The sequence below is a fragment of the Schistosoma haematobium genome, chromosome 1, assembly GCF_000699445.3.
Source record: "Schistosoma haematobium chromosome 1, whole genome shotgun sequence".
Lineage (NCBI taxonomy): Eukaryota > Metazoa > Platyhelminthes > Trematoda > Strigeidida > Schistosomatidae > Schistosoma > Schistosoma haematobium.
Window position 1 is genome coordinate 53952640 of NC_067196.1, and position 288358 is coordinate 54240997.

General features: G+C 33.3%; 6 protein-coding genes across 8 annotated transcripts; 3 read left to right on the top strand and 3 right to left on the bottom strand.

Annotated features, from left to right (window-relative positions):
- Positions 1–16692: 16692 nt before the first annotated feature.
- Positions 16693–62863, top strand: MS3_00001610 (uncharacterized protein). Its single transcript, XM_051209078.1, has 15 exons — positions 16693–17880; positions 28107–28241; positions 30436–30567; positions 31784–31873; positions 33333–33392; positions 35092–35221; positions 37807–37922; positions 39094–39351; positions 41593–41913; positions 44915–45194; positions 46819–46952; positions 52543–52656; positions 55401–55766; positions 59818–60191; positions 61698–62863. Exons 1-15 carry the CDS (start codon positions 16747–16749, stop codon positions 61987–61989), a joined length of 3936 nt encoding a protein of 1311 aa, XP_051074500.1. The 5' UTR covers positions 16693–16746; the 3' UTR covers positions 61990–62863.
- A 2865-nt stretch (positions 62864–65728) lies between these two features.
- MS3_00001611 (uncharacterized protein) lies at positions 65729–110565 on the bottom strand. Of its 3 annotated transcripts, XM_051209079.1 has the most exons (26): positions 110377–110565; positions 107022–107078; positions 103909–104043; positions 102052–102309; positions 100114–100362; positions 99349–99632; positions 98323–98590; positions 95952–96170; positions 94405–94546; positions 93722–94049; positions 92523–92728; positions 92242–92422; positions 91824–92153; positions 91113–91271; positions 90073–90205; positions 89572–89831; positions 88892–89148; positions 88039–88165; positions 87318–87598; positions 83896–84146; positions 77027–77412; positions 75672–76420; positions 70086–70404; positions 68426–68816; positions 67926–68130; positions 65729–67600 (listed from the first exon to the last, which is right to left on the bottom strand). In XM_051209079.1, exons 1-26 carry the CDS (start codon positions 110393–110395, stop codon positions 67234–67236), a joined length of 6561 nt encoding a protein of 2186 aa, XP_051074501.1. In that variant the 5' UTR covers positions 110396–110565; the 3' UTR covers positions 65729–67233. The 3 variants fall into 3 exon arrangements, with proteins under 3 accessions (XP_051074501.1, XP_051074502.1, XP_051074503.1); XM_051209080.1 differs by lacking the exons at positions 75672–76420; positions 77027–77412; positions 83896–84146; ... (17 more) ...; positions 107022–107078; positions 110377–110565 and adding an exon at positions 73655–73930 and having other exon boundaries at positions 66050–67600; XM_051209081.1 differs by lacking the exons at positions 75672–76420; positions 77027–77412; positions 83896–84146; ... (17 more) ...; positions 107022–107078; positions 110377–110565 and adding an exon at positions 73655–73930 and having other exon boundaries at positions 66050–67600; positions 70086–71518.
- A 17991-nt stretch (positions 110566–128556) lies between these two features.
- On the top strand, positions 128557–154772 carry MS3_00001612 (uncharacterized protein). The gene is made up of 10 exons (XM_051209082.1): positions 128557–130133; positions 130173–130523; positions 134593–134880; positions 136835–137300; positions 138010–138166; positions 140025–140446; positions 142027–142345; positions 147234–147524; positions 150685–150946; positions 154155–154772. The coding sequence occupies exons 1-10, from the start codon at positions 130002–130004 to the stop codon at positions 154416–154418; spliced, it is 2952 nt and encodes a 983-aa protein (XP_051074504.1). The 5' UTR covers positions 128557–130001; the 3' UTR covers positions 154419–154772.
- A 14803-nt stretch (positions 154773–169575) lies between these two features.
- MS3_00001613 (uncharacterized protein) lies at positions 169576–238848 on the bottom strand. The gene is made up of 12 exons (XM_051209083.1): positions 238664–238848; positions 226642–227526; positions 224610–224655; positions 206175–206608; positions 195705–195744; positions 193422–193519; positions 189118–189331; positions 184051–184745; positions 179525–179701; positions 175695–175763; positions 174658–174762; positions 169576–171615 (listed from the first exon to the last, which is right to left on the bottom strand). The coding sequence occupies exons 2-12, from the start codon at positions 227521–227523 to the stop codon at positions 170938–170940; spliced, it is 3438 nt and encodes a 1145-aa protein (XP_051074505.1). The 5' UTR covers positions 227524–227526; positions 238664–238848; the 3' UTR covers positions 169576–170937.
- A 33208-nt stretch (positions 238849–272056) lies between these two features.
- On the bottom strand, positions 272057–276888 carry MS3_00001614 (uncharacterized protein). Its single transcript, XM_012942983.2, has 2 exons — positions 276085–276888; positions 272057–273894 (listed from the first exon to the last, which is right to left on the bottom strand). Exons 1-2 carry the CDS (start codon positions 276691–276693, stop codon positions 273889–273891), a joined length of 615 nt encoding a protein of 204 aa, XP_012798437.2. The 5' UTR covers positions 276694–276888; the 3' UTR covers positions 272057–273888.
- Positions 276889–276966: 78 nt separating this feature from the next.
- Positions 276967–281297, top strand: MS3_00000849 (uncharacterized protein). Its single transcript, XM_051208454.1, has one exon. The coding sequence runs from the start codon at positions 277541–277543 to the stop codon at positions 277943–277945; it is 405 nt and encodes a 134-aa protein (XP_051074506.1). The 5' UTR covers positions 276967–277540; the 3' UTR covers positions 277946–281297.
- The last annotated feature ends 7061 nt before the right edge of the window (positions 281298–288358 follow it).

The following is a 288358-nucleotide window of genomic DNA, read 5'->3' on the forward strand; positions in this document are numbered from 1 at the left end:
AAAGGATCTTTACATGTCAAGTTATTGGTAATAAAATTAAAAGACATTTTTCTTCTAAAATCATGATTCATTCGATCCACTGTTTGAAAATTTTTGTTTAATTGATATTTTATCTGTATGTAATATGGAATCAAATAGAATTTAATCAAACTTTCTCTTACTCTTGAACTCCTCTAAAATGTGAACGTATACTCTTTCCAATAGATAAAATTATATAACTCTCAAGTTGCTTAATAAACATGATACCATTCAGCTATTGAGTCAAAGCTTAGTTAATTGATTTAAAAATTTATATAATCATATTAAAATACCATTTGTAGATGTAGAGTTCTATTGTTATGTAATTGGTAATACAATAATTTTAAAAAAATATCTGTTTTATTATTAGTTAAATTGAGTTAATCACATGGTAAAAATGAGAACTAAAAAAAACTTGCATGATTATATATACATAGTTGCTATCGATTAGTTACAAGAATGAGTAAATGAATGAATGGATATATATATATATATATATATATATATATATATATATAAGCCTATTATACCACTCACTATATGTTTAAAGACAAAAGCTAACTGAATATAATTAAAGTGTAAATTATTATTATTAATATGAATAAATAGTTTATATTAATTAACCAAATTTGTCAATGTATATTTCCACAATAAAAAGTATGACATAAATCAATAATAATAGTAACAGCAGGTATGATGATATAATGGTATTTCATATTGACGGAATGTTGAAGGTTATCAGAAAATAAGTAAAATTTTAGAATTTCTTTCTTATTTTATTAAGTCGAAATTTCTTCAGATTAGATAACTTTTTTTTATATTGATTGAAAGGTGACTAACTATTTTGTAATTAAATAGTTACTATGTGTAACTGTTATTTATTACCGAAGGAAAAACACAAACAAATTTCAATTATATAATTAATTTTTGACACGGAATAATGCAGATTTAATAAGAAATATTTTAAATACTTAAAACTATAAATATTTTTATTAGCATATTTGCATACTGTGTGTATTGCCTTGATATTGTTTCAATTCACAAGTAATATAAACAAAGATAGATAGTAGCTAAAAGAGGAATCCATGACGTGCAGACCTAAACATCAATGGGAAAATTCAAGTAAACAATAATATCAAATGAATTTATACTTCATCCTATTCCACAAGCGAATGGCTATCGAGATTTAGTAGTTAAGTGAATAAAAAGATAGCGTTTGTAGAGAACGGTACTGGGTTCGAGTTGAAAAAAGAATATCAACTCTGAGCTGTAGGTACATTCGACTGATGAGTCCTAACTAGGACGAAACGCGTGTCTTGGATTCCACTTCTAGCCACTATCCATCTTTGCTGATAAATATCTTTATTTTTTAAACAATATATCATTAACTTTAAATCTTATCATCGTTACTATATTTTGGTGCAATTCAATTGATTTTTTTTAATTTCAGAGAGTCTCGTTTTTATTAAGGAGATGATGTTTGTGTTAAACAAGCAATGAAAAGGTTTTCAAAAAAAATTCATTTTTTCCACAAGATTTAAAGAAATATGGGTGTTATGTAATTGCTGTATTTTTTTACTTTAAATTTACCAAAACACGAGTAAATACGTTTGATAAGTCGGAAATTAATCAGCTATCAAAAGACAGTACGTCGTTTATAAGACGAAACTATGATGGAGTTTAAATTAAATTTCTCACTGGGATGACTCTAGCAACGGGTGAGTAATAGCTGAATGCAGTGAAGATATGAAGATCACTTTATCATTTGCACAGTCGGTACTTTAACTTATGCTTAGTAAAATGAATATTTTCTGTCTTTTTGTCTTTCTGACCCCATTGTTTTTGAACGTACAAGATAAGTCGTATAAGAAGTTATAAGTGACAGCTGATGAGATGAAATTCAATCACGAAGGAATTAAATGTTTTAGACTGACAGAATTGAGACATAAAAATTCTTTGCTTTTACCTTTTCTACTAAATTTTATACAAATCACATATATGGTTTATTTGTTTGTTATCGTGAGGACGTCACCATAGTGAACTCAAGAGAGCTTTATAAGCTGAAGAAGGACTGAAGACGTCTCATCTAATCATATTTTGGAAGAACATTCCAGAACCTCGATGTGTAGCTTACTTATTGGACAAATGGTAAAACCACTGTATGCGGATTGGATGACTGTAATGATGATTTCGTTTTTACTAAAAATTATAAGTACTTGAGAGTTGTGTATTATATTTGACACTATTGGAAATAACATTCACTCTCAGTAGTTTTTTGTCTCCTTATTTGCAGCTTGGAGGATCCTAGCGTTCAAATGCTGAAGTAGTACGCGGTATACCAAGTATCTAAACTCTGGATATGACAGTTATATTAAAATCTTATGAGTGTGATGAAGACTGATCAACATTTATTCGTTTTTAAACCAAATTCGTAACTGAACATGAACATAATTAGTTAGTATTTAACAATTTTTCAGTTGAAAGGAATCACAGCGAGGAATTCTGTCTTTTAATCTTTTGTAAATTCACATATTCAGATGTATATTTAACTTACGGCTGAAAATATTCACTTGATGTTTTTGCTCTTTATTTCAACAAATGTTGACGGTTGACTAGATTTGCTCAGCTGCAAATGAGAATACAATACATATCTTTTATAACAATTGATATTCAGAAGGGGTTTCGTGGATATTATAGTAATTTTAATAGTTGACATCACAAGTCAATTGAAGCTAGATCACCATGAAAAACCTGAAGCACTGGACGACCGTTTTGTCCTATCGTGGGACTCCTCAGCAGTACACAGTTTGAATCTCGCGAGGCGGGATCATTTCTCATATCCATTCAAATTATACATCATTCAATTAGTTAATATTATAAGTGATAAAAACAACATATTTAACTAGTTTGTTCATGCTTACTTAAAATATAATCTAATGTCATTCTTCTACTGTAAAAAAATATATATCACATTCGTTTGATATCCGTTAGCAGTTGTACCATACTCAAGACTATAAACATTTCCGAGTTACGCTAAAAAACATAGAAAACACTAACCACTACATTAACTATATGTACAGCATGAGTTTATACTGAATCCAATAGGATTTCATTCTGTTTCATTCATACATTCGGTTATGTTTTTTCACATAGTTTTATGTATATATAGTTAAAGCAAAGTAATAAGTATTATGATTCATTATCTATTTGGCTTTAAAAAGTAGATTGATTGGAAGAAACTGATGAAAATCATTGAATCTGTTGATTAGAACTTAAATGTAGTTTCGTTCAACGTGAGACAGTCAAACATTGATAATAACTGAAGATTTATTTCTCCATCCAAAATACAAGGTTGATTTTTAACTGATTACAATCATTTATGCACAGATTTTAGTTATATTGATCGATAGATAGTGTATGCAATACATTGCTGAAGCGGTGAAAAAAACAAATAGTTGTTACACTGATTGAATATCCTACCGAATAAATACATAATCTGACTTATGATCACTTTCTGACACTATCAATTAGCAAACAATAGTGAATTCGATTTGAAATATGAGTAAAACTGTTACTGCTTAGATAATTTAAGGTACTGTAGCTTATTCCTTTGTGCTGCTTAGGGGTTCCATACCACTGTCGAGTGTACTATGTCTGAATAAATTGAAATCGATAAGTGATTTCTTTATAGTGTGACTTTTAAATGTTAGAACAAGAAAATAAATAGAGAGTAATGTGCATAAATTTTTACATTCTACGTATTTTATGATTTCTTATGGTTATTAAACATGTAAAATGTTTTTATTTTGGCACTAATGTTGAATTCTTAATTTTTGTAGACTTTCCTTATCACTCACTTATTGTTCATTTCTGTCTGATTTTAACAATACATAAAAGGATATGCTTAATTTTTGTTTAGATGACCTTCTTTTTACAATCATGAGAGTTTTCAGTAAGCGGTTTTGCTTCAGATAATGTGACTCTTTAGAAGAAAGTTATTTTGATTTATGTGCTTGTGTGTATATTTTTAGATGAATAACATTCATATAAACATATAAGGTTATATTATTAACAGACAAACAGGTCATAGAAAAAACATAATGTATAATATGATGGGTGTTACTATCAAATTAAATTTTGTGATAAAAAGTGTATGTTTTAAAAAAAGACACTCCATCAACAACTGACATCAGATAGAAATTCTTTAAAAAAAGCCCAGAGAATATTATAAAAATATTTCGTCCTAGTTCGAGGTTTCTCATCAGTTGGCAGTCGCATAATCTAATTTAAATTTGATCACTGATATTTTGACTTTATTATAAAGAAAAATTATTTTCATGTTCAAATGAACGATTTATGGTGTTTGTTTCGTGATTAACAACTGGTTAGAAGAGATTAATATTTGGTAGATCAAACATTTAAAGATCTTGCGCTAACGAATAACTTGAGAACTAAGATCCTAATGAACAGTTACAGTAAGACTTGCTCAAAGTAATCAAATTTTCAGCGAACTATTGAGCAACTTTGATGTTTCTTCTACTGTCGTGAGAAATAGCGTTCAGGACTAGCGAAAACAGCAGGTCTGATATTATATTTAATTCTATAACCTTTCTATTGAAATTGAGTAAATGTGAATACGGACAAAGTAAAATTCTTACTCACTATTGTCATTACTAGTAGTTACCGTTTATTCCCATCTAAATCTAATATCAATAAAATATGATGAATTATCTAAGAAATGAAGTAATAAATGGGTATTAGGAAAACAATTTTACGTCAGAACATTTTGCTAATTATACATTGAAAATTCTACAATGAACAATTTGTAATTGAATTCACTATTTAAAACAATCAACATTATTAAAATAACACAGTGACATGTAATTTTGCTGACAATCGTTTGATAAAACATTAATATTATTTAGTTACCTATACTTTTGAAATATGAACATATCATACCATGATTCACCATGCATATCCATCAAACATCCTATTATATATAAGTGGATTAGGTGAAGTTAGACATAAATACCATTAGATGCTGACTCAGTGGTTTGAAGGTTGTGCTTCTGAGCTAGACCAGAGGTAGTGAATTCGAGTTCCGCGTGTGAGATTGTGGATGCACACTGCTGATCTTTCGAACGAAAGATAGATTTGAACTACTTAGTTTTTTTTAATGGAATGTTATTTTTATATTGCATTCCGTCGTAAATTAAAATGAACCCAAAATCCAACTGTCACTGTAGAACAGTTTTAATGTTCATATTCTACTTATCAACCTCATGATCAACTTAGCTGTTACAGAAATGCCTCTTTTTTCATGAGATAATCTATGACATGAGGTAAAGACCATGGTGAAAATAATTTCTGATATATGTAACACATCCCTGTCCAAATTTTTAAAAAAAAATGACAAAGTGGTTAAAAATTGGCAAGTCAACAAAGAACTAGTAACTGACTGTGATTCACTTGTTATTTGGGAAACAATTTGTTGAAAAATTTGGAAAATTTAACATTCTACTATGACTTCTATCTACAATAACATAATCTGGTTGAATGTTCTAATTATTGGATATTTCATTTCATTATTATAGTTTTTCTTATTATTATTACATTTGAATACAAAGTTTGTAAATCATTGATGAATAAAAAGAAATAACTGATACAAATAATTGTTGATGAAGACTTTTTATTGACATCTAACTATAAGGTCAGATCGATCGATTATTTGCATCTTTTATATTAAAGGACTCTAAAGTGTGAGGAGGTTTACGTTGTTCAACTATGAAAGCTTAAAAATGGTCTTATTAGTTGAAGTGTCTTAAATATATTCATATACATAATATCACCTATTCATAACCTTTTGAATATATATTTAATCAATATAACTTGAGAATATCTGCATTTGTTATAGTTCTGATAAGAACTTTTCTAAGTTCACCATTTTAGAGATGAGGTTCCGAGTGCCAGACACTTCATATTGTGAAATTAAACTACAGATTTTGGCAGCCGGATGGTTAAATTATCTGTTAGACAACTACTATGTGCACTATGATATGTTGCGTGGTTATTCAAAGTTTGTTTCCCAGGTTTGGACTGAAATGTATGTCTGATGAAATCGATCGTAAATAATGGTTTATTTTTAGCAATGTATGCAAATAATTCATTGAGCTAAATATTTTAACAATCATGTCATTATTATTGGCTTTGAAAATCTCATAAACGTTTATTACAAACAGATTTGACAATTATTAAAGCATTATTCCAATTATTGTAAATGGGTTTCATCTAATGACCCTGTCTGTTATTGCTTGTTCATATTAACTTTATATTATCATGTCTGTTTCTAGTTTCATCCATTGTATTTTCAGATTAAAAGCTATACTTCGTCGAAACAGTATGGTCCAAGTTGGAGATCATAATGTTAATGAACATATGTTTTATAAGTGTTTCACAGTTCAAACTACCATGAAACTGAAGAGTATCTACTGCTAACAAAGTTAATAAAACTCTTATCATTCAATAGTCATGAAATCAAATAAGGAAACCACGTCTTTTAATAGAATAGTATCGGTTAACCTAAACAACATGATATAAATGAAAACGTTTACAAGGAATTTATCACTGATTATTGCATGTTACATTTTATATGATACAATCAAATAGGACTGACTGCCTAAATTTACCTTCTAGGATAAGTCACAAAAGTTCAATCAATTAACGTAATTTGCACCGTAAGTTGCGTAATTACAAGTGTTTAATGACTTCTCCTGATTGTTTTATGTTATATAATACTCGTGTAATACTCGAACTCATTTTGACATCGTCATTGACAAGCAACGATTTCTTTATAAAATACTGAGTATTTAAACAATGGCTTTAATTTTTCAATAAACTCATACTTAGTTACCTAGCTAACAGTTATGTATGTCGAAGTCAATTCATTTAGTACAGTTAATTTGTCAGCTAATTGAGTTGTCATGACAGTGAATGCTAATCTAATTACTCCAAAATGTATATTCAGTAACTTATCACAGTTTGCATATTTATTCTCTATACCAGCATAACAAACATTCACATGTTTCCCTAAATGAAGTGAATTTTTCTTCTATTTAATTATTTAAAGAATCGATGTTCAACTAGTACTAAAAGCTAAATCCACGCTATGAATTCCGATAATATCGATTAAGAAGTTCGAGTACGTCACTTTATATTTTTCAATGTTTAATAACTCAAGCAGTTACCATTTATTTCAACCTAATTAAACAAATTCTGAGCTTGATATTATTAGATTAAATTAAAGTACCAGAATATCAATATTGGATTCTATATAATAACAATCGATCTGCTATTGAGGTTTTCGCTTTCTGATATTTTAGGATACAAGCACTATTAAAATATTGATTTAAACAATTATTATTCATCAAAGTTATTTGATCAGCTGATTTGTTTAAATTGTGTAAGTTTAAACGATTCTCAATCTACAAATCTTTACTAAATGATGTTAAGACATTGGATATCAGAAAATTATCATTTGTTGATGAGGCTACTTCATACATCAGTTGTTAACAGATTCACTAATAATTCATGAGTTATTTCGTAAGCGACTTCATCGTTAATTTGGTTGTTTAGTCTAGTTTGTTATAAAATATTAATATCTAGTTCTTTAAATATGCATAGAGGAACATTCAGTGTTTACAAATTTATTCAACGATTTATGCTTAGTTAAATGATTTAATTTGCATCAAAACATTGGAAGGCATCCTGTAAATCACTTAAAGTGTCGTGTCAATTAACCTTTTGACTGAGAATCAATACCATAGTTAAACACTGCTTCTACCGATTATTGGTTTACTTCAATCAACTCAGATATCAGTTTTCTTAGTTCAGTTATGACTGATGTTCAACTGATTATTCTGTTTAACTCTATATTGCCTGAATTCGTGTTATTGTTTTCTTCTTGAGTTTTTTCTACTAATACTTTAAACTAAATAATCTTCATGTATTGCTTTTCCTTTCACTCTCATGTCTAAATAGATACACTCCTGTTCCGGAGTCCCAGTCATAAGCCGTTGCCAGCCGAGTTCAAGCATGTCAGATCTAAAATAAATATGATTGAAGGCAATGGATGATGGCATTAAAAATGCATACCACTAAATGTCAACTCAGCAGGCTGAAGGCTACAAGTCAACATTGAGACCTGAAAGTCTTGGGTAGAATGCCTGATCAGTTTTTGAATGACAATTCATGAATTGTCTCACACAAGAACAAGACAGCCTTTCATTGAATCCTAGTTAGTTTTTAACAATTGTCTGACCAAAGCCAACTCATAAATTGGAACTTTAAATTTGGCAATATTCACGCTACTTGAACAAAAACAAATTTGCATATGTATATGTATATGAAATGAATTTTGTAGGCGATTTTATTCACATGATCATTTTCTGAACATTAATTTATCTAGAAGTACATTTTCTTTCAGATGACTCTGCCAGTCACATGAGTTGGCTGACAATCAATAGTTTTATGCTGTATTCTCCCCACCTATAGAAAAGCTAAAAATGAACTAATAAATATGAGAGTAGTAGTAACAAATCTAGGAATCATTTTAATGAAATAGACGTAACATATTATAAGTTTATACGTTGTTCACTAAAATGTCATGCTCTTCATCATGAAGTCTTTTAAAACGATAAGTTTCATATACATGATCGATGTTTAAAAAAGGTAATACAACGAACAATCAGATTAAGATGTATAAAATAAAATGACAAATGTCATAATCAACATTATCTCTTAATTGCTTTGTTTTTTTCAGTAGGATGAAGCAATGAAATTTACAAACTGTCTTAAAACTTTTAAAAGTTTTATCATTGAAATCTAAGGAAAAACAAATTGAACTGCCATCTTCAAGGTATATAATCTTGATGTTTTGATTTTAGTGAAAAATTCAGTACTAATTTTCTAATTCTGTATTTTTGACAACGTCGTTCACGTCGAATTCAGACATTTTTAAAAATTATTTCAAAACGGATTGGAATATCACTTGTTATTGTTTGGCTTGTATCTTCCGATTAAGGTTTAAGACTGCAATTGATCAGTCTGTTATTGGCATATGTGCATACTGTGCGTATGCCTCGATATTGCCTCAATGGGAAGATACAAGCCAAACAATACCAAGTGAATTTGAATTCACCCCATTGCACAAGCAAGTGGCTATCAGGACTCAGTAGCTAAGTGGATAACGCGATGGCGTTTGAAGCGAATGGTACTGGGTACGAGTCCCAGAGTGAACATCAACTCTGAGATGCAGGTACATCCAGCTGACGACTCCCAAATAGGACGAAACGCGCGTCATGGATTCCACTGCTAGCCACTATCCATCATTGCTTACAAAAAAAGGATTGGAATATCATCATTATTATGCTGTTTAGGCCCATCTATAGCAGAATTTTGAAATATTGACCTTAATCGTTAAGTTTATTTGCTATTATCTTCACAGCCATAAATAAATCCTTAATTGGGATCATTTTTATAATCAAGAAACTTAAACTAATTAGATGGTGGATCATATAATATTCATTTAATAACCCTATGATGTTAAAAACCCCAGATAAGAATCAGTGAGATATCTAACCTTTTTTAATAAATATCCATAGTATATGTAACTATTTGCTTTGTTCTTGACATAGTTGCACAATTCTATTTGTCATTCTAGATGTTAAGAATTCATCCTAGTCATTACTAGATTTTGTTAAATTAAGTCAAACTGGATGTCTTGTTTAAATCTGGATCCTCAGACGTTATGTATAGATTACCTCTATCGGGCACAGTAAAGCCAATAAAACATATTCATCTTCAATTTGTTTAAATGCTAGGTCATCGATAGACAGGATGGTTAAACATGGATCCCTTTATTTGAGACTGTTTTATATACATGTTATTATAACCAGAGGAAAAACAGATTAAATTAACTTTTCTAGGGTTAAATAAATTTTCCAATATTTAAAACAAAGTATTACTAATGACAAAAAGGGTCCAAACGTCAATACATTAACATTTAACCTAGGAAGTGCGAAAAAAAATAATGCATGTGTTTGATAGTTAATCAGCACCTAAACTTCGTAGAGTGAAGAACAAAATGAAAATTGGGTCAATAGCCAAAGGAATTGATATTATGCAATTAATAATGAAATCGTTCCACAACAACTATCAAAATTTAATCGTATATCTTTGACAAAGAGAACACTACACTCAGACCCAATGGTTTACCTTGCGATCCTTGGATAGAAATATATATTAGTTGACTATTGAATAGACATAAATTAAAAAGAAATAACTTTGATATTCTTTGACTCTCGGTGAATTTATAATACGAAAAATTGGAATGATCTCGACATACCATCCAACAAAACTCCTGATATATGGGTTGGTTCGACAAAACTTACCATATATTTTTACTATATACCATGTGATTGATTATGCACGTAAATTTCAAACTACGTATGATAACTTATCATTACTTTACTTTCATAGAAATTAGAAACGTTATGAATTGATGATATAACTGGTTTATGTTATCTGGAAATAAGATATCTTCTGAAACTATTTTGTTGTTAATACTACATAATATCAACAAAGTTATCCTGAATTAGTAAGACCGTATAATATTAAGTATAGAATTTCAACACTAAGGGAATTAATGGTTGTTTAGAAAGTTAATAATACATTTATGTCATTTTATTGAGTTTTAATAAACACCACAGGATATTGTGTGATTCTTACCTGATTATGTTAGATTATGTAACTGTTGCTAACATTGATTATTGGATTGCAGTTTCAACTTGAAAAATAAATGCGCTATTTTAATATATAAACTAATAAATATATTCATTATCTCAAGACGTTTGTAAAGTTATTCCGAATTGTTCATTTGTCAAATATTTGGTTTATTGTAGTCAAGCTTATGAGATCAAACTGCACATATTTTATTGATTAGATTGTCTTTTACAAAATATGTGTACTGTTTACCAGTATAAATTTTAGTTAACTGTACCAAATTAAAGTTCAACATAAATATTTTAAGAAACATGTTTTTATCCCATTTTTAACGGTTTATTGAATGAGATCAGTTTCTGTTGACATACTATATCCCTGAAAAGATTGTTCGATATTACTTTCATTTACAAACTGGTTGAATTTCAGAAATCAGCTGACAGTTAACTTCAAGATGCTTAAATGATTTTACTGGTTAAATGGATATGCCTGGATTTTATTGATGAAATTTACAATGTAATACAGATTTAGTATCGATTGGTCTCAGTGTCGCCAACCCAGTTTAATGGACTTCACGGTTTTGACTGTTATCGTCTATTCAAAGTTTATTAATGTTTCTTTAACTATTTACCACACACATAGTTCATACAAAAATGTTAAGAATGCATTTTTAAAATCAAATATCCTACCAAAATCATCAAACGTTTTAATGGCTAAGTCTATGTGTACACCAATAGTGTAGATTATTCATACTATTTAAGAAGGAATTATAAAAATGATTCACACTTGAACATCTATCAATCAGATATAAAACTAATACAAATTACATGGAAACAATCTACTTTAATTATTAATTCGATATATGTATATACATAACTTATTTTAAACCCATCAAAACTAAGTTGTACATTGTCATTAATGGCGTCGACAATTGAATATTTAATTTTTACAGATCAAAAAAACATTTACTCATCATTAAACTATTCTAATGTATAAATAATACTTACAAACGAAACTAAAGTAGTGAATATGATTAAGTAAACTTCTAAATAGTTTAATAATTAGCGATGAACATTTCTTAATAGATTACAAACAAAAAAACAACAATAAAATGTCAAGTGAAGCTAGACCACCATGGAAAACCTGGTAACACCCGACAGACATTCCCTCCTATTGTGAGACTCCTCAGCAGTGCGCATCCACAACCTCACCTCTCGGGATTCGAACCCAGGACCTATCAGTCTCGCGCGATTGCGCTTAACCACTAAACCACTGAGTCGGTTTTTACATGGTGGTCTAGCTTCAATTGATTCATGATCTGAACTATTGAAATTACTACAATCTTCACAAAACCCCTTCGGATAACAATAAAATGTGCTTTTTTTCCGTTGATTTATTATTTTACTAAAATTAATTTTTAGTTAACTTAAAAAGTTATCATTATCAAAAGTGGAATAGGTTAAAAAATATATCTGCATAGTGCTAATATGTTTTGTTACAAAGAAATTAAATCTACTATCTAAATGAAAACAATAAGATTCTTTGAAACAAGGTTATGTATTTATTGATTTGTCTTAAAGATTATCACATGCAAATAATAACTCTTTTTTCTCAAACTATATACATGTTGGCAGCTTACTATCCGTTTACATATGACTTATATTACATAAATTATACAGACACTGAATACACTTATCCTAAATTTAATTGCCTGCTAATTGAATTTATTGTTTTCCGAATTCTGATTCGCAGTTTTCAGTTCAAGTGTTAAAGTCACCACTACACTGATGAATACTCATTTTATATAAAAAGAAAGGACCTATCATTTATGTACATAAAATTCGAACTTTCAGTACACCATTTATGTCTCTTCAGTCACTGAATTCTTATGCAAAAAATTGTCTAAGATGAATGAGATAAGTGAAATTAATCCCAATTCACCGAATGCCTTCAACTCAATGTAAACGGAATACTGTTAAATTAAGTATCTGACGTAACATTTTTTGGCAGAGTGAATTTAATCTTACATACCTATATTCTTGTGAACTAATTTAAGCGTCATGGAGTATATACATTATGTCAGTTTTGTTTCGCTTTCTCATGTGATGTTTACAACAGATACGTTCATAAATTAATGTGAATAAAATAAATTATACTACAAAATAATTAGAAAATTTTAAAATCATCATCACTCCTCATGAACATAGTATTACAAGATTAACCAAACGATATGTATGAACAATTAAGCGGTAGAAATTCTAATCATTCTGTAAATACACTTAGTGTCATATAACTCCGCTTGGAGTCCCTCTGGGGGGCCACTGCCGGTCCCAAGCCCGGAAAAAGGAGAAGAGTTGGGCATAGGGTTAGCGACTTCACCCCGTAGAACACTAACTCGCTAAGATAACGCTAATCAGAAAAAAATTATTCAAACCTTTTAAACTCTGCCCTGGGAGTCAGAAGGTCTTCATTTGGAAAAGTTATGACGTCTCATGATGAAAGCCGAGTTCCTTCGGAATTCACGAAACCGATGCCCCTTCTGACAACTAGAGCAACCATTTGTTTAGGTACATGGAATACTCGTACAATGTGGGACACCGCGAGAGCCTTCCCGATTGCTGCAGAAATGAGAAGATACAACCTAGAGGTACTTGGGATCAGTGAAACACATTGGACACAAGTTGGACAACAACGACTAACTACAGGTGAGCTTCTGTTATACCCCGGCCATGAAGAAGAAAATGCCCCACATACACGAGGAGTTGCATTGATGCTGTCCAAACAAGCACAAAAGGCAATTATAGGATGGGAATCTCATGGACTAAGGATCATCAAAGCCTCCTTCAAAACAAAGAAATAGGGCATTTCAATGAACATCATCCAATGCCAGGCGCCCACCAACGACTACAATGAAGACGCTAAAGATCAATTCTACGATAGGCTGCAGTCAATCATCGAGAAGTGCCCAACAAAGGACCTGACCATTCTGATGGGACATTTCAATGCCAAGGTTGGAACGGACAACATTGGATATGAAGACATCATGGGACGACACGGACTGGGAGAAAGGAACGAAAATGGTGAGATATTTGAAAACCTATGTGCCTTCAATAAACTGTTCCTAGGCGGCACCATATTCCCACATAAACTCATACACAAAACCACATGGACTTCACCGGATCACACCACACAAAACCAAATCGACGACAGCTGCATCAACAAAACGTTCAGGAGGACGATGGAGGACGTGAGAAGCAAGAGAGGAACTGATATAGCATCAGATCATCACATGCTGGTCGCCAAGATGAAATTGAAACTCAAGAAGCACTGGACAACGGAGCGGACAACATCCCAAAAGTTCAATGCAGAATTTCTTCGGGATACTGACAAACTCAACAAATTCAAGATAGTCCTCAGCAACATGTTCCAGGCCTTTCATGATCTACTCAATGGAAAAGGAACTACTGTGGAGAGCAACTGGAAGGTGATCAAAGAGGTTATCACTCCAACATGTCATGAGGTTCTGGGCCACAAGAAGCACCATCACAAGGAATGGATTACTGTTGATACACTGGATAAGATTCAAGAAAGAAGGAACAAGAAAGCAGCAATCAATATCAGCCGAGCAAGAGCAGAGAAAGCCAAGGTGCAAGCTGAATACACAGATGTAAACAAGCAAGTGAAGAAGAGCATTAGAACTGACAAACGTAAATATATGGAAGATTTAGCAATGACGGCGGAAAAGGTTGCAAGAGAAGGAAACATGAGAATTGTATGATACAACAAAGGAGCTCGCTGGAAATTATCATAAGCCAGAACGACCAGTGAAAATCAAGGAAGGCAAAGTAATCACCAGCATTGAAGAACGGCAAAACAAGTGGGTAGAGGACTTTAGGGAACTCTTAAATTGACCAACCCCACTGAGCCCATACAATATCTAAGCAGCACCCACGGACCTCCCATTCGATGTTGGCCCACCAACAGTTGAAGAAATCAGAATGGCCATCAGACAAAGCAAGAGCGGTAAAGCAGCGGGATCAGACAACATTCCAGCAGAGGCACTGAAAGCAGACGTAGCAGTAACTGCAAGGATACTCCACATTCTTTTCAATAAGATTTGGGATGAGGAACATGTATCAACAGACTGGAAAAAGGACTTTTGGTCATCATTGTGGAACAATCAATTGAATGGAATTCATCACCCTACATCAACTTCATTGACCACGAGAAAGCATTTGATAGCGTAGACAGAACAACACTATGGAAGCTTCTTCAATACTACGGCGTGCCTCAGAAGATAGTCAATACCATACGGAATTCCTATGATGGATTAAACTGCAAAATCGTGCATGGAGGACAGTTGACAAAATCGTTCGAAGTAAAGACCGGTGTCAAGCAAGGTTGCTTACTCTTACCCTTTTCTTTCTCCTGGTGATCGACTGGATCATGAAAACGTCAACACATGAAGGGAAGCACGGAATACAGTGGACAGCTAAGGTGCAGCTGGGTGATGTAGACTTCGTAGATGATCTGGCTCTCCTATCGCACGCGCAATAACAAATGCAGGAGAAGACAACCAGTGTAGCAGCAGTAGGTCTTAATATACACAAAGGGAAAAGCAGGATTCTCCGATACAACACAAAATGCACCAATCCAATCACAATTGACGGAGAAGATTTGGAAGATGTAAAAATCTTTACATATTCGGGCAGCATCATTGATGAACAGGGTGGATCTGATGCAGATGTGAAGGCGCGGATCGGCAAAGCAAGAGCAGCATATTTACAACTGAGGAACATCTGGAACTCGAAGCAACTGTCAACCAACACCAAGGTCAGGATTTTTAATACAAATATCAAGACAGTTCTACTGTATGGGGCGGAAACCTGGAGAACAACGAAAGCCATCATCCAGAAAATACAGGTGTTTATTAACAATTGTCTACGCAAAATACTTCGGATCCGTTGGCCGGACACTATTAGCAACAACCAAGTGTGGGAAAGAACAAACCAGATCCCAGTGGAGGAAGAAGCGCTGGAAGTGGATAGGACACACATTGAGGAAATCACTGAACTGTGTCACAAGACAAGCCGTTACATGGGATCCTCAGGGCGAAAGGAGGAGAGGAAGATGAAAGAACACATTACGCCGGAAAACGGAGATAGAAATGAGAAAGATGAACAAGAATTGGATGGAACTAGAAAAGAAGGTCCAGGACAGAGTGGAATGGAGAATGCTGGTCGGTGGCTTATGCCCCATTGTGAGTAACAGGCGTAAGTAAGTAAGTATTTCTTTTTTATTACTCTAAACTTCATATAAAAGATTCTTCTCTATTGCTCAATCCAATTCATTTTTTATAGTATACTTAATCACTATTATTTTAGTACATATAAATGCTTGCATATATTACTTGTTTATGAATGTAATTATGATAATACATATGCATAAATAAATAAAAATTCAACACAACTTAAAACAATAATATAGTACTACACTAAAATATTCTTGATTCATAAATATGTGTAAGATATTATTGGAAATTAACCAATCAAATACGATTTCACTTACTTGACAAGGTCTGACAATTTTGATTGGTTATTTAAATGTGCTAATAATATTAATGATGAATTATTATTTTGTTTAGAATAGTTTTAATAAAGCCTACGCAAAAGTTCAAGTAAATACGTTCTTATAAAAGTGATTATTTAATAAAGAATAATAATAGATTTTTTTTCTATTTTTTTTTATCATTCACTACTGAAAAGAAATAGTGATGACACATTTTATCATTTAAGATTCTTTAATTATTGGTGTTATTGTCATTATTATCATATTTACTAATATTTCAAATAAAATGTTTAATGTATTAAAATTCTATTAGAATCATTGTTTATAAAAGAAATAAAAGAATCACGCTACTTTTGTTTACTGGTCAATTAATTAGTAATTAATATGAATGAAAATGAACCAACTATGTTATTGAATGAAGCTACATTTTTAATTGGAAAAAATTCTTTCAAAACTGAACGATCCAATGAAGATGATTATGTTAATGAGATGAATCTTATAGGCCATAAAATTTGTCAAAATGGTAATCATATTATTGACAATCATATTAATGGTAATGATAATTATGAAGTAGATGATAATGATGATGTTGATGATTATACAGAATTACATCATGATTTAAGTACAGTACATGAATTAGATTCACATAGTATAGAATCTGAACAAACAATGAATACAACAAGAGTGTTAACAAAAAAAATTACAACAACACCTAATGGTATAATACATATATATCATACTGATAATTCACATAACAATAATTCTAATAATACAACAAGACATCAAAAACATATAAATAATTATGTTGACAATGATGAAGTGATTGATGATATGGATGATGATATTAATTGTGAAGATCAATCAATTAATGAACTTGATATAACGGATGAATCAATATATTATGAACCTTATTCTAAATCACAAATTAATGTAACCTTAGGAAAACGTAATCAACTTAATGATACATTAAATAAAAGATCTAGTAAAAGTCATACAACATTGAACAATGCCAATTGGAAAGTGTTAAAGCCAAATAAATCAAAAGACTATGTACTAGCTGTCTCACCGCGTCCTCCATTACCAAGAAATATACAAACATATAATCATGGTTATTATCCAAGTAGACGTGAGCATTCACATGCAAATGAATTCCATAGTAATGTTAATGGTAGCCGTGAAGGAATAGGAGGTGGTAACAATGGTCCTTTTGATTATTGGACTATTCCAAGAAATTCTCAACCGCATTACAAGATACGAAGTTCAGAGAATAAAGAATTTTATATGCCTGGGAATTTATTTCTAAATGAAAAATCTCTACCACGTTCAAGACGTAAAGGTCATAGAAATGTTAGAGAAAAAAGTGAAGCTATACTCAGTGGGTCAAGTAACACTGGAAAGCATCATAATCGTCGAAATTCTGCCAAACCTTCTGACAAGGTGGAAAGTACTGGTTTAACACAAAATAAAAATGATATACCGAATGTAACTGATCCAGAGAAATGTCGAAGTGAATTAAAAGTAAGTTTACATTGAATTATACATAATTATTTTTAGTCTAATAATCAATTTCTATTTAATTTTGAACTTGCTCAGGCATTTTGAACTTGCTCTTTTCTAGACGCTTCATCAGACACAAAGTAAACGTAAACTAGAGTCATCTTTAAAAAACTATTAGTGATGTTCACAAAAAAAACAGTTCATGTATGAAATTTAATCACTACTCTTAGACACTACTGTCACCTGAAATACATAAGGCATATTTTGAAAGAATATTTTGATTTCAACTTGGTTTCAAACTTTAAAAATCTTCAATTTTACTTTCATAAGTCAAATTAACACACATAGAAGTTTACTTATATATAATATTTCATCAGGGTACTTAACAATATTTGATAAAATATAATGTTACACTAGATGAAAATATAAATTTACAGCTTCTTATCGATTACCTTAGGAGGTTTTTATGTCACAACTACTCTGAATAATGTTGAGTTTATTTCCTTAATACAACACTAACGGTGAATTTGGTAAATGCTATGATTTTGAAATCTTTTAGAAAATGTTTTTAATTATGAAATAACTTGGACATATCAGACCACGTTTCAGTTCAAGTAAGTTTAATGACTGTAAGGAAATTATATTGTAAGTAAACAAGTACCTAGTTTCTTATTTTCCTAGTGATGACAGATATACTTCCATTATTGTTAAGTAAATATAATATATTTGCAGAAGGCTATTGTAGTAATATATACATAAGACAACCTAACGTTAAAAAGGGTGCTGACACATTTTGGTTTGTATAAGCGGAGGAAATCAACTTTTCAATTATCAATGTAGTGTATTTTAAAACCAAGACGTGTCAGCACTTTGTTTAACGTTAGGTTGTCTTATTTAAGAAATCACAATAGTATGATACAAACATCTAAATATACAGATTAGATTATGTAAATATAAATTGTTCGGTCATTTCTGAAAGCATTCGACTTAGTACTTCTCAGTCCAACAATTTTCATGGGTATTACGAGCACCATAAAACTTCAGTTTAAATTTGTAAAAGTAAATATCAATTTTGGTTCCAAACGTTCAAAATATTTTTCTGCAAATAGCAACTGATTTTGTACTAGATGGCACACCATCTATAACTCAGTATTATTAAGTGTGTACATATTCATTGATGTATTCATAATAAAACATCAAATAATTTCAAATACATAAAATATGAGGATCAAACTTCATTATAGAATAATTGAATTTTGAATTTTGAACTTCTCTTTTAACCACTACAGTCTAACGGTTAACAACTTAGTAAATGATTTATTTTATACGTTCTTTCATTACCAGTCACTTTTTACATCTTTATTTTACTATCAATATGGCTTTAATACTGCGACTGACATGTTATCTATGACATAGTAGTTTTAAGTTTCACTATGAATAAATCAGCGTTATACACATCGGATTACATATAGATATATTCATCCGCAGCGACCAAATTAAAATATGTCAGTATAGTATAATTGTATTGAGTCTTGTTTCAAATTGAGTTGACTAGTGAAATCACCCAACTTTTTGATTTGAAAAAAATAGGTGAAATAGTGCAGAAGGGATTGGGGTAGTGTAATTATCGTTTATCGCTAAAGAGTTTTCCATATCTTTTATTTATCACTTTCGTCTGTTTTTGTTTTAAATATCATTAATTCTCGTATTCATTTCCTCCCGTTCATATTTTATTCTGTCATATTCATATATTTCTGATCAGATAAACACATATCACATTTCGAAACCGTTTTTCTCATTTGAACATTCTATTCATTATTAAATCCTAAGTATTTAGTTAGCTATCCATGAATATTTTGTAAATCATCTATTGTTAAAATACTTCAAAGAGTTTAGTTAACTAAATGAATTACATTGATTGAAATCATGAGTCAATTGAAGGTAGACCACCATGGAAAACATGGAAACACTGGACAGCCGTTTCAGCCTAGTATGGGACTCCTCAGCAGCGCTCATCCACGATCTCGCCTCACAAGAATCGAAACCAGGACCTATCAGTCTCGCACGCTAGCGCTTGACCAACTAGACCACTGAGCCGGCATCCAACGGTGTTAGAGCGTAACTTCAACCAATCCACGAGATTGTGCCACCATACACCGTTGTCTTCAGTGAGTTGATATTTCACAACAGACTTGGTTGAACTACACTGGTAACGGCCTCTCACTAGAACTCCAGGAGATTCTCTTGAAGTCAGTCACTAGTGAGCAGATGATTATTATCAGAAGAGGTTTTGTGGAGATTTTAGAAATTTCACTGATTAATATCATGAGTCGATTGAAACAAATAAAAATAAATACCAAACGAACATCCCCATTTATAATCTCATAACTTCAATGATAATTATTTATGATGATGTATTTATTGATTATTCTTTACAAATTGAAAAAAAGTCTATTCATCGTTAGAACATTCTTGATAAATTTCATTGAGTTAAAGTCATATAGTAACAAACAAGTTAGTTAGTTAGTTATTATTTACATGTACATTTTTCTCAGTTTGATTAAAAAATCAATACTGATAGAAATCAATAATTAATAGTGAACTGTGTACATTACTATTAGTTTATAAATAAAGATACTTGAGAAAAGTGTTTATATTTGTTGTTTGTTATGTTTGTAAATAGTTTTATATTGATTTATTCAGTATAATTTGTATGGATAATCAAAACAATTTTTTTGATTTTAAACAATGATGTAATACTATGTGTAATGAGATAAACATAGGCAAACAATGTATTTAATATTTAAATAAAGTAGTGATAAGAAATGTGTGAATGCAACACATTTCATTTAGTGTACTGTATTCTAAGCTACAAGAGTAAGTCATTTGATTACTATTTAGTGATTCATATTTTATAATTATAAGGTTATAACTATGATGACAACCTATTCAGATATGTGTGAGAAGCCCTTGTTGTTCGTGGTCTTTAAAAAAAATTTGTGATGTGAATTTCTGTTGCTTTTAAATATCCCATAATAGTCAGTTCAACCTATGGCTTGTCGTTCAGATATCTAAGGGAGTTACATTTGTGAACTTTGATTTCGTTCGGGTTATGATTATTTATGTGATATAAATTCAATAACAGTAATTACACAAGCAAGTGGCTATCAGAACCAAGTGGCTAAGTGAATAAGGCGATGGCGTTTGGTGCGAACGGTTCAGGGTTTGAGTCTTGGAATCAACATCAACTCTGAGATGCGGGCACATCCAGTTGACGAGTCTCAGATAGGACGAAACGCGCGTCTTAGATTCCTCTGCTAGCCACCATACATCTTTGTTTATCATTTTTTCCTCATCAAAATGTTTCTCGATACACTGGTAGATCATATCATAGTGAATAATGAATATTAGTAGATAAACAGAACTACAAATATTTAACGCCTTTATACATCACGTATTGGTTACATTCTTAGTTAACTACATAGTTCAGTAAGAACGGAATTGAGATTTTAAATTGTAAACTGTCTCCTTACACAGAAATCAACTAGTTACACACAAACCAACTAGGTATATATATATATATATATATATTGCGTAACAAAAATGCTTGAAATGAAAAATTATTTTCAACAACTATCACAATGTTAATGTTTAAAGTATGTCGACCATTGAATGTTTATGCACAGTTTAATTGAAGCGTGTTAAGGTGTTTCGATATTACTATTTTCAAAGTTGATGTTTAAGTTATTGTTATTATTATTGTTATTATTATCAGCTTTATTCAATATTATATTTTTTGTACAATATAGAATTCTCAGCGTAAAGTATTTCAACAAGTTTCCGTTTCTTTCTTTTTAGTCGGTCCTGGCGATAAATATTGTGTGATCGCCAGTTAGATATTAGCAGTTCAGTAAATAAACATCTGAATAATGTGCATCCTTTTCGTTGTATATTGCCAGCAACCACATTGTCTCTTATTGAGTTTTTTGTAACTTTGACAACAAAAGGTTGTACATTTTTCAGAAACTCAGCAGAATAGGTCATGTGATTAATAAACATAATGATGTATTAAAACAAACAAAAATAAATAACTTGTTGAAATATCTAGATTGCAGGAACAGGTAGCCCAGATGCTCAAGCAGGCCGCCCTTTATATGTTTATTTGGTACACTGTCCAAGTACTTTGATAATAATAACAAAATGACATGAAATTTCTCGTTCTGAAAATTAAAGATTCAAACTGATCTAATACGAATAGCTGTTTTTTTATAAATATTTTCATTTGGTTTGAAAATTACTTTACTGCATAAGAGATATTGATTAGATGTTTATATTCATCATCAAATCTTTCGTTACTTTGATTATATTCAGATGACTTTTTTGAGTAATATATACATTTATAGTGTGAGTCCATTATAACTGTATGTTTCTTTGTCTGTCTATTCAAAATTGAATTTCATATTATAAAGTAGTTTAACAAACATTCAACAAAAATTCCCTAGCCTAGTTCATTCTTGATAGTGCTGAAATGAATCAACTGACTACTCACAGAAACCATGGTGATACTGCTTATTATATGTTAACTAACTAGTGCAATGCGTTCAGTAGTATAAGATGTTGTTCTTAAGTACAATAACTTAATGAAGATTTTTATTTCGATATAATGACAAACTATTTTATGATTCTTTCATTTAAAACTGAGAGTCTAAAATTTCATTTAAAACCGTATTCTTGATCATTGCACAGATTTCTTATGTTTATTTCAAAATATGGACTAATATAAATTTTATTGTTGATAAGCTTGAACCAAGGATTAATTTTAGCCCATTAGAATAACACCGATTCACTTCAAGTTACACTATGAGACATTAGTTGGATTTCAAAGTATGGAATGTACCCATTTTATCATTTTGTAAAAAATAAACTTTTTACTAAACTTAGTCTTCAAGTGGAGGATCCATACCTGAAAAGAATATAAAGCTCATGTAAAAAATAATTAATAATAATCCATTATTTTTTAAAATAGCTACTGAAATTTATCTAATAAAAAGCAGTTGTTTCGCAAGCTTGTAAATAGTTTCACTATCAGAACTAATTCAGGACGTGCGTTTCGCAAGTATTAGGACACATCAGCTGCATGAGTAAGTATTCGAGTTTATATTGACCCCGGAGTTCGAACCCAGTACAGTCCACTTTAAATGCAACCCCGTTACTGATTTAGCTACTGAATTCAGTTGGATACTCACTTGTGTAAGAGGTATGGAATTTAATCCAGTTTGAAATCGTCTGGATTATGCCGTTGTCGATATTATGACTGCAATTCGATCAGTCTTCGTTTGCATACGTGGACCCTGTAAGAATAGACTTGGTATTAGCCATGATGACACATTCCATTTATTCTATATTTAATTGTGTCGTAATGTCCATATCGAGCCAATCCTCACAAAATATTCATGTTCAAACGAAGACTGATGGAATTTCAGTCAATATATCAACAACGGCATAATTCAGATCATTTCAAACTGAATTAAATTTGATTTCAAATCAAGTATAATTTTATGTTTGATCATTTTTGTTAGTCGTCGATAATGTAGATATATGATATCAGAGAAACTAACATTTTATTAGAAACATCTTCTGTTGTCATCAGGGGGATTTTTTATTTGAATGTATAAATACAAATATTTATAATTACAATATATAACATGACCCAACGACTACTTTGTCTTCAGTAAATTGGCTTCATCTGCCATAATGAACAGCAGTACTATTGGACTGGTGATAAGATATTATCACATCCACTTAAATTTCTCGATCCAATCCAGAAAATATGAGTAAGATTATATACCATAGGGCTAAATACTGTACTTTAAGCTCAAGAATGAGAATTTGTTTAATCATTTTTGAGAAAGTGCTATGAATTTTTTAAATAAATCAAAAGTATAATACATAGATGTATATTGTACTTTTACACATAGTATTAACTGAATAGATAAAACGATACTATTTTAAACTTATTTACACACGCCTGTTACCTATTGTGAAGAGGAATAGGGCTCCCACTAGCATCCTCCAACGAACTTTGTTCTGAGAAGTCCTTTCCAATTGTTTCCAGTTGCTATTCATCCTTTTGATGTCTGCTTACAATTCTTGAATCATTGTATTATTTGGTCTGCCTCTTTTCCGTTTTCCTTTCGGATTCCAAATTAGCGCTTGCCTCGTCATGCAGTTTGATGGTTTCCTTATTGTATATCCTATCCGCCGATACTATATTAAAACATACTAATATCTGATTCAAGCTGATAGTAAACAACTGATATTTTAAAAATCATGCCGAAACGGGAGAACGTTTTGTGGTAGTGTTGACATATGATCGATCACTTTCATTTATTTTGATAGAGATGACCACTTATGGATATTAGATTGATAACTCGAAGGCCCCAGTGAATATTTTTCAAAAGAGATAATGGATGAGCAAAGAAGCTTAAAATGACAGTGTTAACTTTTATATAAAATATTTGATAAAAAATAATCCTAATTAATAGTTTTTGTATATACCAGTAGTAATTCATTTAAATAACTCCTTAAAAAACTAGGCATCATCACTAATCAGATTATTGAAGTTATTTTGAAACGAATTGTGAAGCATTAAAATCATCATCTAATAAAAAATGAATAATTTAAAGAGGTTTAACACTCGTTTTGCTTATTTTTAAGAATAATGAGTTTTCTCATTAAACGTTCACTGCTAAATTTCATTTTTGACAGTCTACGAAAAATTGTTACTTTCATTCATTATTTGAAACAGTAAACTAGTGAAATCTATATGCTAAAGTCATAAATAGGCTAATTGCTACTGAATGTTTACTGAAGTCACATTCATTAGATCATCATTTCATGGTACGGACAAAACAAACTAACAATAAGTCAACACGTTTCATTATGATATATTTCATATCTACACAACGTTATTTAAACTGTGAAAAAAAAGAAAGAGTAAACAAAAGTAGACCAAAAACAATGTGAAACATATACGGCAGATTGGCAACAGAAAGTCAAATCTGAACTAAAAAATAGACTAACCGTCACTCCATACAAAAGTTTGAAAGTATATGTGTACTATAAATTACTTACAACAAATGGATTGTGGCTGTTATTGGAATCAATAATTTGTGTTTTGTCTTGCTTAGGGTTAGTCAGCTCGACATATCTGAGTTTCCATGTTGATGTGCACATTAAAATTATTACTCCATAACTCGCACTTTCAAACCCCAACCCATTACTTGTTGAGCCAATGAATTTAACTAATAAATAGTTCGATGGGTAGGATGTTTATGTTATAATCAAAAAGGATTTCAGTTATTCAGTTGTTAAATTTTGATCAATCTCTGTTAACACACTTTCAACTTATATGAATTTTCTCGATATTACTCTATTCTACAAGGTTTTTTATGCATATTTGTACATAGTTATCAATTTTCAACTACAAAAGGAAGCTTTTAACTAGATATTATGGATAGAACAATGTGTGTGTGCTTTTTTATATGATAAACTGTTTACTTTTTACACTAAATCAGCTTGATCAGTGATAGAAAATTGAATACTTTGGATTTGTAAAGATATAATTATTTAGTATTTAGTTAACGAATTTTCACATTTATTATACCATCCTAGTAATTAATGAATAGTCAGATGGTTATCGTTTCGATATAAAATATAATTAAATTACAAGTTTTAAATATGATGAAATCAATATCGATGATGTTGTTACTATAAAATAAGGCTTGACAACTACCTATCTATTCACCTCATTGATTAGTACTTTATGAAAAACGTTAAGATGAATAGATAGTTTGAATAAGTGAATAATAAAGAACTAAATCGACTTTTTTCTATTATTATTAGTATCTTTTCTTAAAATGAGAATTTCAAACCCTCCTTATTTGTTTTGTATGGACCAAAAACTATTGATTTTATTATTGTACTAGTTCATTAAAGAGATTTTTTATGCATAAATCATTCTTTGTTTTTTTTAATTATCAGTTAAGATTAAATTTGTTTTTAATAAAAAAGTGCAAACAGTTAGTTAACTGTTCAATTTTAAGCAGTTTTAATTACTATGCAGATAATAATCAATGCATAGAATACTGTAGATTTGTAATTTGATGTTGATCTTTAATAATTTTGCATTCATACGATTCTACAAAATCTAAAATAATAATTATAGTTTAATAGTTGAGACTATGAGTTATTTGAAGTTAGACAACAGTGGAAAACCTGATAGCACTGAACGGCCCTTTCCGCAGAAATCTGCATCCACGATCCCGCTTGCGGGATTCAAACCCTAGGTATATCAGTCTTGCGAGCGAACGTTTACACTCTTGACCACTGAGCATTGCTGAGGGGCCCCATAATGGGACGAAACGGCTGTCCAGTGCTTCGAGATTTTCCTTGGTGGTCTAGCTTCAAATAACTCATGATCGCAACTATCAAAATTACTATAATATCCACGAAACCCCTTCTGATAATAAATATAATTTAGTTCATTACGATTTCCTCTTAACTGCGCACGAAATCAACAATTTATACTGTTTAAAAAAACAGTAGTCTAGACTGCGTGAAATCAATCACCCGAAGCCTTAATAGAACAGTTTCTAAACTGTCATAGTAAGCCAACATTTATTTCATTGAAAAATAATTATTATTAGCTTAGGTCAGCTTCATATATATTGTAAAACTGTTGAATAAAATCAATGGGAAATATGAATCCAGTAATTCAATTGGTTAGCTACATGTATACACTGCTCACTTCACTTACACATGATTATATGGTTTTTCAAATAATTGCAAATAAATGAACTAGGTGCATATCATGATTGGATTATTTCAGAAATAATAAAATAAATCATGAATAAATCTCGTTTGTTACCATAATTTCATTGAACTTAAAACTCAATTAATTACTAATAAAGATTATTCAACTTGGAAAATATGTTACTTACTATATTTATGCTATGTGAATAATATTTTTCAATCATAAATACAACTGTTTGTTTACAGAGACTAAAAAACCAAATTAAGATTGAATCTGTAAAGTGTTTGTGAAATAGTGTATTGATTTATGTAAATCAATATTGTTTTATTACAAGTAAAGTTTACCATCTATTTACCAACCTTACTTCAAAACTCATCTTTTATTTTTTCAAAAAAAGAGAACAACTTATTTACTGAATTCTTCTTTGAATAATTCGAGTATCTTTCACTTACTTACGCTTGTGACTTCTCGTAGAGGAGCATGGGCCGCTCACCAGCACACGCCATCCAACTCTGTCTAGAGCAATCCATTCTAGCTCTTTTCATTTGTTATTCATCCTTTTCATATCTGTTTCTATTTCCCGAAGTAATGTGTTCTTTGACCTTCATCTTCTCCGCTTCCCTTTGGGATTCCAAGTTAGGGCTTGCCTCATGATGTAGTTTGATGATTTGCGTAATGTATGTCCTATCCATTTCCATCGTCTTTTCCTAATTTCTTCTTCATCTGGAAGCTGATTTGTTCTCTCCTACAGAAAGCTGTTGCTGATGGTATCCGGCCAATGAACGTTGAGTATTTTGGGTAGACAACCATTTATAAATACTTGTACCTTCTTGTATCTGTTGTTTTCATAAAATTCAAGTTTATTAGAAACAGTTAAAAAATAATGGTAAATAATAAAATCTTCATTCATTAAAATTTATCATAACTTGTAAGTTTATTGTATAATTCATTGAATTAATGTCAGTAAATGTTTGATCTGAGATTTTATGGAAATATGAAACAAGGAAATTCAACTTAGACGACATAGAATAATTCATATTCATTTTTTATTTAATATTAGTAACCTGGAGTTTTATTTCATAGTAAAGGTAGGCAAATTATATTTTAGGTTAAATAAGAATGAATGAACTATCATGATTTCATCGAAAGTCAGTGACTAATGAAGAAACGTTTTGAAAATAATTTAGTTAATTAAATACTGTTTAGTCGGATCAGTTAAATTCTTGATCCGTAGTAAGTTTCTTGTAATATTATTCTGTGATAAATAGCCATTGAAAGTATGATATAATACCAAGTTTTCTTCTACCATTATATAAATCACAAGCTATAAGCTTTTAAAATTATGTATAATATATAATTCAGTATTTGTTATTGTGATTTATTATCTTAGAAACTTTCAATCTTATATTTCTTTAAATTACTTTTTAAACAGGTCTATTTTCGATTTTCTCGTGGAACTCTAAGTGATCCTTTCACATTTGATTATTTGAAAAATAAAGAATTATTAATACAACTTCAAGCACGTTGTCGTGGATGGATTACACGAAGTAAATCCTCTAATCAAAGGGTATGTATACTTCTAAACAATAATAAATATCGCTATTTTAATAGTTGAATTCATGAGTCGGTTAAAGCTAGACCACTTTGGGCAACCTGGTAGCACTAAATGGCCATTTCGTCCTAGTATGGGACTTCTCAGCAGTGCGCATCCACGATCCCCCTCGTGAGATTCAAACCAAAGATCTTCGGTCTCGTGCGCGAACGCTTAACATCTAGACCACTGAGCCGTCATCCATCAGTGTTAATGTCTAACTTCAACCAATCCACGAAATTGCGCCATCATCCACCATTGTCTTCAGTGAGTCACTGCCTCACAACAGACACGATATTTTAATTTAGAGCTAAAAATTACTTAAGTTTAATGATACACAGACTTTGAAATAGTTTTGACGATAAAATTGAGTGGAGAATTGAGAAAAGTTGTAGTTTTCAAACAAAGAATTAAGATTTCTTAATTTCTCAAGAAAATAAAAAAACCATTTAGATGTCTGACTCAATACGAAATTAACAAAATACAATAGCAGAATTTCAAAAGCTTTTTCACAAACGCTGACTTTGCTATATAGTAGTTGTACTGTAGCTTAATTATGAATATGACTAGTCCAAAGCATGTAACTCATTATCAGTAGACTGGAAATTATCTCATACAGTTAGAATAATTCGGTGAATATCTCAAATCTTGTTTGATCACTTTAAAATGGACCATCAGTATCATGAATTGGTTAGAGTTAGACATTAACGCCGATGGATGGCGGCTCAGTGGTCTGGAGGTTAAGCACTCGAGCGCGAGACCGAAGGCCATTGATATATCCAGACGAGAGTAGTGAACGCTAACTGTTGGTATCCATTTATGAACTAATACTATACATACATCTTTATTAGTGTTCTAGACTTAATAGGCAGGGCTGGACAGAAGAAGGACCGATCAGAACTCTAGACTGCTCATACGGCTTTACTTGTCATTGGATCGGTCGATAAATCACTGTTTTCTAATTGGCGGTATCACAACGTTATAGATTACTAAGGCAAAAGGCCACAAGTTTTAACAGTCCTTGGCTCGAATACCGCGTGCAATGGTTGTGGATTACCACCGCTGGCGTCCTAGAAGTGCCATACTAGGACGACACGACCATCTAGTGCTTCCATGGTTTTAATGGTGATCTAACATTGATCAGTTCATGACCTCAATGAAGACTGTAGTGTTGTTATTCAGCACACTGTAGATCCAGTCATGATTTCAACATATTCTTTGCTGTTAGTAAATGGATAGCTACCTGTAGCTATCATATTAGTTCCCCGGAATCCTTTAACCATCTACATGACTTCAAAAGCAATATAGAACTAATCAACAGACTGAAAATAATTGGAAGCGACATGTAATCATGAATTTAGTCGATAATGATGTTATAAAATAAGTAATATATAAATATACCAGTGATGATTTTAAAATATTCGCATTTAAAAAACAAATAATCACTAAGTTAATTTGAAAGTGGTAAATGATATCAGGGAAATGTAACTGCAAATGACGTACATTGTTCAATTGAGATAGGAAATATTGAAGTTTCGATCAGTTTTTTAGATTTTAGTTTTGATCATTTATTCTAACATTTAAATGATGTACTAAACAATGTTTCAGAATTACAGAGTAATAAGTACATTCGTTAATTTGGATTAGTTTTAGGGCATAATGATCTAGATTTTTATTTGATGTTAGCCATTTGGAGTACACTGTTAATCAACCCTGGTTGAGCGGCGCATTATATATTTTGTACTGATGTCTAATAGAGGGTGTTCATTCGTTTGTGGTAGGCGTTTGAAAGAGCTTTCATTTCAGGTCTATTACTATTCACGATAAAAGACAATTTACGAATTCTTTAGTAAAGTAATTTTATTCCTTTTTTGTATCATCTTCCATGAAAATGAGCCTAGAAATTTACCCTATTCTCCTGTTTACATTCGAAATCTTATGAAAAAACTTAAGCTTAATCAGTGCCTTATACTTTGTCATTTTTATTTGAAGCGTATGAAATAAAATTTACCTTGAATTAGACCAAAACACTGGATGACGAATTGAAATAAATTTATCTTTTTAAAAGGTATAAAAAGGGATCAAGATTTACATAAAATTCTAAAGAATTTTTTTCGATTCTCTTTTTTTCAACTATCACGATCTACATAAATAATTGAACGAATTCAAGACTGAAGAAAAAGCAGTGAGATGTATTCAGAAAAATGCAAGTATTATGCTTGATCCTTGGTTTCGTCTAATGTTGGCCTTAAAACCATTAATTCGTACACATCGTACAGAAGAGGAATTGTTATTCCTTAGAGTTAGTTTAATTGTTTTGTTTTTTTTCATTTTAAAAATTATTATCCATTATTAGTTGTTATGCACAAGATTTATTGCAAACCATAGTTTCTCATCAAAATACATTGACGTTTGTTTTATTGATATAATGTACAATCACAAAGTAGACTATTTTCAAGTGATGTTGAAAAGTATTTATTCTATTACTTTTGTATAAATGAGTTGTAAATTACAATTTCAATGCTTTTAATAACTTTGAATGTGATATGGTAGAACAGGCTTTGTGAAAAATCGAAAATATATTTTCTTGTTTATTTCTTCTTATCAATAATAACAAGTCATAGGGAGTAACCAAATTACCTTCGATTGCCCACATAAGTTTCTAAAATTTAATTCACCATCCCTATTTTAAATGGTATAACGTTATGAAACTCTTTAACTGAAATAAATAAATCAAAATGATCTTCATTTTCTGACCTTAATTTAAAATGATTCGCTTCATTGATATAAATTCTGTCATTATTATGTTTATTGAAGTAATAACCTATCAAAACCCAAGTGCTTTATTATGATCGAATCCAATCGATCGTTTTTACAACTTTCTTTCAAGCGTATCGCGTATCGCCTCCATAAATACGAATATTTACGCACTATCCTTATTTACTAGCAGATCCTGATAGACAAACACTGGACTATCCATCAAAATCACTTTCATTTTATCACTGAAACTAAAATTAACTGAAGATGTTCAGATACATTTCAAAAAGCCACAAGCAAAATCATTTATTAATAAAAAAACCAAAGAAAAATATCCAAATGACACTTCTCTACCGTCTCAAACCTTTCCTGCTAATTACATATTAAAATATAAACATCATACAAGAACAACCAGATAGTTGTATATCCACTAGAAATAGGGCATTATAACACGCACTACTTTCAGATTATTATATGACCGTATCTGAGATCTTTCTTATGAACATATAACTCATTATAAATGTCTGTTTAAAGAACCATATAAAATGTAAATTAACAGTAAAGTGGGTAGTAGGAATTATCGAATGTTACTAAGATCACATGGATTGGAACTTCTGTGGATCTCTAAATCAGGAGAAAATAGCTTTTCAGAGCTGCATTATTTTCACTTGTTATCAATCCTATCGTAAATAATATTTATCTTACTACCTTACTAGTAAACTAGTAAACATCTTTATTGCTTACTCCAATCTTATTTGTAGAGTGAATTAGAAAGATACAAAGCACTAGTTCGTATGTTACGCTTCGAAAATGCGGAATATCAAGCAAGAGTAGCAAATTTAGTACAGTTGGTGAGTTTGGTCATTTCATAAACATTTTTTCTCTCCGTCATTTAATTTTATTCAGCCTAGTTGTAATGTTTATTTATTATTAGAGCATAACTAATGAAATGGTATCACTTTTGATCTATTTTTTCTCTCTTGATTTATATATATATATATATATATATATATATATATATATATATATATCGCCTTACTAAAACCACCTCATCGCAAAACCGCGGACTATTTTTAAAAGGACTGATTAGATTCAAAAAGTTATTCTGAATAAGTTAACAATCGTCAGACTACATGTGATCGTCAGATTTTACTGTATAGGTGATTTATTGGTGGAATAATACACAGACCATTGTTCAGACAGCATACAGTATATTCAGATTACTTAGAACAACAAAGTATCGTATTTCTACCGAATATCTGAAGTCGCCAAACTTTAAGTTATAGTCATTAATTGTTATTAATATGACATGAATTTGGGCTTACACTAATGAGATGCTATTCATGCTATAATGAGAATCAACTATGAACGTTACGTAAGACTCCATAGTAGACAGGTTGTTGAAAGTAATGATTATGTCTTGAAAATCCGGGCTTTCGGTTTATGAGCTTAGATTTGATGGTTTAATTAGCTTATTTTCTAACAACTCATTATTGTCTCATTGTCATATAGTTTTTGACTGATTTGTAGATTACTCAGATATCTGTTCTGTGGGAAAATTTTTTATATTCACCCCAGATAAAAATTATTCGTACTTTATGTGTTTTATGTATTGATACAAACATGTGTCCATATATTCTTTCGGTTCCATATATAAAATTGGTTTCTTTGGCTAGAAAAACAATTCTTATACCCAGATCTGGAAATGAGTTTGCTTTATGATACTATAGATTTTCAGGAACTTAGTAACAGTTAGGATGAAGACTTTAAGTTTACACTTTAGCTTCTCTAGTTCTTTTATTTAATGTTCCTTTAGATCATGGTTTTATTTCTAAAAGCCTATGATATTATTTCTGGTGTTTTGATTAAATAACTCCCTTAAAGAATGAAGGTCGTATTTGTTTATCAGAGAAAGCTGTCCAAGAAAAGGTTTCTTTGTTAAATGATATATTATAACCCGAATTTTTAAAATTAGAACAGCTTGGTTTAATTCTTTTAAAATTTGGACACACTTCTCCGACTACCTGGCATAAATGTTGTTGCTAACCCTCTGATTAAGTGAAATATAATGAGTATTTCTCAACTTTATCTAATCCTTTTCTATGGTTTTTATTCCACGGTTTTCCATTTTTTGTCATTGTTAAAAAATTCATTTCTACAGAGAATCGGTTTGTAGTAGTTGAAGAATTCTTTACTGGCATTATTATTCAGTTATTATTTAGATAGGCGGTTTAATAGAAATCACCAATATGACAGAATAATTTTTCTCATTGTTAACACTTTTGTTTTTCTGGCATGAATTCCTTTCAGTTGGAACAAATGAGTACAAATGTGTCAAATGCATCTACAGTGCAAAGTTTAGTACAACAGGTAAATCTATTCATATATACATAATGAATGACATTATATAAAGTATTTTTGATATTTAATATAATTCATTCTGTGGATTTAATTCACTTTTGAATGACTACTTATTCAAGTTATTCTTGCAATAAAATGTTAAAAAAGCGATAAATCCAAGCACCTCGACCAATTGTCTAAAGAATCTATGAATCACTATAGTCGCTTATAGATAAGACAGTAAATGAAATCTTGATTTGCTATGGTACCCATACAAACTTTGTAGCTGAATACTTTTGGTATCTGAAAATTCACAAATACTGAACATATAATTCATTTTTACAACGACTCGTTATAAAAAACCCTTTTGTTGGCCCATGGTCTGGCTCCAGTTAGATCGTATGGTCGTTATCGAATGACTGCTGTCGAAATATACATCCTGGCTATCCTCGTACATAAGTGACTTAACTCGCGTTTGTGTATAACGGAATCAAATAAGTCAAATATAAGAATGAATTTTGAATACGTATATTTCATACTATCATTGATCCAGACAAATGATCAAAGAAACGGGGCGAAGAAACCGAAGAGAGCGAAGCAAAATGATGTGCAGTGGAGAAAGCGTGTGTTCCAACTCAATTAAATCAAGCGTAAATCAATATTTATAGTCAGACAAAAATCAGTCACAGGTATGTGATGAGTAAGATATGAACTGCACACACATACACATAAAAACAGTCAAGGTTGATAAGCGATTAAGTAGCGGTGTAAAAATATGGCTTGTAAAGAATGAACAAACTAGCTTTTAGGGAAGCCGGAATAAGCTATGTAGGCTTAACATAGCAACTTACACTACATCCTTATATTATGCCATAAAATACAATGGTAGTCTTCAACAGATGATTGGTTGATTTGGAAGTGGATATCAATGATCATTCTAAAGAGGTGTCGAGACGTCATGGTGAAAGCCCTCTTATTTTAGAATATGTCCGCCTGAGATTTCGAGATTCGAGATATTCGAAAGATGTTAAATGGATTAAATACTCTCCAATATCAGATTTTACCATTTGGATGGAAATCAAATGCAGCCAAATATAACCAAGGTTACAAATCATAATTTTAAACATCATCAGAGTAAATTTCAAATGTACTAATACGTTAAGTGAAGTCTTCAATGATTTAAACATATTGGGTGATCCAATAACGCAGGAACATAAATCACAACGATTTACTTGCTGGGAGCTAAACACTTCTTATTTTCGAACATGATGCCTCGCGATTTGACATAAATAATCTTTATTAAACAACTTAGTAAAAAAGTATCCAGTCATTTCAACGGAATCGAGAATTGTAAACTAATATGATGAATGTCATTTCAGGTAAAGTACATGCTGACATGTGCACAAAAATGCATGTGGAGTAGGGTAATAACACGTATACACTGATAAGCACCGCAACTACACTAACAAAAATGTTTCTTAAAGTACGATAGTCAGATGGAATACGACTCTTCACCATAAAATTTCATTTAGGAAATTAATTATGTATTCTGATCAATGGTCTATTGTATGATACTGAATGGTGCTATTGATTCTACTAACAGCGTCAATGAAGGGTCATTTGATCCGAATGTAAATCATTTATGATAACATATATTAATTATTCTATTACTTAATTATTCTATTACTTTCCTCTACTTTCTCCCTTCAATCTAATTGCTTCTTCATAGATATCAGAAGCGCTGAGTAAAAACCAAGAGTTCTGGCAGACGTTAGCTGCTGATAACAAGGCTTTAAATGCATTAGCTCCTCAGAAGCCTAGTAATTTGCTTGAAGTTGAGCCGTCTCCCCTAAATCCCGGTAATTAGTTATTGATCTATGTAATATAAAAATATTTCGCTACTTATTTTATTCGTTTCTTATGATACATATAAGCAGCAACCAAACAACTTTTATGATGATCTTAATAATTTAATTTAGACATTTTTATAGCCTGATTATCAGATATCATAACTCGTTACTCATAATGAAACTTTGAAGATCATTTTTAAACCTGGAGTTGACACCTAGTCTTACTAAAAAGCCTACGTTCAATTCCAATGTTTAGGTGTTTAATAGTTGTAAGTGTAGGGGAGTAAAATGAAAAGTTAACATCAGTCTAAACTACCATATTCATAAATGATACATTTTTATAAGCATAATATGGAATTTGTGATTTAATTATAAAGAGAGCTGACTGCAATAACTTTAAAATCCTCAACAAATTAAATGTAATACAATTGTTATTAGTTGCAGTTCAGCTAATGAACACACTTTAATTTCATTCATTACAAGCGTGAATCTAATAAAGTTTTGTATTGTCATACCAGTTAATGGGAATCAACGAATTTCCGCCTACACAACCTAATTACCATAATTTACTAATTTCATTATAATACATCAATTATTTGAAGCGAGTGACTGCTTCTTATATACAACATTTCTACGTCCTAAGAATGACAACTTCATTGATTCAAAACAGGTACATCTTAAATTTATTTCAAGTTAAAAATAATATCATAAAAAATTTCCTATTGAACTTAAACATTACAAATTGTTAAAAAATCACTAGTATAGGGGTTGTGGAGATTATTAAGTTTTTGATTGAGATCATGAACCGATTGATGTTAGACCACCTTTGGAAACCTGGAAGCACTGGGACTCCTCAGCAGTGCGCATCCACAATCCCGCTCGCGGGATTCGAACACAGGGCCTTCGGTCTCGCGCGCGAACGCTTAACCTACTGGATCACTGAGCCGGCATCCAATGGTGATAGTGTCTAACATTGTCTAACATTGTCTATTCTACTTCATTCAGTCATTCTAACATAATCCTACTCATACATGTCATCATTCCATCCAATAAGATATATATATATATATTGATGTACGGTATCAACACTTGTTAGTAATATACTTATATTCTATTCACAAAAAACATTTTGTCTCAATCGATAATCAATCACATTTATTAGACAATTGAATTGGAACAATGTATGAATTGATTTTAGACAGATTTTTTTATGTGAATCTAAAAATAATCACACGCAAAAAAATGTAACATCAAAAAATGTGACCAACACTATACCCTATGTACTTTGTTACATTTTCAAACCTGTTTTACTATAATCTTGAGTAATAGAAACCTAAAATATTTTGGCATTTTTCAATAGCAAACAAATAATAGGTCATTAGATTGATGTTTAACAGAATATTGTCTGTTATTTGTTAAATATTTTCTTCCTAGTGTTCTGGATGATAAGGCTTAGTTGTGTGCTTGTGTATTACATATTACTTTTTTTTCAATAATTCAACTGTTATGATAATAATCAATTTCAAGTTTGTCATATATTTCTTCTATAAAACAACACCAGTAACTTGATGGTAAACGTTTATAATAACATTAATAACCAAGCAAATTAAATGATGTAATTAATCCATTACATTCAGGTGATAGAACAGTTAAGAGTACATAGTGGAGGTAATTAACCTATGAAATCAAATTCATCTACAATGTAGATAAATACTCTCTAAAAATATTGTGAGTTAATTCATTTAGAATGATGGAGAAATTCAATGAATGTATCAAAACTGGCTTACATCGTAACCTAGTGATATTTTCTTTTATGATGGATATTATTTTTAAGGCATACTATTAAACAATTCTGAACAATTATCAGAATGGGATTTTGTGGATATTGTAGTAATTTTTATTAGTTGAATTCATGAAATCGTGGATGCGCACTGCTGAGGAACCCCATAGTAGGACGAAACGGCCATACAGTGCTTCCAGGTTTTCCATAGTTGTTTACCTTTAATCGACTCATGAACTCAACTATTAAAAATTCTGAAATAGTTAGTAATAGATATTCAATGTTACTTAGTCTCAATAAAAATGATGGTTGTTTGTTCTAATTTACTTTGATTAAGGTTAACAAGAAAATTCACTGTGATTAATACAAGTTTAAGAAAAGTAAACTTGTAGTCTATTTTCAACTTACTCATTGTTTTTTAATTACCTACATCAAAAACTTTTTAAGATGTTATTAGACTACACGAAATGAATCGAGTATTGGTATAAAAACGTTCAGTTCATGATATGTTAGAAATCACTTCAATTTGTCAAAACAATCTGCTAAAACTGATATAACGTCTGAAGTAATAGATATTTGTTGCTTAGCCCCTTTGACTATCATGTTTTTGAACAGGTTTCAGAAGCAAAATTCAATAGTATAGTTTTGTTTATTATTCATCTTGAAAACATCACAATATCAGAGATTTTGCTTTCAATAAATGATGCTAAAATTCTAGCTTAATTATTCATTCAATGAAAAGATATTTTAATGAATCAATTACTTTATTCATTTATTTAACATAAATTTGAAAATAAAATTTATTATCTCAAAGGATCTCCAATGACTAGACTGAAAAATGATGCGGAATTTTATCGTGATCAAGTTGAACTATTACGTGAGGAGGCAGATGAACAACAATCACGTTCTGCTGAACATTATAAAAATCAAGTTAGTTTATTTCTTTTCTTATATTTCACAAAGGCGCTTTTTGTAATTTTAATGAATTTTAATTTTTAACCTTGGAGTAAAATATTACACAAAATGAAGAATTGAACCCAATTATTATCAACTGGGAAGTACTGAAGGGATGCGTTGACCTACTTTATAACTGTTCAGTAATGACACCACGTGACCTAGAATGTAGAACTTTAACGTCTCGTGAGAAGTACAATAATAATTAGACAAGTATGCCAACATTATTGTCCTAAGTTCTTTTTTACTTCAAACAACTTAAAATAAAACATGATCTACAACCGTAAGCTTTTATATCACTTTTTGATTTCACTCACTGTACAATTCGTGGTTTACGTCAATAACTGTATTTAAACTAATTAGATCTCTCCTCGAAGTGTCGGAAATATATTTATAAGCTTTAAACCAGTTTAATAATTTTCCATGACTTGTTGAGATTGAACTGAGGACATTTGCTTTCCGTAATTTATGTATTCCATACTTTGTAAGTGTATCACAGCGTTTCATACAATAGAACTTTCCTAACGTGTAGCATAAATCAGCTCTCTGTTCAATACAATCTCGTTACGAACAAACATTCCTTAAAAACTAATTAATTAGTATAGTAATCACATTTGTACAATATCTAACAAGTTGAGATTTTACCTTATAATTGTGGCATGTCATGTATTTTCTTCACTAAGTTCTAACTTTACAGGAAAGTGTTGCATCAGGTTGAATAATACTGTGTTGTTAGTATGATTGATGCGTTTTCCATAAACAAAAGTTCAAATACCTCAATAGCAAGTGTATTCAACACAAGAGCATGTACCACATTTTAGTTATTTAATTATTAAAGAAACGAGATAAATTAATATAACTTTGGTTTTAACCTTGAATTTACGCCAGTCCAAAGCATAAACAAATACTGATTATTTGACTGATCCACGTTTAGAACTCTTCAGAGTGAACGTTAGGACATTCACCTTTTTAAATTAGTCTGAGGACCGTAATATTGAATTATTTACCATGATTATTCAAATATCCAGTCTTCATGAAATTATAGACATAAACTCATCGTATTTTAACCTTCAGTATTTGTTCATTTAGTCATAAAACTACTAATAACTACCACGAATAACACTATTATTCATCTTATCTTTTTCAGGTTCGTGTTCTTGGTGAACGTGTAGAACAATTACAACATATTTTAGCCTTAGAATCTAGTAAAGTTGAACGTTTGAGCTCAGAACTAGAAGAGAAAAATTCTACAGAAGCTGAAGGTAAAGCATATGTGCGTAATCTTGAACTTATGGTGAATCAATTAAGTAAACAATTAGAACAAAGAAGTAAATTATTAGCGAATGGAGTTGGTAATGATGAAAATGAACAAAGCCAAAATGATGAAAAAGACGTGAAGACAAAAGTGAGCTAAACATTTTTTTAATGGATATTTTTCGTTATAACGTTCGGTTTTTCACGTTTACACGAATGAGACGTTAATTTACATTAAACGAATATCTACACTAGATTCCCTCCCAGTGTATATTCTGCAGGACTCCAACACAACTCACATCAAGAACACGTGATTAGCTTGATTAGAATGCAAATATATTTCCACACCAAGAACCGAAAACAATCCAACAGCAATCAACAATCAGTCAATAATAATCGTAATAAGGATAGGGAAATATATAACTCATGTAACGCCTGTCAGACAATCTGCATATCTAACTAAGCAAACAACCAATCATTATCATTATTATTCACACATATTTTTAATTTACATCATCACAAATGAAATTCCTTGAAAAATAAACTGAATACGTAACCATAGTTTTTAATTCATCTTGTGTAATCTTAATCCTTCTTTTGATATTTTCCAAAACTATTCTTTAGTTTTAGTAAATTAAGAGTATGAGGAAATTACCACCATAAAAGATATCTAGTGATTTGTGGAGTTTTGACGAGATGAAATCCACTTTCTGATCATCTTCATTGAGTACTTATTACTGAACACTGCTTTTATTTATATCCAATTAACAAGAATCTAATTAATTAGTGTGATAATGCTTTATTCTTATTGGAATAATAATAAAATACCATTGAGTTACCTAATGACTAAAGAATATCAATTTATTCTTTAACAAAGGTCCTCTATTATTTTAATTAATCATTCTATTGGAGCTACTTTGCTATAAGTATTCATTCATTTTAATTGTTATATGAATAATGACGAATGTGCATATCAACTATTATCAGCTGTCAGAATTTAAATCCTTTAGAAACTATTATGTCATCGGTCTATTCAATTGTGATAAACATGTAAGTGACAAACATGGCATATTTTTCAGATAAAATACAAACTAATGGTTACTAAAGCTATTGGACTCGAATGATAATTTACATTCTGAAATGGTATCAGCTGAAATGTTGACAGAATATTGAGGCTGTAAACGTCATGGTTTTTAAGTTCTTGATGTGCTTAGACTCATTGATTACTAGGTTCAAAGCTAACAGTTAGTAATTCCAATAGTTGTTAATGAAATTACTGCATCATTTTCTAGTTTCTTCATTTGGGAGGGATTTTCAACCATATGTTGCTACATTTTGTCAAAATAACCTAATTTATACATGGCTCTCTCAACTGTTCACTGGTCATTATAGTTCTGGATTAAGATAAATAGTTCAATTTCTGACCTAAATAAATTAGAAATCTACTTTTAAAATCACCAATATGAGAGTCTACTGAGTTATTGTAACAAGTTTCTATCTGAATGAGACCAAGAACTTAATGTTTATCACACTAATAAAATGGTTAATTTTACTTCAAATGTGTTCTAATGTAAGTTACATAAATTGGTTTATTATCAAACCTATTGTTTATTCACTGAATTACAAACATTATGAAATTCGCACTGTAACTTTAAAGTTGATTTAGCTTTGCTATTAGCAATTAATAAGTATTATATATTTCACTAGACTAAATTCACATTTTATACACTGACACACATGAAGTACAATTATCGTTTAGTTAAAAACCGTATTTTGTTTGTTTTATTTTGACAATAAAAAGTTGTCAACATTTCATTCATTTACATTTGAAAGTGATATACATGCAAATTGACTGTTTAAAATTCACTCTAAGTACAAAATTAAATCAACCCAAAATATTGTTTAAACCGAGATATCCGTGTCTTTGATCTATGAATGAGCTTATAACTTCTGTTTTCATCAAAATAATCAATAAAATTATCGGAGGGGGTTTATGTAGATATTATAGTAATTTTAATAGTTGAGATCATGAGTCTGGATGCTCACTGCTGAGGAGTCTCACAATAGGACGAAACGGCCGTCCAGTGCTTCCAGACTTTCTATGGTGGTCTAGCTTCAATTGACTCATGATCTCAATTAAATTATGTCCAATTATTATTAATTTTAAAACTGTGATGTTCACACCGTTATACATGAATTTGATAGGCCGAATAACTATGATAAGCCTTGTTTTCACTAGAAATATCTTTTAATGTAATTACTTGTCAAAGTATCTTACAGCATAAATGGTCCCATAACTATGTCTTATGTAATAAAACAAATTCTATGTAAACAATACTCGTAATTTAAACATATACATAATAATTATTTTATTTCCCCAATATTCTTATAGGAGTTAATTACTGAACTGCAAAATGAACTGGCTACACATCGTGATTTAGTTGTTAAACTCAGAGAATATTTATCATCACATTCTGATGTGTCTTCACAACTTGATAGTAATACTCAATGTGCATTAGACTTATTGAACTCACCAATTCTAATTGGTAAAATAAATTTAAATCACCAGCAAGCCCAACATTTCTTTGGATCATCTAGAACACAATCTAGAGAGGAAGTGAATGATTTAACTCCAAGAAGCAATACATCACATCAATTAGCTGAAATGAAAAAACAATTAGTACTTATGCATAAACAGTTGATTGAATCAGAAGTACGTTTTTTAATTGTTAAAAACCATGTTATTCATAGACTGTTTATTTGTATCTTCCACTTAATCTGAATGTTAGCAGGTATACAGATAATATAGCAGTACACTAAAATCTTAATGTCACCACAGTTCAAAAGGTCTATTTTCCCAGAACTGCCTGGGTGTGACCTCAGTTGTTCCTGGAATCTACATTTGGTTTTCTCGTCACTGAGTTCAACTCTAATGGATCGTCTTAATGTGGTTTTTATGTGTCCAGTGAGGCCCAAGCAGATGTGTGCTTGTGCTGGTGCATGATCAGAATCTAGACGTGTATTCCAGAACGAGTGAAAGTCTTCTATCGAGCCTCTCCGATATGGTCTACTTGAGTCCACCGTTGGTTTGGTACAGGGAGTCGTCATGCTAGACGATGTCTATTCCTATGCTTAAAACTAATGCTTGTTAGAAGTAAACTAATGTCGGAGCACAGTTGCAACAGACGATCACTATTATCTGTTCGCTGAGCCGGAATACTATATACCCAAACAAATGTCTTTCTCGTTGGTTTAAGCTACTCACTTGGACATTAAAGTTGCCTGCTACGACTACTGTGTCTCAGTGTTTAGCTTTATCAAGAAGTTCAGGAAGCTTTCTGTAAAAGTCATCTTTCACCTCGTCCAGGGTTGCAGTCTGTTGGAGAGTAGGCAGAAACGATGAAAAGGCAACTACGTGTGTCTCTATCCTTCCGAGTTCTTACGGAGCTGTTTAGCCGAACAGCACATAAGAGACTAAGAAGAGCCGTACAAAAAACATTTAATGCTGCCAGATTAAATGCAATCTTTTACAACTATCCTAAGATAAGAACAGCCAACAAAGACAGACTGCCTGAATTCGCCAAATCTATGTGTATCTATCGTTTCAACTGCTCCTGTGGAGCCAGTTATATTGGGCGTACAATTCGGCAAGTCCGTCATCGCATTACTGAACATCATCCGTCGTGGTTAAACAAGGGACAGGTAAAAGTGACTAAAAGTTCTATTCTCTCTCACTTGGTTGACACAGGTCATCAAGTTGAATTGAATAAAGCTTTTAAGGTTATCTACAATATCCCATCTAATTTGCCACATGGTTTACGAGTGCGCCTCTTGCACATTGCGGAAGCCATCGCAATCCATGTTCACAAACCTGACCTTTGCATTCAAAAGAGATTCGTACAACCACTTTCCCTGCCCTGGCCATCAGTTTAAGATTTCCTTCAAAAGAACTATTTTTCATACTTCTATTTTTTTTATTTTATTTCTGTTGCTTCTGAACTTAATAACTTCTCAACATTCATCTCTTGATTCTTACGTAACTACCATCCTATTGACCATCCGTTAAAATTCTGTTCCTTCTTTGTTTCTTACATTACGCAACTTAGCAACTCCTTGATCACTTTGAATATTAATAATCCTCTTTCTTCTAATTAATCAATGTTAATTTAAATGTCATTATGTAATTATTACGTAACGTATCCACTCGATGAGTATTATATTATTAGTGTAAAACGTATATATATTAGTGTAGAGCCATGATGAAAAACTAATTGAAAAGAAATTTCTTTGCTCAATTCGTTCCTTCTTTATTTACCAAATGGCAAAATGGGAATTTTCACATAAGAGACAGTTAACGGGGATCTATTCTAATGGTAGCCGTTTTTCCTTCGTACATAGTTCTAAGTCTACAGGTGCCAGTCCACGAGAACTAGCCATCGGATCGCCAGATACACGAAGGGTGTATCTCGTCGGCTTTCCGTTTTGGCTAGGGATTAGTTTGACTAATATAGCTTCTAAAATATTAACTTCAATAAATACTGGACGCCTAACAAAGACTCGTGAACTACGAATACGAGAAAATCAGGCTGACTTAAGATATGAGCGAGGCTGCATCGACCATATATTCACCATTCATCAGGTTCAAGAATACAGGCATACTTATCGATGTCCGACAATGACGATTTTCCTTGACTTCAGAGTAGCATTTGACTCTGTAGACCGAGAGGTTCTGTGTGCGTGTCTGTCACTGAATTGTACACCTCAGAAGTACATAAACCTTGTGAGGGCTTTTTACTTGAACACTACTAGTCGGACCAGAGCTTATGGGAAATTGTCATCTGATTTTTCAACCTCAAGTGCTATCCGAAAAGGCTGTTCACTAACTCCATTTCTGCTCATCATAGACCTACTGCTGGAAATAACGTTCTCGTCGACTGAATTTTCAGGGTTTGATCTCCTACCACGAGTTCCACTTATCGACTTACAATACGCAGATGATATAGACCTGTTTGGTGAAGACGCTGATGAAATGCAGAGTGCTTTGGTGGCACTGAGCGACAATTCCAGGATGTTTCGAATGAGTTTCTCATTATCTAAATGCAAGTTGTTGCTTCAGGACTGGCCTGCGTCAACACCTGAACTAAGGATAGGGAGTGAAGCAGTCGAACGTGTTGACAACTTCACTCATCTTGGAAGTGTTATCAACCATAATAGATTGGTGTTTGACGAAATCTCCGTACAGATTCAAGAAGCTCGTTCGCCTTTTGCCAACTTACGTCACCACCTATGGCGAAGGCGAGATATCCGTCTATCGATTAAGGGACGAGTATACTGCTAAGCAGTTAATTCTTTTTCACTTTATGGCTGAGAAACGTAAGCTACAGGTATTTGGCCACAGATATCTTAGAAATATTACCAGCATCTGCTGGGAACACCTGGAGGTTAGAACAATCTCCCCACTCATCCCTTCCCGATGATCATCTGTAGATCTTCTATACATACCACAAAAGTATATTTCAACTTACCTTTGTTACAGTAAAGTTTCTCACAGCTGAAAAGCATCAAATAGTCGCCACAAAAGCATGATTCTTTAAATCATTAACAAGATAATTCATCAGTACATAGGTTCGGATACTTTTGAAACCAACTGTTAATCCATGGTTAAAAGGATTTATGTCATAGTTAACTGATTTTACTTTTCTATACGATATCAGGATACCGTTAAACAAGAAGCGGAAAATCGGGAAGAACTAGAAGCTGAAAACTTTAGTTTATATGATAAAATATCTATACTGGATAGACAATTACGTCATATACAAGATGAATACGATGAACTTGTTAAGAAAGAAATGATTAATCAACGTACATTAAAAGATGTTCAAGAACTTTTAGATGATGAATCAAGAAAGCGTACAAAACTTGAACAACAAAATAAAGAATTGGAACAACAATTAGCTGAATTACGTGATTACAATGAACCAGAAGATGATTTAGGTAAGTCTACTTATGCCTAGCAAAATGAAACAAATTTATTTCCTTTATCACAAAATCTGACTTGTTTCTCTCATGTAAAGTAAGATAAAATTGTTATTTGTGCAATTATTATGAATATATTTAGTTTCCTGCTTTTGAGTTAATTAAGTGCCGTTTGATACTCTCCTATTTCAAATTGTTTTAGCTTATTGAAGAACAAGTACTCACTTATTTGATAAATGAATGTTATAATAAATTCTTAAATCATTAACATAGCATCTGTGATAATCGCTTTCTTACTTATTATTCTGATAAAACCGAAGTCAGTAACATATTATATTAGTTAGATAGCATTATTATAAATTTCTATTGGGCAATGATCAGTTGAACTGGTTTACTGAAATAGATGATCTAATTAATTGCTCGGTTTTTATGAAACAAACATACTTTATTAATTTTTAGTTCGTAAAGGTATAATTACTTTTCTATCGTAAAATACGATCTGTCACTTAGTGGAGATTATCAGTTGAGTTAAATGAGCCACTTGACTTGGAACCGGTCCCATCAGATTAAATATATCTGACCGGATAAACTTGATAATGTATTCCTGTATTCCTTTAGACTACCTGCCTTACCTTATCGTATTTTTTCGCAGTTCAACCACTTCATTCTAAAAACATTTAATACTCACCCTTTTAATAACAGAAACCACAAGCGTTCATGTGGTACGCCACAAGAAAAGAAAATAGACGTTTTAGTGTTTTTCCTTCTCTAAAGGTTCTATCATGTCATATAATGTAAACTTCGTAACTACGATCTCTCAAGTTAAACTTCAAGGAAATTCATTCTCGTATAGCATTCTTGTATAGCATTTTCATCATCATATCTTGGGAAAACTAATTTGTGTCATATGTTTTTGTTCGTGGTATTATTGTAAATCTACCAGTAACGTCTTATACGTAACCACTTAACTGAGTAACTCGAAGTAACTTATCATAATATCGACTATTGAATTCGTGAGTTCAGTAGGTTAAATCTAATGATTGAGGCATAGTTGTAACCTTTAGAAAGTTGATGTTAAATATACTAAGATATGTTGCCTACCAACGGAATCAGTGATGATAATATGATAATGGGATATACAAAATATTATATTAACATATTTATCACCTACTTATTTTCGTCTGAATCATTTACAAACAAGGCTAGTGAAATGTGGACGGTTGATTAGTTTAAGTCAAGATCCTCAACCTGTGACCTGGTAATTATCAATAATAGACTTTTGTGTTTGACATCAAATATAATAGGTTAATCTCATGGAACGATTTATCAAAAACCGGATGCAATCACCAATCAACTTGTAAAATCCAAAGGAACTCTTTCATTTAAAATCCGCTACTTTGTAATTACGCATAAACATAAGTAACCTTGAGGTAAGAGCTTAGACTCTGAAACCCAGAAATACATGTTCACACTCTTAATAAAAGATATATTTCCCTCACGCTACATATTAAATTATGGGAATATTGGAGTGAACTAAAATCCAAGACTTCTGTAGACTTAAACAATCTTTAATGTTTGTTTATCTAATGATGAGTAGTTGCTCAATAAATTAACTGTTGTCATTAACTTCATTCTTGAATAGTAACGAGAGAGTGGGAATCAATCAAATCAAAATTACGTGCTGATGCTATGTTTTATAAGAGGAGTTTAGATCAATTACGGGAAGAATATGACCAATATCGTATTGACAACGATCCTGTATCCATGCAAAGACAAGTAGGTGATATTTTCTCTTTACTTGAAATAAGACTACTAAATCAATCATCTGCATAAAACCTTCATTAAAAATTAAATATACACTTTTTATTAACAAGCAAGAAAATAATATAACTGTAAAACTTGCTTTATTCATAGGTAGTGTTGATCGAATACAGAGTCATTACTCAGAAGTCACAAGCCAAAATGAAACAACTCTTCAGTTCCCCGTGATTTACAAAGATTCTACTACTAATGTAAATCGTAGACAAAATAATCCTTAAGTGTCTATGACCCATATAATTAAAACAATTTCAATCCCTCTATTATAAATTATATAGGCTCAAATATAGTTTTAGTTAATTCAATAAGCAGATTTTTAATATGTTCTCTGGTTAGATTAAACAAACATCCTAATCCAGAATTCTTTCTGTTTTCAATTAATTGTATAATTAATATTAATATTTCATACATATAGTTCCCTTTATTATTTTAAAGAGAACAAGAACGAAGATTCGTGCAGAATAATATGGATTCATTTTATTTCGTTAGGTTCTCATCAGCTGCTTACAATCTAAAATATTTGAAAATCAACGTTATTACAGATATTGACATATTTATACATAAGAGTGTGATTAAAGATGAAAATGAGTATCATGATGTAACGAAGATTTCAATAAAGTTAAGGTCATAAGATAATTTGTTTCGGATAATTAATGTTTGGGAGGGAGTGTTCCAGAACATTGGAATAGTGATTAAAACTCATGAAGTTAACAAACAGACGATTGCTTAATTACACAATCATTTAACGTTTGTTAACTCCATGAGTTCTAATCACTATTTCAGTGTTCTGGAACTTTTCCTCCCAAACATTATTTATCCGAAACAATTTTTTACGGCCTTATTAACTCTTGAACGCCGATTGTAGCTCTTCTAGAGTTACTGCCGGTCCCAAGCCCGAGTAAAGGAGGAGGGTTGGGCATGGGATTAGCGACCCCATTCCGTACAAAACTAACTCGCTAAAAAAAAGCTTATCAGAAAAAATAATTCAAACCATTTAGACTCTGCCCTGGGAGTTAGAAGGTCTTCATTTAGAAGAACTATGACTCCTCATGGTGAAAGCCGAGCTCCTTCGGAAACCACGAGGTCAATGCCCCTTCTAACAACCACAGCAACAATTTTCATAGGTATATGGGACGTCCAAACAATGTGGGAGACCGGGAAGACCAGTCAAATAGCAACGGAAATGAGGAGATACAACTTGGCAGTACTGAGAATCAGCGAAACCCATTGGACACAAGCTGGACAACAAAGGCTAAATACGGGAGAGATGCTACTATACTCCGGTCACGAAGAGGAAAATGCTCCACACACTCAGGGACTTGCTGTAATGCTGTCCAATGTAGCACGAAATGCACTTGTAGGATGGGAATCTCACGGATCCAGAATCATCAAAGCATCACTCAAAACAAAGAAGGAGGGGATCACAATGAATATTATCCAATGTTATCCACCCTCCAATGATAGCAACGACGACATTAAAGATCAATTCTATGAGAGGCTGGAATTAATCATAGAGAAGTGCCCAAGAAACGACCTCACCATTCTGATGGGAGATCTAAACACCAAAGTCGGAATAGACAACACCGGATATCAGTCCTACGGATTTACAAACGAGACTAAAATAGCAAAGTTTAACAGACACTTTATGGTGTCGTTTCTAATAATATTTACCCGTAATAATTCAAATACACTATTCTGACTAATAGCAAATACCCCAAACCGTTAACTTGGGCTTTCTTGTAGGTATTCACCTACGAACTAATACTAAATATGTGGTTTATGTTACTCATGTTGAGAGATATAAGTAGAATGTAATACCAATCAGAAGTAGGATGTATACCAGCAGAAGATCCGATTGAAGAGAACGTGAAAGGAAACATAAAGCAATTGTAATAACAACAAAAACGAAAGAATCATAGAGTATGTAAAGGGCAACTGAAGGAAGATGTACAAATAATGTCTTTAATGTGTGATTATGATATTTTACGAAATTAATTGTAATTTTAGATTAAACAGTAAATTGGTTACCCACCCCACCCCGACGTATATTAAACTGTTTATCAGAATTTAGTTTACTTTCACAAATATAAATATCCTTCAAGATAAATGATTCTCGAAGCATCTCTCTGCACATGAAAACCTAAATTTTATCATAGTCAATAGATCATATTTAATTTCAATAGTTGAGATCATGAGTCAATTGAAGCTAGACCATCATGAAAAACTTGGAAGAACTGGACGGCTGTTTCGTCCTATTGTGAGACTCCTCAGCAGTGCGCATCCGCGGGGTTCGCTCGCGCGGAGGACTGGCAGGTCCTGTGTTCGAATATCGGGAGGTGGGATCATGGATGAGCACATTTGAGTAATCCCACATTAGAATTAAACAGCTGTCTAGTGCTTCCAGGTTTTCCATGGTGGTCTAGCTTCAATTGACTCATGATCTCAACTATTGAAATTACTACAATCTCCACAAAACCCCTTCTGAGATTATATTTACTAGTTAAATCTGACTTTCAAAAAGAGATATAAAATGAACTTACCTTTTATCTTTATGACAATCAGTTTGTGTTTTTTTTGGTATCATCCTTGTTTTATTGAAATTAAATATATAAATATTGTGTGTTGTTGGAAGATTGTAATCGCGTAAATAATGTAATTTATCAATCACTAGTCATACGTTTACTTTTTTTTTTCTAAACCAAAATAAGATTTTTTTCTAAGAATTTAACATAAAACTAACATTTTTCTTACACACGGATACCATATTTTTCAAAAAGGGAATGATTCATACCTTGTTACTTGAACATTAGACAAATAAATCATAGTCATCACAAATAATATTTGCATAATTTTTCACTTAATTGAGTTAAATTGAATAAGATATGCAGCCAAGAATAATATAAAAATAAAGTGGGGAGGTTTTGTGAAGATTGTAGTAATTTAATAGTTGAGTTCATAAGTCAATTAAAACTATACCACCATGGAAAACATGGGAGCACTGAATGTTCGTTTCATCCTAGTATGTGAGATGGTAACTCAACGAAGACAATTATAGATGGTGGAGAAATTTCGTGGATTAATTGCAGTTAGGTATTGACACCGTCGCATGACAACCCAATGGGCTAGAGGCTAGGCATTCGCGCGGACTTAAGGTCCTGAGTTCGAATCCCGCAAGCGGGGTCGTGAGTACGCACTGCTGAGGAGTCCCATACTAGGATGGGGCAGCCATCCAGTGCTTACAGGTTTTCCATGGTGGTCTAGGTTTAATTAATTCACGAACTCAACTATGAAAAATAAAATGTTTAATTTTATTTGGCAGTGATATATAGTGGTGTTAGGGATTTTATAAAATTTCCGGAAATCAAGTTAATTTGTTTACTGTCGATTTTTTCTTTACGTTACAGTAATTCTTTTATTGTAAAATACAATTATAGCAGTTTCTAAACAGTATTAGGTAACAAGTAATGATATACTTTCAATCAAAATACTATATTTAAAAGGAATTGAATGAATTAAACTACTAGTCTACTCACTGAATCAACCAATTCAAATGAGCTACATAATCGTTTCATTAAAACATCATCATCATATAAGAGAAGTCGACCAAATGTCAATCCTCCTATTTTTTTATTTTATTTTTTCCTTCTTTTTTCTCTTTCTTCATACACTCCTTCCTTTACAGCCATATGCTTCCCCTTCCATCTTCCCCTCAAATTTTCTAACCCAAACTGGTTCATTTTGTTTCCACGATCATCCTCATTACATTTAATCTTAGCTTCAACATTTATCATATCATGAAGAGCTATCCTTTTCCCAATGATAAGTTCCCTATCTATCTTTTGATGAATACATAAGCCATTAACAATCAAACGATCATTAAACTTTCCTTGTTTAAAAAAAAGTCTTTTTTTAATAACTTTGTTTATTTAACGTCACTGTCAACATGCCTAACAGAAGTTTAATATCAGTATTATTATCATCCTGTTCAAATATCAATTAATGTATTAGGAATGATGATAGTTTTCTTTCAATTTACATTTTCGATAATTAGACAAACAGATATTTTCCGGACCTGAACAAATAAATCTTACATTTGTTGGTATATACTCATCGATTTATTTATGAATTTCGAGATGATTAGTTGATAAATAAAGCTTTCATTGACAGTCACAACACCTTAACTAATTAAGAATCATTAAAATCTTGTCTGTCAATTGTATGTTTAACCCAATCACTTCAAGAAACGATAATATCAGGTCAACCTAAAAGAGCTATACATTTTAGTTAAGTTTGAATCTAGAACTAGGTACCTTCTGCTTTAAACTAAGTGACCTGTTTTTTGCAATCGATCTATGAAGAAACGTTTCTATAATAGAATAATCATTTTGTACGCTTCAAAAACTATCTATGGAAAAAAATAACATGAAACAATTAGGTATCATTACAATGAAACGTAACACTAAAATGATTATCATTATGCTAATTTTTAAAACATATAGAATTAACAACGGAGAGAATACCTTTCCTCAGAACTATGTGGATCCCAAATGTTATACATAACTTGTTTCACTGAAATATTTCTTATTTTGCAAAGCATTTTACAGGATGAAGCTCATTGCCATTCCCATATAGTAAAATACTCTTTGTTTATTCTATATCGGTCTTTCAGAATGTCAGTTTTATATTAGTACTTGTCTATTAGCTGAAAATCCTCAAAATTCTATTCAATACGATGTTAGTTTAAGTGGTGGTGTATGATAACCTGTGCTGATAATAAGAAAGAATTATCAGTCAAATGGAATGTAAAGTTTTCAGAATACCTAAAGTATATTTAGTTAAAACAGTTGCAAGATTAGTCCTTTGGAATCATTACCATAGCTTATTTTTATTATAGAAATTAACATGGAAAGAATTTATTGCACTGTTCTAAAAACAGAGGTATATACGTGACGTCATGGCTAAGCGCCTGGTGCGAGACTGATAGGTGCTGGGTTCGAATCTTGCGGGGTGCGGGATCGTGGATGCGCGCTGTTGAGGAGTCCCATACTGGGACGAAACGGCCGTCCAGTTTTTCCCGGTTTTCCATGATGGTCTAGCTTCAATTGACTCATGATTTCAAGCAGAGGTATATATTGATATTGTATTATAGAATATATTATCAACAAAGTTTCACTCGATAATTGTGGTCTTTTTTAATTTCACAATTTTTAAGTCTAATAGAACGGTTGAAACAAATAAAAACTTGCATAAGGGAAACAAAACCTTGTTTAATTGAAAACACAACAACAGTAATATTGATTGCACTTATTACCTTCACGATGCTAACCTCATTTCGCATTGGATTCTATCATATGTAATTTTGAGCTTAGCCCCAGTAAAAAAAAAACAAATTAGGATAAACTAGTTGCAAAATGCATCCTAGTTACCAAACTATATCACTCCTTACTACTCAAAATACTATTATAAGTAATAAAGAAAAACTTTATACAGAATGGTATGTTAACAATTTACTTCTTAATTGTCTTTTCTCTTCAAAAAACAAACGAAGTTGACAGAAAAAGAAGAAAAAGTAAATTTGTTAGAAAAGGAAAAACAACAATGGCGTATGGAATTGGATATACAAAACGTAAAGCTACAAAATGCTACTTCATTATTAGAGGATGTAAGTATGTTTTTCTGTGTGTGTGTGTGTGCTAATTTGTCTTTTCTTAATTGAATAGTTGATATGAAATATTTTAATAAATATATAATGTGATAATACTAATATTAGAAATTAATTAAAACCGATCGACATGGATTACTAAAAATGTGAAGTTGTAGAATGCAATTTACAACAACTTCCCGTTACAATGAAACACATTATACTCAAACTGTCCCGATAACAATATGATTAGGTTATATAGACTAACATGTTTCCTTAACATCTTCATTGTTAACTTATAAAACTCATTTACTGTAAAGTCTCTTCATTAGGTACTCGAAAATTCAACATAACAACAAAAATGTTATTTTATCGATGTCAAAAAATATCAAGTTACTGAGTATCAACGAGCAATAGATATATTTTCATTATAGAGTTGTAAAGATTGTTTTTGATTGAGATCATGAACCGATTGATGTTAGACCACCATTGAAAACCTGGAAGCACTGAACGACCTTTTCGTCCTATTATAGGAGTCCTCAGCAGTGCGCATCCACGATATCGCTCGCGAGATTCGAACTCAGGGCCTTCAGCTAATCTGTGTTGGGTAGAGACAGGTATCTACGTCAGTACAATGGAAGATGGTCGCGCGATTTCGTGGATTGGTTGAGGTTAGACATTAACACCGACGGGTGCCGGTTCAGTGGTCCAGAGGTTAAGCGTTCGCGTGCAACTGGAGGTCCTTGGTTAGAATTCTGCAAGCGGTATCGTGGATGTGCACTAATGAAGACACCCACAATAGGATGAAAAGGCCGTCTAGTGCTTTCGGGTTTTCAATAGTGGTGTAACATTAACCGGTTCATTATCTCAATCGAAAATAGATATATTTATTTGAATCATTTATGTTTGGACGTGTATACAAAACACAGTTAAATGTTAAAATAATCAATTAAGTAAGATAGGAAGTGTATGGAATTGAATGTCTAGAGTCCTTGAAAGTGTTATACATCAACATTATGTTTATAGATTTTACCACTCAGTGTTTTTTCTTATTTGATATCGATTCTTGTAGTTCTACTATATGATAAAATTTGTTACCAACTACCTATTTGTACAGAATACCATTTAGATTCAATTCTAATCTCGTCGTTCAATATTACTGATTGAATGACTTCAATTTATACGTTCAATAAAACACGTAAATACTTTTATATATTAAAACAATAAAACAAAACATATTAAACATCAACTTCAATGTTACATAATATTGAGCGGTGGTAATGAAATGAATCTTAAATCGTAATTCTATCATTGTTAACAAACACAAACAGAGATATACCTAAATATATAAATGATGTTTTATTAAATAATAAGATCATTTGTAATATTTAGTAATAAGTAGTAGTTGTACAAATTCATATTATTATTTTCATCTTAAAATTATATATTCGTTCTAAACTCTAAAAGGTCACTGATATCAATCACTAGTTATGAATAAAAATGACAAAGATTATCATAGTTATACATGCATTTACATTAGAAATTAACCTTTAATGAAGATAATGATAATTGCAAAGACATTTAATTAGAATTTTTGCAGTTTGAGCATGTATAGTTTAACCAATTAATAAATGAATATATAATAAAATAAAGATATATTTGTAATATTTTAATGAGTAGAAAACTGAATTTCTGACATTTCTCAACTCTGTGTAAGTTTCTTCTTCAGAGAACGAAGAAATAGCCAGATCAAATTAATAGGAGTTTAAACAGTACAGATGGACAAAGCAGAATATAAAGTACAAATGAATGATAGGTCTGATTACGTCTGTTTCATGTTGTTTTGGTCAAGATGGTATGAGACTTGTTTGTATATTTATGTGTAGAAATATAAAATATGAAGGGATCGCGTTGAATTTTCATGTGCGTTCATGCAACAAGCTCTGAACACAATAAGATGCCGTTATTAGAATATACGATCCAAGGTCGACGGATATTTAGGTTTATTATTCTATTGAGCGCAGTAGGATTTAGTATAATATGAAAAGCTTCTGTTACTCATCTCTCTTTATAGTCAAAACAACATTTCTATATTATTTTGTCATTGCTAATGTCGATTTGATAGTTATTGAAAATAGCACATACTGTTGCCAAATATTTAAAAATTCCTGATTTCCATAAGAATATTTTCTCTTTTTGCGTAGCTCGGGTGTTACTTTGCACGAGTCGAAATTCCACAAGTTGACATGCAAATATAGAGAGTATCACAGTCGAGACTATCTTTGTCCAAGTAAAAAGCTTTTTATCTTTTATCTGAAATAAAACAGTTCGCAGCGTTGGTTAGTTTATAGAAAGCTCTAATTCTATGTAACTTTAAGATTCTTCGTAATTCTTCTATTATACCAGGTTGATATGATAGAACTACAGTAGCTATTGCTTTATATTGTTTCTTCTAATTTGAAAATAAATTAATGCATTTGAAATTGATTTTGTTAAGGTGTACAATAAAATAAAATTAGTTCACCTGGTAACTGTGATAAAATTTGTTTTCATTAATTTATTTAGCACTTAAGAAGTAGTCAGCTCATTGATTACCACTTGATAACTGATGCATATCAATCAATTTTGTATTAAAATCAATCTGAATACATGTTTAATTTCTATTAAGAAATGACCTTTACATTTAAATATTATTTATATGATATGGAACATTTCTTTATTTGAAACTTTAACTAATCAAATTGGCTAATTTCTTCTTTAATTAGACCGAATTGCGCCTAAAAATGCTGAATAGAGAACGTACAGCTCAAATGCATCGTATGTCCCAACTTGAAACGGAAAGAGATGAATTAATTAGACAAGCAGCTACAATAACAGGTAGAGCTGCAGCTGATAGGGAGATGGCTATTGCTAAATTACGTGAAATGGATGAATTACGTTCAGAAAGAGATATTTTAAGAAAAGAATTGACAGAAGTAAAACAAGAACTTGCTGGAAGTACAGCTGAAAATGCAGCTGAACGACGTCAATTACAAGCACGTTTACGTGAAACAGAAGCTCACAATGAAGCCCGTATTTCAGATATTAAATCTGAATTGGAAAGAGTTCGTGAGGAACTAGAACAACTGCAAGTACGTTTGATGAAATATTATTGATTCCTCTGGATAAGTGTAATAAAACGTATTTTTAGATATTGAATTTACATGAATTTCATGTTATTAATGTACTTGAACATTATTACAAAACTCATACAGAAAAATATCCGTGGTATGTATAGATGAAACTGTGAAATAATAACGTTCAATTGATTCTGTTTAGACTTTATCATCAATTAAGATTATCAGACACTCAGCAACGAAATCACTCTATTAGTTCTGAATGCCGTGAATAGTATATGAACAGAAATACAAATTTTATATTATGAATAACGTAACAGTGATTGGTGGTTAAAGTTTTTAATTTTTTATTCTTGTTATCATTGGATTTATATGATCATAAATCAAACTAATATAGGAAAATAAAAGAACATTCCCATAAAAACAAACAGTCATAACTAGAGTAGAATTGTCGTATTCACTAGCATGAGTGATTCAATTTAAGGAGCTTAGAGAATATCATACCACCAAGAAATATTCACTTACACCACAAATTTTCTCTGATGAGATAAATTACTTGTTACAAGAAAATATGGCATTATGTATTTATCAGTTTTTTTTCAATTTAAAATGAAACAAATTGCACCTTTGATTTTCTAGATTTATCCACAATACCATACTGCAACGAATAGCATATTATTAAGTGATTCTCAATGAAACTTGGTAAGTCTTGCGGATTGAACGCTAAATTCGTCTCGAAAGCTATTCTGTAACACCCAAGCTAGAACTATACAGCAACCTGAACACGAGAGAGAAAACACAAAGTATGCGAGAAGTAGTTTACTCCAAGGTCCATTTTAACACAGAAAACACAGGGTTTTTTAAAATATTTTAAATGTTTTTGGGTTGCTACAAGATTCTGGAATGCTACTGAACATAGTAACAGTGTAACAATCAGCCAATCAGGACCTCTGCATCTGAGGTTTCGCTTCCTTGATATTTTTGGCTAAAACTTCAAGTGAACCCTGATTAGATGAAACGCTTCTTAGTGTTTCCTGATACTTGCTTGTCTTTTGCAAGCAATTTTCTGGATCACTCCAACAAAACTGAAGACTATTAGTCTAAAAAAATACCTCTAACTGCATTTACAACTAGAATATTCATTTCATAATATTTGTTAACCATCTTATTACATTACTGATATTGGTTTTCTAACCTTTTCTATCAAAGAACTTTGTAGTCAACCAAGTTAGAAATGAATTCAGATGTTTACGTACAGAATTGAAATATAATCGTAATATATCTCAACCGGCAGATTCTAAACCGGTGATCCTAAATATAAGTTCCAATGATAGGTCTAAATGTCTGGAATGTGATCACATCAGATAATTACAGATTCACACTTTTTAGAACTTTTACACAGAAAAGATAACTTGCACTGCTTCATCATTCGATGTTAGTTGGTTGGTCATGATCAATTCCGTACCGTACACGCTACATCAGCACACTCAGCCAAAATTGGAAGCATGGATGGTAAACATTGGATTATCTATAATACCGATGATACTGAGAAAACTAAATAAGAAAAATATAGTTAGGTGGAATCAAAACTATGAGGTGATATTTAAACCAAAGATATAGAAAATGATAATTAATGAATACACTAGCACTACCGTGATCAGTCCTGAATCTTAACATCTAATGTCTTCAGCCCTTGATCAGGTTTATCACGTGAGTTTTATTCAAGTAGTAGGTGGCTAGCAACGCGACTTAGATTGCTAACAACTTTATGGAACGATGGAACGTTTTTGTGTGGCCTCTACTGGATTTATTCTAGCCTACTATTAAACCAACTAACACTGTCCATCGAATAAGAATATGGATGTCCGTGTTTACAATATGACTGCTCTTCACTACCTAATATCATGCGTTAGGCCTCAACACTGACCACTCGGTTGTCAAACCGTACACAAACTATTTTTTAATGATATTTATGGCATAATTTACAACAAAATAAATTGTCGTACGGTATATACACACCCTGCTACTTTGTTCCCTATGGTCAGTGCTGGTAATTATTCGACCTACTAGTGGATCAAACTTTTGCAGTGAGAGGAAGAGAAATTCACTTAAGTCATATAGAAAACAATCTATTTCATCATTATCTTGATAAAACTGGAATATTTGATCTGCGTACTCTAGGTGGATCCATGAATATCTTTAGAGAGAATCAATATCTGGTATGACAAACAAAGGAATTTGAAGTTAGCGTTTCGTGTTGCTTATCCATAGAAAGCATTTATTAAATGCTCAAAATGTCTCATGAAAATATGGCTCAACTGAATTACTTGATAGTCAACCTAAATGATACTTCATATTTAGTTTAAACATTATCGCCGTTGTGTTATGTAAGAAAGCGGTTAGTAAAAATAGATGCTGATTTATTATTTCAATACAAAGTCAGTAAATCATGGATAAGGGAAACTTTTTTAAAATAAAACGATTATCGAAGCAGATAAATTGGTGAGTAGAGTTCAGCAGTGCTGTTTTCTCTATAAACAATGCTTTGGAATGATATATTTTGACTGGCTATGTTTTCCTGCGCCAATGGTACGAAACACAACTTCGACAGCATCTAAACTGTCATTGACAAAGTTCACAATCTAAATCTGTTATCATACAAACAAACATTTTTGCCTTATTGATTCATTAACATATCACAATAAAATACCACAGAGGCAAAATTATATCATCTTACTATCTTGGTACGTGAGTATGGTAAAATACTTCTTTTTAACTCAAAGAAGAATGGATTGTTCAGTCTGCTAGGCTACAGCTTATAAACGACCTTCGAACGAAACTTAAATAACGTTGAGAAATTTCAGCCAATCAGGAAGCAGTCGGTATAGAGTAAGGATAGATTATACAAGACCAAAAAATACGAGTGGATGCTCTTCCTCAACATGGTTTGAAAACTTTTCAAGGTTGGAAAGACTGCAGTTCTGAAATCGAAATGCATACGGTACAGGAACTCGCCCATGTGACTGCATAATGGTCGATAAGATCGTAAAAATTCTTTTAGCCTCGACCACACTGTTTCTATATTATTTGTGCGTACTCCCGTAGTGGGGTGGGGCGATAGGATTCACGTAACAAAGTCTAGATAGTGATCGATATGTTTTCCAGTCATCCATGTATATTGTGGTGCCCGACTGTGCATACTCTAATATAACTGGTATCACCGTTGCAACCTGTCAGTCTCTCATACGCTGAAAGTGTACCGTTTGAGATGACATATCATGTAAACCAATGACCTTCTAAGTACAATTAAGGAAGTCCTACTTGCCCAGCCTTTTTTAACACTTGTTCCTCTATTGAATTTGCGTTCCCTAACGACCGTTCCGTCGATTTCTAAGATTCTCCTGATTCCTCTAGACGACTGATGCATGCTTGTTATTTTCATTGTACATATATTTTGAAAGTACTGATACCACTGAACTATCAAAGCTTGAGTAACATCTGCAATGGTTGCCACAAGTGTTACTGATGCTTTTATTATCCAGTATGCAACAATTATCATAATCTGTCTTAATCTCAATTGGCATAGAGAGAAAAAAAGTTCCCATTCTAGCAGACGTTTTCCTCCAATACATATAACATCGGACTACAGCATCATCACGATAGTTTGCACAGTAACCTGCAGTTATCTGAACAACGTAATCACAAATAAAGGGACTTGTTAGTAATCCCATCTATTGTAGTCGCTCACCTGTAACGTCCTCTTTGAAATCCGCTGTAAACCAATAGAACATGAGCAGGTGCCGTGGCTGTGAAATCTCTCCTTCGCTTCTGATTGACTTGTTCATAAATTATACTCTCGCCGTAAATTTTAATTTTTCCTGACATTTGCACTAACAGTCAATGATTTAATGTATCAATGCCAAGCACCAATATGATTATTGCAAAAATTGTTTTCAACACTTTGTCATTTCACTTTTTTAGAGTAAAAACATATCCATTTTTAAATAAGATAGTAACACATATTGTAATGTTTTTTTAATGCTAAATTTTTTTAAAAAATAATTAGGTTGAATTGCAAACGACACAAGCATCAGAAATGGAATTACGAAGTGTTAATCAACATCAAAAATGGAAAATTCATGAATTAGAGGATCAAGTTATTCATTACACTAGTCGTATTTCCGGTTTGGAACGTCGCAGCATCGATTTAGATGCTGAATTAGTACGTGCAAAAGCCGATTTAAGCGCTTCACGTGAAACAGCTTCATTAAGACGTGCAACAAAAACTCGTATGGCAGATGAATGGTTAAATATATTAGATATTCCAACCGAAACTGAAGACTATGATGATGACGATGGTTATCAAAGAGAAGTCATTTTGTTTAAAAGAAGAAGTAGACAAAATATTAATGACACAAGTGATGATTTGGTAAGACAAAGGTAAGTTCTGTAAATACTTTATGTTGTATTCATCAGTATATATATCTGTTGTGTCGCATTTTCTGAGTGAACCGAGCTGACACCATTTCAATCAGATTATTTTCGCTATAATTGTAGTTGCAGTTGTGATATAATTGTATTTGATCAAATAGTAATCCATAAAACCAGGAATATAAACGAGGCAATCGATTACCTCTAAATAAAATATGATAGTCTACTGATCATCGTCTCACTAAGTACAAAAGTAATTTATAAGATTAGGATGGCTTATTTATCTCGTATCATATGAAGCGAGGTACCAATTCATGTTTGCATAAGAAATTCATTATAAATATCAATAGTTGTCTTCATTTTCATATTATAACAACCAATAGGTATGCAAGTAACGAATTTAAAATGGGGACTCGGAATAGGTTTTATAATGTGTATTGGCTACTTCATAAAGTAGCTAATGAATTGTTTATATTTTAACATCAAGTATTTACACGTTAAATATGGTTCTCTATTTCTCAATGAAATATTTGGCATTTCATACTTCCTTGTTATGATGATTTTGAAAGCAGAAACCGATTACTTTGTATACATACAAACATATACTGATTAAGTATTTTCCGAAACGTGTAACATGATTTCTAGAATTTCAATCTCAATCAATGAGGTGTTTATTGAATTGACTGATAATTGCTTAGCTGCATACCTTTACAAACCTGACTTGATGTCTATATAGACTTTAATGAATGAACCCTGAGTTTCATATGGTAATGTCTAAACGTACATATTGTGTTTATTTTATAAATTATTTACAATTTATTCGATCATGAGGGTCTGACAAAAAAAGGACATTTGTCTAAACCTTCACATTCTTCATCAGCAGAGGAAATAAGCATCAAAAAAATTAGTTAAAAGAATGGTGATATTATCGAAATTGAAGTTAAACATGAAAGATATGTGGTGGTGTGTAAAAATTATTGAATTTTGTGTTTTTATATCACAGACTGACTTCAGTTATACAACCAGTGAGAACAAAGTTACACTAGACAGATATATTTTCTGATATAGCATTATTCCAAACCTGACAGTGATCATACAGAGAAACTTCTGGTTGCACAGTGAGCATTTGATATTCAGATGATTACTGTGCTATCCAACTGGTTATATTTTTAGCTTCAGTCAATTCGCAATATCGTATGGCTACCATCCGTTCCGTACTGTTATGGATTCTCATACATGGACAAAATATTTCTCTAGTGTTTCCGTGTATTCTATGGTTACTTAACTGATGTCAGTCTATGATTTACAACTATGAAGCGTATAAAGTACAAACTTATAATTTAAAGTATGAAGACTGAATAAGTCTATGGTACTGCGACCAATTAACAACTATATTGAATAAATCTCAACCAGTGAGTTTTTACTTCAGATATATTTTGATATAATGAAATTAATTTTACAAAAAATCAACTTATTAAACAAAACAACATAATTTCTCCTTTTATTCTTCTTTAGATTAAGAATTGGTCAATCAGAAAATGATCTGTTAAAAAATGATTCTAAAGAGTATAAATCAAGTAACCCAATTTTAAAAGATTCTAGATATCGATCAGAAAGTGTTCTATCAAATATTGGTCGAATAAATCGAAAATCCACAATTCGTTCAGACATCAATGATACAAGAAGTAAATCATCAAACAATTTAAAATCGAATGGATTGAAATCTTCAACTAATTCATTACAGACTGAATTTCAAGAAAAAAATGAACTTTACAACAATGACACACAAAAAGAGAGCAAAGAATAAAGAGAGAATCACATATAGTAATCATAATTAATGGAGAATATAAAAAAAAGAAGTATGGATTCAACCTGTATATACATCATTCATATTACCCATTAAAGATAATAGATGATGACTGATTTCTTCTCAAAGAATAAAATTGAATAAATGTTATGTCTTCTAGAAAACAAAACTAAAATTCATAGCAAACAAACAAATCTCCAATGATATTTTAAGATGTTACATAAAAAGTAGTCTGATTTTAGTGATAAAGTTTTGTAAATGATCTCCTTTTATTTATCAAATTACATTCATCATAAAACACAGATATCAATAATCATATTTTTTTTCAGATCAATGAAAAATACAATAACTTTAAGCTACTCAGACATATTTTACATTTACTTTATGGATACATATGCGTGTGACTCCTTAGTATCATTCAATCATTAAATATTGCATACTTTCTTTAGACAAGTAATGCAAATTACCATTTCTCTTGAATATAGCTCTTTTTTTAAATTATTTCATAATATGCTGTTGTTTACTAAATACAACAATGATGACATTATTCAGGTAAACAGTATATATATATATATATATATATATATATATATATATATATATATATACTTATGTGTGTGTGTTTGTGTTTATTGTTTCCTTTGCTAGATGTACGTTTCTTCTTTTAAAAAAAACTTTTATAGCGAAGAAACAAAACAATCACACATGTACTGTGATTCATATCAGAAATATGTAATTACTTTAATTGGTTTATATGATTGATCATTTATAACAAACAATTAAGTATTATTATTTTCTTAATTCATTTTTGTATTCACAATTTTTTGGGGGATATTGGTGATTACAGTAACAATATAAAATAACAATAAATGCAGACAAAGTTTTAGTATTTTGTTAGATATTACTTATATGGAACAAGTGATATATATATATATATATATATCAGGTATGGACCACTGGAATCTTATATGAAACTATATACATATTTCTAGAAATCAGGGTAAAGATATTTCCTAACATAGATTATAATGTCTTCTGATTTATCGTGTATTGTGTTTGCAATAATATATCATTGTGGTCATACTTTATATGAAACAATGAATAGCATATTGTCAATTTCACAGGTTGAAATCACGAGTTAATTGAAGCTGGACCACCATAGAAAACCTGGTCTAGTGGTGCGAAACCAGTAGGCCCTGAGTTCGAATCCCGCGGGGTGCGGGATCGTGGATGCGCACTGTTGGGGAGTCCCATACTATGACGAAACGGCCGTCCAGTGCTTCCAGGTTTTCCATGGTGGTCTAGATTCAATTAACTCATGATTTCAACCTGTGAAATTTCTAAAAATCTCCACAAAACCCATTCTGATAATATTATGTAAATGTTCCTTTGAACCATTCTTGATAATTTCAATGTTAAATAGAGAAATTTTATGTGTAACTAACGTATTATGATAATCAGATCACTATTCTTTTTATTTGGATAAAATATAAGATTCTATAACATCTATATATTTTAAGTATCCTGATAGTCGTGAATAGTATGTTAATATAATTCAGTAGGTTTGTATCAATCTTAGCCATTACAATTCTATTGTAACTTCATAAAATCCAACAAACTCTTAAAATAACATTAAGGATTTTGAAAAATGACATCTTCGAAATATTATAGGTTTAAGAGAACCCAATGGTAAGTTTAAAAAATCTAATGATCTTTTTCAAAACTCAGAAGCCACTTAGGGTGTGAAGGAAGTCAAAATATAGTTTCATAGAACATATCTCTGAGAATAAAACTTTTGAAACTATTTCTCTCAACATTAAAACAAGTTTTGAAAAAGAAAAAACGGTGAAAATAAGAAACTATTTGTATGAAAAGCAGATCGAAAAAACATTCAACGAATTATCCTGATAAAGAGAAACTAGTTAATGGGATCATCAATGTCTTAATAATACTTCCTTAGTGTTTGACTTATATTCACCTTCAGGATTACTGGAACTCATTTAGTCGTTATTATAATCAGTCTGTTTTTCAAAGAAACAAGATGAAATTCAGGCCAGATATAAAAAAACAGTTGAGACGTTAGTCATCGTTTGTTCTTATAATTCAGAGGCTGATGTTGTGTAATCGTGACAACCTACCATCTCAATCTAAAACAAGATTAAAATTCTTAAAACTTTCAATCCCCATATCTATTACACACATGTATGTGAGGAATAATAAAATCACATAATCTATATTTGCAATCATCAGTATGATTGTACCATACTCTCCCAGCGGATAACAATGTCTGTGACCTTTACTAACTAATTTTACAATAAACATATATCAGTATGAAGTTTGATAATGTGTGTTGATCCACATTTAAATTCCAGTTTAGCAAGAGATGAAAACAACGAAAAAGATCGAAGTAATCTAGTAGCAACGATAAAATAAAGACCTAACCTTGGGAATACGATTTAAAAAGACAGGGTAGAAAGGTGTGTATGAAGAGATACTGGAATTCAAGACATGGGTGAAGATTGAAAGTTTATGGATATGCGTCACTCCGGACGATTCTGAGCCATGTCACCAAGTCTTCAATCACTGAGCGCGGTTATCAGGCGAACCTCAATCAGGTAATCTGCACCAACACTAACATTGCGGATTGTTCCTATGTTTAGTTTGATTGACCCTAAGTTTCCTCAAATGTACTGATAGACAATCAAAGATCGCTGATTGAGGTAGGCGGTAACTAGGCATAGGCAACACATATTCTAACCACTTCAGTAGATGGAGACCCAATGCCTCATCAGTTGATTTGACAAGTTTCCCAATTACTGGATGCATAACCTTAATAATGCTCATTTAGTTATTTTACAAAACGCGAGAAAACTAGTTTTATAGACCACAACTAATTACTGAACGACTTGGGACAAAACTCTTGGTTCTCCATCTAAAATCTGAATACCAAGGCAAATCTATCATAAACATAATTTCAAATCACTGATGGCCATCATCCTACGTCAACTCAGGATCTTACAACAAAATTGAAAATTAGCAGCCAATCGTCAAATGTCAGTAAAGTGGCTACTTATGTTAGAACAACTCACAATGAAACCACCAAAAACTGTATTTACTTAATCACTTTAAAACGAAACCCTGCTTAATTGATGCTTCGATTTTAATATGCTTTCCTTTAAAATATTGTTGGTTCGGTATAATAATTTGACCACAATTTTTTAATGATGACCGTTTGAAAGTAATCAGAGAGAAACTATGATATGATTACTAAATCTGAATAGCCGAATTTTTTTGGCAAAGTTGAAGTCTTGAGAAAATGTGTACACTAGGTCAAGATACATCTCATGATATCAGAAAATTGTTAGCGACATGGAGCATACACTTGACCGTGCAAGTAAACATAACAAATATAAAGTATGAGGACCTTTAGTTGACGATGATACCAATAGAAAGTAGTGAATATTCGAAGATTTTTTTATATCAGGATTTACATGACTATCGTTTGGTTCTGATTGGGCTAATAAGTATATAACAGACCTGACCTTATATTCTCTTGTGAAACATTAATTCAGTTCAAGTAGCGGCCTATTGGTCAAAGCATTCAGTTTCTAAGCATTAAAAGTGAAAGGTTATAGCCACCCAAGACATCAGTTTGTGCACTAATACTCTGATATGACGGGATAAAAAGATGACACGGACACGGTTATAGGTGTGAACCTCATCCACAGTGACATTTAAAGGTCAATATTTTCTTGTATCAATTCAGTATAAACTGTGTTCAGAATGACAAGTGTGAACTATATTCAATGTGTTTGCACAGTAACTCGACATATTTTTCCTTTATGTAATATTATTAAATGTGTATTTGGAGAACCAACAAATCTTCACTGAACCAGTTATTCGTGTCCTTAATTTACGTCTTCAAACTGCAGTGGTATTGATTTGTCAAATATGAGCAGCAAGACTGTGGACCCAACAGGGTCGATATGTACATAACAGAGACAACACACCAGGACGTAACACAAGGGATGCGAAGATAAAAAAAAATGAGCGAATTATATAAGAGCTTTAAGATCTGAATTTTGTACGTGAATGATAATATTCTTACGAAATGAAAATTCAAGATTTTCGAATCAGAAAATTTGGGTTAAATAAATAAGAGAACACGTTTTACACATTGTAGAGATCTCAAGGGTCATTTAAAACAATTAAACAGGATAAAAATCTGATAAGCATCAACAACAACAAAAATAAAAGTACTCTATTATCTACTCAATTGTAATTCTTACTTAACATTTATTGTATCTATAATACTTTATATTTGCATAAGTGTACATGCTTACTGAATTAAGTGATTTAAGTAGGGTGTGATTTGAGTAATCATTCATTAGAAAAGAATAAATATTTTTATGCTAATTATATGATAGTGAATTATCGCTATTATACATTATTGTATCTTACGATAAAGAAAATTATTTGCAATATTAGAGAGAATAGTACATTGATTTATAAACAAATTGAATAAATAGAAAACATGAATCGTTTGATTTAATAGGCTTTTAAGGAATACAGGGAAAAAAACAAACAAACAAACAAACAAACAAACAAGGGATGAGAGAAACGGGTAAACACAAATAGGCATTGACATGCAACTATTACAAAGTACACATGATTGTAACATTTCTATTCGAAGAAAAAAAATCGAAAAAAAATATGAAAGAAAAATCTAGTCAACGTTAATCTCATACAGTAGAAATAGCGGGAGGACAGGGAGAACGATGTTAGATGCAGAACAAATCAAATGCACTAGGTTATTTAGGCATATTAGATATATATAACAGCGATAGGAGTACGCATGTTAAATCAAATAATATACAATAAGCATTTCATTTGTATTTTTCATATTGTAACAATGAAATTAAACATATTGTTAGTGGGTAGGAAAAGAGAAAAAAACATGCGGAAGAATATGTATATATATGTACAAAAGCTAATAGAATATAAATTATTCGTATATGATTGTTGCTGTTCTATTCGGTTTACGGATAAGTGATATGCTTCAGAGGAAGTGGGAACAACATAAGGTGAGATCTGAGATACAAACAATACTTCCTCTTTTCTACACATTTGATGGTTACATTTTTGTATAAAAGCATTCAATCACTAAAAAAATATATCACAGTAGTTTCAGACTGGTATTCTAGATATTAGGAAAAATCAAATTACAGAATGATCTTGTATAAATTACTTTGACAAATGGCAAGCATTTGAGGCTAGAACAGAATTCAAAGCATCGTCTAGTATATCCTCCCATAGTTCATGAGCTAATTTCATTTTAATCTCACGTTCTTCTGGTACATACGATAACCAACTTGGTTCATCTGCACGTAATTCCAGGTCTAATACACGATCTAACCATGATTTTTTGGCTAATGTCCATTGCACTAAACGAGATAAACGTACACCAGACGGTATCACTTCATTTAAACCAGAATATTTTGTTTTATTACCACCGTGATTAAGCATTTCTGATTTAGATTCTATCCTAAGATTCAATTCTCGACAAACTTCAGATTGAACAATAGTCAATAGACGATTGTAAGTGGTTGGTCTGTGAAAAAAAGGAAACAGAACAATTAGAGAAGCGACCATTCCCATATATAAGTAATACAAGCATGCAATTTTTTGAATAGTAGGGTTTATTTTGAGAAAATTTTAATGTATCAAGTAATAGAAATTCATAAAACTCTTACTCTTGAAACTTGAAATGTAATCATAATGACTGTTAAAACAATTTGACCACTGGCCCTAATTAATGAAACGTCATAACAATGGAAAAACTGAAAAATGCTTTAAAATGATTGCAAATTCAGTCACCTTTAGTTAAATTTTTCAAAAAAAGATTAAAGGCTGAACATTAAAACGTCTTTACTTACGGACAAGGACCACGCCAAAGCCGAAACTGAGCACTTGAAACGCGATGAAACGTTTTCGATTCAGATGAGTTAACTGTCCTTTCTTGTAATTCAACGTCATTATTCTCACCAACATAAATCTTTTGTATAATTTCATTTATCAAATCAAACAATAAAGCACGACTTATAAATTTCACATTTGATTGAGTTCTGAACAATTCGAGATCTGTAAACCACAAAAAGACAGATTTGAAAAAAAAATTAACGCAATATACAGTGCAATGTTTACATACGATTGATAACATTACTACTGAATGAAAATACAACTTTTTGAAGGTAATTACAAAAATATATGCTACGACACGCATAAAAAACGCTACAATCACAGCAATAAAATGAGTGAACATCTATTCTTGACCATAGAAAATAGTTTGATTGGTTATAGCAAGTAACCCTTACATATATTTACGAATAAATTAATATTGCTTTGAAAAATCAATACTAAACATCTAAACACTTACCTGCTTCGTCATAATAATCAAGCGAGAATTCCGGTGGAGGATTATTAGAAGCTTTCAATAGGACAACTTCGCATTCACTCTTTGAATTCAACTTGGCATCCCAAAAATGTTTGACAGCAAGACGAATCAATGGCTGTGTTCTGTCTGGTGTATCAGCAAATAGCCCTTTAATACTATCTACGGTATATGACGGTTCTGGAGTAATACAGAATTTAGATTTAACTGTTTCAGGACTCTTTCCTTCATAATCTTCACGTGCTTTTAATCCTAGATCTAATAAAGGCACCGACTCTTCCGAAGAGGATTGAGATTCTGAAGATCTCTGATGAAATTCATCGTCTAACAAGTCATCCTCATCGTCCTCACTTTCCGAATCTTCAGGAGATTTAACCTATTTGTTAGACAAAAGTGAATAACCATAAATTAAATTGCTGCCAAGAACACTAAGATTCACTTATTTTTCTTCAAATTAACTGTTGTCCTTCCTCCTCAACAATATTAAGAAAATAATTATTAATTGGATATATATATAACAAATGTACGATAATACATTAGGAGTCGAATCCAAACAAATACATATGTTTTTCAATCTCAAAATGTAAAAATAAAAAACTGAAGGGCCCTAAGCGAACTTCAAGTACCGTGTGATATCCAGAACCTGTTGTTTTATTAAACTCTCACTCTCTTCAGTAAGACAAACGATGGGAAAAATAGTGACAAAAAAGCTTGTACTTACAGTGGACTTTACTCCCAAGGATGTTTTTAAGTAGTGGCTCTCGGAAGGTGCTATCGAAATTGAAATAATTTTTAGAGAGATAGAAGAGTTTCAGTGCATCGAAACCACGGGGGTTAGCAGAACACTTAGAGGCCAGTCAAGAAGACAGTTCAGAATGTATAACACACCAGAAGATGAAAATGGACGATTGAAGGCTTTGTATAGGTATCATGTAAATAAGATTTGTGGCTCAGGTAGATAATTTATGTGGAGCATCGTTATCTAAGCTAAATGGTTGGGTTGTGGAGTTTGTGCTGACGATATCGTACACAAAAAACAATGAAAACTCCACAACTCAACTAACCAGCTCAGAGAACATAACCACTTGAATTATGTAAACACTTCGTAACTTCTCGCAATAAATATACATTTCTCCCACCTATTGTCGTGAACTACACATAAAAATTTGTGGATAAATTCTATAACCCGAACTCACTCTGGAATGAATAGTGTTTGGATAATTTATAATTTCACCTAAAAATCTATATTTTCTTCATGCAATTATTTTTTTAATTACGTCAGATAAGAAACATGAAAAGCAGATAAACATCAACACTGATGAGTGAACTATAAACAATAGTTATATGAATTCATTTCGTCTTGTTTGTTTGAATCTTCCTATTGATGCTTAGGACTGCAATTGATCAGTCTCTTAGTGGTATATGTGCATCCTGTGCGGATTGCCTCGATATTGCCTTAAGTCACAAGCATTATAAGCGAAGATGGATGGTGACTAGCAATGGAATCTAGGACGCGCATATCGTCCTATTTGGGTTGATGAAAATAAAACAATACAAAATCTACACTGACGGTAATGAGGAAAAATATAAATATCCTTATAATTATTAATTCAGTGAAGTAAACCAATTATCAAAGATGTATTACCTGAAAGTTGGATTTTCGAACATTCAACGTAGACTCGATAGCTTCAGAGACAAGTTGGTTTAGCAATTCAGTGGTAATTTGATCAACTAATTCTTCTCTTTGTCGATGATCTGTAGCGACTTTAAGCAAGCTAGTCTTCCCAGATGGAACTGAAATATCAGTGGATACTACCATGTTGTTGAAATCCTCAGTGGTTACAGTCGAAACCTTTCCGTCAGTAGCACAATTAGCTTCAGCAACTGTAGTGAATGGAGATGTAGATGAGATATCATTTGATTCAAATTCATTGTCTGCAAAAGTGACACCAAGGACAGTTGGACTGTATAGCATGAAACGAAGAAAAACAAATGAAAATTACCAATGATGAAAAGAAAACTGTTAAGCAATACAATGTTGCACACAAATAGAATAGAAGAGTTGAATATTTAGTATTCACAAAGTTAGATAAGTAAAAAAAACTACCTAAGAAACAAAAAACACCTTAAGCACAAAAAAACTCGCTAAAGCACATTGTTTTTATTTGACTGTTGCTCTATATTACATTGATTAACTAGAGCACACACAGACAGGTTCATTCAAATACGGTTATATCTTTTATATTGATTACTCACCTCTGATAACTTGATGATCTCGTAATATTAACAGTTAATGGGCTGGATGAGCATGAGGAAGAAACTGATGAGGTTAGTGAAGACGAATTAGTGTTCCTAGGATTGGAATAACTATTACTAATATTCCCCATTATAAACAATATTGAGTGATGAATGGACAAACACTCTGACAAGAAAAAGATTATTAGCAGTACTACCGAAAATGAGATTTTAGTTAGTGATAACGAACTCAAACAGTATTGCGCACGGTTTGCTGAATACAAAAATTGGGTTAGATATGAATGTAAAAGAATAAAAACAACTATTTGTATACAGATGCAGTCAGTCATACACTAAACACAAAAATATTGTATATATGCCGAAGAGAAATATTAAATCATATAATGAAAGATGAAAGCGGTTCGTTCAAAAATAATACTTTAGCGACATTATTAAATACTCTAACTATATAAGAAGCACGTGCGCTTCAAATAGTGAAATAATCAAAATATAAAGCGCGCTCATAATTTATTTTAAGCATACGCGCATATATGTGTATGTCTTGTAAGTTAGCGATAGGAAGACTTATTTAGAAATAATTTAAATATGTTGTAACCATGTGTAAGGTGGACTAAAAACCTTGAAATAGTAAATGAAAAGTAGCACTATTTTGTTAACATGGTGTGTGTGTGCGTAGTTTTCTAAAACTGATCAACTTTCAATGGGTTAGATAGAAGGATTAATTTTGATATTATTTCAAACAAAAACAATACTTTGATGTAAAAAAAAAATCAACTAAACGAACATATGAAAAAAAGCAAACTTCCAGAATGATTTAGGTCGCTAGTTAACGAAACAGAGAATAGAAAATACAATAAGCAATTAGGTAACAGATAAAAAGGATAGTTTGTAGTTAAAAGTACATCAGCTATTGACTTACTGATAAAGATTCACGTTATTATCTCCAAATAAAACAATGAGCGAAAGAGCAATGATTATGGAAAATCATTTAAAAGTATTTGCGTAGTCAGGCTGCTAAAAACAGCATTTCAGTTAGTCACTAAGCCTTAAATTAATCAGCGATTTCAGTAGAGCTGTTCACACGATCAGTAAACATTGTCTGGAATCTCTCAAACTGTAGCTTTTCTATGTATCAAAAACAAACAGATTCAGTAATCTAATGAGCATAAATAAAATGTGATTTATCCAGCACTTCGCTCAAAAGAACATTGCTTATTTTAATTATAAGTTAGCTCCAACTGTCTCATTACATCGATCGATTAAAGAGAATAAATACTTGCAATAAACATCAGCTAACTACTTATCTCATGCGTGTATGTATTAAATACTTTACTTATAGGTCTTGAGAGACAGACTGATATACTTACATAACAAACATGCAGATACACCAGTTACAATAATGCTTCAATAAAGTCTTGAAGTAGATATTAGTGACAGTCTCAACAACGAGAATGAATGCTTTACAATTAAATTTTCACGTTCAAAGAACTCAACAGCTTCAGAGTTGAATATTTGTGGTATAAATTATTTTTAACAATTCAAAATGTTTATTTTCTATTGGAGCATGGGACTGCTAAAACAAAACCTTATTCGTTCTAAATTTTTTTAAAGATCTGCGAAAACGTTTAAGAAATTTTACTGATTATTCTCGGAGTGTTCCTTGTAAGTGATCTTACTCTTAATTCTATCCAATCAAGTATTGAGTATATTATGATTGTGACTGCATAACAATATCTTAAAGACAGCGGTATCCATACTTTATGTCATGAAATATAGTTAAGAATATACATAGAAAAAATTTATTCAAAGTATATGAATCTGATTTAATAAATATCACAACTAAAATATCTAATATTGACCTAATTAATAGAACGGAAAAACTTTAGTTAAAGAATGTGATTTAATGAATTTAATATATATATATATATATATATATATATATATATATATATATATATATATTGAGAAAATAATTATATAATAGATGTGGATCGACAAAACTCCCCCCTATCTGAACTGAAATAGAAGAAGATGGGATCTCATAGTTATTTTGTCTAAATTAACCAATTTAGTGTTCCGATATATCGTTTTGAATTGATTAAATGATGCATAACGCCATCAATCATTTATCAGAATAAATTCGCAACACATTTTACGATAGCTATTGATGACAAAAATCATGATAATCGCAACAAAATGATTATCTTTACCAACAGTAGCATTTTTACACAATTATCAAGAGTGGGGATTTGTGGAGATTGTAGTATTGTAACAGTTGAATTCATGAGTAGATCTAAGTTCGACCACCATTGAAAACCTGGAAGCATTGAATGGCTGTTTCATCCTAGTACGGAACTCCTCAGGATTGCGCATCCAAATCCCGCCCGCGGGACTCGAACCCAGGACTTTCGGACTCGCGCTTGACCTCTAGAGTTGTTTTAAGAACGCTGAGTTTGCATTGATCCTAACTGGCATATATATAAACTAAATGTAAAACGTTTCGAGGCTTAGATTTACCTAGGCGTCCAAGGGTGTAACTATTAAGCCCTATATCGGTATTATTTATTAACATATATACCTTCTTTGATTTAAACAGATAATCACATGACTATATTATTGGTGAAATAGATCATTCCCTGTACAGAATAATATTTCATGATATTATTCACTTATCCTATTAATCTCATACATTTATTAAAGTGAAGTAAAATAAGTTGAACTGGATAAATATTTGCATCAAGCCATACTTATTTACCCGTATATCAGTTTGTTTATCAAAAACGTCTTGATTTGGTTAAATTACGCTAGTTCTAACAATTTTTTCTAACATTATCTAATACACTAGACATATTAAGCAACAAAATAATCGTCATTATTATTATTGTTACCAAGCCGTAATAGACGAAGAATGATTCAGATGATATAATTAGACCATGTAAAAAATGAAAATAGGCTCACCGTGAAATCCTTTTCTTAAATATATAATGAGAAAATAACTAGATTTCGAAGAGAATCTCGTTTTTAAAATATATTTTTTAAATTGTTAGTAACTTGTGTGTTGACTGTATTCTACATTTATGTTTATATACATATATAGTTAAGTATGAAAAATGAATTTTAATCACCAAAATTCCATCTATATATATTGCCATGATACTGTGACTAGTCCATAGTCTAGTTAGAGTTAGGTACCGTTATTTTTCTCAAATCGATGAGATCACGTCAATATAGAATGTAATTTGATTGTGGTAACTAACTATAAGCACATACATACGCACTGAAAGACAAAAATACTATATTAGAGGTTTCTATATATTTACGTTCTCTCTCACTCTATAAATTAATATGCACACACATTAGTATGCATATTTACAAACCTTGAGATAACAGAAGGTAAGAGAGCATAGCACGACACACACACTTATATACTACAAATGTGTGTAAGCAAACAACTCATTTGTTCACTTACTCGCACCAGAATTCGTCAGTATAAATATAGGTGTAAGTTTCAATTGAACCATTAAGAAAATCGACAGAGAGCAAATGGTTGAAGAACACACATGTAACGAGAACTGATGTTATATATATATATATATATATATATATATATATATATATATATATATATATATATATATATATGACAATGAATGTATGTATAACTGTCCTCATGCAGTCAAACAGTGCACTTAAATAATCATAAGACTGTTTTACAGTAATTATACTTACAAATACAAGGTAAAAAACAAACAATCAAAACTACAGTTCACGATTTAAAAGCGAATGAAAATCATTTTGTTATGTGATACTTTCGGCACCAAAATGAACACACTGTTATGATTTCTAATATAAGAACGACAGACGAATAAGCAGAAAAAACACTTTCAATTTCACTTACCAAAAAAACATGAGGTCAAAAATTATGTGAAGTGTTTAAATGCGTATGTGCCAAGCCCAAAGTTTACACGATAATATGAAGAATCATAGACAAAATCTCGTTTTATTTTCTTGAAGTTACTTACACCTGTTACTCCTCGTAGAGAAGCATAGGCCACCTGCCAGCATTCTCCATCCAACTCTGTCCAGGACAATCCTTTCCAGTTACTATCCATTCTTTTGATGTCTGCTTCCGATTCCCGGCGCAGTGTTCATTGGCCTTCCTCTTTTCGTTCCGCTTCAGGATCCCAAGTAAGCACTTGCCTCGTGATGCAGTTTGGTGAATTCCGAGGTGTATGTCCTATCCACGTAAAAATGTCTTTTCCTAACTTCCTCTTCAGATGACAGCTGGTAAGTTCTCTCCCACAGTAGGATGTTGCTGATGGTACCCGGTCAACGGACATTCAGGATCTTACGTTGACAATTGTTTAGAAATCCTTGTAGCTTTTTGATGATGGTTGCGGTAGTTCTCCAAGTTTCAGCTCAGTACAGTAGAACTCTCTTGACGTTCGTATTGAAGATTCTGACTTTGATATCGGTTGACATTTGTTTTGTGTTCCATATGTTCTTCAACTGCTTTTTTGAAGTTGACTGAAACTAATTTTTGTTTTCGTGAGATTTAATCGTTTTTATTCATAAGTGAAGAAATTTTAGGCAACACTGATGATAAACCTAAACAACTGTACTTGGTAATATAACCATCCGTCATAATTCAAAATAGAGTATAACGAATTTAAAATACTAACTCTACTTGGTGATTATACAAACTGATTAATTTTTGGAAATAGTCAAGCATGTTGAAGACAAGGAGTAAATAGCAGCACCCTTTATATTGTTTACGAAATTCTACAGTTCTTTCTAGCATAATATATATCGGAAATGAAAAGTATAGGCGCTTATTATAAATTATACTTTGTGATAAAGGTTATTTAAAAATGAATAGTGCTACGTTTAACCCCTTAAAAGTATTGGAAAACCTCGAAAATCCATATAAAATTGCACACATAAAAAACTCATAATGAAAGCTTTAAAAGCATACCATTCGTTAGTAAAATTTTTGGGAGCTAGCTGATTAGAAAACACATTGTCTGTTTGATTCACTTGTCCCGTTAACGTTTTGTCAGTTGAGTTAATTATAAACTTCATTGACGTGTTATTGGATTCCTTTTCAATCTCCTTTTTATGCAAAATATCTTGAGTATTTAGTGATTTAGAATTGTTATCTTCAGAGCTCGGTTGAAAATCTGTATAATATGACGACTCTGTATGAACTGAAGGAGACAAACAACGCTTATTTTTCGACACTTCAGAACTAATTGTTTGCTTAGATTCCACAGCACTGACGTCAGCATTGGATAAATATGTGGTATTTTTGTTCGTTGAATTGGGAGAATGTTCGGCAACTGGTGTACTACGGTCAATATCATCATCTAAATCGAGCTGCTTCAATTCATCATCAGTATCCTGTGGTGATACTAATTCTTCAGCCACTGAAATTAATGTGTCCGGTTCAGTTTCATCATCGTTTGTTGAGTGCTTACTAGTGAGAATGTGACTGGATAAAGCTAATTTATCAATATGTTTCGACGATGCACAAGAGATACTGTTATCGTTAAAATTGTCAAGTGTTGTTTTATTCAAAGATTTTGATGGTGATATATAAGAAATGTTATCTGTATCGATTATTTTCTTCATAGATTTCGAATGAGAATCATTAGCCTCTGTACATACAGATGCTCTGCAAGCATCTAAATCAGCTTTGATATTGGCAATGATTTCAGTACAAAGCTGAAAAAATGTAAACAAAATAAATTAACAAACATACATATGACAGAAAAATTCTACAAAGTTCAAGTAACTTATATATTTTACACTAATAACTCTATTGAAAGATGGTGGCATGTTTATGGAGACCATTTTATCTGAAATTCACTATTCAAATTTTAGACAATTCAGAAATAATATTCTTTTCGATTTTCCGGCTCATCTACAGCTCCTTACATTTGTACGTTTTCTTTTACACTACTTGAGAATTAAAAGTAGGATGAAATCTATATTACACATTTGTAAATCATAATAAGTAACAGTGATTTGTGGTAATGAGCCTCTTATCATAAAGTTTAATTATTTTTCTTTATTCAATCGCTTCCATAAATAGCTTTATTTTTTACCCTTCTCCTTACTAACGTTTAAACCTTTAGATAACGTGATTAGTTCCACAAGTCACGAAGTTGCGTCAAGACAAACTGAGGGTGATAAGTAGATAACAGTCATATAATCACTTCTCACCATCAATCAGTAAATTATTTCAGTGATTAAAACGTTCTCATGAAAATTAATCAAACTGGTAAGATAACAAAAATAGTATAATCTGTATGGAATATTTAAAATTACCTGTCTATGTTTCAGCAAAGTGGATTCTAATCTTGCTAGACGATCTTTATGAACACGTTTATATTCTACATTGATGCGACATAAAATGCTTTCCTGTTTTTTTAGATTGGAATTCAGAGCTTGAATTCGTGATTCTAATTCACTGAGATCGGAATGTGAATTGGCCGATACTGTAGAAAATGGTTCATCATCTCCAACGCCAAACAATCGACCATCCTCATCCATTGAATCGACTGAATTAAGGACAGTGACACGTCTTCGACGACCAGAATCATGAGAATTTGAACACTGACGTACGTGTCTAGAGGTCGGAGTCATAGTACGATCTAGTGATGGTGTAGCGACTTCGCAGGTTAACAAATTACGTAAGGATGGTGTAGTTTCAACTGAAACAAGAGAGATTAACTTAAATTATTACTCTAACCAGAAAAATCACAGATTAAGCTCAATACTTTTCTTGTTGCTACCATAAATGTATAACTGAGTCAGTCAGTCAGCTACAACGTAGGACCAGGCACATGTATGCATCGGCCCAGGTTGCCATACCTCATTAGCACAGCAAGATGAACACCGGATTCATAGGAGTGGTTAGGTCAAAGGTGGTAATATATAGGAGAAAGATTGCAATAAGGATATAGTATAGGAAGAAAGAATTAGTTCGTAGAAAGAAAGATGTGAAGTGATCTTAATCTCTTAGTTTAAGAGAAGACAGAGAGTGTATACACCGACGCCATTGTGATCGATTCTGAGCCATGTCACCCAGAGTCTCCAACCATTGGTTACGAAAGTCACGCGGACCCCAACCAAGTAGTCTGCATCTACCACCATGGATCAGACTAGAAGTTAGTGACTTCAGGCACTGATGCCACGTTTTGGTTTGGCCGTCCCTAACCTTCTTCCAACCATCCCCTACACCGGTTAGCATTGCACGTCGCGGTAATCGGTATTCAGGCATACGTAACACGTGGCCCAACCATCTCAGTCGATGAAGATTCATAACCTCATCAACTGATTTACCATCATTCCCTAATACCCTGCGTCTAACCTCACTATTACTTACCCGGTGATCCCAGCAGATGCCAGCAATATTTCTAAGGCATCTGTGGTCAAATACTAGTAGCTTACGGGTGTCTTCTACTCTTAAGGGCCATGTTTCGCTGCCGTAAATTAAAACAGAACGAACAGCCGCGCAGTATACTCGTCCTTTTATTGATAGACGGATATCTCGCCTCCGCCAAAGGTGACGTAAGTTGGCAAAAGCCAAACGAGCTTTACGAATCCGTGCTGAGATTTCGTCAGACACCAACCCATTAGGGCTGATCAGACTCCCAAGACAAGTAAAGTTGTCAACTCGTTCGACTACTTCACTCCCTATCCTTAGTTCAGATGTTGACGCAGACCAGTTCTGAAGCAACAACTTGCATTTAGAGGGAGAGAAGCGCATTCCAAACATTCTGGCATTGTTGCTTAGTGCTACCAGAAGACTCTGCATTTTGTCAGCGTCTTCACCAAACAGGACTATGTCATCTGCATATTCTAAGTCGATAAGTGGACCTCCTGGAAGGAGATCAATACCCGAGAATTCAGTCGACGAGAGTGTTATTTCCATCAATAGGTCTATGATGAAGTTAAACAAAAATGGAGAAAGTGGGCAGCCTTGACGGACATCACTTGAAGTTGCAAATTCAGATGACAACTTTCCATAAGTTCTGACTCAACAACTAGAAATGCTCAAGTGAAGAACGTTCACAAGGTTTATGTACTTCTGAGGAACACTTTTCAATGACAGACATTGACACAGAACCTCTCGGTCTACAGAGTCAAATGCTGCTTTTAAGTCAAGATAAACTTCCATTGTCGTACGCCGATAAGCATGTCTGTGTTCTAAGATCTGGCGAATGGTGAATATGTGGTCGATGCAGCCACGACCAGGTTTGAAGTCAGCCTGATTTCCTCGTGTTTGCAGTTCACGAGTCTTAGTTAGGCGTCCGACAACAATTGAGGCTAGTATTTTACATGCTATATTAGTTGAACTAGTCCCTCCATGGTTATCACAGGATGATTTTGACTCCTTCTTATATATTGGGACAATCAGTGATTGCGACCAGTCAGATGGGATAACGTCTAATTCCCAGATCTTAGCTAAAATATTAGTCAACCTAATCGCTAAAATTGGACCACCATCCTTAAAGACCTCTGGAGCCAATCCATCTGGACCAGCTGCCCTTCCTCGTTTCAGATTAACTATAGCCTTCTCAACTTCAGCAAGAGTTGGGGGACCTACTTCAATGTTCCATTCACTTTGTCTGGGAATGGAGGGTAGTTGTAGAGTAGCTGAAGGCCAGCTGAACTGTTCTCTAAAATGTTCCGCCCATCGTTCTAAACGTCTGGACTGGGAGCAGATGAGAGTATCATCTTTTTCCGAAATAATCTCACTTACACTTGACTTATTAATTCCAGTTTCTTTTATTAGTCTGTAAAGCTGTCTTGTGTTCCCTATAGTCGCCGCCTTTTCCATCTCTTTTGCTTTCGTTACCCACCACTGCTCATGGTCGTTCCTTAGACTTTTTCTTAACCTAGATCTGATTTGTTTACGCTCTTCATCATGTTCAGAACCTGATGGGACGAGTTTGCGAGAATCCATCAGTGTGACAGACCTTGAAGAAATCCACTGGTTCCTTGTAACTCTGCGGTTTAAGTCACTAATAGATGTCACTGCTTTTTCCACAGCTGATTGTATGCCCTTCCAAGCAACATCTGGGTCAGCCTCGTCTTCACAACTACCTAAGTGTGACCTCAGTTGTTCCTGGAACCTACTTTTGGTTTTCTCGTTACTCAACTCAGTTCTAATGGGTCTTTTTAATGTGGCTTTTTTGCGTCCAGTGAGGCGCAAGCAGATGCGTGCCCGTATTAGGGCATGGTCGGAGTCCAAGCAGGTACTCCAGAATGAGCGACAATCTTCTACCGACCCTCTCCAACGATGACTGATGGCAATATGGTCTATTTGAGTCCATCGTTGGTTTGGTGTAGGGGGTCGCCATGTTAGACGATGTCTCTCCTTATGCTTAAAATTTGTGTTTGCTAAAAATAAACGATTGTCTGAGCATAGCTGCAGCAGACGATCACCATTATCTGTTCGCTGTGTCGGAATACTAAAATATCCACCTAAATGCCTTTCTGTTTGGTTTAAACTGCCTATCTGAGCATTAAAATCACCTGCTACGAGTACTATGTCTGAGCGTTTAGCTTTCTGAAGAAGTTCGGACAGCTTTCTGTAAAATTCATCTTTCACTTCATCTGAGCTGCAGTCAGTGGGAGCGTAGGCAGAAACGACAAAAAGGCAACGACGTGTGTCCCTATCCTTCCGAGTTCTTACGTAGCCGTTCAGCCGAACAGCACATAGACGACTGTTGACGGGGATCCACTCTAGCAGTGCGAGGTGAGGTCAAGTGAATGACCACACTGGAATCCTGTATGCGTGTTTCGGAGACACAGCATACATCAATGGAAAGAGACTCTAGGGTTTTAGCCAAGGAAGCCTGCTGACCGATTTGACATAGGGTGCGTACGTTGAAGGCTCCAATGTGTAGTTTGGAGCGAGGTTTCAGTAGACCTGGGACAGTGTTTTGCGCACTAGAATCGTTGGCTACGGTGACACTTGAGGTGGAAGCCGAGAGAGGAAATATAGAGTTGAAAGTCGATGTAGGAGGAATAATAGGAATTGAAGAGGGAGGTTGATTATGAATACAGTGGTCTTGAGTGCTGTTAGAAGTATGAGGGCGGTTATCACTTCCCGGTTGCCCACACCGTGGAAGGGTTGTTCTGGAGGTACCTGAAAAGGAAATTGGATTAAAGGTGGTCTTAGTGACCTGAGAGCGTGACCGCAGTGCCCAAGGGACAACTGCTTGAGGTCGGTCACACACGACCTTGTTATGGGTAATTTTTGTGTTAGCTCCGTACTTATTGAGACCTTACCGCCGGAGACGGATATCCGTGGGATAAGGCGAGGTGTGCATTTTTAGGGTCGACCTTTTCTAACCCCACCCCTCCTTGTGGGAAGGCAGCATCGCTGTCATGCTGGTTGTCTGAAGGAAACACCTTACTGCTGTCACACCTCTGTACAGTCAGCAGTACGACTTCGCCTTCGGACCTTTGGTTTGTTGCTTTTAGTCTTACCGCTCTTCAACCGACCTGTCTGACATGGTAGGACCTTGAGGAACGGTTTTTCCAGCCAGTATAGCTCGGTTGCTTCATCACGATAGGCAAGCCCGACCACCACGTCAAGGTAGCAACAACGGTCGGGAGGCAATGACAAATTACCATAAAAGAACAAGATATAAAAATCATTTAACAGAATTAGGAAAATTAGAAACAACTAGGCATTTAAATATGTATGTTTTATATTTGTTGTCTCTATTTATTCGCTACTCTAGCTTCAATACAATTGACAGTGGAATTCAAAAGCTGAAGAAAAACGCAAATTTAGCTCGTGTATTTATGCTAATGCAATTGTAAATTTTACTACATCTATTGAAAGAAAACTGCGTTAGACAGCATAAACAACAGTGGAGGGCGACGAAAGCAAACGAAATGGAAAAGGCAGCGGCTGTAGGTAACATAAGACAGCTTTCTAGATCAATAAAAGAAACTAGAGTTAAGAAGTCAAGTGTAAGCGAGACGATGTCGGAAAAAGATGACAATCTTATCTGCTCTCAGTCCAGATGTTTAGAACGATGGTTAAAACACTTCAAGGAGCAGTTCAGCTGGCCTTCAGCTACTCTAAAACTATTCACCATTCCCAGACAACCTGAATGGAACCTGGAAATTGGCCTTCCTTCCGACTACTATTTAAGTTTAACAAGCTTTACCCAATCTGAAACGAGGAGTGCAGCTGGTTAAGATAGATTAACTCCAGCGGTCTTCAAGAATAGTGGTCAAATATTTGCGATTAGGTTGACCAAATTGTTAGCTCAAATCTGGGAGTTGGATGAAATCTCATCTGACTGGTCGCAATCACTGATTGTTCCAATATATAAGAAGAGGTCAGAATCGTCCTGTGATAACCATAGAGGGATTAGTTGGACTAATATAGCATCTAAAATACTAGCCTCAATAAATACTGGACGCCTAACAAAGACTCGAGAAATACAAATACGAGAAAATCAAGCTGATTTCAGACCTGGTCGTGGCTGCATTGACCACATAGCCACTATTCGGCAGGTTCTAGAACACAGGCATACTTATCGGTATCCGACAATGACAATTTTGCTTGACTTCAGAGTAGTATTTGACTCTGTAGACCGAGAGGTTCTGTGTCAGTGTCTGTCATTGAAAAGCGTACCTCAGAATTACATAAACCTTGTGAACGTTCTTCACTTGAGCATTTCTAGTTGTTGAGTCAGAACTTATGGAAAGTTGTCATCTGAATTTGCAACTTCAAGTGATGTCCGACAAGGCTGTACTTTACCTTTCTGTTTAAGTCCATCATAGACCTACTGCTGGAAATAAAGTTTTCACCGACTGAGTTTTCAGGGTTTGATCTCCTACCACGAGTTCCACTTATCGACTTACAATACGCAGATGATATAGACCTGTTTGGTGAAGACGCTGATGAAATGCAGAGTGCTTTGGTGGCACTGAGCGACAATTCCAGGATGTTTCGAATGAGTTTCTCATTATCTAAATGCAAGTTGTTGCTTCAGGACTGGCCTGCGTCAACACCTGAACTAAGGATAGGGAGTGAAGCAGTCGAACGTGTTGACAACTTCACTCATCTTGGAAGTGTTATCAACCATAATAGATTGGTGTTTGACGAAATCTCCGTACAGATTCAAGAAGCTCGTTCGCCTTTTGCCAACTTACGTCACCACCTATGGCGAAGGCGAGATATCCGTCTATCGATTAAGGGACGAGTATACTGTTAAGCAGTTAGTTCTTCTTCACTTTACGGCTGCGAAACGTAAGCTACTAGTATTTGGCCACAGATGTCTTAGAAATATTACCAGCATCTGCTTGGAGAACCTGGTAGGTAATAGTGAGGTTAGACACATGGTATTAGGTAATGATGGTAAATCAGTTGATGAGGTTGTTAATCTTCATCGACTGAGATGGTTAGGCCACGTGTTATGTGTACCAGGACAGTGTTTACCTCGACGCGCACTGCTGACTAGTGTTGGAGATGGTTGGGAGAAAGTTAGGGACGGCCAAACCGAAACGTAGCATCAGTCTATAAAGTCACTAACTTTTGGTCTGATCCATGGTGGTAGATGAAGACTACTTGGTTGGAGTCCGTGTGACTATCGTAACCAATGGTTGGAGACTCTGGGTGATATGGTTCAGAATCGATCACAATGGTTTTGGTGTATACACTCACTGCCTTCTCTTAAACTATGATATTAAAACTACTTTATACCTTTCTTTCTACGAATTAATTCTTTCTTGTTGTGCTAATGAGGTGTGGCAACTTGAACTGATGTATATATGTGTCTGATCGTACATTGTAGATGACTGACTCGACTTCTAACTATTGAGTTTTAGGTCTGAACTTCACTTTTCCAACTTTAGTTTAGACAACCGGGTAGTATCGTTAGCTCTCACCCTGACAGTGTGACTCATACCCAAGTACTTGCTGAACGAGTTAGCTTGATTTCTTAAGTAATTTAAATGAAATATACAATCTTCAGTCCACGTCGCACCAAAATCTTTTGATTTGATCTCCGAATTCTAGCCGAAACGTAGAAATCGGTTATCCAGCACGTCCTATTTTTCAATGATTGTTCGACTAAGATTAGTCGGTGATCTATACTATGAAAATCTAAAAGGTAGGTTTGGTGAGTAGCATCATCCTTTTAAAAAATAATAAAGCTCACCTCCAATATCAAGTTTTGGAAAACAATTTGAAACTTTGGAAACTCGACTAACATTATCATCATTTTCAGTGCTTAATAAATTTGATGCACACTTCTCATTGCATCGATTTGGTATTAATTTATAATTATTGGAATGATGCTTCTCAGAATGTGAAACTGATCGGTTTGAATCCGAGTCGGACTTGCAATATTTTAAATCTGTAGCAGTAGACACTGTCCGAGCAGTGGAGCATTCAGAAGCAGTATTGGAGCTATATATTAAAATCAGAGGTAAAATATACGCTAAGATAAAGGTGGGTGTTGCTAAGTTGATATTACAAGCATGTTTAGAAATTTCAACTTCACAAAATCAACAAATTTTATGGGCACACATTCATGCAGTAATTAAAGTAGGTGGATGAAAATATCTAAACATAAAAATCAGAGCCATTTGATTCGCTACATTAACATGTTCAATGGAATTCAATGAAACTCCAGAGAATCTTCTGAGTATTTTCTTGCGCAACAAAATCCTAATCTAAGTCAAACTTCCTCCTAGAAATGACAGTTTATTGAAAGCAGAATTTGATAAAACATAAAGTGAACTACAGTTAAGTAGTGGCTTAAAGTATAAAGTATTTGGCTTTCAAATGTATGGACACAACTCCTACCAATCTCAGTTACAGCAGCCGAGTACTATCACCAAAATTTGTAGTATATAATCGTACAATTAAACAAATGTTTACTTAATAAACGAGTTACATTAAAATTATCTAAAGTGACAGTGGAATTTACGCTATAAGGTGGTAACTGACTAAGAAATATGTATATGAAATAAAATTTGCTAAAAGCCAGAATTATCGGAAATGAATGTTTCAAACATTTAACAACCATTTACGGCAGAAGAGCAGAAAAACCGATTTATAATTAAAAATGGTATTTTATTTCCTAAGGTTACTGCCGGTACCAAACACGGATAAAGGAGCGTTAGGCATCAGGTTGGGAACCCCATCCCATAGAAAACAAACTTACTAAAAAAAGCGCTAATCGGAAAAAAACAATTCAAACCATTTAAACTCTGTCTTGCGAGAAGGGTCTTCTTCCAGAACAATTATGATGCCTCAAGATGAATGCCGAGACCCTTCGGAAGTCACGAGGACGGTACCCCTTCTAACAACCAGAGCAACAATTTACATAGGGGCATGAAATGTTCGGACAATGTGAAAGACCATGATGACCGATCAAATAGCTATTGACATGAGGAGATACAACTTGACGGTTTTCGGAATCAGCGAAACTCATTGGACCCAAGCTGGACAGAAAAGACCAACTTCGGGAGAAGTCGTGTTGTACTCTGGTCATGAAGAAAATGCTCTTCAAAAAAGCAAGAAAAGCATTTATAAGATAAGAATCTCATGGATCCAGAATTATCAAAGCATCATTCAAAACAAAGGAGGGAATCACAATGAATGTTATCTTATGTTATGCACTCATCAATGATGGCAACGACGCCGAAAAAGATCAGTTTTATGAGAAGCTGCAGTCGATCGTGGAAAAGTGCTCAGGAAAGGATCTGACAATCCTGATGGGAGATTTAAACGCCGAAGTTGGGATGGACAACACCGAGTACGACGAAGAACAAGTTTCGACAGACTCCAAAGAAGGATACCTCATCAGGATATCAAAGAAAGATCTCAGCAAATACGAAAACAAAAGGCATTACACTACTATTGGTACGAGGAAACGTTTTAAACAGTGTTGCTGAACCGGATGAAAGATTCAATAGACGTTCAACTTCGGAACAAACTGGTTGGATTTCGTAAGGATCGGTCGCGCACAAACCAAATCGCGACACTGGATCATAAATGAACAATAAATCGAATAGAACACGTCACTGTATATCAACTTCCTTGACTATGACAGTGTGGATAAGAGAACCTTCTTTGACAATATCGTGTACCTGAGAAGAAAGTGAACAACATACAGAACTCATACAATGGACCACACTGCAAATTCGTAGATGGAGGACAGCTGACAGATGTATACCAAGTGAGGACTAGTGTCAAACAAGGCTACTTATTCTCCACCTTTCTTTTTCTTTTGGTGGTTGACTGGATTAAGACCTACACATCTGACGAGAATCACAGAATACAATTGACAGCTTGGGTGCAACTAGACGATTTAGACTTCATAGATGACCTTGCTCTCCTATCCCATACACATCAATAAATGCAGATGAAGACAACTAGTATGACAGCAGTCTCTGCACCAGTAGACCTAATCACACACAAGAGCAAAAGCAAGATCCTGAGGAACAACACAGCGAACACAAACCCCCAAATGCCCTGAGACAGCCAAGGGTGAGGAGAGTCAGCTCTCCCCTTCAAAATGCTCTCACATGGCCAGGCGTATACAGCCGCTGTTAGGGAAGCCCTACTTACTTTCTTCTCGTGTCGAGGGTGCTATTTATAAAATTGAGAGCACGGAAATTGAATGTCCTGTGCTTTGACCGGGCAGGTGGACTCGTAGGATCCACTTAAGGAAGTTGGGAAACCCTGATTCCAAAACATTGGTGCACGTAGGGATCTAGGACTCCATGGGATCAAAAGGCGTATGAACATATTGTTGGTCACCGGCTACCATCGGACTGAATCTCCTAACGTTGGTCCACTGCCTTGTGGATTAGACGCATATGTATGTGGTGTCTTCTTTTACCAGTATTTATGTGTCTAAATAAATAAATAACAATCATACATGGTAGAGAAGTTATGGAAGATGTGGAAACTTTCACGTATCTGGACAGCATCATCGACAAACAAGGAGTATATGATGCAGATGTTAAGGCCAAGGATTGGCAAATCAACGGCAGCATCCCCACAGCTGAAGAACATACGGAACTCAAAACAACTATCAATCAACACCAAGGCCAGAAGCTTCAACACAAACAGCAAGACAGTTCTACTATACTAAGCTGAAACTTTAAGAACTACTACAACCTTCATCAAAAATGTACAGGTATTTATAAACAACTGTCTACATGAGATACTCCCGACCCGTTGGTCGGATGTCATCAGCAAAAACCTACTGTGTCAGAGAACAAGCCAGCTACCATCTGAGAAGGAAATTCGGAGAACACTCTGGAGGTGGAAAAGTCATAAATTACGGAAAACATCCGACTGCATCACGAGGAAATGCCTAACTTGCAATCCTGAAGACAAAAGTAAAAGGGGAAGACTGAAGAAAACATTGCGTTGGAAATTGGAAACGGGCATCAAAGGAATGAATAACCATTGAAAACAACTGGAAACGAGAGGCCAGAACAGAGTTCGATGGAGGATGCCGGTGGGAGGCTGATGCTCCTCCATGAGGGTTAACAGGGGTAAATAAGTAGGTATGTAACATATCTTAGACTATAATAAATTCATTTTAATGAAATAATATACTTGGTTCTATCGCATTTTAACAAGCTAGAACTTCTGCCCAATGAAGCTGTAGGAAATCGCTCAGAATTAGTTTTGTCATCACCAGGCTCTTCTAAACCAAGTTCATCACTATATTGCGAATAATTGGAACGTTGACAAACCGGTGAGTGAGAATTCGATCTCCAATGTTTAGAGCCACTATTCTTCGACCAATGACTAGATGTTGAATATTTTTTCGATTCATTATCGTTTGATAACTGGGACCGATTTTCATGCAAAGCTAAACGTTTACTTTGGATAGCCTAGTAAGACATGAATAGAAAAACAAAAAGCAAACTCTAAGAAATTTACACCACACACTTCGCTTTACAACTCGATATTTCATGGTAGGCAAAATCTACTAAAGTTATAATAAACCCTATGTGTTCATAGTTCTTAAGAACGTAAAAATAAAATTGGATGTATCTAAAAAAAATGATAGGTCGATAAATAAGACTAGATTGCATGCAATAAAACATTATTTCTTTTGATAACAGTTAGGCAACATAAGAATTGATGGCGGGAATAATTACATTTGTGAAATACGAATAACTCGAACGTTGTAATAAGGCTATAGCATTGATGCCGAAAGCTTAATACAAACTATCACCATCTCACAATTAATATGAATCAATACAGTATATGAAAAACAGCATGATGAGTTTCCTAAAAAGTTATCGCAATAAGGAAACACAATACTTACGTTCAAGGCTTCACGTTCTAAACGAACAACCTCGACCTCTTCGAGTTCAATATTTTTAGAAAGCGCTAAAAGCTCTTCAGCTTTCTTACGCCTAGATTGTAAAGCCGCTACACGCTTATTCAAAGCACTGAAATTACGAGAGAATAAATCGATAAATAACAAACATAGCAAGTGATAATTAAAATATGGATTAGAGAAAGATGTGATCAAATGACGATGTCTAAATTCCAACATCCTATTACCTGTTTCCGTCTAAACATTCAAGTAGCATGATTAACATATTTCGGTGGTTTGATTCCCAATGAGCTGGATGGTTTATTTGTGACATTATTATTATTGTTCTTACTAAAAACCATAGTCTCCACAAATTCTATCCAGGAGATCCTAACACTGCGAAACATATTCTTCTGATCAACAAATCACCACCAAATTATACGAAATAGAAAAATGCCAACGCGAACCGAACATCTACAACGGAACAATTGTACTTTATCACAATATTCTTTCAAAAAAACTTAGACATAGACTGACATTTAATTGTTCAGTGGCGTGGCCGATAGCCGATGAATGGTACAACTATTAGATTCTTAAATATCGATGTATTGAGAGTGATCCTAAGAAACACTTACATCAGAATGTCTGCTAACCCTGATGATTATCAGAGAAGCAACAAACAAACGATATAAAAGAATATAAAAGGAACATCCTCATTAGATTATGATTACCTCTGACATAAGCACAGACCAAAACTGAGTGCAAAAATATTACACATAGTGAGTTACATTGTCATTACTAGTTATTTGAACGACTAAACTGCAAGTAATATATACATTTTAAAATACAAATAACTTACTATTTCACTTGATTGAATTTTTCATTCCTTTCAGTTTGACGAGAGCTATTATGCGACATGATGGCGCATAGATTTAACATAGGAATATCTGTCGATTGCATATGTGGTTTTTCATTTCGCGAATATCGTTTTAACTTTTTCCGTTTAGTTAGCACTTGATCATTTGATTTTTTCTGAAGTTCTTCATTGGTAACTTTACCATATGACTTCATAGATTCATCGTTCTCACTAAAATCCACTGACATTTTCTTCTTTTTCTGTGTTAAGTGGAATTAAATACAATTAATTGATTAAGAAAAGACGAGTAACAACTACAAAACTAGAAAAGACTCACTTAAATAAGCATTAATTAACCATCGAATTATCGAAAATTTAAAATGCTAAAAACTAAATACTGTACTTAAGAAGAATAGTTAAAAACTTCCGAAACATTGTGAAGTTTAGCCTAACTGCGAACTCCCGACAACAGAAGTGAAAGAGATAATGTCTAAGAAAACCACTCTTAACCATCAAAAAATTTAGAAAAAAGTTCTCTAAAAGGTCACATGTGATCATGATCTACATAAGAAACTTGATAATTAATATATATTTCAGTAATAAAACAACCTTCTTAAATTAAGGTTTAGGAAAAAAGAATTTAAAACATCGAATATTTACTCAGATGAAAAAAATCTACCTACTTCTAACTTTTCTTTAACATTAATGGGATTATTTAATTTAGGCGATGATGATGATGGCATGACAGTCAATATTCCTGGTTCAGAAACTTTGTCAGTTGTAGTCATAGAAGCAACAGTAGTGCCAGTAGGGATAGGATGATAAGGTTCATTAGATGAATCAGAAGCCGTTACAACACCTCCTGAAATCGATTTAATGACGTTATCATTTGAAAGTGTTTTATCGCTTCCTGTGGAAAACCGTTGTTTGTTTGCACTGGATTCTATAAGGGAAATATATAAAATGATTTTAAAAAGATTTTTCGAAAAAGAAAGACTGTGAATAATCAACAAAATCCCCTCACAGTTCAATATAGTTAACAAATTTACTGGCAAAACGAAATACGTTTAACAAACCGAGTACGAACAAACCATTAACTAAAACGTAATATAGATTTTTTTTTAAAACATATTTCGACATGATACTCATCATATCAGACAACATATCTTTACAAGATACAGTACCTGAAATGGATCCATTTAAAGACTTATGAACATTTGCTTCATTTGTAATATTTGAGTCGACAGATGGTGATTCGGTAGAACAGGAGGAAATCGCATCCAAGTGTGAAGTCCTTACACTAAGACGACGTTCGATCTAAACGAGGAAAACAAAAATTTAGAATTAAACGAATTATAGTAGACAAATATATAAAATATGCTAAGGAAAAAGGTAGAGTTTGTGGTAAAGAGGGAGTTTGGATTACCTAATTATCTTGCTAACTTACATAAGACTGTCTCCCCTCGTGGAGGAGCATCGGCCACCAATCAGCGGTGGATCCTACGTGTTCACTAGCCCGATCAATGCACAAGACATTTACTTTTCGTGCTCTCAATTTTATAAATAGCACCCTCGACACGAGAAGAAAGTAAGTAGGGCTTCCCTAACAGCGGCTGTATACGCCTGGCCATGTGAGAGCATTTTGAAGGGGAGAGCTGACTCTCCTCACCCTTGGCTGTCTCAGGGCATTTGGGGGTTTGTGTTCGCTGTGTTGTTCCTCAGGATCTTGCTTTTGCTCTTGTGTGTGATTAGGTCTACTGGTGCAGAGACTGCTGTCATACTAGTTGTCTTCATCTGCATTTATTGATGTGTATGGGATAGGAGAGCAAGGTCATCTATGAAGTCTAAATCGTCTAGTTGCATCCATGCTGTCAATGTTAATAAATTACATGCCGAGCACAATGGTTAAGCACTTGACATTGATTTACAGTGTGTAGTAGCGCAGGGAGGGTCTCGTGACAACGTCCAACTGCTCAAGTCAACATTCGTGGGTTAGGATATGAACTTTACGCTAAATTGTTATTATTCCAAAGGTTTGACCACCAAATTAACGTTACGTAATCCATAATCGTTTTTTATCCTCTCCTATTTCTCAGTACTAACGACGTATATCGTACTAAGCTCAATACTATTTAAAATAAGTAAAAAAAACCTTATCTCTCAGAGTATATACACAAATATATACGGACTGGTAAATTAGAGTACAAAAGTTATGAGAGAATACCTTATCAAATTCTTCAGCAGCTTTTAATACGCTTTCAAACTGTGGTGAATGTACTCCAGAAATCAGACGACCTGGTTCATTAGGGTTAACAAATGCACCTTGTGTTTCTTTCTCCAACATCTGATCACCAATTTTCGATGATAACTGCAATTCACGAGCCTTGATTATGTTAAGAATAAGATTTAGGGGTACATCATAAAGAAATACTGTAATAATAATAATAATAATAATAATAATAATAATAATAATAATAATAATAATAATAATAATTCAATGTTGATAGTTTTCTTTACCCATTAAACGTGATTTCATTATTACGAATGATGACAGATTAATCTTTTTTGAAAAATGGGATGTATTATTTTTAAGGCAACAATTTTTGATATGTAATTTAGTTCTATTTAATGTTATTTTACACTTGCGTCAAAAAATTGTACAAATTAACTTGTTATTCACGTTCAGTAAGTACGTCGTTAACCGTCAACTAATCTGTTCTAACTAATTAATGTAAATGGTCACACAAATCGTGTTCCCAGAAAAGTACATACAATGATTGAGTTAAATAAAGAACGATAAACAGTAGTGTCCCGAGTAAATTCAAACAGTTAACATAATACACTCAGAGTATTTGTACTCAAATAAACCAAAATTTCAAAACGTGAATCCTTCAGATGTCGTTTTGGTGAGATACATTTAAAAAATATTACTCACCTTAAGCAACTGTGCTAGGCTAACACATTCGGTTTGAGCAGCGGTAATCTGACGAAGAGACTCCATATCAGCAATATGCTGCATCGAACTAGAGAGTGTTTCAAGATAATTCATTTCAGCGGCTAACTGGAGATTAAGTGCAGCGGGTGTTAGCCTCAGTTGAGAAGAGTTTATAGTTTTATTTATAAAATTATTAGTCTTTTGATGATTCGTAGGGAGTGCCTGGGAATCGGATTTATCTTCTGTTATAAATAACTCCTGTGCTTTCGTCCTGATGGAACAAGCAGTATGTGATAATGAACTCTGATCTCCTGAGTCTGTACATTCCACCTAATAAGCATAAAAAGGAAGTCAAATAAATTGTAAAAGTCAATACAATACGGATCCATTTGATATTGTTAACCATAATCTAACTCACATTAACTGCTTGAATGTTGGTATTACTGGGAGTATTCGATTTGACAACTAGTGATTCTTTATCAATCTTCTCTCGAGAATGAAGTGAACTATCTCCATTTATTGTATTCTTTTCGTGAACTTCTACCTTTTCTATACTGTTTACTTGTGGTCCCAAAGATTTGAAAGGTTTCTTTCCTACTCTAGAAATATAAATAATATTTCAGTTTAAGTTTTTCTTAAACACTGTGAACATAAAACTGAACATATCCATATATGATTGAACTTGAAATTGAAGTTTACCTAAGAAATAGCTTTTGTTGGCGTTTGTGTACAGAAGCGAAACGTAAAGGATCACTATAAATGAGATTTCGAAATTCATTCTTAGCACGAATGTCTCCCATAAAATTATTCAAGCCAGAATGAAGAAAATGGTTCCTGTTGGCATTATACTTCCAAGAAGTTGAGCAATGCTGAGATACATTATCCACAATCACAGGTTTTTCATCCTAAATAAATAAAGTTTGTAAAATCGAAAAATTACTATTTAAAACTCATGAGTTACATGAAACTAATGCTTAAGCTCTCAAAAACTCAATGTTTTAGTTATCGCGTCGCAAACTGATGGTTACCAACGAAGATAAGACATATTGACTATTTTTTGAGAGTACACCTTAGTTCTTCTAGTAGTTTTAGGAACTCCAATGTAGAAAGTCAAAATTGTTGGTGATGAACGGCAAGTGAAATTTATTTCATTTTTATTAGACGTCACAAGAAAAAGAGATTTATCATGGTAAAACTAGATCACATCACGAAAATCACCAAAGAGAGCAGAAAAATGGTTGGAAATATCTTCTTTCTGAAAAAAGACGAGTGAATTTGAAATTTAGTTGACTGAGTGAAAGTGAACAGCTTCTATGCACAAGATTAATTGACATTTTTACTACATTTGTAGAAAATATCCCTTCACAACCTTTATTTAACTTGGTGAGGGTACCTAAGACGTACTTCTTTGATATAAAAGTAACACCGAAATTATAAAAAAAAGACGTTCTGCAACAAAACAATCTGGATTCTTTGAGTTCTACATTATATGCCTAGATACATCTAAAAGGTTGACTTTTAATTTACTAAAATGAAAAAAAAAAATTCATACGCGATCTAAAAATATTTGTTTGATTATTCAGTTTGTCAGTCATAAATAACGTAGAATCTGGCACACATTCGTATCGGCCAAAGTTGCCATACTACACCAGAACAGAGATGAGATCGTCAAGATGAATACTAAATTAGTAGAAGTAATAGTAGTACCAATGAAAATAAAAAAGACTGGACAAAAATAACATATTAAAAGAAAGAATTAATTTGTGAAATAAAATAATTTTGAAACTCAAGATCTAAGAAAATAAAGAGTGGATGGAGTTATGCCATTGTGATTGATTTTAATCAACTGAAATATTTAGAATGATACTTTATAAAATATGTTAAATAAACAGACCAACCTTGATATCTTCAACGATACAAACATTATTCTCTTCTAACTCCGAATCACTAGCCCCTACAGCTTCTAAACGTCTCCAAATACTTACAGTTGGCTTTTGAATTGTTTCATACGAAGAGACTGAGGAATTAACCCCATCATCTGTATAAAAACATTGATCCTCATCAGAATTATCATCATTATCATCATCGTCAGAATCAACAAAAAGCATGTGCTTTACACGTTGTGCGCTCAGTTTTATATCGAGACGCGCAGCTTCCGTAACCTGATCACAGATAGTCTTTGATTTATTTGCATATGGGACAGTACGTTCTTTCGAGGGAAATAAACTAGTAAAGAAAATGACAATAAAAATCGCGACGATTATTAATCTAAAAAACCTATTCAAATTGGTAGAATCACATATTGAAAAGCAATCTCGGTATTGAAATTGATAACGTATCTAAGAAGATTTTGATAGCGTGAAAGCCATTATCTGAATGAACATAATTAATGACTTAATCCAAAAAAGGAACTAACCCAGTAAATCGATTAAATTTTTACTGACCAATAAAATAGTAATGTCAAAACAATAGTTACTGGTTAAATAAAAAGTGGAAACCATAGAATCAGATAAGTTACAAAGATCAATTTTAAAATGAAAGTCTGCAAAACATGATGTATATACTCCTAGAACATTTTTACCGTTTTTGTAGTGCTTCAGGACAACGAGTAACATCCACACCGGTTCTCGGACGTGTTGACACATTTCCTGCAAAAGGAACGGGAACCTGAAATTCCGTATCTTGATGAAGAGACCTTTTTGGTAATTCAGATTCATAAAAACCTTTATCAAAAAAATTAAAAGAAGTTTGATAGTAAAACTGAAAAAATTCATGAGCGAGTTATGAAATGATTATGTTACCAATGATGAAGTTGAGGGAGAGTGATTATACAGAACAAACATTGAAATGAAATGTGTTAGGCCTCTATTTGTAAAACTATAATTGGTCTATGACATGGATTGTTCGAGTTATATTTCATAAAGTTTGAAGCCTGTAAATTTCGCAGAAACAGTAAAATCTAGCATTAAACAAAAACAAAAACATGTCACCAAGTTATTATAATCGGCCAAAATTTATTTGAAATTTAAATTAGATTAATTCCGTGGCTCCAGAGGTCGACTATTATAGTCACATGGATGAGTTCCTGTATTGTAAGCATTACGATTTCAGTACATCAGAGTCTTTTTCTAACATTGAGAAGTTTTTAAACCATGTTGAAGAAGGTATTCACTCTAATTATTTGGCTTAGCATAATATATTTTTACGCGATACCAACTGATTTCTGATTGGCTGAAATTTCTCAAGATCACTGGTAATCCGTTCAAAGGTCGTCCACAAATTATAGTCTCGGCAATTCCGTTTACACCATCTATTGGCCTCCTACTTAAACCGTTTTCGTGTGTTAAGCTATACTACTAACGAATATTCAGTAATCCGTGTCATTTCTCACAGCATTTGAGCAAGTAATCTGTAGCGTGCAATTGTTCTCGGTTAATATTCCCAAGTACTTACTCCTTAACAGTTACATTCCAAATTTTTGCATTCCATGAAACTTTATTAAAAGGCAACAGAGTTCATATTTTCTACTGTTATTCATTTGATTGTTGTTAGTCATCATTGACTAACGGCTGTAATTCACTCCATGTTGTAATTAATTTTAATAGAATTATTGAAAAAAGCGTTTCTCATTTCATATACACAAACGTGTTTACAACCATAGACACCTCACAAGTTGAGGTTTGTAACCAATTTACTTGTACTTTGTAATAATAGATAAAATGTGTTTGGGACCTGGATGTTTATGCATATCTCGGCTGTGTAGTCGGATGCTTCGGTAGATTTAACAGTAAGCATATGCATAATTAAAAGTCTACAATAATGCGTGAGGCAATAAATCAGTAGCATTTCAATCGATACGTCACAAGTCTGAAACGTACACAACATATTTTGGTTTAGGTAGATGGATATCATTAGCAGGCATAATGAAAATTATGCGATCTAAAAGTGAGGACTTACACTCTTTTATTTGGTAAATAAGCCATATTAGTGAACATAAAAATCCATTTAGTCCCTCAGTAAAAGGCGCTTTTTAATTAAAGGGTAAACATCTAGTGAAGGGAACAATTTGAGACACGACTATATGTAATAACAATAAAACAATCACAATATTTCAATAATACTACTTACGAGTAGTATGAGAGCCAGCTGAACAAAACTTATGCTTAGTCGGTGATAATGAGACTGTTTCGACTTGCAAGTTTTTCATATGCGATGATTTCTCATTCATATAGTTTTTTGGTGGAGCAGTGCTTGGAGGAATAGAATTAAACATTTGTTTACAGTTATTCGTCTGTATTGAACGGCTATAACTATTATTCAGCTTGCCACATTTTGGTGGTCTAGAAACTAAGAAGAAAATACATACCAGATATGCAAACTGGAGAATGCTTCTCTCTTCATCTGAACGAAAATCTACCAAACATATATAAAACAATAAAGAAATGTATAGCTGTCTTAGTGGTTGAGGCGTTCGACTTCCAGCCACTAAGTTCTAAGTTCAAATCCCGCCACACCTAACTAGATTCGGACGACCATACAGTGTCACTGGCATTTACACTTGGAGTACGGCTAACACCCAATTCACCTGGTAGATGAGTTTACTTGCTCTTGTTTTTCATCATAATGGTCGATGACTAATAGCTTTGATACAGATGTGTGAAAATTTTACTCAGTTAAAAAACATCATATAATACGAAGAATAAAACTGAGCAACTCCAAGAAAGTGTATTCGTTGAATCATTTATTTATTTGAACACATAAAGATTTATACAAGGGGGCACCAAATACATATGCATCACACAATAACAATGAGGCCAGTAGTAGTTATCACTGAATTGTGTGAGGGCTGTGATACTGCCCGGGTGCCATAAAATCAACTATATACATAATCATTTTATGTGCTAAAATTGCATTGCTTATATAACGGATACACGAGTAATTAAAATTATAGTACATATGTACATATGTATTATAAATGCCACTCATTAGAACAATTCTCTTTCTAGTATTTCATAAACTTATTGTGAACTAAATATTCTCTAACTGTTTGACACACTTTTTATCCATGACGCCATTTTCATTTTATGCTTGTCAGTGATAGAAGTTAACTGATGTTGCACAGTTTATCATCATGAATATAAGTTTCTTGACCTAAGCTAATTATTTACTTACCGTAGAACCATTTCTCGTTCATATATATTTATACATAGAAATTTGGAGAAGCCAAGATAGTCTCCTGGTTACAATCAATTTCAGGTGCTTTATTACGATGGATTTGATTGCACAGTACATAAAAAACGTAGTTATGAAAACTCGGTACTAACGAATGAATTGGATTGTATTTAATAATGTCAATAAAATCTATTTTTATTGAGATTTTATGCTGAGTAAAATAAACTAAACTAAACTAAATTCTACATATATGTATACTTCAACTAGTCTGATCTTCTTAGAAAATACCTTAAGACTGGTTCAAATTAAGGCAGTATTATTACAGATAAGCATAACGCACAAATTGATTTATATAAACACATAAACATTGGCAGAAAGAGGCACCAAATAGATATACGCCATATAAACCATTCGATTTGTGTGAAGGCTGGGATACTGCCCGGTTGCCGAAACCGAAGTAGGTAAAGAACAAATAAACACACAAAAAAGAAAAAAATCGAACTGACTCCAAAATGGTATATATATATATATATATATATATATATATATATATATATATATATATATATATATATATATATTAGAGTTTATAAGGTAATGTAAAGTAATTCGATTTAAGTAAAATCTTGAACAGATGGATATTAATTATGCAGGATATAGTGTATCACACTTAATTCAGTTGTTGTTGAGATATATGCATATATATATTTATACGCTTATTTTGCTAAAGATGCGGGTAACTTGCACATCAGTATGAGCACAACTAATTAGTCACAGACGAACACTATATAATGGAGCGTACTAATTTAGATCGATAAATTGAATTCCCTTTGTTTATGATATAGATGATTCGTAAACTCTACTCCGCGATATTGTCGAGCACCCATATAAAAAAAGATATTTTTAATACCCAACATAGCTTTCAAAAAGGTCATAGTAAGACGAATGGGTATGCAACACAAATAAGTATTGAAGCAGATTCTTTATATGTTGAAAGAAATGAGTAGTGTAAATGAACTGAAAATGAAAGAAAAGAACAAGTTCAAATCGTTTGATAAAGTAGAGAGCGAAAATTTAGAAACTGGTTTGAAGAGTCTTTTACTTCCTATATTACATAAGTCAATTTCTGGTTAATCTTTAAAACTTATTTACAACTAAAATTTACTTAGTTAATTTGCTTCTTTTTCTTACTTGTTTTGTGAAGTTCGTTTTCCTACTTAATATTAACAATTAATAACCCCATTAAACTAAGCAAACCTCGGGAATATCATGGAAAATGTATAAATAAAAGGTACTTATAGATGGACGGCTTTTTATAATCACTTACTGTTAATATCTTCATATTTATTTACAGCAGTCATTCGATTTCGTTTCATGCTGGATTCACTAGTTGGGACGGGATTAGTTACATGAGAGTTCGTCGAACTAGATCTAACTTTGAAAGTTTCGATAAAATCTCGATAAGAAGAATTGGTGGAATCTCGGTCGGAAGACGTAGGAGGAATAATCTCAGCAACCTGGTTTTCTGGTGTTGATATCTCACGTCTAAGAAGCTCCTCCAGTTTTTGTTCTCGTTCTGAAGAATAAGAGTCCAACTATAAAAAGATAAACATTTAATTAAATACTACTATTTACAGGTTCCCACTAATCAAACAACATGCCTGAATATGCATATTTGAGATCTTGGTACAAAAAACTACAAAATTGGGGTTCAGCTGAGCGTACAGTAATTTTTAGTCACGAATGATCGAGATTAATATAATAAGAACGGAACCTATCGCAAACTCGGTGCTATGACGACTGACACACAACACTCCAACATTTCCCCCTACACTGTGGAACAAAATGCGACAGAAGCGCAAAGAAACTTGGCGTTTGACAATGAACAAATTAAAATAGAGAAACTATATACACAGCAATGAAATACGACCTTGGGATATAGAAAAATTAGCAGACTAAAAGCGAAAACGATCGATCAGTAAACACCAAAAGTCATTCGGAAATATGAATTAGAGAAAAAGGTAACCGAAGTTATCGCTACAAGAAAGGAACTAAAATTTGTTAATAAAACTATATAACTTGAGGCTTCCCTAGCAGTTACTTTGCTTCAGTTCGAGTTATTTTGCTATCTATAATGTATAAATATGGTTATTTTTAATGTGCGAAAATTCATGCTAACGTTGAGTGACCTAATTTAAAATGACGTAAATTTTCTGGAATAAAAGTTCGCTGAAGTTAATTATGTTTAGAAAAATAAATGGATGTAATTATTTAAACAAAAGAGTGACTTCGATGGTTTAAAACTGACATAAAACTAACCGACACTTCATAGACTTTAACACCTAAAACGTACCGTCAATACAGGTGCTTTGACCGGTTGAAATAAACATAAAGGAATAACTGGAGAAAGTTCGGACATTCTTTTGGTTGCAGTGACAGGTAACTTCGCAGCAGCGGCAGCTGCTAGTGCAGTTGCTTGTAGATTTCGTTGTATTTGTTCACGCTTCTTTTTTTCAGCTTCCAGTTGCCGTTTATGCTCCTGTTTTCGAGCTTCCCTTTGTTGTTGGACCAGGGCCTTAAGATGAGCTCTAGGGGTAGGATAGCCATGAATATCTTTTTGTACAGATCCTAGCGCATCTGAAAATTGGGAAATAAAATTTAAATCAGGCTAGCCACTTAGATATAGCATAAAAGCACTAAAACTTACACTAAATACCTGCAAACAAACACACTTGTAATGCTTTAAAAACATTACTCACCGTAAGATAATAACCACACTATTAACAGCCAACTATTATTTATCTCCATAACTTACAACTTAGTACTTCATTAAAACATTTCATTTGATAAAAATCTTAATTTCATAAAACTCAGTCCAGTTAACAGCTGAAATTAAGGAATTAAATGTTCAATTTTCAAAACACTTGAACACACGAACGTGTCAATGTAGGCAACGTGACCTTTAAGAATTAACTTTCTGACAGCGAAAACAATCAGATAGGATAGTTTCACTTAAAATCTATCAACCCGTCTATTGTAAACATGAACACGGAAAATAAAGGTGTAAAATTTGCTTTAAAATGATCATGCGAAGCATGTCCAAAAAATGTTGACAAACCTGAAGAATTGTTTACTGCATTTTTTGTCTTAACTGGATGAAATAGACCTTTACCAGACTTGGAAGCAACAAGCGGCGCATTCACTATCTGTTTGCTTGTTTTGTCCGAATTTACTGTATTCGGTTCATTTTGGTTTGCATTTATTATTTTTGGATTTTCCTTACTAATGATTGCATCAAATCCCAACGGGCTCGAATGATCTAATTTTGGAGATTGCTCTTCTTTATCCGCATGTTTATCAATACTCTCTATGGAAGAAATTTATGAAATTAACAATTTCATACAAATAAATTTTATATATATATATATATATATATATATACATATATATATATATATATATATACATATATATATATATATATATATATACATATATGGTTGATTATTTTTGTATAACCTGGCCGATGAAAAATAAAATCTATTCTTATGGAAGAAACATCTCAAACTGAAACTAAATTATGAGATTGATTGCCATTTTAGCGAACCGTTTTGATCTGTCACATTCCAAAGCAGAATGGAAAAATATAAAACGCCATAAAATATCCAAGAAAACATGAATAGTGTAACAGAGCACTCTGTTTACGTACTGTTGTGAAGTGTAGCTATATGAAATGATGTACTTCTGTGTCGTTGTATTTGCGCTGCCAACATGTCTATCATTTTAATGTCTACGTGGAGATATAAAGACATGTGACAAGCGTATATGCTAGACACATCAATTTTTAGGTCATTGCATTGTTCTTTTTAATTCCACAAACTTTAGTTTATAAACTCACCACCTTTAAGTTCGTACAAGCGGTCTCTGTGCTTTAACTACGCGTCGTAAAATTAGGATTTTTCAAAACCAAGCACAAGTTAGTTAAGCATTTCACAGTCACAACAACTCAAACAATAGTATTTAAAAGTCCAGACATAACTTTGGATATGTTAGCTAGCATCAAATTATATAGTCAGTTGCGTTAAGTCATTTAATGAGTACTTCATGGCCAGCTTCGTAAAAACGATTTTGACGACCATCCTGGTTCAACTTTAGGTGGTAAAAGAGCTAGTTAGAAAATACATCCCTTTTTATATTATTTACTTACAGTTAGATTTGTATAAATTAAAATGAGTAGTATTTAACATAAATTAATCAATAACTTACTATGCGAATAAATTCACTATATTATACAATTAAGTATTTACAACCGACAGATATGACTACTCAACTAAGTTATACAATCACTTCTCGAAATGTGATTTTATGTCGCAGGCGGTTGTGAAAAATTAATTTTTTATGTTATTCGCACTGAGATTGATTAAATTATTGCTAGTTATTGTCGAACATGTGAAAGAATATGATAAAATTACCAGTCAAAAGTACTATACAGACATCTAACATACATACTAGTGTCATGTTATTTTCAAAGCCTACAACTGTGATATAAAGAAATGACGAATCATGGCATTTACTAATCTGGAAACGTGAACTCGCCTTTTTCTACCGACTTATCAGCTAGTTTTGTCAACTGACATGCTGAGATGTAGTTCCAAAATTTGTCAACATATTCTACAGCTACTATCGTTTGGTATAGCATTGATTGATTAACAACCATCACCTAACCACTTCAAACGAAACTTTGACAGATAGATAGATGGACATACCATCTACATTATCATTGATTTTGAGTTCCCTTTTATTCCAAGAACATGTAATTGCCTTAGTGACTGATGGTCAGAAACTCTCAAGTGTTTGCAGAATCTCTATTAACTCTAAGGTAATATGATGATGAAAGTTTAATCAAGAGAATGGTTTGTTAATAGAGTAAACGAAATCATCGGTCGGTTTTATGCATGTATCAAGTTTATAAAACAAAATATGAATGTACTCTGACATATATGCTGAGACAATGTCTTACAAATAAAATATAGTTTAACGATAAACAAACACTAACCAGATGAAGTTCCAAGATATTTATGAATAAGTTCTTTACCCTGACGCCAGGCATGTACATTATTAGGAATTGTATCGATTTGTGAGTCAACGTGTTGCGAACGTATATTTTTGGCAGAGACGCGCCTAACACACGGATTTGTTGGACTTGTACCATGTAAACGTTTTAAAATATGGGCTTTTGCATCAGATCTACATATGCTGAAATATGTTTCATTTGTAGATATTTTCTTTTGATCTCCATTGACAGTAGAAAACCCTGTTATATAAAAATGATAGTGATGCTTTGAACAGACAAACATGAATTTATTTAATACCATAAAAATGCAATCCGATGATGAAAAATAAATTATATCTTTTAGAACGTAAGTTCACGATGCGTTTATTGAATGCCATAAAAAATCATCCTATTAGTTTACTAAAATATCAAAATTCATGATTAGGTTGACAATACGTTGCATTTTATGGAATCAAGTATTTCACAAAAAATGGAACGATAACTAGAAACTGCACTTGAGAAAATCAGAAGTATGAATGATTTAACAAATATCATCTGAAGAATGGCTAACTAAAAACTTTACGAGCCAGTGAGCTTTGTGAAAGAGTTGTGATGAGTAAACTAGACTCACCTGCATCTATCCAACATGTTTCGATCTCCATTAAAACTACTCAAAAACATTAGTACCCAACAAAATATTTACGACGGTGAAACTGATGTCATTGTATGGGAAATGATGTTTAATTATTCAGAAAAAAATCGATGTTCATATCCTTAAATGTGTCTATCAGTTTAGATATGTATAGTAAACCCAGACTAACTCTTTGAAAAAAGGTATCCACTTATTCCATTTCACGTTCTTGCACATTAGAGCGATTGCTTGGTGATTAAAAGAAACTGCAGAACAGCAATAGCTCAGTTACATGTTATTTACTTGACAAATAACATAGCAGGAATTAAGACGGTCATCCGAATGATAAATAAACAGAATTTGAGTCCACTGAAACTTCCAGAGATAATCATCTTTAGAACACAACTATTGTATTTACAGAAAAACGGTGATGCATGTTGTGTGTTGATAAATATATCTTCAATTAGTTCTTTTATTTCTAACCAACCTAGTAATTATTATTTCAGTTCAATAAACTCGATTTAACTTAACTTTAACGGTATTAATTTCATACTAGTCAGTTTTTTTTTGTACCTACACATAACTAATTATTCGTACTACTATTACTGAGTCATCAACCCACGTGGCTATGATACTTTTAAACTTCTTGTTGACATAGCAATCTGCCTTTCCACTTTTTATAATTTTACTTTAGCCCTCATATCACCTGTTATACTTGAACTTTCCAAACACTAGGAAGTAACCACTTCATATTCAATAGACTAATATATATATATATATATATATATATATATATATATATATATATATATAAAATCATTATAGGAATGTCAACAGCTTTCTTTTGTTGTTTTGATATGCATATTTCCAAAAACTATTATGTAACGCATTCGAAACCCTACGCTACCAACTCGTAGTTTCCGTTATCGAATTGTCCTAATTTAACATATCTTATTTCTGATTGTTGTCCAATGTTTTCAATGTTGAATGTAAGTGCATTCAATATGCTGACTGAGTCATCGGCTCACTTTTCCACTTTTAGATTTTCCCACAAACTACATCTCACAATACCCCAGAACACAAGGTACTTTCAGGATAGACGCAAACCTACCAAAGACTGAAAGTTACAATTATTTAACAAATACGCGGGACGACTAGTAAAACAGAACACTGTTCTTTTAAATAGGAAAATAGTAACCTTTTAAAAATGATGCTTTCATTTTACTTACCTGGATAAGGAGATGGAGCAGTGGTTTCAGCTACTTTGCGCGTGACAGATTTGCTAGATACTTCAGTTTTATCGTGATTATCATCCATCAAATCATTCAAATATCCAGCGATTGAAGATGAGTTCAATTTATCTCCTGCGTAATCAAAAGAATAAATGAAAATCAGTCAGAACTTAGTTCCCAAATAAAGCTATTGAGCAACCGTCAAATCTTAAAAACTTTACCAGGTCTATACACATTTCGAATGTATTTACATGGTGGTCCGAAGACGTGAGTAGAAATATGACAGAAAATCGAGAATATCTGTGAATTACCAGTAAGTCAGTCAGCCACAACGTAGGACCAGGCATACATATGCATCGGTCCAAGTTGCCACACCTCAGTCACTTCAAAGGTAGTAAAACAAAAATATCTAATATAAGGATATGATACGAGGAGAAAGAATTAGTTTGTAGAAAGGAAGGTATGAAGTAATTTCAATCTCATAGTTTAAGGGAAGAGTGTATACACCTACGCCATTGTGATCAATTGTGACCCATGTCACCCGGATTCTCCAACCATTGGTTGCGATAGTCCAGCGGACCCCAACCAAGTAGTCTAAACCTATCAACATGGATCAGACCAGAATTTAGTGACTACAAAGACTGATGCTACGTTTTGGCTTGACCGTCCCTAACTGTCATCCAGCCGTCCGCAACACTAGTCAGCATTGCGCGACGTGGTAGTCGGTGGTTAGGCATGCGTAATATGTGGCCCAACCACCTCAATCCGTGAAGATTTACAACCTCATCAATTGATTTACCATCATTCCCTAATACCATGTGTCTAACCTCACTATTACTTACCAGGTGATCCCAGCAAATACGAGTATATGTGATCAAATACTAGTAACTCACGTTCTAAACATCTGGGACTAGAAGCAGATAAGTGTCGTCTTTTTCCGAGATCGTAACACTTACACTTGACTTCTTAATTCCGGTTTCTTTTATTACTTTGAAAAGCTATCTTGTATTACCTACAGCCGTTCAATTTTCCATCTATTTTGCTTTCGTTGCCAACCACTGCTCGCGATTGTTCCGTAGACTTTCGGTTAACTTAGATTTGATTTGTTTTCACTCTTCGTCGTGTTCGGAAACTGATGGGGACAAGTTGTGAATTACCAATATTCTTAACAATTGATGTAATTAGACGCTTTTCATTCGTTTAGAACAAATCCCAATCTCATCAGATTCAAAAGAAAATATTCTTGTAACTTGTAGTTAAAGGATAACCACATTTACAATTCAAAATTGAAGACATATTCAAGATGACAACTGGCCTTTATAGTTTAACATGTACGGAAAGATATGTTTCATTCAGATTCCACTCAAAAATTAAATCTATATATTCAGTTTCCGTCTTTTAAGCTTCCTAACAGGAATTGAGAATATTATGACAGCAAGGTAATTCGCGCTGGTGACTTGATCAAGGATTAATAATTAAACATAAGAATTGATAAAACGATTGTAAACGGTTTTACTGTGCATATCGTATACTCAGATGCTATGTGTTTTAAAGAAAAATTATAGGATGTGACTATGATAACGTGAGATTGTGAATTGGCCTTTTACTACGAAAATGAGTTATTAATTGGTACCCAGATTTGTCTGAGATATGCTAGCTCGACTAGAGATCTATGCACAACGTGGTCACGACGCACTTGATGAGATGGAAGCTGAGTCTGTATAATTTACCTGGCAGACTACCCGCAACCTTAAAAATGCGAATGGATATTTCAAAAATACGGAGAACATACGAACAAAAGTAAATCAACCAGGACTACTGATAAGAAACGTACTTGAATTGATTACAGGAATACAAAGTACATTATTGATACAATTCTTCTACATAATAATTAGTTATGTCACAAACGTTACATAAAAGTGAACTTGTTAGATTTAGCAACAGTAGCTTGAACAACTTTCAGAATAACTGGCTGTGTCAAGTTGCAGATATTTGTGCAAATTAAAAAATGTATTTATTATTTGGGTGAGTAAACCATAATTAACCTCATTTCGCGAAAGTACGTTGCAAGAGCAAAAGTGTAAACCATAAACCGGAAAGGACGATTCTTGTGTACGACTTGCTGAAGGAATCTACCTAATTGTCTACATCATGGGATATCCATAAATTCGCAAACATAATGATATCTTATGTAGGCAAGCGAACTTCAGTCAACGTATGTGCTAAAACTAGACCACTATCCTTAAAGATCTTCGGGGATAACCCACCTTCTGACTTCCGTCACTCTAATTTGACCATGGTTTTTCAACTCTATTGTGTAAGATGACCTATGTTAACATTTCATACAGGTTGTTTGGTAACAGTGGGCGAATGAAGGGTAGTTGGAAACCAGTTATCGTTCTTGTAAGTGTTCCGCCCATCGTTCTAACCTTCTGGCCTGAGAGTGAATCATTGTTCCATCATTTTCCAAAATAGTTCTAAAAACTCCTAAATTCTTAATACCTGCTTCTTTGATAAGTCTGACAAGCTGTCGATTATCATTTATCGTCCTTATCATTTCCATCTCCTTTGCTGCCTATCGATGCTCACGAAAATTGCATAGATGTCAGTTAATATTTAGGTTAGTTTCGTTCATAATTGTGTTCCGAGACTGATGGGATACGTTTCCGAGCATCTATCAATTCAGTAGTTGCTATCAAACTACTCTAACTTTTGTTTTAAGTTTTCGTGCCTGTAGGTAGCCCTCGTGCTATTGATAGAAGAAATTAGACTAGTAGTGAATAAGTCTTTATTTAGATTTTCGCGCAGTCACAGTGGAGCGTGAGATTACCTGTTCAGACAAACAAAGCCTCTCAGCATTCAATATAAGATAATAGGAAATATAACGCCTATACAAAATGAGGAAGTGAATGAATACTCGAACTCTATTGTCTTGACATATTCTTAGTCGTTTGAGATCAACTCTTAACCAATCACCCTAAGCTGTTACAAAGTCACCGGTAGATATCGTTGGTGTTTTCATTGATTTTTGGATATTATGACAACTTACATGATTGAATTTGCATATCTCACTGCTTAATTACAAAGTTAACATGATTTAGACTACTTACCATCTAAGCAACGTAACTTCTGTTGGCTGACGATTTGCCGAATACGTTCCATCAAATCTAAATTTTTAAAAATCTCATAAACAATTTACTAAGATTTAGGACAAAAGTAACATCACAATGACACTAAAATAACTAAACACTCTTGGACTTAAGAAATTTTCGACTGAGTAGTAGTAATCTAAATGCTCTTAGTAAATTGAGCAACAGACGAAATAGTTCGTCTTATGACACCACCTGATTTACCTGAAACATCTAGACAGGTATAGACAAGAGTGGAAAAAGTCATTAAACATAAATGTTACTAGAATTAGTTTCTTGTGTGAAGCGAACCGCTGGTAAGCGCTTTTCTCCAACCTTGTTACGATTTCGAGATGAGAAAGACATAAGGTACTTTGTACCGTATGCATAGTACTGTCTGAATATCGTGCTAATAACTATATATTAAATAACTATGATACATATAAGACGAAACATTTTTGAAAAATGACAGATCGATCAAGGTACTTGCAAAACCTAAACAAATGAGGTGGACGTATACATTCAACTATCATTTATCTCGAAACATCCACACCATAGACATTTGTGCATATAGCTGACCACTGAGTTTTATTAATAACCGTCCATCCAATTTCATAATTTTGAAGAGAATCTCGTCAACAGTTAGCACTAAGCCACACTACATGATTTCGAATTATCAACCATAAATCTAAAGATTATCTTAACAATCGAAAACATGTGTAGGACAATACATTCCAGAGATTTTAGCTAATTAGCAACTTGATCAAGAAGATGCTCTGTAATAAAGCTTAAAAATCCCAATTAAAGAGCATTGGTCCTTACGCAATGTCATATTGCATACACCTAGATTTAAGGGGTAAATAATAGGCGTTAATTATATTGCCTGATTATCTTGAGCTCAAGATATTAGTGGGTTGTCACTACTTAAAATGACGAAGAGAAACGCCAACCCACCAGATTTGATAAGACTTCCAAGATAATCGCAACGGTTGACGTCCTAAAATAGTTTATCCCCTATCATTAGCCTAGACGTTTATGTAGATCAGTCCTGAAGTAAAAATTTGCATTTAAAGGGAGAGAAACAGATCCCAAATACTCTTGAGTTGTTTCTCAAGATCAGAAGAATGAATTTTATATATCTTTTGCCAGAGAGAATTTTTGTTTGAGTATTCTAAGTCAGAAAAATAATTTCCTGATAGATCGTTCCCTGAAAAGTTAGGTAAAGAAAATGTGACTCCCACGAACACATCAAAGTTTAAAAAGAGGATAGTGGAGGGTCCTGATGAACACTACATTAAGTTAACAAAGTTATTGCTCGCCATAAACTCTGATTCAATCAATAGCATTCGAATAGCGATCCTGTAAAAGGTTGATTTGCTTCTTTGGTACACCTTCCAATAACAAACACTGCCATAAAAACTATCAGCCAACGGAATCGGATGACACCCTAAGGTCAACAAACAATACCATCATTGAAAGTTCGTATGTTTGTCTAAAGCCTGACGAAGGATGAATAATTGGTCTACACGTCCAAGTCAAGGTTTGGAAACCAGCTATCTTTCCCGAGTTTCCTCTTCACGAGCAGTGCCGGTTGAATATAAAGGTCAGTATTTTAGACATTAAGTTTGTCAAAATGATTCCTTTGTGGTTACCACAAGATTTTATTCCTTCCTTAAAATTTGGAAGATCAGCGATTGAGACAAGTCAGATAAGACTAAGTATAGCTCTCCAACTCTAGCTAATATCACAGTCAACTTGACTACTAAACCCGACAAAATCTCAATCAGGATTCAGAGAACTCTATTGACTTAAGACAACTCACGTTACCTATAGAGCAGGGAAGATTTCTGTTTGTCAACCAAAGAACGCGTATACTGTGTAGCAGTTCGTTCTATTTTACTTGGTAGCTGTGAAACGTGATCTTTAAAATTAGTGGATATTCATGGGTTACTTGTGTATGATCATAGATGCCTTCGAAGCATTGATCGTATATGTTAGGATCACGAAGTGAGGAATGTTGAGATAAGACCAAAGGCTTAAGTTAATGTTAGCGAACTGGTTGATCCTTTAACAACTAAGGTAGTTGAGACGTGTACTACGTATGGCTGATTACCACCTATCTCGACGTGCAATGAGGGCTGGTGTATGAGTAGATGAAAAGAACCGGGTGGAGGACAAAATTAAAAAGTGGTATTAGTCCATAATGTCATTACTTGTTGGTTTTAGTTATGTGAGTAGATGCAAACTACCTGGTTGGTGCACACACGATTATTGTAATCAATGGTTAAACACCTTTAGCGATATGGTTCAGAATCGTTCACAATGATACAGATGCACTCACTCTTTCTCTTTCTGTTGGTCTTGAATTTTAGTATTCCTTCGCATGTGTTTTGGTACTTTTTTCAAACCCTATTCTCAGTGCTGAGTCTTCACATAGTCTTGGCTACTTCCATAGTTGCATATCTCATCAATTTTAGCTTTTCGTGTTAATACGATTCAAAAACTTAGTTAATGCACACATATGCCGGGCTCTATGTTGATGACAACTGACTGTCTAGAACTAGACCAACACGATTACTAACTAGCATTCCCAAATTCACAATAACACACTATATAAAAAGCATGTATTTTCACTGAAGCTATGAAGAAGGTTTAACTATCGGTTGGCGACCTACGTGATGCTTTCTGATATCAAACGAACTCCATCGGTAAATTAATGACTGGAGTTTAATGTATTTGGTCTGTAGCATGCATAAAAATCTGAACTACTTTAATGACTATCGTCGAAATTTGCGGAAAAACTGTGAATTGCATGTCTATACACCTGGTTAAAAAGCACAAAATACTTTTATAAAGGAGGTAGAGATCAGAAAGTAGCAAAAATATGCTATGGTTATCTATAAGTACTGTCTGTGCGAGTGGTATACAATAAGAATATGATTGATAACACATTTACACATAAAAATCAAGATAAGAAAAAGTAAACAGGAGAAAACTTCAAATTTTTCCTTGCAACATTTTCACTGTCAGATTGTCTCACCATTCATTTTCGCTTTATCGGCAAATTTGTGTTCAACGAGAAAATGATAATGCGAAAACTCGGACTGTATTTTAGTTAGAACGGTATATATATATATATATATATATATATAAACTGGCAATATTCCGTATTGAGTACTATAATTTTAGTAATTCATTTTAGAGATGGTCATCAGTGACTTATTTGAACATATAATCTAAAGTTTAGAACTGAACGAATGAAGCAGAAATACAGTCTACTCCCTAAAACAGCGACTAATAAGGACAAATACCGATAAAATGCACCTGAGCAACATACCACTCCCATCGTGAGGCATCTGTCAAATGTCAAGGTCACATCAAGTGTATTCAGCAACCAACCAAGACTTGGTTTAGAAAAACAGATACTTGTTTTCATTTATGAAGATTTCCATTCCTGAAACGCTTTCAGTAAAGCTTGACAAAGATACTTTTAAATTGCTAGTTTTCTTCGATAACTAAGTAAATCCCTGCAGTGGTTAGATGAATAACTGTTAATCATGCGTAAAGACGTCAGTAATTAGTTTCAGTTTCAGTTTCAGTTTGGGAAGGACAGGAGGCTCGTATCAAAATACATGCATATTTGTGCATTTCACGTCTGACAAGAATAACTTCCTATTACACCTTTGCTTACAGTCTACTAAGTTAAAAGACGAAGACTGACCGCTCAGCTGACTCAGACTGTCCTGATATCATTTCAATTCCAGGAAATTAAAAAGAGCACTGGTATTTTCCCTCATCGAGTAAATCTTTTAGCTTTGATTGCATCCTAAAGTGTAAAGGCTTTCCTATATTTATTTTAGTCGGATTTTTAAGTTACAGTGACGAAGAAGTCTCAGTCGTTTGCGTTTAATGTCTATCACCTTTAGAGGCTTAAAAAACAGTCTAGAGATCAGTTTTCTTGTTTGCTTTTTCCTCGCGCTTTAATAAGTTTTTGTGTAGTTTTGTCCGTGAGATCACTTGACAGTTTTTATGACACAACCAAAGCATCGTTGTGGCAGACCTACATGCCTCTTTCCGGTCAACGATGGAATGTGATATGACAACTGAAACAAGTGGCATCACAACGTGTGTAGCGGACTCGCACTGGCTGCATATAAAAGGTGTTGCAAGCTACTATCAAATTGACTGTCCAAAGAATGCTGCTCTTCAAGATCTCTGCTGGTTCTTGAGGCGATTGAGCTGTCGAACACAGCTAGGAAGATGCCCTCAGATAAACAGACAGCAGCAGATGAACAGCTTTCCGTTCTCGAGGAAACAGCGGGGGTCACTATGAGTCCAGCTTTGTATTCGAAAAAAACCCATCAAGATGGAACCCCATAACGTAGTGTATAATAAATGTGCAGATGCAGGTACAGGTACAAAAAAATGAACTCTAAGAAAAAACAAATTGTAGGGAGTCGACGGTTTCAGCACCGGACTACCATATCAACGAAAAACAAGCTATGGAGATGCGAATCCCGAGCAGTATAGATGACTTAAGTGGGAGAAAAACAAAGTCATTGATTAGCCCACAGTTACACCCAGAAATTTAAGAGAACAGGCTGAGATCTGCACGTCTGACGCCTAATCAGACTGCAGGGATAAGAAGATTTTATTGTCTAGCTCTTTGCCTAGAAGAGACTTCTCAGTCGAGTGTCCCGAAATAGTTTTTCATAGGCTCTGATTTTTCCTGATTATCCCCTTCTATTTGAGATCCATTTCTTTCCGTAACAAGGTTGCAAATCCGATGTTGCTCTTTTTTTCTGTAATTTATGTACGAGAATGATTTAGGCTTTGCATATTTTCACCGAGCCTCCTGGATTGTAATTGTACACTTATTTCATGACCTGCAGCATTCCATCGTACTTGCTGTTCCAACCGTTCTTATTTTGTCTCGGTAAATGTGAAATATTCCGGTCTATCCAGAAATGTCAGTGCTTCTTCTTCTTTGGGACTGTCCAGGGTATGAACGGTTGAGTTACTTGTTTGCATGTTTTCCGTTAATGAGTCTATGACTCTTCTATTGATGTACCTGAGTCAACTATCTGTTTTTCAGCCGAGACTGCAGAGTTGATCGCTTTCGTGTCTGCATTTTATGTTAGGACGGATAATCGCAACTGCTTGACAGGCCATCTCAGCCATAAACGTAAAGGTATTTGACTGATATCATCACTGTGTGTGAAAATTAGGTCTAAAAGAAACGGAAAATTTTGTAGGTCATAAGTCAAAGGGTCTCCAATTTGCTGTAATAAAGCTACGGCTCTTGTGTCTTCTAAAAATTCTGGGTTGCGGCACACTACGAATGACTGGATATTGGCAGCGCATTTGTTCACATGTCCCTGAGTCGTGTGCGACTGTCTTGACAGCTCGTATGGCTAAAACGTTTTTCACGTATAGGATAACTTTTTCACTCCTAGGATTTAGTCTGTCAGCCCTACTAATTGGCAAACCAAGCAACTGAATTTCACTATCATACACTATTGACGTTGGCCATGGCAACGACATCAGGGTTTGCTGTGTTCATCACTCTTTTGAACTCCGCGATTTTATTTTGCAGGCTGCGATTATTCTGGGAAGATTTTTCCCGTACCACCCAGAGTGATTTGAGAATCATTTTGTTCCGAAATTTTACGGTATGAAGACCCTTAATTATAAGTTGTTCCACCGTTCCGGAGGCGCTCATTTATTTCTACCTCCACCGATCGCCTCTTAACGTGATCAAACAGGCTGAGATAATCACGGACATATAGTACGCATCCAGTAAGTTTGCGTGAATCTCCCAGTACTAGGTTTCTTTCTTCAGCAGAAGAAAAGGTTACTTTTAGGGGGCGACCTTTCTGAGTACTCTTGGAACCCACATTATGTTATATTCTATAAGGTTTACAGAAGCTACCTCCCGCTACTGTTTCTGGAAGTGGCTTGCTTATTAGGGCTTAATGTGGCTTAGATCATATTGAAATATAGTTTTTGATTCCTTTACGGAAAGCTATCTTCACTTTTCGTAAACAACTGACCACTCAGCAATGTCCGTCTTTTACAAACCAAGAAGTTTTGTATCCTAAAAATTTCATTTCCCTGCAGTCTGATTAGGCGTCAGACGTGCAGATCTCAACCTGTTCTCTTAAATTTCTGGGTGTAACTGTGGGCTAATCAATGACTTTGTTTTTCTCCCACTTAAGTCATCTATACTGCTCGGGATTCGCATCTCCATAGCTTGTTTTTCGTTGATATGGTAGTCCGGTGCTGAAACCGTCGACTCCCTACAATTTGTTTTTTCTTAGAGTTCATTTTTTTGTACCTGTACCTGCATCTGCACATTTATTATACACTACGTTATGGGGTTCCATCTTGATGGGTTTTTTTCGAATACAAAGCTGGACTCATAGTGACCCCCGCTGTTTCCTCGAGAACGGAAAGCTGTTCATCTGCTGCTGTCTGTTTATCTGAGGGCATCTTCCTAGCTGTGTTCGACAGCTCAATCGCCTCAAGAACCAGCAGAGATCTTGAAGAGCAGCATTCTTTGGACAGTCAATTTGATAGTAGCTTGCAACACCTTTTATATGCAGCCAGTGCGAGTCCGCTACACACGTTGTGATGCCACTTGTTTCAGTTGTCATATCACATTCCATCGTTGACCGGAAAGAGGCATGTAGGTCTGCCACAACGATGCTTTGGTTGTGTCATAAAAACTGTCAAGTGATCTCACGGACAAAACTACACAAAAAACTTATTAAAGCGCGAGGAAAAAAGCAAACAAGAAAACTGATCTCTAGACTGTTTTTAAGCCTCTAAAGGTGATAGACATTAAACGCAAACGACTGAGACTTCTTCGTCACTGTAACTTAAAAATCCGACTAAAATAAATATAGGAAAGCCTTTACACTTTAGGATGCAATCAAAGCTAAAAGATTTACTCGATGAGGGAAAATACCAGTGCTCTTTTTAATTTCCTGGAATTGAAATGATATCAGGACAGTCTGAGTCAGCTGAGCGGTCAGTCTTCGTCTTTTAACTTAGTAGACTGTAAGCAAAGGTGTAATAGGAAGTTATTCTTGTCAGACGTGAAATGCACAAATATGCATGTATTTTGATACGAGCCTCCTGTCCTTCCCAAACTGAAACTGAAACTGAAACTAATTACTGACGTCTTTACGCATGATTAACAGTTATTCATCTAACCACTGCAGGGATTTACTTAGTTATCGAAGAAAACTAGCAATTTAAAAGTATCTTTGTCAAGCTTTACTGAAAGCGTTTCAGGAATGGAAATCTTCATAAATGAAAACAAGTATCTGTTTTTCTAAACCAAGTCTTGGTTGGTTGCTGAATACACTTGATGTGACCTTGACATTTGACGGATGCCTCACGATGGGAGTGGTATGTTGCTCAGGTGCATTTTATCGGTATTTGTCCTTATTAGTCGCTGTTTTAGGGAGTAGACTGTATTTCTGCTTCATTCGTTCAGTTCTAAACTTTAGATTATATGTTCAAATAAGTCACTGATGACCATCTCTAAAATGAATTACTAAAATTATAGTACTCAATACGGAATATTGCCAGTTTATATATATATATATATATATATATATATATACCGTTCTAACTAAAATACAGTCCGAGTTTTCGCATTATCATTTTCTCGTTGAACACAAATTTGCCGATAAAGCGAAAATGAATGGTGAGACAATCTGACAGTGAAAATGTTGCAAGGAAAAATTTGAAGTTTTCTCCTGTTTACTTTTTCTTATCTTGATTTTTATGTGTAAATGTGTTATCAATCATATTCTTATTGTATACCACTCGCACAGACAGTACTTATAGATAACCATAGCATATTTTTGCTACTTTCTGATCTCTACCTCCTTTATAAAAGTATTTTGTGCTTTTTAACCAGGTGTATAGACATGCAATTCACAGTTTTTCCGCAAATTTCGACGATAGTCATTAAAGTAGTTCAGATTTTTATGCATGCTACAGACCAAATACATTAAACTCCAGTCATTAATTTACCGATGGAGTTCGTTTGATATCAGAAAGCATCACGTAGGTCGCCAACCGATAGTTAAACCTTCTTCATAGCTTCAGTGAAAATACATGCTTTTTATATAGTGTGTTATTGTGAATTTGGGAATGCTAGTTAGTAATCGTGTTGGTCTAGTTCTAGACAGTCAGTTGTCATCAACATAGAGCCCGGCATATGTGTGCATTAACTAAGTTTTTGAATCGTATTAACACGAAAAGCTAAAATTGATGAGATATGCAACTATGGAAGTAGCCAAGACTATGTGAAGACTCAGCACTGAGAATAGGGTTTGAAAAAAGTACCAAAACACATGCGAAGGAATACTAAAATTCAAGACCAACAGAAAGAGAAAGAGTGAGTGCATCTGTATCATTGTGAACGATTCTGAACCATATCGCTAAAGGTGTTTAACCATTGATTACAATAATCGTGTGTGCACCAACCAGGTAGTTTGCATCTACTCACATAACTAAAACCAACAAGTAATGACATTATGGACTAATACCACTTTTTAATTTTGTCCTCCACCCGGTTCTTTTCATCTACTCATACACCAGCCCTCATTGCACGTCGAGATAGGTGGTAATCAGCCATACGTAGTACACGTCTCAACTACCTTAGTTGTTAAAGGATCAACCAGTTCGCTAACATTAACTTAAGCCTTTGGTCTTATCTCAACATTCCTCACTTCGTGATCCTAACATATACGATCAATGCTTCGAAGGCATCTATGATCATACACAAGTAACCCATGAATATCCACTAATTTTAAAGATCACGTTTCACAGCTACCAAGTAAAATAGAACGAACTGCTACACAGTATACGCGTTCTTTGGTTGACAAACAGAAATCTTCCCTGCTCTATAGGTAACGTGAGTTGTCTTAAGTCAATAGAGTTCTCTGAATCCTGATTGAGATTTTGTCGGGTTTAGTAGTCAAGTTGACTGTGATATTAGCTAGAGTTGGAGAGCTATACTTAGTCTTATCTGACTTGTCTCAATCGCTGATCTTCCAAATTTTAAGGAAGGAATAAAATCTTGTGGTAACCACAAAGGAATCATTTTGACAAACTTAATGTCTAAAATACTGACCTTTATATTCAACCGGCACTGCTCGTGGAGAGGAAACTCGGGAAAGATAGCTGGTTTCCAAACCTTGACTTGGACGTGTAGACCAATTATTCATCCTTCGTCAGGCTTTAGACAAACATACGAACTTTCAATGATGGTATTGTTTGTTGACCTTAGGGTGTCATCCGATTCCGTTGGCTGATAGTTTTTATGGCAGTGTTTGTTATTGGAAGGTGTACCAAAGAAGCAAATCAACCTTTTACAGGATCGCTATTCGAATGCTATTGATTGAATCAGAGTTTATGGCGAGCAATAACTTTGTTAACTTAATGTAGTGTTCATCAGGACCCTCCACTATCCTCTTTTTAAACTTTGATGTGTTCGTGGGAGTCACATTTTCTTTACCTAACTTTTCAGGGAACGATCTATCAGGAAATTATTTTTCTGACTTAGAATACTCAAACAAAAATTCTCTCTGGCAAAAGATATATAAAATTCATTCTTCTGATCTTGAGAAACAACTCAAGAGTATTTGGGATCTGTTTCTCTCCCTTTAAATGCAAATTTTTACTTCAGGACTGATCTACATAAACGTCTAGGCTAATGATAGGGGATAAACTATTTTAGGACGTCAACCGTTGCGATTATCTTGGAAGTCTTATCAAATCTGGTGGGTTGGCGTTTCTCTTCGTCATTTTAAGTAGTGACAACCCACTAATATCTTGAGCTCAAGATAATCAGGCAATATAATTAACGCCTATTATTTACCCCTTAAATCTAGGTGTATGCAATATGACATTGCGTAAGGACCAATGCTCTTTAATTGGGATTTTTAAGCTTTATTACAGAGCATCTTCTTGATCAAGTTGCTAATTAGCTAAAATCTCTGGAATGTATTGTCCTACACATGTTTTCGATTGTTAAGATAATCTTTAGATTTATGGTTGATAATTCGAAATCATGTAGTGTGGCTTAGTGCTAACTGTTGACGAGATTCTCTTCAAAATTATGAAATTGGATGGACGGTTATTAATAAAACTCAGTGGTCAGCTATATGCACAAATGTCTATGGTGTGGATGTTTCGAGATAAATGATAGTTGAATGTATACGTCCACCTCATTTGTTTAGGTTTTGCAAGTACCTTGATCGATCTGTCATTTTTCAAAAATGTTTCGTCTTATATGTATCATAGTTATTTAATATATAGTTATTAGCACGATATTCAGACAGTACTATGCATACGGTACAAAGTACCTTATGTCTTTCTCATCTCGAAATCGTAACAAGGTTGGAGAAAAGCGCTTACCAGCGGTTCGCTTCACACAAGAAACTAATTCTAGTAACATTTATGTTTAATGACTTTTCCACTCTTGTCTATACCTGTCTAGATGTTTCAGGTAAATCAGGTGGTGTCATAAGACGAACTATTTCGTCTGTTGCTCAATTTACTAAGAGCATTTAGATTACTACTACTCAGTCGAAAATTTCTTAAGTCCAAGAGTGTTTAGTTATTTTAGTGTCATTGTGATGTTACTTTTGTCCTAAATCTTAGTAAATTGTTTATGAGATTTTTAAAAATTTAGATTTGATGGAACGTATTCGGCAAATCGTCAGCCAACAGAAGTTACGTTGCTTAGATGGTAAGTAGTCTAAATCATGTTAACTTTGTAATTAAGCAGTGAGATATGCAAATTCAATCATGTAAGTTGTCATAATATCCAAAAATCAATGAAAACACCAACGATATCTACCGGTGACTTTGTAACAGCTTAGGGTGATTGGTTAAGAGTTGATCTCAAACGACTAAGAATATGTCAAGACAATAGAGTTCAGTATTCATTCACTTCCTCATTTTGTATAGGCGTTATATTTCCTATTATCTTATATTGAATGCTGAGAGGCTTTGTTTGTCTGAACAGGTAATCTCACGCTCCACTGTGACTGCGCGAAAATCTAAATAAAGACTTATTCACTACTAGTCTAATTTCTTCTATCAATAGCACGAGGGCTACCTACAGGCACGAAAACTTAAAACAAAAGTTAGAGTAGTTTGATAGCAACTACTGAATTGATAGATGCTCGGAAACGTATCCCATCAGTCTCGGAACACAATTATGAACGAAACTAACCTAAATATTAACTGACATCTATGCAATTTTCGTGAGCATCGATAGGCAGCAAAGGAGATGGAAATGATAAGGACGATAAATGATAATCGACAGCTTGTCAGACTTATCAAAGAAGCAGGTATTAAGAATTTAGGAGTTTTTAGAACTATTTTGGAAAATGATGGAACAATGATTCACTCTCAGGCCAGAAGGTTAGAACGATGGGCGGAACACTTACAAGAACGATAACTGGTTTCCAACTACCCTTCATTCGCCCACTGTTACCAAACAACCTGTATGAAATGTTAACATAGGTCATCTTACACAATAGAGTTGAAAAACCATGGTCAAATTAGAGTGACGGAAGTCAGAAGGTGGGTTATCCCCGAAGATCTTTAAGGATAGTGGTCTAGTTTTAGCACATACGTTGACTGAAGTTCGCTTGCCTACATAAGATATCATTATGTTTGCGAATTTATGGATATCCCATGATGTAGACAATTAGGTAGATTCCTTCAGCAAGTCGTACACAAGAATCGTCCTTTCCGGTTTATGGTTTACACTTTTGCTCTTGCAACGTACTTTCGCGAAATGAGGTTAATTATGGTTTACTCACCCAAATAATAAATACATTTTTTAATTTGCACAAATATCTGCAACTTGACACAGCCAGTTATTCTGAAAGTTGTTCAAGCTACTGTTGCTAAATCTAACAAGTTCACTTTTATGTAACGTTTGTGACATAACTAATTATTATGTAGAAGAATTGTATCAATAATGGGTCATATGTTCTAAATCAGAAATTTAAAGGAAAAGCACATACAGACCACACCACCATTTTGAATAAAGTTTGTGAACTGTACTCTTCACGGCTTAATTATGCAGTATATATGTAGAATTATGGTCTACTATGATATAAGTACTGCGCTAATGATAGACCTAATCCTAGAATTGTAGACTTGTCATGGTATAACTGCCTAATCTATATAACCTTACGTAGAAGTTATAACATCGTCTAAATCAACTCATCGTATCATAACAATCACCAATACATGATGTAGGACAAGCTTGGGCTAGAGATAGAACAATATATTTAATATGAATAAAAGATATAAGATAATATTCAACAAGGACCACGCCTGCAAGGCTGAGCCATGCCATTCGATCAACTCCAATTAATTCAACTCCTTGTTCTCGCCTTCTCCATCGTCAGGTATTTCTCCGCGTTAAATACTAAATGTCTATTTTCCGAGTAGTCTCGTCTTTAGCTTTGAGGATTGTGTGGTTGTGGTCCAATGCCACTACATGTAATGCACACCAACCGATGGGCCAAAACACAGTATTCAATAAAAAGCGTGATGCTGGTTCTGTGCAAAATAAGTATTAAGATGAAAATTACGTAATACTCCTGAACAGGTTCAAGAAGCGATTTTTACAGTCAAGTAATATTTCCGAAAATGGGCACAACATAAACATAGAAACAATTATGAAAATATTGGGAACGACGATACTAGTCACTTGTCACCGATTAACCGTATTTCAACCAAGCAAAGGACGGTGAACTACGATATTGAGTAGATAGTTTTGACACACTCAAAGATTAATGATTAAACCTATACGGTAACAATAAAACGAAACGTTATGGACGTTATGAATATAAGCATTTCTAATAAGCGGGAAATGTACTGTACTTCGGAAAAGGAATAATTCAAACCAACCAGCTGAAGCAAGCACAAACAAAGAATAGATAACCAATATGGCAGCCTTCATGATCAAAAGGCAAGTCAGACAGTCGATATCAAGCAGGTAATAACAAAATGGAAGCAATACAGTAAAGGGAATGTAATCGTCGGTAAGTATCAACAATAACCCTGTCCAGCACCAAAGATTTAAATATGTAGAAGATATTTAGGATTTGACGACTCTTTTGCCCTTAACGCCTTTATAATCAGATAAATCAAAGTCATTCAAACCAGAAGTGATGGTTCAAAGATAATATTTGAAAGGTAACTGATGTGTCAAAAAATATATAATTTACGCTGACTAATCGTTGGTAGGGGTGAGTAGCACGACCTAGCTACTCATGATCTGGTGAAAATTTTGGGATGCTTCTAGTAAAGTTAATGAGTTCAGGATCAACATCAAAAACTTACAGAACTGTTCATTTTTCATTACATATCAAACAGGATGAACAAGAGTAGATGGGTGGGAAACTATGCAATCGAGGAATAATACGGACATCACAAATCATCTATACAAGTAAAATGTCCTTACTACCATGCGTGTACACATGTCAGCATACAGTAGATACCACACCACCATTTACAGCATTACCAGTATAGTAATACATAAATAGCCACTCTAGTTGCATCTGGCTCATTTTTAACGTTAACCAAACATTTCCATTTGTATTTTTATAACTTATAATAAATATATATTTTCAGCACTGACCGACAACAATCGTTTATGTCTAGACAAGATCATAAATGTATACATATTCCGGACTTATTATATTTTTAAATTCTTGATCATCTGCTTTACTTTTCTTGTTTCTCCTTTTACAACGTTTCATTGCTAGAAACAGGGTATGCTAGTTGTATCCCTGTTTTATGATATTGGCTTAAATTGCAAGGCATAGCAAATTGACATAGTGGGCAGAATAAGTGCAAGAAACGTGGCGTGTTACATCATGATATAATGTCACAGAAAACCCCCCATACTTGTGAATTTGCCACAACCTCGGTGTCAATGCAACCTCGATCTCCTTCTATACGGACATCAGTCATCGGGGTTGCTAATACTACCAATCATAACTCAGATGACAGAACAGTTGTTTTGAAGTTGTGAACAAACCTTATCCCTGTGATTTACAGGAATAGAACTATTCAAATTACTGCTAAAAAATAGCGTCTATGTCTTGAGTAAGCGTATTCAGAAAGTTCCGAGCACTTAATTATACCAGAAAAGGACACAAACGCTAATTTTACCGCCTATCTTTGGACCAATGTTCGTAAGTGTTATTGAATTTCTAGTTGACAACCTTTCAATCCTGGTTCCCCTGGGGAAAAGCGATCTCGCCGTTATAGCCTTCAGTTTTGTCAGCAAAACTGAGCGAAAATACCCCACCAACAACAGGCGCTGGAATTTCAAACGGTTGAATGTGTCAGCTTTACAGGACTATCTACAACAGGCGGATTGGGATGTTCAACCTCAACTTGATGTGGATGCTCATGGGCACTTCTTACTGCACACTCTCATATGTGCTACAAAGCAGTCAGTTCCTCTAACGGTCCCCAAAAGCTACAAGCAACCTACAATCATCAACAACCGCACTCTTCGCTTGATAAGCCGCAAAAGGCACTGTTGGTCAGAATACAAACGAACTGACAACAACGGAGCGTACAGGCATTACAAACATATGAGGAATATATGCATGAAGGCTATAAGAGAAGACAGGCTTCAGCACCAGACAAACCTTATGGATAAATTTGTCTCCAACACGTAATGCTTATTTTGTTATGCGGCTTCTCTTCGTCAAGCCAAGACTGGAGTTTTCCAACTGCTAGGTCCTGATGGCCCGACCAATAACGACGGCGATGCCGCTACTCTTTTGACTAAACAATACTCTTGGACATTTCAACTAACCCACATCAGCTATACTGATGACAGCGTCATCTGAAACTGCACAGGTCTTTCCGTATTGAACCTGAGCGCTGACTTAGTGTTCCGGAAACTGCAGCACCTAAGAGAAGACACTTCTCCTAGTCCAGATATGATTCATTCTGCTATACTTAGGGAAGCAGTCGAACGCGTTGACAACTTCACTTATCTTGGAAGTCTGATCAGCCCTAATTGGTTGGTGTTTGACAAAATCTCAGCACGGATTCGAAAAGCTCGTTTGGCTTTTGCCAACTTACGTCACCTTTGGCGGAGGCGAGATATCCGTCTATCTATAAAAGGACGAGTATACTGCGCGGCAGTTCGTTCTGTTTTAATTTATGGCAGCGAAACATGGCCATTAAGAGTAGAAGACACTCGTAAGCTACTAGTATTTGACCACAGATGCCTTAGAAATATTGCTGGCATCTGCTGGGATCACCGGGTAGGTAATAGTGAAGTTGGACTCAGGGTATTAGGGAATGATGGTAAATCGTTGATGAGGTTATGAATCTTCATCGACTGAGATGGTTGGGCCACGTGTTACGTATGCCTGAATACCGATTACCACGACGTGCAATGCTATCCAGTATTGGAGATGGTTGGAAGAAGGTTAGGGGCGGCCAAACCAAAACGTGGCATCAGTGCTTGAAGTCACTAACTTCTAGTCTGAGCCATGTTGATAGATGCAGACTACTTGGTTGGGATCCGCGTGACTGTCGTAACCAATCGTTGGAGACTCTTGGTGACATGGCTCAGAATCGATCACAATGGCGTCGGTGTATACACTCTCTGTCTTCCCTTAAACTAAGAGATTAAAATCGTTTCATATCTTTCTTTCTACGAACTAATTCTTTCTTCCTGTACTATATCCTTATTGCAATCTTTCTTTTATATATTATTACCTCTGAATTAACTACTTTTATGAATCCGGTGTCCATCTTGTTATGTTAATGAAGTATGGCAACTTGGACCGATGCCTATATGTGCCTGGTCCTACGTTGTAGCTGACTGACTGACTGACTGAGGAAAGCAGCCTCGATCCTGGCAACACCGCTGAGCGTGATGTTCTCACACTCACACTACCGGAAAATTGGAAGCTGGCTCCCAGCACACCAATTTTCAAAGGAGGTCGACTCAAAGAACCTTCAAGTTACCGAACGGTGGGTCTTCTCTCTATGCTTTGAAAAATCATGGAGTCCATGATATGCGATGGTATACATGACTTTTCGCTGCCCTTAAATTTCTTCTCACCCCAACAACATGGTTTCAGGAAGGATTACTCTTGTATAACCAACCTGCTGACTGCGGTGGACAGATGGACAAGCATCCTTGATCGCAAAGGGAAGGTTGAAATCATTTGCCTTGATTTCTCAAAAGGTTTTGATATATACATGTCTTATCAATAAGCTCAAACGATTGGGTATCAGACCACCTCTAATTGCTTGGCTGAAAAATCGACATTTTAAGGTTAGGATTAATTTCACTTTATCTGAGGCTATGGAATGTCCTAGTGGGGTCCTCTAGTGCTCAGTACTAAGACCTCTTCTCTTCTTGATTTATATAAATGGTCTTCCACAACAGGTGTCGTCAGACTTATTGCTTTTTGCTGATGACGTGAAACTTTGGAGAGAAATACGCAACCAAAACGATACACAGGCACTTCAGGAGGATCTGACTCGACTTCAAAGTTGGGCAGACGATAATGGACTTACCTTTAACACTTCAAAGTGTAAAATAGTTCATCTGTAACATGTCGCAGACTACAGTTACAACTTAAGAAACTCCTTTCTAGTAGTATCCCAAGTCGAAAAAGATTTAGGAGTCCTGGTGCTCTACGATTTGAAGTCTTACAATAACTGTGACAAAAATGCCTTTCGAGCAAGCCTTGCACTGGTAACACTGAAGCGCATTTTTGGCCATTTTGACGGAAGAACTTTCCACATAATCTTCAACAGCCTTATTCGTCCCCATTTAGAGTACGGAAACATAACATTTCCTTCCTCACTCCAAACGGATAAGGATACTCTGGAGCGTATCCAACGACGAGACACGAACTCAGTTCGGGGACTCAAATTCAAACATTATGAAGAGCGCCTCCAATCACTTAACCCTTACCTGTTAGAGTATATGCGTCTTAGAGGTAACCTCCTGATGTCTTACAGTATCCTTAACACTTCTGGAAATCCCCTTAAACGCCTACTTAAGCTTAGTCCCAATACAAACCTAAAGGGTAACACCAAGTAACTGGAGATACAACATAGCAGAACAGACTGTAGACACAAATCCTAATACTTAAGAGTTGTCAAATGCTGGAATTAGTTGCCGACTGAACTAGTCCAAGCAATTTTCCGGGAGTCCTTTATGAGGAAGCTTGACCTATTCTTAAGGACTCAAGATAACATTTTAATATGAGTTACCAATTTTTTTCTAATCTATTATAGTTAATATACCTAGGTTCCCTCCTGGAGGTATTGGGGATCCCCTGCTACTAGACACGGAAGCCTGTTAAGCGAAAGCTTCTTCTATTCCGTCCACAACCATTTGGACCATCGAGGCTCAGTACCATCATTACGTCGACGGTACTGAACTCCCTAGGCAAACTCGGGTCTCCCAGCTCAGGGTCCCCGAACACAACAGTGGTTGCCAAAAACCCTGCATGTGATTCGACCCACGTTAAGAGAGCCCAAAAGAACCAGGCATCACCGCCTAAGCCGAGCAACCCAAGAGTTGCTGCACGGAAAATAACTGGTAATTTAGTCGCACAGTCTACCCCCAAGACTGTTCGTCCGGTCAATAAAGAGCCCATGATTCATAAACGCACACTGACCTCCAAACAACAAGTTACTAAACCTGAACCCATCGTGAAACCTGGTAAATTAACAACAGTTCGTGACGATTCTCTCATTATCATGAACCTCGTTGACAAGCCTGATCTTCCTCTCAGTCTGCAGGACAAAAACGACAGGATGCTCTGGGGTGAATTGAACAAGAAGCTCGAACTTCCTAGAATAGAGCCTTTGACGGTCACCCGGCTCACTCGAGGAAAGGATTCTAAGCATCTAAATCACCCGAGGCTTCTCCGAGTAACACTTAAGGCTGCTACCGACGTAGAGGACGTCTTGCTAGCAAGCCACTTGCTGAAATCAGATGGTAACGTAAGAATACTGCCCGACATACCGTACTCTGAGCGCAGTATCATACGAAACGTCCCTAAAGAATCTCGTGAGAAGTTTTTCCGCGGAAGAAACATAATTGTCCAAGGTATACCGGAAAATGCAGACCCTACTCAATCAAATTCTGACATCAGGGAATGGAAATTCATCAAACAGTCCTTGAGGCTCAAACACATACTGACTCAGCATGTGACGAGACTAGCCAAGAAGGACGGTGATCTTAGACCCCGTCTAATAAAGATAACCTTCCCATCTTCCCACATGGCGGCTGCAGTTCTGGAAGCATTTCGTGCTAATAGACGTCGATTGCCACCTGGAATCCACATGCACCCGGATAGGCCATACGAAGTTAGGACCAAGAACAAAGACAAGTTGGAGCTGACCATTCCACTTGTGGACTGTCTAAACGATAAAAAACGTGTAAAGGACAGGGCCTACCACCTCGGCAAACCTCACATAGGTGGGCTACCTGTCCATTCACATAAGGTTCATACAGAAAAACAGGACGAAGCTCACGCGTTCCAAATTGAAAGCATAAACTGCTTATATATGAACGCCGCGAGTCTACCAAACAAACTGGATGAACTACGCGAACTTAGCAACGCTAATAAGGCCCATCTGATAGGAATATCTGAAACATGGATATCTTCTCAGTTCTCGGACCAAGAGTTAGCATTGCCTGGGATGACTTTGTTCCGCAACGACAGAAAAACAGGAATTGGGGGCGGAGTAGCCATATACATAAGCTCTTGCTTGGAGGTGCACCAGGTTCACAACCTCGAGTTTAACAATCTTGAGGAATCCATATGGTGCTCTGTAAGATTGTCTAGTACTTCCAGGTGTCTAGTCGGAGTCATTTACAGGAAGCCAACTGCCGACACCGAGTACGATAGTCGTATGCTGGAAGGACTATCCCGCTCTATCCGTCTCGGTTTCACACACATCCTGATTCTAGGGGACTTTAATCTCCCTAGAGTCAACTTCGCGGAACACACGTACACTGGAGGCGACAACTCAATTGAAGCTTGGTTCTTCAACCTCATCGATGACTTGGGCTTATATGAAAATGTGAGGTCGGCAACTCGTTGGAGAAACAGTCAGACACCATCGCGCTTAGACTGTGTATTCACTAACGAAGAATTCCTAGTCGACAACCTCTCAATCCTGGCTCCTCTGGGAAAAAGCGATCATGCCGTCATAGCCTTCAGTTTTGTCATCAAAACTAAGCTAAGGTATCCCAACAATAATTTGCGTTGGAATTTTAAACGGCTGAATGTCCCAGCTCTACATGACTATCTACAACAGGTGGTTTGGGATGTTCACCCTCAAATCGATGTGGATGGTCATTGGGACTTCTTACTGCACACGCTCTTATGTGCTACAGACCATTCAGTTCCTCAAACGGTTCCCAAAAGCTGCAAGCCACCTACAGTAATCAAGAACCGTACCCTTCGCCTCCTAAGCCGCATACGGCACTGTTGGGCGGAATACAAACGAACTAATAACGATGGAGCGTATAGGCAATACAAACATATCAGGAACACATGCACGAAGGCTATAAGAGAAGACAGGCTTCAGTACCAAACAAAGCTTATGGACAAATTCGCCTCTAACCCTAGAAGCCTATTCCGTTATGCAGCCTCTCTTCGTCAAGCCAAAACAGGAGTTTCTCAACTGCTAGGTCTTAACGGCCCGACCAACAACGATGGCGACGCCGCTAACCTTCTGGCGGCCCATTACTCTCAAACATTTCAACCGGCTGACATCAACTTTATTGACGACAGTCTCATCTCCAACTCCACAGGACTTTCTGAAGTGGACCTAAGCGCTGACTTGGTGTTCCGGAAATTGCAGCACTTAAGACTTGACACTTCTCCTGGCCCGGATATGGTTCATCCTGCCATACTGAGGGAGGCAGCCTCAATCCTGGCAACGCCGCTTAGCGTGATGTTTTCACACTCGCTTAGCCGAGGCAAATTACCGGAAAACTGGAAGTTGGCTCACATCACACCAATTTTCAAAGGTGGTCGACGCAATGAACCTTCAAGTTATCGGCCGGTGGCTCTTCTGTCATTACCTTCAAAACTCATGGAGTCCCTGATATGCGACGGTTTAAATGACTATCTACTGTCCTTAAATTTCTTCTCACCCCAACAGCATGGTTTCAGGAAGGGTTACTCTTGTATAACCAACCTGCTGACTGCGGTGGACAGATGGACAAGCATCCTCGATTGCAAGGGAAAGGTTGATGTCATTTACCTTGATTTCTCAAAAGCTTTTGATAAGGTTAACCACTTGTGTCTTATCAACAAGCTCAAACGACTAGGTATCAAACCACCTCTAATCGATTGGCTTACTTCATACCTAAAAAATCGACACTTTAAGGTTAGGGTTAATTTCACTTTATCTCCGGCTATGGAATGTCCTAGTGGGGTCCCCCAGGGCTCAGTACTAGGGCCTCTTCTCTTCTTGATCTACATAAATGATCTTCCTCAACAGGTAACGTCAGACTTACTACTTTTTGCCGACGACGTGAAACTTTGGAGAGAGATACGCAACCAAGACGATACACAGGCACTTCAGGAGGATCTGACTCGACTTCAAAGTTGGGCAGACGATAACGGACTTACCTTTAACACTTCAAAGTGTAAAGTAGTCCATCTGCGACATGTCGCAAACTACAGTTACAACTTAGGAAACTCCTCTCTAGTAGTATCCCAAGTCGAAAAAGATTTAGGAGTCCTGGTGCTCTACGATTTGAAGTCTTACAATAACTGTGACAAAAATGCCTTCCGAGCAAACCTTGCACTGGTAACGTTGAAGCGCATTTTTGGACAGTTTGACGGACGAACTTTCCATACAATCTTCAATAGTTTCATCCGTCCCCATTTAGAGTACGGAAACATAGTACTCCCCCTCACTCCATAAGGACAAGGTCACTTTGGAGCGTATCCAACGGCGAGCCACGAAATCAGTTCGAGGACTCAAATCTAAGCCTTACGAAGAACGCCTCCGTTCACTAGACCTTTACCCACTAGAATATAGGCGTCTTAGAGGTGATTTACTAATGGCTTATAGTATTCTTAACACTTCTGGACATCCTCTTAAACACCTACTTAAGCTTAGTTCGAATAATAATCTAAGGGGTAACACCCAGAAACTGGAAACACAACATAGCAAGACGGAATGTAGACACAACTTCTACTCCTTAAGAGTTGTCAAAAGCTGGAATTCGCTGCCGGCCGAGCTAGTCCAAGCGACTTCTCAGGAGTCCTTCAAGAGGCAACTTGACCTATTCTTAAGGACCAAGGACAGCATCACATTATGATTTACCAATTTCTTTTCCTTTTTTATTGTTAACATACCTAGGTTCCTGCCTGGAGGATTTGGTGATCCCCTGCTACTAGACACGGAAGCCTGTTAAGCGAAAGCTTCTTCTATTCCGTCCACAACCATTTGAACCATTTGAACCATTTGAACTAGAGCAAGTTTTCAATAGCTATCGGTACTATGGTGTTTGGCAGGTGATATTGGTGTTGTTTGGCCTAAGGGATTTACGGATTGCTGATTGCGAAATGAGTATAGTAAAGTCTGAAAAATTGTCACTGTCGAAGTCGAGGGTTAAATATTGTTCAGTGAAGTATATACATGCAGGTTTTCGGAAATGATAGATTATATTTTAGCTGAAAGTTTGGTGAGGTTTCAATACATTCAAGTCGGTCATCAGACAGTAATGATAAATGGTTGGCTTACTATAAACGGACTTAGGACTAGTGTATGTATTTAGTGTCGGTTCGTAGTAAAAGGCCTGTCTCAGTGAAAAAATCTAGTGAACGGTCGTAAAAAATTTTCAGAGTGATTTTGGGAAATTTCAATCACTTGGTAGGTTCGAATTACGGTCAGCAGTTATTGTTGTAAATCAGCGATTGTTTTTTAAGTATCCAGCTAGATATGCTCTAGATAACAACACTAAATGCATAAGATTAAAAAAACGAAACAACTCTACATCAATACCAGCATTTTTACGGTCACTAGAAAACACGTGTTTTGACAACGACAAGTTATGCATTAGATTGTCTTACTTATCTCTGAGGTAGATTTCTGTAAGAAGTAACCGTGAAGTAACTTGTTTATTATGATTGGTGTTTACGGCATATCAGACACCGACAAAATTGCTCAAGTTGTTTGTTCAGTCGTGAGCCTTATCAAACTTTTCGATTAGCAGGACTAATATTAGAGGTCCAGACATAAAAGGGTATCCAACAAATTGTTTGGCAGTTCTCACTATTTTATGGAATGTGTAATGCGCTAGCTCAGCTGTTTTTTTGTAGTCACTAAAAAAGAATCCTAACTTCATGTAACTGAGGTAGGTAAGCGATAGACGTCAGTGTGGAAACATTTAATTTACGTACCAGTCCCTAATTTATACCAGTAATTCCTAGTCTTTATTATTATTGACTGTAAATTCTAGCTGTCGAAACCGAATAACTTTCTCCTTTGTCTGGCTGCCATGGCTTTTCTAAAAATAGTTGCGTTTAGGAAGTAAATGTTTGTTTTCCCTCAAGAACTAAACAATCGACATGTAAATGGCAAGTACTGAGTCTTGGTCGAAGTTATGTTGAATAGATTTATCCAAAAGTCGCTTGAGTACGTTCTTTATCATACGTCTATTTTGTTTCATTTCTTTGGGTAATTTGTGGGTCATTAAGACTGAGCAACCACATTCTTGCATATATGGCTGTTATTTTCCATTTATTTGAAAGCCAATTGCATTAGCTAGTTGCTCAGACTAGCGGCGCAATAATTGAAAGCCAATTCAAAACCATCGTTTCAACTTACATCTTGAAGTATCTGTTATTACCTTCAACTATTCTTTTGCTTGAAGTTATGGTGAAAAGTAAAAAAGACTTTCAAAAGGTTCGAGTTAAAGTTGGACGGAAATTAAAATGCCGAAACGAGACAGTAATCAATTTGCAGAAGAAGAGAATAATCCTTCCTAAAGAACGTGAAATTTGCAAGGTGTGCACAGTTATTAATTATATATGATGAATAACCTAGATACAAGGGGATGAAACTAGTGTTCGAATCTTTGAAAGTTCTATTCATTCACTAAACATTGAGGATAGTGCTCTTCGTCAGTCCGCTTTACGGGCTCTCAATCGTCTCTTGGATCCACTGGCAAAAGGAATAACCACAATTCCATTTCTAGATAAAAACGTTTTATCTCTATCCAGCAACTTTATATCAAAAGTAGTCGATGAACATCAGAAACTGTTGGGTTCTACTGTAAATACAGGGTGTGATATTCAAATAGGAAACTTAATATTCGTACTTGGGCGATTTTGTAGACGAGTTGATGACCCTCGCTTCTGCGATGAGATTTGTCAGCTGTTCGTTAAGATTGTACAAGTAAGTTTATGAGTTTTTATAATGTTCGTATACTCACTCTACGTGGTTATACAAGGATTATGTGATTTTGGCTCACCAATTCATCATTTATATTTTTTTCTTGTAATATGTTAGGTTGGTTTTTTTGTTGTGACCATATTTTAGCTGACTTACTTCAGTAATCTAATAATAATGTTTGATTTGTGAAAAATATATGGGTCAGCTATTTGAATATTCATTTTGCTCAAATTTGATTAGTCTACTGTTTTTAGCAACAATCATTGTGTAACTAAGCTAAACCCCATGAAACTTTCTTTACATTCGAGCCAGAATACACTAATATTATTCACGAAGCGATTGAACTTATTCGTTTAACTGACTAGTTCTAAGCATAATTGTTATGCTTGTCCTAATAACTTATGATCTAACCTTTCGTTACCCTTCCTAGTGATTGATATTTCTGGGTAACCGATACAAAATTGTATCCCAAAATATGGTTTTGTTTGATCTGCTTGTCATGTCTGAGATGTTAGTCGATATCACTTGTTCGATTCTCAGATTAGAATTCTGATTAGAATTTCTCTACCCTTTTGTATTATTATTATTGTTATTATTTTAACACAGATATTGGTACAAGGAGGCACCAAATAGATATGTGCCACATAAATCATTCGATTTGTGTGAGGGCTGTGACACTGCCCGGGTGCCCGGACCGAAGCAGGTGGTTTTCTTAGGGGACCACACCCCGAGCCTTCGACCTTAAAGTCTGACCCACAAGGCAGTAGAGCATCGTGAGGAGATGCAGTCCCATGGTAGCCGGTGACCAGTCAGTCAGTCAGTCACTCAGTCACAACGTAGAACTTCGTACGTACGTACATCAGTTCGAGTTGCCACACCACCTTAGCACAGAGATGCAGTTGTCGATTCAAATCCCGTAGTGGTAGAGGTAGCAAGAGTATAAGCAGTAATCGGGAAGATTAGGGTTTGGAGATGTTATTTAAAGAGTATAATCCAGTGAAATAAATTTGGCAAGAGGAAAAAAGGGACATGAAGAATTCAGAAGATTAGAATTTGGGAGAACACAAAGAGTGGATGCACCTGCGCCAAATCGTTTGCAATGGCGCAGGTGCATCCACTCTTTGTGTTCTCCCAAATTCTAATCTTCTGAATTCTTCATGTCCCTTTTTTCCTCTTGCCAAATTTATTTCACTGGATTATACTCTTTAAATAACATCTCCAAGCCGGTGACCAACGATTGGTTCATACGCCATTTGTTCCTTCAGGATACTGGAGCCCATGTGCACCATTGGTTTGGAATCCGGTTAAAACGCCGGACATTCGCTTTTCGTCCTCTCATTTTCGTAAACAACACCCCCGCCACGAGAAGACAATGAGTAGGACTTGGCTGGCAGAGGCTGTATACGCGTGGCCGTGTAAGAGTATTTCAAGAGGGAGGGCGGGCCCACCCCTCTCTGCCATACCAGGGCACTTGGGGGCCTCTTTTGTATACCATTTTGGCTATCGCTAGCGTCCTAGGCTTCGACCAATTGTACGCCTGTATTGGCAAGAATAACCCTGAGTTTGTGTGGCAAATAGTGCATACTTCTGTTGGTTCGTTTATTCCTAGTCCTCGTTCCGAAAACAGAACACAGGAGTCAAACTTCTGTTCTATATTCCAACCATCCATTATATCTATCCTAAATACTCGTTAGTTTATATAAATTATCAAACTGCAACGCATCCCAAATATGAATTCATACTTTACATACAATCATGCCATAAGCGCAGGGGAGCAGAGCAAACAGTATATAATTAATTAACAATTATTAAGGAACAACAAATCGTATGAAAAGTTAGTAAGTTCACTGAGAGCTTACAGTAAGGAGAATGTATAAATACAGTAATACGACTGTTTACTAGTTATGCAACAAAAATATAGATAATGATGATAATTCGTAAATGGGTCTCAAGATTTACATTTTCTTCTATGTTCACTTCTTCGCAACGCTATTGTCTAAGCTGTGATTATTTTTAAGTTGCTCCATTTCACTGAGTCACTATGTACCGCCATAATACTGGGTTTCAGTTCATCAATAGGAATGGATTTCTTGCGTGTTTTATTTTGGGATGGAAAGTTGTTATTTTAAATGTTATCGACAGAAAAATACATCTCATCTAATTGCTAGTTTTTAGCCAAATCACTTACTGATATATCGAAATATGAAGGGATATTAGTCATAATTGGGTTCCGTGATAAGTTACCACTTCCAAATAAAAGTTTGGTGTGGTACGCCCCTCTTAATATTATTTGCAAATGGAACGAACTGAGTCAGGTATCCCATTACTTTTTCGTTTCTTTGTTCTGTAGCCTTTGGCGTTAGTTATCTCCTTCGTAGACGGAATCAATTCCGTTCAAGAATTTTCGTTACAATTTCGATTTGTATTCTGAACTGTTTAATATGTTAACGTCTTTCAAACACTGTATGTAAAATTGCATTGCAGGACAAGGAATACTGTAAAAACAATACACTATGTACCAATAATTAACATGTATTTGACTTTTAATAAGGCTTTCATGGTAATACAAGATGTATTCGGACTTGTTCAGTGGTTTTTTACATTTGACTTTAGTTGGTAGGCAGTTGTTAATTTGACCTTTCATATGACGTTTCCCAGTATTGTTTACGTTTAGTAAATTACCGAATTTCTCATGCAAATATTATAATTTACTCCTTCCATAATGGTAAGAGTTATGCTACTTACTCTTATGAGTCGTTTTTCATACAACCACCTCTCTCCATTGTTTCATTCAAACAGTGGGGTTAGGCAGGGTTGCCCAATCTCATCATTCCTCTTCAACTTTGCCATCGATGACATTCTGGAAACAGCTCTGATGAATGTAAGTAATGGTGGTGTAGATCTGTTGCCTGGAGAAAGACTTCTCGACCTTGAGTATGCGGACGATATTGTCTTACTGTGCGATAATGCCCAAGGCATGCAATCCGCACTTAATCAGTTGGCAATCAGTGTCCGTAGGTATGGTATGTGCTTTGCACCTTCGAAGTGCAAAGTACTTCTACAAGACTGGCAGGATTCCAATCCTGTACTCACCCTGGATGGTGAGCAGATAGACGTAGTCGAGAAGTTCGTGTATCTGGGTAGCTGCATAAGTGCTGGTGGGGGTGTGAGTGATGAGATCAATGCACGTATAGTGAAAGCCAGAGCGGCTTATGCCAATCTGGGCCATCTTTGGCGCCTTCGTGATGTTAGTCTGGCTGTAAAAGGTCGGATCTACAACGCGTCGAAGAGAGCAGTTTTGCTCTATGCTTGTGAAACCTGGCCTCTCCGAGTTGAGGACGTTAGACGACTTTCTGTGTTCGATCATCGCTGTCTCCGAAGGATTGCTGACATTCAGTGGCAACACCATGTCAGTCATGCAGAGGTTCGGCATCGTGTGTTCGGGCACAGAGATGATAATTCAATTGGTGTCACCATCTTGAAACACCGACTTCGGTGGCTTGGACATGTTCTACGAATGTCGTCCCAGAGAATTCCACGTCGTGCATTATTTGCCGACTCTGGGACTGGTTGAAAAAGCGGAGAGATGGTCAGTGCATGACATGGTGTCGTGGCATGAAAGAAAGCTGCAAAGGACTGGCTTGTGTCGGTCCTTCACGACTCCCTGGTTGGGGTCTGAGAGATGGTGCAACACAGTGGCTAGAGACGTTATCAGATATGGCTCAGAATAGAAGCCAGTGGCGATCCTGCTGTAACCTTCTTTTACTTTCTTCATAAAAAGTGGTTGTGTCTCCCTTACCTGAAAGATTTCTTCCGATTGTACCTTTGCGTTCCCTGATTACTAGCACATTACTTTACACCAATCTCTTCGTTATTGTTCTCTCTTTTTTTTGTGCTCCTTAGTTTTTTTTTTTCTTTGTATTCCTCTTCGAATATTCATTGTTCTGTGTGGCGCATATATATTGGCGCTCTCTTGTACCAATATTCATGTGTCCAAATAAATAAATAATAAATACTATTATTATTTATCAACCTTCATATATTGCTCCACTTTTCAATATATGTGTTTCAGATAGCATATACTCACCCAAAGATATCAGATATAATATTCGAATTGGATCAGGTTGCTCTTAATCTGTTACACAGAAGTGAACTAGTTTGGAAATTTCTCGGATGCCACCTCTCTGCTTATACATTTGGTCTACATTGTAGGTTAACAACGACTATGAGCATATTGTATCAACCATCCAACCGAACAAAATCAGTTTATTCAGGAGTTTTCGATTCACTTCAACAATCAATACGTTTTCGAGCTTATTCTAATCTTATGATTCAATGCTATAATAATTTAAGACAAAATGTATGTCCCTTTAAAATATTTTTTTTATTAATTGTGTAGAGAAATTGAAAAGCAATTCAGATCTTTGCTTTTTTACATGTTTAACAAAAGGAAACCCCTTACGATTCTAATCATTTAATTCCACTTCCAGTTGCTGAAAACTTACCGTATTAAAACATATATACGAATGAAGATTTTTTTTTCAATAAGTTCTCTTCAGGTTCTACAATTATATATCCAAATTAATCCAAAAATGACCAGGCTCAAGGCAGAGTACATCAATTTAAATTATAGCATGTGAAGTTAGGATCATCTGTAATATAAAATAAAATGAAATCTTTAGTGTCGGGATGACTAATATAAAGTGTTAACTTGAATAAGCTTATACGTTAAATGAAATTGTGAGATAAATGATCAGAATAAATATAGTTAACATAGGTTGAGAGAGATAATAATGTAACTACATATCATAAATCACGTAGTATATAGAACAATATGAATTGGCTACGAATTAGTAAACAGAAGTGAATGCTGAATAAATTTCTCAAAAATCGTTGGACCGGTTATTCGCATATATTATTTTAGATACCACAAGTAGAATTCTAGTATATCAATCGAGCAGTAATCACTTATCTACGTTACACACTTTCGACAGCCAGCTCCAGTTTTGGTATAGAACACAGGACGACAGTTACAAAATTCTATTTATGGAGTGCGTTCATCACATAAATAAAAAGATAAATTTACATTCAAATGGTATATCTAAATGGAATGAAATAATGTATGATAAGAATATTTCGTATCATTTCATTGTGTTACAGGAGATTATATTAACTTCTCGCCTTAAGATAGTGAAGTATAGATACAAACAGAAAGTCGAAAAGCATAAACACAAAATGTTACATAAATCTAGCCATATTCAAATATGAAAATGAAACTTACATGCACGGTCGTCCTTTTGAAATACTTCAGTAATTATGTACTTCCACCATTCGTTATATGATGTCGCACAAAACTCTGTTAGTCAATATTGCTATATAAAAAGGCTATTAACTGAGCGAATGTAGGACTTATTTATGAGTATTGGTATAGTGTTGGGGAATATCAATTACCTTGGGTTATTTCATATTCTGTTTAGGAAAAATACCCAAGAATTGAAAGTATTGACTGTGGTCTTCTTAGCCTTTTTTATTGTTACTGGTAAATCTCTGGTAATCTCAATCGGTGGTTGAAGACTTTGGATGGTATGGCTCGGAATTGTTCACAGTGATATTCACGATCTTGAACTCCAGTATTCCTCCAATATATACCTTTCCACAGCCTTTTCGGACCATACTCTCAGCCCTTAGTTTCTTTTATTATCATTTTTACATTATTTCGTTTTCTCTTGCATCCCATCTCGTACCACTTATGTTAACTTGATTCAACTCATAACTGTGCCCGGCTCTTTGTTGATGATATCTACCTGTCTCTCTGCAACCGTTTGTTCTTCTGGCCGCATATGATTTTATGTTACAGCTGAATATAGTAATAAACTATCATTCTTCGAACAACATGGAAAAGTGCCTTATGACGAATTTTAAAGTGATTGTATAGAAGAGAGGATTTCAAATTTTAGCTTTGCTTTTCTGCATGTTGAAGCTACAGTGAGGTTGGATCCATATAAGGGTTTTCGGTTGAAAGAAGTGGTATTTGCTTTTTGTATGAGGTACGTTTGCACATTTTTCTGAGATGCTTTGGAATGAAACCACGCCTTACATCCAATCGACTTGCTGGTTTTTTGTAGTAATGTTGACACTACTCATAAGTAGCTTAAAATATACGAAGGTTTTTAGAACCTGCTGGACAGCAAGTAAATATTTATCATTTCCCACCAAAAGGTTAGTAGTAAGATGAGGTGGAAGGCTAACATATATGCTCGTCTTCTATAAGACTTTAAAATGGGTTTCTCCATTTATCTTTCGACGTTTTTCAGCGCACTTTCAAAACTTTATCGAAGTATCGTGCATATTTGGTTCGAACTACCATGGTTTATTTGAAAGATAATCAATATACGATGTCTCTGAGTTATTCTCAAAGTCATCATCCTTGGTTGTACTCTTTACCGTATTTTTCAAACGAATATCTTCAACTGTATATACCTTTGAAAGGGTATTATCTCAAGGAATTGATTGATTTCCATCCTACATCGCGTACTTTTGATTCTGGTTTATTCAGTGTTGTCAAACAGTCTCTAATATTCCCTTCCTCAATTAAAAACATTGTCGTGAATAATAGAAATTATCAGCATAAACGGAGTGAGAAAAATCAAAGGAATTTTACAAGCAGAGAGATTTCCGACAGTTCTTCGATTGATTATACTCCAACCTGGTGTCAAGAGGACTACGATGACCAGATTATGATACATGGCTTGATTGATGAAGGCTTGATTCTATTGGATGGTTAGTTAGTATGAATTTTTCGACTTAAATTGTTGTTTCAGATTTTCGGGACATATTTAGTGAAGCTTGAATCATGTATAGATAAAAACTAAAAATTTTCTGACAGTACCCACTCACTAAAGATGCCTTTAGGCGGTGTATCAAGACTTTTATCTTACCTTCTGTTATGTCCAAGATAGAAGGTAGGTTTGAAGATTATCATAGACCATAGGAAAAACAAGATGAAAATAAGTTGTCTACAACATTTTATATGTCTATATAATGTTTTTAGTATATCATTATGTTTCTATATTCAGATCTGTTTCATTGTTGTTTGTTGGTCATCTTCACTATAAATGTTCCCTAGAAAAAAGTCAAAGCATTCTAGTTTTAGCCATTAAATACTATGTTCGAGCCCCGCTCTTATTTTTCGTTTGAGCAGGTGACCATTACCTTTAGCCATCACTTCAAGAGTGTGACTCATACCCAAGTACCTGGTGGTTAACTTAATTTGTCTTTCGTTAATTCAACCAGTATGCTGCTGGTTTAAACTGTGTTTCACGTTCTTACTTTTCCCCAGCCTTGTAGTATTTCTATCCCTCATGCAGTGTAACTGGAAATCGACAACACAAGACTAGATTTACTAAATAAGTTACACTGTTAAGAAACAAGTACTAATTTGTGATTTTTTAAGTGCACCATGTTTTGTTTAACTTTTTTTCTTGAATAGAACTTAATGAAAATCCTAATGAGGAAGTATTAAGCAGCCTGTACTATCTTCTTCGTGCTTTGCGTGTTGTCTTCGAAATAAAAGAAGTTAGTTTTTTCATTTCTCATTCTAGTGTGAAACGTGATTATTCCGGTTGGAGATTGGATGTAAATGAAATGTGAGTGTTAGTGTGTTACTGAGTTTCATCGTTTTAAAACTATTTGCCTGAGTCATTAAAAAATAATCACTTTTTCTTGTCTGATTTGCAATATTGTCCGATTAAAATTTTTATTAGAAATTAAATTTAACAGGAAATAAATTTAATAGCTATCTAATTTATTATGTATGTTTTGGTGTTACGGAACTGTTAATTCACTAATTCAACTTACTTTTCATGAATTTCACTCAAATGAACTACTATGTATGTTTTATTCAAACGTTTATTTATACGATAGATGATTTTGAAGTGGTGGAACGTTATAGTGTAAGTTAAAATTATCAAAGCAAAACATCAAATGTTGATCTAATGAAATGAGAAAATTTACAGGTATAATCCTTTGACTCAACACTTAATGTTTAACACAGTACGGAATTATCAACATGAAATTAAAGATCAAAGGTTTTTCCCTTTGTTATTTTTATCGGATTAATGTCGGTTTTCTAACCCAGTTCAACAAGAGAGTAATAATTAGTTCATTGAAACCCATTGAATCTCATAAGTGATCTCTGACCTCGAAGTATACAGTCTATACAAAACAAACTGGGTATTTTTATTCTTTTGATCATATATATAATATTCTAATCTCATTGAATATAGCAAAAAATATATTTATAATTAAATCAATTTATTTGAAACTACCAAGCCAAACCTTGGCATTGATACCTACAAACTCATTTTCATTCTTTTGTTGGAGAGATCCTATTTATTCCACTAAAAAGCCCAGAGGGGCCCTGTAAACACTGGGAAACAATTTTTCCAGTTAACGTTAAATATAAGCTTCTCAGAAACATGTAGAAAGTGAAGAGTCATGCGTCATATTTCTGATTGGATAATTACCTATCCTGCTATTATATTTTCTGTGGTTCCAGAAACTTTTAGAAACCCAAGGCCATTTAAAATACCATAAATACCATCGATTTAATATGCTTAAACTTACCTTCGAGTAAAGCATTCTTTTTGCACTTTGCACCTTCTCTCTCGTGTTTCCCTGTAGATTTAGCCTGGAGTTACTTGAAGTGTTTAGGGAAATTACTCAAGCGTTCAGTTAGAAAACTTATCATTTTATTCGACTTTACCTTCATATTCGTTCATTGTCGTGCTTGGTTTCTATGATTTATTTCATATTTGTATTAAGTTTCCTTTTTTGTCCATTAATTTGAGATGTACTGGCTTTATTTTACGTGTAGGTTTAGATAGTTCTTCAATCACTTTGTCTTCATCTTTATTATTATTATTATCTTGAAAACAGTTTTCGTCATAGATTGATATCAACTAAAAAATCATTGAAAATCAACAAGCGTAGAATCACGCTCCGATTGAATTCTTTTTTCAAATTTTAAGTATTATATATATATTGTCGTGATCTTTTTTTAAACGACGCAGTATACAAGTTAAAAGCCTTTACTTAGAGTTCCCACCGTTTCAATATCACGTTAATGAGAAGAAAATCACTGAGGTAGAAAAAACGGCATAAATTCAGAGAATAATTTTCACCTATTCATTCATTGTTCCTCTAAGCATCACTTCAATCCTACTCAGTTCAAATTTACAGTTGATATAAAAATAATCAGCAACTTTATAAACCTGTAGTCTCATTAGCTTAAAGCTTGTTTCATTCATTCTATTCATCTTTTTTTAAACTGAAATCTTCTTTGAATGCTTAATGTTTGCTTGTGTACATGACGTTTTCTTTCTCTCAATACTTCTCTAGAATATTCATTTGAAAATCTTGTTTCTTCTTGCTTGAAAAGAACTATTTTGTTTGAATTATTATTGGTTCTTTTTCGTGTTATTAATTCGAAAATTTTATTTTTAGTTCACCAGATTTATCCACATCATTGGAGCGTTTTTTGGCCAAATTTTATTCAATCTACCCATTACAATTATCTCCTGATTCTTCATTACTTATGTACATAAAGTGTAATAAACAAAAGTCACAAAAAATTAAAAATAATCAAATTGGAAATGCTGCATTTCTTTTAAACTCATCCAGTGGACAAAAATCAGTTAATTTAACTAGAAAACAATTTAAGCAAGAACGTAAACGTAGAAATAAACAATTGAAACGTCAGTTGAAAAATGCTATTATTTCTGGTGTTACTGATGATAATAACAATAATAATAATATTGACAACGTTGATGATCATAGTGATTCAATTGTTGTCGACTATGATCATTCAACTTCAGCAACTAATTCCAATGATTATTCTACAAATAATACGTTCAATTCTATCCGAAGTAGGTTATTTATAACTGTATAATAATTTTAAATAGTAAACTGACCTATCCTGTTGGACTAGTGTTTGTTAGCATTCACCAGTTAGATTTACTTAAAACCCTGAGATAACTTACATTTCTCTAAAAATTCAGAGTCAGATCACTCAGTTTTTCGATCAAAATTATTGTATCTAAAATATTTCAAAATTAAAAAGCCTCATTAACACATAAATCAAGTTTATTTCCTGGCTTTGAAACTACTACTCCTAACTGTAGGTATCATTACCAAGGTTTGATTTGATAATTCCGAATAAATTGAGCATTGGGTAAATTGTTATAAATATATCATTTATTTACTACTCCTAACTGTTCAAACTTTGTTAGTTGGAAACTGGTTTAAATATATTATCGACTAACTAGGAATATGGTGTCTGTATCAGTTGATCACAATTCTTTGTAGAAGATATTATAGGTTATGTCGATGGATGTTAACAAGTATCATGTAGAAACGAAGAACGTCCTAGGGAACTTCCTTTAATCATACAACATTATTCTGATGTAATATAATAGTAGGTTACTTCAGGATGTTTTATCTAATCAAGAGGCCAGGTAGACAGAAATTTAATTAGTTTGAAAATTGTTTTTATTAAAATTCAATGTATACCGAATCTAAAGTGTGTTTTCGATTAAAAGAATTTTCAAATTAACAAAGCTTTTAAAAATTGAATTGTTTTTTATATACTTGTAACTCGGTTTCCTTCTCTGTTAGCTATAAGTCTTAACAGGATTTCCACTAAAAAACACTTAGAAAATGTACTTAGTTATTGGACATTGTTACAAAATAAATCGTTTATATGATTTTGACAATTAGAAACTATTCACATCAAGTCTCATGACAATGATAGCTATATAACTCAACCGCCACCGCGTTCTTCAATTGTATGTCCAGATAAATTCAACTTAAGAGATTGGATAGTGTTATTTCTGGATGTGGAGATGGCCTTTTCATTCAGTTGGATTCGGTTCATGTCTCACTAGTAAGCAGTATTGACTGTATTTGAATGGGTGCAAAATCTTTGAACTAGTTGATGTAAACCTAAGGTGCAATTGAAAAAGTGTATAAATAGTATATTTTTTTGGTAAAATGTAATTTTCCTTACAGTATTTTTCTCTTGCATTTGGTCATTCGATGCCTTATCTCGGCTTTTTTCTGGTTGCACATGAGCTGGACCTCAAAGTTTGGCCATTTGATCATTAGTGAGTTATGATTGAACCTTACATTTGGGTAGCTAAATAGACAGAAGTAGCATAAAACTTAACACTGATGTCTATCAGTACGTCTGATTATGCGACTGAGTGGTTTGAAATATCCACAAACTGGAATAAAGTAAGTGGTTTCAGACTTGTTACTCAACTATTGACAATCTAGTGTTTGAACCATCTTATTTGTTTCCAGCGTACATTCGAATGTTTTCCTTTCTTGTGATAGCTCACTCAGAGCTATAATTTTAAAATTCTGTACACTTTGTATGTGTATCGAAGTCAAGAAGAGATCGACATATTTTCTTTCTACTTTGTACTCTTATTGCGTTTCTTTTTAGGAATTAATAATCCCTCTACAAAGGGTAACCTGAATAATCAAATATTGTTTTGGATTCAACTAATCAATCAATCAGCTTTTGAACTATTCACTTACATTGAATATTATTCATTTAGATGCTCAACAGCAAATCATCACTCTCCATTTCTATGGCCACCACCAGAGAATACTCAAGAGCGTTTAATCAAGTTTTGGTTTAACCAGTTATCATGTTTTGATCTATCTAACGCGACAACAGAGTTTTACCATGAAACCAGCTGTTGGTTACGTTCATTTGATTTGTATTTGCTGTCACCTTACCGTTTTAAATGGAATGTAGAGTAAGTTTCTGTTGTTGCTACTATCAATACTATTAGATGGAAAACTAATGTATTTTAAGAGTATATTATATGGTTAAATAATTAGTCAACTTATTTTGCCCATCATTAACTATTTTGTTGTATCATAGTTATCCGCCATCCAATTATATGAATCTAAGTGGTAATCATGAGATCTATCCTGTATTCTACAAATCTATCTTTCTGTGTTAAATTTCTTCGAAATAAGACGTATATTTTGAAATATTTTGATAAAATTAGTGTATGTTTAGATGACTTATTTCTACTGTATGACAATCCCAATCCAAGCTAACATTGATGTCTTTGAGTTAGTTTCCTTATCCCATAGAATATATGGTAGGTAATTTCACTATCTAGTTCATTTATCTCTGTTTTAGCGTAACGGTGACTAAATAATTGATACCTACATAACACCTTTGTAGTTAGTTTCCACTAACTTAGTGCTTAAGGCGTTCGACCTCCGACCGTTGCTGCTACCGTGACGTGGTGGTCGAGCTTGCCTATCGTAATGAACCAATCGAGCTATACTGGCTGGAACGATCGTTCCTCAAGATCCTACCATGCCAGATAAGTTGGTTGAAGAACGGTAAGACTAAAAGCAACAAACCCCAAGGTCTGAGGGCGAAGTCGTACTGCTGATTGTACAGAGGTGTGACGACAGTAAGGTGTTTCCTTCAGACAACCAGCATGACAGCGATGCTGCCTTCCCACAAAGAGGGGTGGGTTTAGAAGAGGTCGACCCCAAAGATGCACAACTCACCTTACCACACGGATTACCGTCTCCGGAGGTATGGTCTTAACAAGTACAAGACTAACACGAAAATTACTCACAGAAAGGTCGTGTGTGACCGACCTCAAGCAGTTGTCCTTTGGGCACTGCGGTCACATTCTCATGTCACAAAGACCACCTCTAACCAAATTTCATTTTCAGGTACCTCCAGAAGAACCCTTCCACGGTGTGGGCAACCGAAAAGTGATAACCGCCCTCATACCTTTAATAGCACTCAAGACCACTGTATTCATAATCAATCTCCCTCTTCAATCCCTATTATGCCTCCTACCTTGACATTCTTTTAACTTGTTCCTTAAGTGTCACCATGGCAAACGATTCTATTGTGCGAAACACTGTCCCAGGTCTACTGAGATCTCGCTCCAAACTACAAATTGGAGCCTTCGGCGTACGCACCTTGTGTCAAATCGGCCAACAGGCCTCCTTCGTTAAAACCCTATAGTCTCGTATTATTGATGTATGCTGTGTCTCCGGAATACACATACAGGATCCTAGTGTGGTCATCCACTTGACCTCACCTCGCCAAGGCGGGATGCCGACGAGATACACCCTCTGTGTATCTGGCGACCCAATGGCTACTTCTTGTAGACTGGCAGGTGTAGACAGCACTAAGTACGAGGGCAGAACAGGCACTATTAGGATGGATCCCTGTTAACAGTCGCCTATGTGCTGTTCGGCTAAACGGCTCCGTAAGAACTCGTAAGGACAGAGACGCATGTCGTTGCCTTTTCATCGTTTCTGCCTACACTCACACCGCCTGCAACCTGGATGAATTGAAAGATGACTTTTACAGAAAGCTTTCTGAACATGGCAACTGCCTGAACCAAACCGCGATGGACTCTAGACCATATTGTCATCAGTCATCGTTGGAGAAGCTCGACCGAAGTCTGTCGCTCATTCTGGAATACCTGTTTGGACTCCGATCATGCTCTAATACGAGCATGCATTTGTTTGCGCCTCGCTAAGAAGACCCATTAGGATTGAACTAAGTGACGAGAAAACCATTTGTAGATTCCTGAAACAACTGAGGTCACACTTAGTCAGTTCTGAAAACGAGGCTGACCTAGATGTTCCCTTGAAAGATATACAAACAACAGTGATTTAAACCAAAGGGTTCAGAAAAACCAATGGATTTCTACTATTTCACTGATGGATTCTCGTAGACTCATCTCATCAGGCTCTGAACATGTTGAAGAGCGTGAACAAATCAGATCTAGATTAAACCATAGGCTATGTAACGATCGTGAGCAGTATTGGGCAACGAAAGCAAACGAAATGGAAAAGGCAGCGGCTGTAGGTAACATAAGAAAGCTTTCTAGATCAATAAAAGAAACCAGAGTTAAGAAGTCAAGTGTAAGCGAGACGATCTCGGTAAAAGACGACAATCTTATCTGCTCGCAGTCCAGACGTTTAGCACGATGGTCGGAACACTTTAAGAAGCAGTTCAACTGGCCTTCAGCTACTCTACAACTACCCACCATTCCTAGACAACTTGAATGGAACATTGAACTAGGTCCCCCGACTCTAATTGAAGTTCAACAAGCTATAGCTAATCCGAAACGATTAAGAGCAGCTGGTCCGGATGGATTGGCTCCAGAGGTCTTTAAGTATGGTGGTCCAATTTTAGCGATTAAGTTGACTAGTATTTTAGCTAAAATCTGGGAGTTGAACGTAATCCCATCTGACTGGTCGCAATCACTGATTGTTCCAATATATAAGAAGAGGTCAGAATCGTCCTGTGATAACCATAGAGGGATTAGTTGGACTAATATAGCATCTAAAATACTAGCCTCAATAAATACTGGACGCCTAACAAAGACTCGAGAAATGCAAATACGAGAAAATCAGGCTGATTTCAGACCTGGTCGTGGCTGCATTGACCACATAGCCACTATTCGGCAGGTTCTAGAACACAGGCATACTTATCGGTATCCGACAATGACAATTTTGCTTGACTTCAGAGTAGTATTTGACTCTGTAGACCGAGAGGTTCTGTGTCAGTGTCTGTCATTGAAAAGCGTACCTCAGAATTACATAAACCTTGTGAACGTTCTTCACTTGAGCATTTCTAGTTGTTGAGTCAGAACTTATGGAAAGTTGTCATCTGAATTTGCAACTTCAAGTGATGTCCGACAAGGCTGTACTTTACCTTTCTGTTTAAGTCCATCATAGACCTACTGCTGGAAATAAAGTTTTCACCGACTGAGTTTTCAGGGTTTGATCTCCTACCATGAGGTCCACTTATCGACTTAGAATACGCAGATGATATAGACCTGTTTGGTGAAGACGCTGATGAAATGCAGAGTGCTTTGGTGGCACTGAGCAACAGTAGATGAATGCACACATTTTCTGTCAACCTTGTCTTTTGGTCTTTTGTTCGCTTCATCTGGCTAACAGTTTCTTGCAAACACCTCTGTGTAATTACTTAGGATTCATTTGATCTAAAGATAATATATATCACAAAGTCAAGCCATACTGAAAATCACTAAAATCGAGGGAGCACACATCATAATTTAGAAGCCAAAAGTGCACACTTATGATCCCACACAAGACGTTGTGACCGTATGTTTTTCACCATGTCAGTTCGTGTATAAAGCTATTCATATTAGGAAAACTCTACAAACCACCTATTATGTGGTGACATGTGACTAAATTCTAAGCTCTCATATTGAGAGTGAGATATTTGTCACTAATGGGATGGGATGATTGTCATACTGTTTCGGAATCTGACTGAAGATGGGACTGTAGATGATTGGGTTCATACCCAACTGTCCAAATTCTCATACCAGCTATGAAACGTAAAAGGTTCTGGATCCGATCTCGTATGAGGTTGTAAGTACACACTGCTATTAATGATTCTTCAACTAAACCCAAATAACTGTTCAGTGCCCGTGTTTTTTTTAAATTTAAATTTTCTGAAATTATTATCCCTACTTCATAGCTAAAATTACATTTAATCTAGTTATAAGTTGGTAAAACACTGGAAATTAGTTTATGAAGTTTTACAGACATACAGACCATAAAGTCAACACGTAGGAATATGTATCGTAAAAAAGCTGTTGAATTCCATTGCTTAAAATATGCAAGTTTTCAAACTAAGGAAAAATAGGCAGTGATTATACCCTAACACCATTGTTAGCACATTCCTGACAAAATTTTTATTAATTCTTATTGTAAATTTATCGAGTCATATTTATATTTACTGTGTTATTGAATTAATACAGTTCAACAATTACGTATAAGATTGTGTACTAGTCTTTGAGATACAGTTATTATATGAGTGACTGATTGTTCTACCTGACGAAGCAAAAGCTTCGCGAATGAGTGTTGTTGTATGTTGAGACATATGGCTAGACAGATCGAGTATATTTCCATTTAAATAGTTTGAATGTACATAACCTTAACTTGTCATTGAATTTTTAGATAATTAAGCCAAAAACGTTCTGGTTTTAGTCTATGCATTGCATAATTTTAATTAGTGTATTAAATGATCCTCAACCCTATTTTTTCTCAAAATAACAATCCATTTATAAATTTTTAATTCTCGCATCACCTCGTTTTTAATGTATATGTGTGTGTCCATACGGTTGGTGAACACGGAGATTACACCTAGGGAAGTTGGAAAACCCTGGTTCCAAACCAATGGTGCACATGGAATCCAGAACCCTAAAGGAACAAATGACATGACCAATTATTGGTCACCGGCTGCCATGGGACTGCATCTCCTTACGTTGCTCAACTACCTTGTGGACCAGACCTTTAGGTCGAAGGCTCCGGGTGTGGCCCATTAAGAAAACCACCTGCTTCGGTTTGGGCACCCGGGCAGTGTCACAGCCCTCACATAAATGAAATGAGAATTGTGTGGCGCATGTGTATCTGGTACCCCCTTGTACCAATATTTATGTGTTCAAATAAACAAACCATAAATAATTATGTGCGTGTCCATACACATAGATTCAAATTCATATTTGCTTGAGGGTCATATATTTTCCTATTTAGTACTATTTGTCATCTCTTGTCATGAATACAATCTAAGTTTTATTTTTCGCCTTCTCTGTTTATTTGAATATATAATGTTAGTATATCAACGCGATTGTTTGTTTCACCAGTGATAGTTTTCTTGGGGCAACTTTTCCATCTATTCGCTATTAATAATTCTGTTAATGGTGATAAATCCCTTAGTAAAAGAGAACATTATTTAACTGGTCGTTGTGCTGGTCTATTAACTACTGTCTTAACAAGAGAATTACTTCGTCTTAATGAACAAAAACCTGAATCAGAGAAAAATTTAAATGATGATGATGATGTGTCGGTTGGTATGGATGTTGAATTCAATTCTCATGGAGTGGAATACAATGAAATGTGGTTATGGTAAATAATCATCTGTTTTGGCTATTTTAATTTTATTTTTCATTGTTTGTTGTTTATTCATTCAATATATTTCACTGATGTGTTCTAATGTTTGGTGTTTTGAGGTATTTATTGAGAAGTTTCGTACTTAGGTCTGTGCCAGTTGGCACTCTCTAACAAGATGTACCTACAATCTTAGAGGAATGGATGCTTCCTCTCTTAGTTTAAGGGAAGACAGAGAGTGTGTACACCGATGCCATTGTGATCGATTCTGAGCCATGTCACCAAGAGTCTCCAATCGTAACCAATGGACACCATTAGACTTAACATGATAATTATTGGTATATTTTTCCGAATATCCTAACAAATACAAATATAGTTATCACTGAATGCTGATAAAACGAAACAAGACGTTCCAGTCAAGAAAATTTTCTTCTAAAATGGTAGTACGAAGCTATCCATGATTACAGTACGAAGACAACTTTGTATTATGTCAGTTTGTAGGTAAAAATCACGTCATCTTGAAATTTTCCAGGAAACCACATAACGGTGTAATGATGATATTGTAAAATGTGAGATACCATTTGAGAAAACGGTTTTATCAATTTTTTAAGCTAATCAGTTATAAGTCTAGATTTTATGTAATTAATAGTTAATCTTCGCCACAAGCTACATTTAGCTGGAAAAAAATATAAAAATATCACTGGTTATCATCTGCCACCAGTTTCTTCTATGTTCAGATATCCTCAAGATTCCGTGTCCACAACACACAGAGGTTTGGTTACAATGAACTAGTGTTTTACAGCCACTAAATTTTCTGGATCACCCCAACAGAAACAAAACAGTCTATATTTTAAGATCCTCATATGATATACTGTCAGTGACTTCTAGCACAATCATATGATCTACCGTACTTGTTCGTATCATTAATTGTGAACTTTTATCTTCTACACTTGCATATGTGTGACTGCTTATGTGTCTATTCCACTGTTATATTCTGTTAAATTTCTGAACTGTATAAACTCACTCAATTCATCTAACGATTGATTGATACATCAATACACACGATTCACGACACTGTATAATTTACAATTTCTACAACGTCTGTACTTACGCTTGGTCTTCTAGATTTAAGTTGTCGAATTACATTTATCCCAAAGTACTTAGTATCCAGACTTTTGACATCGTGTTGTCAAATTTTTTCGATGATATACAACTGGATTAGTTTGAGAAGTGTAGAAAATTAACATGGTTCTATAGTGTCCTGGGTCAGATTCTACTATTTAAGGCTCACCAATTCACTTGTGACTTTTCTAACTCCTTTTCTTTTTATGGCGATATATGTGTGAATAAAATCCGTAATTGAAGATGACAAAAAAAAACAATTAACAGAATGATAGAAAAAGATCTCAAATTATAGTGATGACAAGCATTGAAGCAACGAATTAGCTCTGTAGGTAACAAACATTAGCTCTATATTATTTGAGAAAGTTTATATCACAAGCAGAACCACCTTAAATAGATGACTTGTAAAAATACTATAGATGATGAGTAGGTTATCTTTATCTTTCAGTTAACACAGAAATCAACTTTATACTATCGATTTACAATTTATAATTTCGGTCTATTCATTGAGTTTATTTATCTGAACAGTTTAGTTTAACCCTTACACAATAGTTATGGTTGATAATTTTCATTTTCACTCGTTTAAAAGTTTATGATTTGATTTCGTAAATTATATTGAATAAAGAATTTAATATACCGTGTTATCAGAGCTAATTGAGCTATCGCTTCCTAATGAGAGTAAGAGTATAATTTTTCAGCTTGATCATTAATGTTTGTTTTTAGTCACCTGTTATAACTTGTAACCGCCGACTAGAGAGCAGTAAATTATCGATCGAACCAGTGATGCATATAACACGTGCGAGCAGCCTAGAGTCCTGATTAGTCTCGCTTCCTATCTAGCCCAGCCAGTTAAGTCCAGAACACCAGTATCAGCCTCTGCAGTATGAATCGTTTATTTCAAACATACGGGGTTTATATACCAATCAAACCGACCACAACGTACCATAAAATAGAAAATAACATTTGTACAATATTTAGCCAAAAGTGGCTGTGAATAAGGGAGATAGTAATTAATAGACAGGCCATAACTCAAGAATGGTAAATCGTATAATAATAGTTCATAGGTCAAAATAAAGCTCATAATAAGAGGGACATGAATATGAATAGTTTAGTTACATGACAATTATACGATAAAAATATACTCATAGCATTGGTCCATAAATGGATCCCAAGAATTACCATTCATTATTCTTTTCGGGATATAACATCACCTCATTTGGTTTATTCACGGTAGCATTAATCTGAACCTATACATGAATAATGTGTTGCGTAGATGTATGATCTCGGCTGATATTAAAGTGAATATAGGTTCTTTTCCTTACTCCTAACGATAATATAAGAGTAGATTGGAAGAAACCCAGAGGCAACCAAGTCAAGATAGCATTAGCTTACAAAATTATTGACTGATGATCTGAGTCGTGTTAGTAAATCCAGACTACCTGACTTGGGCCGGCACAATTATCGAAATTAACAGGTAGACATCGGGTGAAGTGAGTAAGAATCAGTCCGAATGACATCGTTGCATTCATTATTTACACTCTATATCTTGAGTTCCAATATATAGCGTCATATGTTATACTTTTCAATTTCTACTTCTCAAACCATATTCGCTACATCTAGTCTTTTGCATTATCAGTTCCCCTACAATCATTTAGATTCCTTTTTTATTCGTCTCGTTAATTTCATCTCCTTGTACTGATACAGTGTAGATACTTGAGCTAACACAGTTTTGTTTCGTTCTTTCCACGGATTATGACTGATTGACTATGAATTAATGCAATAAAATATTTTCATCTTTCTAAATTATTTAAACATTCAGATCGTTTCAGTAGTTCTTTCCTAAAGTTTTCATTGTCAATGATAAACAGAGAGACACAATTTAATGAAGGCAATGATCTACTGTTCATGTGTATTATTAGTAAATTATCTGGAATTTTTCAAAAAAATCTCTATAATGAATTATTTCTTTAATTAAGTATTCCAATGTTATAGATTAATTTATCTTTACGGAACATTGAACTAAAGTATTTTTATTTTCATTTTTTTTTAAAAAAAGGAACAAATTACATAATAATCTGTCAGATGAAAGAATTAAATCTCTGCATGGATCAATATTTCCCACTTTCATAAATTATTTAGTTCAATTTTCATTGAATCAATCTCCACGTATTTGTTATGCTCCCCCATTAACTGAAGAAACAGTAAATATTATACGAAATCAATATCCTAGTTGTAATATTTCCATTGGTAATCTTAAACAAATACAAATTGTAGATAGTACTTGGACAGCTTGTCTTCTTCAACTCTATCATGTCAAAGTAAGATAATTTTAATTTATTATTGTTATTATTATTAATAAAGGCATTTAAAATTCAAAAATGTAAAATATTTGAGCGAGCAGTTGTTTTCAATAACTTCATCATCAGGCTCTACAGTTATAAGTCCATAATTATGATATTTTATAAAGGCCAAAAATAAGGCATGTATTAATGAATTTGACAATGTTATGTGTTAAAATTGGTGAACGTTTGCATCTCCTACGACATATATATACTTCAAAATTGTATTATTTGCAAATTAGAAAAGTCATTCAATAAAGGTCAGAATGATTTGGAGTAAAGTGTCCAGCCACAATAAGTAGAATAGTATTATAGCAAAAATGAAAATTATCAGAATGGGTTTTGTGGAGAGTTTTAGAAATTTCACAGGTTGAAATCATGAGTCGATTGAAGCTAGACCACCACATATGTAATCGATAGCTTCAGTCAGAGGGATGTTAGTGAACAAAGATGTTATGTTTAGTGATACCATGGTTCTGCCATTTATATTCATATTTTTAATTGTATCCACAGATTCAAAGACGTCTTTAACACTATGCTTAACCAGTTCTTGGTGCAATATTTCTAAATAGAGATACCGATCCCAGTAAGTAAAATGAAAGAACTTCTGTTGGAATGCACTATGAATATCAACTTTAAGTTTAACAGTGAATTTTTCAGACAAGTAGATGGGGTAGCAATGGGATCACCTCTAGGCCCGATCCTTGCTAATATTTTTCTGGCCAAACCAGAAAATGGACCGTTTAAAGACATCCTAAGTAAGCTTGATTATTACTGTCGATACATAGATGACACACTAATCGTATGTGACGAAAATATCAACAAACAGGAGATGTTGAACTCTTTCAATAATGTCCACCCAGCCATTAAATTCACCAGCGAGAAAGAGAAAGACAACAGTATAGCTTTTCTGGATGTCCTACTTTCTAGAAGGGATAAACGGTTCCATAAAGCGAAATATATTTAGAAAGAGTACATGGACGGGTCAGTATACCCATCTCCAAAGCTTCACACCTCTTCAGTATAAAATAAATTTGGTTCAATGTCTCAACCACAGAATCAAGTTACTATGTTCTGAAGGCAGTGTGGATGGCAAAATAGATATACTAAAGAACACATTACGAAATAATGGCTATCCAGAATCCCGCGTGGTGCGGGACCGTGGATGCGCACTGGTGAGGAGTCCCATACTAGGACGAAACGGTCGTCCAGTGATTCCAGGTTTTCCATGGTGGTCTAGCTTCAATCGACTCATGATTTCAACCTGTGAAATTTCTAAAACTCTCCACAAAACCCATTCTGATAATTTTCATTTTTGCTATAATACTATTCTACTTATTGTGGCTGGACACTTTACTCCAAATCATTCTGACCTTTATTGAATGACTTTTCTAATTTGCAAATAATACAATTTTGAAGTATATATATGTCGTAGGAGATGCAAACGTTCACCAATTTTAACACATAACATTGTCAAATTCATTAATACATGCCTTATTTTTGGCCTTTATAAAATATCATAATTATGGACTTATAACTGTAGAGCCTGATGATGAAGTTATTGAAAACAATTGTTCTCTCAAATATTCTTCATTTTTGAATATTCCATGGGGAATTTTAAAGTTCGTTTAAAATTGTTTTGCTTCATATATTGAGTTTCTTTTTATTTGGTTTGTCCCATTACTCAAACATTTACCCTTACTTTTACTCAATAACATCCCTTCTATAGCTAGACAAGGAAGTTAATCATAAAAAGACCTAAACTGTAGTAAATACTCATCGGTTGAAGCTTTTATATTTCACATCAGGGTGAGGTGTGGAAATTTACAGGTTATAAATCAAAGGATTCGAAATAATCGTACATATCACGCTGTGAGAAGCCAAACATTAAATTGATGGATTCTAATTGTAGGTCAATACTAAAATCCAAGGTCTAAAGTGAAAGTGAAAAGTCAATACGTATTCATCAATTAACCTGTTTTAGACTCATACCACCCAATCCCTTTAAACCATGTATTAGCGCATAAGCGTCAACATAAATACTATTCTGGAATCTACAAAGATATTTCTAGTTAGTCCTAATCATAAAAGTGTAATGAAAAGTTAACTTTATTTCAATGTTTTCTTGCAGGAACACAACACATACATGTTAATATTCATATCGATATATTTCGATGTTATCATTATTACGTTGAAAGTACTGGTATAAATCAAAGTATTGTTTACCTTCAAAATCTTTATTATTTCAAATTTTATTAGAAAGAAACTTTAACTTATTAGAAATTGGTTTTACTCACTTTTTCATAATACATTGAATTTGAAACATATAAATTTTAAATGACCAAAAATAGTGATTATACGCGTGTAGACTATCTGGTTGGGATCCGCGAGATGATAGCAACCGATGGTTACAGACCTTGAATGACATGGCTCAAAATCGTTTGCAATCGCGCAGGTGCATTCAATCTTTGTGTTCTCCCAAATTATAATCTTCTGAATTCTTCATATCCTTTTTTTTCTCTTTCCAAACTTATTTCACTGGATTATACTCCTTGAATAACATCTTCAAACCCTAATCTTTCCGATTACTGCTTATACTCCTACTACCTCTACCACTACGGGATTCGAATCGACAATTGTATCTGTGTGCTAATGTGGTATGGCAACTCGAACTGATGTACGTACGTACGAAGTTCTACGTTGTTACTAACTGACTGATTATACGCGACTAGGTATCAAGTCAAAATTTCTTTTTAATAATCTATAGTTAAAATAAAAAGAATTTAGCAAAGAAAATTTTCTTCGCTCAATTTTCTTTATTTTCATTCAATGACGTAATGGATTATTTTAACAATAGGAGGTAGTCAAAAAAAGAAAACCTTTGTTTTAGGGATTATTATTATTATGTCGAAATTATGTGGTATATTTAGGTTGATTGATTATTATCGAGATTTTTATTGTTGATATGAACTGGAAAGAGAATTAAGTCATCTCAAAATACATGTATTCTAATTGTAGTGATAGTATAATAGTGTGAAGCTATCTGCTCTCACAAGTTTATCTCGGATAAATATCAAACAATTGAAATTAATAGTTCATTTAGCTATGCATGATTATTTTAATTTGTGTGAATTCGAAATATCCGAAAAATTCATTTTCTTTAACCTTGTATACATAAATGTTTTAGTATTCACTTGCTGTAAAATATGTTCGTGAGAATAAAGAATTATGTACAAAATTACATCTCACTGAAACATACTTGGATAATTTCACTATGTTGAGTGTTTTAAATGAAAAACTAAACGTTCAATATGATACACAACTTTTGAAAGATCAAACTGGTTGGCTTGTTCCTGGATTTCTACCAAGAATCACAGATGGTCGGTATACATGCCCAGTTTTTTGGCGTCCATTAAAAGATAATCGGAACAAAATATTGCCTTTATTGTGATGTACATAAACTATATTTGATGATCTTTGTTTTATATTCATTCTTGTATATATAAGATCATCCATTCTCGAAGTTTGTGTTTTTAAGAATGTCTTCTGTAAAGAATACCAGACATGCCTTTTTATCTACGGTAGGAAACCAGTCATACAACTGTTGAGTATATAGTCACATTTTATCCAGTCGCTTGTCGAATTTACAGCCACAAGTTCAAAATTATTTTTATCTTCCGCACATTCACTACGATTTCTATCTAACCTTGTATGTAAATTTTTAAATGATCATTAAGCCATAGATTCGTATCATTCTTATTAGATTTAGATCATATATGCATCAGAGAAAATGCACTGTATGTATGCACTTGTCATTGCGTTATTGGAGAATCGAATGCAAATCATCTCGTGATCTAGTTAAATTATGAAACATTTAATTACTACTTATTTAATACTATTATTATGAGAACAATTTTCTGAATTAGATATTGGTCAATTAAGATGATGTTTTGATGAGTGATAAGTAGTGAATACAATAAGTTTATCATATTATGGTACACAAATGATGATGATCCTTCATTGAAAATATCTTAAAAGTATATACGGTTTATTGTTTCTATGCAAAAACGTTCATTGTTGTATTGACACATTCTCACACTCTTAATTTAAAATCACGGTTCTTCGCTCCTCTAAATCTCATTCAACCTAGTCACTAATTTATTCCCTAAAATGTTTATCTAGTGAGTGATCTCAGTTGTGAGTTATTAGTAGCTACAGAAATATTAGCCCTAGTATAAAAGTATAAGTATATACAGGGTGTTGGTGATTCATTCCACCGCTCTCCAGAGGACGAAACGCTTATAACTATTCTATCAAATATCCTATTGAAGCAGTGCTTGCCTATATTGTAATCAGCGAGCAACTGGTGTTGATATTAGATTGTGTGTGATATTTCAATGAGATGAACTAGTCTACTTGTATACTTTCATTAACTAATACGGTCGAGATGTAGGAGGTCTGTGCAACTAAAGCCTACCTTTGTGTGCTCTAATGGTTAGCGAATGAATATATAAGGAATAGGTTAACAGTAAAAACCTGATCAGTATAACTATCCTTTTTTTCTGTAGATACTACTAAGGTCAACAGTTTAAATCAGTTTGTGATGAATGTAATTTCTGTGTTAATGAATACCTTGGTTGGTGGAAGTAGTAATCCTCTGACAAGTCCAGAATATCTACTGACCCACCCTGCCATAAAAAAAGGAAGAGGAACTAGTAATTAGTTCATTCGCTTCTCGAACTTTCTTTTACATAGCTGCATCCATATGCTTCGGGTGATTTTCTAATAGCTTCATACAAGTCTGTAGCGAACTTCTATAGTTTTTGACTATACACTCTTCCTGCATAGGTTCCCGCAACTTACCACTGGTCGTTATTAAAAGGAATTCTTCCTAGCTAGCAATGTAGTTGGCTTCCTCAACTTGCTTATAACCTGTTCGAATAGGTTTTGTTGGATCAATCGTTTTAAATAGGGCTTAAATGGTACAGCTGTAAAATAAATTGTACAAATTCACTACGTTTGTATAGTGAAGTCGAGTGATTATTTATACTGCATTTGCTTATATATGTCTCAGTTACACGACATAGTTTATAGCTTTTCAGCTTTGACCACTAAAGTTTATTTCTCAATGAAACATCTGAATATCGAGAATTCCAATCTATAATTGGTATGGTATTTTAAAATATACCACAGACACTGTTAGCTTCAATATAAAATAAGACCAGTTATGTCAACGACCATCATCGAGATTGGTTATTGAATAATTAAAGAGACAAATATAAATATGATAGCAGATGATAAGGAGGGATATCTTTATTTTTGGAGTCATACAATCCATTACTACATTCCAGCTCATGCTAGTAGACATTATTTTCCTGAAATTAAATTTGTATGACTCCAAAGGGACTGTGCATGTATGACTTTATTCACAGTAATGCTTGTCCCCTAAACCACTGGAACTATGGGATAAAGAAGAGTTTGTCGTGTTCAAACCAATCTCTTTATAACTTGTCTTCGAAATGAAATGGTATATTTGATGGGAATACAAGTTGTCTAATGACAGTATGTGACTGTAGTCACATATGTTCAGCTAATGGCACAAACGCGAATCTAGCTGTTCATGATGATGTAACCATTCACAATGTACTAGTACTGTAAGACCGTTGGGTTAGTCCAGGAAGTCAATTAATTAAAACTGTATAACAAATACCTCAATGGTAAGTAATATCATATCAGCGTAGTAATTGTCGTGGTTATGAAATAAATCTCAACTTTAAAGCTACTGACTTTATCCACTGTGCTCACATTTTCAATAACACTTTCTTTTTAATTGGAACTAAGATTTTGCGTCAAATAATTTTAGTTGACGGTATTAAATAAGGGGTTATTATTATTACTACTTTCATCCTAATATCTTTCACATATCTATAAGATAGAATTCATGGATGGCAACCCATACAGTTTTATAGTGGAAAAATTTTTAGAGAAAATTGGATAAAAGATTAGTTTTCTAGTCTGACTTGTAAACTTTTATATTTAAACGAGTGCATTTCTCACCCACCCTTTGAACAATATTAATGCTGCTTAGCTTATGCTGAATGTACAATTATTTTGCGAAGCGATAGTTTGAAAGTACTTTGGAATTTAAATATTATTCAACAGATTTAGCTGGGTTTTTTTTGCCTTTATACATTCAGATCAATATTTCAGTGAACACGAATTTGACTAAACAAACGATATCATATTATTATTGTTGTTAGTTGTGCCGTTTTAACTACTTTCTTCCTTACTACCATAAGGGGTTTGTGTAGATTGTTGCGTTTCATAGGCTATATCAACTGATTTTAGCCAAACAACTATCAAAAACCAGAAAGCGCTGTGCAGATAATTTGTATTAGTATGAAATTTGTAGACCATTGGGTAATATCTCAGTGGTCTGAAGGTTAAGGGCTCACAGGAGACATGAATGTCCTAGGTTCAATTTCAAGATTTGTGGATGTGCACTGCTGAATAGTCTAATGGTAGGATGAAACAGCGATCCAGTGCTTCCTAGTTTTCAGTGGTTGCTTAAACACAATCAGTCTATGATGTAAATTAATACTATTTCCTGCTATATGCAATTAGTCTATCGATCCGAAATTTTGAAAAGTAAAGGAATAACAACGTTCAGAAAAGTTATCCAGGTCAATCCTATCATGTTTAGACACCAATTAAATATGAGTTAATTTTCCTCTTATATGTAATTTTCAATCCAAGAATCAATGATAATGGATACGATCAGGGAATTATAGCAATTATCGAAATTTACAGTTAGTACCTTCTATTATACAAACTTTAATGAGGGAAAGGATAAAAAGTTTGAAAGATTGTGATGAATTCATATTTTGTGAAATTTGGTAATTATGTTATGATATTTCACAATATATACAAAATAGCATTATTTATGCATATGTCGTTAAAAACGAGTAGACAATATATTGCCAAATGATAATGATAAAAAATTAATGCTACTGATTTATCAAGTACGGGTTTAGGCATGTTACACGCTGATTATTCACAACTCAGTGATCAACAACTGTAAATATATGAGAGGTCATCAGTTACTACCTGTATAGCTCAGTGATAACGCCTCAGACTGTAAAGCTGGGTGACACGAGTTCGAGCACCCTAGTGAGCATCAGTCCCATTGTGACCGAAGGAAGGCCTTGTTGACGAGTGCCAGCTAGCACGAAATCTATATCCGTGGTTTCTTACCGACTACCTCCTGCCAACTTATATCACAATGTGCTATAGTCGGTGATGCTGTCTTCTACGTGTGTATTGAATTAACCAAATCACTATCTGAACCTGTGACCTACCAGTTAAAAGCTAAACCCGTTAACCGCTAGATTGTCACTTTTTATGATTGATTAATAATTTTATATTCATTACAAATCCGGAAAGCTGCGGTCACTAGTTTAACCTAAACGTTTGTGATTCTAATCACTAAGGATTTACTTCAAATATTTGGCAAAAATCAAAAGAAATTCACTTCGTATAACAAAATAAAAATCGATCTTAAGTTCCGTGTTTTTGACTTTTTTCCAAAAAGCTGATGTTTCATGCCGAAATAAATTTATGGAAACAAGGCTTAAAGTAAATATCAATTTTTATCTAATCAATTGTAAATAAACCTAAGCTACATAGACTTTGATTTATATTAAGAAGTGGATTGTGGTAAATAATTCCATGAAGTAAAGCACTAGAGTACAATCTTTAGTTACCATTCTCATCAAAAATGTTATACATTTCTTGATTTTATCAAAGCTAACAAAAAAGTTTGTAAGTTGCAGTTTATCCTATACAAAAGTAACCTGAGGTCAAATATACAAAATGTATTAATCTGAATCTCCACATGAAAGCTAATGTTAGACTCACAACAAATATTCATCTTTTTTGTGTAATAATGATGCTAGCTGGAATAGTATAAGAGTAAAAACAAGACTCATAGTCATTAAACTAAGATCCATGAAATTATTGATTGTTGGTTTAAATCTAGTTGGAAAAGCGATATGGCTCTCTGATTTTGATAGAACAATAAGAAGATGAAGTTGATCTGAAAAATGCCATACATTTTGGACAATCCGGTTGCACATATATTTGTCATGTTATATGAAAATTTAAAAAAGGTTAGTTAAGCGAAAGCTCCAACGGATAGTTCTAAATAAAGGAGAGAAAGAACCGTTATAATATTGAGATGAATAGAAAATCGTTGCACCACCCCATGCCATGAAATGACTTACAGGTAACCAAGGCAGATCCAAGGTTACAACGACTTGCTTCTGAACACATGAAGAAGGTTTGAGTTTGGAAATAGTCAAAGCTCTTATAAATCTAAGATTCGTCATGACAATTTCTGTGAAATGTTTTAAATGCTTTATTGGTGTCAGTCAGATGCCCGTCTCAATTGTTTCGCTATCAGTGAGCATGGTTTTCTAATTCACCCGTTTATCAGAGCGTTTGACGCTAATTTGTTTTGAAACCATCTAGGCACATGTTCGATAACCCTTGTTTACGTTGTTAGATTACTCCTCCCTATATATGTGTGTCCATACAACCATGTAAACTGGCAAATGTACTGGAATGGGGCTTAATCAGGTGTGCAATATCTGGGCCTTTATGAAATAATCTGTTTCATACTTTCAGTCAAAATCAGTTTGGCAGAGTAGTAATTTTTCATAACAATATTGTTCGATTTTCCTTTATATGATAAAAAGACACAAAGTATTTTTCTTCGCAGCAGAATTAAAAAGTAGTTTTAATGTTAACCGACTTTTGCATCGATTTATGAACTTTAGCAAACAACCGTTTGATGTCAGTATGTAAGTTAGCAGTTTCGCCTTTTCTTTAAACATATGCGTAGCACATACTCGTTGAGTCCAATAGAAGAGGGACTTTACTAACCTAATCACTTCAAGAAAGATATATTTGTGTTAAATCTTACAAACTTTAGAGATGTTATTAAAATATGTCAACTAATATCTAATGCATAAGGATGATTTACTTTTTTAAACAATTACATCACAGTGTAATTTTGGATCATTAACTGATTAATATTCTGTTCATCATTTTGAAAACTCAACACATTTGAATCTGACTTACATTTTCATAATTCTTTAGTTTAATGTGTTTGTATTTACTTGCATGATTCATCTCTTGAAATCTCTCTGGTAAATAAATAAGATAATGTTCTTTTGATGAAAGTTCAGTAACATCGAATGCATTCATAGTATTCTGCCAAAATCACTGTCATTGGTTTCCTGATGTTCACTGCCTAATATTAATAAATTGTTATGGTAAGTGATTTATGGAAATTATTTAATTTTATAATTTTCTTATCAAAACCGATCTAAGATAACCGTTAAAAACTGGGAACCAAAAGACTACTTTATCGTCTAAACATAGAATTCCTCAGTTGTGTGAATATATCACTCAATCGGGAATCCGATTTTTGACCTCCAGGTCGTAGTGTCCAGTACTTCCATCACTTGATATCAATCCATCAAAGAGAAAAAGTCTTCAAATTACTAGTAATCCCTACAAATCTTCCAAATAATCAGTTTCTATGTTTATTTAAAGATTAGAAAATTGATTACATAAGTAATTAGTGAATAGTAATGAGCAAAATGATTTGAAATATCAAAATCATTAAATTATTCAGTTGAAATTAATAAACATTATGATAATTCACCTAGAAGTTAGAATACATTTCATTTCTGATAAATTCATATAAAGCACGATTGTAATATTTTAAAAATATATTCATTAAAAAAGAACACTAAATTAATTGTTCTGTAAATTAATGGTTATATACTAATTAATTGTAATTATATGTCAATTAATTGGTAATAACAATTTTCAGAAAAAGGGTTTTTGTGGAGATTGTAGCAGTTTAATAGTTTAATTAATGAGTCGATTAGAGCTAGACCACTATGGAAAACCTGGAAGCACTGGACGACCGTTTCGTCCTAGTATGGGACTCCTCAGTAGTGTGCACTCACGAACCCACTTGTGGGATTCAAACCCAGGACCTCCTGTCTCGCCTGCGAACGCTAAACTCTTAGACCACTCAGACGGTATCCAACGGTATTGTTTAATTTCAACCAATCCACGGAATTGGGCCACCGTCCACCATTGAGAAGCCGTGAATAGTGGACTTCAACCGTGTCTGTTGGGAGATAGTGACTCACTGAAGAAAATCGTGGACAATGGCGCAATTTCATGAATTCGTTGAAGTTAGACATTAACACCGTTGGATGCTTGCTCAGTGGTCTAGCGGTAGGGTTCGAGTCCCACGGGGCAGGGTCGTGCATGCGCACTGCTGAGGGTTCCCAAAATAGGACAAAACGGCCGTCCAGTGCTTCCAGGTTTTCCACGGTGGTCTAGCTTCGATTGACTCATCATCTCAATTATTGAAATTGTAATTGTCTTTGTTATGTTTATTCACAAATCTTTGTATTATTACTATTATTATCATTATCATTACTATTAGTTAAACATTATTAATAATCTGCCTTATACATGATTCATTCACTTCTCATTCATCCCTCCTTATTACGTCTTACTAAATTTTCACACAATATAGCCTTCCACTAAACATTTGATCGAATTGTAATTGCACTATTATCTGTGTTACCCTATTTGACCCATATTTATTCTTTTTATTTTATATTTTATTTGAACACATAATTATTGGTACAAGAGGGCACCAAATAATATATGTGCGCCACACAAAACAATGTGAATGGGAAGAGAAAAAAAGAAGGTAGGGAGCGTAAAAAAAGAACAATAACGACCAGATTAGTGTTAGGTAGTGTAATAATAATAATAATAATAATAATAATAATAATAATAGTAATAATTGGGGAGACTTAAAGATACGACCAGAAGAAATCTTTCAGTTAGGGAAGAAACAACCATTTTTTATAAAGAAGGAAAAGAAAGTTACAGCAGGATCGCCACTGGCTGCTATTCTGAGCCATTTCTGATAACATCTCTAGCCACTGTGTCGCACCATCTCTCAGACCCCAACCAGGGAGTCGTGAAGGACTAGCACAAACCATCCCTTTGCAGCCTTCTTTCATACCCCGACACCACGTCGTACACTGACCACCCATCCGCTTCTTCCAACCAGTCCCAGAGTCGGCGAATAATGCACGATGTGGAATTCTCTGGGACGACATCCGGCAGCCGAACCTCTGCATTACTAACATGGTGTTGACACTGGATGTCAGCAATCCTTCGAAAACAACGATGATCAAACACAGAGAGTCGTTTAACATCCTCAACTCGGAGAGGCCAGGTTTCACAAGCATAGAGCAAGACTGTTCGCACCGACGCGTTGTAGGTCCGAACTTTTACGGCCAGACTAACATCACGAAGGCGTCAAAGATGGCCCAGATTGGCATAAGCCGCTCTGGCTTTCACTATACGTGCATTGATCTCATCATTCACACCCCCACCAGTACTTATGCAGCTACCCAGATACACGAACTTCTCGACTACTTCTATCTGTTCACCGTCCAGAGTGAGTACAGGATTAGAATCCTGCCAGTCTTGTAGAAGTACTTTGCACTTCGAAGGTGCAAAGCACATACCATACCTACGGACACTGATTGCCAACTGATTAAGTGCGGATTGCATGCCTTGGGCATTATCGCACAGTAAGACAATATCGTCTGCATACTCAAGGTCGAGAAGTCTTTCTCCAGGCAACAGATCCACACCACCATTACTTACATTCATCAGAGCTGTTTCCAGAATGTCATCGATGGCAAAGTTGAAGAGGAATGGTGAGATTGGGCAACCCTGCCTAACCCCACTACTCGAATGGAACAATGGAGAGAGATGGTTGTATGCCCTCACTCTGCCTGAGGTGTTTTTATATAGGGCTTTTAGGATGTTAATAAACTTCTCAGGCTCACCCTTCTTCAATAGACAATCCCAGAGAACAGTCCTGTCCAACGAATCGAAGGCAGCCCTGATGTCAAGAAACACTACGATTGTTGGCCTTTGATAAGTATGGCGGTGTTCTAACATTTGACGGAGGGTGAAGATATGACCAAAACATCCTCGACCAGAACGAAACCCAACCTGCTCCTCGCGAGTCAATCTTTCTCGGGTTTTGAACAACCTACGAAGTATGACGGAAGCCAATAGCTTGGACGCAATCGGAAGTAGACTTAACCCCCGATAGTCGTTACAGGAACGACGTGAACCCTTTTTAAAGATAGGGACAACTATCGACTCATTCCATGACGTTGGTACACTCTCTAGTTCCCAAACCTTTGTAAACAACGTCGTCAGTTCCTTAGTCAGAAAGTCACCACCATCTTTAAAAAGAGCCGGAGGTAAGTCTTCTGAGCCCGGTGGTTTGTTCCTGGAGGACTACCGTCTCACTTGGTGGATCAGTCATCACCGGCCATGGAGGGTAGGACAGTCTGACCGATGTTGCCGGAGCAACAGGCCAGTTGGACTGCTCTTCGAAGAATCCTGCCCATCGTCCAAGACGTCGATGGATGTTAGTGATTGGCATCCCATCATCCTCGCAGATTGTTTCGCTCACAGCAGACTTCTTGCTGCCAGTGGCTCGGATAAGTTGGAAGAGCTTCCGGTAGTTACCAGATGCAGCTGCTGCTTCCAGCTCGTTAGCACGCTCCGACCACCAGGCTTCTCGGTCCTTACGCGAGCTTTGCTCAATTTCCTTACGTAACATCCTTGCAACCAGCTCGCTAACATCAACCCGTTGATGGCGGTCACTTCGTTGTCCACTGAAAAGTAAGGTAAGATTGGCGCAGACCAAGGCATGGTCAGAGTCCAGATAGGTACTCCAGAAGGAGCGGCAGTCTTGTACACAACCACGCCAGCGGCAACTGATCGTGATGTGATCAATTTGAGTCCAGGCTTGGGATGAAGAGGGAGGACGCCAGGTGGCACATCGGCGACGACCGTGCCGAAAGTTAGTGCTAGCCAGAAACAGGTTGTGGTCTGTGCACAGTTGCAGTAGACGGCCCCCGTTATCTGACCTGCGACCAACGAGTCCCCATCGGCCACCTAAACGACTCTCTTCTGTGCCTAGACGCCCGACCTGAGCATTCAAGCCTCCGGCTAGTACTACAATATCTGTCGAACGCACTTTCTGGAGAAGAACAGATAACTGGTGGTAAAACTCATCCTTGATTGCATCCGGGCTGCAATCTGTCGGGGCATAGGCGGAGATGACGAAAAGACATTGTTTTGCACACCGATTTCTTCTCACTTTGATGGAACTTTCTAATCTAACAGCACATAACCGACTGTTAATGGGGATCCAATCGACTAGTGCTGCCTCACCTCTAGCGCTTAGTGCGACACCAACGCCAGCAAGACCAGACGAAGATGCCACAGGGTCCCCGGATAACCGCACGTAAAACAAGCTTTTCGAAGCGATAGATGAAGAGCGAATTTGTAGTACTTCACCAGAGTCTTGAATACGTGTCTCGGATAGACAGCAGACATCGATATTAAGACTTTCCAAAGACATAGCCAGCCCTATCTGTTGTCCAACCTGCATAAGTGTGCGAACGTTGAAGGCAGCCAGTTTGAATGGCTCATGTGGTTTCAGGAAAACTGCTTCAGTACTCATATTCAGTGGTAACATACAATTTTCAACCGGACAGTGACTCGAGAACGTTTACATACAGTCGAATTTCCACCAAAGACGAGCTGCTGTATAAGTCGAAAAAATAAGTATAAACAGAGTGGGAATAAAAGAGGGTGAATAATGATGTAGTAAATAATAATAATAATAATAATAGTAATAATAATAATAATAATTCGAGTCATTTGATTGTTATTTGGAGCGTAGCAGGTGGTTTTCTTAGGGGACCACACCCCGAGCCTTTGACCTAAAGGTCTGACCCAGAAGGGAGTGGAGCATTATGAGGAGATGCAGTCCCATGGTAGCCGGTGACCAATAATTGGTTCATACGCCATTTGTTCCCGCAGGATACTGGAGCCCATATGCACCATTGGTTTGGGATCCGTTAAAGTGCTGGACATTCACTTTTCGTCCTCTCAATTTCGTAAACAACATCCCCGCCACGAGAAGGCAGTGAGTAAGACTTCCCTAGCAGAGACTGTGTACGCGTGGCCGTGTGAGAGCAGTTCGAGAGGGAGGGTGGGTCCACCCCTCTCGGCCATACCAGGGCATTTGGGGGTATATTTATTTTAATCACAGATCTTAAATTTCACTGGTTTCGACCATATCTGCATCAACAAGTAGCTCAGGAGGACGTGAGAATCAAGAGAGGAGCTGATATCGCATCAGATCATCACTTGCTGGTCGCCACGATGAAACTGAAACGCAAGAAGCACAGGACAACGGGGCGGATAATATCACAAAAGTTCAATGCGGAATTTCTTCGGGATACTGACAAACTCAACAGTTTCAAGATAGCTCTCAGCAATAAGTTCTAGGCCTTTCACGAGCTACTCAATGGAGAGGGGACCACAATGGAGAGCAACTGGAAAGTGATAAAAGAGGCAATAAATTCAACACGTCGAGATGTTCTTGGCCGCAAGAAGCACCATCACAAGGAATGAATCACTGTTGATACACTGGATAAGATCCAAGAAAGGAGGAACAAGAAAGCAGCAATAAAAACCAGCGGAACAAGATCAGAAAAAGCCAAGGCACAAACTGAATACACAGAAGTAAACAAGCAAGTGAAGAGGAGCAGCAAAACCGACAAAAGTAAATATGTGGAAGATCTAGCAATGATGGCGAAAAAGGCTGCAAGAGAAGGAAACATGAGAGCACTGTGTGACATAACAAAGAAACTCTCTGGAAATCGCCGCAAACCAGAACGACCAGTGGAAATCAAGGAAGGCAAGGTAATCACCAACATTGAAGAGCAACAAAACAGGTGGGTAGAACACTTCAAAGAACTCTTGAATCGACCAGCTCCACTGAACCCACCCAATATCGAAGCAGCACCCACCGACCTCCCAATCGATGTTGGCCCACCAACAATTGAAGAAATCAGCATGGCCATCAGACAAATCAAGAGTGGCAAAGCAGCAGGACCAGACAACATTCCAGCAGAGGCACTGAAAGCAGACGTAATGGTAACTGCAAGGATACTCCACACTCTCTTCAATAAGATTTGGGATGAGGAACAAGTACCAAAAGACTAGAAAGAAGGATACTTGATTCAGATACCAAAGAAAGGCGATCTCAGCAACTGTGATAACTACAGGGGCATCACTCTTCTCTCAATACCGGGAAAAGTCTTCAACAGGGTATTGTTAAACAAGATGAAGGACTACGTAGACGCCCAACTTCGTGACCAACAGGCAGGATTCCGTAAGGACAGATCGTGTACAGACCAAATCGCAACTTCACGGTTCATTATGGAACAATCAATTGAATGGAATTCATCACTCTACATCAACTTTATTGACCACGAGAAAGCATTTGATAGAGTGGACACGACAACACTATGGAAGCTTCTTCGACAATACGGCGAACTTCAGAAGATAGTCAATATCATAGAGTTCATATGATGGATTAAACTGCAAAATTGTGCATGGAGGACAACTGACAGACTCGTTCGAGGTAAAGACTGGTGTTAGGCAAGGTTGCTCACTCTCACCCTTTCTCTTCCTCCTGGTGATCGACTGGATCATGAAGACGTCAACATCCGAAGGGAAGCACGGAATACAGTGGAGAGATAGGATGCAGCTGGACTTTCTAGACTTCGCAGATGATCTGGCTCTGCTGTCTCAAACGCAACAACAAATGCAGGAGAAAAAGACTAGTGTAGTAGCAGTCTCAGCAGCAGTAGGTCTCAATATAAACGAAGGGAAAAGCAAGATTCTCCGATACAACACAGCATGCACCAATCGAATCACACTTGAAGGAGAAGATTTGGAAGATGTAAAAACCTTTACGTATTTGCGCAGCATCATTGATGAACATGGTGGATCTGATGCAGATGTGAAGGCGCGGATCGGAAAAGCAAGAGCAGCATATCTACACCTGAAAGACATCTGGAACTCAAAACAACTGTCAACCAAAACCAAGGTCAGGATTTTCAATACAAATGTCAAGACAGCTCTACTGTTTGGGGCGAAAACCTGGAGAACTACGAAAGCCATCATCCAGAAGATACAGGTGTTAATTAACAGTTGTCTACGCAAAATACTTCGGATCCGTTGGCCGAACACCATTAGCAACAACCTACTGCCCGACTGAAGCTGCTACTTTGACGCGGTGGTCGGGATTGCCTATCGTGATGATCCAACCGAGCTATATTGGCTGGAACAATCGTTCCTCATGGTCCCACCATGCCAGTCAGGTCGATTGGAGAACGGTAAGATTAAAAGCAGCAACTCAAGGTCTGAGGGCAAAGTTGTACTGCAGACTGTACAGAGGTGTGACGGCAGTAAGATGCTTCCCTCGGACAACCAGCAACTGAAGCGATGCTACTTTCCCACAAAGGAAGGGCGTGATTAGAAAAGGTCGACCCTAAAAATGTCACACCTCATCTTACCTCACGGATTTCCGTCTCCGGCGGTAAGGCTTTTTGAAGAACGGAACTAACACGTTAAAAACTTTCCACAAAAAGGATGTACGTGACTAACCTCAGGCAGTTGTGCCTTGGGCTCTGAGGTCACACTCTCAGGTCGTTGAAACCACTACTAATTCAACTTCCTTTTCAGGTTCCTCAAGAAATACCCTTCCACGGTGTGGGCAGCCGGGAAGAGACACCAGCCTTCATACCTGTAGCAGCACACGAGAACAAGTTGGTCACCATCAAATCCTTCCTACACCTAATTGCTCTCTTATCTCCACGATTCGAGTACGCGGAACGTTATTTTCGGTCTCCTGAAACCACGCTGTAGACTTCACGTAGGAGCTTTCAACGTGCGAACACTGTGCCAAATAGGACAACAGGCTTCCGTTGCTAGGACTTTAGAACCTCGAGCATACAGGATCCGAGTAGTGTCATTCATTTGACCTCTCCATATCAAAATAATGAACCATATCAGTTCACGCTTCATGTATCTGGAAGGCCTGATGCTTCTGTTGTTATTGTCAATATTACGTTCTGATTAGAGATGAGTAAATAGAGATAGCTAATCACTTTATCAAAATTAATGTGTCAGTTCAATTTTATTTTTTGCTGAATGATCCATACATCTGTATTGTCTGTGTAACAACAACATGCATATTAACTAAAAACTCTACAGATTAAATCTGGTGTTATAAAACAAATATTAACACTCTCGGAATCAAGTATCTTCTATACTTCTTTTTCAAGATATCATCTGTATTATGTTACAGTAGAGGCAGATATGTTGAAGTTTTTTTGTTTCCACTATTCTTTCCTTATGATAATTCATCCATAAATATTGGTTTTCTCATAATAATTGTTCCGTAAAAGTTGCTTTATGCTCCTTTCATCTATTTCCAAATAATTACTACAAATAATAACACTCAGTCCGATTTAATGAAATTCAAGCTACAGTAAATTTTATGATTGTTAGTTGGCTAAAAAATGTTTTAGACATTTGAATACGTTTAGCTGAAAAGAATTTCTTTGAAAGAGACATTTTCCTATATGTCCCAATTTATGAATAGTGTATAGAATAAGAGATGATGTAGGTAGACTTATAGCAACTTCATTTGTTCAGCACCACAATTTATCTATAATCAGACTGTAAATATGAGTCGTATTTTGAATTCTTAATTACAAGTAAATATACATCAACTCATCAATTTACCTCTGAGTTATTTGGTATCTGAGGAAGTATCATACTGAATTTTCTTCACGAACATTTCGATAAAGAATATGATGTTGACTTAATGTTATAACAAATCGACATAAAATATATGAATTGAGTAATCTGCAATAATTTTTGTGTGTAGCCAAAAATGTGGAAAATCTTACTGAAACAACTTAGTCAGTAGTAAGTTAAGTATATCTATAATGTTATTGTTTACATTTAAGTAACAAATTCACCAATCTCATATTCAAATATTTTCAGATCATCAGAATTCGACAAAATTACTGATGACAGAAATGGTAAGATATACGTTGATCCTTTTTTTTATTAAGAAAAGTTCATTTTTACAATTCGTCTAGTTATCCCTATCAATGACTCCACAACATTGAATAAATTCACTTAGATTCATTAACTTGTTATCTCTGAATAGGGAAATCATTTTTTAACACTGGAACAGGAAGTTACTGATCATCTGAATTACTTAAAAAAATTTGTTGTTCAATTCATGTTTAACGTTATTTTTCATTTATAAATCTCATATCCTTAGTCTTGAATTGCTATGTCGTAGAAGTCAATTTTTAATATACTATATTATTGTCATATTTTAACATATTTGTAATTGTCTAAAGATAGTTGCATCTACCTATGAATCCGAAATCGTTTGCAATGGCGCAGGTGCATTCAATCTTTATGTTCTCCTAAATTCTAATCTTCAGAATTCTTCATGTTCCTTTGTTCCTCTTTCCAAATTTATTTCACTGGATTATACTCCTTTAATAACATCTTCAAACCCTAATCTTTCCGATTACTGCTCATACTTTTACTACCTCTACCACTACGGGATTTGAATCGACAATTGTATCTGTGTGCTAATGTGGTATGGCAACTCGAACTGATGTACGTACGTACGAAGTTCTACGCTGTTACTGACAGACAGACTGACTGAAATTTGTTAGTTCTCGTATACACGACTATAGATGCTCAATGCAGAATTAAATATATTTGAAGAAATAAAGCCTTTTCGAAAAAATAAAATAATAATCAGAAAGAACAATCAGATAAAAAAAAACAAATTACACAACTCTTGTTTTGAAGAACCATAGGATTTAAGATTTCTGAATTTGAAAGAACCTCAAAATAATAATTATTATTAGAGTAACAATAATAACGATTACAACATCTACAATAGTAAAGAATTACGATCAAGTAATGAAGGCAGGAGTTAAGCGATAATAATGATGACGTGAATTTTTGAGAGAACAACAAAGAAATTGCATAGTTGATGGGATGAAAAAAAACAAAACAAACGCAAAGCAATGAGAAAAGAAAAACAATCGATAAAATAGAAAATAGAGTAAGTCGTACAATTTTTTTCACTTATCTATAGAAATATTTTCTCTTCTCTTCATCTCTATCTGACTATCTATCTCTATCTGCTTCTTGCAACAACCTAAACACTATGCTGCTTGTATATGGATTGTTTATTTCCTTTCATTTTTTTTGCATTGACATTAATTGTGTGCAAAATAATGATTGAAAGAAGTAGGCATACACATACACGCACACACACACTCACATTGAACTGATCATAATCATGAAAGACTTGAGTAGATTATTTTCAATAACAATGTTGATGATATCCAACTATTATCAGTATTTTAGTAATAAACATATTGAATAAAATTGATTGTTATACTCAACAATCCCAATCTCTTTTGGGTGTATTTAGACCAATATTATCCCTGATAGTAAAAATGTGTTATTTTTTGAAAGATAAAATAGATTTTTCCACTTAGTTAATTTGTTACTATTTTTTTGTTTGTTTTTGTATAATAAAGAAATAAAGCCGATGAATAAGATTATAAAAGAAGAGAAGGTTTTTTCTTGTTATAAACATGTCTTTTTGTTTGTTTGTTTTAGACTACTATGATATGAATATATACAGAATTATATAACAAAAAGCTTTGATTACATTGGACCTTGATCATTTTTTCATGCAGAATGTATATTGTGTGTATGTATCTATGTATTGGCTATCTATTATGTTAATGTTTAGATGATGATGATAAGAAATGCGAATACTTCCTCTAATTCAATTTTTCATCATCTCATTATAATCAGTAAACAATCAGGGAAAAAAATATTGATTATTAAATGATTTACGTAATTTTTTCTGATACAACTGTTGGTAGAATTATTTGATCAGAGCATAAATTATTATTATTATTTTTATTATTTGTTGTTAAATCAATATTGATCGAAGTATTGGTACTGTCAGATTTTGATGAATTAATTTTTGATTTATCCAATCGATTTTTAGATAATTTAGAAGATTTAATAGATTTGTTTATTTTCATATTATCAATAATAGTATGACTAGATGAAGTATTTATATGCTCAGGGCTAGATCCAACACCTCCAGTGACCGTTGTTATAGTTATAGGAGTTTTAGTAGTATTCGTTGTTATAATAGTGTTTACTGTAGTATTAGAATGAGTAGAATTTAATGTACATATGATTGGTGTATCATGTGATGAAATCGAGCCTTTATTATTATTATTATCGTTACTCTTTATAATTGTTTCTGACGAACAAGTTGATAGTAAATTATTAGTGTCAAATGATTTTTCTTTTTTTAATTTTTTCTTTTTCTTTTGTTTTCCATCTTGACTCAATTCATCACGTTCATCAACAACTTCAGCTACAGATGGTGGTTGTGATCTTGATGAAGTTATACGTAATTGTTGTAAGACAGTAAAACGTAATACATCAGATAAACTAATTATACCATCTACACGATAATCATTTGTATTATTCACAATTACAAGACTACGGTACTAAAATATAGAATAAAAATAAGCAACAAATTGATAGGAAGCATTTAAAAGCTGAAATTTATCGTCATCTCCATACCAAATAATATCAATAATATGTTAGCTGTATTCTTACTTATTCAAAAATATGTAGAAGGGTATTATGGGGATTGTAGTAATTTATTAATTGATTTCATAAGTCATTTGAAGCTAGACCACTATACTAGTCTTATACTAGGATGAAATGGTAGTCAAGTGTTTCAAGGTTTTTCAATGATGATCTAGCTTCAATTGATTCATGAATTCATTTATTGAATTAAGCAATAAGTGTTCATCACTTTTCATAATACATTCAAGTGATGTGTAAAATAAGTAAAAATAAGTTTGATTATGTGATGAAAATCATGAAATCAAATAGGATTCTACGAAAGTTGAATAAAACTATTATATAGACTTGACAAAATAAAATTACACAGATTGAAATCATGAGTCAATTGAAGCTAGACCACCATGGAAAACCTGAAAACACTGGACAGCCATTTTGTCCTAGTATGGGACTCTTCAGCAGTGCTCATCCACGATCCCGCACTCCACGAGATTCGAACCGAATACCTATCAGTTCCGCTCCAAGCGAAACTTCCTGGATTAGTTGAAGTTAGACATTAACACCATTGGATGCCTGTTCAGTGGTCTAGTGGTTAAGCACTCGAGCGCGAGACTGGTAGGTTCTGGGTTCGAATCTCGCGGGGGACAGGATCAAGGATGCGCACTGCTGAGGAGTCTCACACTAGGACGAAACGGCCGTCCAGAGCTTCCAGGTTTTCCATGGTGGTCTAGCTTCAATTGACTCATGATTTCAGCCAGTGAAATTTCTAAAATCTCCACAAACCCCTTCTGATAAAATAAAACAAAATTATTTTCACTAAAACTACTATTCAAAATAACAATGAAAACTTTGCAACTAAATCAATTAACTTAAACAATCTAACTCAACTTAAAATTTGATAATATATAATCTTAGACGGATTTATAATCTTTCAAAAAAGAAAAGTTAAAACAAATAGTCCCTTTTAGAAATTTCGATAGAACAATGAGAAAATGGATTTGATTTGAAAAAAAATCTGATGTATTTGCATTATACCAGATTGTTCGAAATGTATAGCGTAAATACATTACATTTTTCAGATCAACTCGATCTTTTCATTGTTCTACCGAAAAAGAGTTAAGAATGTTTATAGATTGAAATGAATTCATGCTAATTCATAACTTCTTATCAGCTCCGTACGGTTTACTATTACAATGATTAACATAATTATAAACAAATGTTTCATAGAAATTAGTCTGTGAGTTTGTAGACGAATATTTGAAAAATAATAATATTCATCATAATCAGGAAAATAAGACAAAAAGTTTATAAATACGACACGCAATTAAGATGGATGTTTAATTAATGTATATTAACCATTTGTTTATAATTATACTAATAATTGTAATTTTAGACTGTATATAGCTAATGAGAAGCTGTGAAATAGAATTGTAGTGTGTGTTACTGATATCGACAGATATAAGTAGTATGTATCATCAATCGAAAGTGAAATGCCTGGAGGCAGAAGGTTAAGAAAGATCGAAAAGAAGAGAATGAGAACAGAGGATGATTAGTGTGGAAACGAAAGAACAATGAAGTGTGAGACGACTGACTGATATTTTGCAAATGAAGTATTTAATATATGATTTTCAGATGTCACTAAGTTATTCTGTAATTTTGAGTCCAAGTACATTCGATTGTCCTCACTGATGTTCTCATTCACTACAGAATGAATTAATTTTATTTTAAAAACTTTGTTGTTCTTACTAAGTTTAAATTTATCAAAGGATCTGGTTGAATGAAATTCTTAAAGACTTTTACAATGTTTAATGATAAGAAAAATTGAGAAAAAAATTTTTTTTTAAACTCAGTTCCCATTCTCCGACAAATAATTTAAACAAATAATTGAAGTTAACTAAATTATATACATATATCTATACATATAAAAAGATCATCCCTAATTCATGTAACAATTTTCTTTTATACATCAATGATTTACTTCAGAACAATCCATCTTCATTATAGTTTGTTTATTTGTTTGTTACTAGTATAGGGGTTGTGGAGATTAATAAATTTTTGATTGAAATCATGAACCAATTGATGCTAGACCACCATTTTAGGAGACCTGGAAGCACTGGACGGCCGTTTCTTCCGATTGTGGGACTCCCCAACAGTGCGCATCCACGAGCCCGCACGCTGGGTTCGAACCCAGGGTCTTCAGTCTCGCACGCGAACGCTTAACCTACTGGACCACTGAGTCAGCATCCAATGGTGATAATGTCTAACATCAACCAATCCACGAAATTGCGCGACCAACTTCCATTGTACTGAGGTAGATACCTATCTCTACCCGACACGGATTAGCTCCTCTGGTCACGGCTTCTCACTAGAACTCCGAGAATTCCCTCACGAAGCTAGTCACTAGTGAGCACATGTTGATTACTAGTATAGGGGGTGTGGAGATTATTAGGTTTCTGAATGAGATCATGAACCGATTGATGTTATCATTTATTTTCTTAAATGTATAATTAAATAAATAAAGTTTATCAAGTAGATATGACTTTCTCTCTTTCTCTATCTATCTCTATATGATCACGAGTTCAGTTAATCTAAAATACACGCAAATTATGTCATCACAATTTTTGTTTTTATAAAACCTTATAAAACAATCATAAATAAAATATAGTAATTGGACAAGTGGTAATCGTATTGTGAAATCTATTTGTTAGATAATCAATACTAAGTAATCCTGTTAATTTATGTGTTATTAATTGAGTAGAATTTTAGATCAGAAATTGTTACTACTTAAAATCAATAGTGTTGAGATGGATCAATATACACAAATACACATAATACAATTTCACCCTTATATACTACTTGTTTTCACATTTGTATTTTTCTTATTATAGATAATTAATTATTTTTTCATAATATTATACCGAAATGATCTACTATCAGTCAGTTTTTTTTTAACAACTTACCCCTGTTTTAACTAATTTTTCCATTACATAAAGTAAGTTGTTTGATGCAAGACATATTTCCACAGGTGGTTTTCTTTGTGTCTCATCCATAGATTTTGTGTTTGTCTACAAATAAAAAGAAATAGTCAGAAGTTGCACGTATACTTTGTATTTCCTTGAAAGCTACGTAATACATTGTAACAACATGATTTATGTAGTTAAGTATTAATCAGTTACCTGTAATAAATATATACTTGTAGTTTATCATCAGCTGTTGTAAACGTTAACATCGGAAGTCTCAAACTACATTTCACTGTTCAGTTTCAGTGACAATCTAATCCTTAGAATACACAGTTAGTTATATACAGATGGTGTACAGAAATGACATAAAACTAAGAACTAAATTATACAAAAATTGTAGCTACTTGGCATATGAGCCTTAATGATGACTTTAATCAACATGTATTTGTTGTGTATAAACTCGTACTTTTTGTAGCTCGAAGTTAAAATATAATTCATGAGCATAATAAAAATGCAGTGAAATTAACGAGAGCTGACGAGAATTAAAGTAAGACTGAAGCATAAAGTAATAGTCATTAAAGCTTATTTTATGATATATGCACACTGAAATACTAGTACTTCTGTGTGAGGATACGTAAATGAGATGAACATATCTTTTTATTTGATATTTAGTTATCAATTACTGCTATAATTCACAGTCAATATTACCATTAACGTTTTAGATTAGTCTTTGAAATTTCGTCTTGTCTACCTCAATGCCCTCTATCATGTTCATCTGTAACATGTTTTCATGACGAGCATTTTTCCTACTCATCTAAGTTCGGATTTACAGGTAAACAGCTAATTCACTTAGGTAACGGTTTTCTCGGGAATTCATTCTTTGCCGTTCACGAGACTAAACATTTTAATCGGTAAAAATATGTCCTGTTCTGCCTTTTAATCCATCATATATATAATTTATTTAATCAATCTGTTTTAATAATATGATTTTGTGACGTCTATGAAGTAATTTATAAGTTGTGTAGATCATCACTTACCTTGCATATATCAAGTACTTCTTGAATGGTCAAGTTAGGATTTTTATAAGCTCCATTTAATACGAGAGTCTGTAAAAAACCAAGCAAACATTTAAATAGAAATGAACACAGTCAAATTATTTAAGCATGAGAAGAAATTGTCTAGAAATGAAACACGAATCAATATTGACATTTGTGTGGATTCTGGGATTGTCTTCACTGACTCCCAATACCATCTACAGATGAGTGAACATGTGTTATATCAGAGTTAAAATACTCAAGGATCACTCTGATTCTTGTTTTCATTTAGTATATATATATTGGCTGATCAACCGAATATTCATGGAAGAAGTTATGTGATCCTCGGTGCATATAGTGAACTGATGGAAATTACTAAGTATTGAATGATGGATTATTATTTAATAACTGAAAAAAAGCGATTATTTATCATAATAAATGATTGAAAACATATTGACCTTTTTTTAACAAAATACCAGGCGTCTATCAAGTTTCAGGAATTAGGCTTTACCAATGAACTATCTTATTATTTTACATATATATACTAGTTACTGATAATCATGTGGTCACTTTCATAAATCGTTTTAGATTATTTCATTACGTTACGTTCTGATTTTTCTCTTCTCACGTCAATGTTAAGGAATCAAAACGGCAAATGTTTGCTAGAGAAATTGGAATTTCCGTGTGACGCTAACAAGTTTCTTTTTTTATCGTTTTGCTGTAGCTGAGCAAATATCGAAAAAAGTATATCTTCCAAGACTAATTCATAGTTTATTATTATCTATAATTTTATTGTATAATTATTCAATAATTGCATTATTACATTTATGGATTATTCTTATGACAGACTTCCATTAAACTCGTTAACTAGTACCGTACGTTTTACCTTGCCTCAATGATAACTAATTGATCATTAACCTTTTAACTCTGTTTTCTTCCATTTTGGCGTAATTATGCTTAAATGGTCATTTCATATTCATATTGTCAAACCAGAAAATTAGTCTATATTATTGTACAAATTGATTTGCATAATAAATACTAATGCACTCCTGCCTGCTGTATTCTATTTTCTGGTTGAAGACCGTAAATAAAGTAGGGCATACTTTCTGGTTCAATGAGTGTTAAAATTTATTAGTGGAACTTAATTATGGGGATGGCTTTAGGAAATTATAAAAATGACTGAGAAATCTCAACCACTTATCCTATTCAAAAGTGTCTAAAATTAGTGTCGGAATAAAATCAGGAGCTGCGGCAAGGAATCAACATAAGAAATTAGGGTTATGGTTATCTTCTCGAGCTGACATCAGCTATAATTCACGAATCCTATTTCGCCATATGGATGAATGAATTTTGGAAACAGATTTGAGAATCACGATCTGGAATCTGATTATTTCGTTCCCACTCTTTAGCTTCAGAGATTTTTCTCAGCCGAACTTGAAGTTAACTTTGCCAATGGAAACATATAATTAGTTAAAGCTTAAGATACTAGACAACAGCCGAAATTGCATAGTCGGGGTAAAATAGTAATACAGGATTGTGATCAATAAATCTCTTTAGATACAAATTAACATCTGGTTTATGACAAGTATGCTGTTGCACATTTAGTGATCCAAGTAGACTAAGTATTTAGTCGTTTTGTTCATGTTTTCAGGGCTCTACCTAGTAAGGATCTGGTGAAGTTTTTATTCATTAAACTATGACTTTGTTCTTTAACTTAATCTTATCCGCTTGTTGTTGCTCATAATATTTATCTGAATGTATTAATAATTTTCACACCGGAAGATTATGTATAATTAGAATAAACAAAGCCTATTAAGTGGTTTTAATTAATCGTTAGGATTTCATTCATTGGAGTAAAACAAGTTCATCCACATTTCTTAACAATAAAAATAATATATCTATAGACCATAACAAGATCTAATCCTGATAAAGACTGTATTAAGTAATCTATGATACGGCAGGCCCAAAATACAAACCGAACATTCCACTACGTCCAATAGTAGCACTCCCCGGAACGCCAACGTACAATCTGTCAAAAGAAATTTCACGAATACTGAGACATCTAGTAGATTCAGCCAAACACTCCATCAAATCCCCAACACAATTCTTGGACCAAATTAGGGACATTCAAATCAACAACGACGAACTCATGATATCCTTCGACGTGACTGCACTGTTCACCTCAATTGAACCACAGTTAGCAAAAGAAACTATATCCCTACTACTCAACAACGACACAAATCTCATCAAATACACGACGCTTCAAATTCAAAGTCTACTGGAGCTCATCGATTTATGCCTAACAACATATTTTCAATTCAACAACAAAATCTACAAACAAACAAAAGGGACACCAATATCAGGACTGATCGCAGAAGCAGTGATGCAAAGACTAGAAGCCACGATATTACCAGTGATCAAGCCAAAAATTTGGATCCGCTACGTAGACGACACCTTTGTCATCGTCAAAAAGGATGAACTGGAAAACACATACAAACTGATCAACAACGTTTTCAATGACATCAAGTTCACAATGGAACAGGAGTCAAACAACCAACTAGCATTTTTGGATATATTGATCACTAGAACTGATACAGGAAAACTGGAAACTCAAGTATATAGGAAACCAACCCATACAGATCAAATTCTCAACTACAACAGCAACAACCCAAGGGCTCACAAAATCAACTGCGTACACACATTGTTCAAGAGGGCGAGGACACACTGCAGCACACTGGCAGCACGGAGAAATGAAGAGAAATATTTCAAAAGAACGGCTACCCAATCAACTTTATCAAAAAGCACCAACGGCACACAGCATCACAACCCAAGTCAGGCACAAAAATCAGTAAAAGGATCACCCTACCGTACATACAAGGAATATCAGAAACTGCAACGAGACTGCTGAAAACCTTCGGGATAGGTGTGGCACACAAACTAACAAAATCACCACAATCAATCTTATGCAAACCAAAAGATGAAATAACAAAGGAGAACAAATCAAACATTATCTACAAAATAAACTGTACCAACTGCGACAAACACTACATCGGACAAAGCGGACGTCCCCTCCACCTACGCCTACATGAATATCAATTAGCAGTCAAACGCCATGATATTTCTTCACTTATATCAATACACGTGGATAACTACGGACACTCATTCGATTGGAAAAATGTAGAAATCTTAGACAGAGGAAACTCCAAAAACACCAGAGAATTTCTAGAAGCCTGGCACTCAGGTCAATCAGCAATCAACAAACATATTGAAATCAATCCAATTTATCAACCAATCAGGAAAACCATGCATAAATATGGGAACAAAAATCAAACCAATGGGAGACACAACCAAAACAAAGAAGTAAACAATGATAAATTTAAGGTCAACAAGAACCAATCAACATCGAGGTGCACAGAACAAGCTGTGAAACACATATGGAGAAATTCGAACACTTCACTTCTATCTGAAGTTTGTGCTGATGATGTCGTTCAGAAGAACGATGAAAGCTCCACGACCAAACCATCCAGCTCAGAGAACAAAACTCCATCAAAATCATCCACCTGAGCTACAAATCTTCCCCACCATCTCAAAATCTATGATACACTCTCCAAATCGGAATTTCATAAGCTTAAAATGTGTGTAAAAAGTAAAATAATTTTACAAAGATTGATTCATTCATCGCAATCGTGTACTAAATAAGTCATCGTTCTCTAAAATTGTATATTTCTTTACTGGCACTGGTAATCTGTATACTAATGTGGAGATTAAATTTACTGTTAACATTATAACAGTAAAGTTTAAACACAAAAAGTAAATCAATAAGTTACACTTACGAATACATCAAATTTTGAAAATATATTAACTAAACGACGATTATTTATTGAATCTACAACTGGTAAAGCAGTTACACAATTCTCTCGAAATAATAAAAGTGCATCAGCTAGACGAGTAGATGGTGTAACCAATAAAATGGATCCATGCGTTCCAATATTCAAATCTGTTAAACTTGACTAAATTAAAAAGAAAGAAGGAAATAATACAGAAATTCAGTCAACTTTTATAAATATCTAAAAACAAAATTCGGTGTGACGATAATTTATGGACGAATTAATCAGATTTAGGATGACAGGTCTTGGATTTTGGAGCGAAATTCATTTTAGCTGATGTCAGTTCGAGATGAAAACCATAAATCTAATTCCTAACCCTAACCATCAACTGTAAATCATAATTCTTATTCTTCAAACTGTTTTATAACCATCATTTAGCCCTAGTAAGAAGGTGAACATTCCCAAGGTCACTTCAGTGTCGCCCAAAGGTCGTTCATAAATTATAGTCTCACTAAAAATTCGTTTACTGAGAAAATGTTTTTTTGTCATGAGGTAATGTAAAATATGTTATCATGAACTCTAATACAGTTATTTAATCAGCTTCAACTCTTTTTTAATTTATTATTTCGGTTAAGATTTAAAAAATAGTGAGGAAAAACCCTAAACATTTATTAGATCATTAACATTTATGTGACAACATAATTAGTTACATGCTATTACAACTTGTGGAGATTTTAGTGGGTATTGACATGGTGATTTCAATCGGTTTTCTATAAAATTATGAATTGTGTTCAAAACTATCTGTCAATCACAGTTCCTACAATTCATATTATCGTAATGAGGGGAAATTAATAAGAATAAAGTTGAAAAGAGTATAAATGATAGTAAAACATTGAACTAGAAGAACAGTTCGACAAGAACAAATGAAATAAAAATTAAAAAAAGATATCATCATGCGTTCACTGTTGAATAACTTCGAGAGGGAATTTTCCGAATTCTGGTGTGAAACCGTAACCAATAGAGTTTAACTCTGTTGAGTGTTAGGCAATTATTCAACAAAAGCGATTCAACATGATTGCACAATATCGTGGATTGATTAAAGTTATACATTGACATCATTGAGTACCGGATCAGTGGTGTAGAGTTTAGGCGTTTTTGCATTTAGATCAAAGGTATTGAGTTGTATTCTCGAGTGTGGGATCGTAGATGCGCACTGTTGAGAAGTCCCGTACTGGATGAAAACGGACGTTGGATGCTTCCAGGTTTTGGTGTTCTATAATTGATTGGATTCATGATCTCTATGAAATAATAGTTCGAATATAAGAGCCAGAGAAACACAGAATGGACAAAACTGTGATACCATAGTTAACCTTCAGTTATCTCACCCAACATATTCGTTCATCGGTTATGATCATCCTGAATTACCAACTGGAAATTTGAACCTCTTGACATGCTTTAGTCATAAACGCAGTGACTGCTTGAATTGACTTGTTCGCGTTTGCTCATCTAACATAATAATGTGTTATACACCATTACAAATTATCCCAATATTGAATAAGAAAAAGAGAATTCAGCGAAGAAAATTTTCTTTTCGACGAAATCGTTTACTTAAGCTGTACATTCGTATATATAGTTATATGGAAAATGTATGTCTATAGAAGGATAGAAAGGATTGTATCACAAAAAATGGATTCGACAATAAATAACAAATGAGGTTAACGCACTAATCAAGGGGTAAGGAAGAACAAAATTTAAGGGTCATTTGTTATTTATTGTCGAATCCATTTTTGTGATACAATCCTTTCTATCCTTCTATAGACATACATTTTCCATATAACTATATATACGAATGTACAGCTTAAGTAAATGATTTCGTCGAAAAGAAAATTTTCTTCGCTGAATTCTCTTTTTCTTATTCAATGACACTATGGGTTATTTTAATTATCCCAATATTAGAAAAAAGTTGTGACTGTGAACCCTAAAACAGTTACGGAGTTATTAAATGTAACTAACACTATTTAAACACTTTCAGATGTATTAAATGGTTAAGTATTGAGTTTTTAAGTTTAAAAAATTATAATCTAAGATGGAAGTGGAAATTCACTTCGAATTAACATTTACTAAAAGGATAGCAACAATGAAGATCAATTATTCATTGTCACACTTCATTGTTTAATCTAAGTGGACAAAAAGACTTGAAATATATTCTATGAATCATAAGTAACGATAGGTAGCTAGGACATCTAATAAAATGTTACATTGTACTAAGTTATATGAAAGTGAACTTTTTTCTCTTTACCACCTATCTAAGCCATGTCTCCAGCTGATTCAAATTCATAAAATCTGTGTGACAAATATACATAAATAGTGAATCATGCACTTATGGTTAATATCTTAAATCTCTTTATCAGACCCCTATAGATGTTAAACGTATATCCTACTTAATCTTTAGTGATGTGGATAGAATGTGATATTTATGTTTCAGTTTTATTCATGTTTAACTAACAAAATTCTCTTTACTGTTTAATAGTTTATTGCTTTGTGTAATCCATTTCGTTTTTCGGAAGAACCGCTGTCACAAAATGAGGAAATTTTTGAATTTCATTACATAATACATATTACATGTGCTTTTTCTTATGAATTGAAATGTATCCGTGAAGTATTGTTTGTTTACATACACCAGAGTTGAAGCAAAAGCACGTTTTTTAAGTTGTTAGTGATAGGCATACACTTGATTTTGTGATGGAGGAAACATTTATGTTGATGATTTTCTAACAGAAGGTTATGGAAGCCTCATAACTGATCTATTCAGTGAAAAAGAAGCAATAGCGTTAAAATATACTTGACAGTCAAACCATCAATATGTTGATCAAATACAGTTAGGCAAAGATACAGTGTTCTTCCTGAAAAAAATGTATTACCAAAACATGTACTTCTTAGTTAGTTAGTATGGATGTCTATATCTACGTATGTCTATGAATAATCAGCTATCAATAAGTAGTCTTTGCATACTCATAACGACTTTGTAAATATGGAATAGTTATTTTAAGTTGTCATTTAAGGATATTTTATGGCAAAAAATCCTACTAAAATATTCACGTTTTGTGATTACATATTGTTTAGGTAATTAACCTCGCTAAACTTCATTTATAAACCGGGTAAATGTTCAAAAAGTTCAATTAATGTTAGAAAAATTGATTGATTTATGCATGAGAATTCAGTAGTAGAATAATCAAGTGTAAGTATTGAACAGAAAATTGATCGCTATTAGAACAATCTTCACGCTTCAGTGAACAAACAGGAAACTATTCAAACCATGAATGAATACAGACTAGTAATCTATTCTTTCCTCTAGATTCGACTGTCTTTATTTGTATATTTATGTTTGAACAGATTTATAAACGTTGTGTCAAAAGATTACTTTACTGCATCAATACATCTAATAACTATTTATTTAGAATGAATAATAATAAACAAGAAACCGTTCTTTTGCTTTCAACTATTCATCATTTAACTACCTTAATTAATAAGATATGTGTTTACTGGTTAACTGTCAACTAACTAGAAGAAAATAACAAGTGGCAGTAATTTTCAAAATCTATTTTCAAAGAACTATGCTTGATTTCATTGAAAGATATCATAATTATTCACATTTAGCTTTAGTGTAAAAAGGAACGAAATTAATTGTTATATCCCGGCAAGAATTATGGGTGGTAACTTTTGAGAACTATTTATGGACAAATATTATACATTTATTCTTAATGTATAACTATTCAGTAACTGGATTGTGTACATCTATACTCCTCTTATTACAAGCTTTACTTTGACCCACAGACTATTATTGTATGACTTGCTGTTCTTCAGTTATGCCCTGTCTATTAATTACTATCTTCCACATTCACAGCCACTTTTGTCTAGATCTTGTACAAATGTTATTTTCCATTTTATGGTATGATGTGGTCTGTTTGGTTTGTATATAAACCTAGTATGTTTGAAATACATGATTCTTATCGCAGAGGCTGAGATCGTTGTTCTATATTTAAGTCAGGGCTAAGCAGGAAGAAGGACCGATAAGGACTCAAGACTGCTTGTACGGGTTTTATGCGTCATTGGTCCGGTCGATAATTCACTGTTCTCTAATTGGCGGTATCATTACGCTATATATTAATAGGGCACAAGGTCACAAGTTATAACATTTGCATGAACTGATTAGTTGGTAAGCAATATAGTTTTTAATCCGTACGCTTTATGTTCTGTAACCAACTTTTAAAACTAAGTTATTTGGGGAATAAGAAAGGAAACTTAAGTGGTAAGTGTATTTTGTTAACTGTTGATTAAGTTGCCACTTATCTAAATTCTGCAATTTTCAGTCTTAATCAATGAAGATCTATTTGGGACGTGGTTGAATTTGAACCCACATTGTTACACTTTAGAGTTTTAGTTACTAACTTTTGATTGGTTAGAAATTATGCTTTATTACTGAAATTAAACGTTAGGAATTAAAAAACACTTGTATTAAAATGATAACTTACTTGTAAAAATCTTGGTTGAGGTAATTTATTCAATTTTTCAAACATATACGTCAATAGTTTACGTTGAGTAAGTACATACAATATATTACCACATCCATCGAAAGGTGAATCCATAACTGGCAAATGATGTAACCGAAATCTTAACAATAATCGTAAAGCTTTAAAAATAGATTCTTCTGGATCACAGATAAGTAAACGTACAGGAAAAATATTCTGTGTTGGTTTATTCAGAAAACATAGTGTTTGGTTGTTTTTATTGATAGAAGTGTTATCAATTTGAGTTCTCATTTCCACATCGCCAACATTGTTTTCATTATCATCCAATGTGCATTTCACTGTATTGTCTGACAAATTTTGATTTGATATGGTAGATGATAATTGTATTACTGGAAGGTCCGACGATAATGACTTTGTACTAGAACGACTGCTGATGCTTCTCCTACTACCACTACTAATACTACTACTACTGCTATCACTCCCACTGTCATTACTACTACCGCTATTACTATCGCTGTCGCCATTACTAGATGCCAAACGTGAACTTGACGACGACGATGATGTATTGATTGACGGTGGCCAAGATGTTGTACAATTAGCACTAGTATGCGATTTATTCATTGATTTTTCCACATTTTTACCAGTAGACGATGTAATTTGTAATGATAAACGATGTGTCCTGTCAGCTATGAGCATATCTAAAAAATATTATTATTTAAATATATATATATATGTTCCCAGCCATTTTAACTTCAATGATTAATATAAAATTTATTTGAAATTTTCCATTTTAAATAAACGCCCATGGATGGCCTTGAAAAAGTATTAATGAGTGAATAACTAATTATAGGATTATTCGTTTAACTATTATCACTCATACAAACCGATAGTTGGTTAAAGTTTTTTTGCATTTTATATTCGTTTTGTATGTAAATAATTAATTTCCATTATCTTATGAAGATCAAAACTAATATAAATGTGGATTGGTTGAAGTTAGACATTAACACCATTGGATGCCGGCTCAGTGGTCTAATGGCTTAGTTCTCGCGCGCGAAACCAGTAGGTCCTGTGTTCGAATCCCGCGAGGTGCGGGATCGTGAGTGCGCACTGTTGAGGAGTCCCGTACCAAGACGAAACGGTCGTCCAGTGCTTCCGGGCTTTCCATGGTGGTCTAGCTTCAATTGACTCATGATTTCAACTTGTGTAATATAAATGTGTTAATCAATAATAAGATTTGAACTGGTTAAGGACAGGCGATGTTTATGCATAACACTGTAGATTGAGTAATGTTTCTTGATGAAACTGCAAGTATTGTAATTAATGATGATAATCCTAATTAGCAAATACTATTCCAGAGATTTCAAACAAACTATATTTTATAATTTCTAGTAATATACTTTAATATTATCTCAAAAATATTGTTAGTTAACTTAAATGATTTAGATCATGAATCGATCGATGTTACACCATCATTGAAAACCTGGAGGCACTGAACGGTCGATGTATGCTAGCTCAGTGGTTCAGAGGTTAAGCGTTCGCGCGCAAGACCGAAGGTCTTGGGTTTGAATCCCACAAGTAGGTTCGTGAGTGCACACTGCTGAAGAGTCCCATGTTAGAACGAAACGGCCGTCCAGTACTTTCAGGTTTTCACTGGTGGTGTAACATCGATCAATTCATGATCTCAATCAAAAACGTAACAATCTCCACAACCATGTACTGAGAAAAGGATTTACACAATCACTTATTTTCATATTATTTCAGCAATTTTACTTATTCATAATCTCAATTGTTTGTATATGGCGTTATGTAAAATAAACAAGACCCCCATTAACTCTAACATATATATATATATATATATATATATATATCGTTTGGAAGATAATAGACTCGTGTAGACTGTCTGATTTGATAAATGTATGAATTTATAACATCTTTAAAAATTCATTCAACAGCCAATCTATCCAAAAAACTTTTTATGATTTGATTTGCCTAAATTTATCTACATACGTTCTGCGGTTACATTTTTAGGCTTTATTAGTTGGTAAATTCAATTTTTAAAATTACAGCAATTCTGATTCACTATTTCATTACTGTCTCTATTATAAACAAATATATAAAGGAAATTTATAAATTCAGTCATAAAATGGTTTTGAATTGTTATGATCAGAGAAGTGTCTGGAATCTGAATCAGTTTTCTCGTACAAACACTAAATTGAACAAAAATATTATATACTTGGGGAATTAATTATTGGGTGATGTATTTATTTATTTATTTAAAAGCATAAACATTAATACAAAAAGGCACCAAATAGATATGCGCCACACAAATCATTCGATTTGTGTGAGGGATGGGATACTGTCCAGATGCCCAAACAGAGACAGGTGGTTTCCCTAGAAGACCACACCCGGAGCCCTCGATCTAAAGATCTAAAACACAAGGCAGTGGAGCAACGTTAGTAGATGCAGTCTCATGGTAGCCGGTGACGAACAATAGGTTCATACGCCATTTGTTCTTTTAGGATCCTGGAGCCCATGTTCACCAGTGGTTTGGAATCGGGGTTTTCCAACTCCCTAGGTGGATCATTCATATCTAACGACCCGGTTAAAGCGCCGGACATTCATTTTTCGTCCCCTCAATTTCGTGAACAACACTCCCGCCATGAGATGGCAGTGAGTAGAACTTTCCTGGAAGTGGTTGTATGCACATGGCCATGTGAGAGCATTTCGACAGAGAGTGCTGACTCGCCCCACTTTCGGCCGCACCAGGACATTTGGGGGCTTTGGATATATATATATATATATATATATATATATATATATATATATATATATATATATATATATATATATATATATATATATATATATATATATATATATATAATTATTTTTCCATGTGCGAACAAAATCTTACGTACAATTTATGAGTTTTAACTTCATGATGGTTTTAATTAAGAAAGGAAATTCATGGAGAACAGTTAAATCAATGATAGTTTATTTTATGAGTCGATTTTAACTACAAAAGTATTATCAACAAAGGAAAACTAAGCATTTGTTTCATAATTTGAATGAGATCTTACAGAAATGCGAAATATCACCTAATGAGACGTTAAATTTGAAACGTTTGATTCTCGTGATGAGCGCATCAATGATTTAAACAGTTAGCTAATACCCACTGCCTTACAATTCTGATTTCAGTCCATTTCCAATTGTTTATATCAGCCTACTTTGGGTTTGATTCTTGTAATTAAAAATTATTATATTATATATCAGAAGCATAATAGTCATTCATACGATAAGGAAACCTGTAAAGTGACATTCTATGTAGATATATTGCCAGGAAACAATCCACTATTTCGTTCGTCAGTTAAAAGAAAGTAAATAAAACAGTCTTTTAAATGGTTGAATTTAAGTACAATGCAAATTAACTTTATTCATGAAGTTAGGCAAATACCTCCAAACTGAAATCATGAGCCGATCAATCCTAGAACGTCATTCAAAACCTGGAAGCATTGAACGTTCATTTCCTCCTAGTATGTGACTTCTCATTACTGCGCACCCATGATCCCGCACCTTTGATCTAAGTGCTGAAACGCTTAAACTCTACACCACTGATCCGGTATCCGATGATGGTAATGTCCAACTTTAATCAATCCACGATATTGCTCGATCATGTTGCATTGTTTTGTTGAGCAATTGCCTAACACTCAACAAAGTTGAACTCCACTGGTCACGGCTTCACACCGGAATTCGAAGAATTCTCTCTTGAATTTATTCACTAGCGAACACGTGATAATTATCATTGATGGGTTCATGATTTCAGTAAAACTTAATAATCTCCACAACTCGATACTGATAAATAACATTAAAATTGAAAAACGGAGGTTACACCTCAAGTATACTAAGTATCAAGAACGAATACTGAAAAAGGATTAGTTTTTTTCAGGATATAATATGTAAATATTTTAATGTTAAAATAGCATAACTAATGCTATGTGTATATAGATTCATAAAGTTTTCATAGCATAATATGCATAAAAAGAATGACTTCGAAATCACGTTTATCACATGTAGATATAGCACGCGATTTGCTTCTATAATAACCCATTATGAGGTGATAAATGTTTCTTTACAAATAAGACCTTCAGTATACATAAACAAATATATTTCCAATACTAATTGTTTATAAAAACAGTTAGATAGTGATTATTAACACCTGATTTAAATAAAATACTTTTAACTACTGAATTGAAAATGTATTATTGATAAACAATAAACCTAGAAGAATATTAATAAGGTTCCAGAAACAAATACATTTTGTTAAGCACAATAGTTCTCCCGTAACTTTTATAATGCTAATTGTGAAATAGGTCACATCTGAGAGTTATTTTATATCAAGTTCAGAGTTAACAGTAGTATGCACAATTAGCTCTTTTAATAATGAGAAACGGTTAACATTATATGACATAAATCATTTGATTCACGTTATCTGTTAACCCTCAAAGAATTTTAAGATCTTTTATTACACAATGAATCATGTTGAGCAACAAATGATACATAAAGTTAAAACTAGGACTGGACAGCATCAGTCAATCTCTTATTTACAATAAAAATTATCTAGTCTGATAGCGTGTGCTTTATATATATATGTATACGTTTATTCGTTTACTCACTATTTCTGACTAACATTTTAACATATTTGTGGCGTATGCTAAATATATCGCCGAACATAAGTAAACTGTAACACCAACCAAAATATGAATAGCTAGCATCATAAGGCTAAGAAAATCGAGTTGAAGAATACAGAAAGGGAAATAGAAAAAACAAGTAAATTGGAAGAATCAGACAGAATGAAAAGGATAATTCATGAAAGATTTTACAAACGACGTATTTGACGTATGGTTCTTATATTTTCCGAAGATATTCTGCAATTTTATATTAAATAATAAATTGGCTGTTTCCACCTAAGATCTCGTTCACTACATGTTTACGCCAGTAATCACTCTCACAGATTTCTATTCTACTCAACATTATTAAAAAAGAATTAATATTTCATGTATATAAACTTACCTTTCCATTGCTGTATTGTTATTTGATCCACGTCATCAATTTGTATATTCTTCAATTCATCAATATTCGATGGTACAGTTTGATTCCAACAATAATTTAACATTTGTACAAAATCAGTTACAGTAAGCATTGAAATAAAATTTTGATTTTTTGAATTCCACACTGGTGCAGCACGTATACCATTGTAAATAAGTGCTTTAAATGCTTTACCTATCTAATGAATAAAACAATTAATAAATAATAAAATTATGGATAAATGTTAAAAATACAGTTTATTTCTTTGTTAATTATTGATAATAGTTTCAACCGAATTTTGATAGAACGATGAGAAGATAAAGTTTATTTGAAAATGTAATGCTTTGAAAGGTATATTTATGAAAAGATTGTACAAAATGTATAAAAAAAATATATTTTTCAGGTAAACTCCATCTCGTCATTGCTATATAACACAAACTAATGACTTTAAATGTAATTGAAAGTTAATAAATGGTATATTGATCGTAACAATACTCAAAGGTCATGGATTTGATTTAGCTTAACGTTGAGAAGGCCCATTTCTAAGGTGTTTGAAATTAGGATTATATACATAACTAATGTTTACTAATTTATAAAGTGCTCTAGCTCCAGTTAAGGACCAAAGTGAGCATGATTTGCACAAGAATCCCATAAAAGTAACTCATTGAACTGTTTGTTGTTGGTGAAGTATAACCGTAATAAGTAGAAATATTTACTGTCAGTTAGTGTTTGTATGGAAGAATCTAGTTTCTTTGGAAAGTTCGCCAACGATATATTTATCAACAGTAAATAACAAATCAAAGAAAATTAAGTCGTGCCATCATTACCGTTATAATCTGTTTTTTGTTCTATATTAGGTGATTCAGTCTCTTTTTAATCCAAGCACGGATATTTAAAATGTTATACATTTTTTCAGTACAATTTTTTTTTACCTTTTTGCTTTTTGTACTTTTTTTTTAACATGTATTGTTTTTAGTGTTTATACTGGGAAATCGATTGTTTACTTCATTTAGTTAATTCACTATCTTACTACAAATAAATATTTGGTACAATGATTGTCATTTTGAGAACTATACAAACAGGTTGAAATGGTTACAGTATCAAAAGTTCATATTTACTTCTTTTATTTGTTCATTTATGCAGAAAATTATACTTAGTTACTATGAGAATCCAATGCTTTTGTTTGTTTGTTTTATTTAACAATTATACATAAACATAATGTTACATGGCACAAGTCCATGAATTCACTGACAAGTGGACTGAGTCATGTTGGTAGCAACAACATTTTCCATTATGTTTAATCCCAATAGTAATTTTAAATAAATTTAATTATTTAATTATTGACTTTTATCAAAAGTTTATAATTTATTGTTTAATATAGAATACTGAAAATCCTATACAGCAGAATGTACATAACATTTATTACATGTTATGTAGATATGCATTATTTAATTTTTTTTTTAGAATTTTCGTAATTCAATTATAATAAAATTATTGTAATATTTTTAATGTGTTCTGAGAATCAACCGTCATGTACAAACAAATTACTAACTAAATACGATTGGTTAAATGTTTTATCATACTATCTGGTTCATAAACAATTTACACGTACAACATTTGCTCAGAATCAAACTCTGAATCATCAAGCACGATATACATTATTCACTGAGTGGTGATCTATTTGTTTATGTTTCGGTAAAGGATTTGTGAAGATTATTAAGTTTTTGATTACAACCATGAACCGATTGATGTTAGACCACCGTTGGAAACCTCGAAGCACTGGACAACCGTTTCGTCATATTGTGGGACTCCCCAACAGCGTGCATCTACGATTCCGTTCACGAGATTCGAACCCAGGGTCTTCAGTCTCGCGCGTGAACACTTAACCTACTGGACAACTGAGCCGGCATCCAATGATGTTAATGTCTAACATCAACCAATCCACGAAATTGCGCGACCATCTTCCATTGTACTGAGGTAGATGCCTGTTTCTATCCGACACGGATTAGCTCCATTGGTCACGACTTGTTCATGTTTCGATTTTAATCCACTTATGAATTAGTGTAGTCCTATTAATCACTATCCTATCTTCATAGATCATTTTAAATTCGAAAACAATGTTAGCTACATATTATTCTTGCTTATGTGTTATTTTTGGCGATTTAATATGCTCAAAACATTTGTCTAACTATGTTTAAATACGCGTACACTTTAGTGTTAAATACAAACAAATTACTTTTTTCATATTCCAGTTCAATAAGCGCTGCTTATTTTGAATAAAAGGGCTTTTTCAAGAAATTGAATAAACAAACATTATATACAATGTGAAAAAGTGAGAAATATTATCGAGAATATGTACCTCGTAATCAAACATTCCAAACAATTTGACCGTATGATAAGTTTCCACTTTATTGTTATCAAAACAAATAATGTGATATCGAATAGCGTGATAATCAGACAAGTAAGGAGTAGAATAGCATTTGCTTTATTCGAGCAATGATTTGTTCTATATACAAATAAAGACCAAGTGACGTGTCCAGTTCGTTTATAAATTCATTCAAAACGATTGAGGTTGATGATATTTTTATATTAAGTCTGTGTGCTGCATTTGTTTCGTGAGAATATATGTCACCTATGACTGCTCTAGTAAGTAAGCATTCCTATTGACTATTATTGATAAGCGAACTGTACATTTGGATATTTCCTAGGTATGAGTTATGAGCTAGCGAGTTTTCTCGTAAAGACAACCAAATCTTTTTACATTTTATTATTGAACGACAACTACACGCATCATATGCAATACTATCATATTTTACTTTAGGGTTGAACAATCGATAATTTAGAAATACCTGACCTAGAACACTGAACTGAATGATGCAATTAATTTGGTTTTTTGCTTCCTTCCTGAATTTACTAGATTGAATGAAACATCCTACTTTGCTGAGGAAGAATATGTCATACTGCAAGATGAAAAACAATCTCAAAGTTCTTAAAATTTGTATGTTCTTAATTTCGAAAGAAAACAATCAGTTATGAAGTTTTTTTGAAAAAAGTCTTATTTTAGGATAGATAGTTTGTTGCTAGCAGTAAACTCAAGGAAGAGTGTTTCGTCTTATTTGGGACTTATCAGATGGATGTTATCCACTGAGAAACTGAGTACAGGTAGCCATCAAATGTTTCAATGGATATCATGTTTATATCACTATTAGTAAGTGTTTAGACTATTCTTTTATTAACACTCACGACATATTTCAATTCAGAGTGATCGATATTTTCGTTTATCCGTTTTGGACAATTTATACAAGTTATTGAGATAGCCCATACATTATAGATTTATTTCAGTTTTAGAGTCGGTTAAAACTCCATACACTGAACACAATGTTCCCACTTTGATTTCTAACTCACTTACATTTGCATCCTACCTCGATGAAGAACTCTGTGTAAGTTAATAAAAATCTATTCCTATTCAAGTATTGATGGATTTCAGTAGAATCATTTATTACGTTCAACATAGTATTTTAGTTGAAAGTAACTAATAAAATTACTGTGTATTACGGATTATATACGAAGATACGATGATGTAATTGCTGTATTAAAAACGATGAATGAACAATACATTACTAAGAAATATTAACAACTATTCAAAATGTACTAGTTACATAAATTGCAGATATTTAAGTCTTCAAAAGAATACTCATTAATCTCTACAAATTGTCGATATTTACTTTATATCTTAAAGAAATTGAAATGAAACCTCTATTTTAAAGTTCATTTAGAAAATGAACAATTGTAAAGTATTGATTATTATTCCTCAGAAGTATTAGTATTATCAATTAAGTAAATGATATTACTGTTATACACAGTTTTGATAAGTTACTTTCCATTCATTTATTGTTAGTCATGTATTATAACCAGAAAAGGGTTTTATGGATATTATAGTAATTTAATAGTTGAATTCATGAGTCAATTAAAGCTAGACCATCATAAAAAACCTGGAAGTACTAATTGACTGTTTCGTCCTAGTATGGGACTTTTCGGCAGCGCACATCCATGATCCCGTTCGCGGGATTAGAACCCATAACCTATCGGTCTAGAGCGCAAACGCTTATCCTCTAGGCTACTGAGTTGACAACCAATGGTGTTAATGTCTAATTTCAACCAGTCGACAAAATTACGCCACTGTTTAGTACTTTTGGGTTTTCCATAGTGGTCTAGCTTTAATTGACTCATGAATTCAACTATTAAGTTGTGTATTAACATAAACAAAAGTATAGATAACATCAACTTACAGTTAATTGACTGTCCAATAAAATAAGTTTAGCACTATCTGGAACCAGATCATAACAAGGTGTATGTTGAAATAATATAGCATAAGTTTCTGATTCACCTATAAATACAATGTTAGAAAAGTAGTTCTTAACTATAACATAGTTTATTAATAAGAAGCTTGACATATTTTCAATCGTATGGAAATGACTAAACATTAGGAGAGAAATAAAACAAAGCTGAAATTTCATTGATATAATCAAAGTTGATCTGATGGTATTCAAATAACGACTTCATTTAATAATGTATCTAGTTAAAACTACTGATATCTTTTTAATGATTACATCTCTTTCTGAATATTCTGTTTTTTATGTCCTCAACATATTTAAAAAAGTTTTTATGATATATATATGTAGTGAACGAAGACTTGGTGAGGATAACAAATTTATGGTTTAATGCAAAATTATAGAGTGCATTCGTACAATATGAAAACCATGCATTGAATACATTATTTGTACATCTTCGTTCATTTGTCCTTTATATGCTTCATGATTCTTTTGATTCTGTTGTTATTACAATTGCTTTCTGTTTCCTTTCCTGTTCTCTTCAATTCAATCTTCTACTGGCAGATATTCCACTTTTGGTTACTGTTATATATTGAAAAATTCCAATTTATGTTTAAAGATGGACATTTCCGAAAAGTTGATAGTATTACCATTGCTACTTAGTTTGGACAGCTTTCAGTTGATGTTTACATGAAACAAACCAGAACTTATTAATAGTACACAATATAAACTAATTTTAGATCAGAATATACAACCTTTTAGTCTTGTTACAGGACCATCATTATCAAAAAATCTTTTATTAAAAGTCAATAAGTTATTATTTCTTTAGTTTAGAATAGAAAGTCCATATTAAATATTTCAACTAAATGATATTATAAAATGAGGAATACTTAAGCTCATTCTACATAATGATTTGTTTGAATCCTGAATCGTCTCCGGTTATATAATAAATCTAAGATGGGGAAATTTAGGAAGTAGTTAAAATGTAACATTTTTGGCAAATCAGTCAAGTTCTATACTGAAACATTATAGTTTGAACCTAAACCAACAGGTACCAAGAGTATTACTAAACTTTATTTTGGCAGGTAAAAGTGATGTTAGGGAAGTCAGAATCAAGGATGAGTATTCATTGATAATAATAGAGCACCAACAAATTAAATCATAAGTGTGAATAATTAAAAGAGTAAAATATAATCAATCTTCAACTATAAATATATTTGATGGTTAGCTTCTTAACTAATACTGGATCACTGGGTGATGACCAATGTCATGTGTACCAAGTTTTTCTTAATACAGATCGAATTCTATCGACCACGTTGAGATGTGGCCACTGGTCTAGGTGACTCAATTTCTCATGCACTATGTTGACATGAGATAGTGATTGAAGATAGTCGATATAAAACCCTGAGTCTAGGTTTAGTGCTATAAAGTACTCGTTAGCAAGGCGTACATATAATCTTGAGGGAACTGATGCTCTTTGAAGGATTCGATCACGTGTCACCCATCTTCACAGTTAATGACTTTATCGGGCCTCGATTAACATTCTGAAGGATTGAGCTGTCTTCATAATTTATTTATCAGGAAGCACCAATTTTCTCAAGATAATAAACACATCTTGCTGTTGAGCGCCAAATAGCATTAAACCTTCGTTCAGCGTTTTTTGTCGACTGCCTCCAACCACTATCTCATCGCAATACTGGATTCATCTTTGTTGTAAGGTACTACGATTTGTTAAAATAAGTATTATCAAACTAACTCCAAACAGCAATAGATTTCAGTTGATTGTTTCTAGTAGATAATAAATATCTTTTCAACGAAACAAAAAGCTATATGACGGATGTATTTTACGTTGTAAAAATTAAATACAAATGAGCAGTTTTAATCCATTTGAAGCATTCATATATATATATATAAATACACTTGAGAATAAGTAACAGAAATTTCTATAATCACTCGCTAAGACAGTATATACATATAAATTTGAGCTTTTCATTTTATCCACTTTAAATGACAAAAACAAACACACACTTGAATTTGTTTACACTGAAAGAAATTACACAAAAAAAAACCTGATAGATAAAATGAAACAAGTCAATGACTGTGATAATAATCATTTAATGATAATTCATTGTATAAATCAAACAGTTAGTCAGTTGAATAGATATTAAGAAGAAAACGTTCAGTGTTAAGAAAACAAAATTCAGAAATATTATCTCATTTGCATAATCAATAAATTCTTACCCATTCCTGTTCCATGTGTTTCCATATATTGTTTAGCTGACTGTAAATTATTGATTGGGTACGTTTGTTAGTATATTCAATCATGAATGTAGATATATTTTTGTATAAACATATTACCAGTGAATGGGCAAATATATTTCAAATATCAAACATGTGAATAAAAGATTAAAAAGATTATATACGTTAGAAAAGAAAATTATAATAAAATTTTATTTTAATACAATATATATATATATATATATATATATTAATTTAAAACAAATTCGGTTAAACAACTATTTGAAAAGTGAAATCATTGGATAACTGTTTAGTCTCTTATACTGTTGGTTATCATGTACTCACTGATGACTAACTTTGAGAGTGAGTTTTCGGAGTTCTAGTTAAAATCGTTGACCAGAGGGGTTTAACCCTGTCGAGTGCGGGGCAGGTATGAAATGGTCATGTATAATCATAAAAGTTGATTGAAGTTAAACATCTACATTGCTAGATACTGGTTCAGCAGTCTAGAGGTTAAGCACTCACATATCAGACCAAAGGTATTTGGTTCGATTACCTGTGGTGAGATATTGGACACACAATGGTGTGGAGTCTCATAATACAACGAAACGAAGTCCAATGCTTACTGGTTTCAAGTAGTTGTTTCACTTAGGTAGATTAATGGTATCAACAGAATTTGATAACCTCCACAAACCCTATATTTTTAATGTTATAATGGAAGACATCTGAGTAAACTACGAAAACATAATTCACATTCAAGGTCAGTTGACTCTTATTGATTGAGTATCCGGTTTGTAATTCATCAGTTTTAACCCATTAAGTATTATAACTCATCTCCAACATAATTATTTCATCACGTAGTTCATTGAACAAATCTATGCGTATCATACTATTTGTGTTATTTGATTGTATTAAAGTTCAATTTGTATCCCTGTTTGGTGAATGAAATAACTAAGGTTTCAAACCATACCTAATAATTCCTTTAGGACCACAGTTACTTGATCATGATGTAAGATTCTATTTATCTGTTTAAATCATATACTATACTTGCCATTAACTAGTAAATTTTAAAAGCATGGAATATTAACTATCTAGATATATAAATCAAGAAACTTAGCAGTCATATGACGGGTCGAACTAATATTGTGAAGGTCAGTAGCCTAATGAAGGTAGGTATGGAAAACGTGTAAAGTAATGATCTATTGATTAGGTCAAACCTAACATAACTTTTAAATTATATAACCATATCCATACTTACACAATAGCAGTTGGACTATTGCAGCGATCACTAAAGATAACTGAAATCTATTCGAAGTCAAGTTAAAACTGATTAACTATTTGTTATGAACAAAATATACAGTGATAAAAATTAATATTTTACTTAAAAAATAGGGTACAATTACTAAAAATACTATTACTAGAGCAGATGTTTATCGTTCATATTCTTTCGAGTTCATTGTGAATTAAGGTTGTCTAATATTTAAAAAAACGTTGTAAGAAACCCTTCAACTTTGAAATGTAGTTATCAAAAAGTACATAAAAATGCTTCTTGAATCCTGATTGGATGGATCTGAATACAGTAATTGATCGTTATTTCATGTTAAATGATAATACATGATAATTGTATGTGAATAAGTTATTTTTAACATGAACAAACTATTTTTCTGTTTTTTTAAAGATTATTTTTAGTTGAAACAACTACTAGAAAAATAACGTTAACAAATGAATCAGCAATCTTGCCATGGAATTTCATCCGTAAGAATTAGCGAATTCATCACTATCAAAGACATCAGTTTATCACAGGTAAGCTATTATACATGTTGAAAGTGAGTACACACATACATTTAGACAACAGAGAGAAATTTGCTTAAAATTCCATATATCATAGACGTTTTGTTGAATTCAAGTGCATGGAGAATCACTGTTTAATGTTAGACCTTTTAAGTTTTGCCAAAAACTATCAAAAATCAGCATAAACGTTTATCATCGTCATGTTCATAAAGTATAAAGTTTGAATTCCTACATGATACGTACTCAATAATTACTAGTCATTTATTATTTTATTAGACATATCCTAAGATTTACTACCCCAACTATACTTTATATTTAACAAATTAACATTATTTCACAGTAAGTGACATTTTATCTACTGAAGTTATAGATATATAACTCTGCCTGGAGCCCCTCTGGGGCTACTACCGGCCCCAAGCCCAGATAAAGGGTTGAGTATGAAGTTAGCGACCCGATCCTGTAGGAAATTGAATCGCTAAAAAACGCTAAGCAGAAAAAATAATCCATATATATCTGAGCGTAAAGTTGACTAGTTTGACCAAAAAATGGAAGAATATCTTTCACGCAATTTACTTCTTTTCATAATAATTTATTCTATTGTATTTAATGTGATTATACATATCTGTTTTTAAAAATGAATGAACCAAGATATTTTATTTAATTATACTGACATTTATCTTACAAAATACTAATACAGTTTTCTAGAATCATCTCAATCAAACAGATAATATCAAGTATCATTATATATTACTGCATACACAGAACAATCTTGATAATACTGATTTGAAAAGATACATTAAAGTCCCTTTAAATAAAATATTTGTCTAATGGGTAATTAATAGTATCTCAGTGATTATTAAACTTCAAAAATGTCAAATTTAATTTTCTGTTTTTTTTATAAAAAAAATAACGTAATTTAATCCACCACCTCACCACTGATTCAGGATCTGGTTTAAATTTACTTATCATTTTCGATCTAAGTACAGAAGCTGTCAGAATGTGTAACATAGGGATGAAAATAATGTTATCAAAATATTCAAAAGAAATGAATGAAATCAATAAAAGTGAAATTCATACAATAATACATTATCAATCATAATACTGTTGTGGTGTGTGCTACTTATATCAACATAAGTAATATATGACGTTAGTCGTGGACAGAATGTCTGGCAACAGAGAGGCAAGAGGATTGAACAGTAAAGAATGGAAACAGAATGCAATTTGTATGAAAATACAAGAACAATGATGTCTGAGTCATTTTAAGACAATTGATGGACATTTTGCAAATTAAGCATTTACTTTATGATTGTTAGATTTTATTAACAAGTCCTGTAATATAAAAAAACATATATATGTATATATATGTATATATGTATATGTATATGTATATGTATATATATGTATATATATATATATGTATGTATATGTATATATGTATATATGTATATATGTATAACGCTCAAATAGTTCTCTTGAGTGCTAAATATTAACATCGCACAAGTATTCAAGAAAGTGAATACATTTTATTCCTTCACATCATATAATAAGCTTTAAGAAGATTTTCATACATCCAACATGTGTTATAAATAATATTTGTCATCACAGATCTTTATTTTAGAACATTGTAGTTGCACTATGAATAATTCAAGTTAATAACTAATAAAATACAGATGAAATAGTCACTTTACTTCAGGTTAGTACATGAGAGATAAAGCGTATTCCACACACAGAGAAACTTTATTATTTAATAATTTGATGTATTCAATGTCAGCTAATTGGAGATAAGTATAAAATTGTATCAATCATTTACTTAGGGTATTAAGCATATAACTTAGATTTGTTTTTCTAAACATTATCAAAGTAAATAAATTTAGCCTAGGAATTATACATAGATGATAATCAATATTTTTAGCCAAATAAGGTAAATAGTTAAACAGTTTTTTAACCATATAATGAATTCATTAAATTGATTTTGTCATTAATAATAAATCATTAAATGTAGTTGTTATCCAATTTCGTGTTTTGTGCTAAATGCATCAAATTGTTTAGATTTATTTATATGACCTTAAAAAATACATAGAAAATTAGTTGGAAATTAGAATTATTTCCTTTTTTTTAAAACTTTTTTTATGCATTGTATCTTTATTCCACATTTAGTTCATTTGAATGATTTTATGAAAAAGAAGAAGAAAAACCAGGTTGATAAAGTTGGTAAACATATTACAATTTTTAGTTTAAGGGTTGTGGAGATTGTTAAGATTTTTTTATTGAGATCATGAACCAAATGATGTCAGACCACCGTTAGAAAACTCGGCCGCTTCGTCCTATTGTGGGACTCCTCAGAAGTGCACATCCACAATCCCGCTAACAGGATTCGAACCAAGGGCCTTCAGTCTCGCGCGCGAACGCATAACCTACTGGAACACTGAGCCAGCATCCAATGATGTTAATGTCTACTATAAACCAATCCACGAAATTGTGCGACCATCTTCCATTGTACTGAGGTAGACACCTGTCTTTATCCGATCTCGATCAAAAAATATTACAATTTAATTGATTTGATTTCTGATGAGTTATTACAGAGTTTTCAGATAAGAAATTTGTTATTATTACATCATTATCAGGAAAAAGTCAGATTTTTCCCATGATGGATATTTGGAACTCAATTTTTATCCGTCCTAGATGAAATATTTACATCATGAGCGAACTATCTCGATGATGCTGTTTTTTAAAAATAAGTCAGTAGAATTCAGAACATGAGTTATGTCTTATTTGGGGCTAGTTAACTGGATGGTCTTGGATCCTTGTGTTGATGTTCACTTTGGAACTGAAGCATAATAGCTTTCTCTTTAAATGTCAACACTCTACCCACCAATCCATTAAGTTCGGATGGATATGATGTTTATATCATTATTATTTAGGATTTGGATTACCCTGTAGCTAGCCTTCAGATATGAGTTTTAACTGTCATATGTGGATCATATTCATGTTATTCCGATGTAATAATTCTGTTGGAGTCTCAGCGTGAATATCGTACTAGAAAGTATCTGGCTGACAAATCTAAATTAAAACGAAATATGTTTCTTGGATTCCGATACTAACCACAGTCTATCTATTCTAAAAACTACATAATAATGATTGACACAAATTATAATGTTGTTTTAGTCTTGAGCATAAAATCTTATGAATTTTCTACTCAATCACTAGTAAGTAGATAGTTTTTTCATTATTTATTAGTTTTAATGTATGTTCGTTTTTTGATTCACTAAACTAAACCAAATTTCCTAAACGTGTTATGAATAATGTTTATCTCAGGTTTCTCTTAGATGTAACAAACCTTCGAAACAAAGTGAATTCACTTCATTTTTTACCTCTTGTGTTTAGTCACTTCATTATGATTGATATATTGTAAGTATTATGAATCTTATTCAATAAATTATATAATAAACTATGATACGCCCACTTTTTAAATAACATCAGCCAATCATCCTTATTATGCAAAGAATATATCAATTTTCTTTTACAACAAAACATCATTGTGAATATACAAAATAATGTTCTGGTTAAAATGTAACCTAATGATTTTATGTATCAAAAATACTAAAAAATTAAACACACTCAAAATATACATTTATATTAAACAAATAATCTACTTATAAAAAATGAAAGGTGCAAGTCATTGCGTTCTAAACATAAAGTTAGGAGTTGATGACATATACATATACACACATCCATATGTGTGCATCACTAGCCCTTACACTTAGAATGTGGCTCACACCTAAGTACCTGGTAAGTGAGTTGATATATATATATATATATATATATATATATATATATATATAATCAGTGTAGAAGACCAAACAATCTACTGAAAACACCAGGTTGAACCTGATTGTATAGTTGGAGAGTGAATAAGGATGTGAATTTGTTAGATCTCTTTGGTAAGTACCTATAGAATAAGACGACAGTGTTCTGTGTATGTGGAATCAACAGTTACAGAAACACCTGTTACATTGTAAACTATGCATAGTTTGTTCAAGAAAAGTATATTATTTATATAAAACATTTTGATTGATAACAACCAATTACTGGAATCAAATCATGGATTTATTTATAATATGTAAATGCAGTTGTTCAGTTCATACTTCTCGGTCACGTTTAATTCATTTTTTTGTGCTGAACGAAAACTTTATAGCTGACATGATTACTTTTATTGGTGTTCAGTAGACTTTTATTTGAAAAAGAGCCTGATGATGTTGTTCAATATTATAATGAAATGTTTGCAATAAAACTATTCGGCACGAAGAATGAAAAATCAAATAGATGGAAATTTTTATCAAACATCTTAATTTTGACACCTTATGTTCTATGTCAGCTGTTCTACAGTGAGGTGATGCAATATTTAACAAAACTGTGCAGTGTTTATATAACTAGTGATATACATTCAAAAGGGAGAGAGCAAAAAGCCAACTATCAAAAGTGCGACCACGAAAGAAGCGCATATTAATCAAGGTCAGAAATGAAAGGGGAATAACATTTATAATGGTGTGAAATCTGTTAGATTCGACACTGTCCGTCTTCCTTACGAACAATAAAAAAGTAGTTTCCTGAGCGTCTAATGAAAAAAAACTGTGCTTTGTCGAATTTGATAACAGATTATTATTCTACAACCATAGTCATGTTATCTCGTACGTCTATTCCAAATTAGCTAGCTTAATTATAAATCCAGTAACATCACAACAGTATCATTTAGACAATTTCACTCTAAAGGCGGTTGCAATTCATTATTTCAAACCTGGGCTATGTGTGTAAAACGTCACATCAAGCTGCTATCATATCTGAGTCATGCTCTAATACTATTTTCCACACACAGTCACTCGGTTATGGATACCTTATTTTAGGGCTTTTAATTTTTAGTCATTTGTTGTTACCACTTTTATGTTTTAAATTTATTCTACTCCTTAAGCGGTCAGTAATCGTTTACACGTTTGCTTATTATTTTTCTTGTATTTCCGATCATTACACAACCTTAATTCGATTCTTGAAGTTGTGTATAAATCTATATATTTTTTTGACAGACTAAGAGAGGTAATAAGGGTAAGCAACACAAATATTTAAAATTCTGACGTCAACACATTGATAACCTAAAAGGACTACTACAATAAAATAGTCCAGAGAATATATTAGGTGACTGGATGTAATACATCAAAGGAAAGCATCAATAAGCGATAGCATCAATTTAATATAGATAAAAATGTTAAATGCATTATAAAATTTTCGTAACATAGTTTAAAATATTCAGATGAGTGTATCCAAACTATATGCCATTCCACGTAGATAATTCAGTCCTTCACCACAGGGGGCAAATCGAATATATCTCACACCATTATTAGTGTTATTCCTCCTTTCAATCCTCACTATTATTAATGTGCGCCTTTTTCACGGTTACTCATTTGATAGTTACCCTTGGTAATGCGAACCCTCTCTCACTCTCCCACAACCAGTACTTGAATTTAGTAATAACCCTAGGTTAATTAGTACCATAAATACAGATAACTAAAGTTGAAGCCGAAAATGTAATACTATAACTAGTGAAAGTACTTAAAAATATCCTTACCAGAAAGCCAATAATAAGACAATTGAGTAAATTCATGATGTATTATCCGGCTTAGAGTTTGAACAAAACAAATTACTGTTCTTCGTCCCATAAATTATATCTTTCTAAGGGAATATTTACCATTGATAAAATTAGTAAAACTATGAATATTAATATCCATACGTATATCACTAGTGGTCGTAGTACTATTTAATCTCAGTTGCAATGGCTTATAATATTAATTCTTTACTATGCATCACAAATCCCTTAAATTTACAATTAATCATGTCCACTTTGTTGCTATCAGGTCAACCCCATCAAATTGAAAACGGCTCTTAAAAAAATAAATTTACAATAAAATGAACAGAAATACTGATCAGATGTTATCTTGATTTATTTTCCGATGTGTTCCCTATTAATGCAATTAAATCTGGTGTTTTTATAGTAGCTGTGTGTACATTTCATTAGAGAATTCAACATTTTCATCTAGGCACATTTTATTGGTTATCATAAAATATATTTTAAAACTATTCTGAGCTCTATTATCTTTTAGAATTCTTTGCTCTTGATAACTAATTTGGGACTATATCATTTTAATAAATATGGGATTGCTTCTGAGTTCTTAAAGCGAACCTGGCTAAAATACTATGGTAATCACAGCGTATTTGCATTTCAGATGTATAATGATTATAAGGTCATTTGGAAATTAAATTTGGGGTTGGAAACTAAGTAGAGTCTTACTGGCAACCATGTGGGATTTGTTGGTTATGGACAATGTGACATTATTAGTCTGCTGTTCAATCGGCTAAAAGAACTGATGTAGTAGTAAATTTGATATTTAAAACTTAACGGTAAGGATAACCTGGAATGATCACAGTCGAAAATGTAATATTTTATTCAGTCTTACTGTTAATCAATCGGTGTACTGAACCGTTTTTAGATTAACCGGTAAGATAAATATAGAATCACTTACAGCCATTCTGTAATAACAATATTTCTGGAGTCTTCGTTTTATTGTTGTGACACTACCTGTTTCGCTGGCTATTGTTTATTTACATAAATATTTCTTGAACGAAACTGATAACTGATACCAAGAGAAAAGTATTTTGCAAAAAAGTTTAAGCCGGTGGTTTCCTCAAACATAATTTAGATGTTATGTTAACGTTTAGAAAACAACTTAAGTTTCAAACGTATATCAGTCATTCAGCTACCATGATGGTTAGAAGAAAAGAACAATAAAACACTATACCTTTTAAGAAAAAAAACTTATCTGTTCTAGTTATTCTATTGTATTTTTGTCAAGAGTAATATGAAAAGTTGTGTGAATCAATCATACATATATCAGTTATTATAATAAAATAAACTGTATAAACATACATAATTATAGGGATTCTCTGGATTAAAATTAATGGTATTATAATTGACAACGTTAGAAAGATATGTACATAACTGTAAAAATACAGTTTGATTGACACAATGATAATTTGATCGAGTTGTCCACTAATATGTATAATACTTTATATTATTTCAGTATTCAATGCAATGAAAATGTTAATGACACTATCACATTTCTGATGGACCGATTAATTAGCCAAGTGAGTAGCTGCATTTCTGAACAAATGAAGACCTGTATGTTTATGTCTTTAGGAATGGATAACCTACGTTAGGGCAGGTAATAGCTGAGCTTGAATAACATACGTACAGATCACTAGATCTCATGAGAACTGATAAATTCATTATTCGGCATGATATATAAGGTTTTTTCATTCTGGCGAATCTCGATATTACTCATTAGGTGATTTTAAAACTTGCTACTCTCAAAAGCATCTTATGATGCATACGTTGAAACTAGAAATCAGTCTACTTTTAGTTGAGATCATGAACCGATTGATGTTAGACCACCGTTGGAAACCTCGAAGCACTGGACAACCGTTTCGTCATATTGTGGGACTCCCCAACAGCGTGCATCTACGATCCCGCTCACGGGATTCGAGCCCAGGGTCTTCAGTCTCGCCCGCGAACGCATAACCTAATGGACCACTGAGCCGGCATCCAATGGTGATAGTGTCTAACACCAACCAATCCACGAAATCGCGTGACCATCTTCCATTGTACTGAGGTAGATACCTGTCTCTACCCAACACGGATTAGCTCCACTGGTCACGACTTCTCACCAGAACTCCGAGAATTCCCTCACGAAGCTAGTCACTAGTGAGCACATGTTAATTACTAGTATATGGGTTGTGGAGATTATTAAGTTTTTGATTGAGATCATGAACCTAATCCCGCGAGCAGGATCGTGGATGCGCACTGTTGAGGAGTCCCACAATAGGATGAAACGGCCGTCCAGTGCTTCCAGATTTCCAAAGGTGGTCTAGCATCAATCGATTCATGATCTCAATCAAAAACCTAATAATCTCCACAACCCCTATACTAGTAGCCCACTTTTAGTTTGATTTTAGCTAACAAATTTTTAAATTCTTAGCTCAATTTAATTGCTTTGACTGAAAAATAATGTCTATGTCGATTAGGTCTCGTAACTAGGAAGTGGACGATAATTCAGGTTGAAAAAACGAATTATTGTTTAAAGCAAAATTACACAACGTCATAATAAAATATAAGAAATCATGATTGAAAACATCATTTACACATCATCTCTGAGTTGTCCTTCATCTGTTCCATAATTCCCCTAATTTTGTTTATATTACAATTGCTATTTGATTTCCTTTCTATCCTCTTCAAATTAATCTTCTGCCGCCTGACATTCCACATCAGATTGCAACTACACACTAATGTCTATCAGCATAAGTAGTATACACCACAGCTACATTAAAACTAGGGGTTGAATGTCATGATTTTGATAACTAATGTAGAAAAATGTAGATTATAGTTGCTATTGATAAAACTGAGTCTGTTTATTCGTTTCTTTGTGCAGAAATTAATTGCAAAGGATTGAGAATAAAAAGGCAATATATTAAATTCGTGAATGATATGTCTTAAAAATTTTGAATTATAAGTAAATCATCACATTGATTAGTTTCTTTAAATTATAACCACAGAACTGTCAAATGAATAAACTAACTCACCCAAAATGGTAATGATTTTGTGAACATTAAATATCGTCTACTTTCTACTACACGTGTCATTGTATGCGTTAGACCTCGGTTACGATGATGACCATGATTGTTGTGACGATGATGATGATGGTGGTGGTGGTGATGATGATGATTATGATGATGGTGATGATGATGATGATGACCATGATCATGACTTTTTAATTCATTTTTCTCTGGAATCTGTGAAATTTCATTCAATGGTCCTGTTACTAGAACACTAGAAGCTGAATTAGCACTTGAAGGTTCAGTGGCATTATAACTTGAGACTTTTATTCGTGGTTTATCTGTTTCACAAACAATATTCTCCTCTGATCTGGAAAAATGCTCCATTATAAATCCTCTAGGTGGTTGAGGTGATATTGTTAGACTTTTTCGGTCGACTATTCTTCCACTTAAACTTCCAGCTAAATAATAAAAAAAATTCAAATGACAAAAACAATATTCATTCTTAGAACAAGTTTGTGTACCATTTTAAATTAATCATATCCAATGCTTTTATTTAAAATTTAACTTATGTAACATGTTTACCAACATAATTTATTGTAAAGGTCAATATTGAAATCTGTTATATTACCTCTATTATACTTCACTTTCTTGCCTCATATCTCTTTACCATAACATGCTTGTTGACCTTACTTCTTCCTTATTGTCTTGACATGTAATAAAAATATAATCAGACTCATTGAAATATGAACACAGGGAATTCATCACATATTTTTTCGAATCAAACTTACCTTGTTAGATCGCCACACAAAAAAAGAGTAAAAACGAATTATTCCAAATCTTTTAAAATGTTAAAATTTTTAGGAAAAAGTCATTTTGTAAGAAATCAATTAGATTTTGTGTGTTTGTATGTGTGTGTGTGGAACAAAAATGATAAATAACATGCTTAGAATTAGTTTAACATAAAGAAGTATTTCATTGTATGACTTAATTATCATTTCAAATGTATCTGATGGATGATACAGCTATGGTTTTTATGTCATGAATATCATGAAATTATTATCAATCATTCATTAGAAGTATATAGAAACATAACTAGTATCTGTAACTGTTAGTCAACGAAGCAAGGGCCGCATTCCTACAATTGAAAAACATATGGAACTCAAAACAACTTCCAACCAATATCAAAGTCACAATCTTCAATGCCAACGTCAAGACAGTTCTACTGTATGGAGCTGAAACTTGGAAAACTACAACAACCACCATCAAGAAGGTACAAGTATTTATAAATAGCTGTCTTCGCAAGATACTCAATATCCATTGGCCGGATACCATCAGCAACAGCCTTCTGTGGGAGAGAACAAACCAGCTTCCAGCTGAAGAAGAAATTAGGAAAAGACGATGGAAATGGATAGGACATACATTACGCAAATCGTCAAACTGCATCACGAGGCAAGCCCTAACTTGGAATGCTGAAGGGAAGCGGGAAAGAGGAAGGCCAAAGAACACATGACATCGGGAAATAGAAGCAGATATGGAAAGGACGAATTAAAACTGGAAAAAACTTGAAAGGACTGCCCAGGACAGGGTTGGATGGTGAATGCCGGTGAGCGGCCTATGCTCCTTCACGAGGAGTAACAGGCGTAAGTAAAAAGTAAAAAAGTAGTCAATGAAGGAAAAACGTTTCTTTTTCAATTCAGAACTTAGTAAACTAAACTAAATTGTTTTGAGGTTTGGAATTTTCTAGAATAACATTCGTTATGTGTCCAAAGTACAATGTAAAAATTATAAGTGGATATTTTTCAAAGTTTGAAATATAATAACTTCCAATAATATAAATTGATCAGATAAATGTTTCGGGCAATCAATGGTTAAGTCCTTTTACACCGTTAGATGTCGGCTGAGTGGTCTAGTTGTTAAGCACACGGACGAGACTGATAGGTCCTGGGTTCGAATTTTGCGAGACGGGATTGTGGATGAGCACTGCTGAGGAGTCCCGCAATAGGATGAAACGACCGTCTATTGCTTCTAGTACACGACCGCGGAATACTTCTCTTCTGTATACGATAAAAGTTCACCTTGTCAATTATTTTAAATTCTAATCTATTCAGAAACATTAAACATCTTTCATATGATATTGAAAAATCCCTATTTACGAAACATGAATGGTTTATAACATATTCTTTATAATTTAATTTCACAAGTACAGTGAATGGAAAAACAAGTAGATTTTAAAGCTATACATTATAGTAATAAATTAAAAGGAATTATTGAATTTCATATTATAAGATATGCATAGGAATTTAGGAATTTAGGTTATTCATTTATAGTCTTATATGTAGAATGTGATTAAGTCTTCCGTATAATCAATTCTTTGTTTATTTTATTGTATATTTTATAAGAAAGGAAATGGAAGATTAATAACAAACTATCTCACAAGTCAAGAAAATAATATACTTTTCAATCTCATAAAACTCCTTCAAAATATTATAGCGACTATCCTACAACCAATTGTGATTATTGTCAATTTTGGTTAAGTCCTCCTACTAACTTACTTGACAGATACTGTTATTCGAATAGTAACAATTCTCATATTTCTTTATACCATTATGATCACTAGAGCACGTGACAGACTTTAGCTAAAATGTTGATTGTTTAAATATCACTCGATGATTCATCCTCCCCCTGTGTATATATTGTACTCAAATCCTACTACTATTAGCTTTTGCTTGACCTTGCTGCGCCTTGATTTGATTACACTATAAATTTGCCTATGTATTTGCTCGCATATATAAATTCTCATCTCTGCTTGGAATTAGCCAAATGCTCCTATAGCTATGTGATTTGCACTATCCGCTAATAAACTATAGTTGCTGTTTCTCTCTGCCTTCTAATTTCAAACACCGTTGAGATTTGTATAATAACGGTCACGAGGGTGATCATATAACGAAGCAAAGCCACTACAACTTCTTATTTATCAAAATGGAGATAACAAAATCTTACAAAATGTAATCATTAATAACATTTAAATTTATATAGGAAATTTAAAACAGCATAACTATGGTTTTAAATGAGGCCATAATTTATGATTAAAAGAAATCTTCTATACAAGAATCAAATATATTTTAACTTCAAAAACAAATATTAATAAAATTATTATTTTTAATAATTGTTTACCTAAAATTCAATTTCGTAAATAATATAACAAGGCGGCCTGATTGAATATCTGAGCTACCTGTTCATGCCACTTAGATATTTCAATAAGTTATCTGTTTCTTTTGTTTGTTTCAACACATCAGTATGTTTTTTTAATTGCATAACCTATTCAGGAGCGTTTATGAAAAGTTTACGATCTTTCACTGTACAATTTACAAAATAGTACAATCAATGATTTCATGATGACTAGATATATACATTGAAAAGAATGAACAATATTTAAATGCTGATTCTTGAAATCGCTTACATTTAACTGGTGATCACTTAATATTTATTGTCAGGATCGATCAAGTAATGAGAAAAGAAAATTTGTTGAAATACTTCGTATTGATAATTTTGTCTTGTACCAAAAATATAATATTGAATAAAGTCACTAATAATAAATATTAAGATCCCAGTGGAGGAAGAAATCAGGAAGAAGCACTAGAGTTGGAAAGCATCCAACTGGATTACAAGACAAGCTCTCACATGAAATCCTGAAGGTCAAAGGAAAAGAGAAAGACCAAAAAAACACATTACGTCAAGAAATGGAGACAGACACGCGAAAAATGAACAAAAATTGGATAGAACTAGCAAAGAAGGCCCATGACAGAGTGTGTTGGAGAATGCTGGTGAGCAGCCTATGCTCCTTCACGAGGAATAACAAACGTGAGTAAGTAAGTAATAAAAAAAATAAAAAATAATGGTTATTTAAAATTAAGAATAAATGTAACAATAATTTCATATATGATGCATAATATGGTAATTAGATTAAGTTCAAAAAGGTTAGATTTTACACATGATATAAAATTATTGTTTGCATGACTAAATAACATTTACTTATATGAGATTAAACTAACAAAAAAGAATGTTGTTCCTTGAGAGAAAAAAATCTATTATAAACAATAAATCAATTCGGAAGTGATCAATCATAAAATTAAATTAAGATGTTAATTATTGTTTTTTAAAATCAATTAGAAATTCAGAACAAAAAGTAGCAACAACAAAAAAAAGAACAAATAAAATTTTCACATAAGTTTTTTCTATAATCTTACAACAGATCCATTTTTGTTGAGATTCTACTGGTTCGAATTCCTATTGAAATAGGAAGTAGTATTCGATTGGTATTTGTTTTAGATTAAAGCAATTTATTTAATACTAAAATATTACTAGTATGGGGGTTGTGGAGATTATTAGGTTTTTGATTGAGATCATGAATCGATTGATGCTAGACCACCTTTGGAAATCTGGAAGCACTGGACGGCCGTTTCATCCTATTGTGGGACTCCTCAACAGTGCGCATCCACGATCCTGCTCGCGGGATTAGGTTCATGATCTCAATCAAAAACTTAATAATCTCCACAACCCATATACTAGTAATTAACATGTGCTCACTAGTGACTAGCTTCGTGAGGGAATTCTCGGAGTTCTGGTGAGAAGTCGTGACCAGTGGAGCTAATCCGTGTTGGGTAGAGACAGGTATCTACCTCAGTACAATGGAAGATGGTCACGCGATTTCGTGGATTGGTTGGTGTTAGACACTATCACCATTGGATGCCGGCTCAGTGGTCCATTAGGTTATGCGTTCGCGGGCGAGACTGAAGACCCTGGGCTCGAATCCCGTGAGCGGGATCGTAGATGCACGCTGTTGGGGAGTCCCACAATATGACGAAACGGTTGTCCAGTGCTTCGAGGTTTCCAACGGTGGTCTAACATCAATCGGTTCATGATCTCAATCGAAGACTAAAATATTAGTCTAATTAATAAACTGAATGACATTTTTCAATTGAAGAAGTATTTGGAATAATGTTATCTAAAAGTTGTTAAGTCCCGATGAACATAATGAATGGTAACTTTGGGATCCATTTGTAAACCAATACTATGCGTATATTTTTATCGTATAGTTGTTAAATAACTAAACTATTCATATTCATGTTTCTCTTATCATAAGCTTTATTTTAACTTATGAACTGTTATTATACAACTTTTCATTCTTGAATTATTCCCTGTCTATTAATCACTACCTCCCATATTCACAGCCACATTTGGGCAAATCTTATACAAATGTTGTTTTCTATTTTATGGTACGATGTGGTCTGTTTGATTGGTATATAAACCCAGTATGTTTGAAATAAATTATTCATATCGCAGAGGCTGGGATTGGTGTTCTGGACTTAACTGGCTGGGCTAGGTAGAAATCAGGGCTGATACGTACTCTAGACTGCTCGTGAGGGTTTACGAGTCACTGGTTCGATCGATAATTCACTGCCCTCTAATTGGCGGTATCGTAATGTTATACATTAATAGGGTACACAGGCCACAAGTTATAACAAAAGCATATGAGGAAAACGTATTAATCAAGTCTAATGGAATAACTAGGTAATACACAGTGAATGTATTTCAAACATATTAGAAATTTCATTTAGAATGTTATTTTATATATTTTGACATATGCTCACTAGTGACTGGCTTCAAGATGTATTTCCTGGAGTTCTAGCAAGAATCAGTGACCAGCGGAGTTCAACCGGATCAGTTATGAGATAGTAACTCACTGATGACAATGGTGGATGTGTCGTTCAACTTCGTGGATTAGTTGATTTTAGAAAATTAACACCGTTGGATGCCTGTTTAGTGGTCTAGTAGTTAAGCGCTCACGCGAGAGAAACTGATAGGTCCTGGGTTCGAATCTCGCGATGTTGAGGAGTCCCACAATAGGAAGAAACGACCGTCCATTGCTTCCAGGTTTCCAATGGTGGTCTAGCTTCGACTGACTATTGATCTCAACTATTGAAATTACTACAATTTCCACAAAACCCCTTCTGATTTTGACAATTGTTTTGTTATAAATTACTTTAGTTGGATAGTTTACATCGTCAATAGTATTTTACAACAGAAATCTTAATGCTGTATGAATATGTGACTGAATATATTACAGAACCCTCAACATAGTCTAATAACTGCTTCATAAGCTTCATGGTCTTTCGGTAAAAAATAAAATTTGGCTTATAAGTGAAGAAAATAAGAATATGGAATTTCAAAGCATTGTTAAAAACCTAGTTCAAGATCTATGCTAATCTATTTCCATATTTAATGACGACAGTTCAACTATAAACGTTTAATCATTAAAAGAATGAATAAGTTATCAAGTAAGCAATTAGAAAATGAATAAGCTTTTATAAGGTTTTTATAAATCAGCAAGTAACATGGTAGAACTAACTGGATTTATACTTTGTAAAATATAATTGGATATTGCAAATTCAATGACATTAATCAAGTAAAAGGTAGTCATGTTTAGTGAATTATAGGAATAATATTTACATTACCGAAATATATCAGGAGACGAAATTTCTAGGGTTACTTAAACATAAAAGGGAAGGATCTTATCATACGCCCTATAAAATTGTCAATTGTCGGCGCTGATAATATAATTTCCTTTTTAACCGAAATGAATAGAGAAACATAAATAACAAATCAATAAACCGTCCCAAGGTCATTTGTTAACAAACAACCAGTAGGTGTAAATAATTCTTACCTTGTTGTATTTAAGATATATACATATAACGCGTAACTTTCATTGTCAAATTTTAATTCAAAAGGAAACTTTAATGATTAAATATTTTAGATGGCTATATACTCTGAGAAACAGAAACATCTTATTTTGATGAAACCACACACGATACGTGGGCAAAATAATGTAGACGTCTTTTCTTTAGGCAGATTGATAGACTGCTACTAATTCCATATATATTTATGCATTAATATTATGGCGTTTCTGGATGACCCATATATATATATACCCCGATTGTTGCTGTTAACTTGACGTGGTTCGCCTATCGTGATGAATCAATCGAGCTATATTGGCTGGAACAATCGTTCCTCAAGGTCCTACCATGTCAGAAAGGTCTGTTGAAGAGCGGTAAAACTAAAAGCAGCAAACCCCAAGGTTCAATGACGAAGTCGTACTGCTGATTGTACAGAGGTGTGACGACAGTAAGGTGTTTCCTTCAGACAACCAGTATGACAGCGATGCTGCCTTCCCACAAAGAGGGGTGGGTTTAGAAAAGGTCGACCCTAAGAATGCACACCTTGCCTTATCACATGGATTTCCGTCTCCGGAGGTATGGTCTTAACAAGTACAAGGCTAACACGAAAATTTCTCTCATAAAGGTCGTGTATAACCGGCCTGAAGTAGTTGTGTCTTGGGCACTGCGATGACGCTCTCAGGTCACTAAGATCACTTCTAGCCCGATTCCATTTCCAGGTACCTCTAGGAGAACCTGGGAAGTGATAACCGCCCTCATAACTTTAATATCACTCAAGACCACTGTATTCATAATCAATCTCCCTCTTCAATCCCCATTTTACCTCCTACCTTGACATTCAACTCTATACTTCTTTTAACTTTCTCCTTAAGTGTCACCATGGCAAACGATTCTATTGTGCGAAACACTGTCTCAGGTCTTCTGAAATCTCGCTCCAAACTACATATTGGAGCCTTCGACGTACGTACCTTGTGTCGAATCGGCCAGCAGACCTCCTTTGCTAAAACCCTATAATCTCGTACCATTGATGTATGCTGTGTCTCCGGAATACACATTCAGGATCCTAGTGTGATCATCCACTTGACCTCACCTCGCCAAGGTGGGATACCGACGAGATACACCCTCTGTGTATCTGGCGACCCAATGGCTACTTCTTGTAGACTGGCAGGTGTAGACAGCACTAAGTACGAGGGCAGAACAAGCACTATTATGATGGATCCCTGTTAACAGTCGCCTATGTGCTGTTCGGCTAAACGGCTCCGTAAGAACTCGTAAGGACAGAGACGCATGTCGTTGCCTTTTCATCGTTTCTGCCTAAGCTCCTACTGCCTGCAACCTGGATGAATTGAAAGATGACTTTTACAGAAAGCTTTCTGAACATCTTCATAAAGCTAAACGTTCGGACATAGTAATCGTAGCAGATGACTTTGATGCCCAAGTAGGTAGTTTAAACGAAACAGTTCAGTGGCTTATATCAAGTCACAAAATGTCGGAAATACAGTTTTTCCACTCAGTGGGATATAACAAAAAATATATTTATTATTAACTTTTTACCCGATGCTCAATTTGTTTGAAAATATCAAGTCCAATCTTGGCATTAGTTCGGGTGGATTGCTGTTACTAAATGAAACGGACAAATATTAGGTTGCCTTACTTACTATGTGGTCAAATATTCTTCATAAACAAATAGCAATCCAATGAAAAAAATAGAAAATAAAATGTAACTGATAGATAATAATAATAAGCATTTGGCATGCTTGCTTATATCATTGAGGAGTCTGAATGAAGTTGTAGTAAGCCCATCCAACTACTGTATTATTTATCTGTTCACCGTAATTTAGACACTTGATCCACCATGTAATTTTCTGTGTGAGTCTGATTGAGCACATGTCAATTTGTAATCTATTCCCCCATTGGTTGTAATACACACAGACAATCAATAATTTATCCATTTTCGATTAACACTTATAAATATATATGGATTTTCAACACTCACACACATATACACACACTCTTGGTTTCACTGTGTGCTTGCTTGCTGTACGCTTGCAGATTTTATTAATCTTTAACAATAAAATATCTCTACAACTGGTGTTCAGGCTTCTGAATAATCTCGAGTAAATTCATAACTCTACTAGGAGATTTAGCCAGCGTTAAATACTCAGTTAACGGAATATCATTTATTAGAGTCAGATATAGCGGATACTAGCCTCTACAAGGTATCCTTCATTTAAATACAGATAAGTATATGCTGAAAATGACAGTTAGTCAGTCAGATTTGAAGTTAAATCTGGCAAAAGTATACATCGATTCAAGTTGCTACAATGCTTAAGCATAGCTATATGAATTTGTCATGTTAAATACCAGTCTACTGGATATAGTAACAGTATCAGTAGTAACAGAAAGGATCTGTTATAAAAGGTAAAAAGAAAATATAGTTTAATAGAGCAGGAAAAATATTTATAAGGTTATTTAGAAACTGATAATGTTACTTCCTTATTATTTAATTAAATTTCATTGAACCATAATTATAACTGTGATTCAATCAAAAATACACAAACGCAAATCGTTTAATCATTTAGGTCCTGAGATGATTATCGGTTTACTGGTTAAAATATCAAAAATTTTGAAAATGAATAAACCGTCAAAATATATGAAAAATTAAAATCTGTGTTGGTTATACGCTTAATTAATTCAATGTAACTAGGCTCAATCCTATTGTATGGTTTAAATCATTTGAAGAGTTATCCAACCTGAATGTATACCATAATCCATTGATTTATCAAAATCTCAATGTTGAATAAGATTTGGTTTATGCATATCAACAATACCTTAATAAACGTATTATCTCACAGGTTGAAATCATGAGTCAATTGAAGCTAGACCACCATGGAAAACCTGGAAGCACTGGATGGCCATTTCGTCCTAGTATGGGAATCCTCAGCAGTGCGTCCCATACTAGAAAATATAAGTTTTAGCATAATGATAGCCATTTATCTAATTCTTCACTTCGTTTAGTTAGTCCAATCAAACAATCTTTAAATGTTTAAAGCTTAACTATAAATTTATTCTATTCCGAAGGATATTTTCAAATAATCTAAATAAATACTTACTCATTATTTACCCATTATTTAATAGAATGGTCTGTTTTTTGAACTAAATAAGATGGTTCTTTAGTTAAATTGCAACAAATCACGTCACACCCCCCCCAAAAAAAATAGGAATTCTGGTAAATAGGCATTTTTTTTTACATAATTCCATTCAGTTGATCATAAGATTATCTTATCAACATAATTAATAGTCTTACATAAAAGTACCAACTTTCATATCAGGTGATGTATATACATATTAATAGATTATGTTTACATAGAAGTAAATTTTAATAGAGTCTTGTATATAAGAAGAAAATGTGTTCCTATTTGTAAATGATAATAATAACAACAATGAAACATAATTTATTGTTATTCTATGATTAACATAAGAAACGAAAAAACAAAATTCATTTGTATACAAATTTTTTTTAATCATGTGATATTGATTTATGGAATTTAGTGTATACAATATAGAAACATATTTCATTGAATTGAAATTCCTATGTTACTCTTCTTCTATTCCATGATTTCAATCGAGTGAGTGTATACTGTTAGTTAATACTATACCATGTTGAGTATTATGCATATTATAGATATAATAACAATAATGATGATAAGAATAATGACTATTATCAACAATAACTACAATCATATTACTAAAAATTATTTTATCTATAAAGTACATAATGAAATTTAATCAAATGTCCTTATAAGAACCTCCCTATTGTTACTGTTCACTTCAATCAAATCTAATTTTTTAAAAAGAAATACAAGCGTAATTTCACTTCACAACTTATCAAATCATTGAGAAGTTTAATTAACATTATTTCCATAAAAGTAATAACTAATGCCCCAAAAAGACACTGACTATATTTTTTTATTTTTTTATTATTATAAGCTTTATTCAATATTATATTTTTGGTACAATATAGAATTCTCAGCACAAAGTATTTCAACAAGTTTTCGTTTCTTTCTTCTTGGTCGATCCTGACGATAAATATTGGGTGATCGCCAGTTAGATATTAGCAGTCCAGTAAATGAACATTTGAATAATGTATATTCTTTTCGCTGCATATTGCCAGCGACCACATTATCTCTTGTTGGGCTTTTTGTAATTTTGACAACGTAAGGTTGTACACTTTTCAGAAATGCACCAGGATAGGTTATGCGATTAATAGACATAATGATATATTAAAACAAACAAAAATAGATAACTTGTTGAAATATCTAGATGGCAGGAACAGGTAGCCCAGATGCTCAAGCAGGCCGCCGAACTTTTTTTAAATATTCAATATTTTTTTTAAAAAACAAAATTAATAATACTCAAATAAAAGTACTTTACAATCACTGATACGTGATAATTGAAATTAGTCGGCTGAACATATTGTTTGAACATTTTTATAGTACAGTTTCATTATTATTATTGTTACTACTGCGGAACAATAAAAATATTAGTTTTGCCTATTATGAAATATTTTCATCTCAATAGTCACCTGATATATTGTTACTACCCTGTTGATGTATATAATGAATCCTTTTTCTACTAAATAATTCAATACATTAATGAAACATTTTAAATTAATTTATTTTGAAAATAGCGGTTAATCTGTCAGCCAAATCTTCATTTAAAAAATAAAATAGGTCGGTGTTCAATGAACAATAAGTTAGGTTATTGAACAAAATATTAAAAAAAAACTACAAACCAATTTCTATGTAAAGTGCAATTCGTATCAAGAATATGGATCAATGTAAATTATTCTTTAACAAATATTTATTTTCAGAAGGGCTTTGTGGAGATTTTAGAAATTTCACAGATTGAAATCATGAGTCAGTTGAAGCTAGACCACCATGGAAAACCATGGAAACCTGAGAAGCCGTTACTAGTGGAGTTCAACCAGGTCTGTTGTGAGATATCAGCTCACTGAAGACAATGGTATAAGGTGGCGCAACTTCGTGGATTGGTTGAAGTTAGACATTAACACCGTCGGATGCCGGCTCAGTGGTCTGATGGTTAAGTGCTCGCGCGCGAAACCAGTAGGTCCTGGGTTCGAATCCCGTGGGGTGCGGGGTCGTGGATGCGCGCTGCTGAGGAGTCCCATACTAGGACGAAGCGGCCGTCCAGTGCTTCCAGGTTTTCCATGGTGGTCTAGCTTCAACTGACTCATGATTTCAATCTGTGAAATATTTATTTCATAGTAAGTTCTATAGATTATTTTTTTAATGTAAACTTTATGTCCATTTGCATTCAAAAAGAAAAAAAAGAAAAGATTATTCAGTAGTTTTTCAACACAAAACAATATTCACTTGTTTCAATGAACATAAGACTAAAATATTCCATAAAAATTTTAAGGTTACGTCATTCTAGGATAACCAAATAAACAATTCAATGTATCCGGTGATAAATCGAATGAAAAAAAATTTTTTGTACACATATCATAAATGGACAGATAATTCCCATTTAAACATTAAAAAATTGAAAACACATATCATAAAGGTTACTGTATAACTAAGTATCTATATTATAGTTTAACTGCATAAGTAAACAACTCATTTCTGTTAGAATGATTTGTCTTATGAGCTAAAACATACATGTATTTAAATATATGACCTTAAAGAAAAAATCAACAAAATATTCAACTCTAAATCATATCAATCATGATACCGTGACAACAATAACAAACAATAATCAGAATAAAATCACCATTTAATCACATTAATTTTAAATACATAATTTCAAGGATAGTGTATGTTATTACATACACTATTGATTCTTACAAACATTTAGAGAAAAGTCTTATCACGTTGTTGTTTTTTTCATTTCAAAATCAATCCAATATACATAATGGTATGAAAATTTTGTTCACTATGAATTATTAAAAATCTTTTGAGGTGAATTTCAACCCAGTCTCATCATCATCATCATCATCATCGGTATTTCAATGCAATATCTATTACTGTTTATCAACTACCTCTAATAATTTAGCAGTTAATTTTCGGACATTTTAATGCTTGAGAAATTACGAATATTTGAGTTTGTATATTCTGTATTGATTAGATTGACTGTTACCACAAAAGTGATCTAAAACTAACTGTTTAATGGATATTTTATTTTCAATTTTATTACATCATTAAACGAGTATTTCAATAATCAGAATTTTAGTTAAATTTTATCGTGTAAATTATTTTCTCACTTATTTGGTAACCGACTCATAAATTTGTTTCCAGATTCTTAACTTTACTAACTGAAGTTATAACTCAAGCAAAACAAATACATTTCGAATACAATGATGTCAATTGTCAAATTAAGGAAATAATAAGTGTCAGATAACTAATACGCAGCTCAGTTTTGCCACAATTAATCGATATTAATCATATAGTAGGCGTAACCAAAACATTAAGTGATTAATCAAATACCTTTGAATTTTCTTAATGGGGTTCCATGTCGTCCCTTACATATAGTAGAATGTATTTAAAAGAAGGTTATATTAACTTCATTCCACCATTTACAATGGAAACCCTGATAGATGATACCACCAATTGTTTCTAACCTTTAATTTTTCATCTATTTTCCACTATCTGTATACTTGAACTGACTATTCACATACTTCTTATTACTTAATTTTAGTGGTCAATATTTTTATAAGTCTATGTTTTCTAGTTCGGACCTACCCATAATTTTGTTGCATTTCTTCATGTTTTCATAATGTTTAGTTAATTACTTACTTACGCCTGTTATTCCCAATGGAACATTGACCGCCGACCAGTATTCTCCAAGCAACTCTGTCCTGGGACATCATAATGTTTATTCTTCCAATATTTATTACCAAACCTATAATCACACTATTTATGTGTACACTTTACTTATTCTGATTAGTTATGCAATCCATTTCATTGTTATCGCTAACTCATAAATTATATTGATCACTTCGATATTTTTAATCAGTCAGTCAGCTACAACGTAAGACCGGGCAAATATATGCATCGGTTCAAGTTGCCACACCTCATTAGCACAAGATCAACACCAAATTCATAGAGGTAGTTACTTCAATGGTAGTAATATATAAAAGAAAGATTGCATATAAGGATATAATACAGGAAGAAAGAATTAGTTCGTTATTGTGATCGATTCTGAGCCATGTCACCAAGAGTCTCCAACCATTGGTTACGATAGTCACGCGGACCCCAACCAAGTAGCCTGCATCTCCCAACATGGCTCAGACCAGAAGTTAGTGTCTTCAAGGACTGACGCCACATTTTAATTTGGCCGCTCCTAACTTTCTTCTAACCATACCCAATACTAGTCAGCACTGCGCGTCGTGTTAATCGCTGTTCCGACATACGCAACACGTGGCCCAACCATTTCAGTCAATGAAGATTCACAACCTCATCAGCTGACCTACCATCATTCCCTAGTACCCTGCGTCTAACCTCACTATGACTTACCCGGTGATCGCAGCAGATGCGAGCAACATTTCTAAGACATCTGTGGTCAAATATTAGTAGCTTACGAGTATCTTCTACTCTTAATGACCACGTTTCTCAGCTGTAAAGTAGAACAGAACGAACTGTGCATATGTGCATACAAATACTACTGTGTTAGAATCAAACCTGATGAAGATCAAAATAGGCAAACTGTTCTTCGCTTAGAAACTTTATTCCAAAAGCGGACAAAATCTGTAATCCCGGTAGATTTGATGTCTGAAAATCTATTGAAGATATTCGCGAATGAAAAGTTAGGGGATTCACCCATGATCTTTATGAAGGAAACAGGATTATCCTTTTGATACATTCTCTAAATAACATACAGGCAAACCTGAGGATTTTCGGTGTTTGAAGAGATCTCTCTAAATTCTTAGATATGATAAGAATAAATGGCTGTTGTGTACAATCCCAGCGAGGTTACATCCGTTTTCTTGCCCATGTAGGACTAATATTGTTTGCAGTAAAAACCAACCTCTCTCGAAATATATCTAGGATCATTTTTCCTCAGATACGTCGTGTATTGTGATTATTAACTATTACCATATGTATCTTTCAAAATTGTTTGTAAAGTTAACCAAACGAGTTTAAAGGGAGTGCTGACTGCAAATCTATGTGCACAAGATGCGTTGATAATTCATCTCTGGAATGTCTATAAGTAACATGTTTAGTCATCTATTTAATAACGGTTTGCACCTCTCCCTACTTCTCATACCTCATGATTCCGTATTATCGTCTGTTTTTTATATTTCTGTATATTCATCAAATGGACAAATAGCTTTCATGCTACTAATCTATAAGCCATTTCCACTACACATTTTTTAAATTACTATTTCAATTTTACACAGTATCTTTTCCGAAAATTAAAAACTGAAACATTTTGTCCATAACTCAACATCTATCAAATGTGTTTTAGACTGAAGTGTACGGAACAATCAAAAATAAAAATAAGTGATTTATTCAGGGATGAGATATCTAAACCGTCTTTACAATTCCTAAATGACATAATGACTTTCACTTATTGTTTTAGTAAACAATAATTAGTTAGCAAAAACGTAAACCTGTAAGTAATATACATGGAATAATGACATTGCTATTCTGTTGTAGTGTCTGGTACCATGTTCTATGTACAAAAATAAACCGTTTAACTTCGTATATTACTTGGGCCAAGACCGTTTGTGTGACGGCGGCAATACGAAACCAAATATGGGTTGCGTTGGAGAAATTTATTTCAAACATTCGTTTTTCTACCCCAGGACAAAGTCGGATGAAGAATGCTGGTGAGCAGCCTACGCTCCTCCACAAGGAGTAACAGGCGTAGGTAAGTAAGTAATTCGTTTTTCCAGACAGATATTGAGAATAAGAAGCGGAGAAGATAAAGAGGAGGCGAGTGAGTCAACTCCTTTTGATAAAGTGTGATTCAATATTTATAGCCAGACAAAAATAAGCTACAGACACCTACTGAATAGGGTAGGCACTTAACACACATAAGGTCATATAAAAACAATCAAGGTTAATAAGCAAATAATTGACAAGGTCAAAATGTCACTCAAGAAAGATAAATGAATTGGTCTGTCCGAAAGCTAGAATAACTCATACGGACTCTCTCATTGAGTGCCATAGATCTTTAAATTTGCACTAGCAAAATCAATTCTAGTCAATGCTATTATTGAACACGTACGTACATGTTTATTGGATTTAAAATTACAATTTTGACGAGACTCTTTAAATGAAAAGAGATTTAATTCTATTTTTATTGTTGAAATTTAAAATTTATGTACATTATACGTTTACATGTTAATGTGTAAATCAATAAAATGTTCTGGTTTATTTTACCCAAGATTACTGGGATACATATCATGCATGTCGATATAATAAAATGTTAGATTTTTGATAAGGACACACGTAAACATAATTTACAAATTAAAACATTTTGCCAGAAATTAGCATGTTGGTATTTTGATTGGTTAAGAAAAAGTGTACAAAGATAATGGTGTGCATTAGTCTAGCGATAGAAATTAGGTCGATTTAAGGTAAATTACGTCAATATGACTGAAATCTGTAGCGAACTTATACGAAGGCTAATAAAATGAAAACGTGGTAAGCAGGAAATATTTTTTTAAAATAAAATGGATGATAATGGCTAAATAATAAGGTTCAGAACTAGTCCGCGGTGAAAAGCTTCATCATCTTATGTGTTGGTCTCCAAACGAGTCTCAGATTCAATAAAGTTAAACTTATTTCTCACCTATATACGAAGCTATAATTAATGTCTTATTTTAAAGTAATGAGTTGTAATTATAATACGTGTGTTTCAGCTGAATTTGAAATGGACTGAATTATCCCACTGTTAGTATTTTTGCCTAAATTTCTATCGGTCGTGGTCAGTATAGGTGGGTATTGCGAGAATTACTTCCAAATAGCCATTATGGCATAATTTAGCATATAATAAATGAAATATGACTAACAGTGGATTTCGGGGAGCCCATTTCATTTATTTAAGGACTCGTGAATAACACGATAGCTTTTGGAACGGACGGTAATGGGTTAGATTCCCGAAGTGAACACCAACTGTGAGATGCAGGTAAATCCGACTGATGAGTCCCAAATTGTACAGAATGAGCGTCCTGGATTCCACTGTCAGTCACATTTTATCTATTCTGTACATAATGTATGTGGTTGGGTTATCTAGAAAACTACATTTTTTGATTTGTACCTCCCTACTGAGTTGTTGAGACATTCTTGTCTGTAACCAACTAGGTCATAGGACCAACAAATTTTTTTATACATATGCTAAAATTCGACTTCAGTCGTAATTTTGATTACGAAATTAGGATGAAGAAAATTCATGATCAATAAAAAAACTAGTGTTTATTCTTTTTGATTCTAAATGGTGAAAAATTATGAATTTCTCAAATTTTCCCAAAGTCATCATTCAGTTTATAAAGACTTCACTTTATTTGACCCATATCAGCTATAATTCCATATTAATTTTATGCAGTTATATATATATAAAGAATTTAGATGTATTTTGATCTATAAAGTAAGTAAATGTAATCTATTGCATTGAAATTTGAATCATACATCAACATTTATTATATTAACGCTAAAAAAACCAAATTATTTAAAAATCTTCTCTCCGGTTATAAATAAAAATTTAAACAGGGTAAATATTCAAAATTCACAAAAAGGATCACTAGATTACATTCAGTTGATAATTTACAAAGACGTATCACAATTGATTGATCACTGGGTGGTGATCAATGTCATGCTTGTCTAGTCCTTATTAGTGCAGATCGAATGCTATCGATCATGTTGCAACGTGATCACCAGTCTAGGTGACTTGACACTGAGGGCACTACATATTGAGATTAGATGGTGGTTGGAGGCAGTCGACGGGAAACTCTGGACCCGGGTGTAGGTATACCTTGCTGACGAGTGCCAAGTAGCACGAAACCCAGGTCCAGGGTTTCTTGTCGACTGCCTCCAACTACCATCTAATCACAAAAAAGTATATTTATTATGATTATTTAAAACCTGACAACTAATAACATTAACTAGCTAGTAGTTGTCAAGTTTTAATGTTATTGCTTTAAAATTTTGTGACTTAAGGCTATGTCGAAGCAATCCACACAGGATGCATATTTGCCAATAAGAGACTGATCAATTACAAACCTAATCGTCAATGGGAAGATTCAAGTAAACAGTACCAAGTGAATTTAAACTTCAGATCATTCCACAAGCAAGTCACTTTCAAGACTCAGTAGTTAGGTGGATAAAGCAATGGCGTTTGAAGCGAATGGTACTAAGTTTGAGTGCTAGAGTGAATATCAACTTTGGAATTTAAGTGCATTCAACTGACGAGTCCCAAATAGAACGAAACGTGAGTCCTGGACACCACTGCTAGTACTATCTGTCTTTGCTTAAAAATCGTTGTAAACAATTTAAACATGGTGAAATGTTATTAGTTTCCTTTTCTTTTTTAAAAAAAGTCTTTTTTTGTTTGTTTTATACATTGAATCAGATAAATAGCTTATTTTAGACCTTAATACTCTTTAGATAAAAAGAATAACCAAACTGAAAAGGAAATATTTATCCTTGCACATTAAATCTTTTTTGTTTGTTTAAATTTTTGTACTTTAAATTTGACTAACCTCTTTTCCTGCGTAATACATCCAAACTAGTTTTTAAAGGAAAATTCTGTAAATAGAAATAGTGTAAAAGAAAAAAACAATTTCATTGTCAATTTCATTGGAATTTATAATCAATAAATGTATGTTGCATTTGATAATGATAAGTCTTCAAGTATCGTAACTACAAAAGATAATCTACCTGTATTTGCTACATTCATATTTACTCATGATGTCAGCTATTGAAATTACTATAATATCCACAAAACCCCTTCTGATAATAAAAATTAAAATATCAGAATGGGGGTTTGTGGAGATTGTAGTAATTTTAATAGTTGGATTCATGAGTCGATATAAGCTAGATTACCACTGAAAAGCTAGAAGCATTGGAAGGCCGTTTTGTTCTAGTATGGGAGTTCTCAGAAGTGCGCATCCATATTTTGTTTCCTGTTGTAAACTTAAGACAATAACAAATTCAATAATCCAAAATTAATGATGATAAGAACCAACGAAATGCCACTATTAGGAAATATTAAATTTTACTATTAGCATCATTCCAGTGCTATTGTAGTGGCTGTGCTTCGTTAACCAATCACCCTCGTAACCGTTTCCATATGATCCTCAACGGTGTTTGAGATCAGAAGGCAAAGAGAGGCAGCAACTACGGTTTTATTAGCAGATAACTCAATGAGGCAATGAGGCAAATGAATGAGTCAGCGAACCGAGAGTGTAGAGAGTGTGGAGTGTAAACGTACATATATATATGGGTAATGAATGGATCATCGAATCAATTAAGCAGCTAATAATAAAGCTAGCAGAATGAATATATGCGTAGGCGGTAAGCAATGTTCAAGTATACATATTTCATACAAGCACAACAGTAATAAAGGTGCAATAAGTTGTTATAGTGTGGATGACTTTGTCCGCTAAATAAGTTAACAAAAGGGCTTAACTGAGTTAAATGAGAACAAACTCAACTGCACGTGAGTAGCTATACTATCGTCAATATACGATTTGGTAATTTAGGGTATGTGATTGTTTACACGTTATTGTATTTAGCATCAGCACCAGACACCAAATTTTTGCAATAAAGTGAGCATACGAAGAAGAGAGTTAATATTCGACTCCAATACATGTAAGAGCATAACTTTCACTAGAGATTTCCTTTCAACCATCTAAAGCTATCTATATTAGTCTTCTATGAACACGCTTGTGTAGCGAATCCTGGCATACTGAAAGATAAAAACTAGTAAAATCCGGAGCTTAAAATGAAATCTCGAGTCTAAATCACACTTATATACAACAGTTGTTCATTAAATAAACAGAAAAGTCACAATTGATTGATCACTGGGTGGTGATCAATGTCATGTTTGTCTAGTCCTTATTAGTGCAGATCGAATGCTATCGATCATGTTTCCTGTTGACTACCTCCAACCACCATCTTAATCTCAATACATAGTGCCCGCAGTGTCGAGTCACCTAGACTGGTGGCCACATTACAACATGATCGATAGCATTCGATCTGCACTAATAAGGACTAGACAAGCATGACATTGATCACCACCCAGTGATCAATCAATTGTGATTACATCTCAGTCCTACAGGAGGTTAGTCACGGCTCGGATAGCTCAGTGGTAACGTCTCTGACTGTGAATCTGGGTGACACGAGATCGAATCCGCCAGGGAGCACCAGTTCCCTCAAGATTACAGGTACACCTTGCTGACGAGTGCCAAGTAGCACGAAACCCGGGTCCAGGGTTTCCTGTTGACTACCTCCAACCACCATGTTAGACAGAAAAGTGACTGAAAATGCTGGATATTGCACACTCATTGAACACTAAAATATGGAAGCCGAATCATATATAATAAAGTAATTATCATAACTAGTACTTTCTTCTGTTGTCAGTACGTAATGTGTTTTATTGTATTTTTTTCAAGATACCACTCATTTTTTTATCTGAAAAGAATCTGAATATATTTTCAACTTATTTCAAAATTCAATGAATAGCGTTTACGTAATTACTGATTTATTTCAATAAAAATGTCTAAAAATTACCTTCTTCGGATTTTTCAATCGTGAAGTCGTAAATTCCAAACTACTAACTGGTTGTTCACGAGGTAGTTTAGAGGGTTTTGGATGTATATAAAGGTCATCCGAACTTTTCCCTGTTATATTACCGGTAGAAACAAAACGTTCTTTTCGTCCAATAGGAGATTTTGACCACCAAAATTTGTCGCTTTGATGGGATAGTGAAAATGCTGGAGGTGTAATTGACATTCCATTTGCCCCACCCCGATGATTCTTAGATACTAGTCGTCGAAGACTACCAGTACCAGATGAGATAAATCGTGGGGATACTTGATCTGAGTGAGGACCAGAAAGGTTAGTATACACGGCCAAAGGTCGTAGGATTGAAGCAGCTTGACTTGAACCACCAGTTATTGTATATGCATGAGGCGGTAAGACGTCCATTTCTGGGTCTAATGGTTCATTTAGGCGATCAGAAAATCTCACTTTATGACTCTCAGCTTGTAAAGGAGTTTGATTTTCAGATTTCGTTCTGGAACGTCCCCCAACAAACGTCTCTACCCAAAACTGTCTAAAACGTGAATGTACTGTTTGTACGGTTTTCGGCTCGGAACTCTGCTGTCCATATGCATTAGGACTAACTGGTCCTTCTAATGATATGACCACCGGGGGTTCACAACTTGGTGTTGCATTTCCACTTACAAAAAAGGCAGGATGACCTGGTCGGTGAATAGTTGAATGAACGCTATTTTGTCCACTTGCTCCGGAATTCGATGCTGAGGATATATCTTCACGGTTACTAGACGTTTTATCCCTTGAATCAACCGCTGTATGAGGATGAGTTTTACGATTTGCTGTAGCTGTCGTATTAAGTCCTAGGTTGGCTAGACCAGATCCGCGACACCACATAGCCTATTAAGACAAGATAAAATTACATCTGTCATTTATTTAAATTGCTGGTTTGTAGTAAAAAGTAACTAAATGTTTCTAATGAGTTACCTGAAAGTTAATCAAACTAGATATCATTACATACTAAGACTTTCTAGTTTACATCAAGATCTTCATCAAGTAAAGCATCTACAATCCCAACTAAACTCGAAAATGTAACAGTCTCTCGAAGAAAGTATAATTTTAATGGCTTTAGTAATTTAATCGGTTTATTTCAGTTATGATAACCTTCAACAATTTTTGAACATTCAATTCTTATCCTAACTTAAAGTTACTATTGCTTTTCTTTATAGTGTGTTTGTACTGGTTTTTTCATAATTAACTACTAAGAGTTATTTGACAGAAACAGTAAGAGAACTGGGATAAATAGCAATGGAACCTACTTGTTACAACTTATTTTAGTAAATCAACTAAGAAATGAGAGTGAACATAGAGAAAATAAAATCAATAAAAAGCAATATGGGGATAAAACTGAAGTGACTTTAAAGAGCAGATGAATGGTGACTAGCGTTGGTATCACGAACGCACATATCGTCCCATTTGGAACATGCATCTCAAAGTTGATATTCACGCTGCGACTTGAACCCAGTACCGTTAACTTCAAACGTCATTACGTTATCCACTTAGCTACTGAGTCCACTAGCCTGTACAATGTGGTGATGTTCCATTCATTTTTATTGGTTTCATGACACTTCCGATTGATGTTTAGGACTGAAATTGATCGGTCGCTTATTGTCATATATGCATCCTGTGTGCATCGCCTCTATAATGGCTTCAGTCCCGAATAAGACGAAACACACGTCCTGGATTCCACTGATAGTCACCATCCATCTTTGCTTATAATGCTTGTGACTGAAGGCAATACTGAAGCAATCCACAAAGGATGCACAAATGCTAATAAGAGACCGATCAATTGCAGTCCTAAACACCAATGGGAAGTTTCAAGCACTCAATACTCCAAAAGAAATGCATATTTTTAAATTAGAGTAAATAGAATTGTTTTTAAAAGTAAAGTAAGATGAAGTGACTAATTATGTAGTTAGTGTAAAATTGGTTAACATTTGGCCAAACAGGATGAATCAGTCATTTATGTAGGGTGTAGGAAAATACCAGTTAATCAATGGTTTTATTCACTGAGTAAGTCGATTTTAATCATAAAGCTCTCATTGTCCTTCTGGATAGCATCTGCAATACAATCTTAAAAATAGGATTAAGCTAATCCAATTTCTCTACATATAACTGACAGTTTGTTCTGTCGACCTTGATCATGATTGATTGTTGTTGACCCTTTTATCCAGTTATTGTTTGACAATTTATTAAAATTGTTATCCTCTTTGACTTGATTTTTCCCCTAATGTTTGTGTTATACACCGAGGAGGATTATAAATGTTAAATTTTGAGAACTATTTATGGACCAACATGATACATATATTATTACTGTATAATTGTTAAGTAGCTAGAATATGCATATTCATGTTCCCCTTGTTATGATCTTTATTTTGATCCATAGACTATTATTATGCGATTTACCACTCTTGAGTTATACCCAGTCTATTAATTACAGTTTACCACACTCACAACCACTTTTGGCTAGATTTTGCACAAATGTTATTTTTTATTTTGTGGTGCAGTATAGTCTGTTTGGTTCGTATATAAACCCAGTATGTTTGAAATTCATTATTCTTATCGCAGAGATTGGTGTTCTGGACTGAACAGGCAGGGTCAGGCAGGGAGAAGAACCGATAAGGACTCTAGAGATGCGTCATTGAACTGGTCGATAAATCACTGTTCTCTAATTGGCAGTATCATTACGTTATACATAAATAGGACACAAGGCTCATAAGTTATAACAGTTTTTCTATGATTTTCTTTGTCGGTTGACAAAATGGATAGATTACGATATGTTTACAGATTACTTATTAACGTGAAAACTGAGCTTCCGAATACCCTTTGGATTTTTTGTAATTCTTCTCTCTAAATTTTCGACATTTCCCTAGTCTAACTTGTGTCCGAAATTGTCGATTTGCATTGATAAAAGGGAAGATACATCATGTCATCTGAAAGCCAATTGATGATCATGGAGACCAGAATTAAATAGTCATTTACTTTATCTGATATAAAAGCTGTGGACTGAGGTCAATAAGTAATCAACAAACATATCGAAATGGATCCATTTTGTCAACCGATTAAGAAAATCATGATCAAACATTAACAGAAAAATCAAGTCAAAGAGGATAACAATTTTAATAAATTGTCAAACAATAACTGGATAAAAGGGTCAACAACAATCAATCATGATCAAGGTCGACAGAACAAACTGTCAGTTATATGTAGAGAAATTGGATTAGCTTAATCCTATTTTTAAGATTGTATTGCAGATGCTATCCAGAAGGACAATGAGAGCTTTATGATTAAAATCAACTTACTTAGTGAATAAAGTACCATCGAAATTGTTAACTTGGATTACAAATTCTTTTCTGTCTCTGTATCAAGTTGTAAACTCAACGAACAAAAAAAAAGACTTCCAGATATAAACTTTAAATTTTCTATATAGTTAAACTGCCACTGAATATAAGTTAAGATCATTCATAGTTAATTATTCTACCCTTGGATTGTGATCATTATACATCTATTAGCTATTTCAACGTTAGACTGAGGCTTTCAACAAAATACTTTTAATCTCAAAATTTCTTTAAAGTTTTGGCGAGACTATAATTTATGGACAAACCAATTAGATTTAGGATAACAGGTCTTGGATTTTGGCACGAAATTCACTCATCCATTTAGCCAAATAGTATTTTAGCTGATGTTAGTTCGTGATGAAAAACCTTAAATCTAATATTTAACCCTAACCATCAATTGTGAATCATAATACTTATACTTCAAACTGCCTTAAAATCCTCATTTAGTCTTAGTAAGTAGACAGACACTCTCAAGATCATTTTGGCGTCGTTCAAAGATCGTCCATAAATTATAGTTTCATCAAAGTATTTTCTTTCAATTTCAATAAAAATTGTTTTTTAATTGACAGAATTAGTACAATATTTAATCAGCATTCGTCTTAAACTTAAATTCTAAAATATAAAGTTAGCTGGTTGTTTATAATTTTTGAGAAATAGTTAATCACTACTGTACATCAAAAGTAATCTATTAATTAAAAACATGAACATATTTTAAAAGGTTCAACATTTGTAAATTACATAGGGGATATTAAACATGCACATATCTATGAATACGAAATCTAGAATGATGTTGATTTAACAATACAAGTAACATATTTTTGGTATATATATCATTTCTATTATTAGCAACCTATTGAATGCTTAATTTATTCGGTGTCAAATCAAACTTTGATAATGACACTGACAACGCTGAATAATTTCAAAAGATTGAATTTAAGAGCATCTGAGGTAGAAAAAAAATAGGCAAATGTAGAATAGTAGGATGTTTGAGTAGCATCATCTCATTCATTGTTATAACGCTAAATAATCAATTACTCATTGAATAATGTAGGTCTTAATTAGAAAACTTTCATCTTGTTAAAAGAAAATTCAACAGTCAACTAAAATAAATACATGAACTATATGATTCAAAATAATCTCCAATAGACAGTAGTTCATTTTATGCTAAGTAATTACTATCCCTCTAAATCATTCCTACACCAAATAATTAAACTGGAACACTACATTATGAATTGTAAATTACATGGAATATGCAAAATAATGAAAGTATTTATTGGTTACTGAAAAGTTATATCTACATTCACAATGACACTGTGAATTAATTCGTGAAAATTATCCTATCTGAAAAGTGTAAACACTATATAACTAATGAAAATTTATATTTTTTACTAAGATTAGGATGATTGATTTTATTAGGTTATTGTTTATGCATCATATTATTATTAAATTTTCCAAGGTTTACTTTCAGTATATTGGCCGTGTATTCTAAGTACTAAAGTATAGTACATATAACTGACAATAAATACAACCAATCAAATTCATGAGATAATATTTTGCTTATAAAATAGTGAACTATCTAGTTACCAATACGTTTGTTTACTTACTTTGATTGATGAATGGATAGTAACTTGTTATTACTTAGTGTCAATATGATTCTTTAAAAAATAATAATAAACGATTTAATTTTGTTTTCTTGTTTTCAGTGTCAATCTGTTCCATAGTTATACATCCGGATTGATCATTCAATAGAATGGCCACGTTTCATGCAAGTATATTGTTTAAAATTATAAAATATGACTTAAATAAGTCTATAGATTAATTGAATGATGAGAATAATAATTAGAATAAATAAATACAACATAGTGTGTGAGAAATAATATTGGAATAACAAATCAGATCACATGTTTGACCAAAGACTAAGTAATATACAAAGTATAATTGTAGAGCCTAAAAAGATCATTTGCTCTAGTACTCTTTATTCCCGAATATTCTCTAAGAATTCTTAAATTGTTGATGTTCAGAAAGTTTTATTTTGTCTATAAAATTGATACTTTTAAAGCCTTATATTGTAGTGTCTGCAACTGAAGTCAACAGATATAAATAGTATGTATCATCAATCGAAAGTAGAATATCTGGCGGTTGAAGGTTGAAAAATCCGAAAAAAAACAGAACGAGATCAGAAAGCTATTGGTATGAAAACGAAGGAACAACAAAATCCTAGACAATCCATGGATATTTTGCAAATGAAGTATTTACTGTATGGTTCTCAAATTTTACCAAGATATTCTGTAATGTATTAAAATACATTTGATTGTCCCCCCCACCACCCTAACTGTATTCTTTTTCACTGCAATATTAGCAACAATGCGTGTATTTTTTCAAGGAAAGTTTCAATCATTATTTGAAAAATAACACCGTAAAAAAATTGTTTGATTCTTAACAAGAGTAAATTAATTTATAAATTTTCACAAACACTTTTTAGTACTATAGGTGGAGACAAAAAACTAAATAGAAGTATTTGAAACAGACGAAAAAACAACCGTAGCAAGAAATATATATGTGAGAATGGTAAGTTGCCTAAAATTGAAATTATCAAACTACATAGTATATTAGTTTTACTAATATATAGTTGATACATATTAGACGATTTGGACTACGCAGATGACCTAGGCCTCCTATAGCATACACACGAACAGATGCGGACAAAGACAGCCAGTGTAGCAGCAGTCTCTGCATCAGTCTCTGCATCAGTAGGCCTCAACATACATAAGGGGAAAACCAAGGTCCTCAAATTCAAAACGGAGAACAGCAATTCAATCACTCTTGATGGCGAAACTCTGGAAGATGTAGAATCCTTCACATACCTGGGAAGCATCATCGATGAACAAGGAGGCTCAGATGCAGACGTAAAGGCAAGGATTGGCAAAGCAAGGGTCGCATTCCTACAATTGAAGAACACATGGAACTCAAAACAACTTCCAACCAATATCAAAGTGAAAATCTTTAATACGAACGTCAAGACAGTCAGTTCTACTGTACGGAGCTGAAACTTGGAGAACTACAACAACCACCATCAAGAAGGTACAAGTATTTACAAATGGTTGTCTACGCAAGATACTCAACATCCATTGACCGGATACCATCAGCAACAGCCTTTTGTGGGAGAGAACAAATCAGCTTCCAGCTGAAGAAGAAATTAGCAAATCATCAAACTGAATCACGAGACAAGCCCTAACTTGGAATGCTGAAGGGAAGCGGGAAAGAGGAAGGCCAAAAAACACATTACTTCGGGAAATAGAAGCAGATATGAAAAGGATGAATAACAACTGGAAGGTGCTGGAAAGGATTGCTTGGGACAGGGTTGGATGGAGAATGCTGGTGAGCGGCCTATGCTCCTTCACGAGTAACAGGCGTGAGTAAGTAAGTAATAGTTGATACATAGTCATCCTTATGATTAACTATTTTTACATTAAATTCACTTGGTATTGTTTATTCGAATTTTCCCATTGATGTTTAGGACTGCAATTGATCAATTTCTTATTAGCATATGTGCATCCTGTGTGAATTGCTTCAGTATTGCCTTCAGTCACAAGCATTATAAGCAAAGATGGATGGTGACTATCAGTGGAATTCAGGACGTGTGTTTTGTCCTATTCGGGATTCGTCAATTGGATATTCCTACATCATCACGACTCGAACCCAGTACTGTACGCTTCAAGCGCCGTTGCATTATTCACTTAGCTAGTGAGTTCTGATAGCCACTGCCAGCCAACATCCATCTTTGTTTATAATGCTTGTGAATTAAGGCTATATCGAAGCAATCCACACAGGATGCATATTTGCCAATAAGAGACTGATCAATTACAAACCTAATCGTCAATGGGAAGATTCAAGTAAACAGTACCAAGTGAATTTAAACTTCAGATCATTCCACAAGCAAGTCACTTTCAAGACTCAGTAGTTAGGTGGATAAAGCAATGGCGTTTGAAGCGAATGGTACTAAGTTTGAGTGCTAGAGTGAATATCAACTTTTGGATTTAGATGCATCCAACTGACGAGTCCCAAATAGGACGAAACACTCGTCTTGTATTCTACTGCTAACCACCATCCATCTCTTTTTTTCACATTATTCCGAGTTGTTTAATTAAAACTGGATAACTACTTTGGAAATTGATAAATCACACTATTTTATTAGAAAAAACACTCCATAAATTCTAATGAATTTGTTCTTTATATTGAAATGAAATTTTAAAAGTTTTAATCACAGTAACAAAATTTTCAAAATTTTGACATTCCACTCGTTTCATTTAGTTTTCAAAACGTCATTAGTTTATAAATATGTCAAAAGCATTATGGAAATTTATTATTCTACTTATTTAAGTTCTGTCATTTATACTACTATTCGAATAATTTGAATAAAAGGTGTATAAAAAAAAGATGAATAAAAAATGTAATCACTAATCTTGGTGCAATTTACACCAAAGCAACATCTTGAATTCATTAAAGTTAGACATTAACTTAATAGTTTAAATGTTAAGCGTTTACATGTGAGATTGAAGGTTCTAAATCCTGTGCTCGGATGCCGATTTGTCAAATGCGTACTATTGAAGTTAAAACGTCTGTCCAGAGATTCCAGGATTTAAATGATGATCTAATTAATATCGGTTCGTGATTCATAAACTATGAAGATTGTTATTTTGTTGCTGAAAATGAGATTGATTGCTTGTTGCATAATTCCTTGATAACGTCAAACAAATTGTTGCTGTGGTTAATTAATTTATTTTTTCAGTTAATGATTAATAAAATAGAAGTGTATTTCTAATAATAATGATAATCTTTTGACTCATATGACACTTCAATTGCCAAAAAATATTATAAAAAGATCGTCTGATATATTGTATTCAAATAAACGACATTGTAGCCAATATGATCAAGTTCAATTTTATTGTGAATCACTTGTGTTTACAGCATAAATTGACTGAAAACATTTCCTATTGTTTAAAAATCATTATATTGATGTTAGTTCAATTGATAAAAAAAAATGGCTAATCATTCTTACTGGCGTAACTATGAAGAACATTTTAAATGGGTTCATGTCATTTATTCATACATCACACTTTCATACATAAAAATTTCATAATTATGATTAGAAATAATAAACAATGACATGCCACTAGAATTCTTTTGAATGCGTTAAATATAATTTTTGTGAAGTACATAATACAAAGAATAGCATATTCTCATTTATCTGTGTGATTATATATAGGGTAATCTTCAAAGGTTATTTCCAGCCAATCTACGTGAAATGTTCGAGAAAACGAATAGTATTCAGTTATATTCTGCTATGTTATTAAACCTAAGATTATGTTACTATGAAATGGGAATAATAATGTATTTTGTTATTATAATACATCTAAGCAATTAATATATTCATTTGTATTGAATCATTAAGGTAGCGTAACCTTAAAAAAAAATACCTCCTAATGGTAGATGTTTAATATTTATCATTAAACAGATCTATTTATACTACAAGTCAATCATAGCAATGTTAATACAACTTGAAGCCAACTTCTTAATGATAATCACTTGTTGATGTTGGTCTTTAAATAAAATTATCATTAGTTTTAATGAAATACAAAATGTGTGAATGTTTAGAATTGTCGAAATATTACATAATCCACTTACACATTATGTTTCATAAAGTTAATACATACTGAAACTACTAAAACGCATAAACCTAGATAGCTAATCACCATTCATTCATTCATTCAACCATTTCTCTAAAAAAAATAATGTTGAGTGGATAAGTATTATCAATATTGATTTGCAACTATATTTATCAGTTTAGATATCAAATGTAACAGAGTTATAAAGTTATTCTTTATCCTATTTTTATCGAAATGTATTAATAGGAGATAACTCATATAAACCACATTTTCAACTAGCTTATCATTAACATAAACCTCAAATGGTGAATAGATTTTTTATCATAATTTCTTGTTTTATACCTCACTAATACGATTAGTCAATGAAACAAATTAATATGATGATTTTATAAAAAACTTGGAAAATCAAATTGAAATAATATTGCTCTTATAAATTTAAAAAAAAAGCTAAATAGAATTCCTGTAATTAGTATTAAGGACTGCATATATACATTCTGAATGGATTTCCTTTATATTGCTTTTTATCTACCTATATATTCATAATATTCAGATAATGACTAGTAGTTTAGTCCAGTTAGGGATTTTTATTTGGTTTAGTATTTGTCAATGTGATATATCTCCATCCTAATATAAGTTTTTAAACGGAGACTCAGTACTTACATTATCAAATTTCATCTACTAAGCTACCGCATCCGGATAAACACTAACTTTTTAAATAAGTATGGAGTTATCCTTATGGGTTTACGTTTATTGATTGTTGTCATTTGGGACTGTAATCGATGAGAATTGTATGTATTTCCATAACTTATGATAGAGTTCAAATCTATTTGTAACAAAGTGATTTCCTGTTTGTCCATAAATGTTATTTCATTGAAATGTTGTTTTATAACTCATCTTTATATAGATATTGAGAAAAAGAGATATTTTTTCCGGTATATTATATTGATCAATATGATTGGTAGAAGTTGTTTAAACACCTTCACTTATTAGGTTTCCGGTAACGGTACTTTTACCAAAAAATTTAAAAAATAAAACTTAATATTGTTATTGTTTTACTAAAAAAAAGTAGATACAATTAAAATTACTTTACCATTTACCAAATTATTGAAAGTCATTCACATAATTACTGAATAATGCAAAGGAAAAGCATGATATGGGTATTTACGTGTTCTACTATATGAACGAAATGCTTATTGACCATGATGTACACATTTCATTACAATATCGCAAAAATGAACTATTATTTTAGATTTAGGGGAACATATCCATAGGATGGATATGGATCATTCTATTAGGATTTCTTTTAATTTTTATTGTCAAAATCGACACATTTCTTTTGACAACAAAGAATATTCTAAATGTTCTGTGAAGAAAACATTAATTATGTAGTATAATAAAGGAATGGCTTATTTAACTCAATTGAATTGAAAGTATTAAGCGGAAAAAGCTACGGTATATTAAAGTTAGCTGGTGACTACGATTTGTTGTGAACAAGATTGTTAGTGTTTCATGGACTCCTGTATCTAACGGCATCCCAAAGTACTCAAAATGTACATATGAATAAGGCTGAAGTACGTCGTCTTAATAGAAATGCATAAAATTAATGAAGATAGCTCGACAAAACATCCCGTCCACAACAACTTAATAAGTTTCTATTAATTATAGGATGAGCGCCATTGATTAGTATTGCAGAATAGTTTTTCCATGATAGTCCAAACGTTTCTGTTTTTAAAGTATATATCATTTGAATAACATCATCAAAGCAGACGTTTTTTTCTGAATAACTGGTCGTACATAGATTTAAACCATCAGATACCACTACAAACTATTAATTCCACGACCTTCACAGAGTGAATTTTCGCCTTTATATGCAAGATGATAGTTTCGGAATAAGAAAATCAACATGGTAAGTCGGGAAATATTTCGAGTAGTCCCACCCACATATATTCAGTAACAAAGCACTTTATAATCTATGTAAGTCTTTCAAAAGAGCAACCATCACTAGAAACGATGAACAGAAATATGTGTTATAAATTTTAAGTATTCGGTCAACTCTTTGACTATACATTAAGATATTTGTTATTTAGAAAAATAGATGATTTCAAACGTAAACTTGATGACTCTCAAATCGAAAGAAGATTTTACTCGAATCGTGAAAAAACACAGGTTAAACACTCGAAATGGATGATATTATTTGACCTAAACTCTCACATTTAAATATTACACAAATGCCTAACCATTTGAATAATTCATTTAACAAGTTATTGTATTTCTCCATTTTAAAAATAATCTACAAATTTGGTCAGAGTGATTTAATAAGAGGAGTTGGGATTTCTAATTTCCGTTCAATGACTGAATTAAAAATAATATCAAGGTAAATTCAGACTCTGTAAACAAAGAGTTGTGGGTCTTATTTAACAAATCTATAGCACATTCTCATTAATGAAGTATGGCAACTTGGACCGATGCATATATGTGCCTGGTACTACGTTGTAGCTGACTGACTGACTAACATAACTGTAATTAGCATTATTCATTCACTGTTCATTCATTTATCAAAATCTTAAACAATAATTTTTCACAATGTTAAATTTTGTATCGTTTTAATCATATTTATCAGATAATAAATGAATGAAAAATTTTTTTCGGCTTGCTCACAGAAACATAGTTTATTTTGTTTTGAAATAAAATTATTATCATTTACTTGAATGTATTTATAATCAACCTTAAAGTGAAGTGTTGAAGACATTAGATCCCTAAAACTCATATTTTGTAATTTTATATTTGTGGAGCTTGTATGCAGATAGATGTATGCATGGGCATTTCATGATTTCAACAAGTATATATCATTGTATTTAAATTACATTAACATTTATTAATAAATGATCAATATTTTTTTAATAAACATTATATTCAATAATCAAGATAATAAATAAATAAATAAATAATTATTTATCATTATAAATTACTTACATGGATTTACAATAAATTATTGATTATTTATAATATAGAAATCAATAAATCATATATATTTAATACATATCTTTCAAAGTATTCTTCTTGCATAAAGTTTAAATAGATGAATATCACGTTATTGAACTAATTCTACAAATATATCATTCAAGATTTTATATAAACAAAATGATTGAACAAGTGTATTATTCAATTGTTAGAATAAACTAGTTTTTATTTGACAGCAGTACAGACAGGCTTTTAAAATATAATTTCAAACAAAAAAAAAACAATTTTTTTGTTTGGGCGCACAAGTTAATAGTGGGCTGATAAAAGATCAATATAAAATAGTGACCAAATTTTTCAATCATATGATTGGTTAATTTTATATTGCCTATTTTAGAAATCAACCAATAATTAAATGGCATAAAATGGGAATAAATAAACTTGTGTAGCATGTATAATACTAAAATAAAAGAATTACAAGATTATAATCATTAACTTTGTATTTTCCAGTAATTAGTTTATAATAAATCAATCCTGTTGCTTATCCATGTAATAAAGATTTTTGTTATCATAATTAATATCTGAAATCATGAGTGAATTGAAGCTAGACCACCATGGAAAACATGGAAGCACTGGACGGCCATCTCGTCCTAGTATGGGACTCCTCAGAAGTGCACATCCATGATCCCGCCTCTCCCCCCGCGAGATTCGAACCCAGGACCTATCAGTCTCGCGCCAGGCGCTTAACCATTAGATCACTAAGCCGGTATCCAACGTTGTTAATGTCTAACTTCAACCAATCCACGAAATCGCACCACCGTACACCATTGTCTTCAGTGAGTTGATATCTCACAACAAACCTGATGGAACTCTACTCCACCAGGTTTCTATGGCGGTCTAGCTTCAATTGACTCATGATTTCAAAGATTGAAATTTCTAAAATCTCCAGAAAAATCCTGATAATAATTAATAACTTTGTTTTTCACATAAACTATTAAGTAACATATAAACCAAAAATTTAGAATTTGTCTTCAAATTTTAGGATAAGTTCAGTTTGAGCGGAATCATTGTAGTGAATAATAGAAATGAGAGTTGTAAGTATGTTTCATTTATGATCTGTTAATTGATTAAACCTACATCAGTGTGTTTATTATCAGCGAAAAATGTATTAAAGACCTATTTTGTTTCTGAAAATTATTGTGTTATTTACATACCTACTGGATAATTATTATAATTATCAACTGTACAAAATATTTTTATAGCTTATAATTTTGCAGACCTAATATAAAAACACTGAACGTTTATATGAATCCATACATGGATGCTTCTAAGATATCATTGATAATATCTAAAACGTACAAAGTAGGTTAAACAAAACATCATTACAAGGAGCTCTATATAGCGACAACTGTAAAATCATTTATCCTTCTAAAGTGACATCATTTATTCAAAGATTTATATTGTTTTGTAAGTATAAATTAATAAAGGGGTTGAATTATTTATCTTGCTAACATTTCATCATAGTATTTATTATTATTGATGGTACTGTAAAAGCTTGTTTGAATATAAGAAAGTACTCACTAATTTCAAAATTGTTTTTAAGAACACAAATTAAATTTTAGTTGAAGATAATTTGAATGTTATGAATATTTAAACACTTCATCTTTCAAACAGAATGCTTGTTTAATTTTTACTTTGCAACTAATTGGCATATTTTGTTAAAACATTTATTTAGAAATTCGTATGTTATTCTAGTACTCGTAGCATTTATTGAAATGTTATGAAACGAAGAACTGTACTCGTTTCAATCCATTCGTCTGTAAACTCTACATACAACTATTTTGAAAACTATACTTACTGTGGAACGTTTAAATCTATAAATAGGCTAAAAAAAACTATCAATAAGCATTGTACTTGCCAAGAAAATTTATATACTCACAAAATATCTGGAGGCTTGACAATAACTACTGAAAGTTTGAATGATCAATCACCTAAGCGGAAATCCTGACCCTCACACAGTTTATCACAAATAGGGTTTGTTAGCTTTTTAAGTAAGTAGTTAATATTTATCCAACCTGAAAAGTTTTTTCAAAAAATGATATCTACTGGAGACCATCTGTAAACCAAGCAACCATGATCATACATTTCTTCAAAATTGTAAACTTCACACTTCTGTGAACTTTGTTTCCCTGCAAGGGATCATATTAATTAACTTCATGTTTCATGGCAAACAGGGAGGTCTAACGAGGATTAGTTGTTTGTAGAGTTAACCCATGTTAGGAGTTAGATGGATATCGGATTCGATGATAAGCATAATATCGAGAAAACACTAAGCTTAAAATGTAAGTCAGTAAAGTGTAGTTCAATAATCCAAAGAGATCATGCTCACACCAAGATTTAAATATCCTGAGTTCAATGCCTTGTACAGCCCTAAAGAAATTGTTCAGAGTAAGTTAATTATGAAAATTATGTTATTTATTTGTGGTACCCATTCAATAAATTTTCATCAATAATAACTTTAAAATAGAATAGCATGTAGAATAATCTGATTCAGTAATTAAGAAACAGTCATATAAAAATTAATTCAATGTACACATGTTTCTATAATATAATTATTAATGTGTTGTAATTATGATTAACAAATACCACCAGTATGAAAATATCATAATACCAATACCACTTCATATGGTTCACTTATATGATTTTTTCAAAAAAGTAACAAATGTTTTATCATATGACTTTGTCGAGATTGATGCCACTTAATGAACTACTGTAAACTAAAATTTAATAAAGAGTTATTTTACTGAAATTTTAAGCTTATTCATAGTTCTTACATACAATTATCATTTATTAATTATGAAACTGACAGTTTATTGATCGACTAATTGTAGGTGTTGACAGTTCAGTATGTTAAGTAGTATGAAATGACATTTTACTGTTGCAAATGTTTTATTAGACACTGTTGAGGATGTTAAATTTCCAGAAATCACTAGATAAACGTCTTATTTTTGTAATTTGAATTCCTCATGTTCGCGCCAAAAACGCTCATTTTTACCTTCAGATTGTATTTCACACTTGGCAGGACTCTAAATATAATAGGTTCGTTCCTCTTTTAAAACGCTATTTTTTGACGTTTCGCAAGGACATTTTTATACTGTATGTATACTCTTGAGTTATGTGTCTGTTTGTTCAAGCTTCTGGCTGCTTGTAAACGATACCTTTCCCTCTCCTGAACCTCGTCTTCTTTTAGTTAGTAGGGCACAGGCGAATTGGAATAGTTTAACTTGTCGTTGTATTGCTGATACTTCGTTCCATTTGTCGATTCTAGTTAATCTAGTAATCTCTTCAAACATAGCAGCTACTTGTTAAGTGAAAATCATTTGCAGATTAATAACATTCTTTAACCTTGATTCGATTGATTATAACCTGATTTCATGCATATTTTTTTCAATAAAACAACATTATAACAAACATTTGGTTTTTAGAAAAAAAAGCATCAAAGTATCTTGTGAAGCTTTTTGTAAAGAATTCACAACGATTTGATATACTTTGTTTACATAAGTGTTAATGAAAACAGTAGTGGAAAAAAAACTTTTAAACTGAATATTAGATAGGAAAATAAAATTGAATAATCCTTAAAGTAAATATGATCTGAATTTGTTTAAAATTCCTGTTCATGTTGAATATGTAGTGATGGTTGCTATGTTAAGCACATATAACTTATTCTAGCTTTCGGACAAGCCAATCTCCACAAAACGCATTTGATATTAATCAATATATGCTCACTAGGGACTGGCTTTAAGAGGTATATCCTGGAGTTCTAGTGAGAAGTAGTGACCAGTGGAGTTCAACCATGTCTGTTGTGAGATATCAACTCACTGAAGACAATGATGCACGGTGGCGCAACTTCGTGAATTGGTTGAAGTCAGACATTGACACAGTTGGGTACCGTCTCAGTGGTCTAGTAGTTAAGTGTTCGCTCACGAAACCAGTATGTCCTGGGTTCGAATCTCGCGGGGGGAGAGGCGGGATCATGGATGCGCACTTCTGAGGAGTCCCATACTAGGACGGAACGGCCGTCCAGTGCTTCCAGGTTTTCCATAGTGGTCTAGCTTCAACTGACTCATGATCTTAACCATTGAAATTATCTATTCTTCTTGAGTCATATTTTGATCTTGTTAATTATTCGCTTATCAATCTTGATTGTTTTTATATGAGCGTATGTATATACACTTTTTATCCTATTCATCATATGTCTGTAACGTATTTTTGTCTGGCTATAAATATTGATTAACGCTTGATTAAATCGTGTTGGCTTCACATGCCATCTACACCGCGCGTCATTTCCCTTAGCTCTCTTCTCTTCGGTTCCTTAGCCTTGCTCCTCTAATTGTCTGTCCAGATCAATGAATGTACAAAATATATGTATTCAAAAATCCATTCTTGTATTTGACTTATTTTAATTGCGTTATTCACTAACGCGGTTGAATTCGATGATTATATAAGACAATTGACGACATATATATTTCTACAGAAATCATTCGATAATCATACAATCCAAACAGAGTCAAATCTTGGGCCAAAAAATAATTTAGAAGATTATCCCATACTTTTAGCTGTAAATGGTAATAGTATAATGATGATATTCTTAATAACATAACAATGAAATAAAGTTGTTTGTTTGAAACAAAGTTAACGTTAACACATTATTACGACAATATATATTGACCTCTTTATTAAATGAAATGATTAATTGCATGTTGAATAATTCAAGATTTATTCATATGAAAACATAAATATTGTTACAATGGGGTACCAAATAAATATGCGCCACACAATAACAATGAGGCCAGTAGCAGATATCACTGATATGTGTGAGGGCCGTGATACTGTCCGAGTGCCAAAACCGAGGCATATGGTTTTCTTACGACTCCATATCCCAAGCCCTCGACCTAAAGGTCTAGTCAACAAGACAGTAAAGCGACGTGAGGAGATGCAGTCCCATGGTAACCGGTGACCAACAATAGGTTCATACGCCTTTTTTACCTCAAGATCCTGAAGCCCATGTGCATCATTGGTTTGAAATCAGGGTTTTCCAACTCTTCTATGTGGATCCTCTATATCCACCAACCCGGTTAGAGCACCGTACATTCAATTTTCGTCCTTTCAATTTCGTAAACAACACTTCCTCCACGAGAAGGCAGTGAGTAGGACTTCCTTGACATTGAATTTATACGCGTGCTCATGTGAGATCATTTCGAGAGGGAAAGCTGACTATCCTCACCCTCGGCCGTACCAGGGCATTTGGGGGCAATAATTCAATATGAATATATATACACATTCTAAAACTATTCAAGCATTGTTTAGGATTAAAATAACATTTACATGAGATATTTCGTTCAGTATGTAGTATTTTTTTCTTTGAATATGTAAAGAATTATGATGATAATCCATCTAGGTTGTTGATAGATTTCATTTATTTCTATAAACATCTAACATTTCATTTCTTCGTTTGTTTGTTTGTTTTTAATTATCCTATCAACATTTTCATGTATTATGTATCTGATGGTTGTTTTTTTTTACATTGTTCTTTTTTTTCTTATTCTGTCTATATGATACAAAGAAATATTTTGGAAACTATTCTACTCACTTCTATTCATCTGTTTTTAATTAATTCTTATAAGAAACATTTATTTAATCCTACTACTATTATTATTATTATCGAAATTAGATCGACATCATTTACTTGGAATCATAAAAAAAGCCAAATAAAAATGTTCATATTGACACTGAGTATAGTTAGTTTGATATTATTCGACAATGTTTTTTTGGAGGGAGGAGGGGGGAACCATTAACTGGACGGCCGTTTCGTCCTATTGTGGGACTCCTCAGCAGTGCGCATCCATGATCCCGCCCCTTCCCCCGCGAGATTCGAATCCAGGACCTACCAGTCTCGCGCCAAGCGTTTAACCAACTAGACCACTGAGCCGGCATCCAACGGTGTTAATGTCTAATTTCAACCAATCCACGAAATTGAACGACACACCCACAATTGTCTTCAGTGAGTTGATATCTCACAATATACGTGGTTGAACTCCACTGGTAACGGCTTCTCACTAGAACTCCAGGATCATCTCCTGAAGTCAGTCACTAGTGAGCAGATGATTATTATCAGAAGGTGTTTTGTGGAAATTTTAGAAATTTCACTGATCAAAATCATGAGTCAATTGAAGCTAGACCACTATGTGGTGCGGGATCGTGGATGCGCACTGCTGAGGACGGAACGGCCGTCCAGTGCTTCCAGGTTTTCTATGGTGGTCTAGCTTCAACTGACTTATGATTTCAATCAGTGAAACATTTAATTGTCAATTTTTATACTGATTATTATTGTCATTATTTGATCTATCCTTTGTTTGGTTGTATGAAATGGTATTGGCTCAAATAAATAAACATTTTTAAGTAGGAGATTATTTAGAAAGAAGTATTAAAATTTGTTCAAACTTTGCTAATATACGCACTATATATATATATATATATATATATATCATGGGATATTAAATGAATTCAGAATTTTCACGTCTTTAGTATACTTGTCTTACTTACTTACTTACCAAGGATAAGTGTTTTATACATACGCTTTTACATAATTAAACATTTTATTCAAAACTGTTATATCCCAAGGAGAATAATGAATGGTAACTTTTGGAAACTATTTAAGGACTGATACGATACACACATTTTTTGTATAATGGTTAATTAGCTAAACTATGTATATTCACGTTCCTCTTATCATAGACTATTATTATGCGATTTACCACTCTTGAGTTATGTCCAGTCTATGTATTACAGACTACCACATTCACAGCCACTTTTGGTTACATCTTGTATAAATGTTATTTTCTATTTTGTGGTGCGATATGATCTGTTTGTTTTGTATATAAACCCAGTATGTTTGAAATGTATGATTCATATCACAGAGGCTGAGATTGTTGTTCTGTATTTAACAGACGGGGCTAGACAAGAAGAATCGATAATAACTGTAGACAGCTCGTACAGGTTTATGAATCATTAGTTTGGTCGATAAGTCACTGTTTTCTAATTGGTTTTATCATTACTTTAAATATAAATAGGGCACAAGTTAAAACAAAAACATTTTTCCTTAATTTTTGAACATTCAATATTGTTTGTGGTTAATGAAATAATTATCGTTAGCTTATAATAAAATACTCCCAACAGAATAACAATGATGGCATAATAATAATAACATTTTTATTCAGTGTTATAAAGTTTATTACTGTAAGGAATTCTCAGCACAAATTATGCAATACTAAAACAGAGTTTTCACTGAGCATTCATTCAAATTGTGATTATTATAAATGTTACATAGCCGTCAATATCTGCTGCTTATCTCCAATAGTGAAGGTTTTTGATGAGTTCAGTTAATACAACTATTTTTTTATCTGTCATATATAAAACTAAATTCTAATTTATTCTGATAGTGAAATGCAAATAACTTAAACTATCACTGTTAGATATTTACATTTAATCCGTCCACTTTTTATAGTAGATCTTCCGAAGCCACTGCTAGGGAAGTCCTACTCACCGCCTTTTCGTGGAGGAAGTGTTGTTCACGAAATTGAGAGGACGAAAAGTGAATGCACGGTGCTCTAACCGGGTTGGTGGATATAGAGGATCCACATAGAAGAGTTGGAAAACCCTGATTTCAAACCAATGATGCACATGGGCTTCAGGATCTTGAGGTAAAAAAGGCGTATGAACCTATTGTTGGTCACCGGTTACCATGGGACTGCATCTCCTCACGTCGCTTTACTGTCTTGTTGACTAGGCCTTCAGGTCAAAGGCTTGCGATGTGACCTTCTTAGAAAACCATGTGCTTCTGTTTGGGCACCCGGGAAATATCCCAGCTCTCGCACAAATCGAATGATTTATGTGGCGCATATTTATTTGGTGCCCCATTATACCAATATTTATGTGTTTGAATAAGTAATAAATAAACGAATAAAATATGAATTTATTCAAATCTTAGATTTCATGACACCCCATGAATCCAAACAGCACCTCATCAATAGTTAAATAGTATGTTTGACCAAGAAACCATTCTATTTGTGTCTTGACATAAAATAACTGAACCAAACGATGAAGTGATAGGTTACTAACTAGTCACAGAATTTAAGGATGAAAGTTTACAGCATTTGAACTATAACAATCAGATAGTGTTATGAAATCCTACATTTCTATGAATAAAATAACCGTCTTTTTTAGTTATTCAACGAGTTCGTCTTTTTTACGATGAAAATTGTCTTCCGTATACTACACCATACTATCAGTCATAGATATTTATAAATCGTTTTAAATTTTCGGTTTGTTTCCATACTGAAAAACACTATTATTCCTTTGAAACTCAATCGAAATATCTTATAAAAATTTGAATTCATTTGAATGATTTTCATGAGAATTCTGAAAACTATATTAAATCCACTTGGTATTGTTTGTTTGTATCTTCTCATTGATGTTTGGGACTGGAATTGATCAGTCTCTTATTGTCATATGTGAACCCCATTGCACAAGCAAGTGGCTATCAGGACTCAGTAGCTAAATGGATAATGCGATGGAGTTTGAAGTGAACGGTACTGGTTTCGTGTCCTGGAGTGAACATCAACTCTAGAATGCAGGTGAATCCAACCGACGAGTCCCAAATAAGACGAAACGTGAGTCCTAGACTCCATGGCTAGCCATCATCCATCTTAGCTCATACAAAGATTGTCGATATTTCCCGAGTAGAAGCCTATATTTCTCAGCTATTAACAAACAGTTGCATAATTACTCATCTCATTTTTAATATAATATAATTTAACTACAAACAGTTGACAAACTCTGGTGAATAGGACAAATGTTAAATATTGGTAGATTATATCAGAATTAATTCATATAAATAGTTTACTTCAATTGTTTACATTCAATTCATAATAATGTTAACCACAATGCTTCAGTGGGATGAAATGAATTTGACCGAGTTCAACAATGTTTCACAACACACTTATATACAGAATGAATAATTTTCCAGATGCTTTGCTCTTACTTTTTTTATATTTAGATTTTGAAGAAATGTATAAATGTTCAATATTGTTTTGAATTAAAAGTCTGATATCAAACTAGAAAATGGAATTAATTAATTGATAAGTATGAGATCAGTTGATTTTAGTGTAGTCATCAATCCATTCTATTAGAATATTTATTGCTTAAAACCAACTATCCATTCAATAAATACAAGAATCTTTAAGTTCAATTGGTGAGTAGGATAAAAACATCTAACCTTTTCGTTTGTAAAACATGAATGGAGAATGCCCCCAAATGCCCTAGTATGGCCGAGAGTGGGGTCGGCCCTCCCTCTCTCTAGGAATACTCTCACATGGTCACACGTATACAGCCTCTGCCAGGAAGTCCTACTCACTGCCCTCTTGTGGCGGGGGTGTTGTTTACGAAAATGAGAGGACGAAAAGCGAATGTCCGGCTCTTGAACCAGATCTCAAACCAATGGTGCACATGGGCTCCAGTATCCTGCGGGAACAAATGGAGTATGAATCAATCGTTGGTCACCGGCTACCATGGGACTTCATCTCCTCACGATGCTCCACTGCCTTGTGGATCAGACTTTTAAGTCCAAGGCTCGGGGTGTGGCCCCCTTAGAAAACCACCTGCTTCTGTTTGGGCACCCGGTCAGTATCACAGCCCACACACACAAATATGGTGTGGCGCATATTTATTTGGTGCCCTCTTGTACCAATATTTATGTGTTCAAATAAATATAAATAAATAAATAAATAAATAATAAAGTAAATTAATTTTTGTTTAGTCTACCCTAAATCTTTCACATAATGATTTACATAAATATTTTTTATGCGTAAAACATACAAAAAGTTATTCCATAAATCTATAACGAATAATTATAATTGTTTTCCACATTCATACAAGTTTAATATATATATATGAACAGAAAGAAAAGTGAGAAAAAGATACTAAAGTACTCATCAAGAAAGATTATGTATGAATTATTAATCATAGGTTACATCAAATAGGATTAAAAGAATCAATAAAAAAATCATTATAATAATCGTGATAGTAACAATAATAATAATAATAATCAGTCAGTCAGTAACAACGTAGAACTTCGTACGTACGTACATCAGTTCGAGTTGCCACACCACATTAGCACAGAAGCGGTGCGAGGTGATAAAGAGACGTGAGGAGGGTTGGTCATGGAGATAAGAGAGGTATTAGGAGGTGTAGGAAGGATTTAAATGTGACCAACTTGGTCTCGTGTGCTGTTACGGGTATAAGGGCTGGTATAACTTCCCGGCTGCCCACACCGTGGAAGGGTATTTCTTGAGGAAACTGGAAAGGAAATTGGATTAGTGTTGGTCTTGACGACTTGGGAGCGTGACCGCAGAGCCCAAGGCACAACTGCTTGAGGCCGGTCGCGCACGGCCTTTTCGTGGAAGGTTTTTAATGCGTTAGCTCCGTTCTTCAAATGGCCTTACCGCCGGAGACTGAAGTCCGTGAGGTAAGGTGAGGTGTGACATTTTTAGGGTCGACCTTTTCTAACCCCACCCCTCCTTGTGGGAAGGCAGCATCGCTTCAGTTGCTGGTTGTCCGAGGGAAGCATCTTACTGCCGTCACACCTCTGTACAGTCTGCAGTACAACTTCGCCCTCAGACCTTGAGTTGCTGCTTTTAATCTTACCGTTCTCCAATCGACCTGCCTGACATGGTAGAACCTGCAGGAACATATGTTCCAGCCAATATAGCTCGGTTGGGTCGTCACGATAGGCAAGCCCGACCACCGCGTCAAGGTGGCAGCTTCGGTCGGGAATAATAATAATACTAATAATACTAATAATAATAATATGAAAATGTATGTACTTGGATACATAAATTGATTGAGAGTCAAACATCTTGTTCTATTATGTTAATAATATGAATATTGATTATAATAATTACTGTAAACTAAAAAATAAATACTTCACTAAAATAAACATTTATGGTGTTACTCTAATTAAACGAAAAGTGTTAGGAAAGCATACGGAATGCTTATAAGGTCAACAGGTTGAACAAACAAAAAAAACAAAAAAAATTTTGAACATTGAAAAAGAGGGACAAACAATACTAGTACAATAATTAATGCGTTAATGCTTCATGCATCAAAATTTGTTTTCTTTTTATACACAATTTGAACTTGGGACAGTAAATAGATGCTAATTCTGCTTAACGAAAAATTATGACATCTTTTTTATTTTCTTATAAAATTATTTTAAAAAATTTATCTGAAACAATTACATGGCACGTAAACATTTGTCTGCATACGACATTGCTAAATAACTTGAGAATTCTGACTATCCTATAATGTATATATAGTCAGAGATATTTTGCAGCAAACTTTTCCTGTTTTTGGACCTACATGATATTGTGGTGTAGGTTTTATATGTTGATAGATATAAGTAGTATGTAACACCAATCGAAGGTTGAATGTCAGCCAACAGTGGATTGAGAATATTGAAATAAAGAGAATGGAAAGGGAAAAGGAAAAGAATTGAAACAACAAGTGAATTGAAATGATGACTTATGTGCAAGACAAGGCAAGGATTGGCAAAGCAAGGGTTGCATTCCTACAATTGAAGAACATACGGAACTCGAAACAACTGTTTGTCAACCAATATCAAAGTCACAATCTTCAATATGAACGTCCAGGCAGTTCTACTGTACGGAACTGAAACTTGGAGAACTACAACAACCACCATCAAGAAGGTACAAGTATTTATAAACGGTTGTCTTCGCAAGATACTAAACATTCATTGGCCGGATATCATCAGCAACAACCTACTATGGGAGAGAACAAACCAGCTTCCAGCTGAAGAGGAGATTAGGAAAAGACGATAGAAATGGATAGGACATATATTACGCAAATCATCAAACTGCAAGCTCTAACTTGGAATCCTGAAGGGAAGCGGGAAAGAGGAAGGCCTAAGAACGCATTACTTCGGGAAATAGAAGCAGATATGAAAAGGATGAATAGGAACTAGAAGGAGCTAGAAAGGATTGCTTGGGACAGGGTTGGATGGTGAATGCTGGTGAGCGGCCTATGCTCCTTCACGAGGAGTAACAGGCGTAAGTAAGTAAGTGCAAGACAACTGAAGGAGGATGTGCAAAGAATGTATTTAATGTATGATTTTCATATTTTAAGAAGGTACTGTGTAATTTTGTACAGAATGATAAACTGATTTGCCAAACCTGAGTTCCTGTTCACTACAGTACCATAAGTAAAACAACTAGATAAATACAACTCTAATTAACTGGAGGGGATCTCATATCTGAGTTAGGATGTTTGAGTAGCCTATTCATGTAGTCTCAGATAATCTGTTTAAGATTAGAAGTTAACGGAATCCTGACTCTTATTCGATGAATACATCAGTAGCTTTTATCATACGGAGGCGATAAGGAATACACGAAACTACATAATTTCACTTAATTCCACAATTTTTGTCTCGCTACTTTGGAAGGCCTTATAAGAAAAAGGGTTGTAAGATAATAATAATAATAATAATAATAATAATAATAATAATAATAATAATAATAATAAAGAAATTTTTATTGTGATATCTTAATGAGTAGGAAATTTTATTTGTGACGTTTCGTGATTTGATGTAAATCGCTTCTTACAAATCAATAAACGACCGAAATGGAATTAACACAAGTTCAGGTAGTACAATGGAAACAATGCAGAATATTTTTAGTTCAGTCAAAATCATGATAGATTTGAACATGTCACTGAAGTGGTCATGTATAATTTATCAATTTATTCAAACTACTTATCAGTAGCACAAATAAACTCAAAAAATTATTATTCAAGATGGACTTAAAAATTCAATCGATTAAATCAATAAGTGGGCAAAGTACAAGCAAGGTCAAGGTTGAACAATTCAGTGACCTTCATTATGCATTTATTTTGAATTTTCCAGTTATGAGAATTCAATAGTTGATCAATAGTATTGGAACGAAATAACCACTCTTTACTAAACAGTCAGTTTAGTCTATTTATTTACTGTCAAATTTTTAAACTGCCAACTTAAGGAGCTTGCCTCACAAAACTGAATATTTTAGACTCACCTTAAAACTTTGGCTGAATTGCCAAAATAAATTTATGATAAGTTTTCAGTGAAACGTTATCTCAGTTGTTAATCACTATGACTGCGGTTTACTTAGTTAATGGTCAATTACTTTGTGAGGCAAGTATATCAGTAGTAGCTTGTATAAGTAAAATTGAATATCCATCCATTTTTTAATGATTGATACATGTCACAATGTTAGTTGTGCTAGTAATCTATCACCAAGTTTTTGCCAAAATACAATTTTGAAGGTGTAAACAGTACGTCAGTGATTCGGGACGACAGTAAGAAGTATTGAGATATAGGAATGAAACCCAAATATATAATATTAGATAATGAGGTGCTGTCAAATATTTGACTTCACGCGAATAAAATTCTGATTCTCAGGCAACCAGACCAACTCATATTTGAGTAATGACTGATCGTTATCAATGCAAATAGCACCTTCTAAATAGATTTTAGTGGGGCCCTTTATTTAGACATCAATTAGATCGGACGATGTTATCGACGGGCTCATCACCTTAGTGGCCCGAGATCTGAATCCAGTTAGATCGTATTATTGCTATTGAAATATACATATCGCCAATTCTCGTATATAATCATCGACCTAAATCGCGTTAGTGAATAACGGAATTAAATTAGTCTAATACGGGAATGAACTTTTGAGTACATTGATTTGTACAGACAATCAAAGGGATGAAGCGAAGAGGAGTATAGCGAAATGACGCGCGGTGTAGGTGTGTGAGTCAATTCGATTTAACCAAGCGTTAATCAATATTTCTAGTCAGACTAAAATATGTATGTCACAGATATGTGATGAACAGGATAAGAATTATATATATATATAACTTTTCCAAACAGTTGTTTCGTGAGATAATAGTAATGTCTCTTTCCAGAGATAACTTGTCATATGAATCCTGTATTTCAGCTATTTACATATCAAGTATTTATTAAGGTATTCTATATAAACATTGACAATACATATTCATACACCATACGGTTATTCATTATTTATGAATACTAATTATAAAAAGCATTGAATACATTCTTACTAGGTATCTAATACATTCATAAAAATTTTCCTACATCGTTTCTGCATGGAATATCAATTAATAACCATGTCAATTCTGTATGAAAATAGGATGACTAGTGATTAGTTAGTTTCACATATTATTGTCACTTCATAATATCTGCATGAAATAACTTAGAACAAAACAAACATTATGTTATTATATTGAACAAAACACGTTATTGTGATTTTAGTTTTTCGATCATTTCAATACTTGATATCGCCAAATGACATTCAATAAATTACTAACAAACTATATTAATCTTATTGATAAGATATATGGAAATAATGGAATTTTATAGTTCCAATAAAAGAGTTAAACATTACTGAGTTCTGCAAATTTGACATTCAAACATAAGAAATCATTATAAGTTGACAACATGGAAGACGTACTACGCAGCGAAAGTCATTATCAAGGAGAAAAGAAGGTCCATGTTTCACAAAAAGCCTTCAAGACATGGAAACAATTGCGACACATCCCACTATGTTTACCAACTTAAATGTGTGTATGGACACTCATACACAGGGAGGATTAATCGCGATTTCCAAATTAAAGTGTCTGAACATGTAACTAAATGGCTACAAAAACAAATAAAATCAAACGACCCAACACAAGTATATGATAAACACCTATCATCCTCTATTGCCTAATACATAGTTGAAACAGGTCACAAGATTGATCTTAACACGGCTTTTGTGGTGTTGTACAAAAGTGTGAAAGGGCGTATACTAAAGTTTATTGAAGCCTTAGCCACATGAAAATTCAAGTCTTTTTATGTATTCTAAAACAGTTTGTTTTTACCTTAAATTCACCCTGATAATATTAACTTATTATCCAGTATAATGGGTTTTTACATTATTTTTTTAATATTTTCTTTATTATATTTGTCCCCTATAACCCCCTCCATTTCGAGTCTAGTTGACCTTTTACTTTTATATATAAATATTTTTAACAAGTATATGCGTAAACCGATTGTTCAAAATGTATTGCACCAATATATCATATAGTTCTGATTACCATCTTATTACATAATCCAACCTCAAAAGATCATTTCTCAGCATTTTGTTACATAACATACATGCTACCTAATAAATTTATTTAAACCAGTAGGTCCTGGGTTCAAATCTCGCAGAGGGCGAGGTCGTGGATGCGCACTGCTGAGGAGTCCCATAATAGGACGAAACGGCTGTCCAGTGCTTCCAGGTTTTTCATGTTAGTCTAGCATCAACTGACTCATGATCTTAACCATTGAAGTTAATTTCTTTTAATTAATTTACTTAATAGCTGTTGGTCAATTAATATGCCGATATTTTGTTTGAAAAAAAAGTAATAGTTAAAGAAATAGGACATAGATGGAAAAAAACCTTCAGTATTTCATTCAGAAGAATAATACTTTGATGTATGACGTTATCAATGACTTAGAAATAAACAATTCGGTTTAACATTCCTATCTTTAAACAATATGAAGAGGGTACTTTATTATGGGAAAATAATAAAAAATCCAGTTGCATGAAGTAAAGAAAGACTAATGCATTCTTTGAGGGAAGAATTCCTACAATAAAATATAATTTTAAAAAATTTACATATTTTAAGTTATTTTGGAAGATAAATAGGTTTTATCTTCCCAAAAGATAATGAAATTCCAATAACTAACCTGATAAAGTTGTCTAATACAACTCGTATCAATTTAGTAAGGATCTATATTTAATTCTTAAAAAATCCTCAGAGATTCAAGCTTGACCCAACTTATGCTATGATTATAGCTTGAAGCTTTCTAATGGATTACTTATAATTAGACTTCATGTTGATTAATTAGAACTAGCTGGGAAAGTACGACTATTCTGAACTAAAAGATAAACAAGCAAATTCTGGTGAACAACTGCCAAAGCAGTTACATTGGTAGAACAGAAAGGAGAGCCTACGTCCGATTCAAAGAACATATTCCGAAAAGTTTAAGATTAAATGGATTGAACGCATTCAACAGTGCCATCGCAAGACATCTCCTTGATACAAGACATGAAGTTGATATACTGAAGTCCTTCAAGGTGACTAACAAACAATCAAACTCCAACCTTTTGAAATTTACTGAAGCAATAGCAATCAAACGTTTAAAACCAGATCTATGTATACAAAAAGAGACAGTAATAAATCTTTCTTTACCCTGGTAACAATAACCCCTTTTATTCATTTATTTCTCTATTTATTTATTGCGTCATTACTCCAACTCTTTTAAATTACATCATACATAACTAACTGATTTCAATTCATATTTTCTTTGTTACCATTAGTCTGTTTTCATGAGTTCTAATCACTATTTCAATGTTCCGGAACTTTCCCTTTCTAACTTTATTTATTTATTCGAATCAAACATTTTATGATCTCATTAACTCTATCGTAATCTTCGCTACACCATGATACATTTATTCATCTTTAATCACGCTCTTATGTATAAATATGTCAATGTCTGTAATAATGTTGAATTTCAAATATTTTAGGTTGTAAGCAGCTGATGAGAACCTAATGAAATAAAATGAATTCATATTATCCTGCACCAATCTTTGTTCTTGCTCTCTTTAAGATAATAAAGAGAACTATGTGCATGAAAACTAAGGTAATTTTAACCTTAAGTTTCCGAAATCAAGATCAATTCTCAACTTTATTCGATACAGTAAGCAATAGTTTTAAATCTTCCTAGGATCATGAAACATTTAGATCATTAACACATAATCTACATTCTTAACCTCAGTCAATTATTTTAACTGCCTTACAATTTTGTCAATTACTAAAGTAATAAGCAAAATATTTCTAAAGTGTTCATTAAAATCTTTTAGAACTAGTCATCAATGGATACACACAATGTTCAATAGGGCCAGGCAGCTTCAAAAAAATAGAAGAAAAACACTAATTTAGACTTCTATAAATTAATAAATTTGTCAATATATTATGAATCAATATTGCCAAAATTGCCTTATTCTATCTTGGACGATATTATAACTGTGAATATGTAGAATAGATGAAAAACTAACTGTCTAGACTACTCTAGACTTTACTTATACAAATGTTTTATGAATCAAATTTCTTAAAATAAATTATTTACTCTCAAGGGAAAAGGATAATAGAATTGTACACATTGTAGATTGAGGCAATTATTGATTTTTTTTATTGATTTAAAATCAGAAACGAATTTTCAACTGATTTATCGATCATTCAATAATTCTATTTCATCAAGTCAATGTTAAAGTAATACATAATGAATTCAGTGAAGAAGGAAAACAATGGCAAAAAATGAATGTGTTATAGATGAGATTGAATATTGATACTTGTATGTATGTTTTCATTTAGGTTTACTTATGTATATGTCTTTGGGCTAAAATGAAAGAAATTTAAGAAGAAATGGATCACTCAATAAATAGGTTGCTATTTCTGGGTTGATAAAATAATTAACGAATCAAGTATGAACAAAGTTTCAGTCATCTTGTATTCAGAAAGTAATCAAAATTTTTTTTTAAGTTAGATAATTAAAGAGGAAGAATGTATTTGTAAAATCTCGGTGAATGAATTTGAAGTAAAGCCAACGTTTCACCTGGCAATCTGGTCCAAGGTTTTTCCAAGGAAATATAATCAAACATCAAAATTATCGAATATAAATAGGTACGTGATTCTCCGGTTTATTGTATACTGAATAAGTCATCCAATGAACGTTAATAATGTTTCAAGTAGATATTCATTTAAAAAAGTGTTAAGCAAAAAGAATGGGTTAACACAGTGATGATCCCAACATTAACAATGTTTAAAGTGAGTATTTACATTAGTGTGTAAGAGACATGTGATGTGAAATGAAAAGTGTTAAGATAACAGATTGTACATATACGTAATTAGTGTGAAAAGAAATTTCATTCAACTATATATTGTCTCTGGTCAGTGAGTTTTAAGAAAACCTATAATTTTTATAAATGATATGAATCAAAAATGTCACAGAATGCATAAAATGAGGACAAATAAACAAGATAAAGGAATGAATCCAAAGAGGAAGAATGTACTTGTAACTGAGTGTTTGTGTTATCTTAATGTTTCAGTTAATTGTTTAATATATTCAGATAACTGATTAGAATCATTGACTGTAACTTTTGTTATTCAGATAATACGAGATAGATAAAATGGAATAAGGAGTTCAGGTTTACTTATTATTTATTAGTTGCCATGGGATAGCTAACTGTATTCTATCTCTCCTATTAATACCGTTTGAATTTGCCCATATGTGTAGGGATTCGGCTGTTAGTCTCTCTTTGTAAGAATTAAAGCTTTTCTGAAGGATTATAATGCCATAGAAATCAATTGTATGACCCAATTCTATCAAGTGTAATACTATCGCTGATTTGTTCTCGAGTTTTCTTATATCAAGTGAGGATTTAGGAATGTGTTTTAAGCATAGTTCGTGTTCATTCATTCCGTTGACTTGATGTTTCACATATATACGTTGATTTACAGTCACTACATTTGGTTTCATGAACACATTTGTCCTTCAACAATTGTCAAAAAGGCTAAATGAACTAATAAATTTCCAAATTTTGAAAGATTTCAAAAGTTTAATATTATTCGAGAACTAAAGCTACAAAAAATAATCGTAAACAAAATGTCCATATTTTCAAAAAAGAAATTCTGATCAGGATATATAAATAACCATTGAATGAAATTTACTAATCTTGATAAAAAATCAAGAGGTAAATGTTTACTTTAAACATTTCACTTCAAGTAAAAATAATAGAAATGATTTAAGTTAGAAATGTGAATTGATGAATCATTTCTATCTCTGTAAGTATCATGAACTCTGAATATTGAGATGTCATAGTTATTTGATTGTGTAATCTACTTGTGTTGTAATATACTAGTTGAACAATCTTAACTATTATGTTTATGAATAGAATCAAATGATTACACAGAAAATCTCACTGGTTTAAACCATGAGTCAATTGAAGCTGGGCCATCATGGAAAACCTGAGAGCACTGGACAGTCGTTTCGTTCTAGTATAGGACTCCTCAGCAGTGCCCATCCACGATCCCGCACCCCGAGAGATTCGAGCCCAGGACTTATCGGTCTCGCGCCAGGCGCTTAACCAACTAGACCACTGAACCGGTTGGCATCCAACGGTGTTAATGTCTAACTTCAACCAATCCACAGAAAATCATTTAGTCATATATATAAGTATTTTATAAAATTACACTTTTATACTTCAATTAAATAATAAATCTAAATACTTGTTAGTATCATTTCTTCGTTAAATATTTCCTTTTACAACGACTATTTAGATGGTAAAAATAAAATCTTAATCAATTTTTATATTATGTTCATTTTGTTGAAAGAATAGCTATTTCATTCCTTAACATATAATGTTATTAGTCATAGCTATTTAACTGAAGGTAAGAAATAAAACAATCTGTTATTCAATTTAGACAATGTAATGATAAACAATATCAATCAATAATTTACAATAACCCCTAAGTCATATAAGAGACAGATGCAATTTTCTGCAAGTGTAATCCACAGTTTTAACAAATTTTAATTATATATGACTGTCAAATCTCAGAACAACCGTAGACACAAACTAGAATAAATGTTAAGTAGGTAGAAGTAGACCGCTGTTTCGTTTTCATTGATGTACACCTGCTATTTGGTGAAGTAAATGAACTTACGATACCATACAGTTATTGCATCGATATACCGTGACTATAAAACTTGTAGTTTTAGACTGTTAAACATAAAGTAGTCGACATTTAATATCATCGATTGACCTGACACTCAACTAGACTGTATCGGTAAATTGGATCTATTCACTAAAGCTTTTATAAAGTACAAGATTAATACCAAAAGGGGTTTTGTGGATATTATAGTAATTTTAATAGTTGAGATCATAAGTCAACTGAAGCTAGACCATTATGAAAAACATGTTGTGAGACTCATGATCTCAACTATTAAAATTAAAAGATTATTTAGTCAGATTTTTTGTTTAAACTCCATGCAGTTACACATCAGTTATCAATCAAATAACAAATGAAATCTAAATCTCTGGTGATTTTTCTTTAGATTATTCACTTATGAAGAAACTGGCATTAGATTCGTTCATCTCTGTGCCAATGTGTTATGGCAACTCAAAACCGATGTACGTACGTATACAGTTCTACGTAGTTACTGACTAAATTCTATGCTAAGAATAGTTCATTATACTACATGAATTTGCTTTCCATTATTTATTTTCATATCTAGTTTCTTTTTTTTTAAATAATCCAGGATTTCAGCTATTTTATAAATGAACAATAAGTATAAAATTCATAAATAACAATGTAACATAAAAAAGTTCTGATTTAAAAAACAAAAATCGATAGTTAATTTAAAAATTAACTCGGTAATAAAATTTGGTTTAAATGAACTTTTATTACTTAACAAAAAAAATAATCGATTATAGTATAAAGTAACTGTGTGGGTATATCTGACAATAATTTATCCCAGATACTAAATTATAAGTAAATAATACCATGTTTTGTGATTATTCAATATATATTTTTTAACTAATTATAATCAGATGGGTTTTGTGGATATTATAGTGATTTCAATGGTTAAGATCATGAGTCAGTTGAAGCTAGACCACCATGGAAAACCTGGAAGCACTGGATGGCCGTTTCGTACTATTGTGGGACACCTCAGCAGTGCGCATCCACGACCTCGTCCCCTGAGAGATTGTAATTATAATCGGTTTATTTGAAGAGAATACTATTGACTACATAATATATATTCTAGTTTTTGATTAGGGTATTGAATTTTTATCTAATCCACATTTATATCTCTTTCATATCTGATAAACAAAGAAGCGTATCCATAAATAAACTGTTATCATAATCATTGTAGGTTACGTTTTAATGTTTATCATCATTTTTTATATATTAAATGCACTTCTTAAATGTATGGGGAGGAAACCTGGAAGATACAAGTGTTTATAAACAGTTGTCTACGCAAAATACATCGGATCCGTTGGCCAGACATTATTGATAACAACCTACTATGGGAGAGGACAAACCAGATCTCAGCGGAGGAAGGGATCACGAAGAAGCACTGGAAGTGGATAGGACACATATTGAGGAAAACACCCAATTGCATCACAAGGCAAGCCCTCACATGGAATCCTTAAGGTCAAAGGAAAAGAGGAAGATCAAAGAACACATTACGCCGAGAAATGGAAACAGACACGAGAAAAATGAACAAAAATTGGATGGAACTAAAAAGGAAGACCCAGGACAGAGTGTGTTGGAGAATGCTGGTCAGAGGCCTATGCTTAATTGAAAGTAACAAGCGTAAGTAAGTAAATAAGTAACTTGAATGTCATTTTTATGATTATAAGTAAATTTATAAATTGTTTTAATTAATTTAATGTAACTAGATCCTTTATTGATTTATAAATGTTTGTTTAAAAAGTAATAAGTAAACAAGTCGAGTTTAATATACACTTTATTTGAACTCCTAAACTAATAAAAAAAGTCTTCTTTTTTTCTACTTTGACTGACATAATTGTGACCATGATGTAGGCTATACTATTGATTATATTAAAGAATAACAGTAATTGAATTAGTTTAAAGTGTTCATCTAAATTAATGTGTCAATTTAGTTTATTTAGTCAGTGAGTTAATTATTTATGATTATCATTTTGTTTTCTATGATTGATTATTTTCAGAATACATAAACAAGATCAATACTTTACCATTGATGTTGACCGATTGAATGATATGGTAGAGATGAATTATATATATATCAGTTTAGGGGTTGTGGAGATTGTTAAGTTTTTAATTGAAATCACGTGGATTGGTTGAGTTTAGACATTAACACCATTGGACGCCGACCGGTTCAGTGGTCTAGTTGGTTAAGCAGCTGGCGCGAGACTGATAGGTCCTGGGTTCGAGTCTTGTGGGGTGCGGGATCGTGGATGAGCACTGCTGAGGAGTCCCACACTAGGACGAAACGACTGTCCAGTGCTCTCAGGTTTTCCATGGTGGTCCAGCTTCAACTGACTCATGATTTGAATTATATTTATATTAGATAGTAAAATATTTTCTTAGCAAGGATATGGATCCAAATATTTGAAACTATGGATAAAGAGTTTTATGAATTGAATTTCTTATTTTCATTCATAAAATACACCATGACTTTTCAAATATTGATTAGTTTAAATTTATCCTAGAAGTTATTTAGAATTTAAGTATATTTGGATAAAGTATTATCTATTAAGTATTACTTTATCATGCCTGTATATCAGAATTCATTCTGTACAACATTTCAGAATATAATTTATAATTTTAATTATTAAGACTGACTTGTGTTGTGACTTTAAATGCAACTTGTACCACCTTTAGTTTCCGATACTGAGCAAATCGGTTAGACAGATCAACAGTTTCATTTATCTCGAGTAACACATTAACTCTTGGAATGTCGGACGGTTATACAACTGTGGCTAGGATGTGTAGGTTTGTTTAGTTTATCTCTAAATTTGTGGCGTATGCTGACAGATATACGTAGCATGCAGCAGCAATCAGGAGTAGAATGACTGCTAACAGAAAACTAGATTGAAGAGAACAGGAAGGGAAATAGAGAGCAATTTTAATAACTACAAAACTGGAAGAATCATGAAGTATGTAAATGAGAGCTGAAAAAAGATGTGCAAATAATGTATTTAATGTATGATTTTCATATTTTACGAAAGCACTTTGTAATTTCTGTAAATCATGACTTTGAAGTATGATAAGGACAAAAACTCTTCAAATAGATCAGCGATTACCTAAATGTTTATTAGATTGCTTTCTTGGAATATTAATAGTTCATGTTTAATAACCGTTTATCATAATGTACTGCATCAATTAAAGTAAATATAGCACATTGAAAACATAAGAATAGGAAAAGTTTGAGACAGCGACGATCCTCAACTCTTTTGTTACATGCACTATATATATAAACTATTTTATTTTAAACACTCTAGTAGTACTGTACACTGTCTGTTTATCGATGCAAATAATATAGACATTTGCACTGAAGAAATACTGATCAAATGATTAATTATCTTACATATAACAAAGATCAATAATCAAAACATCCTAGCTTGTTTCAATTTGATTTGTAATACCTTGAATTTTTCCATTAATAATGTTGTGAACTACAAATGACCGGTCTGTTTTGATTTATAGACATACAGACTTCACTTAAACAGTACATAAATCCCACCTGGTTGTTTGAAATTCGACTAAGTTACATTAGAATGTAGATAAAATCAAATTTCAAGCTGTGACTGTAATTTTTCGAAAAACAAAATCTTGAATTTAAGCACAATGAAATTAAAGTTTTTCGCTAACAAAAGTACATTTCAATGTTTATTCTATTACCAACAGAAAAAGACAAGATATTTCATTATTTATTATTTTATTAAAATGCATAAGCATTGCACAAGGGGGCGTCGAATAGATGTACGCTAGACAAGTCATCCGATTTGTGCGAGAGCTGGGATACTGCCCGGGTGCCCAAACAGAAGCAGATGGTTTTCCTAGAATATCACACCCCAAGACTTTGACCTAAAAGTCTAGTCCACAAGACAGTGAAGCAACGTCAGGCGATACAGTCCCAAGGTAAACGGTGACCAAAAAGTGGTTCATACGCGTTTTATTACCTCAGGACCTTGTAGCCCATGTGCACTTATTGTTTGGAATCAGGGTTTTCCATCTGCCCTAGGTGAAAATTCCGTGTCCACCAACCCGCTTACAGCGCCGGATATTCGCTTTTTGTTCTCTCAATATTGTAAACAACACTCCCGCCGTAAGAAGGCAGTTAGCAGAACTTCCCTGACAGTGGTTGTATGAGCGTGGTCATATGAGGACATTTCAATAGGGATAGCTACCTCTCTTCACTCTCAGCCGTGCCAGGGCATTTCGGTACAATAAATCACTTTAGAATTGTTTTAAATTTTCAACATTTTGCAAACTCTTTATTTACGCTTAAATAACTATTAACGTATCAAGGCATAAAACAATATCAGTATAGGTGCTGTGGAGATTATTAGGTTTTTGATTGAGATCATAAACCGATTGATGTTAGACCACCATTGGAATCCTGAAAGCACTGAACGACCGTTTCATCCTATTGTGGGACTCCTCAGAAGTGCGCATCTACGATCCCGCTCGCAGGAACCCACTGCATTCAGTCTCGCGCGCGAACGCTTAACCTCTAGACCACCTGGCCAGCATCCAATGGTGTTAGTGTTCAACCTCAACCAATTCACGAAATCGTGTGACCATCTTTGATTTTACTGAAGTAGATACCTGTCTCTACCCGACACGGATTGGCTCAACTGGTCATGGATTCTCACTAGAACTCCGAGAATTCCCTCACGAAGCTACTCACTAGTGAGCACATGCTCACTGCTGAGGAGTCCTTAAATAGGACGAAACGGTTGTTCAGTGCTTCCAGGTTTCCAATGGTGGTCTAACATCAATCGGTTCATCATCTCAATCAAAAACATACAATAATCATTTATCTATGTTATTAAAATTAATTTTATTCAAAGGCAACAACAATTTTATATCATTTTTGTTTCATCATTTATTATAAATGACAGCATAGAATTGTAATAGAAATAATTTACTAGTAGAAATTCAACAACTTTTGTTTGTTTGTTTTTCTAAATGAGAATGAAACCAGAAAATCAACCGATATATATTCAATATTAAAATGAACATAACGAAATTCTTTCTTAAAAGTGAATTATACATTGAAGAAGAAAATAATAATCATAAAGAGATATAGTAAATTGTTCAATAGTTTTCAGTTAGTCAGTCAGCTACAACTAAAGACTGTATCCTATTTTCAAGTTATTATTGCATAGATATTCTAGAATATCATTAAAATTGTAAGAAAAAAAAACAAAAAAAGAACGAAAAACAAACAAGATGATAATCAATTTTGATCATTTTAAAGAATTTAGTCACGAACTATACAATAAATTACATCACAATGATAATTATTTGTATATATATATATATATATATATATATATATATAATTATGTAATACTTGTGGTATGGCAACTCGAACTGATGTACGTACGTACGAAGTTCTATGTTGTTACTGACTATAAATTTATTATTACGGAATGTTTCATTACTGGTATTATCAATTAGTAGTCATTTTTATCGAAAATCAATATAATATTCAGTGATTATGAATGAATCAATAAAATTTAGTTATTATCAGAATGGGGGGGGGTTGTGAAAACAGTAGTAATTTTAATAGTTAAATTTATGAGTCGATCTAAGCTAGACCACTATTGAAAACTTAGGAAAACTGGACGACCCCATTCTGATAATAATCATGTGCCTACTAATGACTAGCTCCAAGATGGAATTCATGGAGTTCTAGTTAGAAGCCGTGACCAATGAAGTACAATCCGTGTCGGATAGAGACAGGTATTTAGCTCAGACAATGGATGAATGGTTGCGCGAGATAATAGATCAATTAAAGTCAGACATTAACACCGTTGGATGCCGGATCAGTGGTTCAAATGTTAAGCGTTTGTGCGCGAGACCGAATGTCCCGGGTCCGAGTCTCTCATGCAAGATCGTGGGTGCGCATAGCTGAGGAGTTTCAACTAGAACAAATTGGTCGTCCAGTGCCTGCAGGTTTTCAATGGTGATCTAGCTTAGATCAATTCATGAATTCAACTATTTAAACTTAATTATTATGTTTTTTTTCAACACTTTGGATAGATATACATTAATCATTTGATTTCTCTAACTTAATAAAAATATTTGGTTAGGACAGAATTTTTCAAAATATTTGTCTTGGAAATTTTTACGATTGGAAAATTGTAGGAGAGTAATTGAAAACGAGAATTTTTCGAGTATCGATTTGTTGTTTTTTAAGACTATCTGATTGTGCAAACATAGATCCTTACTTAAGAAGAAATTCAGAAAATAACTGATCGATATCTTTAGAGAAGGATGTTGACCAGTCAGATGAATTAGTTTAAGTCAGAAACATAAATCACTAAATCTTAACTCAGTGATTAGAAAGTATCTTGTTTCTAACGGGATTTCAATGTACTAAGTTATATGTCATGATGTGAAAGTACAGTGCACAATTATCTCAAAGTATACGTGATAAAACTATTCAATGCTTACAGACGATTGCTACTTCCCTAGTTGATAACAGTTCATTCCAAAGTTTATCCATGGTTGAAATGATTCAGTTTGTGTTCGACATGATACAAACAAAATACATGATTTTCGCAGTTGAAATCACGAATCGATCTAAGCTAGGTCGCCATTGAAAACCTGGAGAAACTGGATGGCCGTTTTGTTCAAGTATGGAACTCCTCAGCAGTGCGCATCCACAATCCTGTAGATCGACTCGTGATTTCATTTGTTAAAACAGTACGGCCTCCATAAACCTTTATACTGATACATGATAATTTGCTGTGAAAAATTAGTTTCGATTACATTAAAAGTAGACTCTTTCATTATATTCTACCTAAGTCATATTCATTCAGTCAGTGGACGATTATGCCTTTTCTAATATTCTAACACAAAATTAAATCAAACACGAACAAACAAACAAATTTAACTTTATTGTAATGATTTAATCATTTATGTACGGCGATATGTCAATAAATATATTGGTTACTTGACTCAAGAACAATATTCTAACTGACTGCATTGATTTTTGATTCATTTGAGTTAAAAATTTATGTACAATGTCGGTTTTGTAGTTGAACAAGATATTGAGTAAGGGTGTAGATCATCTTAAACACAAAGTCATAGGAGAAAGATTATCAGTCAAAAACGTTTTGCTCATGTTTAAACGTTCAACTGAGTTATTAATAAATGAGCATTAAAAAAAACATGCTAAATTATATACAGCTTTACCCAATGAAGATGGATGCAAAATGATCAATATTCGTTACATTACCAAGGCTTTTAGAAAAATTAGTTGTTTAGTGTTTTATAATAATACAACTAATGTTCTAAATGGATCGATGTAAACTAATTATTTGGAAACAAAAATTATTTATCGATCACTGATTTTTAAAAAATCTCGAAAATTCTCTCGTGAGATCAACGTTTATAAAAATAACACTTCTCCCAGGAATACAAATTTGTGAAAACACAAATGTTTACATGTAAGGAGATGAAAAAAGTGTTTCCTCAGAAATGAAATCTTGGGCACACTACTTAAAATATGAGCATATGATCAACTAACGGCTCAATAAGAAGCTCAATAATCCAACACGTTGAACATAGGTCACTCAATCAAGGCAGACTTTGCATTGAAAGTTAAGTAGAAGTCTTCTAAATAAAATTATATTGCATCTTCTTAGCATTGCCGAAGCAATAGCCATACATCGTGGAAAACTAGAATTGTGTGTCCAAAGAAAATTGGTCCAACCACTTCTTTTACCATACTCTTAGTGTCTTATCATTTTTTTTCTTCATACTCTTTTTCCTTTATAGCCATCTGCTTTCCCTTCCGTCTTCTCCCTAAATTTTCTACCCCCAACTGATTTATTTCTATGTCTACGGTCTTCCTGATTACATTTAATCTCAATTTCAATATTTTATCTTATCATGCTGAGCCATCCTTTCCCAATGATAATTTCCCTATCTATATTTTAATAAATATTTAAGCCATTAATAATCAAATGATTATTAGTTTGCCCGATAAAAATATTTTTTCGAATACTTTTGTTTATTTTACCTCACTATTACCATGCCTAACAGAAGTTTATTATCATTATTATTGTAATTATTATCATCCTGAAAAAAATAAGTATATATATTTGCGATTGTACAGCTTTGAAAACGAATTCGCCGGACACGGAACTCTTTGCTGAACCAATCTTTCTGACTGAATTTATTATTTCTAAAACGATTTCTTTCCTAAGTTTACGCTTATGATTTTGTGCAGAAAAGAACTGAAAACTTTATAATTATATCATCCAGTTTAGAGAAGAAAAAACCTTGTTAAAATCATTTTGGTCAGATATAAACTTTTTCCATCATCATACAAGTAGTTAATATTATTGTTGACTGATAAAAATCAGTTTTCATTAAACATTATTAAATATGAAAATGTTATGAATCATTTTATTGTAACCATATTACTATTACAAACAATTTGCTATGATGGATAGTGACTAGCAGTGGAATCAAGGACGCGCGTTTCGTCCTATTTGAGACTCGAGGTAATCCGCACAGGATGCACGTATGCTAACATGAGACTGATCACTTGCAGTTCTAATCATCAATGGGAAGATTCAAGTAAACAATACCAAGTGAATTTAAACTTCACATCATCGCACAAACAAGTGGCTGTCAGGACTCAGTAGCTAAGTGGATAACGCGATGGCGTTTGAAGTGAACGGTACTGGGTTCGAGTCCTAGAGTGAACACCAACTCTGAGAGGCAGGTACATCCAACCTATGCGTCTCAAATAGAACGGAACGCGCGTCCTGAATTCCACTGCTAGCCACTATCCATCTTTGCTTAAAAAAGCTTGTGGCTTAAGGCTGTATCGAGAAAATCCACACAAAATTCACATATGACAACATGAGACTGATCAATTGCAGTCCTGAATAACAATGGAAAGATACAGGTAAAACAACGCCAAGTGAATTTTTCTATGAGTTTTAATCAAAATCAGTTTCATCTAAAAAAATAGGTTTTTCGTTAGGGTAAAATACTTATTTATAAGTAGAAATTCACTTGTATTGTTTACTTGAATCTTCCCTTTGATGTTTAGGACTGCAATTGATCAATCTCTTATTGGCATACGTGCATCCTGTGTGGACTGATTCGATATTGCCTTAATTCACAAGCACTATGAGCAAAGATGGATAGTGGCTAACAGTGAAATCCAAGACGTGCGTTTCGTCCTATTTGGGACTCGTCAGCTGGATTTGTCTGCATCTCAGATTTGATGTTCACTCTAGGGCTCGAACCCAGTACCGTTCTCTTCAAACGCCATCGTGTTATTCACTTATCTACTGAGCCCTGGTTGTGTTTTTAATTCTCTAAACAATTGACTTAACGCCTTCATATTCTGTTTAATATTTGACAAATTGTAAAATTAATTTATATTCGATGTTCACACATAAAGAAATAAAAAAACTATAAGGAGTATACACATTCGAGAAAACAAAAGAGTGAATGTGGGTGAAAAACTTACAGTCAACTAAATACTGAATATAACAATAGGATAGTAAAAGGAAATTTTATTTATAATGAAAATAAACGTTTATAATATGATTTTTTGTTTATATTAGTATTGAATTTGTTTGTTTTTTTTTAATTAAAAAGTTTTAGGCATAGAGATTGTCAATTAGTTAGTGATTACTATAGATAGACATTTAGCTGAACAAATAGTTATCTTCAAACACCTACTAACTATTCATTTATATGTTATTTAACATTACATACTAATGATTACAAAGGTGAAAATTACGATGCTTTACTTATGTTAAATTACCTACACTAAACTAGATGTTGTGAAATGTTTGTTATGTTTATCCAATTTTATTAGCGATAATACATGGAAGGAATTTTTATTCTTTAAATAGTATGCTCAATATGTAACTAATGAAATTCCATGTTAAATTGCCAGTATTTGCTGAAATATGAACAAGGTCACATAAAACATACTCTTATAAACATGAACATGAACTTATTAATGAAGTCGTCTAATTATCTACCAATACCTACATCTTGGAGCAAGCAATCTGATTTCACTTATTTACACACCCCATTTTTATACGTTTCTATGAGTGTAATAATACAACGTAAAACGTTAAGTAATAATTGTCCCTACCGCATAATATTCATCCTACTGTATTTGTATGATTCTACTTCGTTATTCATAACTCACCCTAAATTCCTATATAATCTTGTTACTTTATTAAATACAGATTTGTAAACCATAGTCATTGTGAAATTCAATGTATCATATTAACTGGTTTAATTAAAACGTTTATATGTATATCTTAAAATCAATATTACAATACAGCAATAATGGATTTATGATTGTAGATGAACTCATAGAAAATAATTGTTTAATCATTCTTTCTTTCTACCTGAAAAAGATTTTTAGTAAAAAAAAATCATCCCTCCTAGTTTGCTTCATTAGATGTCCATTTGACATTAGATCAGGATGAAAACAATCTATCATCTACAAGAGAAGTCTTTATAAATCCACTTAACGTTAAAGATAAAATATTTAAAATTAAAGAAAGATGTTTGCTGTACACTTCTATTCACCAGTAGGTGTACATGCCTTTTCATGCATTAACAAACAACATTGACTGAGATTAAAAATGTGGAACATTTAATTCATATTCAGTGTTTAGAAAATAACTTCACAGTTCTAAAATCCGAAGGTATTCAGTCTCTGATTCTTGAATCTACTTTGTTGAGGAATTCCTATATGGGAAGAAACGGATATTTATAGCTCCCTAAGCGTAATATTTGATGTCATTCCATGACAAAGATCTAAATGGTCTTCACAATCAACCAATTAAATAAAGATGTTATTATTCATCGCCTGGACAAGGCATTGAATCATGATGACTTGGATCAATTTGTTTTTCCTCATATAAAGATATCAGTAAACATAATTCATAAATTGTAGATTACATTCTTGACAGGTCATTCTTGATTGTAGTCCCATTAAAATCGATCTATGATCAGTATAACCTATAAAATTGAACTTATCTCTAAAAATACCCTTTCAACCATATTTAATAAACATAAATATTCAATTCATATATCAAAACATTATAAATGATATAAATCATTGTGTTTAGCCACATATGTAAACTGAACTGAATAACAATTTAGTATAATATAAATAGATTTAACTTAGAGATTGACTGTTGTAACTTTTTTATTATAAGAATTCATCATCTGATCCGTGTAATATTCATAAAAAGTGAAATACAATATACAATCAAGTTTTCGTCACAATGAATTATGTTTGTTACTATACTTCATAAAATAATAGTTTTTTTTTATTTATTTGATTCCAAAAATAAATGACATAATTTATTTGCATATTAATGAAAAAACAAAGGTCATTCACTAGATGGTTCATATACAGTTAATAATCTTAGATATATATAATTTAGAATCTATGTATGTTGTATGAAAGTAGCTTGTGAGAAAATATGGCACTCTATCGGTGGTCCTAAAAATGTTTCGATAATGCAATGAGAAGACGAAGTTTATCAGAATTATATGATATATTTGCGAAATACATTTCGGACAATCTGATCATGCATATACTTGTTAAGAATATTTATATATGAAAATTAAAAGGTCAACTAGACAGGTTAAGGGTAAGTCATAACAAAGGGAAAAATATTGAAGTACACAAAAACAAATGTGATTACCACTCTTGATAATCAGTATTAACAGGGTAGGTTAAGTGTAAGAACAAATTGTTTTTGAACACATGAAGGGGGTTTCAATTTTCGTATAGCTAAGGCTTCAATAAACCTTAGTATATGTCCTTGAAGGTTTTTGTACAACACTACAAATGCTGATTTGATATCAACCTTATGACTCGTCTCAATCAAATGTTTCGCAATGGAGGATGATGTCTGTCCTAATATGATTTACTTATTATAGGAATTCTAAATTACAAAACAGATGAGTATAGATTGTTATAAACAATTGTAAAGTCAACTATTTGTTTTCTAAATCTGAGAGACTTTATACGTTCATCATAATGATTATTATATTTAGTGACTCGAAATAACTAATCAGTTTAGTCAATTTATACTTCTCAATTAGCAAAAAAAAATTTTATGATACAAACTATAAACTCATTAGAATGTATTACAAGTTTGATTGGAAAATATAATAATCTTAATGGTTTTTTTCAAAAATTTTAATTTGTAACCTCCAAACTACAGTTACTGACGTAGTTGATGATTAATATATGTTTTTTTACAGTGACTGAAACTATGTTTATTTGTTACATCACGAAAGTAAAACGCTAAATATTAGTCATAGATTGATATTCAAAAAAGGTGAAATAACTTTGGAGAAAATTCTGAAACCTTATTTCAATTAAATTGAACAGGGACAATAATAGTCGATTATCATTATTTATCTTCACTGGCGCTCAATTATAGTAAATGATATCACAATGTTATTATAGTAAGAAATAACAATTTCGTAAAACTATTGACTAGTGAATGGAACCATAAATATTTAGTAATTAGTCGTTAGTGATTTTAGATATCACTACTCATGGTCAATTCTTTTAAAAAAACTAAATATATTTTCTATATTTCAAAGCCTTTTATTTAAATGTACATTGTATTGTTATTAAGAATGGTATCAAATTATATACCTGAATGCTATGCAGGTTCATTAAAAGTTAACTAATAATAGTAATAATAACAATAATAATTATTATAAAACAGTAATTTGATAAGGTAATATTTACCGAGTAAAAACTTTGATAGCCTCGACTATGTCATAATTCACCGCCAAGCATTGAAAAACAAACAAAAAAAACAAATCTTTTCATTTAGTTTTATGCACTCAAGTTAACTCTATATAAAGAATGAGATGAATAAAATTTCAGCTTCTATTGAAATTAACAAAAGATGTTTCGATTAGATAAAAACAATGTTAAAATTTTGTGAAAACGCGTAAACTAACATATAATGAATACTATGTAAGTTTCTTATCAAAAAATATCGAATAAATTCTGGTTTTTGTTGAGAAATAAGATGTCAACTCACTAAAGGCAATGGTGTACGGTGGCGCGACTTTGTGGTTTGGTTGAAGTTAGACATCAACACCAATGGATGCCGGCTCAGTAGTCTAGTTGGTTAAGCAGCTGGCGCGAGACTGAGAGGTCCTGGGTTCGAATCTCGTGGGGTGGGGGATCGTGGATGCGCACTGTTGAGAAGTCCCATACTAGGACGAAACGGTCGTCCAGTGCTTCCAGGTTTTCCATGGTGGTCTAGCTTCGATTGACTCATGATTTCAATCGGTGAAATTTCTAAAATCTCCACTAAACCCCTTCTGATGAGAAATAAATAATTAAGTTTTTTATTCAGATCATGAACCGATTGATGTTAAACCACCATTGGAAACCTGGAAGCACTGGACAGCCATTTCGTCCTATATTGGGACTCCTCAACAGTGCGCATCCACGATACCACTCGCGGGATTCTAACCCAGGGCCTCCAATCTTGCGCGCGAACGCTTAATCTCTAGAACACTAAGCCGGCATCTAACGGTGTTAATTTCTAACCTCAACCAATCCACGAAATTGCGTGACCATCTTTGATTGTACTGGGGTAGATACCTGTCTATACTCGACAGGGATTGGCTCCACAATAATTGGTTATCACCAAAATAAGTAATAAACTTAAAAATACGTTTCGTCAATTTTTGAGGTTAACCAATTTAATCGATGTAGTCGCCCCAAAGTGTTGTGATTAAGTAGAAGAAGGTTCAAAAAATTAAAAATATTTGTAAAACATGTCGATTAATTAGGATAGATTATTGAAGAAGATTAACAATCTACTCTGGGTCATCAATCTAGTGCCTGATAAAACACAGCCTCAACTTTCAAACATAAGTTTCGGTCGATATTACTGATATGAGCACAAGTCAAATACTTCAAGCCTAGTATAACATGTTTTACGACTCAAGAAACAAATCTTGTTATTAAAGGAATATGTTTAAATCATTTAAAAATATTCCCTTACTTTAAATGAATAGAAGTATGGAAATATATGGCTGTTTTTGAGTAGTGTAGGTAGGTGTGAACTATGTGGTTACGTTCAACGTGATCGTCGTGATCAACAGTTAGAGACTTTGTTGACGTGGCTCATAACCACTCATTATTTGTCTTTTCTCTGATCTTAAGTTTCTAAATTGCCTTAATGATTTTTTAAATTCACTAATCCATATTTTTTTTCTAGATTCGGATTTTCTATGCCTAAACCTACATATTGCCAATGATACTGTTGCTACTTGTACTTCTCTGGCATCTTCATGTGGCGCCCTAGACTGATGCTCATATGTATCAGATTCTATGTCGCTAATGACTGATAGACAATAAAGAATAATTCCCTCTTTTATTACAACCGATTGAATAGGAAGTTTCACTGAATATAATCAAAAACATATTAGGATTTAGTGAAGTGCTGATCACATAATCTGATTTAAAAAAAGGATACTAATACAATGATACATTTATACGGTAACTATGTTGATTAAGTAACTGTTTTTACAAAATAAATTCAAAAGTATAATTAGAAAAGACGTTTTGAGGAAATCGAAACTAGATTGTACACTTTTCTATTCTACTTTGACTATCTAATAACTTATGACTCTACTAACATATATAATTAAACCCATCAGCTTTGCTTAATATACTCATCAAAACCTATGTGTGTTGATATACTACTGAAAATGTATACGTCAATAAAACTATTTGTTTATAGAAGAACTAATCTTTATCTTGTCTACTTACTTCATCTTAAATAGACAATGTCACAATAATAATAAAATTTGGATTATGCATTTATAGCAATCAGTTAGACGGATCAAATTATGGTAAAATATTTCATGAAAATTGAATTTAGAAATTATCAAGTTACATACACTATACACCATACAATATTTATTTTAAAAATAACTACTGAAAAGAGTAATCGTTATTTAATAACAATTCCAAATCTTAATCATTTATGCTTACGTACTTCATCGAAACGAGACTAGACAAAACTTGATGTAAGCAAAGATAAATAATGGCTAACAGTGGAATCCAGGACGTGCGTTTCGTCCTATTTGAGACTCGTCATCGTTGCTTAAAAAGCTTGTGACTTAAAGCTATACCGAGGCAATCCACACAGGATGCATATATGCCAACATGAGACTGATCAATTTCAGACCTAAATAACAATAGGAAGATACAAGTATAACAACACCAAGCGAATTTAAAACTTTATGTAGTTATGTATAAATTAAAGTATACTCAGACAACTTGAACGGACAATACGTACGAATAGTAAGATTTTTTAAAATTGGATTGAATACAAAGAAAACAGAAAATTGATATCCATACAATATTAGTTGGAATGCTTCAAATTGTGTCATCAAAGAATTACAGAGTAAAATACTATCATGTAAATAACATTTCATACGAATCAAACTATTACACGATATGTGAAGTGTAAATCACTATTCTTACTTGACAGTTGGTAAACAATATTCTTAAGTTCTTATGTTTGTTACTATGTTGAGATATTGCTATATACCAGTAAGAAGTAATTAATTACATCCTAATTTTACGATATACCTCTACGAAATCACTTAATTATTTACAGAATTCAGAGTTAGAAAGGATAAATTACCACCGTGCTTCCTTCTAAACAAAATCTACCAATAAATAATATATTAAAAATTGTGTAACTGTTCCATATAACTATTTAGAAGGTTTTCACTTTTTCTAACGATATAAAATAAATACAGACCTTTTATTATGTATTTAAAGGCATCGTTACTCTTACTCCTAGTGTTTGCTTATAATATATCTAATTTTTATTGATTTCATCAATTACTTTACCTTGAGTTTGACCTCATAAATTATTTTGTCTTCCTCTAAAGTACTTATCAATGTCATTGAGTTTGTATGGTATTGTTTAATGCTTAGTCAATATATGATTATATTGTTTAGTCCGGTTCTGAAGTATCTCGCACAAAAAACCATTTACATTAATATCTGACATGTTTATATGATCTATTTATTCCAAATGTGTTATGAAAACATATCAAATAAATTGTTTAATTCACTCCAACAGAGCGAAAATTTACAACACAACTAATACAAAATGTATAAGCCACTACATTCAATGTTCTCTAAATGATAAGGATGAGCACATGAAATAGTAATCACACATTGGTAAAATGACTAGTTATTATATAAAAAGATAGATCAGTATTTATTGGTCCTACATACTGTATGAGATGCAAATGCAAACTAAATGATAAATTCTACAGAGATTATTCTAACTCGATTGTTTGATTAATGCAATGCCTGAAATAAAAGTATATATTATTACAGAATACATTGAACATGTGATCACTAATTAGTTTACCCAATAGTTCCAAATATTTTATGCGTATACAAAATCAGGGATTATAAGTTTTAGTCAGTTGACACAAATGTAAATTAAATGAGTTACATGTAAAATTGTTTTTATATATTTATAAACTTGTTCCTTGATCTGTGTTCTAAGTTATCTTCATTAGCTCCCATTATATTCATTCAATAAAAGTGACATCGAAAATAATAATAATAATAATTATTATTACTATGACCATTCTACTTCGACTATGAGTTATCCCTTTACTCTTACTAAGAATGATATCAACATCTATCTACTGAACAAGTTAGTTTCAACCTGGATTGAGTATTTCAGTAGATAATGCATTGTAGTTTGAAGCAAAAGTTACTCATCACAACTTTCATTGTGAATATCGATGGTAGGATTCAGGCACATCCATTTGATGAGTCTCAAACAGGGCGAAATATGCCCTCAGGATTCTACAGATAGCCACAATCCATCTGTCTTTTATGATCCATTCTTACGTTAATCAACAATTTAAACAATAAACTGGAAAAAAAATTTCGCCAAGTATTGGAATTTATTATAAAGTGATTATTAGCAAAAATATGTATAGTTCAAAATATGTTCTGCATTTAGTGTCACAAGTAAGCGAAATCACATTTATGTAGTTTTAAATGGAATAATTTAGATGAAGATTCTAATTAATAGACTAATAATAATTGGAGCATTATTGACAAATAACGAAACAGCTATTACATTTATTTTTACAGCTACTTGATAATATTTACCCGATACTCATACTTAAAATGAAAACCTGTTTGTAATGCTCTCTGATCAGTTAATAATGAAGACTTTCTTCATTTTATTTCTTACAAATTTATACTGATCACATATATATCATAACATATTCTCAGTGACATATCTGAAACAGACGAATAAAACTAATCTCAATCAATTTCATCGACATCATTATCACCTGTTTAAATTATACAATATAGATTTTTAACTTACTGGCAATGAATAACGGGGATATCTTTTAGAAGTACTACATTTGCTCTCTTTATAATTTTCCAAAGCATTGGCTACATTATCTTTACAATATTCTTCTTTGGTATTAGATATATGATTTTCATCTTCTGATATAATATTTTCATCATCTGGTAAATTTATTTCCAAATGTTGTGTTGCAAATGATACACGTTGAAGAGAAGTACTTCGTGTTTCTCTTCCAATCACCTCATCTACTTGTTCATTGTCAAATATGTCAGAAGGGTGACTAGTTAATTTTTCATCTATATTACTTAAACGTAAATTACATTGATCAGGTGACTGTGAAGAAGATAGTCTTTCTCTGATAAATGAAATAGGCACTGAATGCTTTCTTGTGTAATTAGATGAGATATCTTTAGTATCAGTTGGTTGTGAATGTTTACGTTTAATGAAAGCATATATTATTGATGGACTTCTTATTCGAGATAAATTAAATGGAAATTTCTGTTGACTATCTACTGAATATTTTTTATCATGATCATTATTTCCTTTAACCAACTGATAATCTAAATTATCAGGTTTAGATATAACACCGATTCGACGAACTTTTTTCCTTTCTTTTGATATCATTTCATCTTTCTGTAATACTTCACTTATGTTAGTAATCACATTTGATTAACTTATTATTAAAAATTATTATTAAATAATGTAAATCATTGCGGATTATTAATTTTTATTATTAAAATCATCTATATCCCAAAAATATGTGAATTATATCAATTTACGAATATATCAATACGGTTATCATTAACAAATGACTGACCAATCATTGTTGATTATTACAATTGTCGAATCAAAACCTTCATTAAATACAATTGGTTAAAAATGATATTATGTAAATCGGTTGTATTCCAAATTAGAATAGTTATGATTTAGTGTATGATGTTTATTAACTTGTTCACGCTTCATTTTATTTTAAATTTTGGGTCTTTTTTTTCAGGAAACATATCATTATCTAGAAGCTTTTAATTTATCTACCTAGGTACTTCAAATTCCGCCCTGGGATTTCAAGTATATTTATTCAGAAGAATTATGACGCTTCATGATGAAAGTCGATATTCTTCGGAAGTTACGATACCCATACTCATTCAAACAACCAGAGCAAAATTTTTATAGGTATATGGAGTGTCTGGACAATATGAAAGACTGGTAGGAATAATCAAATTGCCACGGAAATGAGGGGATTCAAACTGATGGTCCTTGGAATCAGTGAAATACATTGGACCCAAACTAGACAGAAAAGTTTAGATTTGGGTGGGAGGTTGCTGTACTCTGGACACTAAGAGGAAAATGTTCCGCACACTCAGGGATATGTTTCTATTCTGTCCAGAGAAGCACGAAATGAACTCATACGATGGGAATCTCATGGAATCAGGATCATTAAATATCTTTCGAAATAAATAAGGAGGGAATCATAATGAATATTATCCAGTGTTATTCATCCGCCAATGAAAGCAGTGATGACGATAGAAATCAGTTCTGCGAGAAGCAGCAATCTGTCATGGCGAAGTGTTTAACAAACCACCTGACCATGATGATAGGAGAACGAAACGCCGAAGTCCGAATGAATAACAACAGATATGAAGATATCACAGGACGAAATGGACTGACTAGGAGAAAGGAACGAGAATGGGGAGAGATCGGCAAATCTGTGTGCATTCTACAAATTGGTTATAGGCGGCACAATATTCCCACACAAATGCATACACAAAGCCACATGAGTCTCAGCGGATCACACCATGGAGAACCAGATCGATCATATTTGCATAAGCAAAACATTCACAAGGACAATCAAAGACGTGGGAATCAGAAGAGGAGTTAATCAGCATAGCTATCAGGCAAATCAAGAGTAGAAAAGCAGCACTACCTGACAATATACCAGACAAAGCACAAAAGTCAAATAGAAGCAATAGTAATCATGCCTCATGTTCTATTCAGGAAGATTGGGGAGGAAGAACAAGTGCCGACAGACTGAAAGGAATGACACCTCATCTAGACACCAAAGAAAGGAGATCATCCTGAATGTGAGAATTACACAGGCATCAGAATATTATCAGTACCAAAAACGTTATCAAAAGAGTGTTGCAGAACCGGATGAAAGATTCAGTAGACGTCCAACTTCGAGATCAACAGACCGAATTCCGTAAGGATCGGTCTTGAACAGACCAAATCGCGACACTACGGATCATCGTTGAACAGTCAGTTGAATTAAACTCGTCACTCCATATCATCTTCCTTAACTATGAGAAAGCATTTGTTAGTGCGGATAGGAAAACACTATGGAAACTTCTTCGATTCTATGGACTGAGTAGCTGAGTACAAGTATTTGTAAATGATTGTCTACACAAGAAACCCAATATCCCTTGGCCAGATACCATCAGCAACAATCTACTGTGGGAAAGAGCAAACCAACTTTTAGCTGGAGAGGAAATTAGGGGAAGACGTTGAAAGTGGATAGCACATACATTGAGGAAATCACCAAACTGCATCACGAGGCAAACGCTAACTTGGAATGCTGAAGGAAAATGGAAAAGTGGAAAGCCAAGGAACACATCGCTTCGATAATTGGAAGCAGACATGAATTGGATGAATAGGAACTGGAAAGAACTAAGAAGGATCGTTGGTGTGTGGTTTATGCTCCTCCACGAGAGGCAACAGGAGTAAGTAAGTAGGTATAACACAAATAAAAGTACTCATAACTACAAAGTATATGACTAGTATTAAACGTTTCACTTGTAATTTCGAAGGATCAACAAGATGTTTATTTCTAGTTGGCTGCCTCTTTTTAGGCAGCTTTAGTGGATACAAACTGCAATACTTAAATATTTATTCATCCATTTTAAAGATAAGAAACAGTTTAAATCAATACAATAATACATTAGACTATTCAGTTGTTTAACTAAGCAACCAAATCTAAATAATCAGTCCTACACCATTTTACACAAACTGAGGTCACATGGAAATCTTGAATTTATAACACTTTTATTTACACAAGAATGTACCATAATTCTAAATAAAACTGATATAAGAAACAACAAGTTTTATGGTACACATATCACTATCTAATCGTCAGCTCAAAATTTTGTGTTAAATACAGTTGAAATTCGGTCAATAAGCCAGAGCAGCTTATGCCAATCTAAGCCATCTTTGGCGCTTTTCTGATGTTCGTCTGGCTGTACAAGGTCGGTTCTACAACGCGTCGGTGAGAGCAGTTTTGCTCTATGCTTGTGAAACCTGGCCTCTCCGAGTTGAGGATGTTAGACGACTCTCTGTGTTCGATCATCGCTGTCTCCGAAGGATTGCTGACATCCAGTGGCATCACCATGTTTGCAATGCAGAGATTCAGCATCGTGTGTTCGAGCACAGAGACGATAATGCAATTGGTGTCATCATCTTGAAACACCGACTTCAGTGTGTTGGACATGTTCTACGAATGTCGTCCCAGAGACTTCCACGTCGTGCATTATTTACCGACTCTGGGACTGGTTGAAAAAGCGGAGAGATGGCCAGTGTATGACATGGTGTCGGGGTATGAAAGAAAGTTGCAAAGGGTTGGCTTGTGTTGGTCCTTCACGACTCCCTGGCTGGGGTCCTAGAGATGGTGCAACACAGTGGCTAGAGACGTTATCAGATATGGCTCAGAATAGAAGCCAGTGGCGATCCTGCTGTAACCTTTTTTGCTTTCTTCATAAAAAGTGCTTGTAACTTCCTTAACTGAACGAATTCTTTCTCGTTGCACCTTTCCGTTTCCCTCATTATTATTATTATTGTTGTTATTTCACTACCATACACTAATCTGTGGTGATCATTGTTCTCTCTAATTTTTTTTCGTATACTCATCTTACATTCTTTTTCTCTTCCCAATCTCATTGTTTTGTGTGGCGCATATATATCTGATGCCTCCTTGTACCAATATTTATATGCTCAAATAAATAAATACAATAAACAATACTTTTAAGTTGTCACCATTATTATCTAATTGCATCTGTAAGCATCCATCTACAGTCGTGATTTAAAATCCCTTCCTCAAGATAATTATATTTTAGCATTGAATAAAGCTATAATAATAATAATAATAATTATTATTATTATTATTATTATTATTATTAGTAGTAGTAGTAGTATTACTACAGAAAGAGCTGTTACTTATTTTCAAACATAGAAAAATAATTTATGATTTAACGTTTACTAATTTTCAAAGCGTTTCCAGTTCATTTCATTTTATAGTAAAATCAATTTCCCATAATACAAATAAATATTTAAATATTAAAAGAAGTGTGCAAAACAAATACAAGTAATAAATGACTTATTATTATTGTGGCTTTTTTCTATTTTATCACTAAATTTAGTTTATTATTATTTTTTCTTTTTCTGATTATCTCATAGTAACAATTTGTTCACTCTTCTCATTTACTATACATTAAATTTTTCGGCGAGACTCTAATTTAGGGACAAGCCAATCAGAAGCGTTTGAGCAATTTCAATTATTAGCCAATCAGAAGACAATTAGTATAAAGTAAAAATATATTATAAGAAAGTAATGAATTACAGTGGATATTCTTCTTTTACATGATTTAAAAACTTGTTAAGGTTTGATAAAGGTTCTGAATTCATAATGCATACGGTATAGAAACTCGTCCATAGGGCTAAGGTTGTAGCCTCTCAAAAATCACCTCTTCTCTAAAATCCTCTGTAAACCGATCGTGTGTTAGCATCACGTGTTGAACTTGGCTTCGTGACCCTGAAATTGCTCAAACGCTTCTGATTGTCTCGTCCCTATATCAGTATCTCGCCACCCTAACCCTACTGACGAGTTTCTATACCGTATGCATTATGAATTCAGAACCTCTAAACCTTTATCAAACCTTAACAAGTTTTTAAATCATGGAAAAGAAGAATATCCACTGTAATTCATTACTTTCTTATATTTTCATTTTATACTAACTGTCTTCTGACTGGCTAATAATTGTCAAGGTCATTTAAGATTCATTCAAAGGTCGTCCCTAAATTAGTCTCACAATTTTTTCTATTTATTATTAAAAGAAGCCAATATTATTCAAATTAAAATTGATTTTTAATAGAAAGATAATTAAATAAATAGATTATTACTATTTTAAAAAAAAGTGAAAATAGGAAACAAAAAGAGAACCTCAGAAGTGCTCAACCACGATCCCGCACCCCACGAGATTCGAACCCAAAACCTATCAGTCTCGCGTCAGGCGCTTAACAGACTAGACCACTGAGCCGGCATCCATCAGTGTTAATGTCTGACCTCAACCAATCCACGAAATTGCGCGACCATCTTCCATTGTACTGAGGTAGACACCCTTTTCTACCCAACACGGATTAGCTCCACTGGTCACGGCTTCTCACTAGATCTCCGAGAATTTTCTCACGAAGCTAGTCATTAGTGAGCACATGGTAATTATCAGTTTAGGCGTTGTGGAGATTGGTAATTTTTTCATTGAAATCATGAGTCAATTGAGGCTAGACCACCATGGAAAACCTGGAAGCTCTGGACGGCCGTTTCGTCCTAGCATGGGACTCCTTAGCAGTGCGCACCCACGATCCCGCACTACGCGAGATTCCCTTAGGATTGGTTGAAGTTAGAAATTAACACCGTCGGACACCGGCTCAGTGGTCTAGCTGGTTAAGCGCCTGGTGCGAGACTGATAGGTCCCAGGTTCGAATCTCACGGGGTGCGGGATCGTGGATGACCACGGCTGAGGGGTCCCATGCTAGGACGAAACGGCCTTGGAGTGCTTTCAGGTTTTCCATGGTGGTCTAGCTTCAATTGACTCATGATTTCAATCAAAAATTTAACAATCTCCACAACACCTAGACTGAAAAAAACCCATTTGATTTTAGAGAATAACACTAATATTTATGAAAATACTTAGTAGTATGTTGATAGAATCATTTTTATATGGGTAAATATTTTATCGCTTGATAAATCATCATTAGATTTATTTTTAAATGAAATAATTTAGTCATATTAAAAGAAGATAGAATTCATAATTGTTATATCACCGATGAGAATAGTAAATGGTAAATGTTTAAATCTATTTCTGAAATAATACTATACGTATATTTTTTGTTGTTTAATAATTGTTAAGCAACTAAACTATTCATAGTCGTGTTTCTATTATTATAAGCTTTATTTTGAGCTATGAACTATTATTATACGATTTACCATTCTTGAGTTATGCTCAGTTTATTAATTACTATCTCCCACATTTACAGCCACTGTCGGCTAAATCTTGTTCAAATGTTATTTTCCATTTTATGCTACGATGTGGTCTGTTTGGTTTGTGTATAAACCCAGTATGTTTGAAATGTATGATTCATATCGCAGAGGCTGAGATTGTTGTTCTATATTTAACAGTCAGGGCTAGGCAGGAAGAAGGACCGATAAGTACTCTAGACTGCTCGTACGGGTTTTATGCGTCATTAGTCCGGTTGATAAATCACTGTTCAATAGTATTTTAAGAGTTATACATGAAACGATATATTTTTGATTGAAGGTTTAGACTATAAAAGTTACTACTAAAGTGTCTTATATATACTATCTTTGAATATTGTTGAAATTCAGCAAAAATTATTTGTATGGTTTTCAAGAGCTAGGAGACAGATTTGTACATTTTGTTTAATGAAAACAGACTATAGAAACTTATGAAAAATTGAAAGATTATATGTTAGACTAAACAAGATGGATCACTTACGTTGTTATTAAATTTAACATGCTTCCATAAGTTTTCAGGGATCAAAGGTTACCTATAAACTTATAAATGCTGCATTTTTTTAATGCATGAACGAAATTCTAAATAAAGATTGACATCTTAAGTTGCATCTTTTATTACTATATTTCTGGGCTGAAATATACAAAATTTTGCGGGGATCTAGGAAGTCACTATCAAGTGTTTAGGCAGTGGAAATATATCATATATAAGTCTCATTAAAAAAACAAATATATATATATATATATATATATATATATATATATATATATTCTTTATACAAGTGAGTCACCTGACAATGATGTATGATGGAAAGGACGATTTTACGACTGAGACTTAACCCAATCGAAATAAAATAAAATTAACATCCTTTCAAGTATTTCATTCACATTCAAACTATATTACAATCTGTATCCTTCAAACACTTCAAAGATAAGTTCAAGTAGTAACATCATGCAATTATAACAGTACAAATTCCTTATTTAAAGTAAGTCTTATTTAACATTCAAATAAATTTTAAAATCAGGAGATAGTTTGAAAAATGAACAGCTTTTCCAATGAAATCTTTTTAGGTTGATAAAATATCCTAATTCCACTACAGTCAGTCAGACACAAAAATTAAAATTTAAGACAAACCGACATTGATCCTAGTTACCACATTTTAAATCAGCGTGATGAATGAGAATCGATCATAGAAAGTAAGTTTATTAAAATATTAATGTCTATAAGAGTGTTGAAAAAAAATCAAAATGAGTAAAATGATCTGATTTTGCTTTTTAATCCCAACATATCAGTTTACACCCGTACGTACGAAGTTCTACGTTGTTACTGACTGACTATTGCAAGAGGAATAAATAAATTGAGTAGTATAAATAATAAACATTTTATGAGAAAGTGAATTCACTGGTATTACTGTTAAAAGTAATGATTAATGTTACTCAATGTATTTAGTCATTGAGTGTGATTATTCTGATTGCCCTAACCACGAAGTCTACTAGACACTAAACATAGCTTAGACCAAACTCATTCATGGAATGGTAATATCTTAGGCCTACCAGCCATTAGAATTTGCTCAACGTACTAATCTGCTAATTTTTCAAGACATGTTGAGATAGAAAGTGCCTAGATATGTTTAATACAGATCCCACACACTCTAATTGATGGTTATCTTATAATTTACATTTCCTTTCGGCTTCACTAGCATATATTCTATGTAATGTTGTCTGATCAGTTTAACCGAGGTTTAAAAAGTGTTACATAAAATAGTATAGTCTGTGTAATGATAAAAATTATCAAAATGAATTATTTATTTGAAAATTAACTTCTATGTAAGGTAAACACAACAACACAACAAAGGCAGGGACAAGTTATTGAGACAAACACTATCATACAATGCATGCGTTTGCATAAAAGATTTTTTTTGTTCATTTATGCAAAGTGTATTTAGTCTTCCCGATTACATGAAATCATTCAACTAGCAAAATAGTTAAATAACAGGACTATTTACAGTGAAATACTGTATGAGGTAAATGAATAAATATTGTGCCTCAGTTAAATCATCCTATCATACTTATTATATTTAAAATAACTAAATTAACTGTCAGATGCATTCGAGTTCTAAAATCATAACAAATAAATCATGATTTGTATAAATTTAACTTCTCATAATATATGCCATTGTATATCAAGTTTACAAACTGTTTCTCTCATATGATAAGTTAATTAAATTGATGAAGTTTTAATTTGTTTGGTGTTTATCTAGGCCTGACCAAGTCAATTGACGACATTGATTTATTTAACCTTATCTCAAGGTAGGGCGTATAAATAAGTACTTAAACTAGGTGTATTCGTGTCAAATTTGTTTGCTAAATTTCCGTATTTTGTATTTTATTTACATCTAAATATTTGGACACATTGATTTTATTTAATAACTCATGTTTGTAATACAGGTTAGGCCATAGCTATATATATATATGCTCACTAGTTTTAGTTTATGTTATGACTGGTAGTCATTTGTTATGACTGCATCACCGATTGTAATATCTGGCCATCATTAATCGTTATATCAAAACCGTTTATTACTTACACTTGTAAAACAACGAACCACTAAGATTCCCACGACGTTAAGTAAGAACATCACGACTGGTACAAATGAAGGTTTATTCAACCCAAAACATAACAAAAATCCTAGTCGAAAATACACTCATTATATACTGACTATACACCTATTTCGATTGTTGATTAGAAGAAAATCACATAGAGGAAAACTAATCAGAGTTATAGCAAATCATACTCTGTATATCATACTGAGCATAGTTCCCATTAGTTTAATACAAGAATATCATATCTTGACTTGAATAATCATCATACTCTAATGAATTAATGTTATACCGAATAAAATATCACACAGGAAAACAAAACCGAATACTACACGGAGTAATTATCACGGTGAATTAATAAAACGGGAATAGTGTTGAACAAAAATCAAAATGAGTAAAAGGATCTGATTTTGCTTTTTAATCCCAACATATCAGTTTACACACGTTTTTTGTGACCACAATGCTCAAATCATTTTATAAATCTAGTGAGAAACGGATTACATTCTTTATTTGTTATGAAATAAGCTGGTCACATCCGTTGTATTTCTGTGTACAGTTTTTTTCTTGTTAACACTACTGTTTAGAAATTATTTAGCCAATGTAACCGTAGTGATGGAGAACACATGTGAGGACAACTGAATTATATTTAGCACAAAATTAGAGTTACTTGGTAAAATAGAAAAACCATACTATGATACTTAATTTGCAAAATGTTCAATATTTGTCTCGAACTTCGTTGTTCTTGCATTTCCATCCTTATTGATTTCTATTCCCGCTCTTCCTTTCTTGATCTTCCCCATCTTCTGATGCCAGACATTACATTTCTGACTCGCGTCATATACGACTTATATCAATATAAGTAGCATGCACCAGATAACATTTAAATTATTCAATTAAAATATGTAAATAAATGATGAAAGATTGTTGGTTAGCTCACAAGCTAAACTGCATAGCATGAACATATTTTATTTACTTTCTACCTCTCTCTACCTATGTGTATGCTAATTTTTTTATTCATTGTCACTGTTTTTGAGTGCATATATGTGATTTATTGCACTGTACTGATGTCCAAAATTGTAAACCGCAACTTAATTATGACTATTTTTGTCACACACTGATCTGTAATGACTATTTATATATATATATTTATATACATGTATAAACACAGATATTTTTAAGGAAACCTGCTTGAATATCTGGCTGCCTGTTCCTGTCATTTAGATATTTCAAGAAATTATGTTTTTATTTGTTTTAACACACCATTGTGTCTGTTATTCATATAACCAATTCAGGCGCATTTATGAAAATTTTACGACTTTTCGCTGTACAAGTTACAAAAAAGTACAATCAGAGACATCGTGGTGGCTGCCAACATGCATTGAAAACAATGAACATTATTCAGATGTTGATTCTTGAACTGCTAACATCTAAATGGTGATCACTCACTATCTATCGTTAAGACTGATCAAGAAATAAGAAAAGGAAACTTATTGAAATACTTTGTACTGAGAATTCTGTATTGTACCAAAAATATAATATTGAATAAAACCGTTAATAATAATGATAATAATAATAATAAGAAAACCATGTAAATTGTCTGGTTTCCCCAATGTCAACATTGTCGACCGGGAATTGAAAATCTCCCTCTTGCCTCAAACTGCATACAAGATTTCTTACATTTCCGAAGGCAATTTAGACTATGAAAATAAGTCGAAACACTGTAAAAATGACTAAAGTTTAATACATTTTATTATATGTCTAGTACATCTTAAGCATGTACAATACATAACTTATTTAATTTAAATCAAAGTAGCAATGAACGTTATCACCTTGAAGTATGTAAATCATAGTCACACATATAATTAAATTCATCTAATCAGCAGCACATTAATTTGGGTGAAATATTAGTGTTCATATTTATCAAATACTTAACTAGAACTATCATTAGAATTGAAAACCGAAGTGTTTGTGAAAAAGACAGAACTCTTAGCAGACAGTTTATTGATCTTTTGAACACATACTAGTTAGATGGATGCATATACCGAACTTGGATTTTCAAATTTTAAGATGTAATAGGCCTAGAAAAATATTATATCAGCTTTAAAACTATTAAAACCTGGATAATCTACTGGAAGATCTACAGTTTCTATTGATCAGTGAATTACTTTACCCGAACTAGAATACATTTCGACTATCCTCATTGTAGCAACAATATTAGGCTTTTGAAATGATTTATTATACGAAAGATAAGGAGGAAATTAACAATACACTAGAGTTAACAGACAAGGAACAAAAACTCAGCATAAACTCAAGTATAAATTCGGTAATACATTTTTAACAAACTATATAATTCTTAAGGATATAGTTTAAAAGTTCCTTCTGATATTGTCGTCCCTATGTCCGGTGATTTAATCAGGAGTCTCCCATAGCTTTTCTTGTCAATATCTTAGTAACAAATAGTATGAAGTTCTACTTGAAAACATTTTCTCTCAACGAACTAGACTACTAAGAATTCAGAATAGTAGTTAAACGTCATCTTGAGTATCAGATAAGTATTGTGAACACAAAATAGCTGTCTTACTGTCTTATTGATCATATCAATAGAATTTATCGGAATGGAATGTTTGAAATGTATGAACTTGATTATTTTATTCAAGAGGTGTGATGTAACAGGAGCTTCAACTGATTATTTATTTCCTTCTTTTTGTTACAATTATGTATCCGAAATTCCATAAAAAGAACTCCCAAACAGAAAAGCATGGAATACAGTATGAACTAAATAAATAATATTTTTTTATCTACCATGGTGAATCAACTCACGCCCTAACAGGAAACATAAATATGCTACTTAGTTAAGAATTCTGGGACCAATATGTATTTATATGTTGAATTATGTCTTGTAAACACTATTCTAAACAATAAGTATTATAAATTCACTTGGTATTGTTTTGCTTGTATCTTCCCATTGGGGTTTAAGATTGCAAATGATCAGTCTGTTATTGGCATATGTGCATACTGTGCATATGTCTCGATATTGCCTTAATTCACAAGCATTACAAGCAAAGATGGATAGTGGCTAGCAGTGGAGTCCAGGACAAGCGTTTCATCCTATTTGGGACTCGTCAGCTGGATGTGTCTGCATCTCAGATTTGATGTTCACTCTAGGGCTCGAACCCAGTACCATTCGCTTCAAACGCCTTTGAGTTATCCACTTAGCTACTGAGTCCTGATAGCCACTTGCTTGTATAATTTGTTAAGAAGATAAATTTTTGCGTATGTTTACGTAACTAGGAGATACGTTTTTTTTTAAAAAGAGTAAACCTCTTTGAGATTTATTAGTTTCCTTATACTAATAATAATTAGGACTGTTGTTAAGAAAAAGTAGATTTACGCATTTAT

Bases quoted from the DNA above. Each gene is read 5' to 3' on its own strand.
- MS3_00001610 (XM_051209078.1), top strand. From the start codon at position 16,747: ATGAATGAAAATGAACCAACTATGTTATTGAATGAAGCTACATTTTTA. The intron at 39,352-41,592 runs GTGAGCTAAACA...ATATTCTTATAG, and splicing joins AAAAAGACGTGAAGACAAAA to GAGTTAATTACTGAACTGCA. The intron at 52,657-55,400 runs GTAAGTATGTTT...TTCTTTAATTAG, and splicing joins CTACTTCATTATTAGAGGAT to ACCGAATTGCGCCTAAAAAT.
- MS3_00001611 (XM_051209079.1), bottom strand. The intron at 94,547-95,951 runs GTAAGTAGTATT...TTTTTGATAAAG, and splicing joins AGCTGGCTCTCATACTACTC to GTTTTTATGAATCTGAATTA. The intron at 76,421-77,026 runs GTAATTTTAAAT...ACATTTTTTCAG, and splicing joins CTTTGCTGAAACATAGACAG to CTTTGTACTGAAATCATTGC.
- MS3_00001614 (XM_012942983.2), bottom strand. From the start codon at position 276,693: ATGATATCAAAAGAAAGGAAAAAAGTTCGTCGAATCGGTGTTATATCT.
- MS3_00001612 (XM_051209082.1), top strand. From the start codon at position 130,002: ATGGTGAAAAGTAAAAAAGACTTTCAAAAGGTTCGAGTTAAAGTTGGA. The intron at 140,447-142,026 runs GTAGGTTATTTA...GTTTCTTTTTAG, and splicing joins TACGTTCAATTCTATCCGAA to GAATTAATAATCCCTCTACA. The intron at 150,947-154,154 runs GTAAGATAATTT...TAAATGTTTTAG, and splicing joins TTCAACTCTATCATGTCAAA to TATTCACTTGCTGTAAAATA.
- MS3_00001613 (XM_051209083.1), bottom strand. From the start codon at position 227,523: ATGTGGTGTCGCGGATCTGGTCTAGCCAACCTAGGACTTAATACGACA. The intron at 206,609-224,609 runs GTTAGTCAAATT...TTTATTATTTAG, and splicing joins TGTATTACGCAGGAAAAGAG to CTGGAAGTTTAAGTGGAAGA. The intron at 174,763-175,694 runs GTAAGTGATGAT...TTTTATTTGTAG, and splicing joins AAGTACTTGATATATGCAAG to ACAAACACAAAATCTATGGA.
- MS3_00000849 (XM_051208454.1), top strand. From the start codon at position 277,541: ATGAATATTATCCAGTGTTATTCATCCGCCAATGAAAGCAGTGATGAC.